At 38.8% G+C, this 271,833-nt stretch overlaps 1 protein-coding gene and 1 pseudogene across 3 annotated transcripts; one reads left to right on the top strand and one right to left on the bottom strand.

Moving 5' to 3' along the window:
• Positions 1-30,272: 30,272 nt before the first annotated feature.
• On the top strand, positions 30,273-268,546 carry TMEM135 (transmembrane protein 135). 3 transcript variants are annotated; one of them, XM_054724637.1, is made up of 16 exons: positions 30,273-30,576; positions 49,047-49,174; positions 51,379-51,471; positions 64,154-64,187; positions 118,827-118,892; positions 178,894-178,940; positions 236,016-236,057; positions 243,202-243,348; positions 245,849-245,918; positions 248,938-249,105; positions 251,693-251,756; positions 252,723-252,799; positions 257,886-257,984; positions 258,783-258,850; positions 260,514-260,654; positions 267,969-268,546. In XM_054724637.1, the coding sequence occupies exons 1-15, from the start codon at positions 30,436-30,438 to the stop codon at positions 260,644-260,646; spliced, it is 1,377 nt and encodes a 458-aa protein (XP_054580612.1). In that variant the 5' UTR covers positions 30,273-30,435; the 3' UTR covers positions 260,647-260,654; positions 267,969-268,546. The 3 variants fall into 3 exon arrangements, with proteins under 3 accessions (XP_054580612.1, XP_054580611.1, XP_054580613.1); XM_054724636.1 differs by lacking the exon at positions 267,969-268,546 and having other exon boundaries at positions 260,514-263,066; XM_054724638.1 differs by lacking the exons at positions 118,827-118,892; positions 267,969-268,546 and having other exon boundaries at positions 260,514-262,552.
• LOC103297015 (iron-sulfur cluster assembly 1 homolog, mitochondrial-like) lies at positions 227,285-233,564 on the bottom strand (annotated as a pseudogene).
• Positions 268,547-271,833: the final 3,287 nt, after the last annotated feature.

Raw genomic sequence — 271,833 nt, 5'->3', positions numbered from 1 at the left:
ACACATGTTAGTAATAAGTAGGGGCCATTATTACCCCCATTTTACAGATATGAACCTGAGGTACAGCATGATTACTTAACTTGCTCAAGGTTGCACAGCCTGTAATGGGAAAGCTAGGATTCATACCAGGTAGTCTTCTTCCAGAGCTTCTGTTCTTAACCCTCATGCTTTACTGCCTCTCTGAATATTTGCACAGACAAATGGATAAGTTTGTGGAACTATGGGAATGTGACATTTGGGGAAAGTCACCTTGCACCATCAATTAAAATTTAAAGTACACATGTACATACACACATAGATTGACCTGAAAATCTAGGAGCATGTTCTGCAGAAGGAATAGGTATATACTAAAGGGTTTATATACCAGAATACTTATTGCAACATTGTTGGTAAGAACTGGAAAATCCTGAATGTCCAGGAATAAGTGAAAATAGATTTAACTGTGACACAATCATATTTGGCAGGTATGTTTTGAATGAATTGGGTCTCAGTCTGTTGATCTGGAAGTACATCCATGTTCACTAATTAAATGAGAAAAGCAAATAGCAAAGGACTGTGTGTTGTGTGATGCATTTTTATAAAACAATGATCAAATAATATATGATTATGTGAAAATGTTTTTGAATTTTGGTTGTTTTTGCAGTGGGTTCAAGTGTGAACACGAAATAAGTAAAAGGGAGCAGAGAAGAGATTGGTGATGGAGGAAATAATAATAAATAGTGGTAGCTAACATTTATTGAGTGCTTATTCTGTGTCAGGCATGGTGCCTAATATAAAATTTCTCATTTAATTTTATGAACTTTGTACACTTGTAATCCCCTTTTATACACCAGAGCACACTTGGGAAGTTGAGTTGTTGAAGATCAGTCAACGAATAGGTTGCAAAAACATGATTCAAATCTAATGCTGATTGGCCCAAAGCCATGATCTTGACCATCACGCTGTAGTCAGAAAAGAAGGTGGGGCCAGAAGGGACTCTTGTTTACATGGTTAAAAAGTTATAAAAGGAATGCTTCTCTTGATATGATACATTTAATTTTTCACAATAAACACACACCTAAATAAAACCACAAGGATCTCGTTTCCTTGGATTGTCACTCTGATCTCATGTCTAGAATAAATTGACCATGAACTATTCCAATTCTTTCAGCATGGGAACTTTGCACTCAGCCAGCTGGCTGGTCAGTCATAAGCTGAGCGTACACTGTGCAGGACAGGGGCCTTGAAGTGAAAGTGAGACCAGCCTCAGGTGAAATGCAGAGTAGCAGGGAAGGAGTGTTCCAGATCCGCTCCGGGTTTCCAACCTGCTCTGCAGGCAGCCCAGGAAGGGGTTTTGGTTATAGTTGCCCTGTGGGGATTCAGGTCCTTCTTGAGTTGGCCAGGGAGTCTGTCTCACATTGGGACTCTGGATTCTCTCTAGACTCAGTCTGGAAAGGCCTGGATTCTCCGTTTTATTAAGAAAGTGAGCTTCCTGAGATCCCTTGGTCTCATGGGTCAGATGCTCTGAGTGTAAAAAGCTAATGCCAATGATAAAGAAGATAAAACCATGATGACCTCATTTATCATTCTGGAATCCAAATATAATTACATCCCTTCAATCTCTTCAATTAACTGCTCTGCCTTCATTTGCAGAAAGTCCAATACAGGGTGGGACAAAAGTAGGTTTATGTTGTTCGTATGGAAAAATAATACAATGATTTCCAAATTATCACACAAGAATAAACTCCATGTTGCATGTACTCAAGTAAACCTAATTTTGCCTCACCCTGTATCTCCCTCCCCTGAACTATTCAAGAATTCAAAACATTTCCTTAATCCAAAAGGTTACAACCCACTTCCAAAAGCCAAGTTGAGAGAAAACTGGTGAATTGATCAATGCAAAAGTTTCTGTTTTTTCTGCCACACTGGGTCCCTGCTGTTCCCTCACTGGGCTTGACTACGGCTGTGGTAATACCCTTGCTGGTCCAGATCCTGCCCTGCTGCATGATTCACCAATGTTTGCCTTCGAGGGTCAGCTCCTTGGCTCACTTAGTACTCACTCCTGGTGTTCTTACTGTTTCCCAATGGCATTCTCATTCGCTGGGCCCAGCCTTCCAACGACAGCCCTTCACTTAGGAATAGTACCTTTCTGGGGCCCTTCACCTTCTTTCCTGCCAACCGATCGCAGTCAGCACCATCCCAATCCATCTGAGTTCCACTAACCTTGAACCTCAAAGAGAAAGGGTCAGAGCCCCTTTATTTCCTCTTCTGATGACTGCCTCCTTGTACCACTTCAGGGGCACTCTCCGTATTGTATTCAGAAGGAATTGTATCCCTCAGACGTGGTGCCATACCTCCCTCAGGGTGTATGCCTCAGACATCTTCCAAGAGTATAGGCATCCATCACATCGATTACAATATGAATGGTGCCCCCTGAAGCGGTGCAACTCAGCACTAACCGCAATCCCAGCTTTCTATCCAAAGGGAATGGGAAAGAATAGATATTTCAATACTAAGACACCCCATTATTCCCTTCTTCCAAGGCAATAGGTCTCTTGTAGTTGTATAATGAAGACGGGTTTCTCAACTCATTCTTGCAAAAACAAAGATCTGCTTCAAAGTGATTCTCTGAAGCTTATTTTTTAAATAAAATATAATTTCTGCTCCTCCAGGCACCCCATTACACAAATAATAATAGCTATCATTTATTCAGCTGACATGGGGCATACTTTACATGCATTATCTCATCTCTCATAGAAGAATTCTGAGTCTAATAATGGAGCTAACATGTACAGAAATTATAGTACAAAGTAGAATGTGAAAAAAAAAAATTATATGAGTGAGGTAAGTGCCAAGCGCCAAGAGAAGGACTATTTCCAGCCAGAGGAGAGAAGGAATATTTCCAGCCAGAGAGGCTCATTCAATCAACATCCAGCACAAAAGTATTGCGTGTGTTTTTATATCCTGGTCTCAAGAATCTCACAGACCCCGGGCAAAAGGAGAAGGAAACAGATCATCTTGACAGTGTGATGTCATCTGATGACTGCAATATGGCCATCAGGGCAGGCTCCTTGGAAGAGGCGGCACATGAGCTACAAGCATCGGAGGTTTGGGGGGGCTTCTGAACAGACAAGGATGGGTTGCACCTGGATCTCATTATACCAGCCCCGTCCTCTAGAAGAGAGAGAGAGAGAAACAAGGGGTTGTTAACTCCCCCATTCGATTCTCCTCCAAGGGCCTAATTTTGAAGCCTTTAATGGTAACCAGCCCTTCCCCTCTGTGCAACTGGCTTTCCTCCCACTGAAGATTGCACTGCACTTTTCCCTACTTAGCTCCATTCCGTTTGTGACCTCCTCTCCAATTTACCAATTCTGATTCACATCCTCCATTTTTTCTCCCACTGAGAAGAAACAGCCGACGTTTGGACTTCCAAACCTCCTGGCAAAAGGCCAAGCTTCCATAAACTCCAGAATATTATTGTGTGAATTAAAATGTTCACATGGTATCAACCATGCAGTTACTCCAACATTTATTTTGGAAAATATTACATTTGGAAAGTGGGAAGCATTCCAGAGTATTCTCTTACCTTGAAATATCAGTAGACATAAGGGTATTTTGAGATCATTTCTTGCTCAAAAGTTAGCAAACAATCTGTACAATTAGTCACATAAAATTTCCTTAAATAACATTAGTTAAGGGCTCTGGGGCTTTAAAAAAATGCCTATAGAATATTTGTGGAGAAATTTGGGGCAGAAAGCTGCAATTCTAACTCTGAAGCAAACTTTCAAAATGCCTTTGAGTTAAATCCCACTTGGCTCTTATTGCACATTGCTCTTCCAATCACTGATGATTAGACCTTGCTCAGTTGCACTTTTTCCAAGATCTTACATGCTTCAAACTCGATCCCTCTGGCTACAAGAGGCAAAGCAGCCTAGAGCCCTTGACAAAACTATACCTAAACCTGAAGGCTGAGGCACCTGGGAGCCCAAGAGGCCCACACATATTCCTCTTTTTGCCATTGGTTTCTCCTGAGCTTGGTTTTGCAGTGCTAAAGTCCCAAGAAAAGAATGCCAAGAGGTCTGCTATCCCAGGAGGGTCTTATTGATGCACCTCATTCTTTAATGTGGCTCAATCTCCAGTGCCTATGTTATGTTTGCAGTGGCCACAATGCAAGTGAGAACGGAGGGCCTTGAGGGAAAAAAGGCCTGGTGTGATGGGCAGGTTTCAGTCACTGTGTGTTCTTTCAGGCTTGGAAATTTGATAATATTTGACACTCAACATTGCCCACCATCCCCTTTATAAAAAAGAAAATGCTATACACAAACATGTGTAAATGAATAAAGGAAAAATAGGAAGACATGTACCAACAGACAACAATTTACCTCTGGATAAAGAAGTGTAATTAGATAGGGGTAATGACAGGCTATTGATTTACATATATCATTTTTTTTACATTGACATTGTATTTATGTAATGTGTGAATAAACATAAAGGAAAGTGGTAAAAATAAAATGAAAAATATTTCTTAAAAGAACTAAGTATAATTCTGTGTACTAATATAGAAAGCTATCCAAGAAATGTTAAATTAAAAGTAGCAAGTTTAAAGTGGTAAGTATCATAAGTTCAATTTGGGGGGAAATGTAAATATATCCACACATAATTAGTAGTATATGCATAGAAAAATTTATGAGGAGCATACAATAAATTATTGGTTTGGTTATTTCTGGGAGAGGGGATGAAAGGGGGTTTTAACTTTCGACATTGTATAGTCCCTAAAATATTTAAATTTTTAATATTAGCATGTATTGATTTTTCTAACAAACAAATTTTCTAACAATCAGCCAATATAGTATTATGTTCTTGTTTACTAGATATTGCCCCCAAAAGACCAGTACATAACACCACATAGACTGATCTGAACAGCTAATTCACACCCCAACCCAAATGATAATGTTCATGGGAGGTTTTCATGTTTAATAAAGATTTCAGCTTTCACACCTGTACTAAACCCTCAACATGTAGTTCTTCCTACAACAAATTCCCTTATTCTTAAAAAAAATTTTTTTATTGACTTCAGAGAGGAAGGGAGAGGGAGATAGAAATATCAATGATGAGAGAATCATTGATCGGCTGCCTCTTGCATGCTCCACTCAGGAGATGGAGCCCACAACCTGGGCATGTGCCCTGACCGAGAATCAAACCATGATCTCTTGGTTTATAGAGCCATGGTGGCCAGGCAATTCCCTTATTCTTTTTCTTCTCCTGGTAAACTCCTATTCATTCTTTAAAACCCAGCTTAACTATTAGCTTTTCCCTACTCCTTATGAGAGTGTCCAAGCAAAATGAGAGGTGTCTCAGTGCAGCATCTTCCTGCTTGGATGGAGTGTAAGTGCCCCAGAGGGTAAGAAAGGCATCTGCATTTGTGTTGAGGGACCAGGGTGAGAAAAGATTAGTAAATAAGTAAATTTATTTTTTCTTTTGAAAATATATATTTTTGACTTCAGAGAGGAAGGGAGAGGAGAGGGAGAGATAGAAACATCAATTATGGGAGAGAATCATTGATCAGCTGCCTCTTGCAGGCCCCTCAGCCTACAACCTAGGCATGTACCCTTGACCAAAATCGAACCCAGGACCCTTCAGTCTGTAGGCCAACATTCTATCCACTGAGCCAAACCAGCTAGGGCAATAAGTAAATTTATTAACTGGAGGTTTCTTGCTATCAGAGTTACAAATATGGAACAGGAGAAAACTAGAATGAATTTTATGATGTTAGGTTGGAATTGGAGGCTCTTGCATTTCCAATATAGAAATAGAGACAGAAATAAATGTAGATGTAAGTAACATATAATATATATTAGAAATAAGTAATATATGTTGTAAGACACACACACACACACACACACACACACACACACACACACACACACATTCATTTGAAAGGCTTAGGAGCAGCAACATCCCAGTAGCAAGGAGGCATACTTAGCATCTTCATTTTGATACACTGTTTTTTAATAAAAGGGACCATAGTTCTTTGCAGGTTGGCTGATTTCAGTGCTGGGGCAATGAAAGTAAAAATAAACCTAGAAGTGAACAAAAATAGATACAGAGGCAGAGAAGCATCAAACAGACCATCAGACTTCAGTGGGAAGGCAGGGGAAGGTAAGAGGTAAGACATCAACCAAAGGACTTGTATGCATGCATATAAGCATAACCAATGGACACAGACACTAGAGGGGTGAGGGCATGTGCTGGGGGTTGGGGTGGCCAGGGGGAGGTCAATGGGAGAAAAAGTAGATATATGTAATACTCTAAACAATAAATATAAATAAATAAGTAAGTAAATAAATGAATGAATAAATACAAAAATAAAAATAATCCTAGACATCTTGTGCCAAAAATCAACAACAAAGGAGTGTTAAAAAAATGATGGGAACATGTCTAAAGACCACAAGAGACAAGTTGAAGGGGCTCCCACTGGTCATACCTGGGACATTTGAGCACCAAAATAAGTAATGATAATAGTGGATTATAGCCTACTGGATAAAATAGGAATCCATGATTATATACTGATATAAATAAATAAATAGAATGTTTAATGAGGAAATGGATATTTATATAGTCTTAAGGTTCTCCCTCATTGAAAACATTAATTACAAAGATAAAAAGAATGACTTCCTAGTGGACAAGTCTGGCAGACACCATCTTAATCAACTAATCAAAGTACCCATAATCAATAATGGAACAAATCAAAATTGTATGCCACCTGATAGGATGCAATGAGAAGACATGACGTCACTTTTATAATATTCCTTTCTGAGGTGCATAACCAGAATCTTATCCTGAGAAAACTCAAACAACAAATTGAGGGTCATTTGACAAAAGAAATGGCCTGGAATTTTAAAATGTCAAGGTCATAAAAATCAAGGAAAGACTAAGGGAATTTTTCAGAGTGAGGAGACTAAAGAGATATGAGATAAATGCAGCATGATTTTATACTCTCCTTTTACTTTAAAAGATGTTTTATGAACAATTATCAAAACTTGAATGGGATCTGAGGAATAGAGAGTAGTCTATTGACATTAATTTTCCTGGTTTGGATGGGTTTTCTTTGGTTCTATAAGAAGATGTTCTTGTTTGTAGGAAATACTAAAGTATTTGAGAGTACTAGGGCACCATGTGAACAGCTAACAAATAGTTCAGGAAAAAGTTTTTGTACTCGTAACTTTTTCCAAATAAAAAGTTTATTTGTTTATTTTAAATATATTTTTATTGATTTCAGATAGGAAGGAAGAGGGAGAGAGAGATAGAAACATCAATGATGAGAGAGAATCATTGATTGGCTACCTCCTGCATGCCCCCTACCAGGGAATGAGTCTGCAACCTGGGCATATGCCCTGACTGGGAATCAAACCTTGACCACCTGGTTCATAGGTTGATGCTCAACCGCTGAGCCACACTGGCCGGGCTAAAATGTAAACAAAATTTAAAAAAAAATTTAAAAATCCCAGGTAGACTCAAAGCATCTCTATTGGATCAGAAGCTCCCCAGCTGACCCCAATGTTTAGTATTGGAAACTATTGGATTAAATAATATGATGCATTCCTAGATCTAATTTGAAGCCCATTGGATTAGAATCTCCAGAAGTAAAGCCTGGATTTTATTTATTTATTTATTTATTTATTTATTTATTTACAATCAGTTCTTAGGATCTGAGAAGCTTGAGAAACATTAAAATTCATCGTGGAGGTCACTGAATTTTTTTTGTCAAAGGCATGCAAGGTGTGGCAGTTTAGTATCAAAATAGTGCATTATGTTTGTACATCAAGGAACACTGGGAGGCCTGAGCAAGCTTTCTACATCCTATTGCCAAAGAAGGACCTTGGGTCAGCAGAGAACTGCTGCCAGGAGAAAGGTAGCCCTGGAGACCATCTAGATAGTCACTGTACTAGTAGCTGAGGGCGTGAAAAGGTCTGTTGTCTGAGAGAGGACTGAAAATAGCTGTTGTATTTTTATAGTTGAAAGGAGAGTAGACTGGTCTCTGGCGGGACCCCTGGGACTGGAATGGCAGTGGATTTGCAGTCTGTGTAGAACTGACGCCTGAGCCCATCTGAGTGAAGTGTCATAGGACTAACTGTGGGGCTTGGAGAGCAATTGCATCTTGTGGAAAGGAGATCCACTGGGGCCATTCTCTGTTGGCCACGGCACTGAGAGAATGGAGTCCCTCCATCAAGGTCCCATGCTGGCCTGTGCAGTGAATTGGGCCAGCAGTGGCATCTGACAGGATCTAGACAATAGTGGGCATCCACTTTCCTTTTTAAAAAAATATTTTTATTGATTTCAGAGAGGAAGGGAGAGGAGAGAGAGAGAGAGAGATAGAAACATCAACGATGAGAGAGAATCATTAATTGGCTGCCTCTTGCACACCCACTACCGGGGATCGAGCCCACAACCCAGGCATGTGCCCTTGACCAGAATCAAACTTGGGACCCTTCAGTCTGCAGGCCAGTGCTCTATCCATTGAGCCAAACCAGATAGGGCTCCACTTTCAACAGCAACACCTTGGGGCATCAAGGACTAGCGTGGACACTGGATCCCAGGGCTTAGCTTAGCTTGAAGTAGAAGTCAAATGGCTCTCCTAAGAGGGCAGTAGACACCCTCCAGCATTCTTAGAAGATCTAGAAGAAGGGGAAAGGGTCCTAAGAATGTGACACAAGATTCACACTCATCTAGCCTGAGGGGCTCGAGTCACTTTTCCTTTAATTAGGAGACTTGGACATGTGATCATAATTCTACCTTCAGCATTGAGGAGTTTATACCAGCTCCATTTCAGTGGACCTGCTTTGATTTCTACTGGACTGCTCGGCACATGCTGGGATCCAGTACATGATTACTAACGAATAGATAACCAGATGTGATCAATGTGATCTCCACAAATCCTACTGGGAACCCATGTTAGACCTGCTTTTGTATTCTGCGAACCTTACGTTAAACAGGTTACCAAGACACCAAGACTATATTTTATAGTGTATTCCAGATGCATATACCCAGTCTCCCACACCTCACCAGACTATGATTAAAAATGAGGTCAGGTTTACGTTATAAAGTCCAAATTACTGTGGCTCAAACTTTCATCTTCTCTGATGACAGGAGGTCTCACCTTTTACGAGGCTCCTCTTCATAAACAGGTCTTTGCACCTCCCAGTTGCTCATGTGTTCCACAAACCCATACTGTCCCCGCCACCTCTGTGGCTTTAGATTGCTCATCACACCCTCTCCCCCCTCTCCCCTGGTCACCTGTCACCCCCTGCAACTCTGCAATTGAAGCCACCACATCTACACTGATTTTAGGGGTGGCTTTTCTTCCCTTTACTAAATGTTCCTAAAGGTGGACACAGACCCATATATATATTACATATATATTATATATTTTTTTCTTTATTGATTTCAGAGAGGGAGAGAGAGAGAGAGAAACATCAATGATGAGAGAGACATATCAATTGTTTGCCTCCTGCATGTGCCCTAACCAGAGCCAGGGATCAAGCCTGAAACTGAGGTATGTGCCCTTGATCAGAATTGAACCCAGGACCCTTCAGTCCACAGGCTGACGCTGTATGCACTGAGCCAAACAGGCTAGAGCCAGACCCTTTTTAAAATTTCCTGCATCATAACAGGGCCTAGGATGTACCATTTAACAAAATGTTTACAAAATGGTGAAGGATACGAGAAAGGAATTCAAAACTGACAAACTTAGAAATGGCTATGAATTCTGAATGCTCTCAGCGTCCACAGCCAAAGCACAGGCTGCCAGGGCCTTGAAGGTGCCTTCCTGCCTAGTTCCCAGGCTCGTGTTGGGCTATCTGGCAGGGTCTGCTTATCTTCTCCCTGTGGAGGTGACCTCCAGTGAGTTCGTCCTACTGAAAGCCCACGCCCCCAAGCTCCAGAAGCCCCAGGAGAGGAACACATTTCTCCCTGTGGTCTCTCATCTCAGGCCTGCCTTCCCTATCCTCGTTTCCTATCCACTTCCTCTGGGGAAACTCCAATGGGGTCAGGTCTGTTCCTGTGGCCTCTGTGAGATCATCACATAAAAGAGAAATATCCACTGGAGCACATTCCCCAAGCCTGGGTTTGAGTATTACCACGTGTGAGATATTAACAGGCCAGTCTTCTTGAACTCAGCCTAGTGCAGCCCTGTTTCCTTTTGTGGCATTGCATCCACATGAAGTAAAAACCCAGACTGTAGCTCCCTGTTGTCCCAGAATCTTCACCTGCAATCTCCTGTCAGAAGCTCTTTAAACAGGAAGCTCGAGAATCTCTACCCAAATAAACAATACCACCTGGCTGGGGCGGTCTACACCCACATCTTCCAGGAAATAGTGCTCCCAGCTACAGGGATGCCACTCCGCCCATAACTAGAGCAAATTTTAATATTATTCTGCAGAAAAGTTCAGATCTCTGGAGTCACAGTTGTCACACTTGCATTCCAGAAAAGGGTCTGGTTCAATATTAGTGTGTCTAATTCATACATTTTGATCATTTCCTCCAAACCAAGGATGAATCGGCCTCAAAAATGAAGGAAAGTTTCCACTTCTTGAAAACTACGTGAAGATCTGAAATTACAATATTCAAGCCACTATCCCCACCCCAGCCTTCACAAAGTTCAGGCCCATTTTTGTCAGGGCTCCCGTTACAGGTACCGTGTACCTGTGATTCCCCAGGGTCTCTGCTTTCCCCAAGGGTCTCACTCTTGAAGGGGTGTCCAGCTCTGAGGTGAGGGCAAGGGAAACTGCTTCCTCCTTCCAGGGCACACAGCCCATTCCTGGTAACGTAAATATGGAATTAATTTTGACTTCTTTTTCTTGAACCTCAGATATCTGACTTGTCAGCATTCATTCAAAAAGAATTTTATAAAGGTTAAAGAACTGGAGTTAGCCAATTAGTGAACCTGAGATTCTTTAGGGATTCGGTTTCTGGAGTCATAGGTCACTCAGAATTATATGAATTTGGAGGTGTGGATTTTAGTGGGTTTAGGTTGTATAGATTGTCAACTCAGATAAATTGGAGCAAAGGTGGATTTTCTCAATACATTCTTGAGTAGACTTTAAATTGTATAATTAACAACAGCTGGCAAGTGCTCATGTCTTTTCCATTTATTTTGGCCACTAGCCCAAACAATCAAAATGGGTTTTTGCAAATCATAAACTTAAAAATCATCATTGGGGAATGCCAATTAAAGAAAAATTAAATCCTCACCCGAGGACATATTCACTGATTTTTAGAGAGAAGGGGAAGGGATTGAACCTGCAACTTAGGTGTGTGCCCTGACCAGGAATTGAACCTGCGACCTTTCGGTGTATGGGATGATACTCCTACCAACTGAGCCACATGGGCCTGGACAGGAAGGCCATTTTAACTAAAACAAAACAAAACAAAACAAAACAAAACACAAGTGGATATACAGAATGCAGAGAAGAGTCACAGAGAACTTTCCATTCTGTTCTCTTGCCTTCAGTTCCAGTCATTCAAGTGTTTATTGACTACTATGTGCCAGACACTGTGCTAGGTCTTATAGTTGCTATCAAGATGAAAGAGCAAACATATCCTTGAATTCCTTCCCTCCTGGTTATGGGATAGAGGTGAGGGGGGTGGCAGGAAATACTGTTAACTAAAATGTTAAAACTACAAGACTGTTCTCAGTTGGTAACAGAGGTGTGAACATGTGCTGTGGAAGCACAGAGAAGAGCAACTAACTCTACCCAGAAGGCTTCACAGAGAAGGTGCAGTTGAGTCATTTCCCCGACCTGCGGGGTCTTCTAACGGGGGTACCGAGGCGGCGCACCTAAGAGAATGAGAGACAGACAAGGGACACAAAGAATGGAGGCAAGACAAAAGGGATTCTGATCAAGCCTCAAAACTTTATTTTTACAGCGTTCCTTATATGTGATTTCTAGAAGGGTGGATGCCTAGGAGGGGTGGGGGCTGACCTAGATAATCGGCTAAAGTCGTAACTATAGATAAAGGGTGTGGCAGTTGAAGGGCGGCTACAGAAGAAATGCTTTGTCCTCAGGCAAGAGGAAGTGGGCCTAGTTTCAGTAACTTACTGAAGGTCAGAGTTAATCCTTTGACCGACTCTTGGTTCCTGACAGAGTCATATCTTGAAAGGTGAGTAGAAAAGATCAGCAAAAGAAGAGACAAGAAGCCCTGGCTGGTTTGGCTCAGTGGATAGAGCGTCGGCCCGTGGACTGAAGTGTCCCGGGTTTGATTGGTGGGGGCACATGTGGGAGGCGACCTATTGATGTGTCTCTCTCACATAGATGTTTTCCTTTCTCTGTCTCTCCCCTTCCTTTCCACTCTATAAAAATCAAAGGAAAACTATCCTCGGATGAGGATTAACAAACAATAAAAAGAGACAAGGATTTCAATATTTGTTTGATGCCTATCCTTCCTACTAGACTGACTATAATTCCATGCAGGTAGGGACTGGGTCTTGTTCAATGTTATATTTCTGGCATCCAAGTCAGCACTTAGCACATCTCTATTATAAAAACCCCGTGGCCATGACGCTGTCACACCGTCACAACCAAACGCCTTTCAAAAGGCACCTGCTGAACGTCATATGATTTCTTCATGGGAACAAGTAAGTGTTGCCCTGTTCACTTCTCATCTTCCAACGAAGGTCAATTTAAGTGCTCCTGAGAAGGAAAGGTTAGGGCAGGAAATTATTCTTATCTCCGTCTACAACTGTCTTCAAGGTGGGCGGGGCTGCGTGCACAGCGAGGTGCGCCCGGGTGGGCGGGGACTTCCAGGACGCTGGGTCCCCCGGCGACGGGGTCTGGGTCTTGCATGATTTCGCGTGGTGGGCATCTAGTATTAAAATAATTGTTGATCAACTAAACAAACAGTATCTTAGGTAAATAGAACTATACGTACAATAGCAAAGGTGGGGTGAGCCAAAGTAGGTTTACAGTTCCAAGTATGTGAAACACAGTTTATTCTTGTATTATCCATATGAACAACTGTAAATCTGCTTCTTTCCCCATCCTGTAAATAATATGATGATTTTCCTAGAATATGGTTTACAACATGAGCACCGTTAGCTCCTGGAAAGGAAAGAGATGTGTCCTAAAACAGCTCAAAAGAGTGAGCACTAGAGAACAGGCTAGAAGACCTGAGTTCTAGTCCCAGCCCTGTTATTAACCACTTACATGACTTTGAATCATAGATTAGCCTATACAACCCTCAGTTTTCTTACTCATAAAATAGTTCGTAAGAGTTTATTTTTACAATCCTATATAATAAAAGGCTAATATGCAAATTGTTCCCTCAACCGGAAATTCCACTGGAAGTTCAACCAGGAGGCCCAGCAAGCCAGCCAACCACCCTCAGCTCCTCCCCCTGGCCAGAATGGCCTGATCGGCCCTGATCAGGGCTGGAGCACCAGACCCCACCCGTGCACCAATTCATGCACCGGGCCTCTAGCATTATATATTATTAAAAAATGAAATAAAGAATGTAGTATTTATTGCATCTTTTCCTTTTTTTTCTGAATGCAAAATTAATACATGCATCCAAGCTGTAATATGGCCCATGAAATGCATATTGATCATTTATCCCTCCCTTCCTCACCAAAATTGCAGTACTGATTAAAAAAAATAGATGAATAGGGCAGAGGGAGCTGTGCGCCCGGCCTGGCGCACGCACGGTGCCGCCCGCTCCCTCTTGCCGGAAAAAAAAAAAAATAGATGAATAAATACTCAAAAGTAAGGAAGGTGTAATCAAACGAGAAAGCAGAGCAGTGGGCTGAGACTCCTGCCACGTCAGAGCTGCTGCTCTTGGTCATGTGCTTCCCTGGCCAGGGCCTTCTAGTTCTCTCTAATCTAACCAAGGAGATGAACAGATGGAAAGTCTGAAACGATGAAAAGCTAAGCAGCATTAAGGTTACAGAGATTTTAGCATCAGCCTATTGCAGGCATTCCTAAAACGTTTTGTGCCACGGATCTCCCTGGCTGCTTAGGAAGGCTGTGGAATCCTTCTGCCTTAGTCTGATCAGCCTGCTGTAACAGAATACCACAGACTGGGGGCTTGGAACAACAGAAAAGTACTTCTCCCAGCTCTGGAGGCTCAAAAGTCCAAAATCAAGGAGCCAGCATGGTTGAATTCTGGTGGGGCCCTTTTCCTGGTTCGCAGCCACTGCCTTCTTGCTTTTGTCCTCACATGGCAGAAGGGACAGGCTAAGTTCTTGGGGCCTCTGTTATCAGGGGACCTCCTAATAATATCACATTGAACACTGGGATGTCTACATAGGAATTTGGAGGGACAAGAACATTCAGATTATAGCATCTTCTCAGAATAATACATTTAAATGCATAGAATTAAAATATATAAGGTTATAAGAGAAATTATACTGAAATTCAATTTTTAAAATACTACAATTTTGTGATATACTACCATACTAACAAATTAAATAACAAGGTCTCACAGCCAGTTGACTATCATTTTTGATATGTCTGAAAAATGTAATATAATTGAAATATAATATGAAAATGTCTGTGATTTCTATTGGTGATAATGTCACAGATACTGCCAAAACTACTGTGGTTGCTTGCCTATATTCAGATGGTGGAAAATATGATATTTCAGTTAGGAGTTAGTGAAAGTAAAATTGTAATTATATTTCAGTCAAGTCCATGGACTCCCCTGAATTCTATCCACAGACCCCAGGTTAAAAAAGACTGGTCTAATAGAATTTCTAGATTTCCTGAGAGCAGAGAAGATGTGATTCTTTAACTTTCTAGAACTGAAAAACACATGATACTTCAGATTTAAGAAGTTTAATAAATTCCGGCAGAATAATACAAAAAAATGAAATAAAGAAGCATGACAAGAAACATACGGTAAAATATCAGCAATAAAAAGAAAACCCCTAAAACAACCAGAGTAGAAAGACAAATAACAAATAGCACTGGAATCTAATTAGCAAAATCCTTTGCAAGAAAACAATGAAGAAATATTTTTTAAACACTGAAGGGAAATTTCCTTTGAATCTATAATTATATTTATAATGAAATTATCATTAGTTTGAGGTAAAATGAGGGTAAAATTGAACATATGAATATAGAACAATTAGCACTTCTGACCTAAAATAAACTCTAGTAAGAAAAAAAATAATCCAGAATGTAGTGTTGGAATGCAAGTATTATATTAATTGGGAAAAATTAAATAATATAGTAATATAAAATAAAAAGTGAAAGAGCTCTGTCATAATCTTTTATTTGTTGTGTATTCTCCTATATTCCTTTTTAATGCCCATGTAAACATGTGCACAAATACGTACATACATACAAAATACCTTTTATTCTTTAAACAACAAGCTCCCTCTATATAAAATGGTTTCTTGGTTTCTCCCCTCACCCCTCATTCAATGGAATATAGTGCACATCCTTCAATATTGTTATATGCAGATCTACCTTACTCTTTTTGCTATCACATTCTACAATATGGATATATCATTATTCATTTAACACATTCCTAACATGGACATTTATATTATTTTTAATAATTGTTCTCTTATAAATAACTAGTGGCCCAGTGCATGAAATTCGTGCACATTAAAAGGGAATTAATTAGAGGAAATATTTGAATATTGCTATTTGCCCTTTCTCTATAATAGAAGTGTCAGAGATGAAGGAAAATTAGTAAAATGCATATGAAAATCTCCCTCCTGTCAGAGTCTGGGGCACACCGCGGGACCCAGAGTCAAGTCCCCGCCTACCCACTCGCACCTCGAAATCACACGAGACCCAGGCCCGGCCGGCCCCACCCCTGTCAAGCCCCGCATGGCGGGGGGTGAGACCTCAGGTCCCCTGTCAATACCTGCTGGGCAGGGGGCATGGCCTCAGGTACCCTGGCCCCGCCTCAGGTCCCCCAGCCTTGGTGCCAGGGCGGGGGGCACGGCCTTAGGTCCCCCGGCCTGGGTGCAAGGGTGTGAGGGCGCGAGGGCACGGTGATCATTTGCGGGAACCCCTTTCACGTCCCGCGTGGTTCAGGGTTCAGGTTCAGGGTTCGGGTTCTGGAGGAGGCCGCACACAAATGAAAGAGACTAGAAAAGTATTAATTTGGGAATATTGGGGGCCAGGCAGGAGCCCAACTCTAGGGGGAGGACTACTCCTCGCTCTGGCCTTGCTACCCCTTTTATTAAGGTTTGGGATCCACCCATAGAGGCAGGCAATTCCAGTAATAGCCAATCAGCAAGGATTTACATAAGATTGACAGGTGGAAGTTGCTTCAGCTACCAATGTCTCAATCAGAGGACAATGGGTGGCTTCTGACAATCATTTACATATTAGCTCTTTATTACATAGGACTAGATGCTCAATGCACAAAATTCATGCATGGGGGGGGGGGTCCCCTCAGCCCAGCCTGCACCCTCTTCCATCCAGGACCCTTTGGGGGATGTCCGTCTGCTGGTTTAGGCCCTCTCACAATCCTGGACCGCTGGCTCCTAATCACTCACCTGCCTGCCTGCCTGGTCGCCCCTAACTGCCCCCCCGGCCCCCCGCCAGCCTGATCACCCCTAACTGCCCCTGCAGCCAGCCAGGTCACCTCCAACTGCCCCCTCCCTGCCAGCCAGGTTGCTCCTAACTGCCCCCCCCCACACACACACACACTGGCCTGGTCACCCCTTACTGCTCCCACTGCTGGCCTGGTCGCCCCACACAGCCTGCTTGTTCAGTCGTTTGGTCATCCCTCACTAACCCCACTGCTGGCCTGGCTGTAGGCAGCCATCTTGTGAGGGTGTGAGGGTCAATTTGCATATTACCTCTTTATTATATAGGATACTTGGAGAAATTTTTTGTCAGTATTTCTATAGAACAGAGGGCTAGAATTAGAACTGTTGGGTCAAAGATGAAGATGCTATCAAAATGACTTCTAAAAATATTGCTAACTTATAGACTGGCTATAAGCATATGAAGTACAATATTTTATTTTATTTTATTTATTTTATTTTATTTTAAATATATTTCTTTATTGATTTCAGAGAGGAAGGGAGAAGGAGAGAGAGATAGAAACGTCAATGATGAGAGAGAATCATTGATCGGCTGCCTCCTGCACCCCCCCCCCCCCCCCCGCCCACTGGGGATTGAGCCTGCAACCCAAGCATGTGCCCTTGCCTGGAATCGAACCTGTGGCCCTTCAGTCCACAAGCTGACGCTCTATCCACTGAGCCAAGCCGGCTAGAGCTGAAGTACAATATTTTAAAGAGGACAAAAAATGGAGATAATTTGGTTGTGAATTTTATTTTACAAATGACAAAAATAAGCATTACTTTGAGTGCACAGGAGTAATGGCTTTGTCCTTCAGACCAAATGTGCAAAATACTTTTCCAAAATTGATCACGAACTAATTTAAACCAATTTAGTAATGAAGAAACTCTTCAGCTCTTCAGGTCTTATTCCATTAAAAGCAAACCATCAAATAAATCCTTGCAGATAATATTATTTTTCATAAGGTAATTTTAATGAGAAAATTTGAATTTGATTCTAACTGTGGTGGAGCACTGATTTGTACAGTGAGAGTGATAAGATCCTTGATAAAAAGTATCTAAGTCATCTTAGAATTTGTAACATTCTAATATGTTAGGAATGTAATTGCTGGGCAGGTTTAGACATGTACTTAAGACTTTGAGAAAACAGGTACTGAAAAGTTCTGAGAGAAAAAAAGGCCTATTACTTGAATCTTCAAATTAGAGTAAAACTATAGAGTGCTAACTATAAAAGTTCAACTATAAAGGTATTCTTTAAATTGTGTTTTACTAATTCAGCAAATATTTGAGTGTGCCTATGTAGTAGACACTGGGTTAGGCACTATGACATTAAATCTAATTTGGAGGATATTGTAGTTTGTAAGAACTTAATGCATTTGATATATATTAATTCTCTAAATTATTTAAAATGTACCCCCATTTAAAGCAAAAATGTATCCCCATTTTTGAATATATTTTTATTGATTTCAGAGAGAGGAAGGGAGAGAGCAATAGAAACATCAATGAGCACTGATCGGCTGCCTCCTGCATGCCCCAAACAGAGGGTGGATGGAGCCATCTTACTTTTCTAACTTGCGAAAAGTTGGAAAATCAAGTTAGAAAAAAAGGCACCTCACCAAGGAAGGACACACAATCTGGGCATGTGTCCTGGCCCGGAACAAACTGTGACCTCCTGTTTCATAGGTCAACACTCAACCATTGAGCCACACTGGCTGGGCTGTATCCCCATTTTGCAAATGGATAACATCAATTGCAGAGAGGCAAACAATAGCCTTTACTTTAAAAGATTATATGGACGACCTACTAGAGCACCATCTGACATACAAAGAAATACAAGAGATGGTCCCCTTCAAAGCACTTTACAGTTTTAAGTACCAGAATTTCAAAAAGTGTTGTCAAAAAAAAACATCGAGCCTTCACAAAGAAAAATAAAATACTGGTACTTTGTGTCATACATAGATTTTCAAAGGACTTGTGAAAAGTTAGAAAAACAAGTTAGAAAAAGAGGCACCTCACCAAGGAAGGACATACAAGAGTAGCAGTAAGAACTCTAAGGATGTAGCTACACCCCCAAATGAATAATTGTTTGAGTCTCATTATGGTCAATAAATAGGACATTGTAGTTATGTTTGGACTTAGGTAAGAGAAGTAGGCCCTACGCTTTGGAGGCCAATAATGTAATCTAAATGGGTGATAAACAGAATGCAAAATGATTAACTCCCCTTTTATTTTTATATTTTAATAAAAAAATAATTATCATTTATTAGAAAAAACTTAAGGCCAATTGAAGCTCAAGGAGGCTGAGGAGACAATAAGAATTTAGCTACTTTCCATGAATTCCAGTGTCCAGGCTCATGGAACTATATGTATCATGGAACTATAATAACTTGTAGATATTACAGAATTGTGGAGCCTATGGATAGTTTTATGTGCTCATGGATAGTTTGAGAGGATCAGAAGCTTGAGCTCAGACTCATGTTGTTCCAATACTTTAAAAAATAAAGTACAAAAGACCATTTCTAGAAACAATAGACTGAGGTGGCCTGGGATGGCAAACCAAAAATTCTATATGGGAGACAGTTATTTGTTCCCTCAAAATAGTGCAGTTTCACACTAGCATTCTAGGTGCTGAGGGAAAGTGCAAAGGTGACAAATAGGCCATCGATTTTGCCTCTAAGAAACTGGAAGTTTAATAGGGAGTTAAGGAAATAAACCTAAAGCAAGCAAATCAATAAGAAATGAATTCTAAATATTTTTGTCTTGCTTTCTTCTTTTCTTAAAGAATATTTTTATTGATTTCAGAGAGGAAGAGAGAGGGAGAGAGAGATAGAAACATTAATGATGAGAGAGAATCATTGATTGGCTGTTTCCTGCATACCCCCTACTGGGGATCGAGCCTACAACCCGGGCGTGTGCCCTGACTGGGAATCAAACCATGACCTCCTGGTTCATAGGTTGATGCTCAACCACTGAGCCACACCGGATGGGCTTGCTTTCTTCTTTAAGGAGAAGATGCAATGCTTTGAAATTTCTCTCTGCCAAGTCTTTCATTTACTATTTATTCAATATTTTATTGTAAAACTTTTGTTCTATGTGCAAGGCACTGTGCTATGTGGTAAAGAAAAATAACAAAGAAGAATCAGAAGTAGATTTTGCCTTCAAGGAGCTTACAGTGAGAGGGAGTTGTATTAAAAATTTTAAATGTAAGTGTCTTAGCTTGTTGGGGCTGATATAACAAAAATACCATAGACCGAGTGACTTCAACAACAAACATTTATTTCTCACTGTTTTGGAGGCTGGGGAGTCCATGATGAAGGCACCAGCTGATTCCATGTCAGGTGAGGACCAGCTTCCTTGTTCACAGCCCGTGCCTTTTGGCTGTGTTCTCACAAGGTGGAAGCTATTGATAGAGGTCCTTGGAGTCTCTTTTATAAAAGCACCCATCCCTTTCCTGATGGCTCCATCTCGTTCTCTAGTCACATCCCAGAGGCCCCATCTCCTAATACCACCACATTGTGAGTTAGAATTTCAACATGAATTTGGGGTGGGTGGGAAGGACACAAACCATCAGTCTACTGCAGTTAGTGATGACGATCAGCTTGCATTCGTTCATTTAAAACAAGCTGTGCAGTTGCACATATATTCATTTGAAACAGGAGGGTCAAAGAAGGATCCCTTACCCTTTGAGACAAAGTGGAGGGACCTGGAGAGTATTATGGTAAGTAAAATAAGGCAGCCAGAGACGGACAAATATCACATGATCTCACTTATAGGTGGAATCTAATGAGCAAAGTAAACTGATGAATAAAATAGAACAGGAGGCATGGAAACATGGAACAGACTGTGGAATCTCAGAGGGAAGGGGGGCGGGAGCCAGGTGGAGGGAGATTAAACAAAGAATTTATATGCATTATCCATGGACACAGACAATAGGGTGGTGAAGGCCTGGGGCAGGACGGGAACTGGGTAGAGGGAGATATGGGGGAAAAACTGGGGATATCTGTAATATTCTCAACAATAAAGATTATAAAAAAGAAAAAGGGGGGTCATGCAGCCCACAAGGGCAAAGGAAAATAAACTGAGAAGGTTAGCCAGTTGTTTCACAGGTAGCCTGACTCTGGGGTTGCTGTGTTTGGCAGAAGACAGTGGTAGATACTAAACAAATTTCATTTACCTTCCTTTTCATTTCCCATCATCCTTTGAAGTTAGGTTGGGGACAGGTTCTGAACATGGATGTAAGCAGAGTAATGTAAACCACTTCAAGTCCTGGCCCTTTAAAATAAGAACAATTAATCCGTAACTAGTAAAGCTAATTACATGCCTGCCCCATGACCTAGTAACTCCTAGAAATATGCCCAAGAGAAACAGAAGCATATGCCTACAAAAAGACAAATAAAAGAATGATCAGGCCCGCCCATGTGGCTCAGTGGTTGAACATCAATCCATGAACCAAGCAATAGGTTGCCGGTTTGATTCCCAGTCAGGGCACATGCCAGGATTTTGGGCTTCATCCCAAATAGGGGGAGTGCAGGAGGCAGCCATTCAATGCTTCTCTCTCATTGATGTTTCTACCTCTCTATTCCTCTCCCTTCATCTCTCTCTGAAAATAAATAAAAATATATATTTTTTTTAAAAAAGAATGATCAGATTAGGTTTAGTCCTAGTAGGCCAAAATTTACAACAACCCAAATGTCCTGGAATGAAAAAAATTGTGCTATGTTCATACAGTAGAGTATTACATAGCTATAAAAAAGAATGAACTACAGTTATACACACTAACATGCACAAACTTTTGAGTGAGAGAAACCAGACATAAAGAAAATTTTAATGTACTAGAGGCCCGGTGCATGAAATTTGTGCACGGGTAGGGTCCCTAGGCCTGGCTGGCGATCAGGGCTGATCGGGGCCTTTCAGCTGCCAGCCAGGGCCTTCCTTCGTTCCACGCCACCCCCTGGTGGTCAGCACACGTCATAGCAAGTGGACAAACTCCCAGTTGGTCGAACTCCCAAGAGGACAATTTGCATATTAGCCTTTTATTATATAGGATGCTTTCATTAATGTAAATGTGAGAAAAAGGCAAAATGAAGCTATGGTGATAGGAGTCAGGATAAAGGCTATCTCTGTTCACAGGTGTATTCACTGGGAAGGGGCACAGAGAGCTTCCTGGCATGATGGAAAAATTCTTTTCTGGATAGTTGTCTCAGAAGTGAAGGTAAATGCAAAACATTCATAAAGCTGTACACTTAAATTTTTTGTATGTTATTATGTGCAACTAAAAATTATGCATAAAATAATCAAATAATGGGGGTGTGTGGAAAGCAACCACCAGAGGCCCAATAAGGATGAAGGGACTTTTACCTTTGAATCACTACTTGGAGGTGCGTTGCCCTGAAGAGCTGGCCAACCTACTTTGGACTTTTTGTGAGGACAGAATAAGCCTTTCTTATCTCAAGCCTCTGAGATTTAGGGGTGTATTTGGTATCTCAGTATAGCTTAACTTTCTTGGCTAATACCCACAAATTGCCAAGGTCAGAAACCAGGTTTTGACAGCACACCAAAGGAGGCTCTGTCACAAAACAAACTTATAAATGAGTGTATAAATCAAAATTCCAATTTATTAAATGACAGGGAGAATAAAAAGAAGCCTTCTCATACAAACTAGGGTGTCGATGCTGCTATGGTCAATCCCTTTCTCTCCCTCAAGACAGGCCTGCATGGGAAATCAAGCCATAATCAACGTTTGTTTGGAGCACCTGTTCTCAGAAAAAGGACATTTGTCAGATGGATCACATGCTGAGTGACATCCTTCCAACAGAGCTCGTGTATCCGTGTCATCGTAACGATGGTTTTGTCAGTGCAAGGTCCTTGCACTGCAGTTCCCACTCCCCTAAGCATATGCCTGAATTGCCCCGGCGGCTGTCCCTTTTTGTACTTCCATTCCTATCAGCTTTTTTTTTTTTTTTTTTTTTTTTTTTTTAGGCATATTACTGACTCAGTCTAATCTTTTAGACAGATGTGACTGGCCTTTGAGGCATTACTTTTAGATATTTGTTTCTAACTATTCTACATGGATTTTTGTATTTTTCCTTTCACAGAACCATCATAAATCTTTTTACTTTCAAATTCTGTGGTGGGAGCAGTAGGAGTTTGAAGTCGGGGAGGCTGGTGTCCTTCACCGTGTTCTCCAAGTGCCGATAACATCATCAGACTAATGCAGACGCTGGGAATTCTAAGGACAGTGTGCCTGGATATTTTGTAAGGTCATTTGAGAGCATTTTGTAGACTTCTTGAAGGCTTGGAGGACGGTGAGAAAATTCTTATCGGAGGATGGAGAAAAAGGCACCCTTGTTATGTAGTGGAGAAAAATTTGGCAACACTCTTGCCTGCTGAATTGTGGAAAATAAAAAGTATCTCTAACACACTGGTGCATTTGGTTAAGGAAAGTTCCAGGCAGAATGTTGAAAAGTATCAGTTGATTTTTAAATATTATGTGTGATAACACATAGGTAGAGATGAGATAAAAGAATTATTTAATTTTTAAGCAGAATTTAGAGGCAATATAAAAAACCTAGGGTCTTTGGGGTAAAAAAATAAAACTGTTTTTCATCCCCAGCTTCTCCAGATGGTTAAAAAAATATGAAAGTAAAGAATTGCTTTAAGGCAAAGATTCAGTCCAGGGTGCAGCTGTAAGACTCTTCCTTAAGACTGTAGAGATATTTAAGACTATTCTCCTTAGACCCCATCAGCTTGATGAGAGGGCTTCTAAATATTTCAAGGGCATTTCCCAACAGTTTACTGATTGACTCTCAGCTTGAGATGGAAAATGTCTTCCTCAAAGAGATTTGTGGGTATGGTCTTTTAAAAATAGAGTGGTTATAATTTAATATACAGAAATCCCCCCAAATTTTAAAGAGGATTATATTGGCAGAAGCACTACCTGCTTGGACCAAAAGAGTATAAGAATCTCACAATACAAAAACTTTCAATGCTTCTATGGCAAAAATTTACATTTACATCTCAAAATGGAATATAATATTTAAAATAAAATAATGTGAAGAAAAGTGTGAAGTTATGTTGCAACCAAAATTAGCAGCAAAATCAGAATTATATGCAGCTATTTTGAAAAGCTTGCCTCGTATCAACAAAGAGAATGTGTATCTGAATGCTGCTGGAGTCGAGGTGCCCCAGTGTCTTTGTCATTGTGCTCATGCCTGATATGCATTTCTTTAATGACCGCATGTAAAACTGAACAATTTAGTGTTGTTAAGTGCTCTGCATGAGATTCTTCTCCATTGATATCTTCAAACCAGAATCTTTCAAGAGCAACAATTTTTAGCTTGGCAGATCGTCAAAGCCTTTGAATTCAGCCACAAGTTGCCAGATTAGTTTCCTTCATTTGCTGTGTATCTTCTTCTTCTTTTTTTTTAAAAATTTCTTTATTGATTAAGGTATCACATATTTGTCCTCATCCCCCCATTCCCAGCCCACACCCCTCCCCACACATGCCCCCACCCCCCTGTTGTCCTTAACCACTGGCTAGGCTCATATGCTTGCACACGAGTCCTTTGGTTGATCTCTCCCCTTTACCTTCTTTGAAGAAACTCTTTGCTGCACCTTGTTGATGAACCCCAAAGCCTTTTTTTTTTTTTTTTTTTTTTTTATGAAAAGAAGCAACAATGAAGTCCCAAGAGAGTATCCAGTCAAGCTACTGGTCATCGGCAGCCTAAAAGAATAAATGGCCCATGCAGACACAGTCTGTAACATCACCATTAAACCTGGTGGCAGCATGATGAGGAACCTTTCTTTTAAAAAAAGTCTGATATATCTTATAATCCTATATAATGAAGATGTAATATGCAAATGCTCATTACGCCGTGAAGCATGACAACCGACCACTTAACGACGGGATCACGGATCAGCAGGAGGGTGGGGCAGCGAGCTACAAGCGGGCAGTGGAGAGCTACAGGAGAGGGCAGGGCAGCAAGCTCTAGTGGGGGCGGGGGGGGGGCAGAGGGAGCTACAGGAGGGCGGCAGTGAGCTACTAGCGAGCTACTGGCGCACAGATTCGTGGGCAGGGCTACTAGTACCTTATAAAGCAATATACAAATGTAAACTACTGGTTTACAAACTGCTCCATTTTGCAATTTTTTTCCCCAATCTAAAAGCACAGATAATCTTCCCTGAGACCTGTATCAATGCCTTCCCATTCTGGAATTTCTACAGCAGCGACAGCAAAGATACAGAGACCCTTTCAATTCCTTTGAATCTGAAACTTTGTCTGAAATTGTCTCTTTGCCATCCAACTCATTAGCACTGTCATCTAACACCTGTGGCAACAATAACTCTGCCCTTCCCTTCTCAAATATCTTTAAGCTTCAAGTCTCCATTTAACAGTTAATTAAAATGAATTGCCTGCTTTTAATTGTATATAAAAATTTTCCTTAGTTATTGGTATTTTCTGTGCCACATGGTAAGCATTATAATGTTTATCATTATGCACGCAAACTACATGAGCTATTGCATTCAAAAGCAATTGATAGCAACCATATTAATTGTTTGGTGATTAAAATGATATTCTTTAAGTATTATATATCCTAACAGGATAGTTTGTTATGTATATTTGGCATTTTACTTTATCTGAAACATGTTAGCAATTTTGGGGTTGATGTGTAACACATTTTATCTTTTTCCATTTAAAAGCAGGCTCCCATTTAGAAATTTCTTGCAGAACATCAGATTTTCACAGATGGATTATTAAAATTAGGTAGGATAATCGTGCATTGCTCTTCCTATAATTTCGGAGGACAAATTCATGCTATATTTCTGATTCATATCTTCATTGGAGAATTTTAAGAAATCATTGTAATTATCTGTTCCTAGCCTACCATTGTGTATAAGGTGTGTTAAGAGGTGGGGGTGGGTGGGAGGATAACTTGAGCATGAGAGCTGTATTTGGTCCTGAGGAAGCTGCTGGAATAACTGGGGTAACTGCACAGGACTTCAGGTTGTCCCCTTGGAAAGGGGAAGGTATATTTATCTGTGGGAAGCAGGATGTGCTCTGATATTTGGGTAGCCAGAGGCATAGAACTGTGTAGGGCAATGCTGGCTGCCCCCAATATCTGTTCTTCTTATTTTGCTCAGTAATGAAACCTGAAAAAGTTAGCTGGCAGTAGTCCAACCAATAAACAAAGACTACATTTCCCAGCCTCTCTTGCAACCAAGTGTGGCCATGTGACTAAGCTTGGGCCAATGGGATGTAAGGAGAAGTACTTTGCATACATCTTTTGGGAAGTTTTCTTAAAGAGAAGTATGTCCTCTTTTCCTCTTTTGCTGGTCTTCCTGCTTAGCATGTGGATGTCATGGCTCAAGGTGAAGCAGCCCTCTTAGAAGTCAGGGTGGAAATCAGAGGTAACAGCAGAGCAACCTGTCAGAAGGAGTCTGGGATCCCTGATGGTAATGGAGCCACTGTCTTAGCCTAAGTCAGTTTATATTTACCTGAGTGAGAAATTTGTATCTCTTCATCACTGTTATTTTGGGCTTTTCATTTAATGACTACTCCTCTTTTGTTTCCTTTAAATGACTATCCTGTATTATCTTATTGACTTTATACTATCTTATATTATTATTACACCTAGTTTATATTATCTTATTTAGATTTCTTGTTTATTTTCCATCTTCTCTCTCTAGAATGCTAGTGGTAGGGAAGTCAATTAGCTTACCCTTTGCAGTAGTCTATCAGTGGTCTGCAAACTGCGGCTCGCGAGCCACACGCGGCTCACGAGCCACGGTTTGCCGCTCTGTTGACTAATGAGTTTGCCGACCACTGACCTCCTAGACTCTCGATTCCAATAATTACATGCTGTTGTTGTTCCTTGTGATTAAGCCCCTATCCCAGTGGTCGGCAAACTCTTTAGTCAACAGAGCGGCAAACCGTGGCTCGCGAGCCGCAGTTTGCCGACCACTGTTCTAAACTATTCACATTGACAATCATATTCATTGCAATGCTTGCTGCCAGAGAGGCATATAACCAGTTGTTTTGATTAAAATATGATCGAAAAGTATTCCTTGGGTTTTACGTTAAAGAGACAGTATTAAACAGCTTAACGGCCATCACTGATAGGGACTATTGGGAAGGGGAAAAAAAACCAAACCAAACCTAATACTATTCCAATAACTGAGCTGAAGAAGTGGGAGTTTCTTAACATTCAGATGGCATTTGACTGTCATTTAGTAAGGGATTTTCCTCAAGCAAGGCTACTACATGGCCTCCCCATTTCTTTCCAAGTGATGACCATCCTTAATATCATCCAAGCCATATACTTGCCACTCATGTTTAATACCTGTAAGTTTTTTTAAATGGCATATTTAGAGCTAGCATAAATCACCATGCTTTTCAAAGGCGTGCTTTCGGAAGCCCAGAATATAAACACTAGATCTCTTTCTTTTTTTTCTTTTTCTTTTTTTTTTAATTACTTTATTGATTAAGGTATCACATATTTGTCATCAACCCCCTCCCCCCGTTCCCTTCCCAATCTCCCCCACACGCAAGCCCCCCTCCCCCTGTTGTCCGTGATCATTGGTTAGGCTCATATGCAAGCACACAAGTCCTTTGGTTGATCTATCTCCCTTGTCCCCACCCTCCCCTACTTTCCCTCTGAGGTCTGACAGTCTGATCATTGCTGTTCTTGTTCTTCAGTCTATGTTGTTCATCATTTCCCCTAGATGAGTGAGCTCATGTGATACTAGGAATACACTTATAGGGACTGAAAATGAGACAAGCAATAATGGTTATGCTGAGAGGCAAATGAATCAGTCTGTAGTGAGTTTCCTTCTGGGCCAACAGTTCTTTTGAGTCCCGGTTTCTATGTCCAGCAGTTGTTAATGTGTTCATAACAGCAATGATATTTCAGTTCTGGATGGTGGACAAATGGTGGTATTGCAGGTCCGATCCTCTCTGGTTTGGTCCTGGGCAATCTGCAGTGACGCATATCTGCTGACTGCTAGTATGGCAAGGCATCGTCAGCGTCTTCCATCTCTGGACTGTTTCTCTTCTGACTTCATGGCTGGAGCACTCCTGTCAATTCCTCTCTGTTGCAGGAATCCACATGTCTCGGAGTTGTTTTCTGAAAATATACAAACATATTCTCGACCAAAAGTTAATAAAGGAATATTTTCTATAAATTTGACTTGCGATCCTTTTTCATTTTTTTGCCCAAATGATTTTCCTTTGGCTTGTTTTGACACCATGTATGTTTTACCTGGGTGTCTTGCTGTTAGCATTACAAATGAAAGTTAATTTTCTAAAGTAAAAATTTTCTAGGTGTAATTTATTTGCAGGATATTTTTCCTTACATGATATTCTTCTACTATCCCCCCTTTTTTGGTTTAAATATTGGGAGGCTTTTGGAAATTTTATGCTGTAATCTTGATAGCTTTTAAATTTTACTTTTTTGCACTAAAATGTGACTGCTTTAGGTTCATTATATGTTATGCAATTTTACCATGAGATGAACTACCAATAAAAATTTTAGTTAACACTTTAGTAACAGCTCACTAGATCTCTTTCTTAGACTTTAGTTTTGTGTGTCCCATCTTACAAAGCAAATCGACAGTCATTCAGAGGCAGCAACTTCACAACAGATGTGTAGGAGTTCTCTACAGTGTCGTCCACCAGGATCTGCTCTACTTTCTCTGTGATTATTTGTCTTTTGTCACTGCTTAAAGAGAAGAGAACTGCTGTCTTTTCTTGTTTTGATCTCCTCTTGTGTAGTAGAAGATATTCTCACTTTCATATTGTGGAGCCTGAGAAAAAAGGTACCTACTGAGAAGGACTTGCTTGGGCTCAATTGAAAACACACACACACACACACACACACACACACACACACACACAACAGAGCCGACAGCCATTTTTACATAGGGCCTCTTATGCAAACCACACTTCAGGGAGAATCCTGCACTAAGGCGCCTGCCTCCTGCACTAACTGCCTGCCTGCACTGTGTTCCTGTTATCTGAGCCAGTTTTATAAGGAAGTTCCTGGAGTAGTATGTCAGCCAACAGGACTGAGGCTTTCCCTGTCCAACTGGGCCTGTGCAGCTCTATGTAAATCATCCTCACCAATCACTCAAAGAATCTCCATTCTGACTAATCAGTAAAACTTGGAGGATTTGGAGTCCTCATTTGCATGAAGACAGACCAAGCAGGGATTAGGTGTGCCAGTACTTCTGTTTGCATAAGTCAGCTCCTCTCTGGCCCTTTTCCTATTTGTGGAAGACTGAAGACTGTGTTCCCTGGCCCCAGCAGACCAGCACAGGGCAGAGCAGTGCAGACCAGAGCAGAGTGGAACTGCCTAGCAGGAAAGGGGCCTGGTCCCAGGGCCACCTGTAGCAGGGCTGTTCCACAGCGAGTGCTGCTTCATAATTGAGTTGTAACACCATGGAGCTGTTTCACAGCTGTGCTGTATCACAGGTGAGCTGTTTGCACTCAATCAAGTTTCCTTCTTCACCGCACACCAAACTGGGAATTCCTGTTGGTGTTGAATTGACACCAACGACCATCAGTTGACAATATCACTAAAAACTTTAGTGACTTCATCGCTCATTGCAACTCCGTAAGCCTATGGCTGTGGTGGCAGCTCTGGCTCCGTGGCACTGGAAGGAGGAGAAGGAGGGGTGGGTGGAAACCTTGTCTCTCTTGTTCACCTGTGCTCAGTAAATATTTGTAGAACGAATGAAGGAAGACTATATTAAAATAGGGTTCATCTAAAGGTAAGAAGCTCCTGCATTAAGAAACTATAGAATGTAGAATCCCAAGGAAACTGGGAGGTTATTGTAGATGAGGAAACTGACATGTAGAGTGGTTGTATGACTTGTAGGACACACAGCTCCCTTGTCATGCCAGTTGTTGGCAAAGCTCTCTAGTCAGGTGTGTACTAATTGGATCATGAGCACTTGTCCTGGGTGCAACAGACAGGACTGCTCAGTGTCCCAGGGATTGTACAGGATGACCTATGGCCCTTTCCCCACACAGGAAGTGTATGGACAGAGCAAACATTTTTCAAGCCCTCTCAGGCCCCAGAGAGCTTAGAAAGCCCAGCAATTGGGAGCAGTGCGGTTGCAACCAGAAGGCAGCCTTAGCTAGTCATTACCTGGCACTCTAAAGAAGGGGAGCTCTCCCGGGTTCGATTCCAGTCAAGGGCATGTACCTTAGTTGCGGGCACATCCCCAGTGGGGGATGTGCACGAGGCAGCTGATTGATGTTTCTCTCTCATCCATGTTTCTAACTCTCTATCCCTCTCATTTCCTCTCTGTAAAAAAAAATCAATAAAATATATTTAAAAAAAAAAAGTAGGGGAGCTGCCCAGTATAGTTGTCAGGCTCTCCCCTGGCAACCAGCTTCCTTCACCCAGCTCCCAACAAAAACTTTTAATCCCTTTCTTCCACTGCCCTTAGTTCTAGTTGGCGGTGCTTGGAGAGGACAGGGACTGTAGTACAATGTGACCCAAGCCACCAACATGGCACATCCAACCCAGCGCTCCGTTTCCAGGGCGGGGCCTAGGGAGGCAGGCGCGTCCCAGAGCAGCGCGCGCACACCTTCCGCGCGGCGCGCCCGGCCGGACTCGGAGAGGCGGGCGCGCGCCTGCGCTGGAGGCCCGCTGGCGGGAGCGCGCACGCTCCGCCTCTCCCCGCCTCCCGGTGCGCGCCCCGCCCCCTCGGGCTGCGATACGCCGAGGGCTCAACATCCGAGGACTTCGGCCCGGAGTAACCCCGCTCGCGTGACCTTTCCCCTCCATCCCCCACCCCCCGGGGCCCGCCCCCGGCGCCCGCGGTGGTTGGGCGCGCGCACCCGTCCTCCTTCCCACCTCCCTCCCAACTTCGGCTCACCCCTTAGCGTCCCCTCCGCGCTTCTCCTCGTCATGGCGGCTCTCAGCAAGTCCATCCCTCATAACTGCTACGAGATCGGCCACACTTGGCACCCTTCCTGCGGGGTTTCCTTCCTGCAGATCACGGGGGGCGCCCTGGAGGAGTCCCTGAGGATCTATATCCCTCTGTACTTGGTGAGACCCCTCAGCCCCTCCCCCGGGGCGAGTGTAGTGTGGAGGATGGGCCGGGGGTGCAGTCCGGCTCCCGAGAGGCTTGGGCAACTCGCCCCGTGTCTGTTTCTCATTTGGAGGGGTCAGAGTGTTTTAGTTTTTTTTTTTTTTTTTTTTTTGGGGGGGGGAGGGTATTGGGATAGGGGAGGTCCCAAGGGGCAGATGTCCCAAATCCTACTCCGGGTGGGAGAAGGGGGAGGGGAATTAGAGGTTGAGCTGTCATCTAAATGCCTGTTTTTGGGCCCCAAGTCCGGGATTAAGTTTAGAACACTTAAAATTGTGACTACAGGGACCTGCGTATATTTTGCTCTCTCCTGCCTGGAGGTGGAGAGGTCAGCGAGGCGACGAGAAATGGCCTGCAATCTTTCCTCATATAAAATCCCTCTGTTCCCCCCATCCTCATTTTTTTTTTTTTTTAAAGGACATAGTTGACAGCAAGTTCATGTGACCACAGATCTTGTCTCAGTTTGGAATGGCAGGATTGTGGCTTGAGGGTTTTGCAAGTTTTTTGTAAGCTCCCAAAGCAGACACCTGGTTGAGATTTTTTTTCCCCCGTGGTGATTTAAAGGGTGTTTCCAGTCTTAGAGTCAGTGAAGGTGATTAGATCTTAGTTTATGTCAACTAGGTCCTCTAATTAACTCAGCTTTACATGCAGGGCAGTCTTTAGTTTGGAGTTTTTAATAGAGAATATTTGAAAATATGTGTATGTATCACTGAGAACTGGTAAGGAAGTTTGTTCTTAAATGCTCTGACCAGCATCGTTTTTGTTTTTTAATGACCTGGTCCTTGGTATTAAAGATTTATTACTTTGGTTATTGAAGTTCAGTCTCTGTTTTGTCACCCAATAGCGTCTGTGTCCTAAGAAGGCAGAGGTCATGTTGTTTGTATTTCCTGAAACTTTCATTCAATATTCAGTGGGTGGTTACTTCTTATCTCTCATTCAGTAATGATTTGAATTTATACCCTACTATGCCTAGAAATGTGTCATACTTGTAGTACTTTAACAGTTTGATTATTTATTACAGAGCTAATAACACAGGAGAAGATGGTAACTCTCTCTGAGATTTCAGAAGCCAGTTTTATTTTTATCATATAGGCTGATACTTTTCAAATCTGAATATGTTAGGAATCTCCTCGGCAAGCATGTTAAAATAGGGGTTCTGATTTAGCAGGTCTGGGTGGGGCCTGGGATTTTGCATGCCTAACAAATTCCCAGGTAATATAGATGCTGCTAGACTAAGAGCCACACTTTGAATAGTAAGAACTGAGAGTGGAGGCCAATAATAATAAACTTGTTATTGGAGCTGGAAATTTATCCCTGGATTTTCTTTGGCAAAGATGCATGTTTATCTATCTGTTTTTCCACATGAATGTGGTCAGTCTGTAGTTGAGTGTTTGTTTTCCTTAATAGTACACCTACAAACATTTTTGAGCTCTTGGTATGTTCAATAGTACAAAAAGATTGTCTCTGCCCTTGTGGGGTTATGGTGTAGGTGGGGAGAGAGCTTATGCTATGTAATTTCTCTTTTGAAAATCCGTAATACTTTTATGCTGCCCTACTCATTCATTCGACAATTGTTTGCTGAGTGTTTTGACAGTTGTCATATCTACATCCTAGACAATTTATTGGTATCTTCCATGATAGGGAAGTTCAGGGGAAGCAACAGATATTTCTGTTCTTCTATTCCAGCAGTTGAGGTGGGGGCAGGGGTGTCAGGAAAGATTTGTGTTTTACTGTTATGTCTTCAACTTAATTGAATATTCTTGAGGGTAAATTCTCCATCTAATTTGGCCTGTATCCCTTACAGCTGTGTATTTCAAACTTTGGGTTGCTACTCAGAAGTGGTTGTGAAATAAAATTATTGGGAATTGACCAGTATTTTATTTTAAGTGAAATAGAAGAGAATAGAAAAAAATTAGAGTCCATTGCAGGCACTAAGCATAAAAATTATTTCAAGACAGTTTTATTTTAGATATATTTGTATGTGTGGCTGGGGCTACTTAGAGCATATATAGCAACACTTTGCTCTTTATCAGTGTTGGGTAGTTGTTGATTACATGTGTAATATCAGGTGCCACAATACAAGTTGGTAGGGGAAGAAGTGGCCTTTTAAAAGGGATTAGAGATGTGAATTTGAATCTCTGCTCCATCAGTTATTAGCTGTTTGACTTTTTGCATGTTACTTTGACTTTCTCTGTAAGAATTGAAGACATATCATATGTGTGTGTGTGTGTGTGTATAGTTAATCCTTACCAGAGGATATTTTCCCTTTGGTTTTTAGAGAGAGTGGAGGTAGGGGGAGAGGCAGAGAAAGAGAAACATTGATGTTAGAGAGACACATCAATTGATTGCCTTCCGCACCAGGGCCGATACATGCCCTTGACCTAAATCGAACCCGGTATTCTTCAGTCCTCAGGCCGACACTCTATTCACTGAGCCAAACCAGCTAGGGCTGTATCACATATTTTCTAGTTCATAATAGGACTTGAATAATTAGGCCATTATTTTGCAGAAGATTATTATAACCATGTTTTAGGGCTATTGTGAGGGCATAAATGGGGTAACAGTGTGTAGGAATAGCAGCTATCACATAGTAGGGCCCTAATAAAGTGTTGGAATTATTAAAATAGTGCATTCATTATAATCAATGTCTCTATCTCCTGTTAGAATGGTGGTTTGTATTCAGTGCTAGCACAGTACCTCAATGAATGCTTAATAAGTGTCTGAATGAGTACAGCACTGAATGAATGAACTCAGGAATAGCTCAGGAGTAAAGAGACATTCCGCAGTTCTAAAGTAGTGCCAGAGAGAATGGAAGGACAGTCTTAGAGGCATTTGACAAGAGGTATTTCACAGAAAGAATGAACAGGACTTAGAGACTGACAATATTAGGGGTAGTGTGCTGACTGGTTTATGCTTCTAGGACAGTGATGGGCAACCTTTTGAGCTTGGTGTGTCAAACTTCGCCAAAAAACTGAGCATAACTTGGGTAGTGTGTCACTTTGAGGAAAAACATTATTTCGCAAATGTTTCATCCTCAGGAGCAGCAAATGTTTCATCCTCTGCATGCGGCCGCATGTCATCAGAAATGGCTACGCGTGTCAGTGCTGACACGCGTGTCATAGGTTCGCCATCACTGTTCTAGGATTTCAAGTCATTGATGCTGTTGCCAACATTGGTAGAAGTTTTGAAGGCCAACTGATTTAGGGGGAAACTTTTAATTGTGTGTTTTCTGGAGCTTATAAAATGGGTCTTGTATATTTGCTTTTTATTATAAACTAGGGGCCTGGTGCATGAAATTTGTGCATGGGGGGGTCCCTCAGCGTGACCTGCACCCTCTCCAATCTGGGAGCCCTCAGGGGATGTCCTGCTGACAGCTTAGGCCTGCTCCCTGTGGTTCTCTGCTCTCTGCGGACCTGCCTGCTTGACCCCACCGCAGGCCCTGGTGTCTGCTCTCTGTGGGGGCCTGCTTGCCCTTTGCTGCTGGGGCCAGGGGCAAGCAGGGCCCTGCTGTCTGCTCGCTCACTGCAGAGGACGTTCCTGTCCCGCCCCTGGCCACTTGCTTGCGCACCGGTTTGGAGCGCCTGGGTCCCGGGGATGTTCTCGCCCCGCCCCCAGCTGCTCGGCGCCTGCGAGCGTAGGCCTGGAGTGGCCGGGGGCGTTTGGGGACCCCGGCCGCTGCAGGCCTACGCGCTGGCCTACAGGCTCAGAGTGGCCTGGCTCCCAAGGATGCCTGTCCCCGGGACGCAGGTGCTTGACGCCGGTGTGCACGCAAGCTGCTGCAGAGTGGGAACATCCATTGTGTTCCTGCCTTGTCCCCGGCTGCTTGGCTATTGCGTGTGTAGGCCCGGAATGGCCGGGGGTCATTCCGGGACCCCGGCTGCTCCGGGCCTATGTGTGGGCCTACAGGCTCAGAGCAGCCTGGGTCCCGAGGACGCCCATCCCCGGGACCCAGGCCACTTGGTGCTGGTGCGCGCACAAGTGGCTGCCCCGCTCCCGGCCGCTTGGTGCCTGCATATGCAAATTAGCCCCCCATCTTTGTCAGGTTAATTTGCATACTCACTCCTGATTGGCTGGTGGGCGTCGTGAAGTGACGGCCAATTTGCATCTTTCTCTTTTATTAGTGTAGATATTAACCTTATATTTTGCACTAAACTGATTGCTTTTGTTCCTTTTATATTTCTTCTTTTGTTCAATGCACCTATTCTCATGCTTCTTTTTCATTTTGGTATCCACAGCTGTTCTTAGTATTTGCCTTATAATGCTTAAACCATGTTGAAATGTAGATCACTAAATCTTTTTAATAGTGAATCTGTGTTTTCACAATTTGTAAAAAACATCCATCTTCATCATTAATCCATTTCATGTAGTTTTTTAAAAAGAATCATACATATGTTGTAAAATATGCTAACATTTTATGCATGTACCAAAAATGTATTTCAGGAATTTATGTTTTGTTGAATGTTAGTTATTGCCACATACTCACATATGAAACAGTGGTTAAAGTGTTTAAACTGTAGCCTATTACTAAAATTAATGAAAGCATAGTAACCTCCGTAATTTGTGGCAAATTTAGAATACACAATTGCCCATTTAGGGGGATTCTATGCTGTTCAAGTTCTTAGGTGCCTTCTCTAAGAAGGAAAACTTGTTCACTCATCTCAGGTTGTTTTAACCCTTTGCACTCACTTGCTTTTTTCTCGATTCCTTTATTCTACTTGGGATTTAATTTTTTAAATACCCCTGATTTTACAAAGTGCAGCAGTAGAATAAAAAACTGGAGTTTCTTTTCATACAAACTTATTTATTTGGATTTTTTTATATTTCAAATTATTGATACATTCAAAGAGTATAAAAAGAGCTGCTACCGATGCTAACCATGTCGAGTCACACTCGACATCCGAGTGCAAAAGGTTAAGACCTTTCTTACTTTTGCTATTCCTAGGTGACTTAACTCAGGACCACCAGATAAGGGTATTGACATTTACCTTTAGCTGACTCCTTTTGGGAAGGAATGAATTAAAAACCTGCTTTTAAAATTGACCTTTAGATGTTTGTTTAAACCCTTCTTCAGAATATGAAAATGTTTACTTAATATTTACTTCCTTTGAACCTTTTAATCTAACAATTTTGTTATGTTATAGAGGCTCAATTAATCATCTCCAGACTGAATTAAAATTTAAGTAAGAGCTGGAATTTTTAGGATTAAAAAACAATTTATGGACAGTCTTTAGTTTCTAAAGACTTAAAAACCATTCACTGAAGAAATCAATTCAGTGATATTGAATATGTGAATATGGTGGGGTTTTTTTGTTTTGTTTGTTTTTTAATGTTCTCACACTTTTATTTTATGGGAAAAATGGCAATTCTATAAAACTTAACTACACTTACAAGAGACTGTTCAGATTTCTGTACTTTAATATGGCTTAGGTGGCAGGATCCTGGATTCTGGGATCAAATTGCCTGTTAGAATTCTAGTTTACTATTTACTAGCTGGGTAACCTCAGACAAATGATCTAACCATTCTTAGCCTCAATTTCTGTGTCTGTAGTATTGGAGGGAAGATAAATTTTCACTCTAGATAACTTTGTGAGGATTTAATGAGTTACAATATGTAAAGTGCTTCTGGCACATAGTATGGACTGAGTTTTTAAAGGCAGTGGATTAGCAGGTTTTTTAGAGAAAATGAGATCAGCAATGAGACTTTTTAGATTTTGGTAATAAGCAGGACTTTTCTAGGCCATATTGCAGGGTGGGGAGGGAGAGAGAGAGAGTGGGGGGGAGGGGAATTAAGGAATATCAACTGCTGAGAATATCTGTCTGGATTATTTGACCGTTGGAAATCATGGAATTTTTAAATAATGTGGACTATTCCCCTTGTGATTATTTTGCTTTAAGCCTACTTTAGGGGGTGGAATTGAGGGACTCTTATCTTTCTATTCAATGAGTAAATGATGATTATTATACTACTAGAGGCCTGGTGCACGAAATTCATGTATGCGGGTGGGGAGGTGGTGGCCCTCAGCCCAGCCTGCAACCTCTCCAATCTGGGACTCCTCGAGGGATGTCTGACTGCCCGTTTAGGCCCGATCCCAGTAGGATCGGGCCTAAATGGGCAGTCGGATATCCCTCTCACAATCCAGGACTGCTGGCTCCCAACTGCTTGCCTGCCTGCCTTCCTGATTGTCCCTAACCACTTCTGCCTGCCAGCCTGATCACCCCCTAACCACTCCCCTGCCAGTCTGATTGATGCCTAACTGCTCCCCTGCCAGCCTGATTGCCCCTAACTCTCCTCCCCTGCAGACCTGGTTCCCCCCCCTCCCCAACTGCTCTCCCCTGCAGGCCTGGGTCCCCCCCAACTGCCCTTCTCTGCAGGCCCGGTTGCCCCCAACTTCCCTCCTCTGCTGGCCTGGTCACCCCTAACTGCCCTCCCCTGCAGGCTTGATCACTCCCAACTGCCCTCCCTTGCAGGCCTGGTCCCTCCCAACTGCCCTCCCCTGCTGGCCTGATCGCCCACAACTGCCCTCCCTTGCAGGCCTGGTCCCTCCCAACTGCCCTCCCCTGCTGGCCATATTGTGATGGCCATCTTGTGTTCAAATGGGGGCAGCCATCTTTGACCACATGGGGGCAGCCATCTTGTATGTTGGAGTGATGGTCAATTTGCATGTTACTCTTTTATTAGATAGGATAGAGGCCTGGTGTTCAGGTGGGGACCAGCTGGTTTGCCCTGAAGGGTGTCCTGGATCAGGGTGGGGGTTCCCTTGGGGTGTGGGACGGCCTGGGCGAGGGGCCTGTGGTGGTTTGCAGGCTGGCCACGACCCCCAGCGACCCAAGCGGAGGGATTTATCTGGGATTTATTTATCTTCTATAATTGAAACTTTGTAGCCTTGATCAAAGGCCTGGGCCAGCCAGGGTGTGCAGGAAGCTTGGCTTCCTCCATTTCTGGGCAAACCCAAGCCTCCTGCTCTCTCTGTGGCCACAGCCATTTTTGTTGGGATTTATTCATCTTCTATAATTGAAACTTGGTAGCCTTGAGTGGTGGCCTGGGCCTGCCAGGGTGTGCAGGAAGCTTGGCTTCCTCCATTGCCAGGGAAACACAAGCCTCCTGCTCACTCCATGGCCACAGCCATCTTGGTTGGGTTAATTTGCATACTCACTCCTGATTGGCTGGTGGGCGTGGCTTTTGGGTGTAGCGGAGGTATGGTCAATTTGAATATTACTCTTTTATTAGATAGGATTTGTTATCCTTTGGAGGTGTAACAGTCATTTGGTCTTTTTCTTTTAAATGAGCAATTAAATGATGAATTTTCCTGTTCATTAATATGACATGAGTTTGTTGAACTTGTTTTTATTTATTTAATTTTTTAAAGATTTGTGCATTTATTTATTTATTTATTTATTTAGTTTGCTGTTGTTGTTGTTGTTAATCCTCATCGGAGGATATTTTTCCATTGATTTTTTTTTTTAGCGAGAGTGGAAGCAAGGGGGAGAAACACAGAGAGAGGGAAACATCCATGTGAGAGAGACACATTGATTGGTTGCCTCTACCTGCACTGGGGCCGGGGCCAGGGCCTGAAATTGAGCCTGCAACTGAGGTAGGTGCTCTTGACCAGAACTGAACCTGGGACCCTTCAGTCTGCAGGCTAGCACTCTATCCACTGAGCCACATAGGCTAGGGCTGAACTTGTTTTTATATGTTATTTGTTTGTTATTCTTTGGCTGATCTCTTGAGTACAAAGAACAGTTCTAGTACATCATTCACAGTTGGAAGTTGAAGATTTACTATTGCACTAAACACTTTCTCAACCTATTTGTGTAGCAACTATCTCTGAATACACCTGGCCAAATCTGGCTTACTTTTGTTTGACCCTTTAGTTATCATAGATTAGGAAAAAAAAATTAACATTGGAATATAGGATTTCAATAATTATGATTCATTACTGTTCATATTTCTGAGTTAGTTGATTCTTTTTTCCCCCAGCTTACTTTATTTTTACAAAATTGTTTATTGTTGAAAGTATTATGTATGTCTCCTTTTTCCCCTTGACCTCTCTCGTCCACTCTCCACCCCCCGTCGCCCCCCCTAGCACAGGCCCTCACCCCCCTTCTGTCTGTGTCTATTGGTTATGCTTATATGCATGCATACAAGTCCTTTGGTTGATCTCTTACCCTTCCCCCGCCCCCCCCCCCCAATAAAACAGATATTTGGTTGTTTAAAAAAGATTAAAAAGCCTTCAAATTCTTAAGTATTTTTCAATGCCAACATTATTTCCTTTTGCCTGCTCATTAGAAAATTCTCTTCAAATCAAAAGGAGTGCTCCTCTGTCTGGGACAGTTATCCTCTCCAATAAAATAATTCATTTTGGTAGAGAGAGAAACCCACCTGGAGGAATGAGGGAGCCAAGTTCACACTGGTACTCTCTGTCGTAACAGGTTTTCCATCAGGTTGTCTTCGAACCCAACTCTCTAGTTGACTCATTGTAATACAGATTATTTTGGATAACCAAACCTCTTATTTACTATTTAGAAAATTATATTTGTCATGAATTTTCACTCTTTAAAACATAGTTTTGATTATTTGCTGATAAATATTGATGAAAAAAAATACACTAATGGAGAAGGACTGAGATTTGATGATTAGATTTAATAATAGCTGAACCTATACTATTAGTATTGGAATATTTGTTTCCTATTCACTTACCAGTTATTTAATGAATCTGTTATTTTTAGGGTGCTGTGTATAGCACCTATGTGCTATGTTGTATGGTGGAGAATAAGAAAATGCACTGGAGCCCTCACTGGTTTGGCTCAGTGGATAGAGCGTCGGCCTGCAGACCGAAGGGTCCTGGGTTCAGTTCTGGTCAAGGTCATGTACCTTGGTTGCAGGCTCCTCCCCAGACCAGGCCCTGGTCAGAACTCATGCAGGAAGCAACCAATCGATGTGTTTCTCTCACATAGATATTTCTCTCTGTCTGTCACTCTCTATAAAAATCAATGGAAAAATATCCTCGGATGAGAATTAATTAAAAAAAGAAAAAAAGAAAAAAAAAAAAAAGAAAAGGAAAATGCACCAGACATACTTCTTTCGTTGAGTTTATAGTCTAGGTGGGAAGATTAAGCATGTATTATCCTGTAATAAAAAGTCATGAGTTAAATACTGTATGCTATAGATAAAATGGTTTGAGAGATCATAGGTAGAAGATCACATTGACTGAGAGGTAAGGGTAAACTTAATGGGAGAGGTGGCAGTTTAATACCGGACCTTGAAGGAAAAGTAGGATTTGGAAAGGTAGAAATGGTGGTGGAGTGGCTTGAGCAAGGACGTTCAGGTAGAATAGAATATGGTATGCTTTGAGGAATGGCAGATGAAATTTAGGCTTTACTTGATGTAGTAGGTAGTCAATAAGTGTTGCCAACAGGGGGTAGGATGCTTGAAGTTGTTTCATAAAGTTAACGTGGCAGTGGTATATATACCTGTTAGATTTAGTGGCTCAGAGGTAAAGTAGGGGAAAGAATCAAATGAAGCTAGGAGATTTTAAGCCTTGTTGTTGGGATGGTAGAAGGTAGTACCTTGGGAAAAGGCACATATTTTCAGTGAAATATGTTGATTGCTTGGGGGCCTGTTGAGTTTTATCTATTAGTGCAATATATGAGTAGAGATTGACCAGGAGGTATTGAGAAACGTAGAGCTGCTATTCTAGAGAGAAGGTGGGGCTAGAGATTCAGGTTTAGATATCCTAAGAAAGTTGAAGCTCTGGTAGGTCAACAAGGAAGAGAGGTCCTTAGGTCAACTGGATATTTAGAAAGAGAAGACAACCCGAGGAATGCTCATGTGTGGAGTGGAGGAGGAAGAAAGAGAGCAAGCAGCAGTTAGATACGAAGAAGTTGAGAAGAGAGTGTTTCAGAGATGTCTTGAGCAGGGAGTCTTGGGAGGTATTGTTAAGAGGTGGGAAGAACATGGACTTGAATCTAGGTCCTGCCACTTATTAACATTGTAACCTTGAGCAAGGTTCTTAACACATGGGAATGTCAGTATTCTCATAAAATGGGAGTAAAATACCTATCTCATATCCTTTAAAAATATAAATCATCTCTTGTTATTCTTCTGGTCAGAACTCTCCGTGTCTTTCCATCTCAATAAAGTGGGAAAATCTTTACCTCAATAAAATGAGAGCTTTAGGCAATCTGGCTGTTGCTTGTTTGATTGCATTTCAGACCATTTTCCCTAATAGACATAATCACACTATGTTTTTTTTGTAATCTGTTTTGTTATTTAGGGCAGAGCTCTTGATTTCTGAAGAATATCTTAAATTGGACAACAAGTTGTCAAAAAAGCACACGAACATTTCTAAGGAGTGAATGATTAGAGAAAAAAAATCTTGTCTCGTATTTGTGCATAAGCAATATAAGTAATTGCTTTTATTGATTATGAAAGATGACCTGGGTTGAAAGTCTGGAACACAACTTATGTTCCATAAACCTATCTGTATAAGCTTTACTACTGTTAAAAATATGATAAAACTTTGATATAGATTTATAATTTATTTATGAAATATTTATTGAATATCTACCAGGCATTATGCTAAGTGATAATTAGGAAAGGGGAGTTCAATTCAAATGACTGCTTAACAAAGAGCTAAAGAAAAAGTCTTGGAAAGTCTTTTCAAATGTGTTGGTACAGTTTCTTGTATTACTTGTATAGTATAGTGAATGTGAAATATGTTTACATCCCCAAGGACTATACTAGGTACATAGTAATTCATAATATTATTTGATGCTTCGATAATTAAGAGTCTTAAAATATTTTATCATACCATGGTATTGTATTGAAGATTTGTGTGAATCTCTGTTGATCCTAAGACTTTTAAATTGTCTTTTGATTAATCACCAACCCTAGCTTCCTTTCTACTAATGGGTCTCCTCTAAAAGAGTGTTGTGATTTGAGATATTTTTTTTTTGCGTTTTTTATTCATGCTTAATATGAGATGAATCTGTTTTATCTTGGGAAACTAGGAGTATCTGTACTAATAATAGAGGAATATGCAGATTAGCTAGGATTCCATAATGTCACGGCTGAACAGCAGGGACCTGAGGGTGCATGGCGCCTGGCTGGGGTGAGGGACCTCAGGCTGTGCCCCCAGCCCAGCAGGGCTAGATGGGGGACCTCAGGCCACGCCCTCCTCCCGGCGGGGCTTGGCAGGGACCTCAGGCTGCACCCCTTGCCCCGGTGCCGGGCCGGGAGACCTCAGGCCACACCCCATGCCCCAGCATTGGGCCAGGGGACCTCAGGCTGTGCCCCCCACCCAGCTGGGCTTGATGGGGGACCTCAGGCCGCACCCCCTGCCCCGGCGCCAGGCCTGGAGAACTCAGGCCGTGCCCCCCGTCCCAGCACTAGGATGGGGGACCTCAGGCTGCGCCCTCCTCCCAGCAGGGCTTGACGGGGACCTCAGGTCGTGCCCCCCACCCAGCGCTGGGCCAGGGGACCTGAGGCTGTGCCCCCCACTCAGCATCGGGCTGGGGGACCTGAGGCTGTGTCTTCCTCCCGGAGGGGCTTGATGGGGTGGGGCTGGCCGGGTCTGGGTCTCACCCAATGGGGGTGGGGCTGGCCGGGTCTAGGTGTCCTGTGTTTTCGAAGCATGTGTGGATGGTGGGCGGGGACATGCCCCAGACTCTGACAGGAGGGAGATTTTCATATACATTTTACTAATTTTCTTTCATCTCTGACACTTCTATTGTAGAGAAAGGGCAAATAGCAATCTACACTAATAAAAGAGAAATATGCAAATTGACTGTACCTCCGCTACGCCCATCAGCCAATCAGGAGTGACTATGCAAATTAACTCAACAAAGATGGCGGGTTAATTTGCATACACAGGCACAGAGCGGCTGGGTGGGGCAGGATGCCTGCTATGAGGAGGAGGGTGGGGGGCGGAGGGAGCTACAGGAGCAGCACTCAAACTGGGAGCAAAGACTTGCAGGCTCCCGGGTGGCCGGGAACGAAGCCAGGGGAAGGAAGGCCTATTCTTGCACGAATCTTCGTGCAACAGGCCTCTAGTATTAAAATATTTCCTCTAATTAATTCCCTTTTAATGTGTACGAATTTTGTGCACCGGGCCACTAGTAGTTAATAAGTATTTGTTAATGGACCTTCTTTATTTGTTATTCAAATTAGTATTGTGAATTGATAATACAAATCACATGAGGATCTCATAATTACACTTGAGTAGAATCAATAATTCAAGTGAATGAATACAGATTTTAAGTAATTTTGTTTTCAACAGTATTGAAAAATATTCAGTAAAATGAATTTATGCATGAAATTATGAAAAGAAGGAAGAATGCTAGGTCAAGTGTCATCAGATTAGAGCAGGTTCCTTTCTAAGAAGGCTGAATTTACAGTGTTTTCAGCTTATTAACATTTATTTTGTATAGTCTTTTTACTCATTACATGTGTCAGGTTGCTTTTGTTTCTTGATTCTAACTAGATCTCTAGAGTTTGGATTGTGATTAGTCCAGTTTGGGAGTTGTTTTGAAGGATTCTGTATCTGTTGGCAGTGACAGAGGGAGGCTTGTTTGGATCATTCTTGATTTCTAAACCTTGAAGAAAGTAGACCTGTATCTCAGAAACTCGCAAGCCCAGAATACATTAAATTAATCAGGATCAGACTGAGTTTCAGACTGTGCTTACTGTTCCATTTGGAGCGCATGGAGTGTTACAGCAACTATTTACTTTGAATCTTCATTTCCTCTCACTCCCTCTTTTCTACCCTCATTTTTTTTTTTTTAAATATTACAGATTGCCTACAATGTATCAGAAATACCAGGGCATGGGAATGAGATGAGATATATGTGGACATTATAGTTAAGGGAAAGATACACACACACACACACACACACACACACACACACACACACAAATTCACCTGTGATAAGTGCTATTAAAAAGTACAGGGTTTTATACGAGAGTGTTACAAGAGGACACAAGGTGGGTTTGGGAAGGCTTTCCCAATGAAGTGACATAATGAGTATATGAATATATATGAAGTGAATATGTACTAGGCCAGTCAGAAAGAGAGGTTATTTGATGATTTCTTAAATCCAATACCCCGGGCAAGAATTTGATTTCTTCCCTTTAGACTTTGGGCTTTACTTAATCTTGAAGCTAATGGCATTAATAAAACATTTCAGACCTTACAAATACCTTAACAGATTCTCTGAAATTGAACCTCTATTCTAATAAAATCTGTATTTGAAGTTAAGGTAGTCAGAAAATTTTAGTTACAAATGTTAGACAAACTGTCTTAACAAGTTTGTCTTCACCCCTTTAAAGGTAAATCAAGGTTGTTGTAGACAAAATTGTGAGGTCTGGGTAGGTAAGCTAAGCATGTTTATAATGTTCCTCCCTCCCCTTTTTTTCTCATGGTTACTTTTGTGTTTAAATTTATCTTGTGGTTTAGGTAGGTGGTCAGGGTCCTCCATATCAAAAAATAGTAAGTGATTTTGTGACTGTCAAATAATTGATGGCCTAATTTTTAGTCTTCAGTATAGTGAGAATTCCACTCTTCTTCCAATTTAGCTTGTATTTCCTTCTCAGTGCACTACTGCCTACAGTCACTCTTTGCTAAACTTTCAAGGTTGTTTGTATTACATTGCTAACATTTAATCCTTCTTCAATTTCTCTACCCATTTCTTATCATATATTATGATTGATAAGATTTTTACTTCCTATAACATTAAATTGTTTTGTTTTAATTTAGAAACCTTTCTTTTAAATTCAAAGTTCACATACAAAAATGTCTAAACACAAATATGTTTTCAATCTCAATTTAAAAGATAAGTCAATGAAGACTCAAAGATTGATAATCTTTATAAAATATTTCTATGAGGACAGTATCCCTGATGAACATAAATGCTAAAGTCCTCAACAAAATATTAGCAAATTGGACCCAGCAATACATTAAAAAGATCATACACCATGACCAAGTGGGATTTATTCTGGGGATGCAAGGCTGATACAATATTCGCAAATCAATACTATTAAATGTGATCACATAAACAGATTACAAGACAAAAATCACATGATGATATCAATTGATGCAGAAAAAGCATTCAACAAAATCCAACACCCTTTTTACTCTCAGTAAAGTGGGATTAGAGGGATCATACTTCAACATAATAAAAGCCATATAGACAAACCTACAGCCAACATCATACTCAATGGGTAAAAACTAAAACCATTTCTCCTAAGAACAAGATAGGGATGCCCACTTTCACCACTCTTGTTTAACATAGTACTGGAAGTCGTAGCCATAGCGCTCAGACAAGAAGAAAAAATAAAAGAGAATCAAATTAGAAAGGAGGAAGTAAAACTGTCATTATTCGCAGATGATATGATATTGTACATAGAAAACCCTAAAGACTCCATCAAAAAACTACTAGATTGAATGAATGAATTCGGCAATGTAGCAGGATACAAAATTAACACCCAGAAATCCATGGCATTTTTATTTGGGGGGGGGGTGGGGGGTGTCCCCCTCAGCCTGGCCTGTGCCCTCTTGCAATCCGGACCCCTCAGGTAGGGTCCCTAGGCCTGGCCAGCGATCAGGGTCTATCGGGGCTTTCCTTCCCCTGCTGTGGCAGCTGGCCCCGCCCCTGCTGCCGCCACTGCTTGCCATCTGTGCAGTGCTGCTTCCCCCTCCACCACCACTGGTCACCTCCCTCTGTGGGTGACAGGCCTGGGGTGCGATTGCTTGGCTGGCCTGTGCCTCCCTCTGCAGGGTGATCACTGGCCGGCCCCACACACCTGCTACAGCGTTGCTGGCCAGTGGCCTGGGCCTCCCTCTGTGGGGTGATTGATCGTGGGGCCCCAAGATTGATTGCCCCACAGAGGGAGACCCCACCCACCCGGCTGGGGCTCTGTGATCGATTGCCACACAGAGGGTGGTCTGGGTCTTCCTCTTTAGGGCGATTGATTGTGGAGGCCCCCCCCCCCCCCCCCCCCATCAATCGCCCTGCAGAGTGTGGCCTGAGCCTCCCTCTTTAGGGCAATCATGGGGTGATGGCGGGGCCCCCTGACAATTGCATTGAACCCATCTTAGCTGTCCTGGCACCAATGTGTGTCATAGCGTTGTCATCTGGAAGGTCGTCTGGATGGTCTTTCTGCTGTTCAGTCATTCGGTTGATTTGCATATTATGCTTTTATTATTATAGATAATGAACTCTCAGAAAGAAACTAAAAAAAAAAAATTCCACTTACCATTGCAACAAAAATATTAAGATACTTAGGAATAAAGTTAAGCAAGGAGGTAAAAGACCTGTACTCTGAAAACTACAGGACCTTGAAAAAAGATATAGAGGAGGATATAAACAAGTGGAAGAATATACCATGTTCATGGATTGGTAGAATCAATATCATTAAAATGTCCATACTACCCAAAACAAGCTATAGATTCATGCAATCCCTACTAAAATACAAATGGCAGATTTCACAGATTTAGAACAAATACTCCAAAAATTTATCTGGAACCAAAAAAGACCACAAATAGCTGCAATAATCTTGAGAAAGAAGAACAAAGTTGGAGGAATCACAATATCAGATATCAAGTTATACTACAAAGCCACTGTACTCAAAATAGCCTGGTCCCGGAACAAGAACAGGCATATAGATCAATGGAACAGAACAGAAACCCCAAATTTTGAACCAAGCCATTATGCTCAATTAGTATTTGACAAAAGAGGCAAGAGCATGCAAGGGAGTAAAGACATACAATAAATGGTGGTGGGAAAATTGGACAGGTATGCACAAAATATGAAACTAGATCACCAACTTACACCATACGCAAGAATAAACTGAAAATAGACAAAAGACCTAAATGTAAGTTGTGAAACCATAAAAATCTTAGAAGAAACCATAGGTAACAAAATCTCAAATCTCAGACATTTCTCATAGCAGTATGTCTACTGATACATTTCCTAGGGCAAAGGAAATGAAGGAGAAAATAAACAAATGGGACTACATCAAAATAAAAAGCTTCTGCACAGCAAAACAAATCATCAACAAAATGAAAAGAGAGCCCACTGCACGGGTGAACATATTTGCCAATGAAACATCCAATAAGGGGTTAATTTCCAAAATATATAGTAAACTCATACAACTTAACAGATGGAAGACAAACAATCCAATTAAAAAATGGACAAAGGACCTAAATAGACGTTTCTCCAAAGTGGACATACAGAAGGCCACGAGCCATATGAAAAAATACTCTTAAGTCACTTATTATCTGAGAGATGCAAATTAAAATGACAATGAAGTATAACTCACAACCGTCAGAATGGCTGTCATCAACAAATGACAAGTGTTGGCGAGGATGTGGAGGAAAGGGAACCCTAGTACACTGCTGGTGGGAATGCAGACTGGTGCAGCCACTGTGGAAAACAATATGGAGTTTCCTCAAAAAATTAAAAATGGAACTCTCATTTCACCCAGCGATCCCACTTCTAGGAATATATCCTAAGAAATCAGAAACACCAATCCAAAAGAATATATGCACCCCTATGATCATAGCAGCACAATTTACAATAGCTAAGATTTGGAAACAACCCAACTGCCCATCAACAGATGAGTGGATTAAAAAACAGCGGTACATCTACATAATGGAATACTACACAGCTGTAAAAAAGAAAGAACTCTCACCATTTGCAACAGCATGGATGGACCTGGAGAGTATTATGCTAAGTGAAATAAGCCAGTCAGAGAAAGATATGTATCACATGAACCCACCCATGTGTGGATTGTAATGAACAAAACAAGTTGATAAACAAAATAGACCCAGAGACATAGAAGCATGGACCAGACTGTCGAATCTCAGAGGGAAGGCAGGAGAAAGTGGATGGATGGGAAGAGATCAACCAAAGAACTTGTAGGCATATATGTATAACCCATGGACACAGACAGTGGGGAAGGCCTGCTGTAGGGGGTGGGGATGGGCTAGAAGAGATCAATGGGGGAAAAAAGGAAATGTATGTAATACTTTCAACAAGAAAATATTAAAAAAATAAAAAATAAGAGTTATTCTTTAAAAAAGAATTTCTGTGAAACTTCTGCAATCCTCTGTACAGGAACTTGTGCTTGTTTCTGTTTTGTAGCATATACCAACATATATTATGCTAGATTCTTAATATGTATTTATTTTTCAGGTCATTTTTTTCTTTTATGCCTTCCGTAGAACAAAAATCTTTCATTTTATTTTGCTTTTCATACTTTTTTTTTTTAATATCTAGTATGTTTTTTGTCACACAATAATCATGTTTGAATAACTGAATGAATTTATCTGGTTTCTGTCCTTGAATTTCTCTAATATCCAGGCTGATAAAACCTGTAACATATTTTTATTTTAGCATTCAACTTCGATTTAAATTACACTTATTTTTTCCACTTAAAATATATTAATTTTCTTAAAAAAATTTTTTTTAATTGAATTCAGAGAGGAAGAGAAGGAGAGAGAGAGATAGAAACACCAATGATGAGAGAGAATCATGGATTGGCTGCCTCCTGCATACCCCTACTGGGAATTGAGCCCACAACCTGGGCATGTGCCCTGACTGGGAATTGAACCATGACCTTTTGGTTCATAGGTTGATGCTCAACCACTGAGCCACACCGGCCGGGCTATATTTCATTTTTTGTTTAAAACTTTTTTTCTCATTAATCCTCACTTGATATTTTTCCACTTATTTTTTTTTTTTTTACTTTAAACATATATTTTTATTGATTTCAGAGGGAGGAAGGGAGAGGGAGAGGGAGAAATATCAATGATGAGAGAGCATCATCGATGAACTGCTTCCTGCAAGTCCCCCGGGGAACTGTCCCGCAACTGGGGCACCCTGACTGAAATCGAAACCTAACTTCCTGGTTCATTGGTTGATACTCAACCACTGAGCAACAGGCTCCATTGAGAGTGAAAGGGAGGGAGGGGGGAGATAGAAACATTGATGTGAGAGAGATACATTGATTGGTTCTTCCCACAAACACTCTGACCGCCTGGGGAATGGACCTGCAACCCAGGTACATGCCCTTGACCAGGAATCAAACCATGATCCTTAGGTGGGCTGGCTGACTTTCTACCACTGAGCAACACTGGCCAGGGCTAAAACTGTTTTTTTTTTTTAAGGCATTATAAGTATTTACCTCAACATTTGATGGTTACTCATTTTATGGCCCATGTCATAATTTCTTTGTGTATTTTTTTACCCATTATTCCTTCAATAAATTAAAGTGTTTTCTGTTCCAGAAATTATATTTTTATAGAGGAGCCAGTAAAATACCAGTTTTTACTTTAATTTAAAAATATATGCTGTTATTCAGTAGCTTCCATCTAAGACCTAATTTAAGTGGAAAAGTTGGTTGGATTAAAGAAAGACTTTCTCTTTTCAGATTGCAGCAATTCTCCGGAAACGAAAATTAGACTATTATTTACACAGACTACTCCCTGAGATCCTGCAATCTGCTTCATTTCTGACTGCTAATGGGGCCTTGTATATGGCCTTCTTTTGCATTTTAAGGTTGGTACTCATAATCACTACTGGAGGTTAATACAAATTCCTGTGTTGAAACGGAAACGAACAGATGTTTATATAAATGTGCAGGTCACTGCTTGTATTTTTTTTTTTTCTCTTTGTGAAATGACATTTATTTATCCCAAGGAAAGCTTGTAAAACCAGGAGTTGTGGGCCTCTTGCTCTAAAGATGTAACATAAACTTCAGATTATTGCTGTGATTAAATAGCAAAAGTATTTTACTTTATCACACATTTTCTGAGGGCTACTGTGTTTACCAAGTTGTTGATGAGGATTTCTTAACTTTTCAGTTTCATAAGTGATGAATTCAAAGCAGTGGTCCATGAAATAGGTTAAGTCCACATGCAGTGAACAACTTCAAAAGGACTATAAACTGTCCGTGTTTAAATATAAAACAGTAAGTTAACTTCTGGCATATCCTCCTGATGAAACTTTTGGTCCTGATTCAATCTTATGCACATTACTTGGAGACATGCTTCAAACAATGTAGATGTAGTTGGAATTCAGTTTTTAGTTCTGTGATATGCCTAACCTATTTATTAAATATTTACTTTTTATCTTCCCGCCTACTGAATATTGAAAACCCAAATTATTGTGTTTTTAATCTGTCAAGTTTAAAATACTAACTTTATATTGCCCTCATATTAGTGTGATCCAATTTAATGTCGTTCAAAGTTCTGCAGGTATAGTTTAGCTGCAATTAAAAATATTTCCAAATGTGTCTTAGAGATATTTCCCTTAGAACATTAGTATTTATAGATGTGCAGATTATGCATAAAATAATCAATAAGGTTTATACATGTCTTTAAATTGACCTGGAAATCTGTGTAAGAAACTCTTTATCAGGTGGTCTCCGGAAAGTTTCTAACATTTGTTAAAACTCTAAAAATAAAGTTATAAGATAACTAGGTTTTAAAAAAATTACAGTAATAATAAATTGCTATTGCAGCATATTTCTTTAGGTTCCATGAACCTGTTTGGTTAAGTTATTGAAACATAAACTACTTATAATAAGGTAACATCTGTATTTCTGCAGTAATTGAATCATTGAGTTATTTTCCTTTAGTTTTTACATTCAGTAACTTCTTAAGTTCCCTGTGGATTTTATATTGGATGGGAGACTACTAACAGCTTTCTCAGGCAGAAGGTTTCTGATGTCCGTTTTGGAAATACCCATGTTATATATGCTTAGTAGGTTTTCTAATTCTTTAAAGCTAAGCTTCATTTCAAAAGATCATTTCATCTTTGATTCTTAGCCTTATTTGTGGATATCTCAGGAACATATTGTCTTTGAAAGGAAAAAAAACCTCTTCCTAACATCTCCATTTTTTTTTCCTCTTTAAAAATCTAAGCATCTAGTGGTTTTCTATGTGTGAGACACTATGCAGTGTCATACTTTCAAGGGACATATTCTAGTAAGTGAAAAATTATATAAACATATAACTAAAGTAGGAAACACTTTTTAGTAAGTGCTGTAAGAAAGAGTTATCAAAGGTGATAGAAGCAAAGAGGGAGAGACATTTGTTGAATATTATGTGTAAAAAGTGATAGTAATTATTGTAATAACAGTTAACATTTTCTTTGTATTTTCTATGAGCTGTGTATAGTGCTAGGAAATATTTCATGTAGTCCTCATAACAATATGAGATTGGTAATATTTTTTCTCATTTGATAGATAAGGAAGTTGAGAACACAGAGGGTTTGCATAGCGAGTGATATTGGATCCAGGAATCGCTAAATGAATATGATTGGCTATATTATTAGAGGGAGAGATATCTGTTAGTTTGCTATTGTCGTCTATGGGAGATGGTGAGGGTCTTATCTAAGACTAGGGGCAGTACGTTGGAGAGGAATTTGAGAGATTAATTGCATATGAAATGATTTTTAATGTATGGGGTAAGGGAGAAGGAGAAGCCAAGGATGTCTCCAAGTTAGCTTCTGGCATATCCTACTGATAAAACTTGTGCGTGGATAGGTGGTTGTTGTTGCCAGTAACCTAGGAAAATAGAGGAGAGAGAACAAGTTCATGAGGAAGGAGAGAGAGATCATGAGTTTGTCTTTGGACATGTTGAGTTAGAGGTGCTGTGGACATTTTGATAGAGTGTAGACTGAGAAGGGGAGCTTCTATTTGTAATAACTGAAATGACAAACCAGAAATTTCGTATGAACATTCCAAATTTGAATTTCAGGAGGATACTTGGAAAATTCTACTCATGGAGTCCTGGCTTTGGTGCCGCTTTGCCAGCATCTTATGTGGCCATTCTAATTGAAAGAAAAAGCAGGTAAAATTTTACATATCTACATATTTAATCGAACTGATTTACTGTCCCCCATGTCAACTAGAATTTTTTTTTCTAGTTGCTTATTGTTTATTTTAGTCCAGGTATGAGAAATATTTCCATATATCTTCTTCAGTCTTGCAGATATGTTATGGAAAATTTAATTTTATACTGTTATTATTTATGTTTATTAAGCCTAAAAATATAAAGATTAACATTAAAGATTAACATACCAATTAGTCTTTATTTACTAAAAAATTAGAGTTCTTTGGTGTGCCTAAGATATGGTATACACAAATTGTAATTTAAAATCTTCTTCATAATCACAATACCGTGATCATACCTAAGAAAATTAACAAGTTATTTTTTTATTATCATATAGATTTTTAATTTGATTCAGGGTCATTGATTGACCTTTGTTAAATCAGTTGTTATTTTTAAGGCACCTTCTTATTTAAAAAAGTATTTTCATTTTTATTTAACCTGAAAATGTTCTATGTGAAATAATGAGATTCCTATAAAATGCTACAAACTGTTATATAATTGTTCAGTCAGCTAAACAGTTGAGTTAAAGCTTTTGTACAAAATAATTTTTGCCATCTCATGAGTAATTATTGCTGACAACTGCATTCATTCCATCTTTATCCCAGAGAATCAAGATGGGGTCATGTATTAAGGGGTCATGTATTAATCAAGATGAGGCCATTTTCAGTTTATGAAAATGTTTATTGTAATCATCGATCTGCTGGTAAGATCCAATGATAACATAGATCTTATTAGGTAACCAAATGTTTACTTAAACCACCAGAAACAATTTTTAATGCATTTTTATACAAACTAGAGGCCCGGTGCATGAAATTCGTGCACTGTGTGTGTGTGTGTGTGTGTGTGGGGGGGGGTCCCTCAGCCCAGCCTGCCCCCTCTCACAGTCTGGGAGCCCTCAGGGGATGTCCTACTGATGGCTTAGGCCTGCTCCTCTGTGGAAGGTGACCGGCTGATCAAGGGAAGGCGCCACCCCCATCACCCCGCTGCTGTTGCCACTGCTGGCCGCCGCAGCCACCAAGGTGTTTTCATCAACACGGACTCCAGTCCCTTCACCACGAAAAAATGACAACTTTCTTTAGGCATTTTCAAGATGTCTCTTTCATAGGATATGACATTTCTTTCTTTCTTTTTTTATCCTCACCTAAGGATATTTTTTCATTGATTTTTAGAGAGCGTGGAAGAGAGAGGGAAAGACAGAGAGAAACATCAATGTGAGAGGGACACTTTGATTGGTTGCCTTCTGTATGAGCCCTGACCTGGGCCCCGGCCAAGGAGGAGCCTACAACCTAGGTACATGCCCTTGATCAGAATCGAACCCAAACCCTGTGGTTTGCAGGCCGAGGCTCCATCCACTGAGCCAAACTGGCTAGGGCAGGATATGACATTTTTTAGCCCCTCCAGCAGTGGACCTTTGTTTTGTTCTCCAGGAGTGAGGTGGAAAAACCCTACATCACCTTCTTGGATTCTTATTACCCAAGTTACCAAGAACACTGCGAGTGGTGTACTGGGAGCTTAGCCAATGAGCGGTCAGAAAAGGTGTTTCCTCTGCAACTCACGCGCAGAGGCGGGACTGCCGGTGCACTGCGGCTGGAGTAGGCCCCCCTGCCTGTGTCCACTCTGGGGCTGCCCAAGCCTGTGCGGCGGCTTGGGCAGGCCCCCTTTCTCTGTCTCCGTCTCCACTCTGGGCCTCACCTGTGCACACAGCCTACTCCTGACCCGTTGTGACAGTTACGGCGTCCTGGCCTAATTTGCTTATTACATATATATACGTAATATATATATATATATATATATATATATATATATATATATATATATGTATGTATGTGTATATATATATATACATATATGTAATAAGCAAATTATATATATATATTTATTATATATGTAATAAGCAAATTATTATATATATGTACTAACCAAACTATATATATATAGTATCTGTGCTTTTCTGTTTGATTATATCATAAATCTTTTGGATTACTAAATTTTTTTTAAATCAAAGGACTGGTAGATGCTATTACCACATCATAATCAAGTCAGTAGTGCTAGAAACATAGGTTACCCTACTTGAGAGGACAGTTCAGAATAGTAATTAAGAGTGTGGATTCTGGAGCTGTTCTATGTACAGCTTAGCTGGCTCTGCCACCTATTGTGTGACTTCCATGGCTTATTCCTTACCTGAAAAATGGATAGTGATAATTTACTCAGATAGTTATTCAGAGAATTAAATAAGTTAATATAGGTAAAAGTGCTTAGAACAGTGCTTGACACACAGTGTTAGGTTAAGTGTTAAGTATCCTTATTGTTTTTTGCTCATGAGTAATGACAGTTATTCTGGTGGTTCTTGATCAATTTAAAAATATGAATATTGGTTTTGGAAATATGATCTCAAAATATTTAACTCATACATAGGCCTTATTTTTATAATTTTAGTTTAAAGTAATTAAATGTTTCTTTGAAGAACAGCATTTGTTTAAATATAACACCAAAGTAAAATTGTGCTATTGATATTAAAAGCTATAGCTTCTTTTTTCAAAAAACACTCGAGGCCCGGTGCACGGGTGGGGTCCCTCGGCCTGGCCGGCAATCGGGGCTGGTCGGGGCCACTCTACCAGTCCCGATTGGGGACGATTGGGCCGGTTGGCCGGGGGATGGAACCTTGGGAGGTTGGCCAGCTGTGGGAGGTTGGGTGTGGGAGCACACTGATCACCAGGGGGCAGCTCCTGCATTGAGTGTCTGCCCCTCTGGTGGTCAGTGTTCGTCATAGCTACCGGCCAGTCGTCAGACTGGTCGTAATGGTCGCTTAGGCTTTTATCTATCTATCTATCTATCTATCTATCTATCTATCTATCTATCTATATCTATATATATCTATATATCTATATATCTATATAGATATATATCTATATAGATATATATAGATATATAGATATTTTTATTGATTTCAGAGAAGAAGGGAGAGAGTGGTAGAGATAGAAACATCAATGATGAGAGAGTCATTGATCGGCTGCCTCCTGCACGCCCTCTTCTAGGGACTGAGCCCAAAACCTGGGCATGTATCCTTACTGGGAATCAAACCATGACCTTGTGGTTTATAGGTTGATGCTCAACCACTGAGCCACACTGAATGGGCAAAAATTATAACTTCTTAAGGCATAAGGAGGTTTCTTGGAAGTGATGTGATTACTTGGATTTTGGTTACTTATTTATTTTCTATTATTTTTATTTACTTTTGATAGGGAACTTTATAAAAAAAGAAGCCTTTTGCTTTTATTTCCTTTAAGTGAGCTACTGCCCTAGTGTTTTGTTCGTAGACACTGAGTATTCACAAAAAGTTTATAGACCTGTTTTAAATATTAATTGGAATGGTCTTACTGTTTTAAAAACCTAATAAAAATTTAAGTCTAGCTTCTCTGTAAGTATTATATCTTTGTTGCTGAAGAAAAATTGATCCTTACCTTAATGTGATTGTTATGTAGTTGAACTCTGTGATATGTGTTGATTTACTTCTGTTTATTAGGTAATGCAATAAATACCTAGAAATAGTTCTTTAGTTTTTTTTATTGAGGGTTATATATGTACTAGAGGCCTGATGCACGAAATTCGTGCAAGAGTAGGCCTTCCTCCTAAGTGCCCATCAGCAGATGAGTGGATTAAAAACTGTGGTACATCTATGCAATGGAATACTACACTGCAGTAAAAAAGAAGAAATTCTTACCATTTGTAACAGCATGGATGGAACTGGAGAGCATTATGCTAAGTGAAATAAGCCAATCAGAGAAAGATAAATATCACATGATCTCACTCATATATGGAATATAATGAACAACATAAACTGATGAACAAAAACAGATCCAGAGACAGAGAAGCATCGATCAGACTGTCAAACCTTAGAGGGAAGGTAGGGGATGATAGGGGTAAGGAGGAGAGATCAACCAAAGGACTTGCATGCGTGCATATAAGCCTAACCAATGGACACAGACACTAGGGGGGTGAGGGCATGAGTGGAGGTGTGGGTGGGCAATGGGGCGATAAGGACACATATGTAATACCTTAATCAATAAAAAAAAAAAAAAATATAAATAATATATATATATATTTTAAAAAAATTAAAAAAAAACATTAGCAGTGAACATGCATTTATCACTGGGAAATAGACACTCTGCCACATTGCTTTTGAAATCATCTGGGCAGCCTTGAATGAACTGGTAGCAGTTTTATTAAAGGCTTGTTGGTGTAAACAAAACACAAAACAAAACAAAAGAGTAGGCCTTCCCCCAGCTGCCGGCACCGTCTTCCCTCTGGCATCTGGGACCCTGGCTTCTCGCTGGCACCCGGGACCTGGGCTTCCCTCTGGCCACCGGCAGGCACCCAGGACCCAAGCTTCCCTCTGGCTGCCTAAGGGCACTCAGTACTTGGGCTTCCCTTGTAGCCCCGGCTTCATCTGGAAGGTCTCCCAGTCTAATTAGCATACTACCCTTTTATTAGTATAGATTATTAGTATAGATATGTATGTATCAACCACAAATCCTAGTTTGGGGTCTAATTAAAACTTTAAATTTTAGTTTTTTAGTATGGTTCAGAAGCTAGTGACTTTTTATAAAGCAGGTTTTAAAAATGTTTTTGGGATTAACCTTACAACATAACAAAACAAGTCTTTTTGCTCTATTTTAAGGAAGTCTGGTCTGTGTTTATCTGGAATTGTGTAAAAGTTAACAGATTTTTTTTATTGTTTTGAAAAATTATTTTTTACTTATCAAATTTTAAATATTTTAATAAATTAAGCATCAATATCCTTTAATAGATTATAACTAATTTATAAAGGTTGAAGTTATTTATATTTTAAAATTATTATATCTAGTGCCTAAAATGAAGCATATTAATATTACTAGAGGCCCAGTGCACGAAATTCGTGCATGGGGGGGTGTCCCTTAGCCCAGCCTGCACCCTCTCCAATCTGGGACCCCTCGAGGGATGTCCGATTGCCCGTTTAGGCCCAATCCTACCGGGACCAGGCCTAAACGGGCAGTCGGACATCCCTCTCACAATCCAGGACTGCTGGTTCCCAACTGCTCGCCTGCCTGCCTTCCTGATTGCCCCTACCTGCTTCTGCCTGCCAGCCTGATTACCCCCTAACTAGTCCCCATCCAGCCTGATTGATGCCTAACTGCTCCCCTGCCATCCTGATTGCCCCTAACTGCCCTCCTCTATAGGCCTGGTCACCCCTAACTGCCCTCCCCTGCAGGCCTAATCCCTCCCAACTGCCCTCCCCTGCAGGTCTGGGTCCCCCCCAACTGCCCTTCTCTGCAGGCCCGGTCGCCCCCAACTTACCTCCTCTGCCAGCCTGGTCATCCCTAACTGACCTCCCCTGCAGACTTGATCGCCCACAACTGCCCTTTCTTGCAAGTCTGGTCCCTCCCAACTGCCCTTCCCTGCTGGCCATCTTGTGTGCACATGGGGGCAGCCATCTTTGACCACATGGGGGCAGCCATCTTGTTTGTTGGAGTGATGGTCAATTTGCATATTACTCTTTTATTAGATAGGATAGTTTTTACTTTAGGGAAAAGAAGTTTATAATTATACCTTTAATTCACAAGGAAAATCAATGATATGTTGGTGTGGATAGCCAGTAGGCAGCTTGAAATGTGAGTGTAGATTCAGGAGAAGCATGGTAGTTATAAAAATAAAATTGGGGAGTTTTATTTCTTATAAGTGGTCATTGAAGCTATGGGAGAAGATCACAGTACGAAAGCCCAGAATACAAGGTCTGAGTTTAGAAGTTGGGAAACAACAACATTTAAGGAGTTAGTTGTCAATTGAAACATGTATGCAGTCTGTCTCTTTTAAAATAAATATTAGTAATATATATGAAAGAGTGGAAGAAATATTATGTGGGGGGTTAGCATTATTTTCCAATTAGCAGCAATAGTCCTAATTTTTAAATCTCTAAAGCTGTTATTTAATAGTGAAATCATTACTATGAGATTATACATGTTGGACTCAATTGTATAATTTGTTTTTTTTTTTAAATATTTAATGAAGTAAGAATATACAGTATGGTTATACAAACATATATACACATGTACATATGGCGGATATACATACAAATATATATATATCTCCATCATCTTTTCCAGTCTCCCTCTCTCCCTTTATAGAATTAAGCGTGCTTTGCCAGCTAGTTCTTGACACTTTGTAAGAGGGCAGCTTACTTAAATCTTAATCACATCACTGTGGGGTTCTGAGGAAGCTTTGAAGTTGTTTCCAGGGTTGCTTAAAAAATTTGTGCCACAATGAACTGTGATCATAGTAACTCAGCAGGAAGCATTGGTAACATCTAGTTTATCTGTAGGTGGGCTGTTAAGAACTAGTCTTCTCTTTCTTTTTCTAGGAAGTGCTTTGTGGTTCAGAAAGAAGTTGTTCTGATGGATTTTGTTTTGTGGAATTGTTTTGGAATTTGCTTTGATTTTTAGTACTAGTTCAGGTAAATTAAAACTGCAGGGTGCTCAAGATATGGACATGGATTAAAATATCAAAAACTGCATATTTATTCTAAGCTTACTCAAGGGTTAGTTGTTAAATTTCACTGTTGTAGTTAACGAAATTCCTAAAGTAATTATGACCAAAATGAAATTAATGGATTAAATATAAATGTAAATGTAAATATAAGTATAAAAGAATACCATATATTTTGTCCATAAAGTTTTGCTATCTTTAAGTTTCATGTCATGCTATCTTCACAGGAAGAAAATTTATTTACCTTGCAGCCTTCTGAAAAATGTAACGTGTTATCTAATATATATATATGTTTATATATATATATATATATATGTGTGTGTGTGTGTGTATGTGTGTGTGTATATATATACATACACACATACACACACACACATATATATATATACATATATATATATACACATACATACACATATATATATTAGATTATGATCACTGACTCTAGACTGTAAGTCTATCTTATTTGCTTTTATACCATAAGAAAGTAATTTTATACTCTTCTAAAACATTCTGACATATGAAAATCTATTTTATCTTGAAAGACTGAGATGATTAAATAGAATCTTTAGTAAACCGTTAGCAGTGTTTAGGAACTTCCACTGTTTCTTCTTTTTTTTGTTTGTTAGGATTCTAGCACCACCAGAGGCTAAAACTGTTCTCATTTCTAACTCCAATCAGTATATTGTTAGCTAGCTTAAAGTTTCATTTTTGCATCTTTGAAGTCTTCGTCATGTTAGATTAGATATGGAAGGTTCATTCTGTTTTTCTTTAATCTCTAATTTCTCCTCATATGTAGATCACATAAATATTTTTATAAGTATATATATAATTAAATATTTATAATTTAGAACTTATACCATTTCTACTGTACTCCCTAGTAACTTTAGTTATGAAATGTGTTACATACAGTGTAACTGAGAAGTTTGAGAAGGTTAGCTAAAGTAGTGTACGTCTATATACTAGAGTTCCCTAAAAAAAAAAATCCCAAAACATTATTACTCATTTAATTTGGTACAAGAATGTTATTCGAAGGTAATAATACCTGGAATTTCTGCATAATGTGAGGATACCTTTTAATCTATTAAGATGTTAAGAAAATTTAATTATTTTAATACTTTCTCACAGGAATAAAGATATTTTGATTATACATACTTCTTGCAGCAGTGGTTCTTAATACTGTTTTAGGTAGTACCACTTTATGTGCATACCAATTGATATATTTCATGCAAATTTAAGAGATTCATCTCTTTCTCTTATCAAAAAATAGCTTATTTGTGGTTTAAAGAAATACTTGACTAACTGAGGTTCACCAATCTTTTAATCTAGTGATTCTCAGGAGAATAGGAGTATTTGTGTATCAGAATCTCCTGTGAAATGTAAAGTTATTGTCTGCCCCGGCCAGCGGGGTCTTCTAACGGGGCTACCGAGGCGGCGCACCTAAGAGAATGAGAGACAGACAAGGGACGCAAAGAATGGAGGCAAGACAAAAGGGTTTCTGATCAAGCCTCGAAATTTTATTTTTTACAGCGTTCCTTATATGTGGTTTCTAGAAGGGGAGATGCCTAGGAGGGGTGGGGGCTGAACGGGTCATGTGGACTTAGATAATTGACTAAGGTCGTAAAGGGTGCTGACTATAGATAAAGGGTGTGGCGGTTGAAGGGCGGCTACAGAAGGAATGCTTTGTCCTCAGGCAAGAGGAAGTGGGCCTAGTTTCAGTAACTTACTGAAGTAAGGTCAGAGTTAATCCTTTGACCAACTCTTGGCTCCTGACAATTGTCCTTGGCCCCAGCCCTTCCTCTTTAGGCCTACACCATCTTTTGTTCTAGTTGGCATCATCCCCTTCCCCATCATTGTTGGTGTGACATTTTAATATGTAACTTAGTTTCCAGAGAAAATTTACTGTGCAGGGAGTGACCTGTTTGTGTTCAGACTTAGGCTAGATGTAGTCAAGGGTTAAATAATAGAATAGCATTCATTTAACTTATTAGTTTCTTATGATACGAACATCTGTAAAGATGTGATGAAACAAATTACTGTTCTGATGTTTTACCCCTACCAAACTGACATTGGAAAGGAGGCTGGAGACACTGCACCAGGGAAACCTTCCAGAAGGAGTCTGGCTGTATCACGTAGCCCATCATGGTCTTCACAGATGTCCTCTCTTTCGTGAGGCTACAAGCTCTGGTTGGAATTTAGATAAAGCTGGAAAGGTGATAATTTTCATTATTTGGGAACAATAAATTGAAACTTGAGACCAGAAAAGACATAATCTAGTCACACTATATCCTCTGCTTTTTCCCAATAGTAAGAGTATGTCAAGTCTTTATTCATTCTCAAAGCATAGAAGCCTGTTAGGATACAGAATTACAGAACTTAAAGGCAGTTTAGTAAAGATTTTCTGCTTTAGAAGCAGCGCACTAGAAAGAACACAAAATGAGTTAGGTGAACTGACTCCTAATTCCAATTTGTCTTTTTTACAACTTTTATATTTTTAAGGAAACCATTTCTCTGATTCTTGGCTTTTGGTACAGTGAGGATAATTGTATCTGCATTACACTTCAGAGGACTATTTTTCTTTGCTTTCAAAAAATTTTTTTTCAATTACAGTTTACATTCAATATTATATTAGTTTCAGATATACAGCATAGTGATTAGAGAATCATATACCACTATAGAACTGTTGAGTGGATAAAATCTGATTTCAAAATATCGGTATCTTGTAAATTGGTAAATTTTATGCAAATGTAAGATAATTTGAGTGAGTCTTCGCTTGCTAATATGCTGTCTTTTGTGATTATCCTATATAATTAAAGGCTAATATGCAAATCAACCGAACAGCAGAATGACCGGTTGCTATGATGCACACTGACCACCAGGGGGCAGACGCTCAATGCAGGAGCTGCCTCCTGGTGGTTAGTGCGCTCCCACAGGGGCAGTGCTGCTCAGCCAGAAGCCGGGCTTACGGCTGGTGAGTGCAGTGCAGCGGCAGTGGCGGGAGTCTCTCCTGCTTCTGCGGCAGCACTAAGGATGTCCGACTGATGGCTTAGGCCGGGAGCGGGGAGCAGGCCTAAGCCATCAGTCAGATATTCCCCGAGGGCTCCCGGACTGCAAGAGGGCGCAGGCCGAGCTGAGGGACCTGCCCCCCCCCCAGTGCATGAATTTCGTGCACCGGGCCTCTAGTCTTACCTAATAATAGACAAACATGTAAATTGACTATACCTCCGCTACACCCACAGCCAATCAGAGTGAGTATGCAAATTAGAAGGCCAAAGATGGCAGCCGCCCAGCTGCTCCAGGCATGGAGTGGCTAGGCGGGGCAGGATGCCTGCTATGAGAGGTAGGGCGAGGGGGGGGGTGAAGGGATCTACAGGAGCGCAGTGCCGCAGCGAAGACAAGACTGCAAACTCTGGAGTCTGCAGCAAAGACGAAGACTGCAGACTCTGGCGAGGGTCTGCAGCGAAGCAGCAAAGAGGAACCAGCCGGAGTCTGCAGCAAAGACAAAGAAGGCAGACTTTGGCCAGAGCAAAGGCCTGGGTCCCGGGTGCCAGAGGAAAACCGGTGCTGGAAGCCAAGGGAAGGAAGGCCTATTGCATGAATCTCTTCGTGCAACGGGTCTCTAGTATTTCTATAATATGTGTCTATGATGTGTTCCTCTTTATAAGGTTGAGTTCCTAGTAACATGTTGTTTAGTAATTTCACACTATTTGTTTAGTGCCCATTAGATGCCAGGTGAAAATGTTGAAGGTTGTGAAAACGTAAAAGTAAACAAGATAATATATGTCTGGTAAAGATGAACAGTTATATTATCAGATAGATGGAAGCTAGTGGTTGATACTGTATCTGGATTGAGTATTAGAGACAGAATTAGATTATAGGAATAAATGTTTTTACAGATAGCATCAGACATTAGTTCACTTAATGAGGACATGAATTATCAGGCACTGCCACTGATATTACAGAAATATTTTTATTTTGGTTTTATAATTAAGAATATTATCTTATTTGTATATAATTCTTTTAGTAAGAGTAGATATCACTACTCTTAAGAGAAGGATTTAACTTTTCTGTGTGTGTGTGACTCTTGGATATTGATGTTACCCTAATTTTTCTTTATATAATTTATTTAAAATAAATACTATTAGAACATCTTTGATTTAGAATTTTTGGTAGGAATTTTTGGTAGGAGTTGGTAAGATTGGTAAAGACTAGTAGCAAAAATTTCAATTCATATGTACTAATAGAAAAGAAGAGCTTAAAGATACCTTACAGGTCATCTTATCAGTGATTATTAAATTCTTTGTAGAGGAGCAGTAGAATTCAGTTGTTCTGCTGAGGTGCATTAGGACCTGCTGACGAGGGACATTGGGGTGGGCTGGGAGGGGGTTGTGGCTCAGTGGGCATGCCCTTTCAACCAGAGTATGATGTTTACATATTGGTGATATATGAAATTTTTTTTCTTTAAATAGTTTTTATATTTAAAAATGTAAATTAGAAAACTAGTCTTATTTCCTATTTTAATGACACAGAGTACTGGAGAATTAAAGTTAACTGGAACTCTGATTTCCTAACTTCATTTCAATGTGTTCACTTAAATCAGTGGTCGGCAAACCGCAGCTTGCGAGCCACATGCAGCTCTTTGGCCCCTTGAGTGTGGCTCTTCCACAAAATACCACGGCCTGGGCGAGTCTATTTTGAAGAAGTGGCATTAGAAGAAGTTTAAGTTTTAAAAATTTGGCTCTCAAAAGAAATTTCAATTGTTGTACTGTTGATATTTGGCTCTATTGACTAATGAGTTTGCCGACCACTGAAATCATACTGCCTCTATGTGGCTTTAGTAATAATAAAAATCTTATTAAGCCATTTTAAATAATGAACTATCAGACTGGATCTGACATCAAGAGGATTTCATTGACATTGTTAATATCAAGACCTGGACAATTGGTACTTGTTTTAAAAAAGTTTTTTTCTTTCTTTGAATACTAAAAATGTTTATAATTGAAACTCATGTAAGTTTCAGAGTTTGTTATTTGAACTCTAGCCTTAAACTCTTAAAACATCTATTTCCTAGAGAATAGGATATGTTTCATTCATGGTCTCATGCAGGATAAGTTAAAGTAACTAAAGGCATAAAATTGTCCCTATTTTTGAGTTTCTAACTTAATTCTTATTAAGTAAACTTGGTAAATATGCATTTTTTTTGTAGAGTGTTTTTGAACTTTTGTTTGGCCTTTAGCATTAGAAAGTTTACTTAGTGCCCAACTTCTCACTTAACAGTAAAGGTAGAACCAAGGTGACTTTGTATGATTTGTAGTCATATCTAATGAACAATTGTATTTTGTGTGAAACAAATAGAAGATCTGATTTTTTGAACAAATTTGCATTAAGTTAGAATTGTTTTGGCTTTGACTTTTTGGCAAGATGAATTCATTAGGATTCTTTATTAAATTTAGAATTCTCTAGTATACTGTAGAAAAGCGATTTACAACTTTTTTCATCTTGTGGTATACATAAACTAATTACTAAAATTCTGCAGCATATCAAAACATATATTTTTCCTCAATCTGACAAAAAAAAGGTTTAATTTTGATTCATTCACATCAGATGACTATTGTTGTGTTGGCTGTTGTCATTATTTTTATTTGACAGTCTAAGGGAAAAGAAGTCAGTGCCCCTTACTAAATAGTCAGGTATTGCATTAAAAATTCTTGCGGCACACCAGTTGAAAATCGCTGATATAGACTAATAGCAAATTGTAGTATTCTTCCTATTAATAAATAATAATAAGACAATAATTATTTTAAAAATTGAGATATAATTGACCTATAGCCATTGTATTAGTTTCAGGTATACAATATAACGATTTGATATTGCTATATACTGTGAAATGATCTCCACAATAAGCTTACTTAATTACTAGGCAATTGAAATTTTAAAGAAAACAGAATGACTTGTAGGTAGAATCTATTTAGATCCAACTGTTGGGGTATTGAAAACTTAGTTCAGCATAATCTACCCCTTTTTCTCAACTCCTGATAATTATTTTGATATATTTTAAAAAAATGATAAAGTGATTATTAAGTCAAATTAATTCTTAATCTCTTTTTAAAATTATTTTCAGGAGAGGGCTGCTCACAATTTATATGGCCAACTTGGTAAGTAATTGTTTTTTGGTTTTGAGGGTTTTCCATATGCTTTTAAATCTTTTTTAATATTAAGTTCCCTTAAAAATAAAAATAAAGGAAAGCTGCTAAAATTTGAGAATATTTTTTGTCTATTTTTAAAGGATATATACAAATGTTTAAAAGAGCCTTGGTGCCATCTGGTTTATTCCTGTCACATATGACTGGATTTCACCTATTTCAGGGGGAAAGTGATTCACAGGCCTGTGCCCTTTATGACATTTTTAAAAAGTGTAGACCTTCATCTTTGATAGGATCTATATCTATATCTGTGTATCTCTATACATCTTTATTAAAATTTCATATTATGTTTCTGTTGCCATTTATTATGGGAAAAATGGTGTAAGGGTGAGCTCTTATGAAGTATGTTCTTCTTGGACATCAGCACAGCATTGGTTCTATCTTCAAACACTCAGCATATCCTATATAATAAAAGCCTAGTATGCTAAGTGTCCAGTCGTCCGTTCAACCAAAGTGTAATATGCTAATGATATGCTAAGGCCGCTCAACTTCTCACTGTGACGTGCACTGACTATGAGGGTGCAGACAGTCGACCAGTTGACATGACATGCACTGACCACCAGGAGGCAGACTCTCTGACCGGTAGGTTAGTTTGCTGCTGGGGTCCGGCCAATCAGGACTGAGCGAGACAGGCCTGACATGCCTTGGAGCCCTCCCGCAGTCCCTTTCCAGCTGGCCAACCCCCCCCCCCCCCCCGTCCCTCCCAGACTCCGATCGTGCACTGTTGGGGTCCCTTGGCCTGGCCTGTGTCCTCTTGCAATCCAGGACCCCTCGGACTGCAGACCAGGCCGAGGGACCCCCACTGGTGCACGAATTCATGCACCAAGCCTCTAGTGTAATAAAATAATTAGCTAGGCTTCTAAATTTCTAAGTTTACAGAAGTGAAATTAATGTTAACTAGTCTGGTATTCTTTATGGAAAACATATAATCAAAATTATGTAATTTTCACTGTCAACTTCAGATTTAAATAAGTATTTATATTAAAATCTTTTAAAGTTGTTTAGAATTAAAAGGCAACATTGGAAAATTTAGCTAAAAAATAAATATTTATTTACTTGATAAGTTCTTGAATTCTGTAACAAGAAAATATAATTCAGAGTTATATTTACCAATTCATTTCAGTTACAGACTATGTAATTTTTGCTCTGAATTTACCATGTGTCAGTTACTGTGTTCATATGCTCATAGGCAACAAAGAGACAGTCCTTGCACTTATGGAGTTGGCTATCCAATGGAGAAGTCACAATCTATAATAATAAAAGCGTAATATGCTAATTAAATTGGACGTCCTTTCGGATGACCTTCCAGACGAAGCAGAGGCTGCGAGGGAAGCCCGGGTCCCAGGTGCCAGAGGGAAGCCGGTGCCAGCGGCCAGGGGAAGGAAGGCCTACTCTTGCATGAATTTCATGCATCAGGCCTCAGGTAGAAATAATAATATTTAAAAAGGACTGAAAGGCGAATAATAAGGTGCTGTGGGAACCGAATTAGTAGCAGCAAGTCATTCTGGGTGCTGCTTTCCTTTCTTATTAAAAAACAGCAACACTTAAAAAATATTATGCTTGCATACTAGAATGGATTTGATTTTAATGTGTTTTTTTTTTTTTTCGTTTAGCCCTGCACATGCTTTTCTATACTACCACATGATAGATACTTTAGTACCCAAATGCTGCATATATTTATCACTTATCTTTAAAGTCTAAGTAAACTTTCATGAACTTTTTTTGTATTGCCTGGTTTAGGTTGTAAATTCCTGAAGGGAAGATCTTTGACTTTGATATAATCATTATTGGAAAGTACCCTTAAAATATTGTATTTTTTTAAAGATTAAACTTTTTATTTAGAAACTAGAGGCCCGGTGTATGAAATTTGTACACGGGAGGGGGGTCCCCCTCAGCCCAGCCTGCACCCTCTCTAAACCGGGACTCCTTGGGGGATGTCCAACTGGGGGCAGTCGGGCATCCCTCTCACAATCCTTGACCGCTGGCTCCTAATCGCTCACCTGCCTGCCTGCCTGCCTGGTCGCCCCTAACTGCCACCCCTGTCTGCCTGATCACCCCTCACTGCCTTTGCGTGCCAGCCTGATCGCCCCTAACTACCCCCCGCTGCCAGCCAGGTCACCCCAGCTGCCCCCTCCCTGCCAGCCTGGTTCCTCCTAACTGCCCCCCCCCATTGTCCTGGTCACCCCTTACTGCCCCCCCTGCCGGCCTGGTCGCCCCAACTGCCCCCCTCTGCTGGCCTGGTTGCCCCTAACTCCCCCACCTGCCGGCCTGGTTGCCCCCAACTGCCCCTCCTCTGCTGGCCTAGTTGCTCCTCACTACCCCACCCCCGCCAGCCTAATCGCCCCCAACTACCCCCCCCATGCCGGCCTGGTTGCCCCCAACTGCCCCCCCCCCCCGTTGACCTGGTCACCCCCAACTCCCCCCCTCTGCTGGCCTGCTCACCCCTAACTGCCCCCCTGCCATCCTGGTCACCTCCGACTGCCCCCCTTGCTGGCCTGGTTGCCCCCAACTTCCTCCCTGCCGGCCTGGTCGCCCCTCACAGCCCCCCCGCCAGCCCGGTTGCCCCACGCAGCCTACTTGTTTAGTCATTTGGTCATCCCTCACTAACCCCCCTGCCGGCCTGGTCATAGGCAGCCATCTTGTGAGGGCATGAGGATTAATTTGCATATTACCTCTTTATTATATAGTATAATCCTAGATTCATCTGTGGTTTAAGAAATAATAGAGAGATTTGTACTCTTTACCTAGTTTCCTTTAGTAGTGATATCTTCTAGTAGCATCAAAATCAGGATATTTCCAGATATTTCTTGTAGCCAAGAGAGAGAACAGTTCTTTCACTGCAAGAATCCCTCCTGCTGCTCTTTGGTAACTACATCCAATTCCCCCTTATTCTTACCACTCTCCTCCCAGTTAACCTCTGGCAACCTCTCATTTATTTTTTACTCCCATAATTCTGTAATACCTATAGTCATTTCAAGAGTGGTATATAAATAGAATCATATAGTGGAGACTATTTGTGATTAGCTGTTTAACTCAGCATAATTTCCTGTAGATTCATACAAGTTTCACATACCACAAATTCATTCCTCTTTATTGCTGACTAGTGTTCAATGGTGTGGCTACATTAATTCAACCATTCACCCTTTGGAGAACAGCTGGCTCCTTTCTGGTTTTTGGCTATCCTATATAATAAAAGCCTAATATGCAAATTGACTGAATGGCGGAATGACCGGTGGAATGACCAGTAGCTATGATGCGCACTGACCACAGGGGGCAGATGCTCAACACAGGAGCTGCCTCCAGCCCGCAGGCCCCAGGCCAGCCAAGACGGGTGCCTGCGGGGGGGCCCCCCAATCACTCCACCGGTTGCCCCACAGATCATCCCTGATCTCCAGCCAGGCCTAGGAACCCTACCCGTGCACGAATTTCATGCACTGGGCCTCTAGTTACAAATAAAGCTGCTATAAATATTCTGGTGCAGCTTTTTGTGTGAGTGTGAGTTTTTATTTTTCTAGGATAGTTGCCCATGAGTGTGATTGCCAGGTCCTATGGTAGTTGCTGTTTGTTTTTTACAGAAACTTTTTAACTGTTTTTTAGAGTGACCGTACCATGTTGTTTTGATAGTTTCCAGTTTAGAATAACCTTTGAATATCTAGTTCTTTCTAAATGAAAAAATTTTTTTGGGGAGGGGCATTTGTCTGTTAAGTAGATTTGTATTCTCTGTCCAGATTAATAAAATTCAGTATTAGAAAAGTTTTTCAGAAAATAAAAAATAGGAATTGGTCTTTTATTCTTTGTCAGTCAGTTATAAAGGGTCTGTTATTAAAAAATTTAATGAAACCAAAGGCTTTACACATAGATTTTGACTATGTCTAAAGGAAAGTGAATCTAATCTGTACATGATATATTCTGGATACTAATGATAATCTAATAAGCTTCATCTTCTCTTTATCTAAAGAGCCTTTTATTTATATTGATATTATATAACTGTTACTATAGTAACAGGGTGATGGTTTCAGAATAGGCAAGAATTTAAATATTTTTAGAGGCACTGAATTAAGCTTTAAGAATTAACTTTGTTTTATAACTTTATATTGCTTATTAGACTAAGTTGAAATTGTTGACTTAAAACATCAACAATAAAATTCCTAAATGTTGGGAGGTTTTATTAAAATTTTTTTTTTATTGTATTTAGGTATGCATTTCTGATTTGGAAAGTACAGAAAAGCATAAAGAAGAAAGTAAAAGTTTATAATTTTACTGTGTAGCAATTTACTAACATTTTAGTGTTTGTTTTTTCTTATTTCATTCCTTTTCCTCCAGTGTATCTCATAAATGCACAGACATAGATGCATACTCACATTATACACTATATGCCTATTTTTTAAAATTGGGCGCATATTGTTTTGTGACATTTTTTTGTTTCTGTGCCATATAGTTATTTTATTTTTTAAAAAATTTGTATTGTTTTATTTTTATTTAATTTATTGGTTAATAAAACCATACAGGTTTCAAGTGTACAATTCTATAACACATCACCGCTATTGCTCATGATGATAATTTTTGGAGGGTTGTCTTCTACCTTTTCACTTCTTGACCATGTCTTCATTACGAGTTGATTCTATACATACACACATACACAGCCCCACTCAAAATGTTTGGAGCAGTGAAATAATAACTATTTGGTTAGTAATAATATAATTTTGTTAGATTTGGCTGTGACAGTTTGTCAGGAACCAAGAGTCGGTCAAAGGATTAACTCTGACCTTCAGTAAGTTACTGAAACTAGGCCCACTTCCTCTTGCCTGAGGACAAAGCATTTCTTCTGTAGCCGCCCTTCAACTGCCACACCCTTTATCTATAGTTACTACTTTAGCGGATTATCTAGGTCAGCCCCCACCCCTCCTAGGCATCCACCCGCTATGCTTTTGTTAGATTTTTCTTTAATTACACTGCTATGCCTTTGAATAATATGAAAGAATATGCAGAACTGACTCCATATTATCTTTATCATCTTTGTCTTTATTTTTATCAGTGAACATTTATTTATTAAGTACAAAGCACTTTGGTAGGTTTTGGGCACAAATATAAGCCATTAATTTGTCCTTAAATTTAATTTAGTTGAGGGAACAATGTATAACTAGATGTGGATTTAAAATGAATAAGTAATTAATTGTCCAAGATAGCATATTCATGTCAAATATGTGGTTAACAGTACATTTCTTAGAACTTTAGAAAAGAGAGTTAGCTTTTGGCTGGGGCAATCAGAGAAAGTTTTATGATTTACTTGGGAGTTGAACCTTGAAGAAAGGAGAGGACTTGGAGGAAGCTCCATCTTAGAGATGTGTCAGTTGTGACTACAGCACAAAATTCTTGCCTTTCCAAGGATTTCCAAGTTGGGCCAAGGTTTAGGAAAAACTGCAAAAAAAAGGATAAGAGCATCTATTGTGTTAGGGACCATAGGTGAAACTGGAGTTACGAAAATAATAGTCACTGCTTCTGAGGACTTTAAATATTACTGGGGGAGAGAAATATGTAAATCACTGGGAGTGAAGCACATCTCTGCTTTTTTTTTAGTGTTGATAGTTAGCTCAAAGTAGAAAACAGTACACTGTTTATACTATGTAATTATGAATATAAATTTTGCTAGTTATGTTTGTATTAGTGTTGTGGGGTCAGGTAAAGAACTATATACTTTAAATAAGAGATATCTCTATTAATGCTTTTTTTTTTTTATTACAAAAATACCTTCCCTTGGGCTCCCCTATAGTTACTCTTATTACTCATAATTACCTTTCAGTAAGCCCTGCTAAGTCTCAGTTATTAGACCAGTGGTTTATAATTGAAATGATTAACTAATACTTTTAAAAATTAAAAACTTAAGGCAGTTGAATTAATACCCATCTGAAAATGCTGTGTTTTTTTTGGTTATAGGTTAGTAAACACATTTTGGAAGAAAAAGTATACAATTTTTCAACCAGTATAGTTTTTTAGTTTTTAGAATTGGTAGAGAATTAATTGTTAAGGTGAAAAAATGTAGAAAAGGTATGTAGAAAAGGTATAAAATAAAGAATTAAATATTTTTCTGGCTTCTGCCCAAGATATGGCTATAAAATGATGGAAACGTTTTCCTGGGGCTGATGTGCCAGAACCAATTACCCACAAGCATACCAGCTGCTAGGATGCCACAGTGTGATTAAGTGAGAGCACATAGCCTTGGCTAGTGTGGCTCAGTTGGTTGGGTCATGGGTTTGATTCCGGTCAGAGCACATGCTCAGGTTGTGGGTTCAGTCCCCAGTGGAGGTGCCTATGGGAAGCAACCGATCGATGTTTCTCTCTCACATTGATGTTTCTGTCTCTCTCTCCCCTTCGTTCCTCTCTGTCGCTAAAATAAATGAAAACATATCCTCTGTGAGGATTAAATAAATAATTTAAGAAAAGAGAATACATAAATTTTGTGTTCATATGATTTCCTTTTATTTTGTTGGTTGTTACAATGACTGAGGATTTCAGTCTTTCAAAATTCATCATATGCTGCCTGCAGTTATTTAAAATGTAATGTCAAGTGTAGTTCATTTAAGTTTAGTTTAATTATAATTTATGACATTTAAAAGTCTTTCTATTTAAGTCCTTCTGAAAACTTCTCTGCAATTTCTTTTATGCCACTAACCATTCAACAATGCATGCATTTTAAGATTGTAAACATATATCTAGTAGGTTTGTTGCTAGCATTTGTTTTTTAATTTTAAACATGCACTGTCTTTGAATAAAACATCTGTACTTGATTTTTCAAACACAGGGCTTGAAAATGTTGATTCAAATGTGTTCTTATAAAGCTACTTCAATTTAATTAGATTCAGCAGGCATATATTAAATCAGTGCTGTGCTAGGCACGTTAGGATACAAAAGAAATACAAAACGGATTGTAAACTAGTTGGAGAAATTTGACAGATGAATAGAAAGAAATAAACTGAAAGTATTAAATTTAAAAACAGTTATAAACACCCTCTCTCAAATCGCTCCTCTAAGCCTTCCCTGTGTAGCAGCAAATGGTATCAACCATCCATCCAATTGCTCAGGTTAGAAACTTAGGAGCTTTAACTCTTTTCTTCTCCTTATACTCCTAGTCCAATCCATTAGGAAATCTTATTCTACTTCTAAAATATATTCTGGATCATAGAGTGACTACCTCCACAGTTAGACTGAGGCCTTCCATAGCCTGAGCCCTGCCATCTCCTGTCTGAGCTATCTTTATAACCTAACTGGTTTACATCTTTCCATTCTTGTTGTCCTATAATCTGTCTTCCAGATAGGAGTCAGAGTCATTGGAAATACAAGGTAGAGCATGTCTGTCTTCTGCTTAAACTCAGAAAATCCTTCCCTTTCCACGACACCCCAGATAAAATTTAAATGACTCACTGTGGCTTTTAGGACTCTGTGTAAGCAGCTTCCCCACACCTCTCTATTCTGTAATGCATAATCTTCTATTTTTCATGGCACTTATAAGTACTGAAATTGTCTTATTTGTTTATTGTCTTTCTTTTCTCACTGTCTATAAGCTGCTTAAGAGCAATGACTCTTGCTTATTTACTGACATATCCCTAGAACCTACAAACAGCACTTAGCATATAATATATGCTCAGTAAGTAATTTTGAATGAATGTAGGCTGGGAACAAATACTCGTGAAAATGGCAAGGAAGAGAGAGAATGATCCTTCTAAGTTGGTGAACATAAAATGCCTATTTTTCTTCTCTCCTTCCATTAGCCCCATGACCCAAGTTCTTTAAGCCAACCAAATGACCTTGTTTTCCCACACAGAGCTAAACAAAGAAGCGGATCTGTCCTTAGCTGAGTAACTGAACTAGTAGATTCCTATGTTGGAAGCTTTCTTAGAAGTACCAGAATTAAGAATGATATTTCTCTCTCTGTTCTTACTCTAATTCTTTCAGTCACTTTGGGGAGAGTGTTTCTGATACCCATTGTAACATTAGGAAATGTTGAGCTCTTCGCTTTGCAGAAGGTGAGATATTGCTGTCCAAGAATAGGTTCCTTAAAGTTTCCATGGCTCACTTGATCACAAAGGTGGGCATAGAGGGATTTTCCCAGAGACTATAGTCAACCTTGTGAGCATGGAAAAGGGAATTGTTAGACTCCTTTTTTTTTCCTTTTGTTGGATAATTTAATACCATGTTTTCAAGATATAGCCATATTGTTGTATTACTTTGAACTTGACACTCTTTTGAAGAACTATGTGTGTTACTTTATATGCTTCCAATGCATTGCTTCTGTTTGTTGCATAGTGCACCAGAATAGCCATACCCTATTATGCTTTATAGTAGCTTTATTGAGGTATAAATAACAAACCATAAAATTTACTCCTTAAAGTTTACCATCCAGCTATTTTTAGTATACTCACAGAGCTGTGCACCCATCACTATTCTCTAATTTTAGGGTATTTCATCTGCTACATTTTATTTGTTCATTCTTCCAGCGATGGATATCCAGATTACTTCCATTTCTCAACATCACAAGCAATGTGGTGATGAATGTATTTACACAACCATTTTATGAGTTTCTCTGGGTGTGCATGGATACAGACCAAGAAGGTGGATTTTAGATTACGTACTTTCTGGTAAAAGGACAGAATTGTCTTGGGATGTGAGAAAATATTATTCTAGTTCATTTGGAGGTAGATTTATTGTTACTTTCAGAGGGAATTTTGTCTTGTGTTTCTTTGACTTGTATTTATATTTGAATAATTTGACTGTTCATCCTAGGAACTTCAGGGTTGTATGTTGAATTTTGAAACTAATTGGGACTCTGATATAAGTGGCTTGAAAGACTACTACATGGTCAAAAAGACCAAAGGAAAAAAAGGTGTCATTTCTTTTTGGGCATGGATTATTATCATTATTCAACTAGTCTTTTTTTTTTTTTTTTTTTTAAATATATTTTTATTGATTTTTTACAGAGAGGAAGGGAGAGAGATAGAAACATAGATCAGCTGCCTCCCGCACGCCCCCTACTGGGGATGTGCCCACAACCAAGGTACACGCCCCTGACCGGAATCGAACCTGGGACCCTTGAGTCCACAGGCCGACGCTCTATCCACTGAGCCAAACCGGTTTCGGCATCAACTAGTCTTTATGTACCTTTGTTTTCTGTTTGCCTTGTAAAAATAATATAAGATATATATTAAAAAATTGAAAGAGACAAATATAAAGAAAATATTAAATATAAAAAAGCAGATATAAAGAAGCAGAATTTTACAAAGGAATATAAATAAAAGAGATATAAGAAGGAAAATACAAAACAACCCATAGACTCAGCATTTGGCTTCAATTGACACCTGAAGGAGGATGTGGCTCCTCTTTACTGCTGGTAGGAGTGGTCTCTATTGACACCCTTGGTTGGGAGTCGTTACCAGCTGGTGGGGTGAAAGTCTCAGCTCTCTACCTGGTTTTCTCTGAATTTTCCCTGTTGGGGGAGATAGGGCACCTTGTTTACAGCCTTGTGAAAGTGGAAGTCTAGGCTCTCCACTTGGTCACAGTTTGTTTGTTTTTTCTGTTGTGTTTGGCTGGAGTATAATGGTTATTGTCTAAAAGTTTCTGTTTTGATAAGCTGCCTTTGTACTGGTCGTTTACTAAGACAGAGCCGGTTTTTGTCTGTGCCTATTAGAATTTCCAGTTTGTGGGCTTCTTCAGCTCCAAGTCTGGGATACATAAGGCAAAAAGAAAACTTAGGTATTTACCATTGTGTCATTCTTTGGATTGTAAGATCTCTAGATGGTCTACTTTCTTCTTTCTACCTTTTAGCCTTTTAAAATTTGTTTTATATATAATGTCTAGGATTTTTAGTTGTAATTAATGGGAGAAGTAGGAAAAATATGTATTCCTGAATTTCCCAGAAGTCCTTCTTCACATAGAAATTTTATAAGGTAATCAAAAATAATCAAGTACACAAGGAAACAAGGTACCAAACAAGATCTGGCAAAAACAACAAAAGAAAAATAGACTTTCAGAGAGTACATGTATTGGAATTATCTGAAAATGTTATAAAACAAGTGTGTTTATTATGTTTAAAGAAAAAGATGACTTTTGATTCAGGCCAAATTGGAGTAATGGGGAACAGGTTTATCCTTCTGCCTGAAACAACAAAATAAATGAAATAACAGTTTTCAAGACATTTTGTACATTAAGCAATGAAGGGTGATGATACCTTAGAGATTGGAAACTAGTGAGATGAGACCTTTGGTTTCCTTGGTTTACTACCCAGAGAGCATTTCTAGGCCACGTAGCAGAGGCAGAGCCTGCTGTATCCCAGAGTTGATGAGACATAGCTAGGAGTCCAAGAAGACTCCTAGAGATTGCAGGTAGGAGATAAGAAAGGTAGAGAGCTCCAGAGATGTGCAGAAGGTCTCAGTAAGTACTTAGCTGAGTTATGATCATTGCACACAAGTGAAGGAACTACCTGAGACTAGGGAAAGAACCAGCCAAATGCATCAAAGGGAAAAATCCTCTGAGCTCACGAAGGGCTGGGAATAGTTTCTGTTTCTATCTTTGAGAATAGAAAATCTCACAATTCATGGGGTAGTGAATTTGAAGTCATAGCAATAGAAACTACCCACAATGAAATACCCAGAGAAAATAAAAAAAATATGAACAATATTAGTGGTCTAATAGAACAACTTGAATTGCTCTATCTGTATTGAATTAGAGTCTCTGAAAGAGAGAGGGAGGGTCAGAGAAAGTATTTGGAGAAATAATGGACGAAAATGTCTCAAACTTGATGAAAACTCTAAACTCTCGTATCCAAGAAGTATAATGAACCTCAAGAATGGGAACATGGGAGAAACTAATCATGTCATAGTCAGTTAAACTAATGACAACAAGAAAATCTTTAAAGCAGCCAGAGAAAAGAGCAACATTTTATATAGAGGAACAAAGATGGTGACAGCAAATTTCTTATTGGGGGTAATACAAACCAGAAGACAGTTAAGCAGTATCTTTAGTACTGAAGAAAAATTGTCAATCTAGAATTGTATATCCAGCAAATATCAATCAAAGTCAAAGGTGAAATACTTTTTTATAACTTCCTACCAAAATACTTTATCCAGCAAAATTGTCCTTCAGAAATGAAGGAGAGATACAGATTGTCCAAAACAAATAAAGCGTTGGGAGTTTATAACCATTGGACCTGCTTTACAAGACATGTGGAAAGGAGTTCTTTAAGCTGAAAAATATACTAATTAGTAATGTGAAAACATATGCAAATATATAGCACAGTGGTAAAGGTAAATAGTCCAATTCAGAATACTGTAATTTTGTAATATGGTGTTGTGTCAACAAGTTTAGCATACAGGTTAAAGGTCAAAGGTATTAAAATAGCTATATTTGTTAATGGATATACAATATAAAAAAGATGTACATTATAACATCAAAACAAAATGTTTGTGGGGGAGTAAAAGGGTAGAGTGTTGATATGCAATAAAAGTTAAGTTTTTACCAATATAAAAACACTATTATACATACAAAGTATTTTATGTCAACCTCATGGTTACCACAAAGCAAAAATCTACAGTTGATGCACAAAAGATGAAAAGAAGGAAATCAAAGAAAAGCAGTGTGGAAAATAATTAATTCAGAAAGGAAGACAGCAAGAGAGGAAGAAAGGAAGAAGAAAACTACAAAATAGCCAGAGGACAGTTAATAAGATGGCGTTATGTAAGTCCTTACCTATCAATAATTATATTAAATGTACTAAGTTCTCCAATCAAAAGGCATGGATTGGTTGAATAGATAAAAAATTAAGACACAGCTATATGCATCCTACAAGAGACTCATTTTAGCTTTAAAGACACATACAGTATTTGTTTAAAGTGAATGGATGGAAAAAGATATTCTATGCAAATGGTAACCAGAAGAGAGCAGGAGTAGTAATTCTTATATTGGACAAAATAGACTTTAGTCAAAAGCTGTAACAAGAGTCAAAGAAGGTTATTATATAATGATAAAGGGGTCAGTTCATCAAGAGAGATAATAATTATAAATATTAATGCATCCAACATTATAGCACATAAATACATTAAGCAAATACATACAGACTGAAGCAGAAAAACCATACAATAATAGTAGGGTAGTTGAGTATTCAACTTAAGCAGTAGATAGGTCATCTAGACAGAAAATCAATAAACATTAGACTAGAGACAAAATGAACACACCACTATAGACAAAATGGACTTGACAGACATCTTCAGAATATTTTATCCAACAGCAGATGTACATTCTTTTCAAGCACACATGGAACATTCTTCAAGACAGACCAAATATTAGGTCATAAAGCAAGTCTTAGCAAATTTAAGAAGATTGAAATCATATAAAATATATTTGCTGACCACAATGGTATGAAACTAGTAATCAATAACAGGAGAAAAACTGGAAAATACACAAATATGTAAAAATTAAATAATACACTCCTGAAAAACCAATGGACCAGAGAACAAATCAAAAGGAAAATTAAAAAATATCTTAAGACAAACAAAAATAGAAACACAATATGCCATCTAACTACAATAACATCTAACTACAATAAAGAGAGTTTTAAGGGAAGTTTATAGTGATAAACACCTACATAAAGTAAAAAAGAAAGAGCTGAAATAAACAACCTAACTTTACAACTCAAACTAATAAAGGAACAAATTAAGGGCAAAGTTAGCTGAGTGAAGGAAATAACAAAGTGGAAATGAAATAGAAAAACAATAGAAAAGATAATTGACAAATCTTTAGCTAGACTAACAAAGAACAAATACAGAAGACTCAAATAAATAAAATCAGAGACAAATTGGATAATCAAGAAGAAATGGATATATTCCTAGAAACATGTAAATTACCAAGACTGAATCATGAAGAAATAGGAAATCTGAATGCACTAATAATAAGTAAGGAGATTGAATCAGTAATCAAAAAGCCCAGGAACAGTTGGTATCACAGATTGGTGAATTCTACTAAACATTTAAAGAATTAATGCCAATCTTTCTCAAAGTCTTTCAAAATATTTAAGAGAGAACACTCACAAACTTATTTCACAAAGCCAACATTATCCTGATGCCAAAGCCAGATAGTGACACTACAGAAAAAGAAAACCACAAGCCAATATCCCTTGTGAATACAAAAATTTTTAAATAATAGCAAACCAAATTTAATAGCACAGTAAAAGAATTGTACACTATAATCAAGGGGATTTATCCCATTGGAATACAAGGATGGTTCAACACACCACATTAATAGAATGAAAGATAAAAATCATATGATCATCTCTATATAGAAAAGTTATTTGATGAAATTCAACATCCTTTAATGACAAAAATTCTTAGCAAATTGGGTGTTGAAGGACTGTACCCCACTGTAATAAAGGGCACATATGAGAAACCCACATCTAACATACCCATTGTGAAAAGCTGAAAGCTTTTGCTCTAAGATCAGGACAAAACAAGGTTGCCTACTCTCCCTACTACTATTCAACATAGTCTTGGTAGTGCTAGGTAGAGTAATTGGGCAAGATTAAAGAATATGAAAGGCATGTATATCTGAAAGTAGAAGTAACATTGTTTCTATTTGCAGATGTTATGATCTTATTTATAAAAACTCTAAAGACGGCACCAAAAAACTCTGGTAGAACTAATGAATTTAATACAGTTGCAAGATACCAAACCAATATACCAAAAACAGTTGTATTTCTATACACTAACAACAAAATATCTGAAAAAGATATTAGAAAACCAATTCCATTTACAGTAGCATAAAAACAAAATTTAGGAATAAATTTAATCAAGATGGTGAAAGATTTATACACTGAAAACTATAACACTTTGATGAGAGACACTGAAGAAGACACAAATCAATGAAAACATACCTGATATTCATGGATTGGAAGAATTAATATTGTTGAAATATCTGTATTACTCAATACCATTTATGGATTCAGTACAATCCCTATCAAAATTTCAATGACATTTTCACAGAAATAGAAAAACAACCCTAAAATGAGTATGGAACCACAATAGACCTCTTATAGCCATTGCAATCCTGAGAAGTGATAACAAAGCTGGAAGCATCCCATTTCCTGATTTCAGACTGTATTACAAAGCTATAGTAATCAAATCAATATAGTAATTAAAGTCTCATATATAACACCTGAAACCATAAAACTGCTAGAAGAAAATAGGGAAAATGCTCCTTGACGTTGGTCTTGGCAATGATTTTTGGATATGACACCCAAAACACAAGCAACAAAAGCAAAAATAAATAAATGGGACTACATTAAAGCTTTTGCACAGCAAAAGATACAATAAAATGAAAAGGCAGCCAAGAAATGGGAGAAAATATTTGCAAACCATACACCTGATGATAAGGCATTTATATTAAAAAAATGTAAGGAACCCCTACAACTCAATAGCAAGAAAATATTCTGATTATAAATGGACAGGATTTTTCCACAGGTACATGAAATGATGGTCAATATCTCTAATCATCAGAGAAGTGCAAAGCAAAACCACAGTTAGATATTACCTCACACCTTTTAGAATGGCCATTATGAAAAATAAAAGAGATAAATGTTGACGATGCTGCAGGGAAAAGGGAACCCTTTGGTACTGTCTTAAAATAAAAACTGGTACAGCCACTATGAAAAATGATATGGATCCTCCTCAAAAAATTGAAAATAGAACTACAGTTTTATCCAGCAATTGCTCTTTTGAGTATCAGATATGTGAAGAAAATGATATCACTATCTCAGCGAAATCTCCATTCCCATGCTCAATGACTATTCACAATAGTCAAGGCAATTAAAGAATATGTGTGTCTCTTGAGGTATGAATGAAGATAAGATCACACACACACACACACACACAAATGTTAGCCAGCCATAAAAGAAGGAAATTCTATTTGGGACTACTAGGTTGGTTATTGAAAACATTGTGCAAGCTAAGTGAAATGAGTACTGTGTAATCTCACTTATCTATAGAATCTAGAAAAGTAGAAAATTATAGAACCAGAGTAGAATAGCGGTTGTAATGGGCTATAGTTTTGGGGAAATTGGGAGATCTGGTCATAGGGTGCAAACTTACAGTTATAAGAAATAAGTTCTTAGGATTTAATGTATAGTATTGTGACTATAGTTAACAGTATCGTATTATATACTTGAAAGTTGTGAAGGTAGTAGATATTCAATGTTCTCATCATAAAAAAAGTTTATAATGCTAGGTTATGGAGGTGTTAACAAACCTTATTGTGGTAATCATTTTTGCATTGTATACATGTATGAAATCATTGCATCGTATATCTTAAATTACACACTACTATATTTCTCTAAAGCTGGCCCCAAAAAATAAATGTACAAGCAGATAATGTAGATTTATGGTGATAACTCCACTGAATAGCTAAAGTCCTATAGTTAAAGCAAATTTTGGGTTGCTAGTTAGACTGGGACTAGAAAGATTCACTTTTATTTTTATTGTCTCTCTGCCTTTGTCTATTTTTCTGTCTCTCTTCCTTATTTTATTATTTTATTTTTTTACCCAGGTATCGTTATAAGTTGGGAGCTCTCAATATCAATGACCCTGCTATTAGGATGTATAGACCCAAAATTAGTATAACAAAATACTCACTAATTTTTACTCAAACATCTTTCTTAGGTTAACACTCTCATTGTCCTTGTCAGTCTCAGATGATGTTGGATATTGCAGATATTTGACAATTCAATGCAGATTCATTCCAAATCATTGAAAAATGAAATTGCAGGTCTTGTAAAAGGGCATTTCATGTAGCCCTTAAAAGTTTATATTTCTGAACAAATTAAATCACAGAGAAATGTGGACGTGGCATTTAATGGCTAAAGAAACTTTTTGAAATTTATTTTTATTTTTCAAATTAAGGTTCCAGTTAGACCATTTCCTCACTATTTACTCTGAAATTTTACTTCTTGTTTTAAGTTGACCAAAATTCTCTTTGTGGGTTTTTAAACAATTATTCTTAGGTAATGTGGACCTTCTAAAGTCCTTTTTAAAAAATTAAATTACATCAAGGAAAAAAAGAACTTAGATTATAGCTTTGGAGCCCAACCATCCTCCTATATAATAAAGAGGTAATATGCAAATTAACCCTCACACCCTTACAAGATGGCTGCCTAGGAGGCGGACCTTTTGATGCTGACTGGCATAGAAACTGACCAATCAGAACCAAATCTGGGTGAACTGCCAGGAGCCAATGGCTGCCTAGGAGGCAGAGCTTTTGACACTGACTGGCATAGAAACCGACCAATCAGAACCTAATTTGGGTGAACTTCGAAGACAGAACCTAAGGTGGGGACTGAGGAGGGGTTTTAAGGGCAACAGCTGTTTGGTAAGGTGTAAGAAAGCGGTTCAATTTTTTAATGACCAGTTTGGCAATATAGTGCATATGGCTGGCTATTAGTCCAGATATAGGGATAGTGTATTTTTGTCTGCCAAGAGCATCTCCTCCTGCTGAAAAAGCCCCTCCCCCCCCTGCATTTAAGCAATGCAACTCTATATAATCTATCTATACTAATAAAAGGGTAATATGCTAATTAGACCGTGTTGACCGGCCATCTTCCGGATGTCCAATTACCTTCCAGACAAAGCCATGGTGGTGGGGGTCAAGGCAGAGACAGTTAGGGGCAATCAGGCCACCAGGGGAGCGCAGTTGGGGGTGAGATCAGGCCGGCAGAGGGTTAGGGGCAATCAGGTTGGCAGGGGAGGACAGTTGGAGGCAAGATCAGGCCAGCAGGGGTGAGCAGTGAGGGGCGAGATCAGGCCAGCAGGGGAAGGAGTTAGGGGTGATCAGGCAGGCAGGCAGGCAGGTGAGCGGTTAGGAGCCTGCAGTCCCAGATTACGAGAGGGATGTCCGACTGCTGGTTTAGGATCGGGCATAAACCCAAGGGGTCCCCGATTGGAGTAGGTGTAGGTGTAGGCCGGGCTGAGGGAACCCCCTCCTCCCCCCCCCCCCCCTCCCCCCCGGCCCACTAGTCTATATATATATAACACTCTAAGTGACCGGTCAACCATTCGACCAGTCGATCATTTGACCAGTCGCTATGATGCACACTGACCACCATGGGGCAGGTGCTCAATGCTGCCCCCTGGTGGTCAGTATGCTCCCACAACGGGAGCACCACTCAGCTTACCAAGCGGTGGCAGCGGAGGTGGCAGGCACAGCGGGGCCGGGATGAGTGGGAGCACATGGCGCCCAGGGTGGGCTGGGGCTCCTTGGCTGCCTGCTGCTTCTTTGCGCAATACTACATCCCTCGGAGGTTGTTGGACTGCCGGTTTCAGCTCAATCCCCTGAGGGGTCCCGGATTGCGAGAGGATGCAGGCCAGGCTGAGGGACCCCACCAGTCCTCTAGTAAGAATATAAAATCCGTGCACCAAATCTCTAGTCTATAATAATAAAAGCGTAATATGCTAGTTAGACTGGACAGCCGAACTACCTTCCAGACATCATTCTGGATGGATGGACGTAGCTGTGGCAGCGGGGGGCGAGGCAGAGACAGTTAGGGGCGATCAGGCAGGCAGGCAGAGTGGTTAGGGGAGATGAGGCAGGCAGGCAGAATGGTTAGGGGTGGTGATCAGGCAGCCAGGCAGAGTGGTTAGGGGCAATCAGGCAGGCAGAAGGGTTAAGGGTGATCAGGGAGGCAGGCAGAGTGGTTAGGGGCGATCAGGCAGGCAGGCAGGTGAGCGGTTAGGAGCCAGCGATCCTGGATTGCGAGAGGGTGCAGGCCGGGCTGAGGGACCGCCCCCTTCCCTGCATGCATTTCGTGCAGCAGGCCTCTAGTAAGAATATAAAATCATTATTCTACCATTCAGTATATCAGACTTAGTTCATAGAGTTAAGATTGCTTTTTGAATAGTTTTTTCCAAGTGTCAAGAGTTATAGTTTATACTGACAAGATAAAATAAAGTTCATTATATGGCTGGTAATGTAAGGCTTTCTATAAGCTGCTCATGAGAGTTGTATATGTTGGAGTAATGGACTGCAGAATAATGCTTACTCTATTTTTATATGTGTTACAAACCACTATAAATCAAAAGGGCTAAAGAAACAGTACTTGGGGCGGTGAACACACAATACAGTGTACACATGATGTGTTGTGGAATTGTACACTTGAGACTTGTATAATCGTTAACCAGCATCACCCCCAATAAATTCAATAAGGAGGAAAATAAAAGAAACACAGTACTGACGCTGATAGCAAATTGAGGGATATATCTGTACAGAGTTTGAAAGTAATTGTACAGATTAGTCAAACAAGGATGCAGTTCTTGTGCATTTTACAACAGAGGCTTTGGCTGGCTAGTCCTGCAAATAGCTCAAAAAATAGAAGTCTAAAATAGATGACAGAACCACTCCTCAGTATATTCACATAGTTACCTTTATTTGTTTTCTTTGAACCCAAGAAAAGCAGCATTTACGAAGAATTTTGGTGTGACCTTGAATGTGCAGCTCTGTAAGAGAAGCCCTGATATTTAATTTGTCAGAGATGGGGACTGATTATGTACTTAATGACTTAATTTATATTGTAGTTTTAAAAATATACTAAAGAAATTTGTTTTATTTTAAGAACTTTTATAAGCCAGATTTTAAGGAACATTTGTGTACTGTCTATATTGTGTTAGTAAAATTGTAATATAATCAAGGCTTTTGACATTTTGTTGATACCTTCTTAATCAGGCGTCCTCAAACTACGGCCCGCGGGCCACATGCGGGTGTTTTTGCCGTTTTGTTTTTTTACTTCAAAATAAGATATGTGCAGTGTGTATAGGAATTTGTTCATAGTTTTTTTTTAACTATAATCCGGCCCTCCAACGGTCTGAGGGACAGTGAAATGGCCCCCTGTTTAAAAAGTTTGAGGGCCCCTGTTCTATTTAATAATTAAACCTAAATTCTAGATCATTTTAGTTTACGGACTTTTTGAAAATGATTTTAGTGACTATTTTTAAAGATTTCTGTCTCTATATTTCAAGTTGAACATTTTAAAATGTAATATAAAGTGATATTATTTGTTGTGAGAGCTGTGGTTTATCTCTACCTCACAACAGTCCCTCTTTATTTCAGTAAACGCTTTAATAGTCACCTTCACTTTATATTTATGCAATTGACTTAACTAACTTTGAGGTCTACAAATTGTGTAATTTAACAGCTTAGCTGGCATGACTTTTCTGTTTTTTTACATCTAGGTGATATTAGGTAGATAAATTTAGAAACATTCACTCTTGAGTACTTACATTTAGAAATATTAATTATTGATTCTGCTTTTTTAAAATACTATTTATAACAGAGGTTTTCTTATAACTTAAAAATTTTTCTTTTTAAAACAAAAGATAGTTTTATAATAGCAGTTTCATGTTATAAATGAAAAAAAAAGAGTAAAGCATGTAGTATTTAAATTCATAATTGGGCTGGTCATTTTTGAATTCAATCTAAGAAGGTGTTTGGGAAACTTGTAGCATAATCTTAGAAACTTATTAAACTGATTTGTGTAGATTTTGGTTTATTTAACACATCAGCAAAATAAATAAAAATATCAATCTGTTGTTTACTTTTCATTTATAAGAGTATAGATTAAAAATAATTTTAGTTACTTTAGCAAGTCTAAAGATTAAAAATAGGTTTGTAAAATCATTGTTCAATTTTTACTCTTGAAGAAAATAAAATAAGATTAATCCTGTTATTGTTTTATTGTTTTGACTTCCCTCTGGCCATTGGTATATATATCTTGGCTGTTAATTGATGTGTTACAATTGCATGTATTGACATAGTTTACAATGAAAAATTCCACATTTTCTAGATCTAGAATTGACAGAATTCATCTGGATAATTGTTAGTCTTTATAAACATACTTTTATTGTGCTTAAAGTCAGAAAACAATGACGTTTGAAAACCTATGCTTTTCTAACATATGGCTTCAATTTGCATTCTAATCAGAATATGGAAGTCATTACTCTGACATCTGAAACTGAAGTAGCAATAAAAAATTATCACTAACAGGACAGCAGACACAATTTAAGTTTTATTACTGGGTGGCCTTTTTGCAACTTTCCTGAATGTAATTGATTCCAGATATTAGAAAATTACAATTATGAAATTTACTTTGGATGCATTTAAGATGGACTGTCTTAATAGGATTTGTATAAATTAGTGATCAATATCTAGTACATAGGTATACATACTAATATTAAAATTTATAGCATATGTGTACAAACACACACACATACATATATATATATATACACACACATATATACATACACACACACACACACACACACATATATATACATACATATATATATATATATATATATTCATATGGGTGTATATAAATGTATAGATGAAGAACCAAAAAGATTACTTTGAAAATGCTAAATGGCTTAATTATAGTTAATATTTCTGAAATGGGAATGTTGATGAAAAAAGAAGTCCAGGTTTTGTCCTAACTATTATTTTAAGTCATATAGTGGGGATATATTCTATAATAAAGTAATTTATAACAGATTAAATTTTATTAATTTCTAAATTTTACTTGAACTAAAGTATATCACAGTTATTTAAAGCACTTCAATAAATTATTAAAACAAGTTAATCAAGAAAATAAATGCACATTGTTCTATGATCTAGAATGTTGTCTTAAATTTTTAAGATAATCTTAATTTATGCATTCAGCAAGTATATTTTGACTACTCACATGTTCCATACTTTGGGCTAAGTGGTGGGTGAAAATGATGAATTTATCCTTGAGAAATTCAAGGTTTAATGAAGAGATAGTACCAACAAATATACATTACAATATAATATGGTCAATAGTATTTTAGCAATGTGGAGGAAGGGCAGAACAATTTGCTAGGTAATGTAAGGAAAGCTATTACTGAGGAGGCTATATTTGAAGGATTAGTAAAGATTTTCCAGATAGATAAGCAGGACAAAAGGAATTCTCAGTAGAGGGAGCATTATGTGCAAAAACTAGAATCCTGAGTTGCCTTGGCATATTTAGTAATTGTTTGCTCATTTATTCATTCTTTTTTTTTTTTTAAATAAATCTTTATTGTTCAGATTATTACAATTGTTTCTCCTTTTTTCCCCCCATATCTCCCCACCACCCGGTTCCCACCCCCCTTTTCCCTTTACCCCCCCCCCCCCGTTGTCCTTATCCATATGTGTATAATTTTTGTCTAGTCTCTTCCCATATTCCCCACACAGACACCCTTTTCCCCCTGAGGATTATCAATCCACTCCCATTCTATGCCTCTGATTCTATTATGTTCACCAGTTTATTCTGGTCCTCAGATTTTTAATTCACTTGATTTTTAGGATCACTTGTTGATAGATATGTATTTGTTGTTCATAATTTTTATCTTTACTTTTTTCTTCTTTTTCCTCTTTTTAAAGAATACCTTTTAGCATTTCATATAATACTGGTTTGGTGGTGATGAACTCCTTTAGCTTTTTCTTATCTGTGAAGCTCTTTATCTGCCCTTCAATTCTGAGTGATAACTTTGCTGGGTAGAGTAGTCTTGATTGTAGGTTCTTGCTATTCATTACTTTGAATATTTCTTGCCATTCCCATCTGGCCTGCATAGTTTCTGTTGAGAAATCAGCTGACAATCGTATGGGTGCTCCCTTGTAGGTAACTAACTGTTTTTCTCTTGCTACTTGTAAGATTCTCTCTTTGTCTTTTGCCCTTGGCATTTTAATTATGGTGTGTCTTGGTGTGGTCCTCTTTGGATTCCTCTTGTTTGGGGTTCTGTGCGCTTCCTGAACTTGTAAGTCTATTTCTTTCACCCAGGTGGGGGAAGTTTGCTGTCATTATTTCTTCAAATAGGTTTTCAGTATCTTGCTCTCTCTCTTCTCTGGCACCCCAAAAATTCGGATGTTGGTACCCTTAAAGCCATCCCAGAGGCTCCTTACGCTATCCTCACACTTTTGGATTCTTCTTTCTTTCCGCCTCTCTGGTTGGGTGTTTTTTGCTTCCTCTTATTCCAGATCTTTGGTTTGACTCTTCGGATACGGTGGTCTACAGTTGAGTGTCTGTATATTCTTTATTTCAGACAGTGTATGCATAATTTCTGACTGGTCCTTTTCCATTTTTTTGGTATTCTCATTAAGGTCCTTAAAGGTCTCTTCAAGTTTCTCAGTGGTTTTTAGAAGATTCTTTAGTAACCTTATAAATGTGGTTCTGAACACTGTGTCGTCCATTAGTTTGCTTTCCTCCATCTCTCCTACTCGTGACATACTTCGGTGTCTCCGCATTTTGGCTGCCTCCCTGTGTTGATGGAGTGGCTTTGTGTGGTAGGTGACCTATAGGGGCCGGTAGCTCAGCTTCCCCAATCACTCTAGGTGGTTGCTCTTGGTACACCCCTTTGTGGGCTGAGTGGAAAGTCTTGGTGTAGTTAAAAGCCTTGATTGCTGTTGGTACACTGGGAGGAATTGACCTCCAGGCCAATTGGCTGTGAGGACCTGCTGTGTCTATAACGGAAGAATTGCTGTGCTGGAGACACAGTAGGGCTTTGGTGCTCACTGAGTCTGCCTCTTGAATGTGTCCCTTATGAGAGTGGTTGAAATCTGGTGTCATCCACACCGACCACTAGATACCCTAGTGTCTGGATCTCCATTGGGGTGCAGGTCTGAGGCCTCCCAGCAGGAGCTACAGCAAGAGCTACAGTTTTCTCCTCTTTGCTTGGGCGGTTTTGGAGCAGTCTGACTGGAGCTGCAGTTAATTTGGTTGAACTCAGCTCTCCAGCATTTGCGCTCCCTTCTCTTCTTAGTTGTAAATCTACCACTCAGCCAGCTTTCCCGTGGTTCTGGGTGGTAGACGTTTTGTTTTTTAGTTGTATTTTTGAAATTGTTGTGCGAGGCGGCAGTTTAGTTGTTTAACTTTGCCGCCATCTTGATTCCTCCATTTATTCATTCTTTATTCACTTATATTTATTGTGCACTTATGTACCAGACACTGTGTTGAGTGCTATGGATGTCATAGTGAACTTGACAGACATGCATCATAAAATTCACTTTAGTGTGGAAGAATAAACAAGTAATTAAAATCATAATGGGTGTTGCGAAGGAAAGCATAGAGTGTTATAAGGTGTACTAGTATGTGTAAGTACAACTATTGAAGAAACTTCTGGAATATTGAGAAGTGATATAAAATGGGACTGGATAGGGGTTGGGGTCTATTGTGAAAGGCAATATACTGAGAATAGGAGTTTAAATAATATCTCATAAAAATGAACTATAGATGTACTATAGCATGATCAAACTTTTCATTTTAGGATAAACATTCTGAAGTACCAGAATGGCTTAGAATAGGAATACATTTATAACATGGACAATTAGGATGTTTTTGGTGTTTAGTCAGTAAAATGTTTTAATTGCTTAGAATTGGCATTTAGACTGGAAAGAGAAGATTAGGGAGTGTCAGTCTATGTCTGAATTTTTAAATTATGTTTTCAATTCCATTTGATACTATTTTCAGGAGGATTCTACTGGATATTATCTGCCGAACATAAGTGACTCATAATAAAGTGAATTAATCCTTCCTCTGTACCCAGCTTCTCCATAACAATTAATGTTATCTAACTTATTTCACAAAATAAGACATATCAGACTATTCTTGATGAACACCTTTGCGTTTTGCTAGTCTTTTGCAAAATTTTGATTTACATTAAAATATTAAACCATTTTGCCATAATAAAAATTCCCGTTTTTTTTTTTTTTTTTTTTGGTTTTGTTTAGACTTTCATTTACTATCTAGCTACTACTTGGTCGTCTCTCACTGGTGCAAATCTATTTTAGTGCTCTGTTATTTGTGACTTGGGCTCATGTTTAAGAACAGGGATTGGCCAACTTGTTCTGTGTAGAGCCAGATAGTAAATATTTCCAGCTTGGGGGGGCCACGTGGTCTCTGTGGTAACTATTCAACTTTGAAAATATAAGACAAAAGCAGCCACAGACAATATGTAAACAAATACTGTGACTGTACTCCAATAAAACTTCATTTATAGATACTGAAATTTGCATTTTATATAATGTTTACATGTCAGGAAAGACAGTTCTTTTGATTGAAAAAAACCTATTTGTGTTATTTGCCTAGGGGTGCTGTAACCAGTTCCCACAAACTAGGGGGTTGAAGACAACAAAAATATATTTTCACAAAGTTCTAGAGGCCAGGAACCTGGGTCTGCAGGGCCATGCTCCCTCTGAAGTCTCTGGAAGAGTCCTTCATTACCTCTTCCAGCTTCAGGTGGCTCCTGGAAATCCTTGGATTCCTTGGCTTTAAGCTGCATTGTTCCAATCCCTGACTTCATTGTCACTTGGCTTTCTTCCTTGTTTCTGTATCCAATCTCCTTTTCTCTTCTCTTGTAGACACCAGTCATTGGATTTAGAGTTCACCCTAATCCTATATGACTTCACCTTGCTTCCATTTGCAAAGGCCCTATTTCAAAAAAAGGTTACATTCACAGGTATTGGGGGTTACAATTTCAACATATCTTTTAGAGGGCCAATACTTGCCCTACATTACTATTTAAAAATATAGAAAACATTCTTAGCTGGTGGGCCATGCTAACTAGGTGGTGGGATGAATTTGGCCCATGGCTGTATTTGTTAACTCCTACTCTAGCCAGAGTTGGCTTTTCATTTATTCTCTGATTAAACATCTTATCCTTATTGGGAAACAAGATGAGAATTAACATTTATTGAGCCCCTACTATCTTCCAGACATTTTGCTGAGTGTCTTGACATTTATTATTACACTGGTAAACTCTTCCAGACTTGAGATTTTATTTTAATCACCTTTTTGCTTGGGCGGTTTTTATTCTAAGGAGCTAGATCTCAAGAAGATCTTGTGAAAGAGTATTCAGGGAGAGTGAACATTAAGTAAATAGACCCCTGGATGCATTTGATTTGTAGCTAAGAAGACTGTTATGGCTGTACAGAATGATGTGAAATGAGGTTGTAAAGATAGGCAGAGGACAGTTTATATTAGGACATTGTTGGCTGTGATGAGGAGTTCAGATTTTATTTTACATCTACTAGAAAACCATTGGAGAATTAAACAGAGTGATATGATGTGATTTGCCTTTTACAACAGTTACTCTAGCTGATTTGGGAAGAAATAATTGTAGGGGAGATGGGCAGCAGTATAGGAAGCCTAGGGGCCAGCTCTCAGGCTATTGGAGAGATTATAAGAGCTCCTGAAAAGTTAAATGTCATGTAAAATTGTTTTAATTAAACTTTACAGATAGTTTTTGTAAGTGCAGATGAATTTTGGTTAGCCTTGAAAATTTATACAAATTTGTTTGACTCATTTACTAAAGACAAATTTGCAGTCAGTGTGTGGACTATGTGTCTTCTCACCACACCTCCCACCCATTCTCTTAGTGTGGAGAAATAGTATTGTGTTAAGATCTGCTATGGGCACCCTCAAGTACATTTTTACTTGTACCAGTGAAATGTACGTAGTTATCTATATATATAAAAGCCTAAGTGATTGAACCACCAGACGACTGACCGACCGATCGCTATGACGCGCACTGACCACCAGGGGGCAGACGCTCAATGCAGGAGCTGCCCCCCGGTGGTCAGTGCGCTCCCACAGACAACCTCCCGCAGCCCCCTCTCCTGGCTGGCCGGCCCCAATGGCCCTGATCGGACCAGCTGGCCAACCTCCCATGGCCCCTTCCCCCCCGGCCGGCTGGCCCGATGTCCCCAATCCGGGCAGCCAACCTCTTGCGGTCCCTCCCCCTGCCAGCCAACCTCCTGTGGCCCCTCCCCCCAGCCAACCTTCCGCTGCCTTGATTGGCTCCGATTGCCGGCCAGGCCAAGGGACCCCACCCCTGCATGAATTCGGTGGGGTCCGGCACGAATTCATGCACCAGGTCTCTAGTCTTTAATAATATACTGTTCCTTGAATTGCATTCTGATATCATGAGCCAGAGATAAAGGGGTGAATTCTAGCTAGCATGACATTAGTTACCCATAATCTTGAGAATACCCATGGGAGTATTGTTAAGTCAGCCATCTTAGCATTCATGATGCAAAAAAGGTTAAAACCCCTATTCCAGGTGAAAGGTAACCTTTTTATTTGTTTATTTGTTTATTTTTTTTTTGTTTTTTTTTATTTTTATTTGTTTATTTATTGATAATTTTATTTTTATTATAGACAATTTACCTTTTAAATTAGAGCATTTACTAGTATATAAAAGTGATTTGTTAATTTTAAAGTGCTATGCAAATATAGAATACTAGACGCCCGGTGCATGAATTTGGCCTGGCCTGTGGGGATTGGGCCAAAATCGGTAGTCTGACATCCCCCAAGGGGTCACAGAGTGTGAGAGGGCACTCTGCAAAGTTGTTGTCACTCAGCAGCTGCTGTGTTGAGCGTCTGCCCCTTGGTGGGCAGTGCGTGTCATAGCTACTGGCCGATTGGCCTGTTGGCTGGTCGCTTAGGCTTTTATATATATATAGATTAAATTCACAGGATTAATATAAATCTTCATTGAGCATTTTGAAAAATAATTATAATTCACATTTTTATCAGTAGGCTTGAAATAAATCTTTGTAGCTGTGTCTTTATAATTCTGGACTATTGTGCCTATGTATATAAATGTATATTTTTACACATATAGTAGCACCAAAAATTTTAATATAGTTTAATTTCACTTTTATCAAATATTTAAAAATATTTCATCAAACAATTGTTGATAATTATTCTTTCATTAAAAATGAATTTAAGTGATCATAATAAAAATTACATTACTTAACTTTCTAGAAAAATTTATTATACTGTATTCCTTTTTTTGTTTGTTTGAGAAGGAAATTTAGTCCTTGCTAACAGTGTACAGATTTAAAAGTGCTATAGATTTTTTTTTTTATCATATAGCACACTATTTATATGTATACATACTTGTGAGAGAAAGGGACTCATTGATTGAACCATTAAGAACCTGATATTTTTAAAGAGACATGTTTCCCATTTTTTTGGTGTTAAAAATTACTAATAAAGTTTCTATTAAGTATAGACTATGCATATTTGGAAGTACTAGAAAGGCAGTATTACATTTAAAGAAGGCTAAGTAGGCATTTAATTACTAAGTAGGCATAGATACTGTATGTGTTTACAAAATTTATATTAGGATTCTGAATTTTTATTGGTGTAACTTATGATGGAAATAAAAGTCAACAGCAGAAGCAAACTAGTACAGGAAATAGTGAGAAATAGTGGAATTAAGGGGAAAGATTAAGAATTGGAATTTATTACATTCTTTTTAAGAACACACATACAAGTGTAGATTAAAAAAGGCTTAAGTTTATTTACGATATATTTTTTATTAACAGCCCAAACCTAGTAGAAGCCAACATTGATTGAGAAGTTTTGGATTTTTTCCAATTTCTGTTTACTTTGTTCAACCCATAACAAGGTAATCTGGTTTCTTTTGACTTAAATAAGACAAAGAATTCCATATTGAGTCACTGTTTATAGGTTGTTAAATATTTTAGTTTGGTGTCTGAGGATAATGTTTAGCATTGTGTTCAATTAGTGTGAACAAACCAGTTGAAGTGCCAGATTCTTAAATGTTTTACTGCAATTAATACAAAATTCTAAGGGCTCCATTCATTATAAGTCACTTGCTCCATGGGTGCCAGCTGCACAGTCTCCATAAGCAGGCTTTTCTGGAGAATAATCAAGACTCATGGCCTCCAGGTTTGTGGCACCGGCATTTCACTATCTGACACATCACTGTTTATTTTTATGAGCCACTCTGTTTTCATTCCTAGTTCTTTCTCCTGTTTTAAATTACGTTTGGAATTGAATTTGTATGATACTCCAATGTAGTTAGAAATGAGTGTAATTTGGTAGAGCATACTGGAAAGGTATAACAATAAACAAACAAACAAAATTTTATGTAATTTAGGATACTTATTCGTCTTCAGTAGACGAAATTTTCAATCAATTAACTATAGCAGTAATGTTTCTTCCTACTGGTGTTAGGGTCAGATGTCTGTAAAATGATGAAGTAGGCAGATTTTTTGTTTGGTTCTTTCCAACTTCTTTTTCAGTATCTCTGTTCCTATTTCTGTTTTTCTTCAGGTGCCTATCCTTGTCAGCTAATTTTATAAGTTTCCTGTGTCCAGAGATATTTGCAATTTAATGCAGATATTTGTTAATGAATAAAAAATCCTGAGTGTCCAACAGAATACAATAATGCAAATGTGGTTTCAGGCACTGTGGGAGGAAATGAAGATCTGTTTTGGAGGTGAGAGGGCTTTCAACATCTTTTACATCCAAATAGGCAATTAAGTGCTCTGACTGTCTGATCATGCTGGATCTAAAGTTTACTTGAGTGTTATTGTGTCCAGCTCCAATTATTCTCTGAATTTGTTACACAGAGAAATTGCTGTATAGTTGTATAGTCTAGTAAAACTATTTGCTTTTAACCTTTTATAATTTCCCATTAAGAGTATTAGAGCTAGAAAACACATCTATAGCCCCTCTACACTTTGATGACACTTTTTATCCTGGTCTTGATTGCATGTGTGTGCATGCATGTTAGCATGTATGATTGCACATATATATATGCATGTACAGAGATACTTTAATCCTTCTAATCCTCTGAGTAGGTCTTTGCTCCAGCTGTTCCAACTCTCTGAATACTCTCTCTCTCTCTTTTTAAAAATATTTTACCCCTTGAATGTTTCTTTTACTTATGAGAATCTTTAGCAGAACAAGTATCTGTGACTTTCTTGCTATCAAGAGAAGGTTAAGGAAATGCTTTTGATTACTGAGTTACCACTGTACCATTTTTGGTAACATTAAGTAGGTAGTAAAAAAATATTTATTGAAGAAATGAATAAGTTTACTGCTGGGGTGTTTCTCAGCATCTAGAAGGGTTCAGGAATCTGAAGAAGGGGCTGTGTGTAAATTAATAAAGAGACTAGACATGAAACATAAATTTGGAAGGCATTTTGGAGAGCCAGAGGAGACCTAGCATCAGTAACCAAGTTCTCTGAATCTCTGGGCCCCTAGCTTTTTATTAACACAAATTGCCCTAAGGCAAAGCAGATATACATATCAAAGGCAAGGTTTGGTATACAGTAGGCATTGTCAGGTTGGAGGAATTGCCCTTGGCTGTTCCAGTAGCAGGCAATAATATATGCAGATTTTCAGGTTTGGGGAAATGCTTTCGGCTATTCCAGCAGCAATAATATGTATCTTCAGCCATGCTGAATATAGAAGCCCATCAACCTTTTGAGGACTTCTTGCATTTATTATGACATGCTGGAATTAGCTTCCAGCAGTTTACGTTAGAGTTTCTTTAGATATTTTCACGATACTTGAACTTTTTTTTTGTTAATCCTGACAAAAAATATTACTAAGAAATAATGAGAACTGTTATCTGTTGTTGGTAGGAGTACAAATTATTACAACTTTGGAAAACACTTTGGCTCTTTTTTTCTTTTTTTTTTTAATCCTCACCTGAGTATATTTTTTTTCTATTGATTTTCAGAGAGAGTAGAAGGGAGAGGGAGAGCCAGAGAGAAACACAGAGGTGAGATAGCCACATTTATTGGTTGCTTCCCATATACCCCAGACCCAGGCAGGGAGCCTGCAACCGAGGTACATGCCCTTGACCGGAATTGAACCCTGGACCTTTCAGTCTGTAGACCGATGCTTTATCCATTGAGCCAAACTGGCGAGGGCCACTTTGGCTCTTTTTAATAAAATTGAACATACACACATTTTACAATTCATCAATCTATTCCTTAAGTATGTACTAGAAACATTTTTAACCATGTGTATCAGGAGAAACCAACAAGAATGTTTAGAGCATCAAGTTCATAATTATAAAGTTTCATCTCAAGGATCTATCAGCAGTTGATTATTAGATAAGTAAATTATGTATTCATATACCATATGGCTTAGAAGCCACAGGTTGGTTCTAAGAAACAGTCATTTAAACTATTTCTTCCGAATGCCCATGCTATTTCCTTTTGGAAAATTAAACAGCTTTAAGTTTATTTTTCTTAGAGTTATAGCTTAACACTATGAATATCTGGGGCTTTTGCAGCTTTTTAGTTTCTCATTTTGTAATTTATAACCTCTGTTTTCCTTTAAAAATAAAGTATTAGTGCTATGGCTGTAGTTGAAAGGAACAGTGAAGTTTGTATGATCAACAGAGTTTGTGTGTGTGTGTGTGTGTGTGTGTGTGTGTGTGTTTGTGTGTGTGTGTGTGTGTGTGTGAGGGATACATGTTCCATACTGTTTTGTAAATAATCTAAAACTGTTTACATTCTCTTTTTGGACAGAGTGAGCCCCAAATTATTAAAATATAAGTATTTAGGAAACTATTTCATAATTCTCCAGACATCTAGAACCCAGAATATTTAAGGACTGATAAATAAATATGGAGTTCTACTCCATGATAAAGATTTTATTTTAACACATTCTGAGGCAGATTCTTCAATGGGCTTATAAATACAAAACATTGGGTAAGATTAGATGACTCCAATGATGGAAATTTAACTAATTTAAAACATGTAATAGCTACTCATTTCACACGTATTTTGTATTTGAATGCAAGTAGCTGGATAACTAACTACTAGTGACAGAGTTTAAGTACATTTACTTTTTTAAAGTAAGTTACAAGGAGTCTTAAGAGTAGCAGTTTCAGGATTCAGTGATGTCACCTAAAACTCAGGCTTTTAAAATAAATTCCATGATAATAGTGATGGTAGTGAAGAATATACAATTCCTATTTTATTCTGGGAGGACTTGGATGAATAGATTAGAACTTAGGACATAACTCCTTGAAAGTAATGTTCTATTGATATTTTGGAAACCATATGACTGAAATTCTGACATCATAGAAAAGGAATGGCCTTCAGTATTCCCAGTTCCTCCTTCTGTTTTGCCCCCTCCTTAGTGTCCTTTTCATGGTCTATAGAGATTAGACTGTGCTTCTGGAAATTATAATCTTTATTAATGTACTCTTGGTACCCTAGTGTGAAATGAGTAGCTGTTACATGTTTTAAATTGATAAATCATATGGTTAGAGTCATCTAATCTCATCCAAGTTTTTGTATTTATTAAATTAATTTGGTTGTATAATAGGTGCTATTTAAACAAAAATGTATTTTTATTTATTTCAGAGAGGAAGGGAGGAGAGAGACATGGAAACATCAGTGATGAGAGAGAATCATTGATAGGCTGCCTCTTGCAATCCCCCTGCTGGGGATCAAGCCCATGACCCTGACTGGGAATCCAACAGTGACCTCCTGGTTCACAGGTTGATGCACAACCACAGAGCCACACTGGCCAGGCGATGTTATTTCTCATTTATGTGTTTTGTTAGAGTATTTTTCTTTTTCTTTTTTACCTTGGTATATGGCCTTCTATTTTCATTTTTCTTTTTAGGTCCTATGTACAGGGGTGGGTAAAAGCAGGTTTACAGTTGTTCATATGGAAAATAATCCTATGTAATAAAAGCCTAATATGCTAAGTGTCTGGTTGTCTGGTTGGCCATTCAACCAATCAAAGCGTAATATGCTAATGATATGCTAAGGCACTCAACCACTTGCTATGATGTGCACTGACCACCAGGGGGAAGATGTTCCGACTGGTAGGTTAGCTTGCTGCTGGGGTCTGGCCAGTCGGGACTGAGCGAGATGGGCTGGACATGCCCTGGAGCCCTCACATGGTCCCTCTCCTGCTGGCCAACCTCCAGTGTCCCTCTCTAGCCCTGATCATGCACTGGTGGGGTCTCTCGGCCTGGCCTGCACCCTCTCGCAATCCAGGATGAGGGACACTCCCCCCTCCCCCGAGTGTACGAATTTGTGCACCGGGCCTCTAGTACAATAATAATAATATAGTAATAAACCCTGTGTTTCATGTACTCACAACTGTAAACCTATTTTTGCCCACCCCTGTATATACTTTTTAAAACTAGACTTAATTTTCAGAGAAATTGTAGCTTTATAGAAAAATTGAGCAGAAAGTATAGATAGTTCCCATATTTTTTCTTCCCCCTTTCACCATTATTAACAATTTGCATTGGTGTGGGACATTTATTACAATTGTTAATGGTTATTTGACAAACCTATATTGATACCTTATTATTAACTAAAACTCATAGTTGACATTAGGGTACTCTCTTTGTTTTGTACAGGTCTATGGATTTTGACAAATGCATAATGTCATCTATCATTATAGTATTATTATAGTACTAGAGGCCCGGTGCACGAAATTCGTGCATGGAGGGGGGTTGTCCCTCAGCCCAGCCTGTATCCTCTCCAATCTGGGACCCCTCAAGGGATGTCCGACTTTGGACATCCCTCTCACAATCCAGGACTGCTGGCTCCCAACTGCTTGCCTGCGTGCCTTCCTGATTGCCCCTAACCGCTTCTGCCTGCCAGCCTGATCATCCCCTAACCACTCTGCTGCCAGCCTGTTTGCCCCCAACTTCCCTCCTCTGCCGGCCTGGTTACCCCTAACTGCCCTCTCCTGCAGGGTTGATCACCTCCAACTGCCCTACCTTGCAGGCCGGGTGCCTCCCAACTGCCCTCTCCTGCTGGTCATCTTGTGGTGGCCATCTTGTGTCCACATGGGGGCAGGATCTTTGACCACATGGGGGCAGCTATATTGTGTGTTGCAGTGATGATCAATCTGCATAGTACTCTTTTATTAGATAGGATAGAGGCCTGGTACAGGGGTGGGGGCCAGCTGGTTTGCCCTGAAGGTGTCCCTGATCAGGGTGGGGTTCCCTTGGGGCGTAGGGCGGCCTGAGTGAGGGGCCTGTGGTGGTTTGCAGGCGGGCCACGCCCCCTGGCAACGCAAGCGGAGGCCCTGGTATCTGGAATTTATTTACCTTCTACAATTGAAACTTTGTAGCCTGGAGCAGAGCCAAGCCTGGGACTACCTCTGAGGCATGCAGCCATTTGTGTTGGGGTTATAATTGAAACTTTGTTGCCTTAAGCGGATGGGCCCGGCCAGGGTGTGTGGAAAGCTTTGCTTCCCCTGTTGCCGGTGGCAACCCTGGCCTGCTCTCTCAAGCTCCATTTTGCCGCCATTTGTTTGAATTTGTTTACCTTCTATAATTGAAACTTTGTAGCTTGAGTGGAGGCTTAGGCCTGTAACAGCTGGCAGAAAGCTTGGCTTCCTCTGTTACCTAGGAAACCTTGCTCTCTGTGGCTGTAGCCATCTTGGTTTGGGTTAATTTGCATACTCGCTCTGATGGCTTGTGGGCGTGGCTTGTGGGCGTGGCTTGTGAGTGTGTCAGAGGTATGGTCAATTTGCATATTTGTCTATTATTAGATAGGATTACTAGAGGCCTGATGCACAAAATTTGTGCAAGGGGCTCAGCACTCGTAACCCTGGCTTTGTCCAGAAGGTCGTACAGAAGGTCGTTTGGCTGTCTGGTCTAATTAGCATATTATGCTTTTATTATTATAGATGGGATAGTTGTATTGCACTAAAAATCCCATGTTCTATCTACTCATCAGTCCCTGACAACCACTGATCTTTTCACTGTCTTCATATTTTTGCCTTTTCTAGAATGGAAAAGTTGTTTATTCTTATTATTAGGTTGTCATATGAAAAAAAAAAAGAAAACATTTTACTTCTTTTTAATCTGGATGCCTTTATTTATTTTCCTTGTATAGTTGCATTTGCTTGGACTTTCACTACAATATTGAATATAAATTGAGCTGACATTTTTTCCATTGAGAAAGTTCCCCTCTATTTCTAGTTTGTTTGTTTCTTTTTAAAATTCCTCACCCAAGGATGTTTTTACATTGATTTTTAGAGAGAGTGGAAGAGAGAGGGAAAAACAGAGAGAAATATGGATGTGAGAGAAAGACATCAATTGGTTGCCTCCTGCACACACCCTGATCAGGTCCCAGGCTGGGGAGGAGCTTACAACCAAGGTAAGTGCCCTTGCCTGGAATTGAACCCGGGACCCTTCGGTCCACAGGCTGATGCTCTATGGGCTGAGCCAGACCGGTTAGGGCTCTATTCCTAGTTTTTTATGAAAGTTTTTATTATCAGGAATATATGTCAGGTTATGTCAAATGTTTTTTCCATATCTATAGAGGTCATCATGTGGTTTTCTTTTTTAGTTTAGTAGAGTGAGTTACATATTTCAATGTTTGAATTTAAATTAATCTAGACTAAACCACACTTGATATATAATTCTTTTTATATGTTGTTGGATTCAATCTACTCAAATTTTAAGCATATTTATATCTGTGTTCATGGGGGTTTTCTTGTAATGTTTTTGTCTGATTTGGCTAGAGTAAGTCAAGAAACATTCCCTTCTTTTGAGATTTCTGGAAGAGTTTGTGTAGATATGGAATTATTTCTTCTTTAAATGTTTGTAAGAATGTATTAGTGAAGCCATTTGGACTGGGAAATTTTTTTGTGAGTTGGTGCTTAATTGCTATTTCATTTTTAAAAATAGATGTAGAGTTACTTAGATTTCAATTTTCAAAATTCACTATATTGGGAAACATTAGTTAATAACGTTGTATAAATTTCAGGTGTACAACTTTATAATATGTCTGTGTATTCCATTGTGTGCTCTCTATCTAATATATTTCTTTTTATGTAAGCTTTGATAATTTGTGTTTTCCAAGTAATTTGTCCATTTCATTTAAACTGTCAAGTTAATTGGCATAAAATTGTTTATGTATTCCTTGATTATTTTTTTAATTTCTGAAGAATTTTTAGTGATGTCACCTCATTCCTGATAATAGTAATTCATGCCTTCTCTCCTTTTTTCTAGATTGTAGTGTAGCTTGAGAAATGTTTTGTATGGATCTGAAAATAATGTTTTTGCTTTTGTTTAGTGTAGTGCTCTATAAACAGCAATTAAGTTAAGTTGATTGGTAAGTCTTCCAGGCTCATACCTGTATTGATTTTCTCTCTACTAACTCATCATCATTTATTATAAAATCTCTGGCTATAATTGTGGATTTATCTTATTTATCCATGTAGTTGTATCCATTTTTGACTCATGTGTTTTGGATCTCTGTTTTTAAGTGCACAAATAATTAAATTTGTGTCCTCTTAATGAATTGACTCTTTTATTCTTATGAAATGGCCTCCTTTATCTCTGGTTTCATAATCCTATATCTAAAAAAAATCACTTGCAAGAGGAATGGCATTAACATTATTATTTTTAAAATATATTTTATTGATTTTTTACAGAGAGGAAGGGAGAGGGATAGAGAGTTAGAAACATTGATCAGCTGCCTCCTGTAGCACACCCCCTACTGGGGATGTGCCCGCAACCAAGGTACATGCCCTTGATCAGAATGGAACCTGGGACCCTTCAGTCCGCAGGCTGACGTTCTATCCACTGAGGCAAACCAGTTAGGACAACATTATTGATTTAGTTAAGCCAGTAGCCTTGTAAAAGAAGGTAGAAGGTAGATTACCTAACAAAATCAGCTTTTTGTTGGAATAGAGAAAGGAAGTGAATGAAGGGGAAGGTATGTTGTATAGTCATCTAACAATTACTTATTACATATGCTGACTAAATGAAAGATCATATTTATTTTTTCTATGCTTTAAAATTTTTTATTGAATTTATTTGGGATGGCATTGATTAATAAAATTATATGGGTTTCAGGTGTACACTTCTATAATACATCATCTATATTTTGTATTGTGTGTTCACCAAGCCTCATTCCATCACCATTTTCCTCCTCTTTACTATCTTCTACTTCCCCAGACCTCCCTTTCCCTCTGGTAATCACCATACTGTTGTCTGTGTCTATGAGGTTTTTTTTCTTTGCTTAAATTAATCCCTTCACTTTTTTCACGAAGCCCCCCCCCCCCCCACCTCCCATGAAAGGTCAAATTTAGATATAATTTTTTATACCCCACTTTTGAATTTGAAGTTAAGCAGACTCTCAGTTATTATAATATTTGATACTATCATAATTCAGTGGTTAAGAAAATTCAGTTGAAAGGAAGAGTGACTCAACTCTATTATTTTGTTTGAAACCAAATTGAAGCATAATTCTAAATTTCAACATTTGTATTTTTGTTTCTTGTTATCCTTTCTTAGTTTGAGTCTAAGACCAAGAAGATGACTGTGGGAGAAAAAAACCCCATGCTTTTCTTAAGTTTTATTATGTTCAAAGAGGAAAAGTAGAACATAACACAGTACGCTATTCCATCCTGTCACATTGGATAGAACATGACAGGACATATATTTATAAAAGTACTCTCCTTTAGAGCCAGATGACTGCTGTCAATTTGAAAGCAAACCATCTGCTTATTGTTTAAATTCCTGGATAACTTACCAACCCACATCTGTAAACAGAAGTAACATTCTTTATAGCCTTAAAACTGCTGCTAAGGTCTGTTGTCGTCATATACAATGCATATTTGCTGTGTACTGAAGGAAAACAGATTTTGACATGTATGATGTCTAAAAAGATCAAGTTGATTTCATTAACATGAAAGGCTAGTGAATTTTACCTTCAGCATTTACAATTGCTATAATAAAGTTTGGGACATATTTGTACACACCTTGGTTAAAGCCCATAAGCCAAAACTGTCAATCAATAAGTGCTCAATTGACGTATTCCAAACAACTACTTATTAGCTCTTAATGCTTGCATTCATTAAACATTTATTGTTTCTCTGGTGTTAAGTGCTAGGGGCATAATGGCGAGTGAAATACAACCTACAGTCTAATGAGAATTTTAGGTGAATAAGAAATTACTGTAATAGGATATTGTAATAAGTATAATGCTATAAGTATTAATTGTAGTATTATATGTTATTGAGAGAAATGAAAGATTCAGGGATGATAAGTTTTTGCTTGGGCAAATGGGTGGATGGAAACACAGGTACAAGAACGTGTATAAGAACATTTGGTCAGTTTTATATATAGTACTTATTTTTCTTAATTATCAAGTTAAGTATATAGGAGAGCAATGGTGCTTAAATGGTGATATGTGCAAAATTTTGAATGGAATGCAGAGATTTCCCAACAGTTTACCCTTCTTGGATCCTATGAGTGTGACGAATCTACTCTATTGTCTTATCCATCTTAGATTATTCATCTCTCGCACTTATTGTTGGCTTTGGTATTTCTGCTAATTTTTTTCTACTTTGGTCACTCTCTACGTCTGCCTAAATTGATATGAATTTAAGATGAAAGGTAAATATGTCTCATTTCTAAAGAAATTTTCATTAGGGTAATACTAGGTTTTCCCCTAATGATTGGTGGAAATTAAATTCCCAATTAATTGAGAATTGCTTTGGTGAGGGGGGCAGGTATATGTTCTTTTTAAAGACAGTTTTATTTATATTTAGTTAACATCACCTGTTTTAAGTACACAGTTTGATGAATTTTGACAGATGTTTATAGTTATGTGACTACACCCACATCATGGTGTAGAATATTTCTCTCTTCCCTAAAAACTCCCTCTTTCTCCTTTACAGTCAGTTCCCTCCCCCATATCCCAAGTCCCAACCAATCACTAATCTACTGTCTGTCAGTATAATTTTGGCTTTTCTACAGTTCATACAAATGGACATATGTTTTTATTTCTCTTGGGTAGATACCTAGGGATAGAATTTCTGGGTCTTATGGTAAAATGTATGTTTAACTTTATAGAAAACTGTCCAACTTTTTCCCAAAGTGACTGTAACATGTTTTATTTCCACTAGAAATGTGAGGGATCCAGTAGCTCTATATTCCCATTGTCACTTGGTATTGTCATTCTTTTTACTTTTAGACATTCTGGTGCATGTTTAGTGGTATCTCATTGTGGTTTTAATTTGCATTTCCCTAAAGATTAATGATGTTGAACATTTTTTTGTTGACTTTTTGCCCATTTATATATGTCTGTATGCATGTATCTATCCTATCTAATAAAAGAGTAATATGCAAATTGACCGTCATTCCAAGACACAAGATGACCGCCCCCATGTGGACACAAGATGGCTGCCACAAGATGGCCTGCAGGGGAGGGCAGTTTGGGCAGTTAGGGGTGACCAGGCTAGCAGAGGAGGGCAGTTGGGGGAGACCAGGCCAGCAAGGGAGGGCAATTAAGGGGGGCCTGCAGGAGAGGACAGTTGTGGGGGACCAGGCCTGCAGGGGAGGGCAATTGGGGGGACCATGCCTGCAGGGGAGGGCAGTTGTGGGTGGTCAGGCAAGCATGGAGGGCAGTTAGGGGTGACCGGGTCAGCAGAGGAGGGCAGTTGGGGGAGACCAGGACAGCAGGGGAGGGCAGTTGCGGGGGGGCAGGCCTTCAGGGGAGAGCAGTTAGGGGGGACCAGGCCTGCAAGGGAGGACAGTTGCGGGGGACCCAGGCCTGCAGGGGAGGGAAGTTGTGGGGGACCCAGGCTTGCAGGGGAGGGCAGTTGGGGCGGTCAGGCCTGCAGTGGAGGGCAGTTGGTGGGGGGGACCAGGCCTGCAAGGGAGGACAGTTGGGGGGGACCCAGGCCTGCAGGGGAGGGCAGTTAGGGGTGACCAGGCTGGCAGGGGAAGGCAGTTAGGAGCAATTGGGCCGGCTGGGGAGCAATTAGGTGTCAATCATGCTGGTAGGGGAGTGGTTAGGGGGTGATCAGGCTGGCAGGCAGAAGCGGTTAGGGGCAATCAGGTAGAGGCAGGTGAGCAGTTGAGAGCCAGCAGTCCTGGATTGTGAGAGGGATGTCCGACCTCCCGTTTAGGCCCGATCCTAGTGGGATCGGGCCTAAACGGGCGGTCGGACATCCCTCAAGGGGTCCCAGATTGGAGAGGGTGCAGGCTGGGCTTAGGGACACCCCCCCCCCCCCCCGCACGAATTTCGTGCACTGGGCCTCTAGTATATATATAAGCCTAAGTGACCAAATGACTGATCGACCAGTCAACAGGACACACACTGACCACCAGGGGGCAGACACGCAGGAGCTGCCCCCTGTGGTCAGTGTGCTCCCTCAGCGGGAGTGCCGCTCAGCTGACCAACCTGTCCCAGTGGCCCACCAGCTCAGCGATAGCCACTCACTTCCTCAGTAGTCCTGCAGGTCCAATCTCCAGAAAACGGGCCAGGCACCCACGGACTGGCACCACCTGCATGATCCCGACAGCGCCGCAGGCCTCCTGGAAGTCGGCCTTGTGGCCGCTTCTCCTCCCTAGATGCTCTGTAAGGAAGAAATGATATAAAAGCGGCCGCCAGGTGGCTCCCAACAACTGGCATGAATGTTAGCAGGACAGATCTGGATCCTGGGCCAGCAAGGGCATCCCACCGCCCGCCCTACCACCCTTGGGATGGGTGCCAGACGCAGGGCTTGGGTGCAAGCCCGTGGAAGGTGCAGCGGGGCCGGGAGGAGTGGCAGTGACAGGCAGGAGCAGCAGGTGGCGATGGACTGCTGGTTTTGGCCCAATCCCCGCAGGCCACGCTGAGGGACCCCACCCATGCACAAATTCGTGCACCGGGCCTCTAATGTGTGTGTATATATATGTATATATGTATATATGTATATACTCCCTCAAATGTTTGCACACTATGAATAATTATTAATTCTAATATTTCTTTTCAGATTTAACCTGTTGGAATTAATAGTTATTCAAAGTGTGTTTATATATTTTGGGACGTCCAGTATATGTGTGTGTATTTGTTAGTGTGTCTGTATATACGCATCTATGTATATTGAAATCTTTTGCTCTCTAATTTATTTAGTTGTATGTCTTATTTTTGAGTTGTAAGAGTTATTTATATATTCTGAATGCAAGTGGTTTGTCAGATATATATTTGCAGATATTTTCTGTGAGTAGCTTGCTTTTTCATTTTCTCAATTGAGTGTTTCAAAGAACAAATGGCTTTTAATTTCAATGAAGCACTTTTATCAATATATGGTTTTCTGATGCTGCATAAGAACACTCAACATTTAGTGGCTAAAAATAGCAGCAGTATTTACTTTGTATGGATCTACAGTCTGGGAAGGGATTGCCCAGAATAGACCATTGCTGCTCTACTTGACATCAGCTGGTGCAGCTTGGAAGCTAAGGGCTGGAATCATTTGAAGACTCACTCACATGAATGGCTTCTGGGTTTGGGGTACTTGAATAGATGTATGTTGGAATAGCTGTGGCACCTTTCTATTTCTATGTAGTTTCTCTAGCATGCTGATTTTCAATCTTTTTCATTTCATGGCATACATGAACTAATTACTGAAATTCTGCGGCAGATAAAAATATATTTTTGCCAGTCTGACAGAAAAATAGGAATAATTTTGATTCATTCACACTGGATGACTGTTGTATTGGCTGTTGTCATTTTTGTTGTTGTTAATCCTCAACTGCGGATAATTTTTCTATTAGAGAGTGGAAGGGAGGGAGGGAGGGAGGGAGGGAGGAGAGGAGAGAGAGAGAGAGAGAGAGAGAGAGAGAGAGAGAGAGAGAGAGAGAAGAGAAAGAAACATTGATGTGAGGGAGACACATCAATTGGTTGCCTTATACATGCACCCCAACTGGGGATGGGGATCAAACCTGCAACCTAGTTGTGTGCCCTTGATCGAGAATTTAACCTATGCATGGGCCAGTGCTCTAACTACTGAGCAACAATGGCCAGGGCTGTTGTCACTTTTTTACTTGACAACCTAAGGGAAAAGAGGTCAGTGCCCCTGACTAAACAGTCAGGTTTTGCATGTTTTAAAAATTCTTGTGGCACACCAGTTGAAAATCTCTGCTCCAGCATTAGCATGCTAGCTTCAAGGGAGTTAGATTTGTTATATGGTGGTTCCTGGATCCTAAGGCATATGTCCTAAGAAAGTGAGAACAGCTGTTAGAAGTCATTTTGCCTTTTATGAGTTAGCTTTAAAATCAGCATCATTTCTGATTCATTATGTTTGTTACAGTTACAAAGGCAATTTCAAGTATCCTCTGTTCATGAGATATGGGATAGAAAGTATATTAGTGTGACCATCTTTGGACAATACAATCTGCTATAATTAATTTTTTAAATGTTTTGTTCTCCCCCCTCTATATAACATATCTTTGCCTAAATGAAGATTATAAAATATTTTTCAGTGTATTCTTTCAGTAGTTTTATGATTTGAGTTCCAACATTAAAAATCTATGTTCCATTTTGACTTAGTTTTTGTATATGGAGTTCATATATTTCTGTTTGGAAATACAGTTGTTTCGTTTTCATTGGGTGACAAGACTATTCTTTCTCTAGTACCTTGGTACCTTTGTAGAAAATCAATTGAACAACACATTGTGGGTCTATTTCTGGATTGTTACCTTATGCTAATACCACACTGTAGTGATTGCTGAAGTCTTCAAATCACGTGGGATATGTCTGCCAACTTCGTTCATTTTCAACATTGTTTTGGCTATATTGTATTGTGGAGGTTTTTTTGTTTTGTTTTGTTTTTTTGCATTTCTATATAAATTTTAGAGGCATATTGTCAGTTTTTACAGAAATGTCAGGATTTGGTTTACAGGCCATACTTTGATGATCCCTGGTGTAAAGAAATCTATTCCTTTTATGATGAATGATTGGCCACGTAAACTACTATTTCTTACCATGTGGGATTAATCTAAATGTCAATTTTTTCATGAGGAGGAAAGTATTACTTTCAAATTTCTAGTTTGAAGTAAACATTGGAATTCAGCCTATCTAACCCTGTTTTGGGTCACACATTTTACCAGGTGTTCTTCAATTGCCTCTGTAATAGTATGATTGTAGTTTGAAAATTAATATATAAGCGTAACATAGATGGAGATGCAGTCATTCCAATATAAGTTCTGTGTTTGATGCTACTTTGGGTCTGTCCTATTTACGTGCCACTCATGGGTCATTCTAGGACTTGGTTGGTAGTTGTTTTTTGTTTGTTTGTTTGTTTTTCAATCCTTACCCAAGGATATTTTCCCATTGATTTTAGAGAGAGTGGAAGAGAGAGAGAAAGACAGAGAGAAACATCGATGTGAAAAAAACACATCAACATCGATGTGAAAAAAACACATGGTTGCCTCCTGCACATGCCCTGACCAGAGCCCGGGCCAGGGAGGAGCCTGCAACCAAGGTATGTGCCCTCGACTGGAATCGAACCCGGGACCCTTCGGTCCACAGGCTGACGCTCTATCCACTGAGTCAAACCGGCTAGGGCTGGGTTGGTAGTTTTAACTGTAGTTTTGTTCTCAAAGCCTTTGCTTTGCTGCTTGGGTCTGTTCTGTGCCTCTGCTCACTCGCGGTGAACCCTGTACTTGTGCCAGTTCAAACATAGATTTAGGGTAACTCCTTTTCTATCTGTCCTTCTTGGGATTACCTCTATATTCTCTGACTCACTGGCTCTCCTTTTCCTGTTCCTCTGGCCAGAAAGATGGCGTTTCTCTTAGTTTTAGTGGCCTGCACTGCTGTCACAGTTGCAGAAACTCACAGAACCTGCCATTGAGACAAAGTGGCTTGAGAAAAAGAGACTGAAATAGATAATGGGGAGTCTTCCTCTTTTCTTTCGACTGCTAAGCTCCTCTTTCCATGTACCTTTGACCAGAAAAACAGGATATTTTTTTCCAGTTTTAACTACTGGCACTGCTGCTTCTTGGGACCTATCCTTAGGGCCGAATTAAGATTAAAAAAAAGAAAAAAAGAAAACAGTCCCAACAACCAGGGATTAATTTCCTACACATTATCTGACCCACTTGGTCCTCTTTTCCCTGTTTTTTTGCCCAGAATGATGGAGTTTCTCTCAGGGGGTTTTTCTATAGACAGCTATTTGGAAAAAAGAGAATGATCATGGTTTGGGGACATTGCAAAGGTCTTGGTTACTATGACAATGTGTTTATGTAATTTGAGGCACGTTATTAGATTTGTATCATGCACTGCTTCTTGTGGGAGAAGCTGATAGCTAATGCTCAGTTTTCTTATTTTGTATTTTTATCATCATAAAGAAGGAAAGCAGCTGGTGCTTAAAAGCCTCAGTATTTAACATTTTCTTCTATGGTCAGAAAAAAAAGCTAGGGAATGAACTTTGCATATGATTTCTGTTGACTTTTGCTAAATCTTCTTGAAATAGTATAAGTTTTCTATTTTTCTGATTGACTTGTCATGAATTTTAGTATTAATGGCCATATAGCATGATGTGATAAGTGTAGTTGACTGTTTTATATAGTACTAGAGGCCCGGTGCATGAAAATTCATGCACTGGAGGTGGGGGGTCCCTCAGCCTGGCCTGCCCCCTCTCACAGTCTGGGAGAACTCAAGGGCAGGAGGCGACCCAGCGATCGGGGGAAGGTGACGCCCCATCACACCTCTGCTGCTGCCACTGCTGGCAGCGCAAGCCTCAGCCATGGTTACCTGAGCCTCGGGCGGCCCTGGGCAGCTAGGCAGCTGCCATTTGTGGCTTGCCTGCGCCTCGGGCCGGCTGTGGGCAGCTGGGCAGCCACCATCCGAGGCTTGCCTGCACCTCAGGCCGGCCTGGGCAGCTTGGGGGCTGAGAGGACTGGGGGACTCTGGAGGCAGGCGCAGGCTGAGGCGACTGGGCGCCACCATCTTGTGGCTGTGGGCACCACCATCTTTGAGGGCATGGCAGTCAATTAGCATATTCTCTCCTTATTGGCTGTGGGCACCGCCATCTTTGAGGGTGAGCAATCAATTAGCATATTTCCTCCTTATTGGCTTTGGGCGCTGCCATCTTTGAGGGCGAGGCAGTCAGTTAGCATATTCCCTCCTTATTGGCTGTGGGTGCCGCCATCTTTGCGACGGTGTGAGGGTCAATTAGCATATTCCCTCTTTATTAGATAGGATCCTTTAAATTGCCAACTGATGCAATTTTTAATTGCAATCTGATGACTAACTTTTAAAGTAGAATTGGAATTCTTCATTTTCTTTGAGATATTAATATAATATAATTATCATTTTTTGAGCACTTACAGTTTCTTTTGAATTACGTACTTTTATTATCCTTATTTTGCTAACAATGACTTTGAGCTCAAAGAAGTGAAGTTGTTTGGCTGAGGTCACACATCTCACAAATGGCAAAGCTAGAATTTGAACCCAACAGTCTGTTTCTAAAATCTTCTTCTTAATCTTCATGCTGTATATTGTTATATATTTCTCAAGGTGCCAGGAATACATAAAGATGTGATTCATGCCCTTCATGACCTCACTGTTTAGCTGGTGAACTAAACAATAGAGAGTCATAAAACAGGGTAAAGTGCTGTGACTCTGTGACATAGATTTTTGTTTTTCAGATTCACAGCTGTGATTAAGGCTCATTCGTTTTTGATCTTTCATTAGTCCATTTCTTAATTTTACATTTGAAAAATCAAAATTAGTATTTCTCAAACAACTTTGCATCTTCAGAAAGTGCTGCCCTAAACTAAACCTTGGATTCATTATTTCACATTTATCTAGCTCTTTATAGAGCTTTTTATATATCTTGACGTCTGCATTTACCACAATAGGAAGAGAGGTTGATATTAGGAGGTCAGAGCTTAGAGAGTTTAAATACCCTGCCTAAGATTGCCCAGATAGTAAGTAGTGGAAATAAGATAACTAGAAATATATTGCTTGATTAATAAATAAATATTTGCTAAATACAATAACTTCATGTTAACTTAACCCACTGAAGTCTTTCTTAATATGATGCTTTAAGTTATTACAATCATACTGCTTTTCAAGGTAAAAGTATATAAAGATTATATTTCTTCATGTTAATTTTACTTATTTTGTGTTGGTTTAATGAATTAAAAAGTATTATAGTGTAAGAGCATGAGTCTGTATTGAATTTGGATTGTTTTCACTCTGGGAGCTACTCAAGGTAGTACTGGCTAGTATTATAACATTTTTCCAAAATTCTGTTTTAAATCTGTTTTATATTTTAGTATAACAAAAATTGATACTTTTGATTTTTTGCTTCTTATTATTACCAAATGGTACATGTGCATAGTAGCACATTTGAATAGAAAAAGAAAAATACCCTCATATGAACTCGTATATTTCTGCATATCTTCTTTGAATAGCACATATACACAAACACAAGGATCCGGTACAGAATCTTGCATTTGTTATAGCTAGATTTCATGCCTAAGTCTTTTATCTAGCATTCTTCTTAAAAAGTCTCTCTTGATAACCTGTTTTTAAACAAGGATGTATAGGTGTGTTTCCCTCACCCGCCCCCTGCCATCACTGACAGAAAATGTTTAATGAATGTTTTTAGTATTTGTAGTATTAAGCACTTTAGTTGTTACCAAAACTCAAGGAGAGAGAAATTTCAGTCAAGAATTTGCTGGTGGTCAATTTACAAAGGTTGAAAATTTGCCCTGTATCTCATTGTTTTTGACATTTGTTAGTCATTGTTTGGATGCAAGTAAATTGAAAGCAATCTTTTTAGTGGAGGTCAAAAGGATGTTGTACACGCCAGTGCTTCCCTATAGAATCAAAGGAAGCTGAGCTCAATTGACCAAGTGCTATTAGAGTGAGACATCCTTAAAAAATGTTGATGATGAAATAAATCAATTTAGTTGGAAACAAAAGATTGAATTTAGTATTCTTCTTCTACTGGAGAAAGTGCAGAAAAAGAATTAGATCTTCAAACAGCCTGGGCTTTTGGCCCACAAAAATGTAAGTTATTTGATCTGGTTTCATTGTTGCATATTTTATTCCAAGTGCTTGCTGCCTCTGCCTTTTCCCTTTTGCTCCTCAGATATACACAGTAACTAATCTGACTTAGGTGAGTACTGTTAACAGTCACATCACTAGATCAGATAAGGTCTAAAAAGAAACAGGAAGATGGAAGATATAATTTAATATCCATATCATTAGGAATGGAAAAAAAAACGTCATTGGTGAGAATTTCTTTCCTTTAGTAACATTTCCATAAATAGTTCTTTCAACATCAAGTTTTGTGTGCTTTAGTAAAATCTGTTATAGCAAAGTCATTCATTTATAATTTGATTTTTATTTGGGATGTGCATAACCCCTCTCTCTTCCCATTACTAACCTGTTTAACTCTCAGTAAATTATGGGTTGGAATTATATTTATATTGTGCTACAATCACAAAATTTAGTGTAGTGTTTGCCCTAAAATATTTTATTTTCTCTTTTGTTTTCTTTATTTTTCCTCCCTATACCCTCTTCCACCCTCCCCCCAGCAATCACCACACTGTTGTCCCAGTTTTCTCATTTAAAAAATTTTCTAACTTAGCATTTAAACACTAACTCCCCACCACCGTGTGTGTGTGTGTGTGTGTGTGTGTGTGTGTGTGTGTGTGTGTGTGTGTTAAAGATTACTACCCCTCACAGCTAAAAGTGTGATTGTGTTACAGAAACTACAGGTGATTCATTTTCATCCAAAAATCTTTGAAGGATTCCACACCCAAGAGTAATTTTAAGTACAAGATTAGTGACATTTGGGGAGTTTTTCCCCTTTCTGTTTTAAAGATAAACTTGATTTATTTAATTTGAAGAGTTTCCTGAGTTTGAGATTGTCTCTACATTTTGAGTATAAAACAATTGTGACACTGTGTTGTTAACATTGACATTGTTTTATTCATTTATTTATTTTTTTAACTTTTTTGACAATCTGAACTTTAATAAATAAATTCTGACCCATGGAAAAAATGTTAGAAAATATTTGCTTTTATTTCTAAGTTACATGCTGTATTTTACCAATAAAGTTGAATTAAAAGGAGTTACCTTTTAATCTATATCCTCTCTAGCCTTGCTCATTTTTCCTTGACAATTCTTAAACCATGAATTTTGCAAAACATGATTTGTAATAACAAAGACTTATGATTTTCAACCTAAGCTGGACTTTTAGTAATGCTTGGTAATTAGTTCTGTGTTCCTTTCCCTTATGTTTTCCTTTTACATGCATGACATACTTACCCTTATCCTTAAGTTAGTATCTTTGTCATTCTCAGAAGGTTATCCTGTCTCCTATTTCAGATGGAAAGGGAGAGGAGGGGGGTGGAGAGGGATAAGAGGAGAGCAGGGGTAAAGGCAGAGAGAGGGAGAGAATTTACCTTCTATATTTGCCCTTTTTCCCTCTGCAGGAATCTCAGTCAATATCCATTTTCTTCCTGTGTCTATAAATTCTCCCACCTTACTGAGTACTTGTACTTAGTCATTAAGAATATTTTTACATCTCTTCTATCCTAAAAATTATCCTGTTATCAATTTTCTCTCAACTCTGCTCTTTCTAGCAACAACTCCATCTCATTCTTTACATTTATTGCTAATCTTTTGAGTTTACTTACTATTTGCCTTTATATACTTCTATTCAGGCCTCAATTATATTCCTTAAAAAATTTTTAATTGAATTTATTGGGGTGACATTAGTTAATAAAATTATGTACGTTTTAGGTGTACAGTTCTATAATAGCATCACCTGTATATTGTATTGTGTGTTCACTACCCCAAGTCAAGTTTCCTTGCATTATCATTTATCCCCCTTTCACTTACTCTCTTCCACCTCCCCCCATTCCTCTTTCCCTTTCCTAATCACCAGATTGTTGTCTGTGTCTCTGAGTTTATTTTTTTCTTAGTCTCTTCATCTTTTTCACCTAACTATCTATCTATATAAAAGCCTAATCAGCCATTCGACCAGTAGCTATGACATGCACTGACCACCAGGCGGCAGACACTCAATGCACAGGCATGGAAACATGGAACAGATTGATGAATCTCAGAAGAAAGAAGGAGGGTGGGGCAGGGAAGGACAAGATTAACCAAAGATCTTATATGCATACTAGAGGCCTGGTGCACGGATTTGTGCACCGGTGGGGTCCCTTGGCCTGGCCTGCAGGAATTGGGCCAAAACCAGCAGTCAGACATCTCCCGAGGGGTCCTAGATTGCGAGAGGGCGCAGGCCAGGCTGAGGGACACCACGCATCGGGCCTCTAGTATTCTTATAAGTACCAGTCTGTTAAAATTGTGAAGTATTTGATCTCTTTGTAAGATTATACATTGATTTCTTATTCCTTTAGCACAGTGGTTCTCAACCTTCCTAATGCTGCGACCCTTTAATACAGTTCCTCATGTTGTGGTGACCCCCAACCATAAAATTATTTTTGTTGCTACTTCATAACTGTAATTTTGCTACTGTTATGAATCGTAATGTAAATATCTGTGTTTTCCGATGGTCTTGGGCGACCCTGCTAGCAGTTCTCAACCTGTGGGTCAGCAGTTCTCAACCTGCTGTAGAGCCTAAGACCATCGGAAAACACAGATATTTACATTACGATTCATTAACAGTAGCAAAATTACAGTTATGAAGTAGCAACGAAAATAATTTTATGGTTGGGGGTCACCACAACATGAGGAACTGTATTAAAGGGCCGCGGCATTAGAAAGGTTGAGAACCACTGCTTTAGCAGATAAAAGAAGTTTTGATCAAGAATTTACAAGTAGTTTAAACAGTCAAATAGTATGCTAGAAAACTAGTAGAAAAAGAGTACCTTTCTTTATGCCTTCCAGTGCCTGATCTCCACAATCGAGAGGCACCCACTTGCAACCCTTTTTATAATTTCTTCTGTTACTGACTTCCTTATATTCAAATTAACATGTTACACTGATTTTTGTATATGTACATCTATTTCCTTACAATTTCCTGCAATTTTCCATCTCTCCTGGATTTCTTAAAATTTAAAATTTTCTTTTTTTGTTCATATACTAATTCTTAAAATTGATGTTTAGTAGAGCATTCTTTGAATTTTATTTTCAATTATTAAAGGATGGTAATGCACTTCTCTTATGCCAGATTAAAAAATAATAGCACATACTGAACAGAGGAACTTGCATCCTCTCTTTTCCAACAAAATTCTCATGCAATCTTTTCCTTTCAGCCTCATTGGTATCTTACTCATCTTTGAATGTGCCAAGCATGATTTTATCTGCTGGCCTCTGAACTTGCCCCTTCTGAATGGAACACCCCTGTTATGGACTGAACATTTGTGTTCCCCTAAAATTCATTTTGAAAACTTACCTCCCAATGTGATGTATTAGGAGTGGGGCCTTTGGGAGGTGATTAGGATTAGATGAGATCAGAAGGGCTTTGCCCTCATGAATGGGGTTTAGTTCCCTGTAAAAGCACGGAGAGAGCTTGCTTCTGTTTGCCCCCGGCCATGGGAGGGTACGAGAAGATCGCCCTGGGAGCCGGGAAGCATGTCCTCACCAGACGTTGAATCATGAAGCTTATCCCTTATATTTTTTCTGAGAGTTTTATAGTTTTAGCTCTTACATTTAGTTTGTTTCATCCCTTTTGAATTAATTTTCGCATATGGTATAAGGTAAGGGTTCAGCTTCACTCTTTTGCATGTGGATATATAGATTTGTTAAAAAGACTGTCCTTTCCCCATTTGAATGGTCTTGATACCCTTTATTGAATATTATCGGACCATATATATGTATATATATAAGGGTTTATTTTTGCGCTCTGTTCTATTTAATTGGCCTATATTTCTGTCTTATGACAGTATCACACTGCTGTTTGATTACTATAGCTTCATATAGTAAGTTTTGAAATTAGGTAGTGTGACTTCTCCAAGTTCGTTCCTCCTTTTCAAGATTGTTTTCGCTATTTAGGTTCCTTATAAAATTTAGGATGGATTTTTGTATTTCTGCAAAAAACACAAAAGAGGAATCACATTGAATCTTTATATCACTTTGGGCAGTATTGACATCTTAGTGATATTAAATCTTCCAATTTGTGAACATATGTGTTCTTTAATCTTTTTCAGCAGTGTTTTGTAGTTTTCAGTGAAGAAGTCTTTTGCTTTTTTAGCTAAGTTTATTCCAAAGGTATTTTTTTTAATGCTATTGTAAATAGAATTCTTAATTTCCTTTTAGGGTTATTTATTATTAGTGTATAGAAACCAATAAGTCTTTTTGTGTGTTATTTAATATATTATATTACTGAATTACTTCATCTTTTGTCAGTATTTCACTGGCAGTCAAGTGATTTGAACTAAACTCAAATGGAAACTAAAAACCAGAACAAGCTGGAGGAGAAAGATGGCGGCGGAGGTGAAAGGCTGATCTGTTGCCTCGCATGGCAGTTTCGGAAATACAACTGAAACATGGACTGCTGAGGGTGGCGACTGCTGCTCGCGTCTCCCCAGACCGGGCAGCTGCTCCCCTCAGTCACTACCGCAGCCGGGGCCATGGGCTCGTGGGGGCCGCGGCGGCCGCTGTGGCGGCGGCCGCGGACTTGGCGCAGCGGCTCTCGGTGAAGAAAGAGACCATCTTTCTGCAGGAGGGGCTCACCCGCGCCACCGACCTGGCCGAGCTGCGCACTGAGATCCTCGGGGCCCCGGACACCGCCAACACCGATTTGGAGGATTCTTAGGAGTTCTCATCTTACATTCAAGTCCTCTAGCCATTTTGACAGAGGAGAATCAAGAGGACGGCTGGGCCGCGCACAGCGGTTTCAGGGGCGCGACTGGAGGACGGAGCGTCTGCAGCCCAGAACTACAGGAGAGATTTACAGCTAAGAGGGAAGAGGAAACCAGCGAAATCGGAGGGGACGAGGTGTGGAGGCGCGTGGGTCGGGCTGGTGGCGGGGGAAAGGGGCTTTTGTTCCAAACCTAGGGGAGATTAGCTCTCCATCACCCTGAAATCCAGCTTCTGGGGACCCGCGGGAGACCCAGATGCCTGCGGGGAGAGGCGGGACTCTTGCGGAGGTGCGCCCAGCAATCAGTGTTTGCTGCGCTAGAGCGCGGAACGAGGGGACTTAGAAACTTGGAAGGCAGAAGGAGCAGACTCGCAGCCATTGTGGCTCGCCGCACCATGGCCTGTTGGCGCCCTGAGACCCCGCCCCACCCTGGGACCCGTCCCGCCCTGAGACCCGCCCCGCCCTGGGACCCGCCCCGCACGTTTTGAAGACCCGCCCCGCAAGTCTTGCAGGCGCACCTACGCTCCAAGCAACGGCTTATGCATGTGGGTGGCCTGCCCTCTGGCAGCGGACCAGATAAACTGCTGTTCTAGTCAGACTGCTCCAGGGCCACTCAGACAGGAGGAGGAAACTACAGTTCTTGCTGTAATCCCTGCTGAGTGCCTAAGGCAGTGGCTGATCTACGCCCCATTGGGGACCCAGAAACGAGGGCATCTGGTGGTCTGTGGGAAATGACACCAGACTTCAACCACGCACATAAGGGACACATCCAACAGCAGATTCAGTGAGCGCCAAAGCCTTGCTGCACCAAGACCCGGCCCATAAATGAGTCTCCTGCACAGCAACTCTTCCTTTATAGACAAAGAGAGCCCTCCCGGTGGCACCAGCAACAATCAAGACTTAACTATACAAGGGAGGACCGGGATGGAGACATAGGGCGGAGGCCTGATTGTTGCCTGCCACAACAACTTTGAGACTACGACAGGAGAGCAGAGCAGACACCACCCAAGACCACCGTAGGGCTGGCTGAGTGGATGCTCTACAGCTAGAATAAAAGAGGGGTATGCGGGATGATGCTGATGCAGGTGACCCAAGGACCACACTTTGGGAACTGTGGCTTGGGCGACGCAGGGGCGACCTGGAGAGTGCTCGGCGCGGTCCCCCCGGCGGTCTCTGGCTGAGGGGGCGGCTCCACTTGCTGCCGAGCACGGACAGACGGGTCCCTGTGAGACGTGGGGTGGGGGACTCCGCGCTTGCTGGCCTCCGAGTCCTTCAGGAATCTCGGTGCCCCGGGGGCGGCCGGGTGCGCATGCTCGGCGACGGGCCGCCGCTGCGGACCCAGGGGCCGGCGCGGCGACGCCGGGCTGGCCCACCGCCACGCACCGGGCGCACTGGAGCTTCGCCGAGCAGCCGCCCAACGAGTTCTGCGGTGGCCGTCCTGGAGCTCTGGCAGGGGTTGCTGGGGGGGGTTGCTGGGGGGGGGGGTTGACCGGCGGGAATTAGGATCGGGAGGACGGGGCCCCGCTGGGACCCGGGTGCGGGCGGGATTGTGCGCCTCCGGGTATGGGTGGGGCCTCGCGTCCCGGGGCCTGGGTGGGTCCGCGTGCCCCTGGCTCCAGGTGAGGCCGGATTCCGGGTCCGGGTGAGGCCAAGCGCCCCTGGGTCTGGGTGAGACCATGTGTCCCTGGATCCGGGGGAGGCCTCGTGCACCTAGGTCCAGGTGAGGCCACGTGCCCCTGGGCCTGGGAGAGGCCACCCACCCCTGGGTCCGGGTGAGACCATGTGTCCCTGGATCCGGGTGGGGCCTCGTGCACCTAGGCCCAGGTGGGGCCGCGTACCCCTGGGTCTGGGGGAGGCCAGGCGTCCCTGGGTCCGGGTGAGACCATGGGTCCCTGGATCCGGGTGAGGCCTCGTGCACCTAGGCCCGGGTGAGGCCACATGCCCCTGGGTCTGGGAGAGGCCAGGCGTCCCTGGATCTGGGTGAGACCATGTGTCCCTGGATCCGGGTGAGGCCTCGTGCACCTAGGCCCGGGTGAGGCCACGTGCCCCTGGGGCTGGGAGAGGCCAAGTGTCCCTGGGTCCGGGTGAGACCATATGTCCCTGGATCCGGGTGAGGCCTCGTGCACCTAGGCCCGGGTGAGGACATGTGCCCCTGGGTCTGGGGGAGGCCAAGCGCGCCTGGGTCCGGGTGAGACCATGTGTCCCTGGATCCGGGTGAGGCCTCGTGCACCTAGGTCCAGGTGAGGCCACGTACCCCTGGGTCTGAGAGAGGCCACGCACCCCTGGGTCCGGGCGAGACCATGTGTCCCTGGATCCGGGTGAGGCCTCGTGCACCTAGGCCCGGGTGAGGCCACGTGCCCCTGGGTCTGGGAGAGGCCAAGCGTCCCTGGGTCCGGGTGAGACCATGTGTCCCTGGATCCGGGTGAGGCCTCGTGCACCTAGGCCCGGGTGAGGCCACTTGCCCCTGGGGCTGGGAGAGGCCAAGCGTCCCTGGGTCCGGGTGAGACCATGTGTCCCTGGATCCGGGTGAGGCCTCGTGCACCTAGGCCCGGGTGAGGCCACGTGCCCCTGGGGCTGGGAGAGGCCAAGCGTCCCTGGATCCGGGTGAGACCATATGTCCCTGGATCCGGGTGAGGCCTCATGCACCTAGGCCCGGGTGAGGACACGTGCCCCTGGGTCTGGGAGAGGCCAATCGTCCCTGGGTCCGGGTGAGACCATGTGTCCCTGGATCCGGGTGAGGCCTCGTACACCTAGGCCCGGATGAGGCCACGTGCCCCTGGGTCTGGGAGAGCCCAAGCGTCCCTGGGTCCGGGTGAGACCATGTGTCCCTAGATCCGGGTGAGGCCACGTGCCCCTTAGTCCGGGTGAAGCCGTGCCCCTGGGTTCGCCGAGACCAAACCAGAGGGAGTCGGACCTCCGTTACCACCATTTGTCCACCATCCAGAGCTGAGGGGGTCAGTGCTGACATGTACACATAAGGAACTGGTGGACATTGAAATTGGGTCTCAAAAGAACTGTTGGTCCAGAAAGAAACTCACTACAGACTGATCCATCTGCCTGTCAGCATAACTATTATTGCTCGTCTCACATTCAGTTCTCATAAGTATATATCTAGTGACATATGATCTTGCTCATCTAGGGGAAATGATGAGCAACATAGACTGAGGAACAAGAACAGAACCAGAAGCAAGGAGGCATCGATCGGACTATCGGGCCTCAGAGGGAGGATAGGGGAGGGTGGGGGGAGGGGGAGAGTTCAACCAAAGGACTTGTGTGCATGCATATGAGCCTATCCAACGGTTAAGTTCAACAGGGGGTTGGGGCATACGTGGGGAGGGGGGGGATGGGAATGGGGGGATGAGGACAAATATGTGACACCTTAATCAATAAAGAAATTAAAAAAAAAAAAAATGATCCAGCCCTAGCCGGTTTGGCTCAGTGGATAGAGCGTCGGCTTGCGGACTGAAGGGTCCCAGGTTCGATTCCAGTCAAGGGCGTGTACCTTGGAGGCAGCTGATCGATGTTTCTCTCCCAGTGATGTTTCTAACTCTCTATCCCTCTCCCTTCCTCTCTGTAAAAAATCAATAAAATATATTTAAAAAAAAAAAAAAAAAAAAAACCAGAACAATTTCTGATTTGAGTGCAAGTATTAAATTTTTATTTTATTAAAAAAATTTAAAAGTATTTTAATTGATTTCAGAGAGGAAGGGAGAGGGAGAGAGTGATAAAAACATTAATGATGAGAGCGAGTCATTGATTGGGCTGCCTCCTGCATGCCCCCCACTGGGTATCGAGCTTGAGACCTGGGCATGTGTCCTGACAGGGAATTGAACTGTGACCTTCTGGTTCATAAGTCGACACTCAAACACTGAGTCACGCCAGCTAGGCTAAATTTTTATTTAATCTTTGTTAATCAAACTAAGGTTTAAGCTTATCTAAGTGTACTAATTTGGACTATAGATCTGGAAAAATACTTGCAAATCAAAATTACCTTAAAAAATTTAGTTTGAACTCCTGATGTCATTAAAAGCTTCTAGAAATGATATTTCTAGAGTATAAGTTAGAGCTTGTAGCTTTTACTGTGCCTTATTCGTGTTTCTCTAGAAGTTGCTGGAAATGTCTTTTACAGTTTGGAGGTGGGATATACAGTTGAATCATTCTAGATGATTTTTTTTTTTTTACAGGCCACAGAAACATTATTTAGAATGGGCGTAGCAAGAGGAACCATCACAACGTTAAGAAATGGAGAAGTAAGATGATAATTTTGATATAATTATTAATTCTTACAGATATATACATATTTTTTAAAATATGGTTTTATTGATTTTAGAGAGAGGTAAATAGAAATATCAATGATGAGAGAGAATCATTGATCAGCTGCCTTCTGCATGCCCCCTGCATCTCAGGCCCGTGCCCTGACCAGAAATGAAACCACGACCTCCTGGTTCATGGCTCAACTACTGACCCACACCGGCCGGTCTAATTATTAGTTCTTAATTCATAGAATACCACTTAAAAATGTGAATTTTATGATGCTTTATGTAACAAATTGAGAAAAACCTGATGTATATCTGACCTAATAATCTATTTTAAATAATTCAGTCATATTGGAACCTGATCTTGGGCTGAAAATGAATTGCTGAGCCTTTTAATCTTTACTTACCAATTGTTTTTATGCTTAAAAGAAAATGACATTTTGTTTAATAACAACTTCTGGAAAGACATATTTTTTAATGAAAATAATCCCATACTTTCCCCTTTTTTCCTGTTTTATGTTCTATAGATCTGATACTTCTTTCTTAGGATAAAATAATTTGAAATGCTGATATTTATTACAGATAAAGAGAGAGGGAGAGGGATGGGGAGAAGAAGAGAAAAAGGAGGGGAGAGAGAGAGAAATGGAATTTAGTCTGCTCTTTCTTATAGTAGAGACTCAAGATACAGATTTTAAATTTTGACTTTTGTGTTTCTACCAATTCTTAAAAAAAATTCTACCACCTGAAATAAATTTTTATTCAAAACTATTACTAGCTTAATTATCACTCTACTTCATAAAATGTATTGGTCAATATATCTGCTTGTTAGGTGAAAATGTACAGTCATTTGGAAATCATAGACTCTTAAATGGCAAATACCTTTGGTATTAATTTGTAACATATTTTTTGTATGAAAAAGACAAGTGACCCCTTTGTATTCTCAACAAACTGTAGTATGTGGTGCCAGTTTAAGAAAACATTCTCATTAATAAAGTCAGATATATTTATCTGCCTAGAATGTGTCAAAATGAATATCAGATTTTAGTAATTACTATGTATTTTCTCATGGGGGAATGAACTTTTGAACTTTATCTTCTGTAATAAGAAGGTTGGGAAAATGTATGCAAGGCAGTTTTATAAGAAATCTGAGCACACCAACACATATTAGATATGTACCTATTTGGGGAAGTAGTTAAAGCGCTGTATTTTGATCCATTTCTCCCCCAGATTGCTACAGGTGACTAACCTGGTTAACGTATTAATGTTGGACAAAGTGTCTTTACATTTTTTTTTTAAAGAATAGTTTATTGATTTTTAGAGAGAGAGGAAGGGAGAGAAGCATCCATGTGAGAGTGCAACGTCGAATAGCTGTCTCGTGTCCCCCTCGCCACCCCCCCCCCCCCACCCCACAGGACTGAGCCCCAAACCTGGGCATGTGCCCTGACTGGGAATCGAACCCGCAGTCCTTTGGTGCACGGGATGACACCCAACCAACTGAGCCACACTGGCCAGAGCAATGTTGGACAAAGTTTCTAACATAAAATTGAAATCGGAATAAGTACATTTTACCCCTTACATTTTAAGATCACTAAAGATGGACTGTGTCTTCCAGTCAGTGGCACCTATAGTCACCATTCACTATTATTCATATTTATTATTCATTTTAACATCTCTTAAATTGTGAGATTTCTTATAAGACTATGATATTTTAGAGTTGATAATATATGGTAATATTTTGAAGTTTAAAAATTATAGAGTGAGATGATATATTAAATATCTAGTAAATGGTCAGTAGGATAGGCCACTAATTAGTATTAATTATTTGACTTTTAGAAGTAGAGTATTAAAACAAAGCAAATATATTATTGAATATGTGTATGTATACGGGTGGCATACACATATTGGAGATGATGGTGGGCTGAGTGCTATATAATATGGTTCCTGTTTTTAGAGTTACTCCCTCTCTGCTGGAGGAGACAATTGTATCAATACTTGAAAAAAAAAATCTGGAAAGAATAGAAATGCTTAGTTTAGGTGGAGTCTTTAAGTAACCAGAGTGCAGATTCCACTTGAAATGTGCTAAATTTTAGTATGAAGGCAATAAAGAGATATCATTTGGGAGTATGAGATAAACTAAAAGGTTAGCAATATACGGGATTATTTAAAACAGAAGCAGAAATCACCATGTTTATCGTAATGGAAAATTTTTGATATGTTAAGGGAGGAGAGTGGCAGAGATTCCTTATCCTATGGCCTTTAAAAAATTGTCCTAGCCCATTACTACAAAATTATTTGTTAAACGGGATTAATAAGTAACCCTATGACAATTATTATGTCAGGTAGGAGGAATAAAGTCTGGTATATCTAAATTACAAAAAGACCAGTTTTTGAGTAAATTTGTTATCTGGATGCGTGATGACACTTAGCTCGGCTAGCTTACCCTTCACTGTAATCTGTCACTACGTCTACATTTTGTCTACTTAATTGGACATTTCTGCTTGGACATTTTAAAATGTTGAAATCCGAAAACATGGCTCCTCTCTGAAAGTAAAAAGGTGTTTCTGAAAGAGTCTGAAACATACTTTATAAATTATAATGAATCATTGGAGGGTTTAAGCAAAGAAGTGATATCTTTTAAAATCTTCATCACAATTCTGCAAGGGAATAATTATTATGCCCATTTTATAGATAAACTGAGGCTCAGAGAAGTGATCAAACAGCCAGGAAATGGGAGAGCTGGGGATTGAACCTCAATATGACTCCAAAGCCTATATATATCCCACTAGACAATGCAGTCTCCCTCAATGTAATTTACTTACTTGACTAAAGTTTTCTAATCATTCAGTTGTTCTATAGTTTGACAATTGAAAATAGCATAGTAGCTAAGACTCTAAGATTATGTAATCAGCCAGATTTTTAATGCATTCTCATTATCACTATTATTTTTTCATATATGTAATATATGACATAAAAATGAATAGAAAAAAAAATGCTGACCCTTTCACAATTCTGTTTTGGGACTAGATGTCTAGCCATGTTGATGTGCACTTTGCACAATCCTGTATATGAGCTAGCTGAATTTTTGTATCTTGATTAAGTTACATAAGCTAGAAAGCAGATAATTTTCTGGGTAGAATATTTTAAAATGTGTTTCTTTATTTTGGGGCGGCACCTGAACCCAAAACCTGGGCATGTGCCTTGGCCAAGAATTGAACCAGCGACCTTTGGTGCATGGGACATGCTCAACCAATTGAGCCACAATGACCAGGGCCATACATTTATGTTTTTTAAAAGCATATATTTTTTCTTAGTTATTATTATTACTTTTTTACTATTTCTCTTTTAATATCACCTTAGAAAATATGTGTGTTTAACAGGTAAAGTGTTAGTATTTCAAATAGTGAAGTCTCTGAGGCCTCGTGGCTAGTAAAATGCCAGTAGCTAGTGGCTTGTAAAATCTAATCGAATGAGCAGATATTTACTGAGAGCATCTTAAAGCAGATGTGACACATAGCACTGGAATCAGAGCTAGTTCCCTTTTCTTTCTTCCCTAAATATTAATTGAGTTCCAGGCACTATTGTAAGTGCTGGTTTTTAAATGTAAATAAAACTAAAATGGTTTCTACTCTTAGGAAGCTTTACAGTCTAGTGGCTGAGCCCATAACCTGCCATTTGAACTTTGCCAGTCAGTATCGTCTTCTGTAAATGGGATAAAAGCATCATGCGTTACTCTGTGAGAAATAGTCAATATGTATAAAGCAACTAGCACAATATCTGGCACAAAGCAAGTATTTTAGAGTTTAACCTGTACTAAATGGTAACTATTTTTTTATGTAATTAAACATGATGAAGTGTTTCTTTTTATATTAGAGTGAGTACATGGTGAGCTTGGGATTGTGTTTATTTATAACAGTGTGAACTGACACTTGGTAGTGAAAGACAGACGTTAGATATTATGGGGGTCAATAGCTGTGTTAATAGCAGTGTTATTGGTACTTTTGAATGAACATTTCCTTCCTATGGGACTCAAGATATTCAGGTCAGCGCATATTGCCAGTGCCCTCTGCTGTCTAGTTCCAATAGCTCAGTAACAGAGAGAGTATATGGTCAGTTACAGACTCATGGTATAGTACCCAACCAACCGAATTCTGCTGATCATGATTTTGTTTCTACATCTAGAATAAACATAGCAGGGAGAAGTGTAATGTTACAGAAAAACTAACATGTGCAAATAAATAAGAATGCTATTTAAAAGACAAGGTAAAGTCATTACATAATGAAAATTCAGTTCTCCTGATAATTGTAAGATTTAGTTGGGCAAAAGTCCTACTGAGAATGGTAAGATACTAACCTTTCAGAAATGCAGACTAAGGCTCAGATGATCCTGTCAAGAAAAATGGGATTATCTCTTCTGCAGTAAGACCTCTGCTTTATATATTGTATTTTAATAGAAGAAAATATTAAGATACTTTACACATGTCCATTGCCATTGAAATATACTCTTTTTTAACTTGATTAGCTTTCTCCCATATCTCCATATCATCTAAAGAAAAAGAAAAAACCACCCTGGTTGGTTCCCAAATAACTCAAGTCTATTGTTTTTTTCTTCTATGAGTGATTTATAAATTATATGTTTATTAATAAACTATACAAATAACCTATTAGAATTTAGCCCAGAAAAGTTATTATGTTTTTTCTTCAAGCAGAAGATAGAATATAGCTTTAAAAAAACTATATATAGACATATATATGTATATATATATATTTATGAAAAACGGATCATATCTAGAGAAGGAGAAAAGAAATAAGTATGGGAAAGTATCTAGACAGAAAAATTAAGGCCTAGAGAATTTTTATAACAAGCAAGGTATAGTCAAGGAAGTTGCAAACCTGTTTCTAATGAAGTGGGAAGTTATCTCTGAGATAACTGGAGCTGCTGGTCATTATTTCAGGATGATGAAACATTAAATGAGGCTTCAAGGAAGTTGTGGAATTGTTACCTTGCTCATTTACAAAAAGTTGTTTTCTTTAATAGCCATCAATCTGGATGGTATAGATATTGAACTGCCAGACACAGAAGACGGGTCTAAGTAACATCTTCAGTTCTTCAATTCTATGAATCAAAACAACATGTTACATTTTGGCAGGTGCTTAGAAAATTTAGAGTGCATGCCAGAATTGCATTATAAAACATTAAGCTTCAGAACTTGTATTTTATTCTTGCTGAAATATTTTATCTTTGTCACTAAATCTGCTTTAAATGGCTCATCACGTTATATGCTATGGGATTTCATACTCCTGGTGAACAAACTGAGTTTATTTGGAAAATTCTGGTGAAGATAAAGAAGGCCAAGGGCCAAAGTGAGGTTTGAAAAATATCAGATCACAGTGTTTAAGCTTGGTGGTCTTGTCTGTACCAACTTCGTTTGTGCCTTTCTGTACGAGATAATTGTCTTTTGAAATGCCCATATTTTCTTCACAATAGTAACTCTTTTGATTTAAATACAAAAATAAATGTGCCACAATTTTGCCCTTAAACAAAATAAACAATATCTGGACAATATCTGGCTAACTATGGAACACTTAGGTTTTATTTTTCAAAAATTGGAAGGGTTCTTAAGATAACATCAATTTGTTTTGATCCTAATAAGAACAGCTTTAGGCCAGGAAAGCAATTATTTCCACATGGGTAAGTCCAGTCCCAACTACTTCCTGTCCACCAACTGCTCACTGAACTTAAACTTGCTTACCCTGGTTTATATAGCTGGATGTGGTTGAATGCATTAGGAAATGCAGGCTCTACTTAAAGTCTTCAGAGATATAGAAAACATTTCTTTATTTAAAGGATTTTTGTGTATAATGTTCAACAGCAAGTAATTTAAACTTTTTGAATTACCAAGGGAATTTAATTTCATACACATACATATGTATAATTATGACCATTTTGTTTATACATCTTTTCTCTTTGTTGACTCTTGACTGCATTCTTAATAGGTGAGTTTGTTATGTAGAGATAAGTATTACTTGTGGTGGTTGAGTAGGGACATGGCAGATCAGAAATGAAAGGATTTGTATTAAGTGATGTGGTTGGTTATTCCAGTGATGAGCCTAATCCTAAAGCTATCACCATGAATCACTCCCATTAGCATAGCAGACATTCCTATCACGAAGGAAATTTCAAGGATTTTTGAATCCGTGTACCAGGAACTGGGAACAGAGACCAGATGTATTCCTTATTATAGCATAACCTATAGATTTGCCTTTTCTGAAAACTTTATGTACAGGTGTCCCCCAAAAATGTATACACACTTCAACAGCTGATAGCTCAATTTTGAAAATGAAATGTATTTAAATAAACACTGCCTTTATAACTCTTCAAAGTGTATGTATAGATTTTTTGGGTCACCCTATATATAGAATTATACAATATGTATTCTTTTGTTTCTGACTTCTTTCACTTAGCATGTTTTTAAGGTTCATCCATATCAGTTTTCTTTTTCATGACTGAATGGTATTCTATTGTATGGATAATATTTTGTTTATCTATTAACTAGTTAATGAACATTTGGATTGTCTCTAGTTTTTGGCTATTATGTATACTTCTGTGAGCATTTGCATAGAAGTCATTGTGTTGACATGTTTAAATATCTCTTGGGTTGATACTTCAGAGTAGAATTGTGAGGTCATATGAATAAATTTTTAAGAAAAGTGGCAGTACCGTTTTACATTTACAATGTCAGCAGATAAGGGGTCCAGTTTGTCAGATTTTTTGTCATCATTTGGCATTATCAGTCTTTTTGATTATAGCCATTCTAGAAACATGTAGTGGTATCTATTTATTGTGGTTGTAATTTGTACTTCCCTAATGATTTTGGACATCTTTTTATGTGTTTTATTAGTCATTATTTTTGATGAAATGTCTAGAAATTCTGGATACAAATCTCTTATTAAATGTGATTTGAAAATAAATACACTTTCCCAGATCAATGGCCTATTTACTTTCTATGTAGTACTTTTTTTGAAAAGAAAAAGTTCTAAATGTTGATAAATTACCATTTATTAATATTTTTTTTGTCTCATATCCAAGGAATTTTTCCTAACCCAGGGTCATGATTTTCTTTTATGTTTTTTTCCTAGAAATTTTATGAATTTTGGTTTTATATTTAGATGTGTGATTCATTTTGAGTTGATTTTTGCATATGATGTGAGACAGAGATTCACCTGTTTATTTTGCATATGCACATCCAATTATCCCAGCAGCCTTTGTTGAAAGAAAAAAAAGCCTTCTTTGCCTATTTTTTTTTATAAAAGTCTTTTTTTATATATATTTTATTGATTTTTTTACAGAGAGGAAGGGAGAGGGATAGAGAGTTAGAAACATCGATGAGAGAGAAACATCGATCAGCTGCCTCCTGCACACCTCCTACTGGGGATTCAGCTGCCTCCTGCACACCTCCTACTGGGGATGTGCCCGCAACCAAGGTACATGCCCTTGATCTGAATCGAACCTGGAACCTTTCAGTCCACAGGCCGATGCTCTATCCACTGAGCCAAACTGGTTAGAGCCTTCTTTGCCAATTGAGTTAACTTTGCCAAAAATCAATTGACCATAAATATTAGAGATTATTTCTGGAAATTTTGTGGCTCTGGTTCTGCTAAGATGGAGGAACCACTGTCTGTCTATCTCTCCCACTGATTACAACTAAAAACCCTGAAAAGAATACATAAAACAACCATCTGAAATCTCTGGAAAGTAAATAATAACAAGAAGTTTGGGGAAGGAGGTAAAAAAAGTGTGACTATTCCTTTGAATTTCCTGTTCTCCTCCCCCCCCCCCCATTCTTTATTTCCTGGCTTGGATTCCAGGGAATCCCTATTCTTGAACTAGTCTGCACAATGGATCCAGACAGAAAAAGCTCTAAGAGAAACCCTGTGTTCCTCTGTGTATGGTCAGAGAACTGCAAAGGAAGGCCCATCATGAAGGAGACTGTGCAGAAAAATACCATTTTCTTTTCATATTCTGTATTTTGATTTCATTCTTCTGGTGGGACTGCAGGTGGCCCCAGTCATGGGGCTGTCCTCCAGCTGTGGCAGTGGCAGCTATACAGCCTTTTAATACTGAATGATAATCTGTCCCTTTGACCAAAGAGACTGAAAAGGGGGCTCCTGTAGTCCAAGAAATGTGGGGAGACTCTGTTAGATTTTCCTCCTTTCTCCTCATCACTTCACCATTGAGTCCGATGTAATTGCAGGAAATGTGCGATGATGGGAGTCAAAAAACCAGTGTAGGCAGAGGATCAAGAAAAGGGGCCTGGGAGACAGACTGTGGGAAAAGTCTTGGAGAGGCAGGAGGTAGAGAAAAAGATGACCTAAGTCCATGTGTGAAGTCTGAAATCACCCCTGAGCTGAGCATGTGTGGAACTCCTTTGTGGAACCATAATAGAGGATTTGAGAACTTAACTACAGTGTAGACCAGTGCCCTTTGGTGGCACATATAGGGATATACTGAATGGCACTGAAAAGACCTGGGAAATGGAAAATGATATTGAAACCACAGCCCATAGAAGGTGGGTCAGGACTTGTGTTTGGAACCTAACAGGGTTGGTTGCCTACAACAACAACAAAAAATAGCAACAAAACGACAATAAATCAATTTTCCAGAGGACCAAAAGTCTTTAACATGACCAAGAGTGTCATAATACAGGTCCCTAGGGTACAATCTAAAAATATTTGACATACCAAGAACCAGGGAAATTATAACTAATTGTAGGAAAAACATCAGTCAACAGATGCCAAACCTGAGATGATCTCAATTTTAGAGTTATAATAGAAAGTGCAAACCCTTCACATGAATGGGGATATTGAAGTCTCAGCAAAGAAAAGAAACCATAAAAAGAACCAAATTCAAAATTTTGGACAGAAAATTAAAACAACAAATATTATTATTAAATGCTAAAGCAACTAAGAATTTACTAGATGACTTCAGTAGCAGAATGGAGAAGGCAGAGAAAAGAAAAGTGAAGTTGAAGAAAGCCCAATAGTAATTGTGAGAAAAAGACTGAAAAGCAAAGATTAAGAACCTGAACGACAATAGCAAAGGTCTAACATTTGTGTTATAAGTGTTTTAGAAGAGAAGACAGAAATTTGAAGAAAAAAAACATTTGAAGAAATAATGTCTGAAAACGTCCGAATTTGGTAAAACATACATTTACCCATTCACAAAGCTTAGTGAACTGCCCTCCCACAAGGCTGCATATTGTATCCATTCCATCTATATGACATTCTACAAAAACCAAAACCATGAAGATGGGAGATCAGATTAGTAGTTGACAGAGATTGGAGGGGTTGATTACAGAAGGACAAAATGAGGGAATGCTTTTGGTGATGGAACTATTCTGTATCGAAGTACTGAATACAGTACCCAACTCTGAATTTTTTAAAACCCATAGAACTATACACCTTAAAGAGTAAATTTTATTGTATGTAAATTACAAGACAAAAAGGTAATGGTTAAAACAAAAAACCCATGTGTATTGAAAGACAATACTGCTCAGATCATTCTCATTTTTTTTTTTTTATCCTCACCTGAGGATATTGTTCCATTGATTTTTAGAGAGAGTGGAAGGGAGGGGAAGACACAGAGAGGAAGAAACATTGATGTGAAAGAGACATATTGATTGGTTGGTTCCCTCATGCGCCCCAAGTGGGGTCAGGGATTGAGCCCGAAACCAAGGTACCTGCCCTTGATGAGAATTGAACCTGTGACCCTTCAGTCCACAGGCTGATGCTCTAACCACTGAGCAACCACCCAGGGCGATCATTCTCATTCTTATAATTTTTCTTGGGCTGTTGAAAATTAAGGAAGCTAGTTCTATAGATTATTTTTTCCTTAGGCTTCTTTCAGGATTTTTTCTTTCTTTAAAAAAATTTTTTTCCCCTCTAGTTTTAAAATGACATGCCTGGGTATGGTTTATTTGGTATTTATCCTGTGTAGTGTTCTCTGAGCTTGCTGAAACTATTTGGTGTCTGACATTAATTTGGGGAAATTCTCATTCTTTTAAATATTTCTTCCCTTTTTTCTTCTTCTGGTATTGCCATTACATGTATGTTACACCTTTTGTAGTTGTTCATAGTCCTTGGATATTCTTTTTTTTTTTTCCATCTTTGTTCTCTTTGCTTTTCAGTTTTGGAGGTTTCTATTTGATGTATCCTCAGGACCAGAGAGTCTTTCCTCAGCCATGTCATCTACTACTAAGCCCATCAAAGCATTCTTCATTTCTGTTGCAGTGTTTTTTATCTCTAGCATTTCTTGTTGGTTATTTCTTAGGATTTTCATCTCTCTGCTTACATTGCCCATCTGTTTTTGCATGTTGTTGACTTTGTCCATTAGAGCCCTTAGCGTATTAACCATAGTTGTTTTAAATTCCTGGTCTGATAATTGCAACATCTGTGCCATATCTGGTTTTGATGCCTGCTTTTGTCTTTTCACACAGTTTTTTTTTTTTTGTTTTTTTTTTTGCCTTTTAGGATGTTTTGTAATTCTTTTCTTGATAGCTGGACATGGTGTTCTGGGTAAAAAGAACTGCTTTAAGTAGGACTAGTCATATGGCAGTGAGGTGTGGGGGGAGGAGAAGCATTCCATAGCCCCCTAAGTCTCAGTCCTGTAGGGAGCCTGTGCCTCTGGACTGTGAACTTCACAGGTGTTTCTCAGGTGAGACAGGATGGTTCATGTGGGCTGGAGTTGGGTATTTCCCCTCCCCCAGGGCAGTTAGGCTCTGATGATACCCTAGAAGGGTAGGCTCTGGTTAACCAGTTTCTTCTGAGGGTGGCTTTTTCCTTCTGCTTGGAAGCACCAGGGGATTTTTCTCTGAAATTTATTGTGAAAACCTAGTCAAGTTCTTGGAGGTAAAACTCACGAAAGTGTGAGGTCTCCTTTTGACTGGTTCCCCTGGAGTTCTTAACTGTCAGACTTGTCCGTATGGAGCCTCCAGCAGTTCATTTAATCATCGTTGAGGTTTTCCTACCCAGGCCCTGGTTTCCTGCGTAGGTGAGCCGGGACTCCCTGTGGCCTCAGTCAGGGGGCAAAGGTTCCATTCGCCCAGTTTCCTCACCTCTCTTACAGATCCAAGAAGAGTTGTTGGTTTGTTTGTTCAGCTTTGTACTTGTTAGGGTGGGGTGGCACGTGAAACTGGAAATCCCCCACATTTTATTCTTTTAGGAGAATTGAATCCTTGCACTCAATATTTCTGTATGATGTTGAAGTCTTTAGTTCGTTTTACGTGAAGATGCCAATTTTTATTTTATTTTAAAGATAGGATTGGTATCGTGGCGTGTATTTGAAATGGGGGTAATAAGCCTTGGGGCCCTTAATAAAGCCCAAAAAATAACTGGAAAAGCATTTGCCAACAATAAAGTTTCAGAACAGAATTTTGAATATGTAATGCTATTTAGCAGTGTTAGAATGAAGTCTTTGTTTATTTTTCCATGCAAACTTTGTAAATTTACAAGCCCAAATGAAATGTATATATGTTCTGTGTTTCCTGTTAACAGCAGGCATATACAATGTACATTTTGTGATTTACATGTTATTTCTTTTTTAAAAAAAATTACATTCAAATTAGGAGGAGGAATAGAAACCAAAGTGCGTTCTTACATGTGAGTTTAAATTAAAGCTACAGTTTCTTGTTCATTGCTCAGACCTTGTGATAGTGGATAATAGAGGGTTGTGTTTTATGAAAATGAAACAAGGCAGATTAGGTAGAGAAATACAGACTCAAATAGATTTTATAGCTCTGACAGCTATTTTAAAGTGTTGTTTATCCTGTGCTTTAAAAGAAAAAAAGGATTTTTTTGTACAAAGAGCCATCTTTAGCTTTGGTTTTTTGTTGTTTTTTTTAAAACGAAACCTTTGCTTTATATTTTCACCAAAATGGTAAGTACAAGAAAACCCTTGAAAAGGAAGTCAAGTTATATACTAGATGCAGTCTTTTTATCATTTTCTTAAACATGGTTTAAGAAAATATAAAGTAACATTTTAAATACATCAAATTTGCCAAACATGGTAAGAACTAGTTGCTTCCAAAGAATTACGGTAAAACCATATGAAGGAGTTTTCCATTTTCTTGCTACCTGGGCTGTGCAACAGTGTGGGGAGGCAAAACCTGGACATTGCATCCCGAGACCACCTCTTCTGTCGCCAAAGGAAAAAGGATCAAGATGTTCGCTTACCTCACGGATTGCTAAAAAGCAGATGGTAATAACTCGTTGTACTGTGCCAAAAGATAAGGAAAGGTTCAAAAGCCAGTAAATATTTGTTGCAAACAAACTGTGTACCCTTTCTCATTTCTTCCACTTTTCATGTTCAAATCCTGCCTCTTCTCATGTGAGTCCCATCTCAGTCCTCCCCTCCTCTTCGCTCTCCCCAGCTGGAAGTCATTCCTGCATTTACGTGTGTTACTTAGTCTCTTGCCTTACGTTTCCTGCTAGATTTTAAGCTCTCCAAGGACAGTTTTTGTGTCTGATTTTCCTTTGCACTGTGGGTAGCACTTTGCACATAATCCCAAGTTATATGCGGTGAGTCAGTGGAAGCCAAATTGACAATAAGTTAAGAGGAAAAAACTAAAACTGAAAGTTCTCTCCTGTATGCGTGTTTGTTTAAGTTGCAGTTTCTGGTTCACTGCCTAGTGATAGTGGGTGGAAAGCTGTTCAGTACAGGCACACCTAAGAGATACGTGGGTTTGGTTCCAAAAGGTTTCAATAAAGCGAGGCATAATTTTTTTTTTATTGGTTTAGGGTTCAATTTTTAAAAAATGTAACATTTAAAGTCCAGTATGCCCGTGTAGCCTGTAATAATTACATGTACCTGTATGATAAAATGATTAAAATGGTAGCACCTTAATCAGGGTGCTGTGAATAGTAGGTGGTGAAAAATATGTGTTGGTAGGCAGGAATTTGTATCTCCTTAAATCTCCATCATCTAGCCCTATTGTTTTTCTATTTCTGTGGTGTTTGATTATTAAAACAATTTATTTTAATGTTAATATGATAGGAATATCTGAAGGTACTTTGCGTAGCTTACTACTTATTATTTAATTTAATGAATATTAGATATGATTTAGGAAATATGTTTTGTTTAGAATATTATGTTTTTAAACTGTGTTCTAGATACATGGGAATGTAATGATAAGTAAGACATGTAAGACATGGCATCTGCTTCCATGAATCTCATGTAAAATTTTTTTAAATTGATTTTTAAATAGAGGAAGAGAAGAGAGAGGGAGAGGGGGAAAGGGAAGGAGGGAGGGAGGAGAGAGAGAGAGAGAGATTGAGAGAGAGAGAGAGAGAGAGAGAGAGAGAGAGAGAGAGAGAAGCATCACTGTGAGAGAGAAACATCTATCGGTTGCTGACTATACTACAACCAACTGAGCCACACCTGCCAGGGCCACGAATCTCACTTTTAAAAGTATTATTTCATTTGGGTTTCTTTTCATTTTTCTTTTGAATATTTAGTGTTAAATATTTTAAATTAAGTTTTTGTTAAATAGTTTTCATTTAGAATGTTAGTAAAATTAATATTTCGGTCTTACTGTGGTATTTGATGGACTTTCACATGCACATGACCTACTAGGGCTTAATTACTTTTAATTCCAATAGAACATAGCTTTGCAGAGTTGAGGTTAAGGAAGGGCAAGGAAAGACAGCGATTGCTTGAAGCTAAAGCTCTCTTGTATCTGAATTGTAACTGTGTAAATGATTTTTTTTCAATTGGCATGGTTTAGTAATCATTAAAATTTTTTTTTTTGTTTTGTCTGTAGTCTGTAGTAAAGTTAAAGGCAATTAAAAATTCCTCCTTAGTGTTTTTAACACAGAGCAATTTTTAAAAATGGTGGTTACACTGAAATCATCTGACAAATGTAAACTCTTTTACAGATTGATTTCTTAGGATAATTGAAATGTGTATGCATTGCTACTGAGACTTGCAAATCACATTTTCTGTGTGCTGTTTATATATTAACACTATTGTTTAAAAGTCCCAACAGAGTTTGATAAATCTTAATCTGTTTTGTACTAAGAACAGGTTTAGTGAACATTCTCTAAATAGAAAATTTCTGCAGTGTGTCTTTGAAATATTTTAGAATCTTTTAAATTCAAAAGGCACTTTGTGTCAGTTATTTTATTTGCTCTTTTGGAAAATTATTTGAGAGTTATTTGCTCTTTTGGAAAATTATTTGAGAGAAATTGAAACTTTTTCTTTACATAGTTCTTTGTGGATTATCAGTGATCCAAAAACTCATCAGGAAAGTTAGAGGACAGTTGTGTGAATATCATATATGTGTTATATATAAGGAAAGTTTAATTTCAGATTAGTTTTTAATTCATCAGTTTTCAATCTTCAATAGTATTAGAGTATGCCTTTAAATGTGGCTCTTTGAAAAGTGGGGAGTGAGGAATTACTCTGTAGTTTTGCCTGGCAGAATAGCTTTTAGATAAGAATTTCATAGAAAGTAACTTTAGGGTTGTTGTTTTCTAATACTCACATGAGGATATGTTTTCATTGATTTGAGAAAGAGATCAGTTGCCTCTCATACGCTCCTTCCCCTTTCCCCACATCCCTTCCCTTTCCGGAAATCTAACCTGCAACCTTTTGGCATATAGAATATCACTCTAACCAATTAAACCACCTGGCCAGGGCTACTTCAGGTTTTGAAAAGCAACAGCAATAGAGTGGTTTTTGGAAAATTATTGTTTAATCCATATAGTAAATGAAGGAGTTTCTAATGCTAAGTATGTTTTAGAAACTATAGACATGACAAATTGTGTTTACATCTATTCCATAGCATTAGTTAGGTGCTCTTCTCTCTTTCCCCCTTAAATATTTTTGTGTTATATAAGGGGCTTTACATATAATGAAGTTATCTTTATTCTGTATATATTGCTTTCTATATTAAATGTCTGTAGCTTCTAGCCCAGTGGTTTGAATGGGATATATGTTCAGTAAAACACTCTTCTGAATCATCATTGATCCTTAAGATTTAAAAATGTCCAAGATAGAAGTGTTATTGTACTTTGGTTTACCTTTTTATGAAAACCCAGTAGGCAACATCCTCTTTGCTAAATAAAAAATTTTGTGGTGCCATATATATACATTACGAAAGGATTTTTCTGATAAAACTTTTTTTTATTATAGAAAAAATCAAACTTATATAAAAAAGGAGTAGCCATCTTCCAGCTTTAATAATGTCTTAAATGTCTTTTATCTCTATCTGTACCTACTTTCGTATTATCACCCCTCAGTAATTTTGAAGCAAATTTCAGACATATAATTCATTCTGTAACTATTTTAGTATGTATCACTAAAGGCAAGGACTTCTATTTTAAAATATAAGCATAATGTCATTTTTCTCAAAAGTTTTCCTTATTCACGTTATTTACTCAATCAGTGTTCATATTTCCCCTGTCATCTTTCTCTCGTTTGTTAAAGTGAGAATGCAAATAACATTCTAATTGGTAAATAAATCTTAAACTTGTTTTAATTGGTTGGTTCTGTCTCCTTCAGTTTCTCTATAGTTTCCTAGAAACCAGTTCAAAAAATGAGTAATTAGGTATTTAAAATTATTATAACATCATAGATTTAAACATAATTTATATATTTCAATCCACTGTAGTTATCCCTTTTTTCAAATTTAAATTTTATTTTTTCCATCACCATTTATCCCCTCTATGCCCCCTTCCACCTCCCTCCATTTCCCTCCCCCCAGCAATCATCATACTGTTGTCCATGTCCATGAGTTCTCTCTCTCTTCTTTTTTGCTCAATCCCCTTCCCTTCACCCAGTACCCCTCTTTACCACCCCATCTCCTCCTAAGCCACCACCAGAGTTGTCTGCCTGCTCTCTATGAGTCTGTCTCTGTTTTGCTTGGTAGTTCAGTTTGTTCATTAAATTCCACATATGAGTGAAATCATATGGTACTTGTCTTTCTCTAACTATAGTTATCCTTCTTAATTGTCAGATTGTTCCACAAGATTGCCAGTAGAAACCTCCACAAGGTGACTCCTGAATTTCTTTGAGAGAACTAGTAGTGCTCTGGTAAAATGAGATGTTCATCTTACACATAACACCAGCCATTTCTTCCAGGAGCCATGGTTAATTTACACATGGATTTTAACTTATAAAATGTTTCTATCTTTAAGTTCCATGAATTAAAATTTTGACTTGACTTAGACAGTTTTGACTGTGTAGAATATATGAGTGGATCATTTCTTAAGATTAATCCACGATTGAAGTTAGCAGTCTGGGACTTAGGTTTTCCCCTAGGAATTTCTGTTATTGATAGTAAATTTTATCTTTAAAGTTGATGGATTTTTGTGATATGAAATTTGAATGAGTAGCATTATAATATTTATTTAGCTTCATACATATATTTATAAGCAATTATTTTCACTTATAAGTAGTAAAGCAGATTTATAAAATTATGATTTAGCTTTGTTTGAAACATTGTGAAATTTAGTAATTTGAGTCACCCAATTGATGGTCCAATATTTTTTAGTCAGTGATATGCCACATTTAGGTTTAAAATTTGTGTGGGAGTGAATATAAAGTTATTTTATAAAAAGAGAGAGGGGAAAATTAAGGATTAAAAAAAACAGTATTTAAAGATGATGTATTAGAAATGTGGTTATTATTGTGTGGCTACTATTATATTTACTTTCTTCTCATGGCTTATAATTAAATGTCTTAGCCAAAATAATAGTTTGACCAAATGCTTGATTGATTAAGATATTTTATCCTATTGAGTTCTCAAACTTTTTCTGACTTTGACATTTTTAAATGTTTAGAAATGTCAGTACTTAGTTTGTATCTTTGGTATGTCAAACCAAGAAGGGCCATTAATAAAACTCTTGCAATTTATTTCCCACAGAGATTTAGCTGGAATTTATATGTCAGAGGTTACATAGAAGTACTTCACAGAAAAGCTCAGAGTTAAAGACAATAAGTCAGAGGGGCCAGGCAGGGAAAGCATATGTACCAAGTTGAGGAAGTGGAGTACCTGAGGCCAGATTCTGATTAATGTGTCCACGTGAAATGAAAACAGGGAATGGAGAAATAGTTACTGCCTGTGATCAAGTATTGTATTGCCAAATCTAAGAGATCCTGTTGAACTCCATATAACCTTCCTATGGGCTTCGGGGACCTTTCAGATCGTGACCTTACCTGCCATGGATTCTCAAACCACCTTCTCTCTGAGCCCATGCCAAATGTGGTCTGTTGTAACGACTGCAGTAAGATAACCAGAAACATGCTGTGTATGTGTGTGTCTCCATGTGCACTTGTGTGTGCACGCAGTACCATTTAATTTACTTTATTTTTAATTTCTTTATTGGTTATGGTATCACATAATTGTTCTTATCCCCCTATTCCCATCCCGAACCCCTCCCCATATATGCCCCCACCCCCCTGTTGTCCATGACCACTGGTTAGGCTTATATGCATGCATTAATTTACTTTATGATGGTAGTATTTTGACTGTTGAGAATCTTTGACAGGTTGAGGTCTTTTACAACTTTAGATTTCAAAGATTGGAGCATTTTTTAACCAAAAGGTAAAACTGGGAAGAAAATGTCTAGTCACCATTATTTCAGTAGCTTCTTACTGTTTGTGGCAATGTAAAAAAAGTCAGATTCCTTTATCATTCATTCATGAAGCACAAAATGTTACGTATGTCTGGCTAGAGGCTATTTAATTGCCTATCTTTCAAAATTAAACCTTCTTAGACTGTTTTATACTTTGAGACTCAGTTAATGTCTGTTTCTGACTTTATTTAGAAAGAGCACTTTGTGTTTATGCTACAGGATATTTTGTTTAACAAGGTTATTTATTCAGAATGACCAGCTACAAATTCAGACTTGAACAATGAGAGAGAGCATGGTCACAGACGCCTCTTTGTTGTGACGGTGAAATTTAGCGGTAACTACATGGTGTTCAGATGCCAGTTTCTGTAAAGTGTTGTAGAAGGGGAGCCAGTGCAGTTGGCACAGTCATCTTTTTGTTCATGGCCCACCCCCAATCTCACACAGAGGCTTTTATTAAAAAAAAAAAAAAAAAAAAAAAAAGTAAGTCATAGAAATTCCCTAAATTAGTTGAATTGAGCTAATTTAAAATCAAATTGAAAAAAGTTATGACCTAGCATTTTGTATATTTTTTTAATCACTCTACTTCTCCTTAAGTCTTTTAATGTTTCCATTGGATTTAAAAAGTTATAAAAGTAATATATGCTATTTGACAATTTTAAAGTATGTAGAAACATATACTAGTAAAGTTAAAAACAAATGTCTCTCTTTTCAGTCCTTTTCATTATCCACCCTCTGGATTAACCACTGTTAATAGTTTGACTGTTGTGTTTACACACACACACACACACACTCACAGTATTTACAGTATGTACATATTGTTGACTGTTTTGTATTTATCCATCTATATATACAAAAGGCTAATATGCAAGTGTCCCTGCAGGAGTTCGACCGGGAGATCGGGAGTTCTGTCGTTCGCTATGACATGCGCTGACCACCAGAGGGCAGCGTGGAACAAAGGACGGCCCCAGTCGGCAGTTGGAAGGAAGGCTAGTGCACATCATAGTGAGCGGTCGAACTCCCGAGGAGACAATTTGCATAAAGCCTAATATGCTAAGTGTCTGGTCATCTGGTCAGCTGTTCAACCAATCAAAGCGTAATATGCTAATGATATGCTAAGGCTGCTCAACCGCTTGCTATGACGTGCACTGACCACTGGGGACAGATGCACCGACCAGTAGGTTAGCTTGCTGCTGGGGTCCAGCTGATTGGGACTGAGCGAGAGGGGCTGGACATGCCCTGGAGCTCTCCCGCGGTGCCTCCCTGGATGGCTAACCTACCGCGTCTCTCCCCAGCCCCAATCCTGCACTAGTGGGGTCCTTTGGCCTGACCTGCACCCTCTCACAATCTGGGAGCTTTCGGAGGATGTCGGAGAGCTGGTTTCGGCCCGATCCCACAGGTTAGGCCAAGGGACCCCAGTGGTGCATGAATTCATGCACTGGGCCTCTAGTATCTATATAATAAAAGTGTAATATGCTAATTAGGTTGGACAACCGAAAGACCTTCCGGGCGTCCTTTTAGACGAAGCCGCAGTGGTGGGGGCCAAGGCAGAGGTGGTTAGGAGTGATCAGGCAGGCAGGCAAGTGGTTAGGAGCGATCAGGCAGGCAGGCAGGCAGAGTGGTTAGGGGCAATCAGGCAGGCAGGCGAGTGGCTAGGGACGATCAGGCAGGCAGGCAGAGTGGTTAGGGGCGATTAGGCATGCAGGAGAGCAGTTAGGGGCCATCAGGCAAGTAGGTGAGCAGTTAGAGGCTATCAGGCAAGCAGGCAGAGTGGTTAGGGTGATCAGGCAGACAGGCGAGTGGTTAGGGGTGATCAGGCAGCCAGGCAAATGGTTAGGGGAGATTGGGCAGGCAGGCAGAGGCGGTTAGGGGTGATGAGGCAGGCTGGCAGGCAGGCAGAGTGGTTAGGGGCTATCAGGCAGGCAGGCGAGCAGTTAGGGGTGATGAGGCAGGCTGGCAGAGGCAGTTAGGGGCTATCAGGCAGGCAGGCGAGTGGTTAGGGGCTGTGAGGCAGGCAGGCAGAGTGGTTAGGGGCCAGCGGTCCAATATTGTGAGAGGGATGTCCGGGATTGGGCCTAAACTGGCAGTCGGACATCCCCCAAGGGGTCCCGGATTGCGAGAGGGTTCAGCCCGGGCTGAGGGACCTCCCCGCTCTGTGCATGAATTTTGTGCACCGGGCCTCTAGTATAGGATATAAAAGCCTCAGTGACCGAATGACCAGTTGACTGGTTGCAATGACGTGCACTGACCACCAGGGGCAGACACTCAACGCAGGTGGTCAGTGCGCTCCCACCGCCAACCTCCTGCACAGCCGGCCAACCTTCCATAATCCCTCCCCCTGGCCGGCCCCCTGCAGTCCCTTCCCCCCAGCTGGCCCTCCTGATTGGCCCCAATCTGGGGGACTGGCCAGCCAACCTCCCGCAGTCACACCCCCTGGCCAGCCAACCTCCTGCGGTCCCTCCCTCTGGCCAGCCAACCTCTCACGGTCCCTCCCCCATAGCCAGCTGGCCCGACGCATCAGCCCCAGTTGGAGGGAGCAGCTGGCCAACCTCCCATGACCTTCCCCCTGGCAGGCCATGCCCCTGCCCTCCCCACAATCACCCGATTATAGGCCAGGCTGAGGGACCATACCCGTACACGAATTCGTTCACTGGGCCTCTAGTTTCCTATAATATACCAGCTGTAACCATGGCCTTGTTCACATTTCCCTTCTAGGAATGCCAGGCATTCTCAGTTGCATAGTAATAATTTTAAAGATGTTAAGAGTTTATTTGGTCATGAGCATGGCAGATAGAAAATCTCAATGGGCAGCATCCCTCGAGTAACATTTAAAGAGATATTTATAGGACTGGGAAGTCTGTATTCTGAGACTTCTGTTAAAATAGGATTAAAAAAATCATTTTGAAAAGCCAAAGATAGAACAGCAGATCCAGGTATCCTTTTTAATTAAATCATGCAGAACAAGGAACTACTATTTTAACACTTTTGAATCTACTGATTCCTAAGAGAGTTGTCTTACAAAAATCTACTCACTTTATTTCATAACTTGGTTAGAACCCAAGTTGATCTACCCCTCAAATACTTACTTGTTTATAGATATTCTCCAGACTTCAAAGCTCTTCTCCCTGATAAACATAATCACCATCTTTCTGAAGTACTGTCACTGCCTAAATCCAGTTTATCTTTGTCTGCTGTCTTTGAGGATTATTATAGATAATGCCATGGAAAACAGAAAACCATCTGGCCAAAAAAGTAGTAGTGGTAGTCGCATTGGGTGAAAGAGAGTGGGGTTGGGGTCGGAGAAATGTGTATTTTTAATAAGAATCAAGCAATCTTTTTCTTAGCTTTTATTTTTTTTTTGGGGGGGATACTTTAGTAATTGGAAAACTTGAAACTGACTCTTAGACAATCACATCCAAATACTTAACAAATACTTTGGAATTTCAAAAAATTTAAAAAAAAAAAAAGTTACCCTAACAATCTCCAAAGTGTGTTTCAAGAGGAAGCAAGGAGGAAGCCACAATGTCTTGTATGTCCGATTTCTGAAGTCACACACCGTCCCTTCAGCCACATTCTGCCCATTAGAAGCGAGTTACTAAGTACAGCCCACACGTAAGAGGAGGGGAAATAGGTTAATAGGTTCTACCCTTTGAAGGGAGACTTACAAGGAATTTGTGCGATGTATTTTAAAACCACTACAATCATTATACATGATTTAAAATTTTTTGCTTTTAGAATATACTATTTGGGATTTTTGCAGCAAAGTTAACAGATGACATATGCTATAGTTTCTTTTTGGTGAAATTGTTTTTAGCTTTTGCAATTAGTGTTATACTCTTTACAGAAATAAATTAGAAGTTTTTCTTATGTTTTTGAAGTAATTTCAAGTATCTTTGAGTGTTTACAGTTTTTAAAAGTATACTAGAATTCTGAGAAACCATCTGGGCCTGGGGCTTTTTTGTTGGGAGCTATATAACTACTTTTTCTATTTCTTTCAGAATATTTGACTTATGTAGACTTTCTGTCTCTATTAAAGTCATTTCTGGTGCCAATTTCATTTTTTTTAAATATGATTTTGAAAGCAAATTTATATTCAGAGGACCATGTACTTGTTTTTGTACTATAAGCCAATGAGAATAGAAATGAAATTATATACATATTTTATGTATAGGCAGACATTAGAAATATATCGTTTCTTTAAAGAGAAGTATACCTTTCTTATTCATGCTTGTTTGTTTTTTTTAACCTGAAGGCAATGTTAATTAGGTAAATATGAGTGAATATAAAGGTTTTTAAGAAAACATATATTTTTTTTGTAGTATGTGTACTATTCGAAGATATTAGTGATCATAAATAATAGAAGTGGAAAGAGAGATGAACGAACCGGTTCTAGTGGAGGCGGCCAGGGATTGAGAAATAATAGAAGTAAAGAAAACAAGACGCAGAAATAGATTCATGAAGCTGGGGCTGGGTGGGACGCCATCTTTCCTCTCTGATGGAGAGGCAGCATGACGACGATGACCCTGAGCCACCCAGCAGGTTTATTTTATATCCCCAAATCCAGGAAGTAACACCAAAACTTAGGACCAAAGGAGCTTATTTGCATTCTTAACTAGGCCCCAGCATTACTGGATTTACATATCTAGACCCGCCCCTGCGGACACCTGGGCTGCTATGAAGTCAGAACTGATTAACATGTCCAGCCTCATGGGGAAGCATGTTCCCAGGGCTTGACTCGGCCTAAGCCCTGAGTTCAGCTGAAGATAATTAAGGAAATGCCCAGGTTAGCTCTAGAAGATTTAGCTCATGTAATTTGATATAGTGATTGAATTTGCTCTTTTTAGATTTATTCTTTTTTAAACAATCTTGCTTAAGTTCATTTTCTTATAAAATCAGTTTACATATTGGCAAGAATATGAGTATATGTGTGAATGAGTCATGTGATATTTTTAATAAATATTTTGGTTATAAAATTTTCATTTTTGTTGTTTATTTATTTCTTTTCATCAAATATTATAGTGCAGTGTTAAGTTACAGTTGGGTGATATACACAGTGGAGATAACATGGTACCTGCTTTTGAGGAGCTTGTGTTTAGTAGTTTTTAAGCTAGGGTAGTAGTGGTAGTGAGATATGATTTGAGAAATATTTAAATGTCTGAAAATAGTAAGATAAATTTACAAACCACCTTATCTACAGTTTTTCTTGAGATTAAGATATGGATCATGCAATAGTTTAGCCTCTGTTAATTTTTAAAAAATCTTTATTGTTGAAAGTATTACATATGCCCCCTTTTTCCCCATTAACCCCTTTGAGCCCACCCCTACCCCCGCCCCAGGCTTTTACCACCCTATTGTCTGTGTCCATGGGTTATGCACATATGCACACAAATTCTTTGGTTGATCTCTTCCCACCCACCCCTGCCTTCCCTCTGAGATTCAATAGTCTGTTCCATGCTTCTGTGTCTCTGGATTTATTTTGTTCATCAGGTTATTTTGTTCATTAGATTCCACATATGAGTGAGATCATGTGATACTTGTCTTTTTCTATCTGGCTTTATTTCTCTTAGCATAATACTCCCCAGTTCCCTCCATACTGTCTCAAAGGGTAAGAGATCCTTCTTTTTTACTGCTGCATAGTATTCCATGGTGTAAATGTACCACAGCTTTTTTTTATCCACTTATCTACTGATGGGCAATTGGTAATCTTTTAAAAATTTTACTTTATTGTTGGCAATATTACAGATATATTCTGTTTTCTCTGTTTCTCCCCCCTCCACCCAACCCCTTGCCCCACCCCAAGCCTTCTCTATGCTATTGTCTGTGTACATTGGTTATGCATATATGCATATATTTTCCTTGGTTAATCTCTTCCTATCCCTCCCTCTTACCCCCCGAGATTGTTATTCTGTTCTATGCATCCATACCTCTGGATCTATTTATTTCTATCTCAAAGAACTCTTACCTTTGAGCTTCTCTTATGTCTTATTAATTTTCCTTGTATTTTATACAAATTTGAAAGTTTTCCCATTTATTTTTCTAGAGAGCTAAATGTTAATGAGACCATATACCAAAATTATTTTAGTTTGCTATAGTAAATGAAAATGAATCCTTTTTGTGGTTGTTAATACAATTAATTGCTACCAAGTACGGAGGGAAATAACTATTAAGCTTTACAATTTTTGGTTAAACATTAAGAGTATCGGAATTATTTTTTCATTGTATAATCAGAAAAATGAGAATTAACTCAATGAGTTTTCTTTAATTTTTCTTTAGTTCATATTTATGTCTGAGGTGTTTATTAATGATGAACTTCTTTTAAATTTTTACTGGGCCTCCGTCATGCTAGAATATAGTAGGATGCCCAATAAATTTCTATATAATTCATGTATATTGAAGCAGTGCTATGGAAAATGATGAAATATTTTTGTGGTAAGACATAGTCTTGTTATTTTTGCTTTTTTTCCAGTTACTGGCAGGGACAGTTAATGTAGTAATGTTCAAATTATGATATTCATGCTTATTCTTTAAAATCTTCATATGTCTGTTTTGAATCAGCAAAACATGTTTAAAATATAGTATGCTCTTGTGTGAATTTTAAGTCTCTTAATGGTTTTTCCATTGCTTTTAATGAAATAAAGTAACCTTTTCTGGCTTCACACAGAAGGCAGCATTTCCCCTGCTGAAGTTTTTTTTTTTTTTTAAAAAAGGTTAATGAATATAGACCTTCATTGAGTGAAGTGCTGGGAAAGCTACTATTTTTTGCACATATTCTTAAAATAAACAAAATACTGCCATAAGACAGCTAGTCCCCACTGTGGTGGGACTTACAAAGCACTGTGCACTATGGCTAAAGTATGCAGTATCTTAGTCCAGCTAGCTGTATATCTTTCTGCAAATTTTCAAAAAGAATCTCTCAAATTATTTAGTGGAAAACATTTCAAAAATTATCTCCTAATCTATACTAATAAAAGAGTAATATACTAATTAGACCGGATGTCTTCTGGACATCCTTCCAGATGTCCTTCCGGACAAAGCCACGGTGGCGGAGGCCGAGGCAGAGGCAGATAGGGATGATCAGGCCAGCAAGGGAGAGCAGTTAGGGGTGATCAGGCAGGCAGGCAGGCAGGCAGAGTGATTAGGGGCGATCAGGCAGGCAGGCAGGTGAGCAGTTAGGAGCCAGCGGTCCCGGATTGTGAGAGGGATGTCTGACTGCTGGTTTAGGCCCGGCAATCAGACTTCCCTTCAGGGGTCCCGGATTGGAAAGGGTGCAGGCCAGGCTGAGGGGGACCCCCTCACCCTGTGCATGAATTTTGTGCACTGGGCCTGTAGTATAGTATATAAATTCTTTTTTTGGAAATATTTACTACTTTAGTTTTCTCTACATTTTATAGTTTTACTTTCTTAACCTTTTGCACTCGGATGTCGAGTGTGACTCGACACGGTTAGCATTAGAATAAAGGAATCAAGAAAAAAGCAAGCGAGTGCAAAGGGTTAAAGAATAATAACACAAATACTGACAATAATACCAATATTTTTATGTATAGTAGAACATTTGATTATCCTAAAGCATACAAATGAAAGCAACCATAAAACTGTAGGTAAAATGATTGCCTTTTATTCCTAATCTACCACATTGAGCAAGGTTCCTGTTGCCCTTCACATCCTCTGTCAACCATCCAGAATTCTCTTTGAAGTCACTGGTGGCTGCAAGTATGGGAGTAAAGCGAGAAAGGGAAACCTAACCCAGGGTACTTAGTGCTCTCAGTGAAGTTGATGACAGTTAGCTGTGAACAAGTATGTCTCTCTGTCAGCACTGAAATATCTGCACTACATAACAAGTCACATGTGATGTGGTATTGTTTCTGTAGAAAATTTTAGTTATCTTGCTAATTTCCTGACACTGTCATAATTTTAGCTTGTTCATAACATCATAAATAGATGAATTACGTCTTCTTACTAAAGGTATGCATGCATATGCCATTTAATAAATATTGTATGCTATGTTTCTAACCTTTAAAACCGTAGTATTATATTTTTTATTTTTTAAAAGTAAAGTATGCCTTTTTATTACAATGTGAATCATACATTAAAAGTTAAGTCTTAGCTATCTATTACTTGAAGGAAGTTTATTTGAATATTCTTCGCAAGATATCAAATGCAAGTTTAACTAGCCAAACAGGTAATTTATTGACTGTGAAATGTTTGTCTTTCCTTCCTCTTTCTTTCTCGTCTTCTCTTCTTTTCTTGCAAACGATGCTGTAAAGGATAAATTTTATTCTGTACTAGAGGCCCGGTGCACAAAATTCGTGCATGGGTGTGTGTGTGTGTGTGTCCCTCAGCCCAGCCTGCATCGTCTCTAATCTGGGACCCCTTGAGGGATGTCCGACTGCCAACGTAGGCCTGACCTAACTGCTTCTGCCTGCCAGCCTGATCGATGCCTAACTGCTCCCTTGCTGGCCCGATTGCCCCTAACTGCCCTCCCCTGCCAGCCTGGTCACCCCTAACTGCCCTCCCGTGCCGGCCTGGTCGCCCTTAACTTTCCTCCCCTGCAGGCCTGGTCGTCCCCAACTGCCCTCCCCTGCTGGCCTGGTCACCCCTAACTGTACTCCCTTGCCAGCCTGGTCGCCCCTAACTGCCCTTCCCCACAGGCCTGGTCCCCCCTCCCAAATACCCTCCCCTGTAGGCCTGGTCCTCCCCAACTGCCCTCCCTTGCAGGCCTCGTCACTCCCAACTGCCCTCCCCTGCAGGCCTGGTCCCCCCCAACTACCCTCCCCTGCTGTCCCGGTCACCCCTAACTGTCCTCCCCTCCTGGCCTGGTTGCTCCTAACTGCTCTCCCCTGCTGGCCTGGTCGCCCCCAACTGCCCTCCCCTGCAGGCCTGGTCCCCCACAATTGCCCTCCCCTGCAGGTCTGGTCCTCCCTAACTGCCCTCCTCTGCAGGCCTGGTCCCCCCTAACTGCCCTCCCCTGCAGGCCTGTTCCCCCCCAATTGCCCTCCCCTGCAGGCCTGTTCCCCCCAACTGCCCTCCTCTGCTGACCTGGTCCCTCTCCAACTGCCCTCCCCTGCTGGCCATTTTGTGGTGGCCATCTTGTGTCCACTTCGGGGTGGCCATCTTTGACTTCATGGGGGCGGCCATCTTGTGTGTTGGAGTGACTGTCAATTTGCATATTACCCTTTTATTAGATAGGATGTTTAAAAAGTAATTTCCCTACTGTACACAAGTGAACATTATTTTTACATGTCTGTTTTTTCCACCCTGTGGTATGTTTCCTGCTGGTGTTAATGTTCCATGTTTAATAACAATGAGTAAAGCTTTAGACATTTCAACAATATGGCATTTGCTTGATATTATGGTAGCATTTTAGAACAAGTTTTAGTATCTGGGCAAGACTATTTTACAGCAATTATAAGCATGTGTAGAATGATACTATTCTGTTGGCTAGAACTATAAAAGATTTCAACCAGGTTTTAACCTTTTGCACTCGGATGTCGAGTGTGACGGTTATTGAATGTATCAATAATTTGAAATATAAAAAAATCCAAATAAATAAGTTTGTATGAAAAGAAACTCCAGTTTTTTATTCTACTGCCGCGCTTTGTAAAATCTGGGGTATTTAAAAAATTAAATCCCGAGTAGAATAAAGGAATCGAGAAAAAACCAAGTGAGTGCAAAGGGTTAAAATCTGCTTTCATAATTTTTGGGGTATTAAAATCATGTAAAAATAATATTTGTGCCAATTTTATTGGGAAATATTTCAGAATTATGCACTAAAACGCAGAAAATAATATCCATCAACTGTTGCAATGCTGAAATATTCAAAAATTAAATTAAATATTTGATTAAATGAAGGTACAGTTATGTTATAATTTTTGTATAGTTAAAATCAAAATGGTTATTAAAATTACATTAACTATCACTTAATAGACTTTTTTTCACTATAGTTGACTTAACTTGGCACACATGCTAATGAAATAAAAAGAATGATAAAGTAACAAAAATGTATAATATGTTTGATTATTTTAGGATATGCCAGTCATTCCAGCCTAAAAATTGTTGTAATTTAAGTATGTCAGATTTAGATGCCTGGCTGTTGGAACATTTTCTTTTTCTTTTGTGCATAGTTGGGACCATTATTTTTATGGAATTTGGTGCGAGGAACCTGAAGTTGAGGATTCATTTTCCAGGAAGATTTTTTCAGTTGCCAGGAAGTAGATTCTAAATATAATTGTGCACAATCTGGCCACTTATTCAGTATTTCCTGACTTTCTGATAAGACAAAGCCCAAATTAAGCGAAATTTTCAGTGAAACCTGTACTTTTAGAAATGCACAATCCTACAACTGAGATAATATATGATTTTGGGGGGGGCTTTAAAAATGCTAAGAGTTATTTTTGAAAATTACTACCCAAAAAGGAATTAAAATTACTTCATGAATAGATGCATATTTTTGGAACACGTAAATATTGATGTTTACAAATTAAAGATTTGGAACACCGAGGGGATACTGAAGAAACAGTTACATTTCTCCAAGTTTCAAAACATAAGCTAAATTTATTTATGTTACAACAAGAAAATAAAATATTTTCAAATTTAGGCAATTTTTATATTCAGACAAACAAAATTAAATATTTTATTCTTTTTAGAAATACCCTGATCTATATATATATAAAGCTAATATGCAAAGTGTCCCTTCGGAAATTTGATCGGGAGACCAGGAGTTCGATCACTCACTATGACGTGCGCGGACCACCAGAGGGAGGCGCAGAATGAAGTGAGACCCCAGCCGGCAGCCAGGGAAGGGAGGCCCTGGCCGGCAGCCAGAAGGTCCCTATCAGCCCTGATCACCAGCCAGGCCTAGGGACCCTACCCATTCATGAATTTTGTGCACTGGGCCTTCTGTATAAGCATAAGGTGCAATAGCTGCATGATTATGTATTATTTTAATTTAATGTAAGAAATTTCTATTTAGCATAAATGATAAAACTTATCCAAGTCTCATACAGAGTATTAAGTAGTATAAAAGGAAAATTACACCAAATTCCATTGTGTTGTCACATAAAAGAGAAAACACTTTATTCTTATATCAGAATCAAGAACAGGACAGTCACCTGTAACTTGACATTAGATACCGATCTCTTTCTGAGTTGGCAAGCAAAATTTGCTAAATTAGTGCTACCATAGGATGGAATGGATTTTTTTATGATGTTAATTAACAGTTTTATTAAAATTAGTAGTTTTTCATTATTTAATGGTTTATTTGTGGCCACAGTGGTTTTGCCTGGGCCTTGCCAAAAAATGTCACTTAGGATTTCATGATTCTAAATGTAAATTTTTTTTTCATATTTAATTATTTAAGGTATTTCTTGCAAATTTGTTTATCAGAGGTGTCATATAAATATAATACTAATTAGAATGAAAAAGTTAAAAAATTTTTTATTTATATGTTGTCAAAGAAGAAAGTTGACATTTTTATTTATTTGGAAAACAGTTAACGAAACACAAATTAATTCTATCTCAGAATCCATTTTTATTTTTTCATTGTACATTTTTGTTAGGATACCTCTTTTGATGTAAATTTATTTAGGAGGCATCATACTGGAAGAGCAGGAGTCTTGGAAAACCTTGAAAGCCATTAGAGTATTCTAGAGAAAAACAAGGTGGAACAAAACAAAAATAACAAAGCAAGTTAATGTGGTTACTTTCCCAAGTTCAGATCATCTAATGCCTGAATTGGGTTATTGGTCTGTTTTCCTTTCATTTCATCCCTTTTTTTGTCCTTTCCTTCCCTTTTTCCTTTCTTTTCCTTCCTTCTCTTCCTCCCCTCTTCCTTCCCTACTTCTTCCATGTCTTTCTTCACTTCCTCACTTTCTTCCTCTTCTTTTTTTAAATGAATGGGCAAATGATGATTGAACATCTACCATATTCGGACACTATTCCAGGTGGAGGGGACAAATAAAACTAATGGAAACAAGTTTAAAAAGATGCTTAGAAATGAAGAACATTTGACTGAGTACCTAGTTTTGTAAATTTACGTAACCAATTTTGAATCCCTTTTTACTTTGCTAGACACTAGGGATTTTCTCACTCACAGGAGGCTCATAAATATATCTGGTGCTATCATGGAAATATGTGCAAAATGCCATGAGAATAGAGAGACAGGATTAGGCGGTCTTTGAAAAAGATTCTTTAAAAAATATATTTTTATTGATTTCAGAGAAGAAGGGAGAGGGAGAGAGAGTGATAGAAACATCAATGATGACAATCATTGATGGGCTGCCTCCTGCATGCCCCCTACTGGAGATTGAGCCTGCAACCCAAGCATGTGTCCTGACCACTGAGCCACGCCGACCAGGCTGAAAAAGATTATTCTATGGTTTGGAAGTCTAGTACAGACACCTCATGGGTCATTAACATTTATGTTGTTAATATCAGATTTTATGAATTTCAAGCCTATATTTTTGCAGACGCAGCCTTAATCCTACCCCAGAATATTTAGAATTATGAGTTGGTGGCCGTGGGAAAACATACTTAAATGTTACTAGGGATAGGGAAAGATGTATTTCATTCAGAAAAGAAAGTATTTGATTTTTAGTATCTATGAAAGGATGACTATAGCTGTACTCAGAGCCTAAATTTTCTTGGGCTCTCACACTGACTTCTTGCCAGGTCCCTGCTAAAAATAAGTATGCTTCCCAGTTTATTACCTTCTTGCCACCGCACTTTTACCCTATTAAAAGTATTTTGAAATTTTTTAGATTTTCAAGGCTTGTTCTCAAAAGTTTATGTTGGATCTGACATATAAAGGTATTTATATTTCCCCCAAATCAACTGAAATACACAAATGAAAACTCGTGTGGAGAGGGGTTCTTGGACTAGATTATGGTGTTCTGGAGTTTTCATCAGCACCTGATTATTTGTGACCAAACTAATGTTTAAAAAAATTCTTTATCGTTTCAGGAGAATGTAAATAGTCAAAAATAACAACTTGAAAGATGATTAACCACTTAAAAATTTTTATGCTTTTAAACATGTTTATAATTGTCAAAGCAGAATCAAAGGCAGTATTCCAAATTGGAGTTTGAATTTAAAATTATTTAAATATTAAAAAAACCAAAACACATTTAGACTTTTATCTGGTCCTTCTAGTACTCACATTTGCTAATGCATCAATATATTATTCTGTAATAAATTCTGTACACAATAAATTAAAGGACATGGTTTCTGCCTTCAATCTATTTACTGTATTGACCTCTGGGTGCCTACAATCAGTGTAAGGTATTCTCAAATAACTTATGTTGCTATTATTTAATGTAGCCTTCTTCATCTCACAACCAAGCAACTTATTCCCTTTCTCCTTCTTCCCGCCCTTTGAGAGTGAACAGTGGGTTTGAAAATGGCCAGTTTCAGCTGGTAGACAATTTTGATGGTTGATATGATAATGGACATAAATATCTTAGAGACCTCAATATAATAGGAATTTTTTTTGTTGCTATGCTCTGTAATATGATATGCAAAAATAAAATACTAAATTACTCTTGTATGTAGAAAAAAATGCTGATGAAAATTTATAGGATATACAAAGATAAGTAAGTCATTGTCCCTTTGCCCCAGGACCTCAGTTTTAGTTTGAAGACCCAGTGTTTTAAGAAATTCTAATACTACTAGAAGCCCGGTGCATGAATTCGTGCACAGGTGGGGTCTGGCCGGCCTACCCTGATCGGGGCTGATCAGGCTGGGCTGGGCGGTAGGAGGGGCACAGTTGGTTGGCCAGCCTCGCCCCCAATCCGGGTGGAGGGGCCAATCAAGGGTGGGGCTGGCCCTGTGCCCTGGTTGAACTCCCAGTCGAGGGGACAATTTGCATATTAGCCTTTTATTATATACTAGAGGCCTGGTGCACAAATTCGTGCAGCAGTGGTGTGGGATTGGGCCAAAAGTGACAGTTGGACATCCCCTGAGTGGTCCCAGATTGCGAGAGGGTGCAGGCCAGGCTGAGGGACCCCCACCCCCCCGTCCCCCTTAATGCATGAATTTTGTGCACTGGGTCTCTAGTATATATATATTTGCTTTTTTAATATTTGGAAAATGTTGAGAAATACGATAGGAACTACCTTTTGGGAAAATTAATTTATAATTCAATACTTGAATTACTTTCATATTCATGTATCACTTTTTTTAATACTCATCTATGTCTTTGTTGTATTAACATAATTATTGGTATGAATGACCTTTTTCATTATTTCTATTTTAATTAAGACAAATTACTAATTTATATTTTGAAGGAGAAGAATTTAACCTTAAATCCTTGGTTTGCAATCATTATTTTTATTTTTTAAGCTTTGTTTTGGCTGAAATGGTATGACATCATAATTGGAAATTTGGACTGTTGCTTGATAATAAACTTGCTTTTTCAAAAAGCTATTCATAAAGAAGGAGACATGCTCAGACTACCTTTTGCAGTGTAAATAATGCAGCACTGACGCTCGAGAACATTCTTAGAGTCTAGACGCTGGGAACTTGTGCAGTGCTATTACAAGTGGTTTAATGTTTCTGAATAGCTTAGGTTAGCGGGAGTGTCAAGAGGATGGAAACCTCCTTGTATTGACCTCTCTGAGACAGTGCATTCATGTCAAAAACTAATCAAGTGCAGCTGTAAGATTAATTGTGTGGGGAAGCTATAAACACAGAAAGCTGTGACCTCTGCTCTGAGCTCTGTTTTATGTACAAGCATTCACTTTGGAACTACTGACTGTGAACTTGAATGGACAATAATTTACTCAATTGAGCATACAGTAGTAGCATTTAATCATCACTGAGCTTGTAGCATGAGATGGACACTCCACAGATTTCTAGTTGAGGCAATGGAGGAAGTTAGAGTAGGGCTGAGTAAATGAGAAGAGGGGGGGAAAGAACTTAGGTTTCTTGAGAGAAATGTATCATTATTAACCTTTGAATTTTTTTCTTGAACACATTTGCTTGTAATGGAATTTCACTTTAATCCTCAATATAACTCATTTCCTTCTCTAAGTCTTAATAATTGTCAAAAATCCCTCATTAAAATATGTAAGTTTTAGTAAGTATTCACTTGATAATTATCTGATAGAACTGAAATGTTTTAAAATTATGATAGAATAGTTAATTTTTATTTTTGATAGGCAAGTGTTTATCCACCTCATATTTATAATTAAGATGGGCATTCACAGGGCATTGGATTTTGTCTACATACATCCAAAACTCTTATTATTTGGAAAGTAACCTATCTGGATATTTGTATTATCTTGTTAGAATTTTGGTAATTATAGAATTCAAGATTGTTAAAGTTGCATAATGACTTATCTTTATAGTGTATAAGTTATTTTAATATTTATTTTAGGTTTTTTTTTTTTTTACAGTAATAGACTTTATTTTTTAGAGCGCTTTTAGGTTGAGCAGAAAATATGGAGAGTTTCTATATTGCCCCTTCCTCTTCCAGTCCCCCTATTATTAACATTCCCCCACCAGAGTGGTAAATTTTTTATAATGGCAAAACCTATATGGACACATCATTATCAGTGGAAGTCCATAATATATTTACTTTAGGGTCGTTCTTGGTATCTTTCTTTCTGTGAGTTGTGACAAAACTATAATAAGGTATATTCATCATTATAGTATGATACAAAGTCATTTCACGGCTCTAAAAATCCTGTGTCCCACCTGTCCATCCCTTTCCACAAACTGCTGGCTATTACTGATCTTTTTACAGTCTCTTTACCTTTTTCAGAATGCCATATAGATTCACTTTAACGTAGTAATATGCATTTTATGTTTAATCTTGTCTTATTGTAGCTTGATAGCTTTTTCATGTTGAATAATATTTCATTGTATTTTTTTAGCTTTTAGGAAGAGAAAAAAAGCTTACCTATGGTAATGCTGTTAGTTTAAAATATTTTCATTCTTGCTGAATGAAGTACAGTTATTCCTGTTTTCACCTGAAGAAACTGAGGTACAGAGAAGTTATAACTTTCCCAAAATCATATTGCTAAGAATTATAAATCTAGGAATTGAATCCTGGAAGACCTTATTCCTGCTACATCATCCTATCTTAGAGAAAGAATATGTAGCATATATAAAAATTAATGTAATTTTAAGTGCTTAATTTTTATTAAAATAGTGTATTTTTACATCTTTCATGTTCCAATAACTTTTTTAGTGTGTGATGAAAGTAATTAAACTGCTTTTGGAAAAGAAAATGTAATGAGTCTGTTTAGAATACTATACAGTGTCATTTTACTGAGGTTTTAACAAGGGTCTAAGTAGTTGCAGTTTAAATTTCACTAACTTTTAAGAGTTCATGCAGTAAAAACTCTTTCTTGGCTTTAATTCTTGTGTAATCTTGTGAATTGTATATCTTTCTTGGTATAGCAGTCAGTTACTATACCATGGTAATTGTTAAGGTCATTGTTAAGAAGCATGCTACTTGGAAGAGTTAATTTTATCATACGATGACAGCTGATGTCAGCTGTATGTATGAAAGCTCCTACTTCGGGAAATCTGAGAAGTGATTTAGGTTCATATTTAACATGCCTTTTCCCCCTCCTATTTTCAGAAAACCGATACTTGAGAAAAAAATTGCACATATAATTAATACATTGACAATTTTTATTCAGTTTTCTAAAATATGTTAATACTGAATTTATATTAAGCCATCCAGGAACTTTATTTTAATGACCATTAAGGAGGCATTACACATACGTAATACTATAATGGAACCTGTCATATGCTTACATTTTCTTAGACATAGTAGGAGATTAAAAACACGTTCTCTCATATATTCACACACACAATTCTGTTTTTTATTATAAAGAAAATTCTGTAAAAGTATTTTTCTCATTACCACTCTAGTAGTTTAGAGTTTTATTAATCTGTGTAACTGCTGAGAGACAAGTGGCAAACCATATGTGTATGTATGGAAGATACTTTTATATTGTGCATGTGTGTAGAATGTGTTGCATATAAATAATAATGATAGAAATTTATTGTCAAGCACTGTGCTAATTTATTTATATGTATTTTCTCACTTAGTTTCTTTTAACCTATGAAGTGGCTGTCATTATTTTCATTTTACAGAAAACTGTGGCTTGAAATTGAATGCCACATGATAACATTCTTGATAAGTGGGATATTATTAAGAACTAGTAGCCCATTTGCAGGAAGAATCCTCCAAGCGGTCGCTGCGACCACGTGCGTTGCCGCTGACGCTGCGCCTGCACCCTCGCGCCACTGCCGCCCGCCTGGCTCAGTCCCGCTCCACCCCGCCCCGCTCCGCCCCGCCCGGGCTTTTCCTCTGGCAGCCACCTTGCTTTCCGCTTTTCCTCCCTCTTCCTTCTAAGTTGTCTTCAGTCTTCACTCCTCCCTCCCTCAGCGTATGCAAATTAACTGCCATCTTTGTTGGGCAATTTGCATACTTGCCCTGATTGGCTGGTGGGCGTGGCTTTGGCTGGTGGACATGGCTTGGGCGTAGCGAAGGTGCGGTCAATTTGCATATTACTATTTTATTAGGTAGGATTATAATGAGATTTTACCCTGCTTGAAGGCTAACACGTTATCTTGCCATAGATAACTTTCATGGATGCAGGCAGAAGACATGAGATTTCTGTTCAGAGACAAAAGACTTTATTATAGTAATAGCAGTAGACAGAATATTATCATTTTCTTGGGATGGTTCCTTAAGCCTCATTACTTTCCTAGGGTGAAGTAAAGAGGGCCAGGTGACACCTGCAAACATGGTAGATTAATGACAGGGGAAGAACCCTGAGCTTGGGGAACCCAAATCTTTTTTTTTTATTTTTATTTTTTTTATTGATTTTTTTACAGAGAGGAAGAGAGAGGGATAGAGAGTTAGAAACATCGATGAGAGAGAAACATTGATCAGCTGCCTCTTGCACACCCCCTACTGGGGATGTGCCTGCAACCTTGGTACATGCCCTTGACCGGAATCAAACCTGGGACCCTTGAGTCCGCAGGCCGACGCTCTATCCACTGAGCCAAACCGGTTTCGGCCCAAATCTTTTATAATGAGCAGTAAGCATGCCTTTTTGCTCCAGAAAAAAAAAAACCCTGTATGTTCCAAAGTTGTTCACTGTATACAGAAATCCTTGAAAGATAGCCTGGAACAAAAGATGGGTATCTTCCTTGTAAGACATGCAAAAACATTAAAGGTTTATGCAGAATCCTCCATGCCCCACAATTGTATATTGATAGAATGACTCCAGAGAGAATCTCTTAACTATTTCTGTTATATTGTCTCCTTGACTAAAATATTTTTGTTTTTATTTGTTCTTTTCCTTTTCTCCCTATGAAGTCTTTTCTAGATTTTTTTCAATCAGTCAAAAAGTTTTGAGAACTATCCCTTTCTCTCCAACTTCAATGCCATTACCCATTTCTGGACCCTTGTCCTCTTTTGATGCAGCTGCTGCAGATGACGTGGGAGGTCTTTCCCCTTGCTTTACTCCCCCTGACCCCCCCCCCCCCGCCCCGGCTCTCGTTCATTTTATTTTTGGCTGAAATGCCTCTTTCTGAAAGACTCTTATGAGTTTGTAGTAGGTTTACTTAGCTAATCTTTGCTCAATGAATGAATCAATTGAATATTCATACAAATGATCCATAAAATCCAGGCCCTTTTGGCTTAGTCTTTAAGGCCATTTATAATTTGTTTCTTTCTTGTCTATTCAACTTTTCTTCCTAATGCTTCCTACAGAGTCTAATATAATGCTTATTTCTATAGCTATTCTTTCTTCATATAGTTTCTCTTGTCTGAAATGCCCTTTGTAGTTCTTTTCTGAATTCTGTCGGTTAGACGCTGCCTTCTCCATGAAGCTCTCAGATGATACTGAATGTGAGCATCCTGTGAGCTGTTACTGTGTTGTTGTTTTTTCCTTCACTGTGTTTTTAATCATTATTTATTGTTTAACATTAATTATTCTTGAATTAAAATCATTTTTGTTTTGCCTTTGGCAAAAGTCAAAGACTACGTCATCTATGTTCTTTGTATATCTGCTGCTGAACAAAATAAAATGATAGCTGTGGGCTTCAGAAGAAGAAGTGAGAACTAATAGATGGGGAAAAATAGAGCTGTGGAGATAGTTGTAAGGAAGACATGGGAGCATGGTTGAAACACATTTGTTTTAAGGAGTAATGTAAGAGGAGATGGGATAGATACAGACAGATGGAGTTGTGGCTGTGGCCTTTCACTGGGCAATAAGGACCTACTGTAGATATTTGAGCAAGAATGGTATGATGAAAATGGTACATTAGGAAGATGTATCTAGTTTACTATGTATTGGGATAATTAAATGCTAATAAACCAGCTAGGAGATGTTTGTAGTTATCTGAATATTAGTGGATGGCATAGATACTCAAATGTCAAAACTAATACTTGGGGTCAGAGGCTGGAGGAGAGCGCAGGCATCGCCACTTCTGTAGAGAGACATAATTAAATACCACAGTTTAGATATTCTTTGCAAGTCTGATACAGCAAGCTATATTATAGCCAGTTTTTAAAAAATCAGTTAACTAACATTTGTGATGCTTAATGTTGTTGGCCCTTGAGATAGACAGATGAGTAAGACACAATCTCCTTTATCTCAAACCTAAGATTAAAAGTGGACTCCAGACAAGAGCAAAATCTAACTTAGTTTAGATATTGTTGTTGTCTGGAGTCCATATCACATGCTTTGCCCCTCACTGTTTCTCCACATGCTGTGGTCGAAGGTAGGGATCTGGGTAATTAGGAGAAATAGTGAGTGCCTTGGAGACTCTTCACCCTCCCCGAGATCACATGAGATCGTTGCTGGCAGATAGGTTCGATGGGATGGACGTGGGCATTCACTTTCTTACTAACTAATAAATGACTTCGTTTTCCTTTTATCATTAGCTCTAGCTGGTCACTTACGTTTGCACAGGTGGCTGTGAGCTACTGTTCTTGTCATTTAAAATGTGATTCATTTTGTAATACTTGTACTGAAACTTAACTTTGTAGTAACATTTCATAAAGTGAGGAAATGATGTGTATCTGGTTTGAAAAGTTTATGTTCTGTTCCAGATTGTTGGCAAAGCTTCAGATACTGCATCTGTGAGTAATATGTAGTAATTCGTGAAGTGCTTGATTTAGTGTTCAGTAAGGCTAATAGTACATGTCTGTATATAGTGGATAAAAACTGAGAAATGTGAAAATTTGTTATAATTACTAATCTGAAATTACTCATGACTATAGAAAGGGAAAATGATAGTGCATTTGACTCATTCAGGAATTTTTAAATGTTATGCTCTTTTTATCTCGGGGTACAAATTTCTTCCATAATTGTTCAGAGATGAAGATTTACTAAATGAAACTGTAAAAACAAATCTCACAGTGAAGGCAAATTTTTCTGAAGTATCCATAGTATAACCTGTGATAGTGTTACTAAGAGGCTAATCAGAAGCACCTGTTAGGGATATTCACATTTAATGTTAGTTTAAGAATACTTATTACATACATATAGTATACTTAACTGGTATAAAGAGTTTAATCTGCATGAATTTAGTGTTTCAAGGTACTTTGGCAGGGTACTAATAGTTTAAAAACTTTATAGCTGAAATAATTATTTTGGCTTAATGTTGTTCTGAATCTTAATTTCTTAATTCTACTTCAAAGTGCTCTGAGAAGTGGTTGAGAACCTCTGTTCTAGACTGCGAGGAATCCTCATTGTAATGAGACTCTGGCTAGGACCTGTGGGGCCACCAGGTCATCTTCTCCTGGTTACTCCAGGTTACCAGTGAAAAGCAGCCTGCTTTCAAACTTCCATGCACTTAGTAGGATTGCTGGTAGGTATGCTAAAGTCTTATTCACTGAAGAACTGTATTAGGAAGTTACTTTGTTTTAGGCTATCAGCAGTTGCCATTCTTTCAGACCTCACAGACCACTGGTTGCCGACCACTGCATAGCTCAAGTAAAGGAGAGCTTTGAAGGAAAGCATACTACCTACATAGAGCAGACCATGTAATACTACTTCCTTTGTATTTTCTTTTGGCTGCAGCACCAGGTTTTGAGACCAGAAATACATATATGCTAGTAATTATGGTGTTTGCTTAATTAAATGGTCTTATTTTAAGTATTTAAAAAATTTTCCCCTATATTACATCACTATGGAATGTTATGGGGAGGAAAGACTGAATCTATGATTCACTTAATGTAGAGTTTCAGCTGTTATAACAACTGATTAGTTATATTTTTCAGCCAATATTTTGAATAAGGTATTAGCTAAAGGTGGGTTAGCAGCCAAAATATGCATCTTTATTAGTCCATTAAAAAGTATTTTCTAGGTTTTATATACCCATAATTGACTTCCTATTTAACACTGATGGAATATTTAAGGAAATATAGGTGCTAAAGAATTGTATACTATTACCTATTATAATTTAAATTGTATATCTAAGACCAATAGAATTTATTACTATTTAGTAATGCAAAAACCCACATTTTCTGTTTTATATTTATTAAGAAATTTAAATGATCTTAGATTATGTTGTTTCTAAAAGGTATCGTATATTTCTGTTTCTTATTTAGAAAATGTCAAATTACATTGTTCATTATTAATATTGTTAGTATGAAGTATTTTTTAACACCTTAACATTTATACATTTAGGACCTATCAAATTGGGTAAGACCTACATGTATTCTACATTAAATGCTCTCTAGATGACTATTAATTTTGAGTTTAACTTATAATTATTATCTATTGCTGTGTAATGAACCACCCCAAACTTAGTGGCTTTAAAGCAGCAGCAGTTTTATTTACTTACTAGAGGCCCAATGCATGAATTCGTGCATGGGTGGGGTCCGGCCGGCCAGTCTCGATTGGGGCTGCTCGGGCTTGGCTGGCTGGGGGAGGGATTATGGGGAAGGGCCGCGGCCAGGGGAGTGGCCATGGGCGGTTGGCTGGCCAGCCCCACCCCCTGGTCGAACTCCCAGTTGAACTCCCATTGAACTCCTGGTCGAGGGGACAATTTGCATATTAGCCTTTTATTATATAGGATGAATCTGTGCATCAGCAATTTAGTCTGGTCTTAGCTGGGCAGTTCTTCTGCTCTTCTCTTTTGGGAACGCTCACACAACTACACTCTTCTGGTGCTTTGACTGGGGCTTCATGGTGTCACATGATGTTGAGCTAGTTGTTCACTTCTGTCTTTTCCTGGTCTCTCATCCTTGAGTTGGCTAGCTCGGTTCTTTACATAGTGATCTCAAGGTTCTAAGAGGTGAAAGTGGAGTGTAGGCTTGGGAGTCACATAGTGTCACCTTAGCCACATTCTGTTGGTCAAAGCAAATCATAGAGGGTTATCCTGGAAGGATGGGGAACTAGACTCTATCTTTAACTCTAACTCTAATGAATAGAGCAGAAAAGTCATATTGAAAAGGTCTAGGCATACAAGTATGTAAGAAATCATGGCCAACTTTGCACACAATATATCATTCTTACCATTTTTTTTCTTTTACTTTTAACTATTCATTATTGTTTTTACTAGAGGCCTGGTGCATGAAATTCGTGCATGGGGGGCATGTCCCTCAGCCTGGCCTCCATCCTCTCCAATCTGGGACCCCCTGGGATGTTCGACTGCCAGTTTAGTCCCTCTCACAATCCAGGACTGCTAGCTCCTAACCGCTCACCTGCCTGCCTGCCTGATTGCCCCTAAACGCTTTTGCTTGCTAGCCTGATCGCCCCCTAACTGCTCCCCTGCCAGCCTGATTGACACCTAACTGCTCCCATGCTAGCCCGATTGCCCCCAACTTCCCTCTTCTGCTGGCCTGGTCGCCCCCAACTGCCCTCCCCTGCCGGCCTGGTTGCTCCTAACTGCCTTCCCCTGCAGGCTTGATTGTCCCACACTGCCCTCCCCTGCTGGCCTGGTCCCCCCCAACTGCCCTCCCCCACAGGCCTGATTGCCCCCAACTGCCCTCCCCCACCAGCCTGGTCACCCCTAACTGCCCCCCCACCAGCCTGGTCACCCCCGACTCCCCCCCCCTGTTGGCCTGGTTGCCCCATGCAGCCTGCTGTTCGGTCGTTTGGTCACCCCTCACTAACCCCCCTGCTGGCCTTGTCACCCCTAGCAGCCTGCTGTTTGGTTGTTATTGTTACTGTGATGGTACCCCAGACAATTTACATATTCCTCTATTGTTAGTATAGATGCCTCTCTCCACCATCCCCTCTTTTCTTTCCCCCCTATGCTGAATTTGCTTTGTTTCTGAAAATCACTTAATCCACATTGCTAGGGTGATATGTGAACTAAGGAGAGACTTACTTTGAGAGAGGACCTTGTATATTTTACTACATTATCAACTGTGTGGTTGTGGTAGCATTTCTCTTTTCTGTCTCTGAATTTTTATTTTATTTTTATATTTTATAATACATTTGTGTTTTGTTTTTGTTTTTTTAATATAGTTTTATTGATTTCAGAGAGGAAGGAAGAGGGAGAGATAGAAACATTCATGATGAGAGAGAATCATGGTGGATCGGCTGCCTCCTGCAAGTCCCCCACTAGGGATTGAGCCCACAATCCGCGCATGTGACCTTGACTGGAATAGAACCTGGGGCCTTTCAGTTTGTAGGCCGACACTCTATCCACTGAGCCAAACCAGCTCGGGCTGAATTTTTTTTTTTAAAGTTTGGGTTTAGGAGGAAGGGTACAGTGACTTCCCCTCCCCCCCCCCCTTACCCCTCTTTTATACTATCTGTCAAGATAGTATTTTCTAAGGTATTTGTCACATATTTCACAGAGTTTTGCAGAGCCTCCCAGGAACTACTGTGCAGTGTGATATGGGAGATAGTCTAAGCAGTACCGCAGGCAGAACATTTCTACATTCATTTATTATACTTACAATTTTTTTTAGGTTTCATTTTATTTGCACAAAGAGTTCCTTTGCTAAAAGAACAAAACCACCATTTTAGGTAATTAGACTTGCTGGCTAGTTGAGTTTTGGATATGTGAGATTAATTATATAGTTAAAGCACAAATGATTTAAGGTCTTACAAGAATATTTTTTGCCTTAGGCTATTTCTAAAATATATTTTCTAAAGTGGAATTTATGTGTTTTGATTTTATCAGATACTTTAAAAACATATTCTAGAATTTAGCAGCCACGAATTCAGAGCATCATTATATGCAAAAATATTTATATAAGATTCAGGGCTAACTTACATCTAAAAAAAAGCAATGAATATAGTAAACTAGCAAAATGAAAAGTGTTTAAGTATATTGAAGGAGGTATATCGTTTAGTTCACCAGTGAGGGAGTAGATATTTTTTTTAATAAACTGAATCTTTACCAGAAATTTACAGACTATCCTTCTATATAATAAAAGCCTAATATGCTAAGTGCCCGGTTGTCTGGTCATCCATTCAACCAATCAAAACGTAATATGGTAATGAATGCTAAGGCGGCTCAACCAGTCACTATGACGTGCACTGACCACCAGGGGGCAGATGCTCAATGCAGGAGCTTCCCCCTGGTGGTAAGTGCGCTCCCACAGGGGGAGTGCCGCTCAGCCGAAAGCCAGGCTCATGGCTGGCGAGCATAGTGGTGGTGGTGGGAGCCTCCAGCTTCCGTGGCAGCACTAAGGATGTCTGATTGCAGACTTAGGCCTGCTTTCTGACTGTGAGGGGGCGCAGGCTGGGCTGAGGGAACCACTCCCCCACCACCAAGTGCACAAATTTCGTGCACTGGGCCTCTAGTTTAAATATAAAGGAAACAATTAGAAAAGAAAAAAGTTATTCCATAAGTTAAAGGTATATTTTTGAGGATATAAAAGTTTAAATGAAACAAACAAAAGGTCTTACAAATGTCGTTAAATGCATATGTGACCCAGGATTGGACCTGTCTGGAGTTGGGAAATAGTCCAATTTCTCTCTATCCCCATGGTTTGGGTGACTCCTTGACCATGGAGTACTTAAATGTTGATTGAAATTGTTTATGTGTTCCTTGCAGTTCTGACCTACAAAGGGGTCAAGGTGTAGAAGTTACCTTATATTTGAAGGACTGTTTTGTGGAAGAAAGATTTGTTTTCTATGAAATTAGGCATTACAAGTATAATTTAGAGAAAGGTACATTTCACTGTGAGAAAAAAATTTCAAATAGAACTGTCCAAAACATGGATTCAGTTGCCTGGTAAAGTTGAGAGTTTCCCATTATAGGAATTTTTAAGCAAAAACTGTACAGTGACCTTTTATGGTCATTACAGAAGGTATTTATGTGGTAGAGAAGGGGTTAGATCAGACTCTTCTCCGGGTTTTATCGGTGCTTTAGATTGTAAGAGTGGTCCAAGTAAAGAATCTCTAGGCTTCCTCTAGATCAGTAGTGCCAGCTGGGGGCAATTTTGTACATCCTTCATGAAACGCATGGCAATGTTTAGGGACATTCTTGGTGAGGGCTGCTTTGTCATCTACTGTGTAAAGGCCAGAGATGCTGCTAAACATCTACAATGCCCGGGGCAACCATCTACCTCCTCACCCCCAGCAGTTAAGAATTATCTACTCCCAAATGTCACCAGTGCTGAGAGTAAGAAACTCTGGGATTTGGCTGAGTGAGTGACTTAGAAGATGGTGGTCCACTTGATCTTGGAGATTCCTGTGGGCCCTGAAGTGATTAGGTGACGGAATACTGGCCTTAGGCAAAGGGATGAAGTGGGGAACATTTCTTTCCAACAACTCCTTGCCATGCCCATCACACCAACAATTTCATTGCTTTTAAGCTCTGTCTCTGTACCCCCTTCTGGGCCTATCTTCTCTACTGACTCTTGATCTCATCAAACTTAGCTCCCTTGGGCCCTGTTTCTTCAACATCTGTTCTCTGTTATCTAGATAATCTGAAAAATTAATACACCTACTGATAGTAATACTCTTTTCTTTCTTGGTAATAGTGTCTGAATCTCTCTTTCTCTCCCACTGATCCATGGTGATCTGCTAGAGGTTTCCAAGGTGGCTGGTTATCTACTCACAGGTTTATACAATTGTAAAATTTACAAGTTGTCATTCACACAGATTACATAAGAATACTTTATTAAACCAAGATAATGTGACACTTATAGCATCTATTCAAAATTATTTAGATAAAAATTCAAGCGAGACATTAAAAATATTTATTTGCGGTTAAGGACAACAGGGGGATGGGGGCATGTGTGGGGAGGGGTGTGGGATGGGAATGGGGGGATGAGGACAATTATGTGATACCTTAGTCAATAAAGAAATTAAAAAAATATTTACTTGCATATTTATGAAGCTAATTAGAGCGAGTAACTTGGAGGTGGATTAAAATATCAATAGAAGCAGTTAGAATACTGGAAATTATTAATACTAAGAATGGTCTGCAGTCACTTGGGTAGAGTTCATTTAACTTTTGCAGGTAAACTAGTCTTTAGTTTTATTTGCATATGTATACAGAAATGAAATAATCAGGCAGTAGATCTGTGTTGAATTTTAGTAGATATAAATAAACTGCTCTGATTTGTAGTTTGGTGGCATAAAAATCCAAAATGAAGTTCATAGATAATAGGGCAAGTTTTCTCCTAGACACTCATACTATACTCACTACTAAGTACCGGGTATATTTAATTGGATAATTTATTTTTATTTATTTATTTATTTTAATATACTTTTATTGATTTCAGAGAGGAAGGGAGAGGGAGAGGAGATAGAAACATCAATGATGAGAGAGAATCATTGATCAGCTGCCTCCTGAACGCCCCCTACTGGGGATTGAGCCTGTAACCCAGGCATGCACCCTGACCAGGAATCGAACTGTGACCTCCTGGTTCATAGGTCGATGCTCAAACACTGAGCCACTCCGGCAGGGCTGGAGAATTTATTTTTTTGCTCAAGTAGGTCTCAATATATGTCAAAGTCTAGTTATAATGACATTTTTGAGGCAGAGTAATTACCAATATTTTAATATTTAGTTTTCATTAAAAACTGGTTATTTTACCCTCTTTCCTTTTTGTAAAAATGAAATCACACTTCCACAAATGCCAGTTTATACTTTGGCTTCTAGTTTGATTGAGATGAAGGAATGTGTACTTAGGATAGCTCAGACACTGAGACTGTGCGCCAGGAACCACCTGCTTTCCTTAGGGGCCTTTTCTATTAAAATATTAATCAGATTACTTGTTGTTATAGACAGAATTTTCATGTAAAAATTTGGCTAACATACACACATACCTAATTTTTGCCATGCCCCACATTTAATACACTAAGAAAATTATATTTAGAAAAGCTCTTTAGAACTTTGCAGTTTCCACCCCTAATTAATCTGATTTATTGTTACTAATTAAATTTTGAAGACAGGGAAAGCCAATTTATCTTAGTTTCAAAGTTATTTGGGTGTTGTGAGGACTTACTTTTGCGGGTATTACTCCATTTTACTCCTAATCGTCTTCCCAGCATAACAATATTGCGTTGTTCTGCTTTGCTGATATACTGTTAGTTTATCTCATTCTAACTTTGTGGGTGGACAGCATTGGTATTTAGACATGGTGTTTTAGAAATATTCCAGGGAGATCTTTATGTGTGCTATGATTTGTTGAAAGTTATTTTGAGAAGATCTAACTTTCTGAACTATAAGAAATAAAATAGCCACTTGAAAAAATCGGAGTCAGATGAAAGAAATAACTAAGTCTATAATTTAAATGAATGAACAAAATGACTGTTTCTTTTGCTTCAAGATAGACAAACATTTACCATGAAATCATGTCCCAAATGTCTATACATCCAATAGCTGCATTTTCAAAGTACTACTTTGGAATGTAACCTAGAGTAAGTATACATTTATGTTATTGGTATTTTTAAGTAAATGAATATGGATGTATTCATAAAATAGTGGAGAAGCTAAAACTCTGCAGCTATGCTAATTGCTACTAAAACAGATTGTTGGAACATTGGGAATGCTCTTGTGAGAAAGCTTAAGAAAATCTTTGTTCCCGTGGCTTTTGATGACATGGAGGAAAAAAATGAGGAAAAAACCCCAAACTATCTTTTCTTTCATGAAAATTTCTGTATGAGTACATGATTATCAGATTGTGAATATAATTGAGGGACTAAAATACCATATGAGGATCACATTCTTCACTGTGAAACATCCTGGTTCCCATAGAAGCAGGCATTGTGAAAAAAGCAAGTAATATGGAGAGAAGAAAAACAAGCTAGAGCTTTCTTCAGGTTCAGACTATACTCACATCACAAGTACATTGTTTTGAATTTATTTAGAAAGTTCAGGGACTACTATCCTTTGATAAGAGGATTCTGAATAGGTATTGTACATACAAATCTATCTATATATCTATCTATGTATCTATGTATCTATCTATCTTCCATCTATCCATTCATCTATCCACACATGCGTACATACAATGTGTACTATTACTATTAGAAATGTAAGAGTAATGTGCTTTTAATGGGTGAAGAGTTTGTGCAAATATTTCCACATATCAGTGCCTAAAATTCTGATCTTGATTTTATTTTATTACTAGAGACCTGGTTCACGAAATTCACACATGGGTAGGATCCCCAGGCCTAGCCAGTGATCAGGGCCGATCAGGTTCCCTGCCTCCCCGCCCCCTCCTTCCATCACTCCCTCAACACCCTTCCGCCGCTGCCACTGGTCGCCCACCATGTTTCACGCCGCCCCCTGGTGGTCAGCGCACATCATTGTGAGTGATCAAACTCCCAGTTGAACTCCCAAGGGGACACTTTGCATATTAGCCTTTTATATATATAGATTATTATTTTTTATTTTTAAAATGTATTTTAATTGATTTCAGAGAGGAAGGGAGAGGGAGAGATAGAAACATCAATGATGAGAGAGAACCATTGATTGGCTGCCTCCTGCACGCCCCCTACTGGGGATTGAGCCTGCAACCTGGGCATGTGCCCTTGACTGGAATCGAACCCAGGACCTTTCAGTCCACAGGCTGACGCTCTGTCCACTGAACTAAACTGGCTAGGGCATGATCTTGATTTTAGACAGACACAGAGTGCCTCCCTCATTTTGTGTCATAATGTAGATTGATTCTTGAATCTGGCTATACACAAATTTCATACAAGGTGTGGACCACATGCAACTAGAATACAAAGCTTCTGCTTTGTAGGAGAGAGGTAAGCCCAGTCTATAAATCTCTTCTCTTGGAATCATTTTGGTATTCATAAGTAATAGCTAATCCTGGATAAAACTTGATTTTACAGTTATGCTAAGTTTTTATATTTCTTTTTATTCTTAATTTATTTTTACTGTTTGAACAGACTAGATAAACATTTAAGATTCTTCTCTTTGCCCTATACCCATGAGATATTGAGCAAAATTGACTTTGAATGTAAAAAAAAAATAATAATAAAATATTTTTAAAATATCATTAGTGATTTTCTTATTTTTATCACATTCTTATCTATAAATTGTTAAAGTACTTTTGTAGGTAGTTTGAAAAGCTATGTATTTCAATATCATTATGTCTCTTGGTGGTAAATTTGATAGTGAATCCATCTTGCTGTTTGGGAGGAAAAACAAAGCATAGAAAAAAGATTGCCCAACAAAGGTAAGAGGCCTTGACCTATAGCAGCGATTTCCAACCTTTTTCACCTCATGGCACACGTAAACTACTAAAATTCTGCGGCATGCCAAAAATATATATTTTTTGCCGATCTGACAAAAAAATAGGTATAATTTTGATTCTTTCACTCTGGATGGCTATTGTTGATGTTGGCTGTTATTGTTTTTTTGTTTGACAATAAAAGGGAAAAGAGGTAGGTGCCCCTGACTAAATAGCCAGGTATTACATGTTTTTAAAAGTTCTTGCAGCACACTAACTGAAAAATCACTGATCTAAAGTGTTTCCATAATAAGGATGGGTGTTCAAAAAGAAAAATTGTGTGTGTGTATAAAGTTTAGAAGAGATGACTGAAAAATCTTTTACAGTTTATCTGATTCAGAGTTTAAGCACTTGCTACCCTGAATCCTCCTCCCTTTTTTGTAGAGGTAATGATTACTGTAATTGTGATTCAAAACTTTAAAAATTTTCATTAGCAAAAGAAAACCCATTAGTTCTGGACCTTTCCTTCCTGAAGAGTTGGGAGTCGGTAGGAACTGAGTATGCAGAGAGGAATCTGCAGCTGGATAGAAATAGTGAGAACCAAGACTCATCTGAGCAATGCCATGCCTAATTGAGGAGGGATTTTCTCAGATGAATTCTGGAATGAGCATATGCCCAAAAAAACTGACAGCTGGCTTGAGTGTGGGCACAGAACACACCATTTTGGAGAACTAAGTGACATTCCATTATACCAGGACATGAGTACAATTTTCATATGCTGTGTTCAAAACAACAGTAAAGATATTTTTCTATTTGTTGCTGATGGCCATTTTTAGGGGGGATTATACATTGGGATTGAGTTGGTTTTCAGTGGACAGTTAAAATGTGGAACTCAGCTGGAGAGCAGCTGTTGGCTTTTTGTCCATAGTGCAGTGTGGTTTGGTGGAATAATGAATAAGTACTGACTTACTGGCCACCTTAGTTACATTTAAAATAACCCTCATTCGAATGGTATCTTGCCTTTATCAAATGATAGATAGACATTTGAACTGCCATACTGCCTCGTGTTATTTGTGGCCCTGCTGTGATCTCTCTCAAGTAATCTGGAAGCTCTTATTTATTTATTTTTGTAATGTCTTTGAGAGAAAAACATAATATCACCCTAAGCCTGGTTCTTATTTGAGGTTAATGGGAATGCTAACCTTTGGATGAGAATAACTAACTTACTACAAATTGTCTTACTTATAATAATAAGGTTTCACTTGGGTGACCCGTCTACTTTGCCCTGCTGAAAACACAATATTTTTTCAGCTTTAACTTTGCTCTGAGTTCATATAAAACCTTTCTCTTCCTCCTCCATGTGCTTAATGACATGTGAGGTTTTTGTTTGTTTTGTTTTCTGAATTGAAAAAGTAACTTGTTTGGCAGCATTAAGGTAAAGAATGGTGGTGTCTTACACATAGTTGTGTAAACATATTGGAAAACTGGATCATGCAACTTTTGTATCATCTCACTTTATATGTAAAGGTCTTTAGTTTTTTATTGTAATACTTAGATTACTTATTTAGAAATTTAAAAGTATATTTCTTAGATCTGTTTTTCTTTAGTAGGATAAATATTTTAAATAAGTTTTGAGGATTATGGAGTTTTCTTATCACCTTTTCTTTTTTAAAAAGTATATTTTTATTGATTTCAGAGAGGAAGGGAGAGGGAGAGAGAGATAGGAACATCAGTGATGAAAGAGAATCATTGATTGGCAGCCTCCTGCATGCCCCAAACTGGGGATCGAGCCCACAATTAGGGCATGTGCCCCGACTGGGAATCAAACCATGACCTCCTGGTTCATAGGTTGACGCTCAACCATTGAGCCATGCTGGCTGGACACCTTTGCTTTTCTTAAACCTGGTTTATAATGTAAACAGTGAGTTCTTTGACAGGGAGACTATATCTTAACTTACTGGTTTATCTGTTGTGATGAAAATAAGAGATATTTTGTAATTAAGATGAATAAATTTGTAAAAGCTGTAAGTCTTTAATGAGAGATTTTAAAGGAATCTCTGAGAGAAATCCAAGACAGCTCATGGACCTTGGAATTAAACACACCTGGTTACCCATACTGGTTCGATCCCATAACTGTCTCTCTTTAAACTTATTCTCTGAAGTGGTAGAATAATCTCTCCATTGCAGGGGTGTTTTGAGATTATATAAAGTGATGTATGTCATAAACTTAGTATATCATGGGACATAGAGAGTCATTCAGTAACATCAGCAATTGATGTTGTTGTTACACTAGTATTTTAATGACGTAATACTGAACTTTGAAAGGTTCTCCCCTTACTCCCTTTTTAATGATAGACACTGGTTTTTAAAAAAAGGGATCATTATGGGGACTAACCTTGGAAACACAGTAACCACTAAATCAACATTAATAGGAATAAAATATTTTCTAGAGGCCGAAGGGTATAATTAAAAGCCTCGAATTTGAAATCAAGTAGTCCTAGTTTTGAGTCTTAATTTAGCTGCTTAAATATTCTGTGGTTTTAGGTGAGTAACTTACCTTATGAGTCCAATTTCCTCATCTTTAAAATGGGAGTGATTAAAAAACCCACTTTAAGAGCTATTGTTAGTAGTAGAGATAATATTTTTAAAGTACCTTATACAGTGCCTGGCACTATCTATCTATATATATAAAAGCCCAAGCGACTATTACGACCGAATGACCGGAATGACTGGAACTACCAGTGGACCAGTTGCTATGACGCACACTGACCACCAGGGGGCAGACGCTCAATGAAGGAGCTGCCCCCTGGTGGTCAGTGTGCTCCCACAGCCAATCTCCTGTGGCCAGCCAACCTCCTGTGGTCCCTCCCCCCAGCCGATTGACCCCAATCTCCCCGATCGGAACCTCCCACAGCCCCTCTCCCCAGCTGGCCAGCCCATATCGGCCCCCATTGGGACTGGGTGAGATGCCCCAATCAACCTTGATCCCTCACCAGGTCAAGGGACCCCACCTGTGCATGAATTTTTGCACCGGGGCTCTAGTTAATCAATAATAGTTTATTATCTATTTTATTCCTCTGTTTTCCTCTTTCTCTGTGTTCTCTAGTCCTTTTTATTTTCTTGATTTACCTTTACTAACTTTCTATCTAAACTTTTCCATGGTTTCTCTTGGCTTCGAACTGTTCCTCTACATATTTATTTCCTTTTCTGTTTATTTTGAATTGCATTTTTAATGACCAATTAATTGACCATAGAGAAATGGATATGAAAAAGAAAAGGAGCAGCTGACAGTGTTGTTAATCCTATCTAATAAAAGAGTAATATGCAAATTGACCATACCTCCGCTACTCCCACCAGCCACGCCCACCAGCCAATCAGGAGCGAGCATGCAAATTAACCCAACCAAGATGGCTGCGGCCACAGAGCAAGCAGGAGGCTTGGGTTTCCCCAGCAATGGAGGAAGCCAAGCTTTCCGCCTTCTCTGGCCTGCCCTGCCTCCTCTCAAGGCTACAAAGTTTCAATTATACAAGATAAATAAATCCCAATAAAAATGGCCACAGAGCGAGCAGGAGGCTTGACTTTCCCCAGTGATGGAGGAAGCCAAACTTCCTGGCCTGCCCTGGCCTGCGCTCAAGGCTACAAGGTTTCAATTATAGAAGATAAATAAATCCCAGATACCAGGGCCTCCACTTGGGTCAACGGGGGGTTTGGCCGGCCTGTAAACCACCACAGGCCCCTCGCCCAGGCCGCCCCATGCCCCAAGGGAACCCCCACCCTAATTTGGGATACCCTTCAGGGCAAACCAGCCTGTCCCCACCGTGCATCAGGCCTCTATCCTATCTAATCCTATCTAATCAAAGATTAATATGCAAATTGACTGTCATTCCAACACAAAATGGCTGCCCCCATGTGGACACAAGATGGCCCCCACAAGATGGCCAGCAGGGGAGGGCAGTTGGGAGGCAGGCATGCAAGGGAGGGCAGTTGGGGGCGATCAAGCCTGTAGGGGAGGGCAGTTAGGGGTGACCAGGCTGGCAGAGGAGAGCAGTTGGGGTTGACCAGGCCTGCAGGGAAGGGTGGTTGGGGGGAACCCAGGCCTGCAGGGGAAGGCAGTTGAGGGGGACCAGGCCTGCAGGGGATGGCAGTTAGGGGTGACCAGGCCTGCAGGGGAGAGCAGTTAGGGGCAATCAGGCTGGCTGGGGAGTGGTTAGGGGGTGATTAGGCTGGCAAGCAGAAGTGGTTAAGGGCAATCAGGAAGGCAGGCAGGTGAGCAGTTGGGAGCCAGCAGTCCTGGATTGTGAGAGGGATGTCCGACTGCTTGTTTAGGCCCGATCCCATATTCTAATGGGATCGGGGCTAAACGGGCAGTTGGACATCCTTTGAGGGGTCCCAGATTAGAGAGGGTGCAGGCTGGGCTGAGGGACATCCCCCCCCCATGCACAAATTTCATGCACCGGGCCTCTAGTTTTTAAATATAAGTCATTGCCATCCTTTATTTCCAATAAACTCCATTTCCTTTACATGATAGAATAGAGATGGGAATCAAATGAATAATTGGTTTTTATAGCTTCAGTTCTGAGCATATACTTTCAGTGAGTATTTTGTTCAGTGAATGAATTTGCATATTTTTTTAAGTTTTTAATGAAGACTGAAGTTTTCTACATATGATCTTTTATCTGTAAATTTTTAAATAGTGAGTTGTTTTAAGGCTTTATATTTTATGAAAATCTGCCAGCAGAATTAGACTTTTGTTGTAAAGAGGAATGTAACCTCTAGGTTGTATTAGTTATTACATATTGAACATTTTCTATAGTTATATACATTACTAGAGACCCGGTGCACGAAATTCGTGCACGGAGGGGGGTTGTCCCTCAGCCCAGCCTGTACCCTCTCCAATATGGGACCCCTTGAGGGACATCCCTCTCACAATCCAGGACTGCTGGCTCCCAACTGCTTGCCTGCCTGCCTTCCTGATTGCCCCTAACCGCTTCTGCCTGCCAGCCTGATCACCCCCTAAACCACTCTGCTGCCAGCCTGTTTGCCCCCAACTTCCCTCCTCTGCCGGCCTGGTCACCCCTAACTGCCCTCTCCTGCAGGGTTGATCACCTCCAACTGCCCTCCCTTGCAGGCTTGGTCCCTCTCAACTGCCCTCCCTTGCAGGCCGGGTGCCTCCCAACTGCCCTCTCCTGCTGGCCATCTTGTGGTGGCCATCTTGTGTCCACATGGGGACAGGATCTTTGACCACATGGGGGCAGAGATATTGTGTGTTGCAGTGATGATCAATCTGCATAGTACTCTTTTATTAGATAGGATAGAGGCCTGGTACAGGGGTGGGGGCCAGCTGGTTTGCCCTGAAGGGTGTCCCGGATCAGGTGGGGTTTCCCTTGGGGTGTGGGGCGGCCTGAGTGAGGGGCCTGTGGTGGTTTGCAGGCTGGCCACGCCCCCTGGCGACCCAAGCGGAGGCCCTGGTATCTGGAATTTATTTTCCTTCTACAATTGAAACTTTGTAGCCTGGAGCGGAGCCAAGCCTGGGGCTCCCTCTGAGGCTGGCCGGCAGCCATTTGTGTTGGGGTTATAATTGAAACTTTGTTGCCTTAAGCGGGTGGGCCTGGCCAGGGTGTGCGAAAAGCTTTGCTTCCCCTGTTGCCAGCGGCAACCCTGGCCTGCTCTCTCAAGCTCCATTCTGCGGCCATTTGTTTGAATTTGTTTACCTTCTATAATTGAAACTTTGTAGCTTGAGTGGAGGCTTAGGCCTGGCAAGGGCAGGCGGAAAGCTTGGCTTCCTCTGTTACCTAGGAAACCTTGCTCTCTGTGGCTGTAGCCATCTTGGTTTGGGTTAATTTGCATACTCGCTCTGATTGGGTGGTGGGCGTGGCGTGTGGGCGTGGCTTGTGGGTGTGTCGGAGGTATGGTCAATTTGCATATTTGTCTATTATTAGAGAGGAATTTATTTTATTTTCATGGAAGACAAACAGCTTACCCAATTACCATAAAAAGACTGGGTGTCATATAGTCTGTACTTCCCAGCCACTATCTAACATAGCTGTTTCTACACCTGGAAAATTTTAAGGTTAATATGTTGTCAGACTCTGTTTGCTGACCTTGAGGTATAAATCAAGAATGGTGAGCAGTGCAAGGAAGAGACAAGGCCCAAGTGTTTGGCATATTTAATGTAATTTCCCTTAATTACATTCAGTTCAGTAGGAACAAGTACTTTCATCTGCTTAACATATGTATATGTGTATATATGTATACATGTGTTTATATTTTTATATAAAATATATATATATATTTTATGAGATTGGTCTCTATATATTAGTGACATTTTGCTTTAAAATAATTTTTCTGGATATTGAAAAAAAAAGGACTTACGGAATCATAGAATTGTGGAGTTCAGAAGGATCATACAGATTAATCTAACTTATTTAAAGATGAAAAAGTTAAAGCTTAAAAAATGAAAGTGATTTGATTAAGTTTATAATCTTAAATTTGGAAACCTAAGACATCTTTTTTAATTCTAGTCTGACATATGTGGCCCTGAATTCTTATAAGGTGTTTTGTATTTTTCCTATATTTGTTTTGTCAAGGAAGGGAAACTAAAAAAAAAAATAAAATAATCAATAATAAAACTGCTAATTTGAAACAAAGGGACAGATTAAAAAATGGGCTATATATTATGTGATTTGAATTATGTAAGGATTTTTATAATTACAAAATAATACATAGCTTTTTAGTTTGAGAATACTGTTGCTGAAAATTATGTGTTAGCTGAAGCAAACCAATATTATGGTAATATGTTGTGTGTTCAAAATCAAAATATATACCTTACAAATTGTGATAATGCTTATTTATCCAATAAAAATGGTTTCCCCAAGAGACCATGTGTTTTCAGAAAAGTTGAAAATGTTTAATGGACTTTAAAGTACAGTGTATGAATGGGAGTACTATTTAGTTTTTTGAAAGATGGTTGATATAAATGGAAACTAACATCATTATGGAAAGCCTTATATATCAAGAATCACACATGCATGGAGTTAGCTAAAGTAAAGACTCTGCCCTTTGGGACTTTATGTTCTAAGTACAGACAACCAAAAAGAGCATTGCCTAAACATATTGAGTAATCTAAATAATAATCAGATGTTTTGGTGAATACCTTTGTAGAATGCAGTGTAAATATTCTAACAGTATATTTTATTGGAATGATGTGTTAATATGCCTGCATTTCCCTTAGACTGACCTCATAAAGGCAACAGGAATCAAATGTTATGTGAATTTGTTTCCCTAGTATGCTGGCAAAATAGCAAATACTGATAAAATATATAAATGATGGTGAGAACTTGTGGTTCCTTGTCTATTCTGTTTCACTCAAAGATCTTGTGGGCTCATGCTAGCCCAGAGCATACCTCTGTGTCTCTCTCCCTTTGGCTTGCTGAGTTACAAAGTAGTGGAAACATGTAAGACACCAAATCAATTTTTGTGAATAGGTGGGTGGTTACATTGCTAAAATATGAATATAAGTACACTTGGAGCAAAGGGAGATGTATTGCTTCTTTTCCAGAAAACAGATAAGATTCAGAATTTGCTTGAGTAGTAGATAGAAGAGGGCTCAATGAATGTGGGGGGAAATGGGCTTGATGAGTATTGAAGGCCAGGCAGCAAAGGGCGTCATTGTCTTTGGACACTCAAGGAGTGGTCAAAGGCACTGTGATCAGGGACAAAGACCATTTAATTGATTATGTTGAAGAAAAGCAGAAGAGTTCTGTGGTAGGAAGTAGTTTAATGCACCATCTATTTAAGTCTCTAATAGACGTTAAAATGCTTTCAGCTTGTGTGTTTTAACCATTTTGTGACATAAATGTTAAAAACAGCTTACTATACGATGCCATATTCATGTTGTGCCTTATTCACATTTGTTATATTTTTGGTTATTTTTAGGATTGTGAAGTATTTATATAGTGTGATATAGTTTCTTTCTTAGAACATTGAAAAGGGATTGTTTTCATATAATTCTACATGACACAGTGAAGACAGCAGTAGTACAGGTTTGTTTGTTTTTTATGTGAATTTTGTAAGTTCTGTAACAGGAAGCCGTGTGTCCCCTGGTGGTCAGCACAAGTCATAGCAAGTGATGGAACTCCCTAGGGGACACTTTGCATATTAGGCTTTTATATAGAGAGATATTTTCTGTACACTGTTGACTTAAAATCTTTTGACTTAATACTTTATGAGATTTCCTTTACATGATTACTTTTATCTAACCACCCATATTCTTCATAGAAATAGCTAATAATGAAATTATTCCTAGGGTTTCATATAAGTATAATCAGTTTTTTAAAAAATGGTTTCTGCCTGGCTGGTGTGGCTCAGTGGTTGAACATTGACCTATTAACCAGGAGGTCCTGGTTAGATTTCCTGTCAGGGCACATGCCTGGGTTGTGGGCTCAATCTGCAGTAGTGGGTGTGTAAGAGTCAGCCATTCAATGATTCTCTCTCATCATTGCTGTTTCTATTTCTCTCTCCACTCCCTTCCTCTCTGAAATCAATAAAAATATATTTAAAATTAATAAATAAAAATGGTTTCTAAAAGATCAATCCTAAAATAGGCAATTATATGAAGAAGTTAAACCGACTGATCAAACAACAAACAAAAAGGTTTATAAACCTGCAGTGCTCATTTCACTCATAAGAAGAATAAACCCATAATATATCTTTTATTTCACCCATCAGTTTGATAAGGATAAGACAGCTTGATAAATCACAGTTTTTGTGGGCATAGGGAAATAGCTAGTCTAAGGAAATAGCTACTTTCATATATGTTAAGGGGAGTGTATCAAATTAAAAATGCACCTGTCCTTCTATGCAGTGAATCCAGCTCTAAGAATTTACCTCCAGAGATATAAGTGTACATGTTTACAAAGTATACTTTGGTATTCAATATTTATTGCATCTCCTCTAAATAGCTACTTGCAGACTGTTGAGTAAACCAGCATTTTCATGTGTATGTGTAAAATCAAAAATTATAAAACATGTTTTTATTAAATAGGTGTCTATGTACAAATAAATGGAGAGAGAGAGAGAGAGAGAGAGAGAGAGAGAGAGAGAGAGAGAATTCTACACAGACATGATACCAGAGATCTGGACTGGAAGGGCACTTTCTTTTCATTGTACTTGTATTATTGTTTTGAATTTAGTGTCAGTCATGTACATGCTTTAAAAGTGTCAGCTTTGATAATGTTTTTGAGATGAAATTTATATGCTATAAAATTTATCAGTTTGAAGTGTCAATTTCATGGGTGTTTATTACATTTACAGAGCTGTGCACCTATCCATACAACCTAATTTTAGAATATTTTCATTGGCCCCAGGCAAAACTTTGTATCATTAGTAAACAAACGCTATCACCCTCACTTCCCTAGCTCTAGATATTAATTTTTCCACTTTCTGTAAATAGGTTTGTGTAATCTGGAATCATATAAATGGTATCGTATGGCATGTGGTCAGTTGAAGTGGCTTCTTTCACTTAAATAATGTTCTTGAGGTTCATCTATATTGTAGCAGATCTTACATAACTTTTGATTTTTAAAAATGTTAAAAAATTAAAGTGAAAATAGCAATTTTAAAATTACTTACCCAGTTTAAGTATATTATATAGTGGCTGTGAAGTGGAAGGGAAGCGCAGAGAAATTATTTCGTGTTAAAAGCTTTCAGTTATTGAGCATTTATTATATACTAGTCACTTTATTAGGCTTTACATATGTCATCTCATTTAATTTTTACAATATATGCAATAGCTGGTATTCTATTATTTCCACAATGTGTGAATTGTGATATTAGTGTTAATTTTAGACATAAAAGTGTAAAATATAAAAATAGATGTGTGCAGATTTATACTTGATAGCTAAAGTTTGAATATTTTAAGTGCTATAACATTAGCACTTAAATGTACAGTGGAAATGTGCTTCACTAGCCAGACAGGTCTAATGGAACTTTTTGCAATTATGAATATGTCCTATGACTGTTTTATATAGTATAGTACCTACTACCACATGTGGTTATTGATTATATGAAATGTGACTAGTGTGAATGAGAAACTGAATTTTAATATTTAATTTAAATTAATTTAAAGTTAAGGAACCACACTCTGCTTCTGCCTATGAGCTAATAACAGTTCTGGGGCAATTGAAACAATTCAAACATGGGCAAAACATCTGAAACAGTGGACATTAGACACTGAAGGGAAGAGATCCCTGAGAGATGGGAAACAAATAAAATGAGCCCTATGGTTATGCTAGCCATGCATTGGGAGAGTTTCCAGGCATGAATTAAAGAAGAGGCACGCAGACAAAGTCCAGAGGACTTTCTGAGTTGAGGAAACAGGTTGGAGAGGAGACCATGCTAGATAGAGTTTACAGAACAAAAGATTAGAAAGAAAATCCTCAGTTGATTACTACCGTATTTTCCGGCGTATAAGACGACTGGGCGTATAGAAGATTTTCTTGGGTTAAAAAGTCGTCTTATACGCTGGAAAATATGGTAATTAGGGCATGTAAGTGAGGAAAATGCCACACTACAAGGAAAGAATAACCTGGAAGCACTGTAGAGCCTTACCTAAGTGCTTGGTACTCAAATAGCATCAGGGATAGTGTCTGTTCCTACCAGTCAGACTGGAAACTGTTACTATCAGGTAAAATAGATTTTAGAGTAAAGAATCCTATATAATAGCCAAAACCGGTTTGGCTCAGTGGATGGAGCGTCGGCCTGCGGACTGGGGGGTCCCGGGTTCGATTCCGGTCAAGGGCATGTACCTTGGTTGTGGGCACATCTCTGGTGGGGGGTGTGCAGGAGGCAGCTGATTGATGTTTCTCTCTCATTGATGTTTCTAGCTTTCTATCCCTCTCCCTTCCTCTCTGTAAAAAAATCAATAAAATATATTTTAAAAAAATAATCCTATATAATAAAAGCCTAATGTGCTAAGTGTCTGGTCATCCATTCAACCAATCACAGTTTAATATGTTAATGATATGCTAAGGCCACTCAACCACTCGCTATGATGTGCACTAACCACCACGGGGCAGACACTCTAACTGGTAGGTTAGCTTGCTGCTGGGGTCCTGCTGATCAGGACTGAGAGAGATGGGCCGGACATGCCCTGGAGCCCTCCCACAGACCCTCCTCAGCTGGCCAACCTCCCGCATCCCTTCCCGACCCCAATTGTGCACCTGGGGGGTCCCTTGTCATGGCCTGCACCCTCTCGCAATCTGGGACCTCTCGGGGGATGTCAGAGAGCCGGTTTTGGCCTGATCCCGCAGGCCAGGCCGGGAGACCCTACTGGTGCTCGAATTCGTGCACCGGGCCCCTAGTATTATCATAAATATTGAACAAAGGGAACAAGTGGAAGTATAGTATTCCAAGTTTCTGTATTACATGTGAAGTGGTATAATATCACTTGAATGAAAACTATCAATTTAAAGATGTAAACTATAAAACCTAAAACAAACAATAACATAAGCTAACAATGGAAAGAAAATGGAGCCATTAAATATTTAATTAAAAAATTAAATAAAATTGAAATTAATGAAGTAGATTGATTCCAGTAAATTTGAAGGCACAACAGTAGAAATGATCTAAAATAAAATGGAGAGTAAAGAGAAAAACTTCGTTGGCATAACTCAGGTTTTGTTCAGGACTTGGGTTCTGGATTCTTTCCATATACATCTTAGTATGTTGTGTACTTAATATGGTGTGTTTGAGGGGCACTTTAATCCAGATTTACTATGTTCTGATGCCTGCTTTTAGAAGAAATTTCAATAGCTGGTTTATATCCCACAAAAGATGATTATATATTTTAGGAGCTTTCCTTATTGATTAGAATTGGTTGACAACTGGGCTGTATTTTACATTTTTAAAAAATATGGTCATCTTAATATAATAGTGAATAAATATTATGATTTATTTGCTGACTTAATTATAAAGCCATTGTCTTTTTAAAAACTTGCTTCTTTAGGCATTCTTGTTTTTTTATTTTGTTTGTTTGTTTTTACAATTACAGTTAACATATAATATTGTATTAGTTTCAGGTATACAACATAGTGATTAGACATTTATATAACTTATAAGAAGTGATCAACCCACTAAGTCAAGTACCCACCTGACTCTATACATAGTAATTACAACATTATTCACTATAGTCCCTAAACTGTACTTTTCATCTCCATGACTATTTTTATAACTGCCAATTTATACTTTTTAATCCTTTCACTTTGTTCTCCCCACCTTCCAAACCCCAACCCCTCCCAAAATCTGGCAACCATTATTTTGTGCTATCTGAGTTTGTTTCTGTTTTGTTCTTATTTTGATTTTTAGATTCTTCATATAAGTGAAATCATATAGTATTTGTCTTTCTCTGACTTATTTCACTTAGCATAATACCCTCTAGGTCCATCCATATTGTTGTAGATGGCAAGATTTCATTCTTTTTTTATGGCATCCTTAGAGATAATTTTAAAAATTGGCTGTTCTTTTTTGAACTGTGTTATCCTTCTGATCAGCCTATATACATATACACATGTAATTACAACATGTATATATATTTATTTATGTGTGTGTATACACTCTTTATTACCTTAATACAGTTTATTTGAAATGTAAAAAATGAAAGATGTATGACTACTTTTGCACATCTTTAAATTGTCTCAGGTACCAGATTTAATAGTATGTATATTGCTTTCATAAGACAACCCGTTGACAATGTCAGTGTTCATTTGCAAGTAATGTATTTTCTCCTTATTACAGGTTCTTTTGTTCTGCATCACAGCTGCCATGTACATGTTCTTTTTCAGGTATGTTCTGTTATACCTACTTATCTTAATAGAAAAAACAGTGTTCCTTTGTAATTTTCATCAACCATGTAACTAAAGTGTTACCCAAATAATTGTGTCCCATGAGTGGCATGGATTTTGTCTTGTTTTGTTTCTAGAGTGGTTGAGATAAATCACTGCTCCTTAGTAAATAGAGAAAGAGAGGAAATGGAGATTTATTTGTTCACATTCTACTTATACAATGTGAGAGCTGAATATGTAAATTAATAGTTCTCAAATTATGATGGGTGTTTTTTTTCTGACCTGATTTCAGATATTCTTATAATACAGTTAACATTTTAAATTTAAAGAAGAAAATGTGATGGTAGGGTTTAATCTATGTCTTCTGTGAAGGTAACCTAGCACATTAATCGTAGCCTTTCAAATATTAAATTAGCCCAGGATGTCAGAGCTATATTTTTCATTGACACTGAGACTCTGAGGAATAAGAGGGAGTGTTAGGATGGCTCAAGATTTTAGTGCCAATTAAAAGGATGTCTGTCATTGTTACGTAGCCATAGCAGCATGAGAATAGGATTTTTGTTCAGGAAGAGTCCACTTCTTCCTAGACTTCCTTTTCATTAACACCGTAATGCCCATTTAGTTTACTCCTATTGCACTCATTTGAATAGACCCTTTCTTGATGTTTCTGGATTTATGCAGAATTCAGTCACAGCAGGAAAGACCAGGCTTTTAAAATTAAAATTTATATTTAATTGACAAAGGCAGTTATGGATTTTAATAAGATATATTTGGTAGATATTTTTCTTTATTTAACCTAAATGAGGTAATTTAACCATATCAGAATTTTTGAACAACCAATTCCCTGCCAGACATCCTAAATAAATATTTGATAAGCACATTTTAACTTTATAAAAAATGTTATGCAAATATAAAGTGATGATGTTATTATTTTTATAAAGGGACAGCCAGGCTGTTAGAAGGAAGAAAAATAGATAAAGTTTCAACTTGATCTGCAAAGGATTGGTAATGGGATATGTAATATTTTATGGCGGTTAATAATGACTGACAAATCATTGCAGCTATCTGGTGGTCTTTGTGAAATTGTTTGACCTACCATTTTAATACAGCTTCATGCATACCATACAGTTTCTGTGGTCTCATATTTTAATAATTTAGGGGCGGGTAGAGGAGTTAATAGCAAACTATTTCATTTTTGTCAATTTTCCCAAACTTCATAATCATATAGAGACACATTATTAGGACAATACTGCAAAAGTTTATGTGGTTTATCTCTATGTTCTGTATTGTTTGAAGATAAAGCATACCTAGTGGGGAAAATGTAAAAAAGATAAAAACTTAGAAACATATTTATTTATATACACAAGAGAAAAGTATAATATCAAGCACATTTTCTTTTTGTTAAAATTCCTAACAGAACAGGTAATTAAATAAAATAACCCTTTCCAATATGGCGTCTGAAGACAGCATATTTCGTCAACATTTAGCATTTGTTAGTCATCAGAAGTTTTTGAGGCTTAACAAATAAATTGTGTGTTGAATATAGTCATAATGCTCAATTTTTAGCATGGTTCTTAGAAAATTGCTGCCATCAACCTAGTATTTTTGGTGCAGAAAGAAAATCAACCCTATAAATATGTATTTTGGTGCAGAGTTGCAGGGCCTTTTCCTGTTTCAGTCACAGAAACAACACTTAAAAATACTTTCCAGAAGGCTCAATATAAGGTTTTACTGCCAAGATAAACATTTTCAATTTTCTGAGGAAAGGGGTTGTTTTTCTCCTAAAAGAAGCACTATCACCAAATTCCTAGTATTCTTGGCAGAAGTTAGTTTGAATAACTCAACAAAAGGGGTTTGGTAAATGGTAAAGTAAAACTATTTCTAAAGTACTACAACCAAATAAAACAATGTTGTATGTTTGTTTGGAATGAACAAGCAATATTGTACATAACAGTTAGCAAGTCCAATTGCATTAGAATATTTTATTCTTAAGATTCATTTTACTGTAAATACAGATATTTGAGGACACATTTATTCCATTTATTAACAATCATTTTAGTTCTAATTGCATGACATTTGATAAGTAAATATCAAATAATATTGTCCCCAGTACTCCATTTATGGTAATCTCTTTTGCGAAGAGGATAAGAGAAATATTTTATGTTAGAAATGAGTTAACTTGTGTTTTTATCCTAACCCATAAATGTGGAAAAAGGGAAATGAGACCCCCTTTCAATAGAGAGAAAATGTGCCAATTTTTTTTAAAGAAAAACTTGAGGAAGTCGTTCCATAAATATTTATTGTATTAATTTACTGACAATGTTTTTAGTAATGAAATATTGGTTATTAAAATGTGTAGAGAAAATATACTTTTGCAAAGTTTTTAATAGCTTTTTTTTACAGTTATGGTTATTTTCACATACATTATCTCATACATGGTGATCTCAATTTTCAATCTGTATGTCAGAAATAAGGCTCACATTCAAATGGAATCCTGGGAGCACTTTAGAGGCTTGGTTAAATAAAGGTAACATGTGAGGAGAGAGTTCTAGTTTTGTTCTACCTCTTAACCAGCTGCCCATCCAGCTATCAGGCTGTCTATTGATACCAACACATACTGTAATATTTGGAAGATGTTTTGAAAGACAAAGGTTCTCTGTGTAACCCTAGTGAACATACTTCATCATTGCTCTGACTCCTTTGTTCAATTATTTATTATTTTGTGTGTTGTTATCATAGCTTTAGCATAGAGCAATGTCTGTCACTCGCAATTCAGGCCAAGCAGAAGTCATGGTTGAAAACTTGATAGAATACTTTGTCTCATGCACCCCTTTGAAACATTTCTTTACTTCCAAATGTGCGTTTATGGGTAAAGCAACTTACATTTTCTCAAGCCAAAGAATTCATCATAGTCGTTAATTCAGGCTTCATTAGGATCTTCCCAACAGTCTTGTGGAGAAAAGAAGTTAGTGTCTTTTCAACTACTAGCTCTTTTTTGTTTTGAGAAGCAAAAGAAAGACTTAACAACACAAATGCTGTTCCGAAACTATTACAATTAATCTTGCTCATAAAAAAATAATGAAACATGCAACACCTTTAAACATTGTAAGTTTTATTTTCAACATTAAGTTTCTGTGTCTGGAGAACACTAATATTTTAAAAATGATACAAATGAGCTTCATTTTTCCTTTTTTAAAAATTTATTTTTATTGTTGAGCATATTGCAGTTATCCCCCTTCTCCCCCCTATACCCTTCTCCACCCAGCTCCCACCAACCCCAGGCCTTCACCTCACTATTGTCTGTGCCCATGAGCTATGTATATATGCATGTAAGTTCTTTGGTTAATCTCTTCCTGTCCTTCTCGCCCCCTTCCCTCTGAGATATCTGTTAGTCTGTTCTATGCTTTCATATCTCTGGACCTATTTTGTCAGTTTATTAGATTCCACATATAAGTGAGATCATGTAATATTTATCTTTCTATGACTGGCTTATTTCACTTAGCATAGTACTCTCCAGGTCCCTCCATGCTGTCCCAAAGGGTAATAGATCCTTCTTTTTTACCGCTGCATAGTATTCCATGGTGTAAATGTACCACAGCCTTTTTATCTACTCATCTGCTGATGGGCACTTGGACTGTTTCCAGATCTTAGCTATTGTAAATAACACTGCTATGAACATAGGGATGCATATATTCTTTCTGATTGGTACTTCAGGATTCTTAGGATATATTCTTAGAAGTAGAATTGCTGGATAAGGCAGTTTAATTTTTAATTTTTTGAGGAACTGCCATACTGTTTTCCACAGTGGCTGCACCAGTCTGCATTCTCACCAGCAATGTACTAGGGTTCCTTTTTTCCACATCCTCACTAGCACTTGTTGTTTGTTGATTTATTGATGATAGTCAGTCTGACAGGTGTGAGGTGATACTTAATTGTGGTTTTAATTTGTATTTCTTTGATGATTAGTGATGTTGAGCATTTTTTTCATATGTCTGTTGGCCATCTGTATGTCCTCTTTGGGGAAGTGTTTATTCCAGTCTTATATTTTAATTGGATTGTCTTCCTCTTCTTGTTCAGTTGTGAGCCTCATTTTTCTTTAAATAATTGAATTTAAAATAGACAGTATCATAAAGCATATTATGACAACTTTGATCCCATCCTAGTGAGTACCTAACTAGAAATTTTTTCCACCTACCTTTGTAAGAACAGCAGCAAAGGCAAGTTTGTTTAAACATGTAGAACAAAAGGCTCAGACTTGTCATAGTGCATAATCTACAGACTACAACTGATTCACAGCAGACTTATCTCAATCTATATAAACATTGAAAAGCTTTGCATTTTTAGTTAGAAACCAGTGCAAATTAAAATGTGTTTTGTTTTAGACAGAAACAGTAGTGATGTGGCTGACATTTAATAAATTCTCATCAGCTGTCTGGAAAGGCACAACTGATAAAACATTTCATTAGTCTCAAGATAGAGATGTAATGTTTGTATTTAAGAAAAATGAAACTATTTATTGGCTGAACAACCTACAGTTATTGAATGAAATATATTTGATTGTCCTAGAATCTCTTTACATAAACTTAACTTAATATCTTTGAAATAACTTTAAATGCAAGTAAAGAACTTTTGATCTGGGTCTTTCAACCATTTTCTAATTTTAATGAAAGTCTTTTAAATATCGAGGTTCTACTTCATAATGGATTGCCTAGACATACACATAAATCTTGTCTAGAAAAATTACACATAGCAATAAGATCTTAAATGTTTTTCTTTAGGGTTAGGAGGGTTTGCCCTAAATAATTAGATTTTTATTTTGAAGGTATTACTTCAGCGATGTAGGGAATGTATTGGGAGTTAGAAGGGGGACACAATGACAAGTAATGGGAGGGTATTATAGCAGTTATCATAAAGTTACAAAAAATAAAATGTAAAAAAAAGAAATGTGAGATGAGGAGGTAGAATGAATATAGTAAACTCAAGAAGTTTGAGAGGAGAAAGGGCAAGTTGTTACAAGATTAAGGGTTTTTCTTTGTATTTTCCTTAATTAATTAATTAATTAATTAATTAATTAATTTCACTAGACTATGGGAAAGGTTAAGGAGATAACAAATGGTTGCAGAAGCAGGAGTGAGTGACAAGTTGGGGACTGGGAAAGAGAAGAGAGATAGTTTAAAATGTGATCCAAAATTTCAACATATATAGGTAGATTGTTAAATCTACTTGTCTGGGAGAAATTGTGACACATGATTAGGAGGAAATTGAAACTGTGTAAAGCCTTGGACACATCGTTTAAATGAAACAGGACTGATGCATAGAGGAGGTAGGAAATGGAAAAAATCTAATGTTTTTGGCTTCTTAAATTCATTGGCATTCTTTTTTTTTTTTTTAATATATTTTTATTGATTTTTCACAGAGAGGAAGAGAGAGGGATAGAGAGTTAGAAACATCGATCAGCTGCCTCTTGCACACCCCCCTACTGGGGATGTGCCCGCAACCAAGGTACATGCCCTTGACCAGAATTGAACCTGGGACCTTTCAGTCCGCAGGCCGATGCTCTATCCACTGAGCCAAACCGGTTTCGGCTCATTGGCATTCTTAAAAGTTTAATTAACTTGTTATAAAAATAGACATGGGCTTGCAAAACCATATATCCTGTGAAGATATATACATGTGAAAGAAGGCAGTTCCATAATTAGCAACTAGCCAGTGAGCTTACCAAAGAATGCAAAATTTGCCCTATTAAAGAAAAAGTATAGAGATTGTTAGGACTGTTGTTTTCCTCAGAGCAAATGAAAAGGTGAGAAAACCTGGATTCATAAATGTAAATCACTTCCTCTGAGGATACAAAAGCTTAGTATTGTGTCATCTATAATAATAAAAGCGTAATATGCTAATTAGACCGGAAGTCCTTCTGAACGACCTTGCAGTTAAAATAAAAGGTGAGATGTAATTATGTTTATCTTTTTTTATACCAGTAGCTTGGTGTACACTTTTGACCCATTACAATTTCAACCTCTTTTAGCACTGTTATGCTAAATCAAGTTGGTACTATACCATCTTATTTATGTTTTAATTTAATCTTGTAAACTATAATTTAGCTAGAACTTAATAGTAACAGTTGTTGTATTATGAAAAGGAAGTAATTTATTCCAAGTTCTACAAATTGTGTTTATATTATTGACAGAAAAATAATTCTTCTTATAAATTCAGTTTACTTTTTAGTAGTTATGAGAAATAAAAATATTTTTTGTTTTGAAAATGACAATTTACCGAAATTTTGACGAAGCATTTTTCAATAAGGCATTTCTGTTTTGAGCAACAAGAAAATTCCCCTTGCGTATAAAAATCCATGGCTGTTGCAGAAGTCTCAATAAATCAAATATTCATAGGCAAGAGAAATACTAAATCATGATAAATTTCTAGTAATAGCAGCAAGTACTTGAAATAATTTAAATATATTTTTCTGCTGATGATGTCAGTAATAGTTTTTTTTTTAATTTATTTTTTTAGCATTGGTGATTATTACTAGAGGTAATTTTGGGTAAAAGAGTACCCAGTAAATGTTTGAATGAATGATACTGAGTTTAAAACATTTAACGATTAGAAATAAGATACTCATTTTTTCAGAATTTTTGTTGACTTAATGGAAAACATGGATATGTTTTAGGAGTTTCCATGGCACAATAGAAGTTGTACAGTCTTCAGTACCACACAGAACAGATCTCTCTTTAGGTTTTGGCTCTACCACTTACCAATTCTGTGGTCTTCAGCAACTTACTTGACTTCTTTAATCTTCAATTTTTCATCCATAGAATTATGCCTATGGTTGTGAGAACTTAGCATAGATATTCCCACATGAAAATAATTTTGAAATTGTATTTATGTTTCCAAGCCAATCCTTAAAAGTTATTTAACCTATAAATGAATTCATAAAATGTACTTGGAGTATAGTGCCCAAGTATAGTATGGTACTATAGAAAGAAATACTATTTATTATCTTTATATATAAATGTATGATACTTATATATCTTTGGGAAGATATGTTGATGTTGGATATGTTGAAGGACTGGGAAGTACCCAGTTCTTGAGCTACTCCACATAGTTTCATGTTTGAAGCCGAGGATGGGAAGTGAGGGGATAGAAGAACAGAATTGAAAAGGACGATTAAAAATAAAGTAAAACATAGGGAGAGAATGGTTAAAAGCAAAATAAAACAAAACAGGCTAATACTGCAAATTTAAGAGCCAAGGGATTGGGATTATAATTTAAATTGGGGCTTTCAGTCTTCTTTTTCCTCCTCCTTCTCCATTTCTTCCCTATTCTGATGTTATTCTGACTAAAGGGGTATTGGAGCAGTACAGTGAGTGGTACTAGAGCAGAAGGGGTCTTGAAAAGGTATTGGGTGGATGGGCACTGCGGTTAGGTGGGCTGGTCAGGTGCGTGGGGAGGAGAGTGGAGTGTGGAGAGAAGAAATCTATTGGCCCCAAATTCCCAAAGCATCAAAATTTGGCCATCTGTCTCTCTATTGTCAGCCCTACTCTCAACTAGTTGCTAGCTCATCCATTGAAAACTGGATTTAAAAAAAAAAATCTAAAAAGGTTAAAATGGATAAAGAATGGAACCAAACAAGTATCCTTTCCCCTCCATGTTCCAAATCTCTTTAGAAATAATGTTGCATCATATTCTATCATTATACAACTAAATAAAGCCATAGGTGATTCTTAAGAAGTATATATATATTTTTTGTCATCTTTTCATAATCAGTAGCGCCATGCACTTGACCCTGCTTATGTGCAGTTGACTCTGTTTTGTCTCTTGCCTGTAGCGGAGAGAGCAGTGGTAAAGATGAGGGACAAGAAAGAGGAAACAATGGCTAGAAGCAGTGGGTAATTGGAGGTCTTAGTTATGCTTGGCTAGAGTGGCTCTTTGTATTTAAAGAATCTACATTTATTTTTTTGTATGTTCAGTATAATTATAGGGCAATACTTTCCTAGAATTTGCTGGTCTATCATCTGTTTGGTAAATTATAAAACGTGTGTTACAGTCTGAGTGTTTGTGTTCCCCCAAATTCATATGTTGAATCCTAACTTCCAAGGTGATATTACTTTAGCTGGTGGGCCTTTTGGAGGTGGTTAGGTCATGAGGCAGAGCCCTAATGAATGGTGTCAGTGCCCTTATAAAAGAGGCTTGAAGGAGCTCCCTTGCTCCTCCGACATATGAGGTTGCACTGAGAAGACAGCCATCAATGGAGAAGTGGATGCTCACCAGACACGAAATCTGCTGGTGCCTTGATCCTGGGCTTCTCGGCCTCCAGAACTGTGAGAAGTAAATTTCTCTTGTTTATAAGCTACCCAGTCTCTGGTATTTTGTTATAATAGCTTGAACTGACTATGATAACTGTGAAGGGCTTTTCAGCTTTCTAATGAAGTTTCATTAGTATTTCAGATTTCTATTACAAAAATTGACCTGAACACCTGCTTGCTACCCCAAGATGTAGGCCAATTACTGTCTCTATATAGCTTCCTTTTTCTTGAAGGAAGTCATATTTTATCTGTCAAAATATGGTTGACATACACATCACACAAAAACAAAATTTAAACTAAATATAAACATAATTTCATCTAAAATTTTAAAACTTCAGGCTAGCCATTCTAAGGTTCATTTGTTAGTTCCATGGTGATTAGAGATATAGGACCCCTATCTTAACATAGCTTCCCAGAAGAAAGTCTTATAATGGTGGTCTTTTAAATGAGATCTGAAATTATAAACTTCTTTGAATTAAATTTTTCGTTCATTCTTAACCCAAATGCCACTTATGCTAAATATTATTATTATTAGGTTACTAGAGGTCCAGTGCACGAAATTTGTGCACGAGGGAGGGGGTTCCCTCAGCCCAGCCTGCATCCTCTCTAATCTGGGACCCCTTGGGGGATGTCTGACTGCCTGTTTAGGTCCGATCCCAGGGATTGGGTCTAAACCGGCAGTTGGACATCCCTCTCACAATCCAGGACTGCTGGCTCCTAACCGCTCACCTGCCTGCCTGCCTGATCGCCCCTAACTGCCCCCCCTGCAGGGTTGGTCCCCCCCAACTGCCCTCCTCTGCAGGCCTGGTTGCCCCCAACTGCCCTCCTCTGCTGGCTGGTCACCCCTAACTGCCCTCCCCTGCAGGCCTGATCATCCCAACTGCCCTCTCTTGCAGTCCTGGTTCCTCCCAACTGCCTTCCTCTGCTGGCCTGATCGCCCACAACTGCCCTCCCCTGCCGGGCATCTTGTGGTGGCCATCTTGTGTCCACATGGGGGCGGCCACCTTGTGTGTTGGAGTGATGGTCAATTTGCATATTATCTCTTTGTTATATAGGATTCCATCACATTCAGACTTAAGATACAAATATAACCTGTTTTATAAAATATGAGATTAAAATGATTGGGAATTGAGTATAATTTATAGGTAATAAATGTAGACATTAGAAGATGTTTGACTATAAAAAGATGATGAAGTGGTTTTAGATACTGTCAAGTATCACCTTTTAACTTTATTTAGTTACTAGAGGCCCGATGCACAAAAATTCTTGCAAGAGTAGGCCTTCTTTCTCCCAGCTGCCGGCACTGGCTTTCGCTGGCACCTGCTTCCTCCGGCACTCGGGACCCGGGCTGCTTCCCTCCTTCAGCAGGCACCCATGACCCCGGATGCTTCCTTCCAGCCACCCGCAGGCACCCAGGACCCTGGCCAGCTTCCCTCCGGCCCTGGCTTTGTCAGGAAGGACGTCCGGAATGATGTCCGGAAGACGTCTGGTCTAATAAGCATATTACCCTTTTATTATTATTATGATAATGACTAGAGAGATTTTTTTTAAATTTGGGAATTTATGATGAATATAAAAAATTGATAAAACTTACTTTATAATGAGACAGGATGTATTGTCAATTAGAAAAACAGCCAGAGTTTTGTGATGCACATTAGAGGACAGATGGCCTCAAATTAAGATTATATTAAAGTGATTTTTTTTTTTTTTTTTGGTGAAAAAAATACTTTTTTCTCATTGTAGAAAAATACTGCTAAACAAAATCATCATCATTAATTTCCATATTAATACCAGGCGAACAGCTACCACCGTTGTTTATATTCTTGCAGGTCATCTGCTAGGTCTTTTGTCTGTCAGTCTGTCTCTGTTCTCTTACCTGCCTGCCCTCTTTTCCTCCTCCCTCTTCTTCTTTCTCCTCCTTCTTGGCTTGTTTTCTTCCTCTTCCCTTCACTTCCTTCCTCTCTCCTTCACTTACATACTTATATGTAATCAAGTGAAATCATATTATGTAGGCTGTAGGGTGAAATGCCTTTCCGTCTGCATTAGGAAAGACTAAGAACTTTCTGTGATTCGTAAGTAATGAAGCAGGAAGCAGGCAACCCAACACGGACAGCCTGAAACACAGTGCCTTTAATTTACACACGCTCACACTTGCACACATATCCATTTGTACAGACAACACATTATTAGAAATAATAGAAAGAATTCTGCTACCAGTCTTCAGTTCTTCACTAAGAAACTGGTGGTAACTTTTAACAATGTGAATGTGACTGTTTCCGAGCACCCATTCTTCCATGTCCTGGGAATCCTCTTCTGTCTGCTAAAATATCTGCTTCTTGTTTAAGGAGCATTATTACCAATCACAGAAAGCTTTACAACAGACTTTGCTGATACAGATGTTCAAATTCGAAGCCGTTAAGTTTAATTACTTACTTTACCAGCTATGAGGAATGCTATAATTCACTGTGTGATTTTTTTTCAAACCCTTCTCTGTTTATTTTCTGCTTGAATTCTCTTAGAAGTAATCAAGGGACACTATTGTGGAGCAGAGTTCATTAAGAGCATGAACTTTGGAACCAGACTGTGTAGGTTCAAATCCTCATTCCATCTAACTTGTTTTGTGATTTGGGTAAGTTATTTAGCCTCTCTGTGCCTTGGATTACTCAATTTCGAGTGGGGATGATAATAGTACTTACCTCATGGGGTTATTATGTGTATTAAATGACTGCCACATTGTAAGCAATAAATGTGAGCTGTTTTTATTATTTAAATATGAGCTGTGAAGATCACATAGTATATGATTCCATTTATATGAAAGGTCCAGAATGATAGGCAAATCCATAGAAATAGAAAGTAGATTTGTGTTGCCTGTGGAAGGGGACTTGGGGTGGAGCATTGTTGGGGAGTGACTACTAAAGGGTGTGGGTTGTTTTTTTAATGTTGATGAAAATTTCTAAAAGTAATTATGACGATGGCCACACAAGTCGGTGAACATGCTAAAAAACACTTTTTGTTGTTTTGTTTTTTTAATCTTCACCTGAGGATATTTTTCCCATTTTTTTTTCAGATAGAGTGGAAAGAAAAAAAAAGGAGGGAGGGAGGGAGGGAGAAAGAGGGAGAGAGAGAGAGAGAGAAAGAGGAACATCGATGTGAGAGAGACACATCAAATGGTTGCCTCCAGCACCTGCAACCCAGGTACATGGGAATTGAACCTGCAACCCTTCTGTGCGTGGGCCGATACTCTAACCATTTAGCAACACTGGCCAGGGCTAAAGATCACTTTAGTGAGTTCTATAGTATGTGAATTATATCTATTAAGATCTTATAGGAAAACTAGTATGGAAACATCTGGTGTACAATGCATGGTGTTTCTACCATTAAACCTTCCCCTGGTTGCCACATCCCAGGGATGTCATTGTGTTGTAGGCACCTTTGCGTACATTGAAAGAGAATGAGAACATCAGGAAACTTCTCTTTCTCAGGTGAATTTGAAAGAAGAGTGTTACCTTGGAGAATGACAGAATGGAGAACATGCAAGTGTCCTGCAAGGCTTGCCAGCTCTCTCTCCAGACTGTCAGAACTGCAGTTTAGAATATGCATAGTTCTGAGACATTACATTTTAGGATTAGAAGGGAAATGATAGAAGTCACAAGCATATATAAGATCATTATTACAACATTGTCTTAATAAGAATTAAAAATTTTTGGTACTTATGAGTTAAAATGTTTTTTTACTTGGTAGTGACATTTGAAAAGTACAGTTAAAAAAGCTTTATCAACAAAGAATAATGTCAGAAATATGTGCAGATATAGTACAACATTAAAGGTACTTATTAATTGGAGGAAAACAAGATTGAAGAATCAAAATACATTTATTTATATGAAAAATTTAGGCTTTTAGTGAATATATTCTCAACTATAAGTCTGATGCATTCCTGCTGGTCAAAATGAAAAGTCATAGATTACCATTTAAAGACTGATCACAAGAATGCTCTTTAATTGTGAAATCCATTTCTAATACATTCCAATTTAGTTTGATTGAAAATTAAATTTGGAATTATAAATTATTTCATAACTTGATTATATTTTGAGTATATATTTCACAAATTATATTTGATTATGTATTGATTAATTTTTTGAAGAAGAATTTTACTGTATTTTTATTTGGGGGGAAGTGCTTTAAAATCACTTTCCTTGCAATAGAAAATTATTAAAATGACATTAGAAGGAAATTGTTTTAATATTTATATGCTATATTATATATTTTATATGCTATATTATATATTGAAGGACATAGAAGGAAATTGTTTTAATATTTATATGCTATATTATATGTTTTTCTTCTTGCATGATCTATTCTAGACATTTTTCAAAATATTATAGATAGCAAAAATTGGAAATCTTTGGATTTATTCCAGAGTATATCCTTAAAACTTCAAATAAAACATCCATGTATGTAGGCTTATTTTTCATGCTGTGTAGGTTTAGTGACAGGGCTTACTGGGAGAGGAAGTACATCACAGCTGTACTAAGCTGAAATCCACTGTAAAATAATATTTTTTCACTGTTATCAATTTCCAACCTGGATTCTGTTTCTAACGTGTGACTGCGTCACTGAACCAGGAAGGTGTTTACCTGCAACGTGAACTGGTTGAAATAGGAGAAGCTTTTAAGTTCTAAAATTTCAGCCAGAGTCTTCCCTAAGAGAAAGGAAAAAGTGGGTCTCCTCCCTCTTTTATAGTCTCTTGTCAATCACACAGCCTTCTTGTACTGGTTGCACTTCGATGGCGACTGAGTGCTGGCTGTTTGTCTTGTTCCTGTCACCTTAAAATGCAAAATGAAAGGATGGGGAGAACAGGCCTTTGGGTTCTCAGGCCTTAGGGAGTGAGTTGCTTGTGGCAACCCAGGCCCTCTGAATCCAGGCTGCCCTGGAATGCTTTCTTAGGTGATTTTTCACTGAAATGGAGCCTGTAATTCTTACGGGTTTGAGTTCCTTAGGTATATTCAGGGCAAGAATGATATTCAGAATCAGATGATGGAAAGCATTTGAGTTTATGAGATTTGATTTCTTCTATCACAAAAACATCAGCTCTAATACTGGAAGCACAATTGCTCTCTTACTTCTGTTTCTTGCTTGAATGTTAAAAAGTGATTTTTGAATTAGATAATTCCAAATTCTAATATTTTGGATAAACCTCCCTTACAGGATGTCATTTTAAGACACTTTCAGGGATTCTTATGAAAGATAAGATTCTCCTCACTTCAACCTTTTCAAACACTAGCAACTTCTACTGGTATAAAACCTGTAGGGAGATTTATTATAGCTAGCCAACCTTACTGAAGTCACTTGAGTCCTAAGAATTTTATAATTATTACTGAATAGCCATTTGATTTCATGTCTTCTACCCATTTCTTATTTTTTAAATTTATTGCGCTGATTTATAGGGGCTCTTTACATGCTTTTAATATTTAGTGTTCCCTGTTATACTGTTGTACCAATCAGCTGTTGTGTAAACAACAACTTCAAAAATCTTAGTGGCTATAACAAGCAAGCTAGCTGGGCCGGCTCTGTGTCACACTGCAGGTCTGTGGGCAGTTGGGGCAGGTCTGCTCTGCTGTATTCGGGCTGAGGCCCAAGCTGTGCAGGGAAAGCTGTCCTCATGGCAGTGGCATGAGATTTGTTTTCACTAATATCATCTCTAAAATATCAATATGAGTATATCTCACGTACAGAGTATCACACATAAGTATCTGCTCATTTACAAAGCATTTTCTTTGTATATGAGTTCCCTAGCTGTTCAAAGTTGTTTTTGTTGTATAAGCTGTACTTATTAGGTGTTGTCTTCCAAGCATTCAACTCAGTTTTCATGGAAGCTAACTTCCTATTTGGTTTATGTAATATGTAGGCTAGTCACATAATTACATTAACAAAAACAAGTGATGTAAACACATTTGTAGAGAAACAGCTGACTATTGGCAAACGTATTACTCAACTGGTGTGACTAGACATGTCTATGGTCATATTTGGGTGTGGCATTTTTATCTTTGAGCAGTCAGTGTGAATATTAAAATGTATTACAGGGAGAAAATAGGGAAGCTAAAATAAATTTTTCTTTTGTATATAGTCTCTTACATGGAGACTACATTAGAGAATTTTTACTGCAAAGAGCACATTTAAAAAAATATTTACAAACACTGGATTCTACATCTTCGGTCTCTGTAATATCATCATCTCCGTCCTTTTTTCCATTCTTTTAGGATTTTTTCCATGACTTAAAGCTTTCAAGATTTTTCTCCTATTTTTTGTTGTTGCTATTTTTTACAGTAAAGCCAAACTTTTAAGTCATCCTTTTACTGTAGAAACCATTTTATATATTTGACCTATATATTTTTTTCTTTTTTAAAATATCTTTTTATTGATTTCAGAGAGGAAGGGAGAGGGTGAGAGAGATAGAAACATCAGTGATGAGAGAGAATCATTGATTGGCTGCCTCCTGCCACTCCCCCTACTGGGGTTTGAGCCTGCAACCCGGGCATGTGCCCTGACAGGGAATCAAACCATGACCTCCTGGTTCATAGGTCTATGCTCAACCAGTGAGCCACGCTGGCTGGGCTTGACCTATATCCTGATGCTTATTTATTCTAACCTAAAAATAGCGGAGGTCCAAGAACTCATGAAGTCTAGGCCAATTGCATTATTTTAAGTTAATTTGGTATGTTGCAAAATTCCAAAAGAAGTATTTCCTTTAAAGTGACTAATACTGTGTAGCTGGTGATATTTATAATCATTTCTGATATTTATCATTAATTGATCACAGATGTATCATTAATTGTTTCCTTTATGAAATGTGAACAGATAGGTATTGACGATTTATTTGAACAGCAATTTGTACATATTAAGGATTTTAGTTGTTTTAATTTAGGCAATGTAGTTCCAGCCTTAAGCACACTGGATATAGTCAATTGTCATTTAAATGCAATCTCTCAGATTTAAGGTGTAAGAATTTCTTCTAGGAAATCAGGAATGTCTTAAACTTTATTTTGTTTATTACATTTGAGGACATTATTTTATTTCTACTGTTAATGTTAATTTTGTTGACTAGATTTCCAAAGTGATTATAATTTTTAAAGCTGTGAGCTACTTGCAATTTTATGAGTCTGAAACTATGTTGTGTTGTAGAATATGGGTTTTACTTTTTATTTTTCTGATCAAATTTGCCATAGTAAGAACAAGCTACATCGAAATATAAAACCTTTGACATAAAGAAGAAATTGGAATGTTACTAACAGCTGTTGTCATAAAAAAGATCGAATAGAATTTTGTGTGTCTAAAACATTATCTTCTCACAAGTCTCTCTTTTAGCTTACTGAACTTAAGTACTAATTCTGCTCGGCTTAATCTCATTTCAGCAGTCAAATATCATTTCTCTTTGTTCCATACCTGAATTAAATAGATACTAAGCTGGTCACATCTACTTTGTATAAGGTTCTGTTTTGTCTAAAAGTATTCTTTTCAAAACATAATTCCTCTGGATTTAACTATTTTTACTGGTTAATAACATCCAGATCTGATCCAGATCTTGACCTCTCACCCCATTTCTAACTCTACAAATCTAACTAGGTTCCCTGTTTTAGGCTGTTGAACTTTTTGTTTTAAATTCAACATATTCCTTCTTTTCAGCATTCTCTTCTCTTTTTTTCCACCCGTCAGTTATGTCTTCTCTGAGTGGCCGTCCACTGGGTGGGGATAATGACACAGGCCACACTTGGGGCACAGCATACTTTCTTTCAGTGCCCAAGCTTAATTGTAGTGTAAAGTAATTGAAAAAACTGCTAATGTACCCTAGGTAGAATCTGTTTGTATTCTCACATATTTGTAACACTTTTCTATAGGAAATAGTGCAGAAAGTCAGTGAAAGAAACTTCAAATTCTTAGGGGAAGAACTAACAACACACTAGCGAGAGAGAGAATGAATCTGAGGAACAGGTACCTATCTATATGTAATCAGCTTTGATGGAGTCATATGTTAATTGGAATTTTACATGTAAATAGGATATAAGTACATGTGACTTAAAAAGGCACCATACCAGTCTGTGCCTCCTGGCGCTCAAGAGCCAGTTTGGCCCTTCTTCCTGCTGGCGAGGCTTTGACGAAAATGAAATAATGACAGCGAGGTAATATTTAGTGAGTGCTTGCTTTGTGCCAGGCTTTGTGCTAAGGGCTTTATAAACACTATTGAGTTAATCCTTACCACTACCTGCTACCCACTAGGGTAAGTACTGATGTTTTCTCCATTTCACATGCGAAGAAGCTGAGGCTTTGAGAGGATAAGCAACTTGCCAAGAATTGTATAACTAGAAACAAACCAATTGGATTTGAATTTGGGTCTTCCTAACCTCAGAGCCTGTTCTTTTCATTTCTCAGCCTACTTGACTACACCAATCTTTTCCACTTCATGTTCTACTTAGAAAGTGTTAGTGTGGCCAAAACCGGTTTGGCTCAGTGGATGGAGCGTCGGCCTGCGGACTGAAAGGTCTCAGGTTCGATTCCGGTCAAGGGCATGTACCTTGGTTGCAGGCACATCCCCAGTAGGGGGTGTGCAGGAGGCGGCTGATCGATGATTCTCTCTCATCGATGTTTCTAACTCTCTATCCCTCTCTCTTCCTCTCCATAAAAATCAATAAAATATATTAAAAAAAAAAAAAAGAAAGTGTTAGTGTGGGTTTTCACAGCATAGTGGGGGAAATGGCTGAGGAAATGATATTTGTTGCTATGGTCTGGGAATTTGTGTATCTCCCTTCCCCCATCCTTCCCCTATCCTCCTCCCATCCTCCCCCAATTCATGTATTGAAATCTTAACCTCCAAGATGCTGGTGTTAGGAGGTGGGGCCTTTGGGACTTGATTAGGTTATGCAGCCTCAGGGGTTGGGGGTTGGGGGCTGTTCTTGAATGGGATTAGTGTCCTTTATAAAAGAGGTTCCAGAGAGATCCTTTGTCCCTTCTGCCTTGTGAAGACACAGCAAGAAGACTCCATCTCTGGACGAGGAAGCGGGCCCTCACCAGACACTGAATCTGCTGGTGCCTTGATCTTGGACTTCTCAGCCTCCAAAACTTCCAGAAATAAATGTTTGTTGTTTATAAGCTATACACTGGATGGCATTCTGTTGAATCAGTTCAAATGGGTGAAGATATTTGTATATAAATTACTTTAATATGGAATGTGAAGTGTCATAACATAGTGGCAAGAACAAAGTGCAACTAACAGGAACGGTGCTGTGGTTAGTGTAACTAGGAAGTTAGTGAGTATTTCACTAACGAGCATCTTATCCCAGCCTGGAAAGAGTAACAGAATTAAAACGCAACAGGCCAATAGGTTGGTGATGAGGACAGTAATGCAGATTGAGTTGATGCCATCAGGAAAGACTTAGATGTTGCTTATAACTATGTTTACATGTGGGAGAAGGGAGAGAGAAAATAAAAGAACCCCATTATTCCTTCCAGTCACTACCTTATTTATTTCTTCCTGTTTATAACCAAATTTCTCAAATCAGGTGTCCACATTTGCTTTCTTATGTGCTACTGTAATCTGATTTCTACTGCATCATGCCTTTCAAATTGATATCACTGACGTCATCAAAGACACCCTGTAACTAGATCTACTGGACACTTTTTTGTTCTTATCTTACAAGTTCTCTCAGCTACTTAGGATATTGTTGCCCATTTCTCATCTCTTAAAACACGCTTTCCTTAGTTTCTCTTAGATCATGCTCTCTTGGTACTTTTTGTCTGGCTATTCCTCCTCCTCTTCGTTCTTCTCTTGTACCATTCCTTAAACGTTCACATATTCAGTATTCTTTTCTAGGACCTCAGCTTTTCTTACTCTTCATATTCCCTGTGAGTTATCTATGGCTTCAATTACCATTTACATACCAATGACCCACTAGTCTATATCTGGAGCTCAGATTTCTCCTGAACGTCAGACCCACAAATTAAACTGTTTACTTAGCTGTCTCACTGTCCCTTGAAATAAATTTGTCCAAAATTTAACTTATTTTCTCTGCCTCAGCACTGCTCCTAATCCTGTCTCCCTCAAACTATTTTTCTTTGAGTATTCATCTTAGTGAATGGAATTGCCACTTACCCAGTTGGTTTCAGTTGGAAATTTGGCCACCATCCCAAACTTCTCCTTTTCAGTTACTTGAATATCCAGTCACCAAGAATTATCTGTTTTACTTCCTTACTCTATCTTGAGCCCCCGAGACTCTCTTCATGCTCACTGCGGGTGCTGTATTCTCTAATTGAGGCTGCCATTGCCCTGGTTACCACAACTACCTTCTCATAGCTCTCCACACATCTACTGTCTCTTCTGTCCAGTTCATTTTCCAACTGTGACCAGAGAGCATTCCAGTTCGATGATACACTCTTTCAGGCAGTTTATAAGGCCTTCACAAACGTCTGGTCTCCTCTGGGGGACTGGGAGTGCAGGATTGGAGTCTGTTGCTTGAACTTGAATACCACTTACTAGCTTGTGTGATTTTGGGACAAGTTACTTATCTTCCCTTTGCCTCAGTTCTTTGCTGTTTTACAAATGGGGCTAATAATGTGGCCTAAGATTATTGCTATAATTGAATGACTTATTAGAACAATGCATGGTGCTATCACCATAAAGAGACTGGGACCAAGGTCAGGCCACCTTAGCAAGCTCTGGAATGTGTTGGTTCTTGACTTCGTGTGGGAAAGATTTCACAATATAAGTCCAGGTGATGTTGAGACTATATTTATTAAAGCTGGGGACAGTGAAGCAAAGATAGAAGAGGCAAGATCATAGCAACAGAAGTGAGCTGAGGCAGAGCTGCCTTGGCCCCTTGGAAATGTAAGGAAAAGAGTTGAGCCTCGGTGAAGCTGCCTTGGCCTTTTAGAAAGAAAGTCACAGAGGCAGAATAAGTGAGCCAGCTGGGCCGTGTGGACTCAGGAAACAGTTACAGAGGCAAAAGGAGGGCCATTGGAGACAGATTCAGGGGGTTAGCCTGGGACGAGCTGCCACTGCCCACTGCTTCCCTGGTTGCAAGTCTCCTGGGAAACTTTAGAGCCAAAAAGAAAGCAAAGATACAAGCCTAAGGAAAGGGGTGGGGAATGGCTCAGGCATGCTCAAGAGAGGGTGCACACTGGGTCCTTTGTCTTATGGGTTTTTTTAAAAATCTATTTTCTAAAGGTAGCAATTTTAGGGGAGGGCTCAGGGGAGGATCTCAATAGAATTTTCACCAACTTTCCAGGTGTGTCCTTTAATAATGCCATTTCATCAAAATGAGCATAACTGGGTCATTCACTGGTCAGTTTCAACTTCAAAGAATGTCACCAAAGGAACCAGGACTGAGGTGGGTCTGCCTGGCAAGGTCTGGAGTGTGCAAAGCATTTGCTCCTAAGTGTCTTAGGTTAGGAAAGATAAGACCTGGCAATTTATTACCTGATGTAAGTTGCTAGGCTGTTTAACTATCTACCTCAGTTTTTCCATTTCACTTGCCAACGAATTTTCCTAGCTTCTTACTGTCCTGCCTCAGTACATACTCATTAGTCAATAGATGTTAACTCCCATTATTATAATTACTAGTGGCCCAGTGCACGAAATTCATGCACGGGTTGGGGGTGTCCCTCAGCCCAGCCTGCACCCTCTCCAGTCTCAGGCCCTTCGGGGGATGTCCTACTGCTGGTTTAGGACATCCCTCTCACAATCCGAGACCTCTGGCTCCTAACCGCTCGCCTGCCTGCCTGCCTGATTGCCCCTAACCGCTTCTGCCTGCCAGCCTGATCGCCGCCTAACTGCTCCCCTGCTGGCCTGATCACCCCCAAGGCTTTTATTAGTATAGATATGACCCTTCACAGAAAATTTCACTAATAAGGGCTTGATATTGAATCATTGGGGCCAGACACCAAGATTTCCTTTCTTTGAATAGTGGAGGGAATAATTATCTTGTCATTAAGTTGCCCTGAACATCAAATGAGATAATGACTTATAAAAGTATGAAAGCACCATATAAAGACAACTGTCTTTTTCATGTACTACTGATTTTGCTACTGTTAATGAATCGTAATGTAAATATCTGTGTTTTCCGATGGTCTTAGGCGACCCTGCTAGCGGTTCTCAACCTGTGGGTTGCGACCCACAGGTTGAGAACTGCTGCTGTAGAGCCTAAGACCATTGGAAAACACAGATATTTACATTACGATTCATAACAGTAGCAAAATTACAGTTATGAAGTAGCAACGAAAATAATTTTATGGTTGGGGGCCACCACAACATGAGGAACTGTATTAAAGGGTCGTGGCATTAGAAAGGTTGAGAACCACTGCTTTAGAGCCTTTATTTAAACTTTGAAATTTATAAAAATTTCACTCCTATTTTCATTTCTTTACATTCAATATTATTTTGTATTAGTTTCAGGTTTTATATTAGTTACAGAATAGTGGTTAGACAATCATATACTTTACAAAGTGTTCCCCAATATTTCTAGTACCCACCTGGCATCATACCGTCATTACAACACTACTGACTGTATTCCCTATTTAAGTGACAATGGGTTCAGTCTTTCTTTTGTATTGCTCGCCCTTCCTTTTCGTTCTCCCTTCTTCCCTCATTTTCTTTATATAGTATTTCAATTGGCCCTCAAAGCTCAGTGAAGGCACTGGGGCACGCTTAATCCATTTTATAGACCAGGAAACTGAGGCCAATTCCAGTTGGCTGTGGAACTGGACTCAGCATGCAGGGAGCCCTTAGAACTGTGCTCTCCGCCTTTCCTAAAGGACAGCTGCGGGGCAAACAGAACAAACCTCCCGTGAGGCTTCCGAGCCTCGTTCTCAAGCACCTCTTCATCGTGGATGCTCCACATTCTTTCTTCTCCCCCGCCCCCCACCCCCATTCTTAACTGTCCCCCCCTTCTGGGGAGCAGGTGGTAGGCTTTGCACTCATCGTGCAGGTGCACGCCACCGTGGGGTGGGGTGGGAACTGGGGACGGGGTGGGCATGGGCTTGCTTTTGGGCCAAGGTGGGAGCAGGAGTCACGGCCTCTCGAGTGTGCAGGCCACGGCGAAGCCTGGTTAGCGCCGGGAGCTTCGCCCAACCGCCGCAGTGGGGTACCCGGCAGCATGGCGCCCCTCCACTGAGGTGGCGCCATCCCTTAGCCCCCACCTCAAGGCTGCGGGTCCACGCCCGGGTGTCCTTCCACGCCGGCAGTCATTGCCTCTTGTTTCCCGCGTCTTGGGGCCACTGCAGAACCTTGCTCTCCACAGGCGAGGCAGATCATTGCCCGCCAGCCCCCTGCCCCAGCCTGAGCCCCCTCGGGTGCACCCCGCCTTGGTGCTGCTCTGTGCCCCTTAGGCTGCCCTCCTCCTGGCCGGCTGCTTCGCCGAAGCCATGGCGCTCACCCGGAAGCCACCCTCAGGCTGAGACCTGTCCACATGCCTGCGGATCCCCTGGCTGCAGCTCCTGGCCAGCGGCTTCACAGAAGCTTCCTCTTCCTTCAGGGCTCTCCTCAGACCCCCAGGAGCTTGGCTCCGGCAGTCCCACCTCTCCGTGGCTCCGTGCAGCCCCCCCTCCACTCGGCTCTCCCGGGCCACCCGCCTGTCAGGACGCTGCCGAGGCGCCCTGCTGCAGGCAGCGCAGTCCTGGGGCAGGGCGTGTGGGTGTGGGGAGCAGCTCCAATAAAGTGTAGTAAACCCCAGGTCAGCGTTGGGATTCAGTTGCATGCTGCAGGGGAGTCTGCTTGGGCAGGACGAAATCGCGCTTAGACCTGGAGTGCCGCCCTGCAGCCACACCCACCCTGTGAACGGTCGTGATATGATGGCGTCCTGGACAAATTTGCATATTCCTCCATTTTATATAGATAGATAGATAGATAGATAGATAGATAGATAGATAGATAGATAGATTACCTTACATATATTATTTTTAAAGTTCAATCCCATGGTATTCATATGGTCATTCACTGGTAAAGCATAAGAATTTCTGTGATTTCAACATATATGAGGAACATGTGGTAAACAATGTTCCTTTTAGACACATCCTAGCAAAAACTAGTTTATATATATGTTGGGTATTAAATAAGAGAATAGGCAGTTAAACACCGTAGGAGTTCAAAAGAGGAAGAAGATATTTTGTGAAAATTTGATCTGTTTTTTAAAAGCATAATGCAGCGGCATCTGCAGCATCTAATGTTTATTGGGCCCTACTATGTGCTGGGCACTGTGTTAAACACTTAATGTGCATTATTTTTCTTCAAAGAACTTTATAAGAAATATTATTGGTAGCTCTATTTTATAGATGAGGAAACAGGCCGAAAAGATTAGGCATCCCTATCCAACATAAAGCTAAAATGTAAATCCAGATAGATGACAAAGAAATTCTCCAATTATTCATGCTTTAAAATGTTTTTTCTTATCTGTCACATGTCTTTTGAGGATGTGTACACACACACACACACACACACACACAAACATGCACACACAACCTCTCTAATAGTTTTTAAAGACAAGCAAGTGTTATTTTAAATGTATATAAAATATAGTATGTTTATCTGAATTTTCTCATACATAAAATATTTTCTGCAAGTAAATTATAGTCTCAGAGTCGAAAGAAAAAAATGCCAAGCTTCAGCCTTGTAACATGAAAGATTTTGGAAGAATAAGATAGTGAATTTCAGTTGCCAAAAAAAAAGAAAAGAAATATTACAGGTTGTATATTACTTCAGGCTTTTTAAGTAAGACATTCTGAATTATGTTTAGTGGAGCTTGTGTTAAATATGTGCATTTCTTTGGTGGTGGTTTGTAATTGTGCAAATGCACAAAAGAACTAATATCCTATTGACAGTTCAGAAGTTCTGTTCAGGCTTGATTTAATCTGACTCTGGGCTTAGTGCATTTCATTGAAAGAAGAGCATTTGGAATGGAACTTTCGTTTGAAGATTTGGAATGTTTATATTGGGTTTTTATTTTATTTGTGGTAGACTTTAAATGGTGTTACATCAAGTACTATATTTTTAAACACCAAACAGGCAAGATATTCTTGTGAGAATAGATTGGCTTTGGTTGCCACCTATCTGGTAATACCTTTTTTCTTCAGTTCTCTGGAAAAGATTATCTAACAATTATTATCATTCATTCCAAATTTAATTTGGTATCATGCATACCAATTGCATAGTTTACTTTTGTTCTTTCTTTTCAAGAATCTTTAAAAGTTAATCTCGGGTTTTTTTGTGTGGTTGTTTTTTTTATAGCTTGCCCTAGCAGGTCAAAACTATGAAAAATTTTCAGTTTTGTATAGTCTTTTTTTGCTGTAGACTTTTGCATTTTTTTTTTTTTTGTATAGACTATACAGAATGTATAATCTTTTGTTCTTTTTATTTCTTTGGTAGAGAGATTACAAACTATGCTCTTGACTGTCAAGATGTAGACAACACAATTCATAAGTTAATTGCCTCACTGCTTCTTTACTAACACCAGGTAAAGGAAGACATTTTCTTTGATGATTTTTCTTACAGACATATTAATTTATATTAGTTGGTATTACTCCAGGTGACTTCTGATTTTTAATCCACTTTTAATAACATCTTGGAAACTATTTATGTCTGTACTGGTGATTTTCCAATCATTCATCCTGACATTTTAGTTTGAATTAGAAATGGGGGAAAAGATAATATTAAACTCCTTTTTGTTTTTTTTTTAAACACAGATTATACTTTATTTTAAATACTGAAATGAATTTTAATACAGGAAACAAAGACAGCATTTTGCAAATTTATCACTCAAAGGGATATCTCTACTTGAGGGGATCCGCATGTTATACTTTAAGAGATGAAATGTTACAGTTTGTACACCAAAATTAAAAAACGAAATGGTTACCTAGGTAATGGAGGTCAGGGAATCAAAAAGGTGAAAGGTCACACATTATTAAAAAGAAATCCAGAGAGACTGCTGCATCATGATCTCTCATTAGTGTTCCAGCCCGGCCTCTCTTTGGGAGACTTGAACATATAGGCAGACATTCAGCTCCTCCTCCTCATCTTCTTCTCCCTCTCCTTCCCCTTCTCCCTTCTCCTCCTCCTGCCCCTTCTCTGAACAGAGAGCTCTCCTCCTGTGAACTTCCAAGTGTGAGCAAAAAATAAACTTTTATTGTATTGCACTGAGATTGTGGGGTTGTTCCTTACTGCTGTGAAACTATGTCCTGAATGATACAGAACTACTAAAAACTTATTTGCAATATTAATGTGAATAAAGCAGTCTTTACCTGTAAATGAAGATATGACCTTTAGAAAATACAAACTGCTTATGATAGTTCTTTATCTCAAAATTAATCTTGAGTACCCTGGTCTTTGAAAACATGGAATATATTTTATGAGAATGTGGTGTTTACGTGGCATGTTGGAGTCCAGAAGTTAAATTGGTACACAGTGTGCTTCGGGAGCAGCAAAGGGCTGGGGCCTCTGTGTTTCCTTTGAGTACTGCACCCCCGGCCTGACTTGCTGTTTAACACCACTGGCACCACAGGTCCTATGAGAAAGGTAAAATACGATTAGGAACTGTAGATAAAGCCCATCAGTATTTCAGATTACACAGCTAGTTGTTGCCACTTACACTGCTGCTGTGGTTGCCTATCGAGCATCTGCTTTGCGTGTTTGGAAGTTGGGACAGAAAGTGGCTCAGTTGACAGGAACAGTTGGCCTACAGTTGTGAAAATATGCATCATTTGTTAGCTGCTTAATTTTTATTCCTTTTTGTTTTGTTATTTTACCCATAAAATGGTCAGGATAATGTCTACGGATAATGTAAAGATATGAGATAATGTATTGGCATAATATATTAAACTAGAGGCCCGGTGCACGAATTCGTGCACAAGTGGGGTCCCTCGGCCTGGCCTATGGGATCGGGCCAAAACTAACTCTCTAACATCCCCAAGGGGTCCCAGATTGTGAGAGGGAGCAGGTCAGGCCGAGGGACCCCACTGGTGCAGAATCAGGGCCGGAGAGGATGCAGGATGTTGGCCAGCCAGGGAGGGACCGCGGGAGGGCTCCAGGGCATGTCCAGCCTGTCTCACTCAGTCCCGATTGGCCAGACCCCAGCAGCAAGCTAACCTACCGGTCAGAGCATCTGCCCCCTGGTGGTCAGTGCACGGCATAGTGACTGGTCGACTATCTGCCCCCTGGTAGTCAGTGCACATCATAGCAAGCAATTGAGCGGCCTTAGCATATAATTAGTATATTATGCTTTGATTGGTTGAATGGACGACCAGACACTTAGCATATTAGGCTTATATTATATAGGACTAGAAGCCCAGTGCACAGATTTGTGCATCAGTTGGGGTCCCTCAGCCTGGACTGCACCCTCTCCCAATCCTGGACCCCTCAGGGAATGTAGCAGTGTGCAACGCGGCAGGCGGCCAGGGATGAGCCCGAGCTGGGCTCAGTGCTCAGCATTCAATGCTCCTAACCACTCACCACTCGCTCCTAGCCACTCGCCACTCACTCCTAGCCACTCGCCACTCACTCCTTGCTGCTCACTCCTTACCGCTCACCGCTTGCTCCTTAGCTCCTTAGCACTGCTGCGGAGCCACTCCCACCACTACCACTGCGCTTGCTAGCCGTGAGCCCGACTTCTGGCTGAGCGGCACTCCTGCTGTGGGAGCACACTGACCACCAGGGGCCAGCTCCTGTGTTGAGCGTCTGCCCCCTGGTGATCAGTGCGCGTCATAGCGACTGGTCATTATGGTCATTCCATTGTAACAGTCGCTTAGGCTTTTATATACACAGACTAGAGGCCCAATGCATGACATTTGAGCATGGGTAGGGTCCCTAGGCCTGGCTGGTGATCAGGGCTGATCTGTGGGGCGACTGGTGGGGCAATTGGGGGGCCCCTGCTGGCACCCACCTTGGCTGTCCTGGTGCCACCCACTTGCCAGCCCTGCCCCCCAGCTGCTGCCAGTAGCCTCCCTCATCGGAGGACCCCCTGCTGGCACCCGCCTTGGCTGGCCTGTGGGCTGGGGGCAGCTCCTGCATTGAGCATCTTCCCCCTGGTGGCCAGTGCACGTCATAGCGACCGGTTGTTCTACTGGTCATTCCACCATTCAGTTGATTGGCTTTTATTATATAGGATGCTTAGCTCTGTGACTACAATTTAGAAGGTGCTAAAAATATCAGAGTTTATATCCCCTTTTGTTCACTTCATTTGAGAAAGGTGATGCTAATACATCATCAAGACCTTTCCTACATGATATTAGAAAGGAATAACACTGTTCCTTTTATTGTGAATAGTATCCTTTATAAATCCCTTTATTTTCCTCAGTAGTACATAAAACTCAGGAGACTTTGAATTTCTTGCAGGGCATGAGCTCTTTTTTATCCCAAAGGCTTACCAAAGCACCTTATCAAAATAGTTCCTCATGTCCTTCTACAGTATAGGTCCTCAATCAATAGATTAGATTGTATTTCTTCTTTACCTGTTCAGCAGTATAATTATCATGTTCATATTTATGCATGTAAACTCTGCAAAAATTAATATTATAGAGATTTTTTTGCACATAGTGACATCTATATGAATAAGTATTAGACTAGTTGTCAAAATGCTGTTTATCTCATGCTCATCTGATAATAAAAAGTTGTTGATGACCCACCCAGGTGGCTCAGTGGTTGAGCATCGACCCATGAACCAAGAGGTCACCATTTTTATTCCAGGTCAGGGCACATGCCTGGGTTGGGTTTTGGGCTCGATTTCCAGTAGGGGGCATGCAGGAGGCAGCCAATCAATGTTTCTCTCTCATCGATATTTCTATTTCTCTATCCCTCCCCGTCTCCCTTTCTCTAAAAGCAATAAAACATTTTTAAAAAGTTGTTGATGAAGCAAATTTCTCATATCAGATCCTGCTTTGTCCATTGTCTTACATTTGAAAATTCTTGGTTCCTTGTTCAGAGCTCCTTGAATATTGTTGCCACATGAGAGAAGAGTCAATATTCAGCAGAAATTGCAACAGAGGTTAAAAAAATGCCACAATTGCAAGTTTATCCTAATCTATGTAAGGACACTTTGTTTACTGATTATTGATTTTGTAGAAGTGACAAAATTTATAGATTTAGTAATACATAGTTGAAACATCTTTTGTGGTAAATGTCAATGTAAAAGAAGTTTAAAACAAACTCTAGTTTAGTTTTAGAACTAGTCTTGCTTTATGTAGAGTAGCCTTATATTCTTTTTCATGAATCTTATGCCATGTAAAAATTGGATTTCATACCGTGAATGAGACAGTCTTATAATCAGAACATTGACTTCTTGGGTAATTAAAGCTACCCTTAAGTAACATATAAAATGACAGTGAATTATCTAAAATTTTGATCCACTTGAAAAAAAACAACATAAAATTTTAATTATCATGTTATTGTTTTCATGGTATTTTTTGTATACTAAGATTTTGTATAATAATAAACAGAGTAAAGAGTATGAGTGACATAAGTATTAAAGAGTGCCAACCTTTAAGATATTTATAATAGAAAACATATGCTCTTCCAGAATGCACAGATCCAAGGGCTGATGAGATATTTGTTTTATAAAACAGTGATGAAATGTTTGTTTTATAAAACAACGATGAGATGTTTGTTTTCTGAAACAATTACTAATGTCTAGATAATAACTTTAAAGTCTACTGCATGTACATGAAAGGTTTCTGTATTGCATGCTCATGCTTCTGTTAATAATGTTTTAAGATAGGGAAGAAAAAAAAAGCCTTTGTTTTTTGTATTGTAACTAGAATAATTTAAAAGTAGCATGCGTTCTTTATTTTTCATTGTTCCCTTTTTAAAAAATTACATATTTTTCTTAAAATGTACAATTTTTTTCCTTAACATATTAGATTTCTATTTATTTAGACTTAATAGCATAATTTTTGGATTCAAATTCAAGCTAAATTTTATCCTCCTCAATATTAATGATTCATAGCTGTTATCTACCAATTTTATTCAAATATAGTAAATATTATTACAGTTACAAGATGGCTATTGTGTTTGTGACAGTCTCAGGTATTAGAAAAACTACACTATTACTTAAGAATCTGAGGTAAAAGTTTGTATCCTATATAATAAAAGGCTAATATGCAAATTGACCAAACGGCAGAATGACCAGTCGCTATGACGCACACTGACCACCAGGGGGCAGATGCTCAACCCAGGAACTGCACCCTGGTGGTCAGTGCGCTCACACAGGGGGAGTGCCGCTCAGCCAGAAGCCCTGAGCCGGGCTCACAGCTGGCGGGCATGGCGGCGGTGGCTGGAGCCTCTCCCGCCTCCTTTGCAGCGCTAAGGATGTCTGACTGACGGCTTAGGCCCATTCACCATGTGGAGTGGGCCTAAGCCGTCAGTTGGACATCCCCCAAGCGCTCCCAGACTGCAAGAGAGCACAGGCCAGGCTGAGGAATCCCCCACCCAATTGCACGAATTTTGTGTACTGGGCCTCTAGTCTAATAAAAGGGTAATATGCTAATTACACTGGATAGACCGGACGTCTTTCCAGACAAAGCCATGGTGGCAGGAGCCAAGGCAGAGGTGGTTAGGGGCGATCAGGCTGGTAGGGGAGAGCAGTTAGGGGTGAGCAGGCCAGCAGGAGAGAGCAGTTAGGGGCGATCAGGCCATCAGGGGATAGCGGTTATGGGTGATCAGGCAGGCAGGCAGAGGGGTTAGGGGTGATCAGGCAGGCAGGCAGAGTGGTTAGGGGCAATCAAGCAGGCAGGCAGGTGAGCAGTTAGGAGCCAGCAGTCCCAGGTTGCAAGAGGGATGTTCCACTGCCGGTTTAGGCCCAATCCCGCAGGGGTCCCGGATTGGAGAGGGTGCAGGCTGGGCTGAGGGACTCCCTCCCCCCGCCCCCCCATCCACGAATTTCATGCACTGGGCCTCTAGTTTAGATAATAAAATGAAAGGTATCATATTAATTGTTTAGGGAATGAAAGCATTGTTGGTATTCAGCCACTGAAGCTCTGAGAATCAAATTATATAGGAGTTGAGCTAACATCTGAGTCCATATGCAGTATCTGGAAAACAGCCAGGTGCAGCTAAAACATTTCCTCATGATGTTCATTAACTTTCCATAGAGAAAGTGTTTCACACTTAGATCAGCTCTTTTAGAATGAGAAAATTTAGAGCTAGTACAAATAATATTTAATGCTCAGTTTATAGACCAGACAGAAGCCAAGATTTTTAGTTCTGCACATCTGGTCATGATGGTTTTGGAATCTTTACACTCTGATGATATGTCTTTGTTATGACTTTAGAATATTTTCTGGCCAACTCATTAAGCAGGTATGGAAACAAATCCTGAGTCAGACCAAGTTTCTATCATGCATGAAGAACACTGGACTCTTTTCATCCTGAAAGAGAAAAACAATTCTTTGGATAGTGTCATGGAGCCATTTTGCCATATTGTACATAAGTGAAGAGTATTACTCCTTGATGTTTTCTCCTCCTTGTCTTCCAGAAAAAGAAAATATGTTACCTTTCATTTGAGTAGTACTTTTCCATATACTTAGAGCAACTTTTGATAAGGATCTGAAGACTTCTTGAAAATAATTGTCATGCATCATTTATAAATTATTAAAATATTCTGTTAAAGGTGCATTTAGCCTAATTAGCTCTCATTTTGATATAATACTTAAAGAAAATGAAAGAAACATTAAACTTTCTTCAGATGGCTTGTATAGTGTGCCAAATAGTCAGTAATAAATTATCTCTGGCATAAGAACAGGAGTATAGGGCAATTGGTAGTTTATTTCATCCCTTGGGCATAGCTTATTATTGAACGCTATGCAAAAATATAAGTGATCACATTGTATGCACAGAGAGGACTTCTCATTAAACATGTTTCCAGTTTATTTAAGAGCACTCCTGGAAATACTGAGAAAATCATTTAAGATCTTTTTATATGCATTTAATGAGGAGTAGTATCCTGAACTATACAGACTTACAGAATATATAGACTTACAGTTAAAAGGTTGTATTGAAAACCTTTCTGTTTCTGAACAAAGATTGAATCTCTTCCATGACTCAAGTAATGAAAAAAGAAATATTTTTTTGAGGATAAGCCAATTTATATATTATTGGACATAACACAGACCACCCAGGCCTGAAGCCTACTGTTTATAGTTAAGGATCTTAAGTCTACATATGCTCTTGATGAGCAAGACTTATCTTTGTTCCAACTAGAAAGTTTTATGTCTACAAAGGGTAATAATTTCATGTTTCTCCCCCTATTCTTGGCTAGTAAAATCCTGTCATGTAGATTATTTTATTTACACAGGGAAAAAGATTTCTTTGGACCTCAGTAATAATAACATTGCTAAATTTCATCTATCAAAGGACTAATGTTTAATATTGTTGGAGTTATATTTGCCTTCCAAACCAGTTTCTTGTATAAATATATATATGTGTGTATGTACATATATGTGAGTATATGTACACACACATAAAATGTAGCTGAAATGTGTGAATACCCACACACACACACAAAACACACACAATGTAACTGACTTATTTTTAGTGCAAAATTTGTAGTTTGACTTGAAGCTTCATTCTCTTTTACTCAGCCATCAAATTTTAGAATTCTTCAAAGATTGATTTTAGGCTTTCCTCTAGGCTCTTTATTCTCCTTGTAAACAACTTACCCCACATTCATAGCTTTAACTGCTATTTAATTGGTGGGAAGAAAGAGGAAATGGTACAAAGCAGAAGATATCACTCATGGGTCTTCTTTTTAAAATTTTCACCCGAGGATATGTTTTTCATTGATTCTAGAAAAAGAGGAACATTCATGTGAGAGAGAAAAATCAATAGGTTGCCTCACCTCTATGCCCTGACAGGGGCTCAAACCCACAACCTAGATATGTGCCCTGACCGGGAATCGAACACTCGACACTTCAGTGCAGAGGATGGTACCCTAACCATTGGACAACACCAGCCAGGGTAGTCCTGAGTCTTCTTAACTTCCCATTGGAAAGTCATGTCTGATAGTATCTGATTTTCAATAAAGGTAGGCTCTTTGATGTAACTAAGGACAGAGAGTCAAAGGCCTGGAGTTCGGAGCATTTGAAATATTTGTTTTGTATAGATCAGAATAAAATGGTAGGATTGCCAGGCTGTGTTCAGGATCCATTTGAGCTTGGTGATCATGTTTTGTTGTGTAGTTTTCCCTCATAGCACACACTTACTTCATTATAGATATGGAGAGAGTAGTTTCATACAGGGTTGCAGTTTTGCCAGAGGAGGTGATGCAAGGACTCAATGGGAAAGGAGCTTAGGAATAGAGTGTTTTCTAGGGTTATTTAATTGAGGCTGGATAAGGAGGATAGTGAAGAAAGAAAGCATTGATAGATGGGAAGAAATATGAATTGGAAGTCTCTAAAGAGGCCAGAGAACCTTCCTGGTGGGAGTATGTCATCCTCAGAATTAGAAGTAAAGGAGAATGTGGTTGAAAGGTGAACTGTTTGAATAAACAATTCAAGAGCAGTTAGGATGACAGGATTACAACAGCAACTGTGGAAGTAGATGATTTGAAGTGAAGTGGAGTTATTCACTGGGATTGAGAAGTCTGGAGTACCCCATGGATCACACATGTGGATGTTTGAAGTCACCCAAAACAATGGAAGGATTTGGAATTGAAAGAAAGACTGTGAATTAAATTCCAAAGCCTTTGATGAATAAGAAAGAATGGCAGAGAGATTAGTGCATACACAGTGATGAAGAGGCAAAGAGAGGGGTATGACAGTGGCATGAGCCTCAAATGATCGAGATCCTTACTAAAGAATTGGGGATAATGTTATAAAGCTAGAAATAGCGAGCAAGGAAGAATGAGGCCCAAACCTTAGTTTGAGATGGCTGCAGGGCATATGTGTCTTTAAAGGACAGCTAGCTAGTTTTCACTGGAGACAAACAGGCAAAAAACAAGCAAATAAAAAACCCATTTTCAGATAGGGTTGGGATTATAGAACAAGGTAAAACAGATAATATGTACTCAGTAAATGTGATATATATATATATATTTAGCAACAATAAAAAGTTGATTCAGCCCTAGTTGGTTTGGCTCAGTGGATAGAGCGCCGGCTTGCGGACTGAAGAGTCCCAGGTTCGATTCTGGTCAAGGGGCACATGTCTGGGTTGTGGGCTCCATCCCCAGTAAGGGACAATAAGGGGGAAGCCGATCAATGATTCTCCCTCATTATTGATGCTTCTATCTCTTTCTCACTCTCTGAAATCAAGAAAAATACATCTTTTAAAAAATGGTTGACTGAAACACTGTGTCCACATATGTTTTGGTTTTCATGTGTATTGGTGTTTGTGAGGGAGAATACATGTTACAGATGGATTTTAATAATCTCAGCATTAATAGGGGATGAAGTCAAGAGTACTAAGATGAGTGGGAGAAAACATCAGAATTATGGGTGAACAATCATTTCAAAATTTTAAAATTTATTGACACATTTACAGTATAAGGACTGTAGAATTCTATTTGTAAATGTGATAGATTATGTACATGATAGAATTAAGTCTTGGTAAATGTCAGGTACTGCTTAAAATGCTTCAGAGTTTCCCTGGCCAATTGCTCAGTGGTTACAGCATCGACCTGCAGACTGCAGGGTCATGGGTTCAATTCCTGATCAAGGGCATGTACCTCAGTTGCAGGCTCCCTAGTAGGGGTGAGTTGGGGAGGCAACTAATAGATGTGCCTCTCTCACCTTGATTTCACGTCGATGTTTCTCTGTCATCCCGCCCCCCCTCCATACACACACTCTGTTGCTTCCATTCTCTCAATGGAAAAAATATCCATTGGTAAGGATTTAAAGAAAAAATGCTTCTAAGTTTTATATCCTTTGAGTTAATGATCATATTTATAAATTATCAAGATAATATAATAGTTGTTTTCTATTTAAAATGATTCATTTAATCTGTAAAGTGGTAAAACAAAATACAAATTGTTTTCTTAATGAACAATGTCATTGATCTTTCTTGGAAATATTTTGTTTAAATTTCCCAGTGTAATAAAGTACCTTTTATTAAACAGATATATTTAGCTGCACCCATATTCCTTTATTGGACCCTGTATATGTTTGAGAAAAGCTCTTGTGTTGAGCAATTTTCTCAAATCCATTTAGCATTTAAATATCCTATCTCTTAAAGAGGGAATATGCAAATTGACCAAGCAGTTGAGCGGCCTTAGCATATCATTAGCATATTACGCTTTGATTGGTTGAATGGCCAACTGGCCGACTGGACACTTAGCATATTAGGCTTTTATTATATAGGATATATATATATAATAGAGGAATATGCAAATTGTCTGGGACACCATCACAGTAACAGTAACGACCAGCAGGTTGCCTGGGGTGACAAGGCCGGCAGGGGGGTTAGTGAGGGACGACCAAACAACTCAACAGCAGGCTGTGTGGGGCGACCAGGCAGGCCAGGGGGGGCAGTTGGGGGTGACCAGGCCATGGGGGGGCTGTTGGGAGCGACCAGGCTGGTGGGGGGGGGCAGTTAGGGGTGATCAGGCTGGCAGGCAGGTGAGCAGTTAGGAGCCAGCGGTCCCGGATTGTGAGAGGGATGTCCGACTGCCGGTTTAGGTCCGATCCCAGGGATCGGACCTAAACCGGCAGTTGGACATCCCCCGAGGGGTCCAGGATTGGAGAGGGTGCAGGCTAGGCTGAGGGGACCCACCCCTGCATGATTTTCATGCATCAGGCCTCTAGTATATATATATATCCTATCTAATAAAGAGGTACCGTACTTTCCAGCGTATAAGATGACTTTTTAACCCAGGAAAATCTCAAAAGTCGGGGGTCTTATATGCCGGAAAATATGGTATTTGGGTTTTAAGCAAACTGATATACATTGTCAGAGATTTTTCTAACCTACCGTATTTTCCAGCACTTTGAGAAGATTTGAGAAGATTTTCCTGGGTTAAAAAGTCATCTTATATGCCGGAAAGTACAGTAATATGCAAATTGACTGTCACTCTAACAGACAAGATGGCCGCCCCCATGTGGTCAAAGATGACTGCCCCAATGTGGACATAAGATGGCCACCACAAGATGGCCAGCAGGTTAAGGGCAGTTAGGGGTAACCAGGCCTGCAGGGGTGGGCAGTTGGAAGCAACCAGGCCTTCAGGGGAGGGCAGTGGGGGGGAACCAGGCCTGCAGGGGAGGGAAGTTGGGGGCAACCAGGCCAGAAGGGGAGGGCAGTTGTGGGGGGACCCAGACCTGCAGGGGAGGGCAGTTAGGGGTGACCAGGCTGGCAGGGGAGGGCAGTTAGGGGCAATCGGGCCAGCAGGGGAGCAGTTAGGCGTCGATCAGGCTGGCAGGGGAGTGGTTAGGGGGTGATCAGGCTGGCAGGCAGAAGAGGTTAGGGGCAATCAGGCAGGCAGGCAAGCGAGCGGTTGGGAGCCAGCAGTTCTGGATTGTGAGAGGGATCCCAGATTGGAGAGGGTGCAGGCTGGGCTGAGGGACACATACACACACACACACACACACACACACACACACACACAGTGCATGAATTTCGTGCACCAGGCCTCTAGTATCTTGATATTGTGCCAAACACTGTTTAAGTATTTTACATATGTTAATTAACCTTCAAAACAACCCTGTGAGGGTAGTAAATACCATTATCACCACCCCATTTTCACAGATGTGTAAACTTAGGTATAGAGAGGCTTTACTAACTCGTTGGTAAGTAGCAGAGCCAGGACCTGGGCACAGTTGTCTGGATCCAAAGTCTATGCTCTTAACCATTGTGCTAAACTACTTTATGTGATGTGAGGAAGAGTATGACTCGTTAAAAAAAACCTTTTCCTTTCTTACATTGTTTCTTATTTTCTCAGCCTCTATGGATTACTTAGGATTGGGTTCAGTATTTAAGGTGGAAAATACAGTGGCTTAAACATGAGAGAAATTGATTTTTTACGTAGAGGAGGACACTCTAGGGCTGATAAGGGAACTCCACAGTTATTGTGTCCTGACCAATCACTGCCTGTACCACGATGGCTGCTGGAATTCCAGCCATTGAATGAATCTCTTTTACAGGCCAAAAGGAAGGCGAATGGTGAAAAAGAAAAAGGGACAGTCCTACAAAATTAGCTTTCTTTAGACAAAGCTCCACACAACACTTCTGTTCTCATCTTGTTATTCAGAACGAGCTGGGAATTGTGTTTGTTTTTTTTTTGTTTTTTATTCTGGATAGCAGCATGCCTAACTAGATAATGGGTTTCTGTTACTAAAGGAGAAAGGGAGAATGAATACTGGGTGGGTATCTGTAGTCTGTGAGACACCATCCTTGGTATCCACATCTTTTCAGACTGGTCTTTTACACTGATTGTATCAGCACATTTTGAACCGAGAATTTAAATAACTGACAGGTGAAGACAAGAACTGAGAAAGAGTAGAATGGGGTATTTTGTCCCTCATGGCATACAGTGAGGGTAATAGTCATAATTGCTGTCATTTTCAATTAGAGTAAAACTCTTTCCTAAAGTGATAAGTGACGTCTAATTATGTATTCACATAACATGTGTTATACTTTTAACAGGCCAATAAGAAACAGTATTTAAAAGTGAACTTCTAGTTCCTGTGTGGGGGGAAGGGATTCCCATCTGTCTGTTTCATTTTTTTAGGTTTATAGGAAGAATTGATTATTGAACTGCGAAAGTCCTATATGATCAGGAGGAAGTCCCTTCCTAATTCCCCCTCTCTCACAGGAGAGAAGCACTTTGTCCACTGCATTTTGAAGAATGGAGGGCCTGGTATATCTGATTTCACATTGTTGTGGGAGTTTCATTTCATAGAAAAAGAACAAAGTTTTTTGAACGAAAAAAAATGTTTCTTTGGAAAGTTTTGTTTTTTTCTACTGAAGAAAATAGTAAGCCTGAAATAGTTACTGAAGCTTATTTCTTGTTTTAGTCACAGCTTGGATTTCAAGATTGTTTTTGGTGATACATAAAAACTTTTCATGAAATTAGAGAATTTTATGCATTATATACATTTCAAAAATAATACATGAAACTAAATATCATGATGAATTCTTATTTCCCCGTAAGACAGTGTGTTCTGGAATACAGGATAGCTAAGTAAGTCTCCTTTACTTTCAGGGGAGATTAAGTACCTACTCTTTAAAAATGGTCTGAATATGAATAGTTACATGACTTGTTCATTATACACACACTGTCATCTGTCACATTTTAGCTGACTCAAGTTTCCAGTAAATGATTTAAGGATTTGAACTAGAATGAGAAAACCTCCTGTATCTTTTTTTACAAGAGTGTATTAGGAACAAAATTCTGACCTCAAGGGTCGAAGATATTGAATGGACAATCATGGATTTCACAAAGAATTCTTTTCTGTCTCTTCCTTGCTATTGTATTTTCATGCTTGCTGCACAACTAGTTAAACCCAGTTTACTAATGTTGTTCATGTTCTTTATTTGTTTTGTTTCGTTGCTTGTGGAAACCTGATTAGAGCTTTTGAGAGTAGAGTTTAGTCAGAAGTGATTTATTTTCTGTATTTAAGCTGGATTCCAGCTGTTCGAGGTTTTTGTCTTCGAAGTCTAGGTTTCAGATGGCATCCAGATTGAAAAGACAATTCTGGTTAAGATGCCTATCCTTGTCTTTCTTAAGTAGTTTAAATTCTTTGTTTTTCTAAGAATTTTTCAGAATTTTACTTAGATTTTCATGCTAAAAATTACTATTCTAAAATAAATTTGTTAATACTGGTAGGATTATAGACTCCAAAAAATTTAAAATGGTTAGTTTTAAGGAAGGATTATATGTGTTTTAAAAGTTATTTATATTTTTCTAATTTTAAGTAGCCAAATGAATTTTAAGTAGCCAAATGAATAGGATTCAGTAGGCTGTCTCTATGAAAAGTCCTGCCTACTATGTAACAAAACAATATTTCCTTCATGCTTGTGATTCAGAAGTCACAAGCTCTACCAATGTGGAGAGACAGACTCCTGTTCATGCTTACTGTATGATTTGTCATACCCTGTATCTTTCCCTGAATCCTTCCTTTTTTATTTTATTCACTGAAGTGTAAGCAGTCAAACTCCTGTTTATTACTAAAATTATGTTTCATAGCCTCCTTCCTAATGTTATAAATTTTAAAAGTTCTATAAAATAACATGTTCTGGAAAGGTATCAGCCATCATTATTTTTAGACTACAGATTTCTGTTGACTCTCACAAGTTTTTGTTTTTTTTTAAGAGGAACTTTCAGTTTTTCTCATTAAAATTATACCTAAAGACACATCTGTAAACATCTCAATTCTGTTTCTCTTTTGTGAACTCTGTTATAAAGTACTTTTCATGAAACTTGCTGTATCAGGTTACCTATCAGTTTTCCTTTAGAAAGGTCATTTGTGATTGCTTCCTTCTTGACTATAATCCTTAGAAGAAAAGCTCCCTTGAAAATTATACACCAGCACTAAAAAAAAAAAAAAAAATTAAAAAAAATGTCTGTAATCATAGTCTTATTGGGTTCAGTTGATCCATCACCAGCTCCCTAGTGCTACAGTATGGTTACATTGACTTCCTATGGATTTCTATGAGGTTTTCGAGGTTCTAATAACAATGAAAAGAAGAAAGTTGTATCACACATTCTATTACCACCCTATTCATTTTAATCTTTAGAAAGTGACTTAACATATACTGGTTGCAGTTACCTGTGTAGTTATCCAGAGTTGCATTGTTCGGTATGGTAGCCACTGGCCACATACAGCTGTTGAGCACTTGAAATGTGGCTAGTCCAAATTTAGTGTGCCAATAAGTATAAAGTACAGCAGATTTTGAAGACTTAATACAGAAAGAGGTATACTATTAATAATTCTTTTATGTTGATTATTTATTGACATGACCATATCTTGGATTTGTTGGGTTAAGTGAAATATACTATTGAAATTGATTTCACATATTTCTTTTTACTTTTTAAAAATGGCTGCTAGCAAATTTAAAATTACATCTATAGCTTGCATTATGTTTCTTTTGGACAGTGCTGCTCTGGCAGATACAAGATTAGAAATGATCTCTGTGGATCTTCTGATCCCAGCATTGTGATGATTCTGGCTGATGCTCTGATTAATTCTGGAACCATTATTTTGTTCTTGATGGTTATGATATTGTGGTCTCTGTGGTGGATTTTTACAGTGTGTTCTTTTGGAACGTAGGGCTCATGGAGAATCCTTTCTGTTCATGAGGGCATGAACCAAACTACCTTTGTTTTGAAAAAATTTGTCTTTTAAACCTTTCATTATGCTTAGGTCTTGTCATTTCTGATGTTGGACTTTTCTACCTGGTATAGCAATTATCCTGCTTTATCCTTTTATTATTAAAAACCTTAAGTTTATTAATTTTATCTCAGTGATTCCATTTATTCTGTCCAAGGCTTTGGCCCTTATAGTATGAGTTTTGTTTTCATTACGTCTCAAATGGTGCAGTAGGAAGAATATAGGCTTTAGAGTGAAACGTCTTAGATTCTAACTCTGCTTCCTCCTCTGATAGTTTAGCTGAGCAATCCTGGGCAAAACATTATCTTCCTAAATTTCAGTCTTTTTATCTGTAAAATGGATGTTGTAAGGATCAAATAAAACACCATATAAATATTGTTATTACCTACCCATGTCATTCTTCTGAGGCCTTTTCTTTTCAACCTTCTTCAGTAGTATTTGACGTCAAGGGCACTTTCCTTTTCTAGTATCATTCATTCCTTGCTGTTTATTTTTATTATCATTTTAGATCTTCTCTTTCTCTCATCCATTGATATTTTTAGGTCTATCAATCTTTAGTCTTTCTAACAGACTATGACTGTAAAAAAATAGAAAAAAATATCTTACATAATATTGCTCACAAATTGGGCATCATGACTTGGAATTTGCATGTAGATTTAAAAAACCTGAGATCATAGATTTAAAAAAAAGTTCCAAACCAACGCAGGAGGAGGGGGGAATACCACAAATTGTAGAACTCAAGACCTGAGAGAAAGCAAGAAAGGAATGGACAGATATTGAATATTTGTCATGTTCCAGGCATTGCTCTTGATAGATTATTGCATGTTACCTCATTTTATGCTCATCACAAGCTTTTAAGGGTGAGTTTTATTTCCCTCTCCCCCCTTTATCTTAGAGGAAGATACTGAAGGCCAGGCATATTAAGTAACTTGCTTTTAGGTTATGTAGGTCCCTCCCTCATTGTTTATCTGCATTTCCCCCCAAGACCGTTGTTTGGTAAATACTCTTTGGACATTTGAGTTCTGTGCTAATGATGTAGATAGAGTTGGTCTTAAGAGTACTAGCAAAGTAAATGAAACTTGAGTGTTTTTTTAAAAGGATATAAGCTAATGAGATTGATGAAATGTAGTTTTTACTGTTTGGGGAAACAGGTTTCTAGATCAGTCTTTAGAGTGGCTGGAAGGTGTGGACGCAGTAATTCAAGAAGCCTTCCCGTCCCAAGCTGGAAATGTCAACAGAACTTTCAGGTCTGAAGCTGCGGAACACTAAAAATGCAACCCTTCAATGTCTGACGTTCTTTACCACATTCCCTGGGGCCCAGCTCTGGCTCTTCAGCCAGCTAGCTACTCCCCTTACTGGTAGGCAGAGTTAAAATGGTACTTGTAAATTTGTGAATTATGCTGAGACTTTCAGAGCTTAATCCAGACTTATTTGAAATGTCTTCACAAGTGTGATTTGTAACAATCTTTGCCTACTTCCCTGGAAGCTTTCCTCCCTGTCTACATTTGTCTGCCTATTAGCTCCCCTAATGCTCTACCCCTTACATGTCTTTCTCACATTCCATCAGTGCATTCCTACCTTCTGACTTTCTGGCCAAACTATGTTAAATATCTTGTGCTTTAGAAGTCTTGTGGCAAGTATTCTATCCTGTAGACCAGGGGTCCTCAAACTTTTTAAACAGGGGGCCAGTTCACTATCCCTCAGACCGTTGGAGGGCCGGACTATAGTTTAAAAAAAACTATGAACAAATTCCTATGCACACTGCACATATCTTATTTTGAAGTAAAAAAAACGAAACGGCAAAAACACCCACATGTGGCCCGCGGGCCGTAGTTTGAGGACACCTGCTGTAGACCTAGTAGCAGGAGTGAGTGAACTCCTTAGAGGTAAATACGTATTTTCAACTGCACATCTTCATATTAAAGAAAGCTAGACAAGACATTTATAAAATACTAGAGGCCCGGTACATGAAATTTGTGCAGTGGGGAGGGAGGGTGTCCCTCAGCCCAGCCTGCACCCTTTCCAATCTGGGATCCCTCTCACAATCTGGGACTGCTGGCTCCTAACCGCTCGCCCGCCTGCCTGCCTGGCCGCCCCCCTAACCACTCCTCTGCCAGCCTGATTGATGCCTAACTGCTCCCCTGCCGGCCCAATAGCCCCCAACTGCCCTCCCCTGCTGGCCCGATCGCCCCCAACTGCCCTCTCATGCTGTCCTGGTCACCCCTAACTGCCCTCCCCTGCTGGCCTGGTCGCCCACAACTGCCCTCTCCTGCCGGCCATCTTGTGGTGACATGGGGGCAGGCATCTTATGATGACATGGGTGTGGCTATCTTGTGACCACATGGGGGTGGCCATCTTGTGACCACTTGGGGGTGGCCATCTTGTGTGTGAGGGTGTGATGGTCAATTTGCATATTATCTCTTTATTATATAGGATGATTTGTAAGTGTACTGGTTTCTAAAGAAATCTTTTCTGCCCCCCCCCCCCCAAAGGAGTTCTAAGAGGCATCTGCTGTGTTTCTAGAGCAAAAATAACCTTGAATCTCACCTTCATTTCTCATTTTAAGTGAATGAATATTTGAGAAGCTCTTGTCTCCATGTTCAGGCCCCTATACTTTTCTATTAAAAAAAATATGTGAAGTGCTACTATTACATTAGGTAATTTTATTTCAAATGAAAAAGAAGAATGTTATTTTCTTCTACCCTGCCTTATGGTTGTCTTTTATATTTTCACTTGACTCTCCTTTCTCTTTTAGCCTCTTGAAATTTTGACCCTGATGCTTGAATTCCCTTCCTTTCTTTCTACAAAAAATGGGATGCAGAATAAGGCATGGCCTGAAATCAGAAGTAAATTCCTACATTTAAATGCTAGCAACAATGACAGGCTCCTTGAGGCAAGGCTTGCCTGCCTGTCAGCCCCTTGGCTGTTGGGTGACCACATGGCCACTGGGCTCACTCTAAGAATGTTCAGTTGTAACACACTATTGCCAAAAAGAAAATAGAACAAAACATCACTCTGTGTATTAAGTATTTGTCTTGCAAGATACTGAAAACCTAGAACATAGCCTACACATACAAACTTTTAAGAATTTTTCACCATGTTGGAGTCTCAGAGTGAGAAAAGCCAAGCTAGTTTGGATTTTAAAGTTTTCCACCCACTTTTCCCTGCTGCCAATCTCTACAGGGACCCCTAATCATGTAGCACTGAAAAATATTAGCTTTTGCATTTCTAAATAATAGTATGTTTTTGACTCAGCATCATTTTAATTTACATATGCAAAGGAACTATGAAATTAGTAGCTAGGGTGGCATGCAAGGAGGGGATTAAAATGTAATTAGGACTACTTAGATTGCACCCATGCATTAGTTTTGCCCATCTTTAAAAAAGAACATCAGACTTCAATCTATAGTGGGAGCAGAGATTAGACCCTAGGGAATCCTGAGCAGTCCACTGCTGCCACCACTGGCCATCGCATCCCCAGAGGAACCACAGCTACCGCAGCCAGCCCCAGTCACCATCACCGCAACCTGAGCATCAGGCCGGGACCCTGAGCCTCCCGCTGCCCCACCCTCAGTGCTGCTAACACCAAGCCTGGCACCACAGACAAGCGGCGCAGGGAGAGGCCAGAGGGGACAAGAAAGTCATTCCAAGGAAGGTTTTGGAAACAGTAAAATGGTTCAGTGTAAGAAATGGATATGGTTTCAACAACAGGAATGACACCAAGGAAGATGTATTTGCACAGCAGACTTCCATAAAGAAGAATAACCCCAGGAAGTACCTTTCTGTATAGGAGATGGAGAGACTGTGGATTTTGATTTTGTTGAAGGAGAAAAGGGGGTGGAGGCAGCAAATGTTAAGGGCCCTCGTGGAGTTCCAGTGCAGCAGTGTATATGCAGGAGAACAAGGTAGACCAGTGAGACAGATGTGTATTGGGGTATAGACCACGATTCCGCAGAGATCCTCCTCACCAAAGAGCCTGGAGAGGACAGCAATGAAGAAGAAAAGGAAAATCAAGGAGATGAGACCCAAGTCTCATCTATGTGAAGTGCTACTATCACATTGGGTAATTTTATTTCAAATGAAAAAGAAGAATGTTATTAATTACCCAATGTAATAGTAGCACTTCAGCAGCCACCTCAGTGTTGGTACCATAACACAGCAACTTCAATTACTGATGTGATGCCCAGAAAACTCTAAACCACAAGATGGCAAAGAGACAAAAGCAGCTGATCCACCAGCTGAGAATTTGTTGGTTCTCAAGGCTGAGCAGGGCCAGGCTGAGTAAATGCCAGCTTACCATCTCTACCATCATCCCAGTTTAGTCATCCAACAAGAAGAAATGAATATGAAATCACAGCAGTAAGAAATGAACAAAAGATTGGAGTGGAAGACCTTAAGTGCCTTATTTTTGCTCGTTGACCAGATAACTGGAACTATCTGCATTATCTGGGCAGCATGGGGTTTTTATTATTTTTATCTCAAGATGTATTTTTGGTAATGACAAATGTGTTTTAGAAAAAGCCTGGTTTTTCTCAGTACATTTGTAAAGATTTTTAAATTGTTTCATATCTGGTCCAATTGGAAATATAATTATTATAGAATATAGTATTTTGAGTTATCACACAGATAAAAATTTCTTACTGAGTGACTCATGTGCTATGCACTGATGTACTAGTAGGCACTTAGGATATATTAATTGACAATAGCACTGTGTATTTTATATGAAAGTACTTTGTATAATGTACTGCACTTTTCACATATATGTGTTCCCCGCTGGATTGTAAACTTCTGGAAAACATGCTCAATGACTAGCCTCAGCACTTGGCAACCTGCCTGGTATATAGGCGGCTCCTAGTAAATATTTGTGAAATATCTACCTGTGTGAATGAGTGAATTAATGATGAATGAATGTGAATATTGCCCCAACCTACAAACTTTATAGTCTCAACTTGTTTACTCAATTACAATTCCTAGTACACTGACAAACATGCATATATCAACATCCCCCGTATCCTGTTTTTAGGACTTGATAGTTTTATATTAGAGTTATTGTTCTATTTTATCTGGGGAATTTAAAAACTGTTCCTAATTAAGAAGAAAAACTCCTATTTAGACCCCAGTTTATACATATTTATGCCTAAGGGTAAGTTCATACTAAATTGTCAGTGTAAAAAATCAATAAAAATTTATATTAGGGATGATCACTGTGAGTTGTTAGTAAGTATTGGAATAGCTGATTAAAAAATAAATTTCCTTAGAAAGTAAATAAGAATAAACCCCTAAAATTGCTGTTAAAAATGAGTCTAAGAACATGGTACCCAATTGGAAATACAATTACTATAGAATACAATGTTTTGAGTTACTATATAGATACAAATTTCTTACTGAGTGACTCATGTGCTTTGCATTGATGTAGGCACTTGGGATATGTAATTGAACAATGCAAAATTTATGAATGCTTTAGTAATTAGAAAAACTCAGAATACACAGGTGTTTATGCATACATGTAAAATGTTAATAATATGTTGTAGGACAAGCCTATTTCTGAAACCAGTTGCAAAGATTTTTAAGATTATCACACTTCAAATGAAATATTGAAGTTATTGTAGAAAAGATTAAATGATGTTAGGATTTGAGAGGAAAAGGGGCATTGTGCTTTGACTTTCCTTAAATGTAATAAACAATTAAATATAATACAATTGATCTTCAACAATAATATGTTTGGCCTGAGTGTAGACTATGTTATTGTTAAAAAAACTTTGCTTTTCTTCCCTGGGGAAGCATTATACTTCCCTGCCCTATTGACATCATGCCTGGCCTTGGATTTGCTTTGGCTAATTAAATATGAGTGGAAATGATGTATGTTTACTTTTGAGCTGAAGCTTTGAGTCAAAACCTAGTGTCCTATAGTCTCCTTTTTTTTCTCTCTCTCTCTCTCTCTAACAATCAGTCAAACTAAATAGATGCTTCCTCATAATGCTTAGGTCCAAAATAAAAATGACATGTAGTTGAGCCATAGCCAACCCTTGTTTGACATGTAGCATGAGCAAGAAATAAAGTTTTGTTGTTGAAATCATTGAAATTTTATCACTGCATCATAACCTAGCCCAGTTGTTCTCAAATGAGAGTGGACATATGAATCGTGGAGATTTTGTGGCATGTTGGACCCCACTCTTAAGAGTTTTTGAATATAGTAGGTCTGGGTGGGGATCAATAATTCATATTTTTGACAAAGTACCATCTGATGTTGATGCTGTTCCAGGGGCCACACTTTGAGACTTACTGGTCTAGTCTGTCCTAATTGATACAGCCCATTAAATTATATTCCTGGATACCTTAATTACTCAGTCAATGCCATGACAACAAAATGCAGAATGTTTCTCAGCCTCATTATTAAAGAAGTAAACGCCATATCATTTGCTCCTTTGATCCTGAGACATGGACACACAAAATGTCATAAGAAACCCTAAATTTAGTAGAGTGGATTAGATAACTATGGATATTACTATGATATTAGCCAGAGTCAATTAAAAGCCTCCCCTTCCCCCCTACAAAGAACAAAGTCTCAGAAAGAGACAGTCACATCTAATTGTGAGAGAAATTGCCATTCCTGATGACTTGGCAGGAATTCTCTTGGAAAAGAAGGGTAGGTGAAGAGGCCATTGCATATGGAAGGACCAGGATGAGCAAGGACGAGGTGAGGAGACGTATAATGTGTCTGAAAGTAATGAGAGTCAGAGAGACAGATAAGGGAAAGGTGACCTCATGAATTTCTTTCAGAAGTTAAATTTCTTTTTTTTTTAAACTGTATCTTTTTAAAAAAATATATTTTTTATTGATTTCAGAGAGGAAGGAAGAGGAGAGAGAGATAGAAACATCAATGATGAGAGAGAATCACCAATCAACTGCCTCCTGCACGCCCCTCACTGGGGACTGAGCCCACAACCCAGGCATGTGCCCCCGACCAGAATCAAACCTGGGACCCTGCAGTCCGAAGGCTGACGCTCTATCCACCGAGCCAAACCCGCTAGGGCCAGAAGTTAAATTTCTTGCTTGTTGTATAATATGAAACACAGTGAAGCTTCAGTTCAGTGCTGTTTTTTTGTGTTCATGTCTGGAATTGAGGTGCTTTTAAATTGTAAGTTCCTAAAGGTGGCAAATTAATACCAAGGGTAGGCCTTCTGATTGTCCAGGAAATTCTGCAGGGACTAATGTGAACAATAGCCCTTGTGAGGAGGAGGGAAGCTGCACGGATTTCTGACCAGAGCACACTTTCGGGCACATCACGTTTAGATAGGAACGTGGGTGGAAGAGGGCAATTGGAGCCTTTAACACTATCCATACCCTTAGGTCCCTGGTAAGGTCTTTGTTAATGTCAGTTGGAAGAGCATAGCTCCTTCTCTTCATTCAGGTGAAATGTGGTTTCTATTCTCCTACCCAGGATCCCCTACTTCTCTGTAGTATTTCCTCTCCACAGTGAGCCCTCAGTGGGCAGTTAGACTATTGGAATGTAAAATGATTTTACTATTGTGTAAGGATGTCTGAAACCAAACTGTTTTCTGGCGGATCACCTGATTTCCTTGGACCTTGGTTTCTTAATCTGTAAAATATAAATCTCAGGTTACTTGAGTTCCAATATTCCATTTTTCTAATACCATTTACAGGCCAGCAAGATTCCAATATGTGTTAACTTGCCCAATTTCTGTTATACATACCACAAATTAAGTAATCATCTTTGCAATGAATAAAGTAAGCTGAAGTATTTGAAATGGGTGCTTTTCTTGTAGAGTTGGGTTGCTCTGTAGTCCTCAGTTAATTAGAAAATAGTTTTCCAAAAGTTTTCAAAATGATGTTTTTGCTTCATTACATGTAGATGCATATTTTATTTATTTTAGATTTGAACTTTGATGTAAAATAAGTATCAATTTATGAGAAAGTGTCTCCTGATATTAGAGTTTCAAATAGCTGCCATTTTATTCACTAGGAAAGCCAGATGCCATCTTACTATTATTTATGATCACAAAGAGGCCACATTTTTTAAATTGACAACTCAGTCACTATATATATATTCAATATTGTATAAATTATAAGTGGGTTGACAATTATATTAATACGAATGCATGAGCTGTTCTAGGTTTTGTGACAGGGACAAGGACTTTAGTAAATGTGACAAACATCAAGGAATTCAACTACTTCTATTCATAAGAATTGGCTTAATAAAGCATATATGTCATGTCATAAACAATATGTCAAACCCAGGAAAATCAATAGTTAAATGACGAAAGGAACACTGTTAAAAAGAAAAATTGGTGGTAAAATGTTAGGTTAAAATATTAGATTTAAAAATTTTAGCAGTTGGACTTTGGATCCAGAAAGTGTATGCCTATTGGGAGTATTTGGGAAGTCTTTGTGTAATATGTTCTGCTTCACACTCACTACTGCGTTCCAAAAAGGTGCTTCTGGATTGCCACAGTGTCTTCCCTGCTGGTATAAATCACTGCTTCATAGTTTAAAAGAAACAGCATGGCAATTCATATAAATAGGTTTTAAAATAAGATTCTTCTAACTCAGAATAAAAATACGACCTCCATCAAATTACACAGCAATCTTATTGAAGCGTCAGTCAGATAGAGAAGCCAAACCAGCCATTTACCTTCACTGCCGGCGTCTGAGCGCCTGACTGGCGTCACCTCCACAGAAGGGGAGGTGTGAGCAGGCCCCGCTCTGCAGTGTGTGGGTAGACCAAGCCCTTCTGTTTCCCTGGGGTTTTGCTTCCGCAGACATAGAATTGAGGGGGTGGGCTAGTGGCTTCTAAGAGCCCTTTCAAATAAAGGCACCTACGTCGGCTTGAGATCCCACCTTGAGCAGACGTTTAGGGTGGCAAAAGAAATGGATGAAAAATGGTGGGGTGGGCAAAATATTTCTTACCTTTCTGTGCCATCACTCAAAACTGGTCGACAACACAGTTCAAGGAAATCTTTGATACTTTCATCTAATGCAGTGATGGGCAACCTTTTGAGCTTGGTGTGCCAAACTTCACCAAAAAACTGAGCATAACTCAGGTAGTGTGTCACTTTGAGGAAAAAATATTATTTCGCGATATTTATAGTTTAAATAACATAAATGTATAATTGTTATATATAATTGTATTTAATAAACCAAAAACTAAATATTTAGTGCTGACACGCGTGTCAGAGGTTCGCCATCACTGATCTAATGGCTGATGTTGCTAAAGGGTGAGCAAATGAGGCATCTGACATGAAATTTTGGATAAGACCGTAGAAAGGCCGTGCCAAGCTTGTGTAGAAAAGCAGTGCAATGCCCTGTCAACCCAGAAGTCAGGACTTCGGCCTCTGAATTTTAAGAACCATCAGTCTGGTCTGGAGATGCACAGATCTATAGGGTGCAGACCTATTAAGAAGGTGTTTCCAGAAATCCTCCTCCTAGGCAGGCATCTTCCATGAAACTGGTTCTAACTGAAAGGATGCAAGAGAGTTAAGTGCAGGCTAGGCTTTTTTTTCTTTACAGAGCAAAAAATCACCCCAAAAGAGTGATGGCTTCTCACATTCTGTCGCCTAAAAAGATTACAGATATCACTTCTGAAATCTAATACTTCATTTTCAAAGTGCATCGCTTTACTGTCTCATTAGGCAGCCATGCATTATAAACCTTAAGCACATGACAGTCACATGATTTCTTCAGTAAGCCCAGGGCTTCCATAGCTGTCCTGGAGCTCACAGCCAGAGCAGTCCTGAGGAGTCAAACATTAAAGCTTTCTCCACAGCCACGCGCTCCTTTGGTGTTTGGGTTATTGAACACAAATGCATGGGCAATTTGTCTTCCACATAGTCCATTTCTGTTCCTACAGTGTTGGCTGTGCTTCCTTTCCCATGAGCCCTCTGACTCCACCTTGAACAACTTCATCAGAATCTCCTCTGTCTTCATGTATTCTAGAGCATAAGAAAGGCCATTACAACCCCTGGTTCAACACCAACTTTCACACCTACGTGTTCAGACTTATCTAAGAAGTGTTTTATCTTGTTTCCTGCTGAAGGTGTCAGGGTGGAGGCGGCCCTGGTGGGCTGCAGCTTCCTCTTGCTCACAGCCTGGACAGTGGCCCAGACTAAGGAAGTGACATCCTCGGGGTCCGGGCACACGGGTGCCTCGGGGGGAGCCCCACCGCAGCCTTTCCCAATAGACACGTGGCCACATTGGCACCGCCATGTTATTTTAATGACATAGATACCAACATGTATTTGAAAACCAATTTATGTTGATTCAGAGATTCTATATAATTGAAAACATTTGTTTTTAAGCCTTTTTGCCACCATTATAGAAGGGGGAAAAGTGAAAATACTTGCCAGTCTTGAAGACTTAAAAAATAGATTAGTTCAGTATTGTGGTTATAATTTTGTTTAATGTAAATAATTGTTGCCCATAGCAATCCCATCTTAAAAACTTGCTAAGCTTTTTCTTAGATTTACATAAAACACCATTTCGATCTTAAATTTGGTTTTTGCCTATGGTTAATTTGTCAAGTCTAAACACATGACATTTCCAGTTTGACTGGTATTGCTATTCCTTCATTTTGAGACGGAATTTCATCCTAATTAACATTTCTCTTAGACACAGTCGGAAGGTAGCTATTGGTTCCTTAGCAATTGAAGACAGCTTGGAGCGTGACCTTCCTTAGTTTGGATTTTAAAGCAAACTAGTTCGAATCTCTCCAAGTTTAAGGAGAAACCTGATTCTATTGGAGTTGTTACTGTAAGTTTGAATCCAAATGTTTCCAATTTCTGTTTAGGCCACACCAGGAAAAAGTACACAGTTTTCATCTGGGGACTTAACAATCACACTACCCATAACTGCTGCCTGCTTTAGCGGCTTTCCTGAGGTTCTTGAGAACAGTGTTCCATTCTGTAGGAAATAAATGTACTGTGAAATATTTACCAGAATCAAAAGTAATATTTTTAATGCACTGGGGGAATTCACTATTTAAAGAATCCAATTGGAAATTATTTGGTAGATTTATAATGTGTTCATGAAGCTAACAAAATAATCTTCCCCAAATTTCTTAATTTGCTGCTATTCCAACTTCAGATTTTTGTATGTGCATTTTCTTAAAATAGGAACATAACATTAGTTATCTTGTTTTCTCTTATTAAGTGCCATGTGCAGGCTGAAACTGAAATCTCTCAGTCTGTTTTGTTTTCAAACAATAGTAGACGTAAGAGGAAAAACCTGTTGTGTAAGCAATGTAATTTATTTTAGTCACACATTACAGATTCTGAGTAGTAAATCCAACTGACTGAGTTAATCTGTTGGACTATACATATGTGATTAGGAAACTGAAGATTAAAAAAAAAATGGAGGGATCTCTTACCCTTTGGAATAGCATGGATGGACCTGGAGAGTATTATGCTAAGTGAAAGAAGCCAATCTGAGAAAGACAAATATTACATGATAAAACTTATTTGAGGAATTAATGTACAAAATGAACTGACCAACAAAATAAGACCCAAACCATGGAGGCATGGAACAGACTGGCATACCTCGATGTGAGGTTGGGAGAACGAGAAGAGATAAACCAAAGTACTTATATACTTACTAGAGGCCCAGTGCATGATTGAATCATGAACGTGTAGGGTCCCCTACACGCTTTCGCTTTCAATCACGGGGGAGCTGGGTGCCTGTCCGCTGGTGCACCAGGCCTTTCAGAAGCCTCCGCCGCGCTGGAGGCTTCTGAAAGGCCTGGTGCACCAGCGATCAAAGCAAAAGCGTGGGAGCTGGGTGCCTGTCCACTGGGTGCTGCGAAGGCTTCTGAAAGGCCTGGTGCCTGAGCGGACAGGCACCCAGCTCCCCCGCTTTTGATGGTCTGCGGTGGGACGTGAGCTCGCTGCCCCAGAGGCCCCTTCTGTGCCGCAGCACAGCCATGGTGCAGACGCTGAGCTTGAGCTGCCGCTGGCAAGGCGAGCTCAGCGTCCCGCCGGCCCAATCGGCCCCCCCCCCCCCCCCGGCACCCCGGCCCCCCCGAGTCCCGCCCCCCCGCGCCTCCTGGCCAATCGCGGGCATAGCGAAGGTACAGTCAATTTGCATATTTGTCTATTATTAGGTAGGATATGCATACCCCATGGACATGGGCAACAGGGTAGTGAACACCTGGAGCAGTGGGTAGGAGCTGAGAAGAGGGGGGTTAAGGAGGGATGGGAGATATCTGTAATACTATCAATAATAAAATATATTGAAATAATAATAATGAAATTAATTCCATGTCAATCTTTTTTTATTTTCTTATAAGTAGGTTCAATAAAAATCTGTAGTTGTTGATCAAATTTTAATTACTTAATTATAACAGATTTAAGGTGAACTTAAACATTTGAAAATGGATAAGGAAAATTAATTTTAAAAAGTGATTTATTCTTTTAAGAGGGTTTTTAAAAACAATAAGAAAATTTAACTTAAAAAGAAACTACATAAAATTGCATGAGTTTTTCTTTAAAATGAAGACAACTGTGGGTAACAAATTTAAGGCATTTAAATATATTTTGTTTTGTGTTTTCATTTTCAAATTAAACTTTTCAGTTGTGTTATCCAAATGTATTTGTTTTTAGTACCAATGGTAATAAGATTATTATATTAAACTTTTGAAGATCCAACTGTTGTCTGTAACTATAATTTATCATTAAGTTATATCATTCTTTTCAAATCCCCAATATATTTGAATTAAAAAAAAAAGTCTTGCCCTCGCCAGTTTTGCTCAGTGGATAAAGCGACAGCCTGTGTACTAAAAGGTCCCAGGTTCGATTCCAGTCAAGGACATGTACCTTGGTTGCGGGTACATCTCCATTGGGAGGTGTGCAGGAGGCAGCTGATCGATGTTTCTCATCGATGTTTCTAGCTCTCTATCCTTCTCCCTTCATCTCTGTAAAAAATCAATAAAAATATATTTTAAAAAATGTCTTTATTGAATTCAGAGAGAAGAAGGGAGAGGGATAGAGAGATAGACACATGGATTGGCTGCCTTCTGCTCACCCCCTACTGGGGATTGAGTCTGTAACCAAGGCATGTGTGCCCTGACAGGGAATAGAACTGGTGACCTCCTGGTGCATGGGATGATGCTCAACCAACTGTGCTACACCAGCCAGGCTATACTTGAATTTTTTTTTAATTCTGTTAAATAAAAGAATAACTTTTACTTTTAATACTTAGAGTGACTATGAATTATGGTGTCAATATATTAAAATATTTTAAGAATTATCACATTTGCATGACTTTTAAATTCAACTTGTCTTTTTTGTGCCAACTTTTAGCATATTTAATTGTGATTTTGTATACATTACTTTTTGCAAATCATTTAAGGAGGTAGATAATGTAAAATGCTGGACTAAGGAAATTTGAAGCTGAATTAAAGTGCAAATACAGTAATTAAGTCCCTAGAGAGAGCCACTGATAAAAGAAATTGTATGTTGGAACTTTTAGTCAAGATTATTTTCACTTACTTGGCAAACATACAGATAGTTTTACAGACTCCCTTTTTCATGGTCAGATGTGGTATATAACTTATCTTTGCATTTCTGAAGTCATCAGCAACACAGCATCATCTGTATGTTAGATGCTCAATAAATGATTAAGTGAAGAAAGATAGATGATGTAATATTTAACAAATATTTGAGTTTCCTTCTAACCAACTCAGTGAGTAAAAAGGGACAAAAGAACTCTGAAATTGATACTTAATGGATTTTTTTTAATCATTGTAATGACCTAATTACCCATGTTTATTGGGATCATAGTTTCAGAAAATTCTAGTCTAAACCATTTATTTTAGTTAGCAATTTTTTGCCTTCTAGCATAACTTTTACATCAGTATTAATTAGTAAAGTTGACTAATTTGAGATTTACATCTCTGCCATTGTGTTGATGAAATGGAGATGATACCTTTTATACTGTTTAATATGTTCTTAAATGTTTAGGTATTGATGTTTTGAATTAAACTACACAAATAATATATTAATGGTACCTGTAAAAAATTCAAAATGATGTATAAATATAGAGTAGCCTACTGAAAACTATTTGAGTTATGTCCTTATGAAAATTTCTATAACTGTATGCTTTCATTCATATGTAGAATATAAAACAAGAAACAAACAAAAACAAACTCTTAGATAAAGACACAAAATGGTGGCTACTATAGGGGAAGGGAATAGTGAAGTGGGAAGGGTGAATTGGGTAAAGGGGGTCAAATATATGGTAATGGAAAGAAACTAGACTTTCGATGGTAAGCATACAGCAGAGTATACAGATATCAGGTTATAATGTTGTACACATGAAATTTATATAATATTATTAACAAATGTTACCTTAACTTAAAAAAAAAAATCAGTGTTCTACAAAGGCACGTTTTGGTGTGGCAAGTTCTGCTCCCCTATAGAATAGGAATCACCCATCATTTAAAGTTTAATATTACCATATTTACTTGGGAGAACTTAATGCAATATAACTAAGATTAGAAACATTTTGAATACCTAAAGATGTATTTTTAAAGGAAAACATACAACAAAATGATGGGAAAATCACATCAAAGAGCTAGACATTGTTCCAAAAATGGTTTACTAGCGACATCTGCTGGTACAATGCTGTTGTAAAGCTAATAGTACCTCATGGAAGTAATTTCATGAAAATTAAGCATGATAAAAAATCTTTTGGGGGAAATTGTATTTTACTATCATTTACAATACTTCTCACTGAAAAATTATTGTGTCTTTGTAGGCTCCCCCCCCCCTCACTGGCATTTCACCAAGAATATTATTTTAATAACAATAATATTAAACTTTATACTTTCTTGTATATAGCCTTAAATTCTAACTTGATTAGTTGTGTATCAACTAAGTTGTTTGATGTAATGCTACAAATTCTTTTTCCTCCTCTTCTGCCCTGGCTTTGTTTTTATGTCATACATAGCAGAGAACTTTGCAAATGTAGAGAGATTCAAAAACTATGGATTTAATCATACTACTTATTTGTCATTTGCATAGACTGACTTTAGTAGAAAGGTCTATGTACATGAACTAATCGCATTATCTTTATGTAAACTCAAAAAAAATGAGTGAATTTATTAGGAGGAGAAATTCATTATTTTTCATAGAAGAGATTTTCTGCACTGCAAATTATGGAGGAATAAAATATACTCAGTCTTTGGAGATTTTTCTCTATTGACACTTATTGATTGCATCCAGTCCCATGGATTTAAGTATTACTTATGTATGAACCAGACTTCATTCATTTTTGAACCCAGACCTGTATAGTCAGCTCCTTGCTTCCTTAACATTTCCATTTATAGCTAATATGCACCTCAAACTTAGCATGTCTAAAACAAAATTTTGATTTTCTCATGAAACCTGTTTCTCCCATAGTCTTTCTCACTTCAGTAAATGGACATTTTTATCTTTCCATTTGCTCAAACTGAAAATATATCAATAATTTGTAAATTTCCTCTTTTGTTCATAACCATGTTGAAACCGTCAATAAATTTCACCAATTTTGCTTTTGAAATACATCCAGAATCTTACCACTTCTCTCCACCTCTACCACTGTGATCTAGACAAGCCACACTTTTTTTCCTGGGAATTAGCCTCCTTGCTTCTAACAGTGCCCTCCTGTCTCCTATTTCCCAACCAGCAGCCAAATGATTATCTTCAAATTTAAAATACATCTTGTCACTCCTCTGCTGAGAACCTTCCAAAGTTCTTAACGTGCCTAGAGGGCCTTATAAGAATTGTAGACCGCTCTCTCCCTCCATAGCTATTGCTGTGACCTCATTTCCCACCACTGTTTCCCTCTCCTCTTCTGCTCCAGCTGCAGTAGCCTTGTTCTCCTTACCTGCCACGCAGACTCTTCATCAAGGGCTATGTACTTGCGCTTCCTTCAAACTGAAATGTTCTTCCCTCAGTTCAGTAAGGTTTCTGATCAAATTACCAAATTCCACCTTCTCAGAGAGGCCCTTTCTGACCACACTATGTACAAAGATAAGGCCCGACTCCATCGCTGTTTCCCCCCTTACTCTGCTTTTCTTTCTGCCATAGCAATGATCATCACATGACATATTTACTTTTTCAATGCTATCTCTCCCCAACCTAGAATGTCAGCCTTTTGAAAGCAGGGATTCTATTGTTCACTGTTACATCCTTAGAACCAAAACCAGTGCTTACACATAGTAGGTACTCGGTCAATATTTGTTGAATAAATCAGTGAGCCTCCATACAGGAATGGAGATTGTGATTTAATTTACATTATAATAATCAAACCCATGGAATAGTGAGGAACCTTCTAATGAGGTCTGCTTTGTAGAAATCTTCATGTTGATATCATACTTTTTACATTTAACACAGAGTATAATAGTGTTTCACAGTTAGGTTAAGGCTCAAACAATACTCGGTGTCAAAATGCAGGGCAGTATTACTATTTTAAAGATTCTTTTTATGGGAATAATTGCTTTTTTGTTCTTTTGACATCGGCATCTGACCCTCAATTACATTAACAGACCTTACACACATGAATGGGAAGAAGAATAGCCCCTTTGGAATCCAGGCTAAGACTTGATCAATATGAAGTGCTTCCCACAGGGTTCAGCTGAAAGAACCCAACTTCCATCATAATGAAATTGCAAATTCATTTGTATATGCCCTTTTATATTTGAAAGCTACTTTTTGATGTTTGGTCTGCAATTAGATTTATTGTTGAAGGTCACAATATGCCATCCTGACTAGACCAAGTTGTCAGAATCCTTTATCTATTCAGCACTGCACAAAGACAAATGGCTATCTTTTAACAATAACACACTAAAGCTGCAATTTGTTCCCAGTTGTATATAATCTTTTAATCAATCTACTGCTTTCTGTTTTCCAGTCAGTAGACCACTAGCCTACCCCCTCACCACCACACCTATCTAGAAATTCCTCAATTATGGGTTTTAAATTACTGAGAAACACTTTCTTCAGATGGAAAAAGATAAGTTTAAGATTTATTTTTAAGTTTAAGATTTTTAATGCTACAGTATTCCCATGCACTATTATTAGCTTAACATATAAATTCTTTTGCCTTTACCTTCATTCTGTAGGTAATTATGCAGTGTGTTAGCTAAATTCTGTGGTTACATTTCTCACTGTTAACATGACCACAGTTACATTTCTCACTGTTAACATGACCACAGAGTAAATCATGTTTCTTAATTGAAATGAATTCTTAAGTGTTTTAAAACATCTTTGTGCACACGGATGAAATTATTTTCTGAGATTTTATATGCCCTCCAATAAAATGTACTTATCTAAAATTTAAGATAGATTTCTTATGTTTTTGGTACATTTTCTTTGTGACTTGTTATATAAAAGGTATACAGAGAGAATTACCCAATTAGACTTGAGGTTGTATTTTTTGTCCAAGAATAGCTAGGGTCATATTAATATACATTACAACATTATTATATCACCAATCTTTATAGTTTCTCCAAGGGATTTTGATACTAGATACCCAAAGATTCCTTAGTAACTTGATCATAACTATAAAGCAAAATAATGTCCTCATTTTTAAATTTTGTTAAATAGTTTTTGCAGATCTGACCGCCTTTTTTTTTTCTTCTTGATTGTCATGTGGTTTGAGTCTCTCTTAATTAAATGGAATACACTTTTTCAGGAGGAGGTATGACTTTTAAGTTAGATGAACATTTTTTCCTCCAGAATTCTGACTACTGTTTATTTTGTAACATCTGGGAAGTTGCTATATTTTGGGGGCCCTCTGCACAGCTATGGAATAGAGAAACAACTATTCATACAGTTGTGATATGATATGAGACAACACATATAAAGGTCCAAAACAATGCCAAGCAATAAGAAGTACTCATTAAATATTATTTGGAATCCTCGCTCTGTGCTCTCCCCACACCCCTACCCTGTTCCCCATGCTCTGTGATATGAGTGGGCTTACTCAGAAGTTAAAACTGTTGAACTAAACTTGAAGCTTTTTTTATGTGTGTGCCTGCCAACTCTGCATTGCACTGCATTCATTGCATTAATAAGTAGGGAGAAGTCAGGACCTTGAATTGACCTTTGCATAATACCCAGCAGGTGTATGTGTCCTTTTACTTCAAAACAAATAGCTCCCCTATGGATTGGGTAGAATGAAGAATGTTCCGCTCCCAACCTTCATTTCAAGTCCACATGGAGCCCTGGGAAGATTTGCTTAAATCTCTCTTCAACCTGCAAATCTGAGAGTTGAGCCTTAAGTTATGGCAATACGATGTAGGAAAACATCGTTTTATGTAAGATAGCTTGCTTCACTATAGTTTGTTTTGACCATTTGTACTGCTCTGATTATCAGCCTAAAAGTTTCACCTTTAAAAAAAATAATCATTTTGCAGAAAAATTTCAATAGCTAATTAATATGATACTTTATGTCTCAAAACATGTAATTTAATCATTGCACATTTTTGTTGTTGTAGGTGCAAAGATGGTTTGAAAGGATTCACATTCTCTGCACTTAGGTAAGGAGCATATTTTACTTGCTTTATGTTAAGAAGTAAATAAAAAGTAATGTTGTTATACATAATTATAATATTTATTGACTCAATTTTAAAGTTGAATGTAATTTTAGAAGTCACAAAAGTGACTTTGTGAGTATTTCATTGAAAGCGTAATTTATTAGATTTTCACCTAAATGATCAGTCAGTCAGCATCTACTTTGGGACTTATTGTGTGCCTTATACCATGAGGCATTAGAAAATAATTACCAGAACTCTCCTCAGATGGCTTAGAAAGACAAAGTTTCACATGAACAATTATTGGAATATTAAGTACTTAATGGTGTGGTACCAGATTATGGGCTTTTTTAAGGCAGGACTCATGCTTTGTCAAATATTTTATAGCCCATCGCTTGCCACAGTAATTGACACATGGTGGACACTCACTGTGGAAATGTTGGTTAAAATTAGCATTGTATTTTGTAGTTCACCAAGCACTTTCACATAGGATTAGAAAACTAAGTTTTCACAACAATTCTATGAGATGGTATTTTTATGTCCATGTGGCATGATGAAAAATCTGAGGTTTAGAATGTTTGACTAATTTCATTTAACATCACATGGTGATTATATATACTTATTCCAAACCCAGTGCTCTTCCAGTTTATGTCATAAATGTTGCCTATTTTCTTCTTCAAAGTACATACAGCAAATGCTTAGTGATGGTTAGTAGTGTGGTATTTACTGCAAATATGGGAGGGAAGCATTAGGGTGGGTTTCCATCCTAGGAGAAGCTTTTATATGATTGTCTCATCAGATTATTTTGAGGGTCAAATGAGTTAATGTAGGAAATCTATATAGAACTATATGCATGACACATAGTGCTCAAAACATTGGTTATTATTATTTAAATTTTATTTATTTACCAGTTACAGTTGACATGCAATATTAGTTTCAGGTTTATAACATAGTGACTAGAGGCCTGGTGCATGGAATTCATGCATGGGGGGGAGGGTGGTGTCCCTCAGCCCAGCCTGCACTCTCTCCAATCTGGGACCCCTTGAGGGATGTCCGACTTCCTGTTTAGGCCCGATCCTGCCTGCCTTCCTGATTGCCCCTAACTGCTTCTGCCTGCCAACCTGATCACCCCCTAACCACTCCCCTGCCAGCTTGATTGATGCCTAACTGCTCCCCTGCCAGCCTGTTTGCCCCTAACTTCCCTCCCCTGCCAGCCTGGTCACCCATAACTGCCCTCCCCTGCAGGCCTGGTCCCCCCCCAACTGCTCTCCACTGCAGGCCTGGGTCCCCACAACTGGCCTTCCCTGCAGGCCCGGTTGTCCCAAACTTTCCTCTCCTGCAGGCCTGGTCACCCCCAATTTCCCTCTCCTGCAGGCCTGGTCCCCCCCAACTGCCCTCCCCTGCAGGCCTGGTTCTCCCAAACTGCTCTCCCCTGCAGGCCTGGGTCCCCTCTAACTGCTCCCCCCCCCCCCACTGTCCTGATCGCCCACAACTGACCCCCACTGACGGCTTGCTCACCCCCAACTGGCCCCCCTGCTGGTCTGCTTACTCCCAACGGTGCCTGCCATCCCATCCTGGCCTGATCACCCCGGCGTCCCAAGGTCCCAGCTCCTCCTTTTTCTCTTTTTCTTTTTTCTTTTCAGCACCTCCTTAAGCGGAGGCCAGGGCCAGCCGGAAGCTTGGCTTTCTCCATCGCCGGGGGCAACCCAAGCCTCCTGCTTGCTCCAGCTCCGTGGCCGGTCGCCATCTTGGTTGGGTTGATTTGCATACTTGCTCCTGATTGGCTGGTGGGCGTGGCTTGTGGGTGTAGCAGAGTGATGGTCAATTTGCATGTTTCTCTTTTATTAGTGTAGATTAGACATTTATGTAACTTAAGGTGTCATCATCTGGATAAGTCTAGTACCCATCTGACATCATACATAGTTATTAAAATACTAGAGGCCCAGTGCACGAAATTCATGCACTCGGGGTGGGGGGGTTCCCCCAGCCTGGCCTGTGCCCTGTCACAGTTCGGGAGCCCCAGAATTGATTGCCCCAAAGAGGTAGCCTCCTCCCACCCATCCGGGACTCCTCAATGGATTGCCCCAAAGAGGTAGGCCGGAGCCGGGGGTCCCGCCTCCGTGCCATGCAGAGCCGGGAGGCAGGACCCCCAGACTCCCCAGGCAGGCCTCACTGCGCGTAGCCGGGGGACCCCCAGGCAAGCCTCACCAGACCCCCAGGCAGGCCTTGCCTAGTGGAGCTGGGGGACCCGCCTCCTCCCAGTTCTGCGCGCTGGGAGGAGGTGAGACTCCCAGGCAGGCTCTGTGCTGCGCATGCAGCGTCAAGCCCAGCCCCGCCCACATGCGTGTACCTGCTGTGTGTGCAACCATCTTGTGACGGCATGAGGGCATCACGGTGTGACGACTACTTAGGCTTTTATTAGTAAGGATTATTGACTATATTCCTATGCTATACTTCACCTCCTGGTTACTGTTTGTATAACTGGCAACTTGTACATGTTAATCCCTTCACCCTATTCTTAATTCCTTTCCCATCTGGCAACCATCAGTTTGTTCTCAGTATCTATTTGTTTGTTATGTTTGTTCACTTATTTTGTTTTTTTTTTAGATTTTACATGTGAGTGAAATCATATGGTATTTGTCTTTCTCTAAATTATTTTACTTAGCATAATACTCTGTAATTCCATCTATGTTGTTGCAAGTGGCAAGATTTCATTCTTTTTTTTTATGGCTGATATATATGTATATATACACAGATATATATACAAACACATACATATTTTGATGGAGCAATATTTATATATATATATCTATATATATATATAGATATATATATATCACATCCTTATCTATTGATGAACATTTTGACTATTTTAAATAATGCTACATTGAACAAAGCGATGCATATATCTTTTTAAAGTAGTGTTTTGAATTCCTTTGGATAAATACCCAGAAGTGGATTTTCTGAGTCATATGGTAGTTCTACTTTAATTTTTTGCGGAACCTCTGTACTGTTTTCCATAATGGCTGCACCAATTTGAAATCCCACCAATAATGCATGAGGGTTCTGTTTTCTCCACATCCTCACCCACACCTGTTTGTTGATTTATTGATGGTAGCCATTCTGACAGGTGTGAGGTGATATCTGATTGTGGTTTTAATCTGCATTTTTCTGATGATTAGTGACATTGACCATCTTTTTATATATGTACTAGAGGCCCAGTGCACAAAACTCGTGCAAAGGGGGGTGTGTCCTCAGCCTGGCCTGCACCCTCTCCAATCTGGGACCCCTTGGGGGATGTCCGACTGCCGGTTTAGGCCTGATCCCGGGAGTCGGACATCCCTCTCACAATCCAGGACCTCTGGCTCCTAACCGCTTGCTTGTATGCTTGCCTGATCACCCCTAACCACCTCTGCCTGCCAGCCTGATTGCCTCCTAACTGCTCCCCTGCTGGCCTGATCGTCCCCTAACTGCTCTCCCCTGCTGGCCTGATCACTCCCAACTGTCCTCCCCTGCCGGCCTGATCTCCCTCTAACTGCTTGCTCCCCCGTGACAGCCTAATTGCCCGCTAATGTTTGCTCCCCCACGCCAGCCTGATCTCGCCCCTAACCACCTCTGCCTTGGCCCCTGCCACCGTGGCTTTGTCTGGAAGGAAGGCAGGACGACTGGAAGATGTCCGGTCAACCCGGTCTAATTAGCATATTACTCTTTTATTAGTATAGATTGTCCATCTATATGTCCCCTTTGGAGAAATGTCTATTCAGATCCTCTGCCCTTTTTTAAAACAGACTGTTTTCTTTTTGGTGTTAAGTTGTATGAGTTCCGTATATAGTTTGATTATTAACCCATTGTTGGATATATCATTGGCGAATGTCTTCTCCCATTCAGTAGGTTATCATTTCATTTTGTTGTTGGTTTCCTTCCCTATATAAAAAACTCTTTAGTTTGATATAGATCCATTTGTTTATTTATTTTTCTTTTGTTTCCCTTGCCTGAGGAGATATATATAAAAACGTATTACTAGGAGTGATGTCAAAGAGTTTACTGCCTATGTGTTCTTCTAGGAGTTTGGGTCTTCAGTTTAAGTATTTAATCTATTTTGAGATTATTCTTGTATATGGTATAAGAAAGTGATCCAGTTTCTTTTTTTTTGCATGTTTCTGTCCAGTTTTCCCCACACCATTTATTGAAGATACTCTCTTTACCCCATTGTATATTCTTGCCTTCTTTGTCATAGATTAATTCCATATAGACATGAGTTTATTTTGTGTTCTTTATTCTGTTCCATTGATCTGTGTGTCTCTGTTTATGACAATCATGCTGTTTTGATTACTATAGCCTTGTAATATAGTTTGATATCAGGTTACATACCTTTAAATGTGTTCTTTCTCAAGATTGCTTTAGATATTAGCCATACTGTGTCCTTTGATTAAGCAGTTAGTCCACTTACATTTAAAGTAATTATTGACAGGTATTATTTAATGACTGTTTTTGTATTTCTTCTCTGTTTCTTATTATTTTGCTCTCTTTTCTTGTATGTTGTTGACTTTGTGTAGTGTCATATTTGGATTCCTTTTTATTTCTTATAGATTTTTGGTTTGTGGTTATCATGTGCTTCATATATACCAAGCTATGTTTATAGCTGTCTACTTCAAGTACCTAAGTTCAAACACATACTAAAATCTCTACAATTTTTACTTATCCCCTCCATGTGTATGTTTTTGTCATTGTTTTTACTTATTGTATATGTATTTGTCTGTATTCCATAATTTGTTGTTGTAATTACTCATCATCTTTCTACTTTTGCCTTTTAACCTTTGTACTAGCTTTATAGTTGGTTGATCCACTGCTTTTACTATTTACCTTTGTGAGGATTTTTTCCTTATTCATAGTTTTGATCTTTTTTACTTAAAGGAGTGCCTTTAACATTTTCTGTACTACTGGTTTAGTGGTGATGAACTCCCTGAGCTTTTTCTTGTCTGGGAAGATCTTTATCTCTCCTTCTATTCTAAATGATAGCCGTACTAAGTAAAATAATCTTGGATGTAGGTCTTTGCTTTACATCACTTTGTATATTTGTGCCAGTGTCTTTTGGCCTGCAGTTTCTGGTGAGAAATCAGTTCGCATTCCTGTGGGAGCTGCCTTATACATAATTAACTGCTTTTCTGTCACTACTTTTATGATTCTCTACTTATCTTTCACCTTCAGCATTTTAATTATGATGTGTCTTGTGTGGGACTCTTCGGGTTCACCATGTTTGTGACTCTCTGTGTTTTCTGGACTTGTATGTCTATTTCCATCGCCAGGTTAGTGAAGTTTTCAGTCATTATTTCTTCAAAAAAAAGTTTCCATCCTTTGCTCTCTTTTCTCCTTCTGATATCCTTATGATGCACATGTTGGTATGCTTGATGTTGTACCAAGGGTCCCTTAAACTATTCTTTTTTTCTGTGCTGTTCTGATAGAGTGTTTTCTGCTACCTTATCTTCCAGATTGCTCATTTGATAAACTACTTCATCTAATCTGCTCTTGATTTCCTCTAATATATTCTTCATTTCAAACTGATTTTTTTTAATGTTTCCTGTCTCTTTGTTGACATTCTCAATAAGTTCATCTACTATTCCCCTAAGTTCCTTGAGCATCCTTATAACCAGTGTTTTGCATCTGGTAGATTGCTTGTCTCTATTTTGTTTAGTTCTTTTTTCTGAAGTTTTTCTCCTGTTCTGTTCTTTCATTTGGGACATGTTTCTTTGTCTCTACATTTTGGCGGACTCCCCATGTTTGTTTCTATGTATAAGGTAGATCAGCTATATCTCCCACTCTTGGCAGAGTGGCCTTATATAGTAGGTATTCTGTGAGACTCAGTGTGTAGTGTCCCTGTTCATCTCTGGCAGGTGGTTCAGGTGGTCTCAGGTGTTGTGTGTGCCCTTCTGTTGTAGGTGAGCCTTGATTGGGACATCAGTGGGTGGGATTGTATCTCAGGCTGACTGGCTGTGACTTCAGCAGACCATCCCACAGAGCAGCAGTTGCTTTAGTGGGGCTCTGGTGCCAGCCAAGTCTGCCTTTTGGGTGTGTTGTTTGTGGATCTGTTTGGGTGCTGCTGTGGTGTAATTTGAAGCAGGCCACTGGGTTTGTTGATTCTGGATGCTTTTGGGAGAGGCTGTGGTATAGGCCAAGGTCAGCTACTCCTGGCTTGGGCTAACTAGTGGGAGCTACAAAGTGATCTGTGATTTGTTGCTGCTTTTGCTGAACTTGGAGGTGCTTGGGAGAGGTTATGTTGTGAACCAAGACTGGTTGCCATTCTGGGCCCGGGACCCTTTAGTGGGCCCCAGAATGTAAGTTGAGGCCAGCTGCCTTGTGCTGGGTTTTTGGCCACTTACTTGAAGTTATATCAGGCCAACACTGGACACAGCTTATGTCAGGCTTGAGGCCACCTGATGGAAATTGCAATGTATATTGAGACCAGTTACCCCTTATACCAGGCTTGGGGCTGCTTCACAAGAGGTGCAGGGCACACCAAGCCCAGCTGCTACTTGTTTGGGGTTCGGGGATCTTTGAGAGATCTTAGGAAAGTCCACAGTGAGGCTTAAGTAGGCTGCTTATGTAGAAAAGTCTCGGGAAGCAACTTGGGTCAGGTGTGTGTATATACTATAGATGATCTTATATGGCACTGCAGCTACTTAAAGTGACATTAGATATAAATTTACACTAAAAAATGAGAAACACATTTAATTGTAACTAATAAGTTTTAGAGATAAAATGAATTTTTTGTCATTAACTAGTTGATCCAAGTTAATAGTTCATCTGCTTCTTTGTTTGAAAAAACTTTGTGTGTAATAGCTTAAAAAAGTGGTGTCTTATTTTAAAAGGGTGCTTTATAAAAGTGCTATGTTATATTTTACTTGGTTAATTTAATTTTTAAAAAACCTGCATTGTCAAACAACTGACTATTGACATTTTTTGAGTATTCAGATTTCAAAAGCCAATTTTTAACTTTTAATACATTGATTAGATTTGACATATATTGTGAAAAATATTTCAAATGATAAGGTACTTTCCATATTTTATTTATATATAAACAAAATCAGTTTATTTTCTCATTGATATTTTAAAAAATGGTGAAAAATGTCTCACGTTGTGCTTTTTTCTTTAGGTTCATTGTAGGGAAGGAAGAAATTCCCACACATTCTTATTCACCAGAGACAGCATACGCAAAAGTGGAACAAAAGACAGAGAAACAGGAGGAAAAATCTAGAGGAATGAATATAATTGCTCTAGTCAGGAAGCTTGTGGATTCAATGTGAGTTCTTTATCTTGATATTTTAGCACATTTTGTCTTGTTATATATAATATTATTACTATGCTAAGCTATTTTTGTGTTTGTTTTTCAGGTAATGATAATTTTTTTTTTTTACCAGAAATTGTGCAGAATTTTATAAAAGGCACATGGTGGCAAGTGAATGTTATTAATATTTCTGGCACGACTATATATAACCATATGCCTTTAAAATAGGTTACATGAAATTGAAATACTTTTCTATTGCAAACTAGGCAGAGTTGCAGGAGGCTAGAATAGGGAACTTTAAGAACAATTAACATGTACTAATCAACTGTGCCAAGTGTGGAAAGGAAAAAGAAAAGTTCTGAGAAAGATTCAAGAGGATGCAGGAATAATAAGGAGCAAGCCTTAAGTAAATGATATTTGGAAGAGTGGAAATTTCTAGGGCTTTGGAAAGAAAATAAATCTTTAATTGTATTTTATACAAAAAGTCTCTATTTCATACAAATTAAGCCTTGATTTGTATTTCAAGTGTAAATATTTAAGAAAGTAAATTTAATGGTTTAAAATTAAATCAGCTGATTAAAATAATATTGGTAGTGATGTTTTAGAGAATATGACATGAGTAGGCAATATAGAAAGTCAGGGGATCAGTTAAGGTAATCTGAGGTCCTTTAAGGAATTGGAAGACCTACGTTTGACTCTCATTTTGCCCCTGCTGGCTGTATCCCAAAGTACTCATGGGTTAACCAGGGTTAATAATCTCTATTAAGGAGTGTTGTGTGCATTAAATGAAATAACATATGACTTGCCTCACATACATGAACACAAAGTAGGTGCTCAAAATGTTTATTGAATTTAAAGACTGTCTCTTCATTTTGGCATACATCACATACAGAAGCTAAGAGAACAAAAAGGAATAGTAGATGGCAGGAATAATTTTGGTAGTGATCTTAATAAGATCAAGAATTTGCTTAATAGCGAGTTCAAAATAGCTATGGGTTACCTTAGTGGAGAGAAGGGGGAAGGGATTCCTCTTAGGACATCACTTCAGCAAGAATCGTAGGGGAATGCAGAGAATGTGCCCTGCGGGTGAATGATGCCATGGGGTCAGAACTGATCAGGACATGGCAGAACTTGTCAAGTAGCCTCAGGGAGTGCACTGGTATGAGAGCAGATGCAGGATAATACAGAAGCAGAGCAGAAAATGCAGGGCCTGGGCAGTCCAGAACTTAGGAAGCCATTTTAATGAAAGCATAAGGAAAGAGTCAATGACAGTACAGTTGGTATCAGAATTTAACTGCACTAGCAAAGAGAGTTGAATAACTTCTGTTGTAGTTCTGGTAGCAATGGCTGAGAAATGTCTTTGAGAGGACACTTAGCTGTGTGAAGAGTGATGGTTTCCATAAGGCACTTCTTCTCTGAGTCACGCCTTCTAAGGCCCCCAGCTTTAATCACTCAGCAACTTCACGTGACCAGATATGTTCTGTCATCCTAATGATATAAGGGCTGTGGTCCATGCGAACTACTGCTGTCACCCTTGAGTAGAAAAGGCTGCCTGTAGACTCCAGCCGCAGAGCAGAATTGGATTTCAGAAAAAGTCTTACTAATCACTTTGCAAATGGAACTACAGATATGTGGAGCCGGAATATCGCTCTATAAGTAATTGTTATAAGCAGGAAAGAGTGAGTGTGTTTCAACCATGAAGCTAATTCATTACCCACAATCTGAAAGAGTTATAAAAACTGCTCTTCAAAGAGAAAGGGGGATAGCTAAACCCTCGTTAGATGTCTTACTTATTTCTTTATGCTCAGAGTAAATAAATGGTGCAGGAGTCAGCACACAAAAAATCACGATGAGTGTGCCTTGAACAGTAGTCCTCCCAGCAGAAATGTTTATTAAGTACTCACGGACTAAGTGCTTTATGGTTAGATCACAAGTAACCTACTTTTGAATTCCCCACAATCTATATCTATATTTATTTTAAAAACTGAATTTTGAATTCCAATACTGTATCATGTTTCTTTTCCAGATGTTTTCTCTCAATATAATTAAGTATAAATTCCTGTAACTTGAACACATTCTCATTACGATTTTTGCTGAAGTGCTGACTTCATGGATGATTTATGGCCATTATATTCTACAAGTGATTTAAAGCTTCCAAAAGATCTGGCAGAGTAAAGAGAGATATATGCATATTTTTAATATTTAGTCACAGATATTTACCACTGTGGTTTTTCTGTTCCACATTAAAATGTTTTGACTATAGTCACGTATTTTATACAATGTGTCAAATGGTGAGCAGCAAAGGAAAAGAATCTGTTATCTTTGCTTCTGTACGTCCTAAGAAACCAAAAGATGCACACCTTTAGAAACAAGTAGGTAATGATTTCTGCCTTTTTGGTTAGAGAGGTTTAAGCATATCTACACACACACACACACACATACACACACACACACACACACACACACACACACACACACAATTTTAATTATAATTAGTGTTTTGCTTTAATTTCAGATGTAAGCATGGACCAAGGCATAGATGTTGCAAACACTATGAAGATAATTGCATCTCTTATTGCATTAAAGTAAGTATATAAAAGTATCTTCCAATTTCTATATTTCTAAATTAAATATAGAAATGACTTATTTATTAAAATATAATTTCAAAGCAAATTGAAAAGTTGACAATAATTCCTATCATTCTTTGCATGTGACTTGAAGAATAAGAATTTTGTGAGATATAGTAACAATTTAGCTTAATATTCACTTACCAGATCTTTAGTTAAATAATTTTAAAATTTGCTTATTTAGAAGACAGGGTGAAACAACAACAACAAAAAAGACAAGGCCCCTGGACTGTGCTGTGTGCTGGCCGATCAGCAGTCACCCACGCACACTGCATAGTCTGGTACAGTAGCGTGTGATTTTGGACTTGTAAAGCTGCTACATTTTCTTAGGCGTGGAGTAACTGGAGCATGTCCACAGTTGCTCTGCATTAAGCGAGTTAGCTGTGCCCACTGGCATAAATTCCTTGCTCCCTAATATATTAGTGTACCAGTGTGACTCTCCCTACCTACCCACCCCCACCCGTGCCTGCTGTCTCCCACCCCCATCACCACTCACTCTGGGAAGGAAGTTATTTTCCTTACAGTTAGTCTGGCACAGATGGCACCACCTGCTGCTACAAGTTCTCCAGTTTTGGATGGTGCTCTAACAATTCTGATGCCTTAAAAAGTTTATGATCTTTCTCACAACATCTGATCCGCACTCAGTTGCTGATAAGAGCAGAGTTGTGCAGCATCCCCAAAGACAGCCTCCTGACGGTCACTCGAGAAGGGAGGGACCGTGTCACATTAGTGCTTCTGAATGTGCGTGCCTGTGGCCCAGTTGCTGATAGTGGCATTAGCCCAAGCCAATACCTTACCCCTGGAGTTCCCAAAGACATGACCAGGTGTAAGAGCGATAGAGTATTCTTTCAGTTGTGCAATGGTTTTTGACACACTATTTCCAAATCTGATTTCCTGCTGCAGTTTTAAAATGCCAAGAAAGAAAAACAAAACAAAACAAAACACATCACTGCTGGCAGCCTCAGAGTCTGCCCCTCTGCCATTCCCAGAGTAATTCTTCCCTCCAACTGGACACTCTGTTTCAAGGGGAGACCTCAGGAGGAAAACTAAGAGAAGCATCTGATTAAATCAGAAGTACTTGAGAAAGTTTGGGGAGAGGGTGGTAATATTAAAAATTAAATGAGAAAATTAATGAGAATTACTAAGCAATGAAAAAAAAATGTAGTCTTTCTTTCTAATGTGTACCACTACTGTAAACTTGGTAATTTATGTATAAGTTGGACTATTTTGTCTATGAATATAAAATTTGGAGACCTGTGGGTAAGGAATTTACAACACAAATATAGTAAAATATTTTGACAGTGCACCTCATTATCCCAAGGACGCAGTTACACACATGTTAAATCATATCCCTGGGTAAATAATCAAATGAATTACATTCCTCTCAGCTCACTAAACTCCATTCACACTAACTTTTGACTGCTTTCTCATACCTGCCCGTCTCATTTTTGGCTTTGTGCTTTCTGTCTAAGCTACCTGAAATGTTTTTCTCATGTTAGCTCCTCCTCTTTTGTGCCTACTTAAATGTCACATCCTCGGTAGCCTTCCTTTACTAGTCAATCCTAGTGCCCTACTTCCTAGAATACTTATTGCAATCTGTAATTATTTTTGTTTTATATGCTTCCTTATTTTCTCTTCCTCTAATGAGCATGAAAGCCTCACTGAAGGCAAGGACTTTGTATCTTCTTCACTTTTCTCGCTGCATCTAGTGTAATGCTTGGCACATAAGAGGCAGCAGTGAATATCTCCTGAATACATACAAGGGTGAATGGATGGAGGAATGAATGGCCTTTTGAAAACCGGGTGAAAAGACTGAACATGAGTGTGATCCTTGAATCTTTAGATTAATATTATAAGGTTATCAAAGATAGAAGTGTGAACATTTCATGCTTCAAACTAATACTAGGCAGTTTCAGTTAAGCAAATGCTTAATAATTTATACTAATTGATTGGACAATTTAATTTCCATTTTTTTAACCAGGTATTAGTTTCCAGTATATTAACGAATGTTTCTTCATAGTAATTTTTTTTCCCTCTAAAAAAGAAGGCTGTTATCTGGAAGATACAGACCTGACCTCTGGCACTTAGCAGCCAAGCACTGCTAAGAATGTAGACATTTCCCCATTTCACTGGGGCAAGAGGAGAATGGGAGACCAGTATTAAAATGTATTGGTTGAATCATGTATAAAATACTACTCTTTTTGATAACTTTTGTTTTGTGCTAATTGGCATTTTTCAGTCTCTCAGTGTTAAGTGACATCTAAACTTCAATTTCCTAAACACCGAAATGAAAATGACCAACACTAGTCCTCTCTCTGTTCCCTTTTGCACTACAGAAATAGTTGCAAATAATATGAAGGAATGTAGGAAGCAAATATGGATTAGTAGCAGATTTGCCTTTATAGGTTGTGTGGAGTATACCTCAAAGCTACCATTCTCTAGAGATGTTTGAGCAGAAATATAAACCTAGATATAATTACTTATTTTTCTGGGAAAGTCTTTTAACCTGATCATTTAAAAAGTTGATACCAAAGGTCTAGATAAATAATAAAATTATCTTTCTGTCAAAAGAATTGCTGCTCATACTGATGAGTAAGGAGTTGCCAAAAGGATTTGGTTTTGTTAACTTTTTAAATTTCAGTGCTTTTGTTTCTAAAATTTAGACGTGGTTTAGGAATTACAAATCCTGATTATTCTAAACAAAATGTCAATTTTGGTGCATAGACAAGGTTGGCCAAGTGCTTGTGAAACTTTTTTCTTTGTAAATCAAAGAAAGTATATTTACTGCAGGTTTTGCCCTTATTTTTAAGGTAATTGTTTTAAAATTGAGGTTTTAACATTTAATTTTGAAAATGGCTGTTAAATATACTTGTGTTGATTTTTTTGGAATCCTGTTTTATTCTGAGACAGTGAAATTCAAATCTATCAGACTTCAAAACTTGGTGGTAAATCAGAATTTCCTCCCAATTTTCTCCAGGGTTTCATCAGAATGTTTAGCGTGGGATACTTGATCCAGTGCTGCCTCCGAATTCCCTCTGCATTTAGGCATCTGTTTACAAAGCCATCAAGGCTGCTTTCTCTCTTCTACAATAAAGAAAATTTTCAGCTTGGAGCTTTTCTGGGCTCTTTTGTTAGTATATACAAGGTAAGGCTTTCAGAAGAGAAAAGAAAAATGGGAAATAAATAACATGACTATTGTTAGTATGTGCCCTGTGTCCTTAACTCATCTATGATTTTTTAAAATGCTCCTTTTATGTAGTATTCAAAGATGTATATAATATATTGGAAATTAAGGTTGGGGAATTTTTTATTTTAAAATGTTATTCAATATGCTTGGAAGTACATATATACTTGCATTTATTCATAACATTAAATATTTTCAGACTCACATTATTTTTTTCCAATAATGGAGACGCTGAGAAAATACAAACTTTCTCACATTTCTAACATAAAAAAATGACATTAATATGCTTGGTCTATTTGTTTTAAATTATTTTTAATGCCTGGTTTTAATTTAAACATATTTCAGACCCTCCTAGCTGATGACAACACTTAATAGAATCAGTATGATTTTCTGTTGTAACCCATACATACAGGCAATGACTTATTTTTCTTTTCCACTCACTATTCCTACTACGCTCTCTTACACCCCTTTTTGCATGTTCCTATAAATGTATCCATACATATATAAGCACATTCCTAAACACATATTAACGATAGAGTACTCTACAACTTTAAATAATGGCCTTTTGTATAATGAGAATTACTAATATGTAAATACTATTTCTGGCACATTATTAACCAGCTAAAATTTAGATTCTAAATCTAAATATAGATTCTAAATAAATATGATAACTAAGGTCGATCTGTATGCATACACCTGCAAACACATGTTAAACTCAAAATTATTTCTGGAAAAATGGAATTCTGGCATTATTTTGGTAAGATGGTTATGTACAAATTTACTTATAAAAGGTGGATACTCACTTTCTTTTTCATTCCTAATTCTAGTGTTTGTATTTATTCTTAATATAAACTTTTAAGTGCTTACAGGTGTACTACCCAACACTTTTTTCTCACGTAGGTTATTCTATACTATCTAACATATCTCAGAGCATATATATATTTTTTATTTCTGTTACTATTTATTTGCTTAGGTAATACAAACTTATGATATAAACTAAGGAAAATACAAGTGGGTCAGAAAACCTTTTAATAGAAAATATTCCTACAGTGTGTTCCAAAGCTGTATGTAATTTAAAAAAATATTATCAGTGCCTTTAGAATCTTCATAAGAATGTAATCAGGAAAAAAACAAACAAGCTTATTTCTTCTGTGTCTTCTTGGTGAAGGGACCCTTTCTCCACTTTGTAATGTTCCTTTTTATCCCTGGTGATAATCCCTGTTCTGAAGTCTACTTTGTCTGATAGTAATATAACTACTCCAATTTGCTTTTGATTATATTTGGTAGTGTATTGTTTCTATCTTTTTATTTGAAATTTTCTGTTTTCATTTTAAAGGTTGGTTTATTTTAGACTGCAAATAATTGGTTCTTTTTTATCCAATTTGTAATCTCTATCTTTTAACTGGTGAGTTTAGACTGTTTATACTTAATGTATTTATTTGTTATGGTTGAGTTTGAATTTATCTTCTTGCCAGTTGTTTTGAATTTGTTCCATATTTTATTTTGTTCTTCTTTCTCTTTTTTTATTTTCTGTCTCCTGGATTTTTAAAAATATATTTTAATTTTAATAGCTTTATGTATTCTGTCTGTACTGTACGCTTATTATTTATACCTCTTTTTAAAATTTAGTATTTTCCTTAACATTTATAATAAATATTTTCATATAATATTATGCCACTTCATTATAGTGTAAGAATCTTACAACACCATAATTCTAATTTTTCCTTTCCATTTTTTGTGTGCTATACTTTTATCTTTTCATATGTTATAAACCCCACAACACAATGTTACTATTTTTGTTTTGTATAAGGAGTCAGAAAACTTTTTCTGTAAAGGGCCAGATAATAAATATCTTAAGCTTTGTGGACTATATGGTCTCTGTCACGACTACTCAAATGTCTGTTGTATGAAAGCAGCCAAAGACAATACATAAATGAATGAGCATGGCAGTATTCCAATAAAACTTTTATCACATTGTAATTAGAATTTTATATAATTCTCACATGTCACAATATATTATTTTTGTATTTATTTTTATCCATTTAGAAGTAAAAAGACAATCTTAGCTCATGAACCATATAAAAGCGAATGGCAGGGCAGATTTAGCTAGTGAGCCATACATAGTCTTCTGACCTCTGCTTTAGACAGTTAATTTAGTTTTACAGCAGTTAAACATTTGCCTTCATTTTACCATTTCAGGAGCTCTTCATTTCTTTTTGCAGATCTAGTTTTTTATCTGGTATCAGATTCCTTCTGCATGCAGAACTACCTCGGTAACATTTCTGGTAGTGCAGGTCTGCAGGTGATGAATTTTTTCAGCTTCTGTCTGTCTGAGAAAAGTCTTTTTCACCTTCAAACTGAAAAATATTATTTCTGGGTATAGAATTCAGGCTTGCTAGATTTGTAGTTTATCCAGCTTTCTCTCCTTGTTAGAGTGGGATTGATACTTTTCCCCAGTATTCTGCATGTAGACCAAAGTAGAACCTACATGCATTTTTTTTCCTAGAAATGAAACAACTGAAGTCACTGTATTTTCTTTTTGACACAGGGTACTAGTTGCTTCCTGCGCTGGGTCAGAAACCTGGATGATGAACTGCATGCTATTATAGCTGGTAAAGCAATGATTAAAAAAGAATCATTATTGTATCGATCAGTAGTAGGACTGAATCAGGAATAGTTTCCAAATTTATCTGATCTCTTTGTATCTCCTTTATCTATAATACAATCCCTATTGAGGCACTAGTCTAAACATTTTGTATTTGTGAAGTTTAACTATCAAGGCTGTCTTGCCATCTGGTGTTTTGAGTTCACAATATATCTGCCCTCCTACAGGCCAGAAATCCTAGGGAATGTGTCACAAAAGAACATGAAATCTTAAAATATTATAGAAGTGACTATGGTACTATTTTAAATGCAATTAGATATCTTAAAATATTCTGTTTTTACTAATGGTAAGTGACATATTTTAACGATTTTTATTATTTTTTTAGGCATGTAAATAATTTTATAAAAACTAAAGAAAGTTTTCTACAATTGCATTGTATGTACTATTTAAGTTGAGTAGACAATTTTTGGGGGTATTTATTGGTAATTTTCCTACTATTAGAATTCCAGGTCTCCTCCCACCTTGGTTTTCCATTTATAGAATGAAGACAATAATATGGAAAGAAGTGTGATGATAGCACTAAAAATAATTTGAGCTGTTAGGAGAACAGATGAGTAATTATTTTCACTTACAATTAGAAATGATACAAATAGCCTTTAAAAATTATTTTTGAAAATTATTATGTTTGGCAAAATCACCACTGTTTTAAAGTTAAATTTAGAATGTGAAGTTTCTTATAATATATGTATCAGAACTGTGTGTCGCTAACTCTGAGGTCAATTTCTTAATTTAAAAATACATGGTAATAAGAACTCACCCATTTTAATGTTATTAAGTATATTACTGCCCTTGATTTTGATGTAACAAGGCAGTGCTATAGATCAATTTTTTCCTACTTAAGCCAATTTAAATTTCCAAATAACTTAATAACAGATACTTCAAGGTCTGATGAGTTTTGCCTTATTTGTTTCAGGATTTTTGGCAGGAGTATCAATGATGTTTTATAAAAGCACAACAATTTCCATGTATTTAGCTTCGAAATTGGTGGAGGTAAGCAAACATTTTTATCCATGTATAGTACCAAATTATATATAGCTGTTAAGTTGCTTTAGCAAAAAATATATATCCTAATTTTTTAAAGTGAATTCTAATCCTATAAAAGTATTTAAACAAAGTCAGTTGCTCTATTTACTCTTCTTTCTTTGTATTATTTTTAAATATACACAAATGGAGAAAGAATAGTAATTAATCCTCATGCACCCATTACACAGCTTCAACATTAAAGCATTTGACCAATCTCATTTCATCTATACCACCCCAACCTCTCAAGTACTGATTTATCATTTTTATTTTTAATAATATTTTATTAATTTTTTTTTTAGAGAGAGAGGAAGGAAGAAAGAGGGAGAAACACAGATGTGAAAGAGACACATTGATCAGCTGCCTCCTGCATACCCCCTACTGGGGATCGGGCCCACAACCCAGGCATGTGCCCCCACTGGGAATCAAACCGGTGATCTTTTAGTACATGGGATGATGCTCAGCCAACTGAGCCACACTGGCTAGGGCAAGTACTGATTTATTTTAAACCAAATCCCAGAGTCACTTTGTCTATGAGCAACTCAGGATAAAGACTCCTGAAAGAATAAAGCCAATGGATAAGAACTCCTTAAAAATAAATAAATAAACAATATCACCAAAATATAGCCACAATACCATTATTTTACATTAAGAAAAACCTAATAATTTTTTAATATTATCATACTAGTAGCCCAGTGCACGAAATTTGTGCATGGGGGAGGGGAGGGTTCCCTCAGCCCAGCCTGCACCCTCTCCAATTGGGGACCTCCTGGGGGATGCCCAACCACTGGTTTAGGCCTGATCCTATTAGCATATTACCCTTTTAGTAGTATTGATAGATTATATAGGATAGGGTTACTTAAATGGGGGTGGGGGAAAAGCCTTTTTCATCAGGAGGAGATGCTCTTAGCAGACAAAAATACATAATCCCTATATTTGGACTGATAGCCAGCCATATGCACTATACTGCCAAACTGGTCATTAAAAAATTGAACCGCTTTCTTACACCTTACACCAAACAGCTGTTGCCCTTAAAACCCCTCCTAAGCCCCCACCTTAGGTTCTGCCTTCACAGTTCACCCAGAGTAGGTTCTGATTGGTTCGTTTCTATGCCAGTCAGTGTCAAAAGCTCTGCCTCCTAGGCAGCCATTGGCTCCTCACATTTCACCCAGATTTGGTTCTGATTGATCAGTTTATATGCCAGTCAGCATCTCCGGGCCTATCAACGGACCTGATCAGAGAGGTGGGGCTGATCAGCAGCCCCAGTGGAGGCCCAAGAGAAAGAGAGGCACAGCTGCTGGCCAGGCCTGGAACGAAAGAGACAAGAACTGATCAACAGCTGCCATGAAGGCTACGGATCAGACCCTGCTTCTCTCTCCAGGTCTCTCTTTGGGCCTGATCTGCAGCCCCTTTGGCAGTCAGTGCTGGGTCTGGGTGCCCTCAGCAGGAGCAGTCAGTGCTGGGTTGCCGTGGCGACTTCCGGTCGGTCGAGCCTTCGATTGTTTTGGATGTTATGGACCCTGGATATATTATATTAGGATATCCCATTAGAACTTATATTTTCATTGATTGTCTCACAAAAGTTGTTTTGCAATACCTTTGTTTTAATCAGGATCCAAAGTCTCTTTTAGTTTATAATAGTTACCCACCCCTTCTTTTTTACCCTTGCCATTTATTTGTTGAAGATGTAGGCAGTTAGTCCTATGGCATTTTACTGACGGCATTCTCACTGGTCATGTTAACATGCTTCTTTAACTCTGTATTTCCTATAAACTATTTGATCTAGAGGCTTAAGCAAATTAAGTTTTAATTTTTTTTGAGGGGGAGAGTCGTGTGTTGCATGAATACTTCATAGTGACTGTGAAAATCCCTATTGCCTCACATTAGGAAGCACAAAAATGTCTGCTGCTTTTCCTTGTTGTGGTGCTAAGATTGATCAGTGGACTCAGTGATGATAGAGCCAGCATAAGGTTCCCCATTAGACTGTACTTAATTATTGTACCAGCCATTAATGATAATGACCAGGAATTATTTAAGTGAGGGTTGCAAAATGGTCATAATCTGATATTAATGTGTGTTTTTTCTGTATTTAATAGTGGGAATTTTTCTGAAAAAGAGCTTTCCCTTTTTAACTGTTTGGTTACCCTGAAATAGTTTGTTCACAAAGCCATAATAAAATGCCTGATTACTTCTCTTTATTTACCAGTGTTCAGAATAACTTATTCCCTAGCATCCTGCAATGTTGACCCATGAGTTTTTATTTTCAAGTGTTATATGAAGTCATGGATTTTAACATATTTGATTTGTTTCAACTCATTGTAGTCATTGGTCTCAGATGACCCTTATTTGGCTCTGAGAACCTCTTAAAGTTGACTTCTGTTTCTTTTTGGCATAATACCAGTATCTGTGATAGCTTTCATGCTTTGTGGTAAAACTAGATATTCCGGGCTCATCTGGGACATTTCCTGATTGATAGAATCAATCAGTCTTTTCTCCAATAGCCCTAGTTTCTTTTGGTCGGAAATGTCATTCAGAGACTTCTGTGGGGTGCCAGAGACTTTTTGCTCCCAGCCTAGTCATTGTTTCTTGGCCTTTCCAGTAAACAGAGCTAGAGAATCCTTCCTCCATATTCTACCTCCCATCTTTCTTTTTAGAAAAGGACAAAGTAACTAAGAGCATATTGAAATTTAACTTGTTTGATTTTTAAAATTTCTATTTCACTGAAAATTTTTATCCTTATGACATTTAGAGAACTTCACATTTGCTTTATGAGAGAGAGAGAGAGAGAGAGAGAGAGAGAGAGAGAGAGAGAGAGATATGTTTTCTCAGTGCAGTCCGTGCAATTGGAAGCCATTGGAGCGTTTAAAGTGTGGAAATAACATGATTTAATTCACATTTTTAAGGAGAACATTCTGGCTGTTATATAGAAAATGGATTAGAGACAAGACTGGAAGCTGGGAAAATAAGACAGGAGATGTTGGTGTCAGGATAGTAGCAGAAGAAATTGAGAGAAGTACACAGATCACGTTTAGGAAGTAGAGTTGACAAGTCTTGCTAATGGAGAGAAAAAGGGGAATGAGAGAGGAAAAATAACCCCTAGCTAGCAAAATACGTTCTTTGACACTGGGGGAATCCATTATTGACACCTAGTTTGTAAAAGGTGTGTTTTACAGCCGCTAACCTAAGTGGCTAGAGGTTTTGTAAGCCAAGCAATGGTATTGCTCTTTGTTCTCGTGTCAGCAGCCCATATTTGATCTTGGCCAAAGAAGCTGGTATATACAGTGTGCCTCTGAGAGCTCTTTCAAATATAGGAAATTAGCAATTTAAACTTACCAGGTCCTTTGTTGGATTTACTTACTATGGTGTAATAGGTGATCGTTTCCCTATGATTGGAGTTAATTTTATATTAAAGTGCTGTAGTGCTATATATTGAATATTAAATAAAAATCAGTTGTATAGGCAACTGACTATTTATTTATTTATTTATTGAGTATCTATTATGTTTCCATTGCTGTGCTATGTGCTGTTAAACATATAGAAATGTAGGATATGGTTCCCTTCCTTCAACTTAGAATCTAGTTCAATAGATGTGTTTTATCATAAGAAATTAGGGACACAATTATTCCATATATCAAAAGATACCTGTTTCATATAACATTTCTATGATGCCATTTTACCACATCTGAATTTCATTTTCATCACTGTAATGTGTCTGTACCTTGTAAATGTATTGTCATATTGCTTTTAAAATAATGGTCAATGTTTATCTTGTTTCCTAAGTAGACCGATCTACTTAGGATTTTAATTCTTTGCACATATTTACATATTGAAGTTAATTGTATATTAAAATGCTGCATATTTAAATGAAAATTAAAATGCTTATTAAAATGAATACTAATTAAAAGTCAGCTATAATCACTTTTTTTCATGGAAAAAATTATCTTATGTTATTTATTTTATGAACCACTCATATCTTCTTGAACATCCCTCCATCCTTTTATAACATCATTCTCTTTTAAACTAGTTTTACTTTATTATTCCCATGTTCTAGAAAACCAGTTTCCGTGAATTATTCTATGTTCTTTCCATATAAGTTAACTGGCTGTTCCCCATATATATTGTGTACTTGCACCTGCTTGTTAGCCCTGCTTTTTCTCTCTTATCTAGTTGTTGATCCTATGCCTCTTATTAAAACTGGGGCTGTAGACTAGTACTAGTCCATGAACTGTTTCCAGTGATGACAGGATAAGTAGAGACATTGAGAGTCAGCAATTGGACCCTTTTGTAGACACTTGACAGAGTAATTAATTTTGTGTGTTTTAAATTTGTCTTTCTAGTAATTTGTTTTTGTTATATTATAAAAGTATCAAGTCATAACAACTGGACATATTTTAAAGTTTTTGGTTTGTTTGTTTTTATGCAGATGGTTTGAGAAGCACTACTCAAATGTAGTCATTTCTGAAATTCTCCATGGTCCTAGAAGACTAGTTGCTTTCTCCTCTGGGGAGCCAAAATATATTTATTTATTATTAATTTATATACACAGACATACATCTAATGATGCTATATGATATCTATATATACCTGTGTAGCTATCTTACAGCCTCAGTAGAGTGCATTAATAATTTCTGTTATGCACTAACCATTTTTTTTCATTTTCAGACCCTAGCTCCTAGCATAGTGTCCAGCATATAGTTAAATGAACACCATTAAATATTTAATGCATGAATGAATAGATATAACAGGGAGTGGAGGACCTGAGCATTTTGCAAAATCATTGAAGAGTAAATGATATAAAAGAGGTAGAAGTAAAGTTCCATTGAATTTTACAGAAAAGTATTATTATTGGTACCTGGTGTTTGGGGTACGAAAACGGACATGGGGGGAAAGGCTAACACTTAATGCTGTTGTGGAAGATGATTTGAGCCTCGAAAGAATTGTTAGGATTTTGAAAAGTCAGAAAAAGACTTAGATAGGGAGCATATTGCTCAACTACATTGTTAATGCTATTTAAAGTTGTTTTCTTTATAAGTCTTGCATTATGCTTGTTTTGCAGACAATGTATTTCAAAGGCATTGAAGCAGGCAAAGTTCCCTATTTCCCCCATGCAGATACTATCATCTATTCCATCTCTACAGCAATTTGCTTCCAGGCAGTAAGTACAGCTTTTTGAAATGAGAAATAGAATGATTTCTCTTTTTAATGTGCATTGAACCAATGGGGGGAAAATAAAGGCCTAGGAACATTTTTATTTATTACATTTTATGCTTTTTTTTTGTTTTTTAGCAAGATAGCTTGCAAGTTTCAAATCATTAAACATATTAACTTAATGGGCCAGTTCCTGTTTAGGAGCACAACAATTTTTAGGTTTAAATAGAGTGCAATTTTTATAGGTGAATTATTACTTTAGTACCTTGGCTAAAATGGCCCAATTTAATTATACTTATTTTAGAAAAAAGATATAATCATAAGTAAGAATAATTGCATTTCTACAATATTATTTAGGCAGTGAGGATAAGGGTAAAAATTTTGCTTAATAGAGGCATTGTTCAATCTCTTTAAATCCTGTAATCATCATTACTGATGTTAATGGTTTTAGGGCTGTTGGAAAATTTTGGGGACAGCTTTTATTTGCACTTTTGCGAAGTATTGCTGCCAGCACAATAAACTTATAACTAGTGAAGTGCCAGCTACCTAATGGGTATTCAGTAAATGCTTCCTGATAATACAGACTTAATTAACTCAATGATTATTTCCCAAGCAATATTCACAAAGACTCTTGATAGTTATCAACTTAAACATAAATACCTTTTTTTTTTTATTATGGTCATCACTGTCATTTTTAAAACACAATGAGCAATAAAAATAGCAGTAAACTACTCTGTTGCCTAAGACTGCTGATAATCTTTGCCATTTACTAAAGGAAGTCTAATACCGAATACTCTCATCTTAGGCCGTCATGGAAGTTCAGAATCTGCGACCATCTTACTGGAAGTTCCTTTTAAGGCTCACCAAGGGCAGGTAAGTGACTGAGATGTTTTAACTGGTCATAGAAACAAAGTAAGATTTTTTTTTTTTTCTCATAAGAAAGATCTTGAATCTTTTGGTCTCTTTGCAGGGATATTCTTTTATTCGTAAAGTAGGGTATCTAGATATAAATAAAATATGACCAGCTTAATAAGAATAACAAGGGGCATTCTTTTAATGAACGTTATTTTGATTACTTTTCCCCTATATTATTTTAGATATTTTAAGTGTTGTAGATTAATATCATGTTGATTTGCAAATTAGTTGCTACATAACATACTTAAGTCTCACTTTTAAAATGTCTGATCTCTTTTTTTTTATTAAAAATATTAAACAGCTTCATAAGAAATCATGCCTAAACAATGAACTGATTTCTATTTTGGAAAGACAATGGTATTCTTTTCCCTAATATTGTAACCATACTGTCCTTTATCTTTATTATCTTATTCTTTTTTGTCTTTGTTAGCATTTCCTTATCTTAATTTAATTCTTTGGGAGGAAGCTTGACCTCCTAGAAAGACCATGGGCGTTGGAGTCGGATAGGCCTAGGTTTGTCAGCTCTGAGACCTTTAGCTGTGTCGCTGGTGGGGAAGTTGTTTATCCTCATGAGCCTCAGTTTTTTTCTTTCTACCATGAAACAATAATACATACTTTGTAAGGTTGTAGGAAAATCGAGATGTTGATAATAGCACTTAGCACTTAATAGATACTCAGTAAATTGTTGCTGCTATTAATATTACCACTATTAGTAGTAATAATAGCAGACAGTTATATAGTGCTTATTATGTCCCAGATATGGTTTTAAGATACACACATATGTACACATACAACTTCCATGTCCATACATGTGTGTTTCATCCTTAAAATAACTATGACGTAGGTACTAAAAACACCCCGATTTTACATATCTGAGATGCACAGAGATGTTAATAGCTTTCCAGAGTCACACAGCTAGTAAACGACAGACCTGTGATACGAGCCCGGCAGTCTGGCTAAAGCCTTCCTTTTAGCTTAGAATAATGATGCTGGCTAATGACGAAGTGAATTTCACTGCTGTCTTCTCCAGAAGGAAGTGCTGTGGACAGGCCGGGAGACCCAGTCCTTCCTGCACAGCAGCTAAATCTGTGTCTTTTAAAAACTTTGTCTCTCTTAGGTTAGGTGACGGATAAAATGAGGGTGTGCTTTAACTCTGTTGAGCCTATTAGAATTTTGAAAACCTGTGTGCTGTTTATCTTTTAATTATTAAATATTTGCTCATTTGGATGTGTTTTCTGTTGGTTGTGAGACATTAAAATCACTTATGAGAGAAATTACATTTAATATCTTTGCCTCGTTAATGTTAGCCCATTCGTTGTTTTTTTAGTTTCTTGTGATTTCATCCATCAGAAAAATGGTCATGAATGTATTTTTCTGTTTGACATTATCTATTAGAAAGGGTTTGAAAGAATGATGGTAATCTGGGGTTTCCGGCCTGGGGATTAGTATCTCCTTAAAGAAAATATGGACAGTGCACCTTGAGGAAGAGTATCAGAGTCTGCCAGTGAGTCTTTTGCCATGTCAGCCTTTTCTCTTTTTTCATCTCATAAGTCAGGTAGAGTGAATCATCTCATTTTATAAACTCATTAAATACTTCTTTACTGTGTCCTCTGTTTTACAGATTTGCTGTCATGAACCGAAAAGTCCTTGATGTTTTTGGTACTGGTGCATCTAAACACTTTCAGGATTTTATCCCTAGGTTGGATCCAAGATACACGACTGTAACACCAGAGTTGCCCATCGAGTTTTCTTGAAGATGGCTGTAATTTATAATGTGTCTTAACGTTCCATTATTTTATCCTGAAGAGTTAATTATGTTGAACAAAAAGAAGGGGGCCCGAGCTTGAATTTCAGTGTTATTTCAATGAGAGATGCTCTTTTTTTGTTTGTTTTTCTTACCAATCAGAAATACAGAAGCTTTTTAGGAAAGTGTTGCTTAATAATTAAGCTCCCTCTGTAGCCAGAATCTGATTCTAGATCACTGTAGTGGTTGACATTATGATATATAATTGATTAAATTATGTCAACAAGCAATATTAAATAATCTATGTAAAAAATAAGATATACTTAAAATTACTTTAAACGATGATTTTAGTTCATTCCAGTATAATTCTTGGCTAAAACTGAGAATATTTCTATATTTTAGGATACAAGGCTCATGGGTACATGAATTTGGTCTGTATGTCTTTGGAACTTTTGAATTGGTAACTTGAGTAGTGAAATGTTATGGGTATGAAGTGACTCTTCACAGACAATGCTGCTTTAGTGTAGAGCGATTTAAGTGGCCATTCTTACTTCAGGGATTCAGAGGCGGGTCTCTTACTGTCTGGATAAATGCCGTGGCATCCACACTCTTCTTCCACGGGCGCCCTCATCTCTCTCCATGGTCAGCCGGGCTGTTTTGCAGCCCAGGCAACCTATGTGCTGATGGCAGGTTAGGTACAAATGGAAATTGACGTAACTGATAAAATTGAAATGTATGGTTTAATCTTTTGCAGAAGCATTACACTTGAATATTTAAAAGCAAATGAAGTTACTTTGAAACCTCCTGTAGGTTTGTTATGTTTGCTTTCATTTATAAGGACTGCATTTTTCATAGCTAAATCTGTATGCCATTGTCGACTTAGAAGGGATCAACATGCTATGAAACAAAAATAGTTTGGGCAGGTTTGGCAGTTTTGTTTCCTCTCAGCTCTTTCACTGACACAGTGGATGTTTTACAACTAAAAAGTGTAAAAATCCAGTGGTTGTTCAAGAGTTCACTATGTCACTAATGGCATTCAGGTTCTCTAGCCTCTTCAAAAAACCATTGTCACCATTTTTACTCCTATTAGAAATAAGAAGTGACAGAATCCGTCACTGCTGATTATGAGTTAGTTCAAGACAGATGTGATTGAAAAACCATCACTCTTAGGGTTTTTCAGGGAAAAGTTATACTTTTCTAAGTTAGTCAGAGGCTTAAGTGGTTGTGATGTCTACAGTTAATATAGGGGTGATGGTATATTTTTAAATATAATTTTGTTGCCAAAAAGTTTTAAGCCATTGTAAGTTAATTATGCAGTGGAACTTGTGTTGCAACAAGAATTATAACCCAGACTTTAAAAATGCTTAATCCTCCATATTCAATTTCATCAAGCCTTGTACACTTCTGTTTACATGTAATCCTACCCTTGGTTGTTATGGAAAATTGAAACCCAACAACAAGACAGACTCTGGTGCCATGGCAACAGAGAGCGACTCTTTAATTTGGGCAACATTTTGCATTGTGGTTAACTTTTCAGAATTGACTTGTCTCTTAGGCAGTACTGTTTAAAAGATCATTTTGGTTTCAGCCTTCAAAATTGATTAATAAATTAAGTTCTAAGTTTTTATTCACTGGAATCAAAATGGTGATTAGTACTGGGTTTACTTGTAAAATGGAGCATGACAGCAGTGAGAAAGCTCTGCTGCCGGTACCTCATTTTCTCCATTTAGAAACTGTTTATAACATCTTCCCGCTGGTTCAAAGAAAAGACATTTTCATCCATAAGTTGTTTTTATTGACATTAAAAGGCTATGATATTGGAAGACAAATTCCACTGAAATATGATGGGGTTGGTGAAATTTTACTGGTTTAAAAGGTGCATTTCTATGATTTACTTTTTTATTTCTTTTTTTTTTACACATGACAGTCATCTTCTATTTTATATAAAATGTAAAATGAAATAACCATCATGAAGCAGAATGCAATAGTGGATGTACAGCTTGAAGGATTACTTAACTGATTTGCACTGGTGACTAGAGAGGCGGGTTTGACTTGCTTGGGATTGACTGCAAAGTGGAGTTGTTTGAGCAAACACAAAGAAAGTATTTTTGCGTTCCTGATGACAATCAAAATGAATCTCTCTCTACCTCTAACTAATCAGGTATTGACTGACAACTTGGCATCATAAATAAAGTCAAATATATGTCTCCATTCCAAAATATGTTTTTAGTCCATTTATACACTGAAGAAATTTTGCGTATGGTAACTTCCCACCAGAACTGATTGTATTAAACATTAATATGCCCCCTTACATTTCTTACATCTTTATGTCAATTGAAAAACAGTGCATTGGAGTAATTAGTGGTATTCTGGTTGTTTCATTGCCATTTCCTATATTAATAAAATCCTAGAGTTAGTACCAGCCAAGTACCAACTGAACTTATAACAGATTGTCTCAAATCTGTTGGATTCCTACCAGTTTTTCATCAGAGAGTTTAAGTCCATTTTATTACTCATTTCTGCAATAAAACCTTTGGTTCAGTTATGTTTTTTATAAATTCCATGTTTACTTCTATAATTTTTTTCTTGATCTCTAAATATTGTCACTCAGCTGATACCAAGTTTATTTTTTGCCTTCATTTGTTGTTTAGTCGGTTGTTATTAATTTAAAATTTTATTCTTTGGTCTCAGATTTTACAATTTACTTTTTTCTAGAATGAACATGTCTTTTGTGATGAAACCCAAATTGGTTCTTGTCACGCAGTGTTTTCTTGTTGAGCTTGAGTATCGTCTCCTTATGGATTGTGTCTAGGCTAACATTTGATTTAGTTGTTAATGCTGACAAAATTCCTTCTGCGTGTATTTTACCACATCCCCGAGTTTCTGAGCCCTCTGCCAATGCTTAGTTAATGAGAATCAGTTCCCCTGACCCTCGGGGAGCTTCATTGCTTGCTGACCTGGCATCCTCCCGTGGTGGCGTCCTCCAGGCAGGGCAGAGGGCGCGCGCCCCCAGGGAGCAGTGCCCCGTGTTCTTGCTGCCTTTGAACCCGAGAAGCCACCAAGTTCAGAGTCCTTGAACGCTCCCTGTGATTTATTTCCATTTGTATAAGTAAAAAGTAGTTTGACAGGGCAACAAAATCATGCTTACATGGATGGCGTTTTGTTCCATGAAGGCAAAAGTGTTCAATTCCTGAACTGTGACCTTGCTCAGATACCTGATGAACTTTATCTCCCCAGCACCTTGAACTGCTGCTGACTGTCTCCTCATATTCATTTTCAGATAGAGAATTTTAACTGAAAATGAGTGACCAAGAAAAAACAAACAATGAAAATATAAGAAATGAATATTGTTTATATACATATGTATTAACTTCATAGAGGAAGGGAGAGGGAGAGAGTGATAGAAGCATCAATGATGAGAGAGAATCATTGATTGGCTGCTTCCTGTACGCCCCCTACTGGGGATCGAACCAGAAACCCGGGCATGTGCCTTGACTGGGAATCAAACTGGAACCTCCTGGCTCAACCACTGAGCCACACCTGCCAGGCGAAATGAATTTTTTTTGTAGGACTGGGCAGAAACCGAGAAGTAAGTAGTGTTAGCTTAATTGTGGATGCCAGGAGCCTGTTCGTATAGTTACCTCAGCCCTGTTCCTTCCTCTTCATAGCCTTGTCCTGTTGATGCTGTTGATGCCTTAGCTAGCTTTGCAAATCCTTCTTGTGGAATTAGCAAGGAAAGGGGTGTCAGGGACTGAGGTGACCCTGAGATGAGAAGGCCGGGCTTGGATCCTGGGGCCCTGTGGTACTTCCCTCAGCTAGCATAGGGGGACCTCGGGTGGAGGCTGTGTTTCTGTTTCAAGCTCTGCTCTCAGGCGACTGTAATAGCTCTGTAGTGTGAAAGGGGTAAGGACAGAGAAATGTGACTGACGATGGCGGGTGACCTCTGGAAGCGGAGGGGCAGGAGGTTGGCCATGGTGTGGCGTGTGTCTTCGGGCTGCCGCGTGGAGAATCGGAGTGTGTGCTGTTTCACACTGAGAGAGAAGGAAGTGGCTTTTATTGGAGGAAAGCATTAATATCTGGTAAAGCATTAATAGCTGTCTTGCTCTCTGGTGTGGCAGCTCTCTCTCCTCCACCCCTGTGCCCCAGCTCGCTCCTCCCCTCTTTCCGGGCCTTGGAATCTTTATGTCTGACCACTTGCTGCCCTTCCGCACTCCTCATCCCGCTTCTTCATGCCTTTCTTCTGTGGGCTGCTGGGACAGCCTGCAGCTATGCGTCCTGAAGGAGAGCGCTCTGTCGCTCCTGTCCGTGACAGCTGGTGTGTGTGGGGGGCTCTGAAGGAAACATCTTCACGTTCAGAGACTTTTGATGTAACTGTGCATTTCTTAGGCAGGAAGGGATGGAGGATAACTGCAGATTATGCATACAGACGTAAAAGGGTGTTCATCTGTATGCGGGCCCTTTAAATCCAGGACAGTCAGTCTCTTCTCAGCAGCCCCATAGCATCACCCGACTCTTGCTGTGGTTACAGGGAAGGGACAGAAAGAACTCCGTTGCTATTTCTTACTGCTTTCTACATTATTTTCCCTAAGTGAAATCAAATATTGGGCTCTATCCTTGCAAACCTGAGAATCGCAGTAATAACACTATCTATCTATCTATCTATCTATCTATCCATCCAGTCCACAGCAGCAGCATCAGGCCAGGTGCAATTTGTACTTTTTCCAGCACACAAGCCACTGTGCTTGCCTGTTTGTTTTGTTGTTGTTGTTGTTCAGTCTGTTGCCCACCGCTACCTCTCCCTCCAGAGCCTCGTTTCTAGTTTTGTCAGAAACCCCCAGGCTATGGGCAGTAGGTAGTTCTCTGCCAGCCTCCGCATCTCCAGGGAGAGGAGGTCCAGGCTTGCACAGGGGGCCTGTGGACCTGTGTTGGCCGAGGTCACCCGGCAGTATGACTTTCCTCTGCCCTGAATTTGGACCAGGCAATTTCTGAACCCCATTTCCTCAATGCCTGTTGAACTTCTCAGTCATCAATCAATCCCTTAAGTGTATTTTCTTTTCAGATTATTTGGTCCACAAGAGGACCCTGTGGCTGCAGAGAGGGATTGGCGCCAACAGTCTAAAAAGGTTTAAAGCACGAAGTAATCCTGTTGTTGGTCATTATGGGATGGGGTGCCAAAAGGGATGGGTGAGGAGATGCAATAAACACATTTTCAAGTCTCCCCTCTTTCCCTCTGTGTCTTTCTTTACCTTCCCAAGCCCGCGCTTTTCACCACATCTTTTCCACTTATTTCTGCAGTTAGAGAAGTACTTATAGGGTGGGGAAAAGTAGGTTTCCAGTTATTCCTATGGAAGATAATACCACAGTAGTAATAATACAAGAATAACCTCAGTGTTCCATGTACTCACAACTGTAAACCTACTTTTGCCCCACCCTGTATTTTCTCGTTTGCTTCAGGGAGAATTGGAGGGGCGATGTTGGCTGACACTTGATCAGGGAAGAGCCTGCAGGAATGTTGTTGAGTCTATAGAAAAAGAGGTCGCTTCTCTTCTCCTCTTCCCTCAGAAGTGAGCCCGAGGGATTCATTCACAGTAGGAGTATTTGGAGCCGTGTCCCCGTGACATGTGTGACAGGTGTATGCTATCAAACGTGGCGTGCTGAAGAGACAGTCTGTGAAGGGGGCGGAAAGGGATCCTCCCCGGCATTAAGAAAGCAGGGACCGTGTCTGCAGCCTTGTTACAAATAGAAACCTGCCTGGAGGCCAGTGGTCAGTGGAGGTATTGACTACTCAGGGGTTTGGCTTTGTCAGAGCAGTCGGTGTTGGTGGCAGGAATGGTTGGAAGGCCTGACGATGCTTAAGAAAAGACAGCAGTTATTTCCTCCCTAAGTTAGAAATGTACTGAATGTGTTGAGAGGTTTTATATGAATACAGTTTTTAATCATCCTTTTGAATTTAATTTGTAATGTAGGTGAACTCTGTCCTTGCAAACCTGAAAACTGCAAATTTCTTCAAAACTACAGAAATTCAGTCGCATCTAGGTCTGAGCCTGCAGTTTTTGAGAGCCTGTGGTTCTCAGGGATATAGTCAGGTTCTCTTCAATCCTAGGAGGGCAGGATAGATAAATCTAAAAACTGGAGGGATAATTGAATCGTTGGCATCTTTTTTTTTTCTCTCGCTAGAACGCTTCCTGTAACTTGGATTAATGTTCAAAAATGGGAATGCAGTCAGTTATTAATTGCCCAACTACTGGCTGTTTAATCCTCTTCCTTGCTGATCAAGCACTGATTTTGTTTAAAGCAGCAAGTTGCTGAGCCCCAGGGGAGGGATTATATTTTTTCTAGGCCTTTCATGTCACGTCTTTCTTCTTGTCCAGATATGTTTCCAACCTTCCCTCTGACAATGGTCACAAGACCCATTTTGGGCCAATAAGATGGAATGGAAAACCGGGGAACTCCTGGAAAATTTTTTCTTCCTTGATTAAAGAACTTGATTTCTTGTTCAGAACACCAGTTAATGGGATCTGGATCTGTGGCAACAATCTTGCAAATATGAGGTGAAAAATACAAAGATGAAAAACCACCGTGTCAAAGATGTCAGATCAGAAAAATGGAGGGAACCTGCCTCCCAGATGATATTCTTGAGCCACTGAGTCAGTGCCAGTAACCACATACCTCAGAGCGTTTAGACAACACAAACCTCCATAGCTCAAGACTGTATTAGTAAAGGATTCTTTCAGCTAAAAACATTTCTAATTGACACATTCCAATCCTATGTAGATCAGGCCTCAGATTCATTTCCCAGGGTATGCCTCCCTCCCTTGACTTGAAAGATCCCTTTTCCTTCCCTTCTCTATGTTGTATGTAAACTAAAATATTCAGCATCTCCTCTTCGAAGGTTCTGCTGATCTTTTATCTCTGTCTTCCTGAAGCAGTTTGCTAGTACCCCTTCCCCCCACAGAACACATTCCAGTTGATTTTGATTAGCTGCATGCTCTCCCATTGCTTCTTTAGATTGTGGTATATATTTGAAGAGCAAAGACCACAGCTTATTCCCCACCTTTCTGCCTAAATCGGGTTTGGGGCGGGCTATGGTGGGAGATGGTAGTCTCAGCAACTGCCTGTTGAATACATGCTAAGTCGGTGGCATCTGCAGACTGAAAGTCTGTCCTTAGCCTTCTCCATAAAAGTCTGGAAGATATTATCCTTACAAATGATTTTGTAAATACTCCGGGAAATTGGCTTCTACTGCCACTCCAGCAGCTAAGCCAGTTTGGCTCCAGGTCTTTGAGAAATGATTTGTCATCTGTTTCATTTGTTTGCTTTTTCCTGACACAGCTGGAATTCTGGATTGTTCCCCACTTAAAAAACTGCCAAATCCAAACCAGAAGTAGACAGGGCAGGACCCAGGCTCTTCCTTCCCACTCGTCTTCACAGGGTAAAAGTCATGGGCAGGTTACCCTTTGTGTATGTTTTTTTCAATAGCCCATTAAGATGATTGTTTTCCTGTAACAGAGAGGATCTTAAGATATTTGAGAGGGAAAGGCTTGGGATCGTTCTTATCAATAGAGGCAGGTCCCTTACAAATAGCTTCTTATCATACTTTTAGGGGGAAAAGAAGGAAACCACAATGTCTGAGGTGCCTTTGACATGTAACAAGTTGCTTACATCACATTCAGACCTCACAGCCTGTGAGGTGGATATTATTGGTGCTGTTGTACCGATGGGAGAACTGGGAATCAGAGAGGCTGGTGCTTTGCCCGGTTGGCAATCCTGGAATTTGAGCTCAGATCTCTAAGAGTTGAATGTTTGTTTGTTTTTCTCCCCTCAGAACATAACTGTACCTCTTCAGAAGTGGCATCTTCACTCCCTTTCCGTAAAAGTGATCATATAACATTGTAATAAAAATCTTGCCTTGGAAATGGTTTTGACATTTACTTTGACCTCAGATAGAAGAACAGGAACTGGAATTATCTTCTCACTTGAAAAAACTTGAAAGAATTACTGATAAGATATATAAAACAACAGTTTTAAGACACTAGACATCAAGCACTGCAGGGCAGTAGGCTCGGAGAGAAGAAAAACAAATGGGTTGAGTCCTGTGCTTGCCCCAGCTGATTGCAGCTCCGGGAGAGAGCACCACAGCAGAGCCCAGAGGTCTCCCTGAGCTGAGGAAACACACCTGGGGTCCAGAGAGACCAAAGTGGGTGAGGCTCAGAGGGCGGAGTACAAGAGAGGAGTGCGCTGCACAGAAGGAAAGCGGAGGGATCTGAAGAGGGTCCCCTGGGAGACTGTTTGCCCGAAAGGAGACTGCTGAGGCTGCAGAGGGAACCACCATAGGAGTTTACACAAAGCAACGCCTAGTTTGCGTTCCTGCTAGCCAGAGTAGAAAACTCTGTAATTCAGAGGGCTCTGGATAGGAGAGTCTGACATGTTTTGCTTCAGTAGGAGAGCAAAGTTAGCCATGGTCCAAAGGCTCAAAAGTATCAAACCGTTTAGAAGTAACAATCTCCTAGAACAAAGTATAAGAATTTAGGGATACAGGTATGTTAAATATGCAACAAGGTAAAATTGAAAATGTTTGGCATCTAATAAAAAATGGCCAGGCATGCGAAAAGTCAGAAAATACAACCACTAAGAGAAGGGGGGACGGGGGAGAAGAAAAGGAAACAGACCCAGAAATGACACAAATAATATAATTATTGTTTGTACAAAAGGGTATTGTAACTACATGCCACGTAGTCAAGAAGGTAGTGGTCAAGAAGTAGAAAGGAGATTGAGCATGTTAAGTAGAGGCACAGAAGATATAAAAAGGATGAAGAAATAACATGAAAGAGATGAAAAATACACCTGAGATTTAAAAAAATACACTGGGTAGAATTAACAATGAGTAGAAAGCAAAAGAAAAGGTTACAGAACTTGAAGACTTATCAGTAGAAACTACTCCAAACTATTTGAGTTAAACATGACAAGCAGTGGTCAAAGCTTCCATAAACAGGGCCACTTCAGGCAGCCTGGTAAACAGGAGAGGACGTGGGTGTGAGAAAGGAAAAGGTATGGAAAAATGTTTTTATTTTGTGTTTTCGTTGCCCTTCAAGTCATTTGAAGACCTAATGTCCAACATTTAAAAAAAAATGATGAAAACTATAAATCCACAGATCCAAGAAGCTTAATGAATTCAAGGACAAGAGACACAAAGACAGTTGCACCAAGGCACATCTTAAGTTGGTTTAAACCAGTAATAAAAGACAATGCACGGGGGAGGGGCAGTGCATGTTACATACAGGGAAGGAGCTCAGGTAAAAATGGCAGGAAACTTCTCATCGGAAACAGTGGAAACCGCAACACGGTGGAGCAACATCTTTAACATAACGATAGAAGGAACAAAACTGAACCTGTCACCTAGATCCCTGTGTTCAGTGAAGATACCTTTCAAACAAAGAGGCCAAATGCTTTTTCAAATATCCAAAAGCTGAAAGACTATATCATCGAAGACCAGTACTACAAGAAGTGTTTTTAAAAGTCAAACAGATATAAAATAATGCCATGTGGAAATATAGTAAATATATGGATAAACATGAAACTTTTATATTGTTATTTTTAAATTTCTTTGAAAGATAATTGACTACTGAAACAAAAATAGTAACAATTTATTGTGGAGTTTATAACACATGTCAAAGTAAAACAACTACACAGTTTAGGAAGGGAAATGGAGGTGTAGTATGGTAATAGTCTTAGACTATACATGAAGTGGTGTAATATCACTTGAAGGAAAACGGCAGTAAGTTAAAAGATGTATAGTATAGCTCAGGTAATCCCCCTCTCCCCCCAAAGGAGTGTTATAACTAATAAGCCAGCAACAAGAACAAAAATACATGGAGTTAATAAGTATTCAGTTAATCTGAGCGAAAGAAGAAAAAGGTGGGGAGTGGGAACAAAGGTAAAACATAAAATAAATAGCAAGATAATAGATTTACTGGTAAACCCCAACTATATCAATAATCACATTGATTGTAAATGGTGTAACACTCAATACAAAGGGAGAGATTGTCACATTGAGTAAAAAAGGCAAGGCTCAACTATACTGCCCACTCGAACCCACTTTAAGAATAAAGAAACTAGGTTTAAAATAAAAATATAGAGAAAATACATCATGGTAACAATAATTTAAAGAAAGCATATGAACTGAAGTAATAGTAAATGGTTTGATTTCAGAACTTGAGAATATTGCCAAGATTAGGATTAACATGGTTGTTTATAATGATAAAGTGTCAGTTTAACAAGAGGAAATTACAATCTTAAGTGTTTATGTGCATATTAATTTCTCAATATGTGATAAACTACATAGAGAAAAATAACCAACCCACACATATAGTTGCATGTTTCAACACCTTCAATAACTGATAAAATATGTAGACAGAACATCAGTATTTTGAAGACTTGAAAGCCACTATCAGCCATCTTGACCTACTTGGCCTTTAGACAGCACGCCACCTAGCAGCACAATGCACATTCTCTTCATGTACATCCAGAACATTTCCAAAAAAGACCATATTTGGGGCTACAAAGCAAGTCACGATAAAAGGTTCAAATCATACAAAGTATATTCTCTGGCAAAAGAAAAAGGAAAATTAGAAATCAATAACAGATCTGGAAAATCCCCAAATATTTGAAAACTGAACAACATGCTTCTAATGAAGAAATAAAAATAACTTAGAAATATATTGAGTTGAAGGAAGATGAAAACAATATATTGAAATTTATTAGCTACAGATAAGGTAATATTTAGAGTAAAAATTGTAACACTAGCTGCCTATATTAAAATAGAACAAAAGTCTCAAATCCGTGATTTCAACTTTCATCTTAAATATCCAGAAAAAAGAGCAAGTTAACCCCAAAGTAAGCAGAAAAAGTAATAAGCATAAGATCAGAAATCAATGGAATAAAAATGGGAAAATGAGAAAAATTAATGAAACCAAGGTCTGCTTCTTTGAGAAAAATCAATAAAATTGACAAACCTCTAGCCAAACAGACTGATAGAAATAAAAAGACAACACAGGACTATCAGGAATAAGAGAGGAATATCATTCCATAGACTTCAGAAATTAAAAGCATATTCAACTTTATAAACAACTTTATGCCAATAAAATGTATGAGTTAGATGAAATGGCAAACATCTTGAAAGATACTAATAAACAAAGCT

The sequence above is a fragment of the Eptesicus fuscus genome, chromosome 13 (assembly GCF_027574615.1).
Source record: "Eptesicus fuscus isolate TK198812 chromosome 13, DD_ASM_mEF_20220401, whole genome shotgun sequence".
NCBI classification, from domain to species: Eukaryota; Metazoa; Chordata; class Mammalia; order Chiroptera; family Vespertilionidae; genus Eptesicus; species Eptesicus fuscus.
This window is presented reverse-complemented; position numbering and strand designations above follow the sequence as displayed.

Bases quoted from the DNA above. Each gene is read 5' to 3' on its own strand.
- TMEM135 (XM_054724637.1), top strand. From the start codon at position 30,436: ATGGCGGCTCTCAGCAAGTCCATCCCTCATAACTGCTACGAGATCGGC. The intron at 118,893-178,893 runs GTAAGATGATAA...TCCTTATTACAG, and splicing joins CAACGTTAAGAAATGGAGAA to GTTCTTTTGTTCTGCATCAC. The intron at 252,800-257,885 runs GTAAGCAAACAT...CTTGTTTTGCAG, and splicing joins TAGCTTCGAAATTGGTGGAG to ACAATGTATTTCAAAGGCAT.